We start from the raw sequence: 288,358 nt of genomic DNA on the forward strand, positions 1-288,358 counted from the left end.
GAACATGGTCATTTAAATCTCCGATGCAAATTGTTTCATGATTGAATCATGTCCAAAAATTGTGATGACTTGATTTCCCTTGCACATCATAATGAACTTAGTTTGCTTTTGGGTTATGAAGAAATAAAACATTTAACTAAGCATATTCCAGAATTTAACCTTAAGAAATTTCTTGATATTGATCTAGAGGAAATTTATATGTATTGTGCGGTGAATTGCATTGAAAATCCTTATATTGCCAATTACATAAAGAAAAGAAAGCAAATAGAAGATGAAGAGAATACTAATGAAAGGGAATAGACTTCCCAATATCCTCCTATTATTTCTTATGATGAATCAGGTAACGAGGAGGAGCTTCTATTCAACCAATCTCATCAATAAGGAGCTCAAAAAAGAGGGTTAAGCCCACACATGACGTGAAGAAGAAAAGAAAAGACGGAGAAGCAAAGGTAGAAAGTTATCCCTCTCAAATGATCATGCTCCTATTACTCATTGTGATGATGATAATTGCTATACTATTGGTGATATCCATACTATTAATGATGAGAGTGGTTATGCTTATGATATGAAAAGGCCCAAGCTTGGGGATGCTTTGTTTGATGAGAATGGCATGTTTGAGAATATATTTGCTACAAGTAATGTTTGTCCCGCTTGGGGATGCTACATTTAATGAAGATGATATTTTTAGCTTCCCAAGTTTCGATGAGCAAACTTATTATGATGATAGCATGCCTCCTATTTATGATGATTATATTGATGAAAGTGGGTTTGGAAGAGTGTCAACTTTAGGAAGTAATGATCCCACTATTTTGGAGGATGTTGAATCTTATTGTGATGAATATGAAGGTGGATTTGGAGAGGTCATGACTTTATTTAATGATGATTCCACTATCTTGGAAGAGGTTTCAATCGATTTTGATGAGAGCAAAGTTGCTACTTATGATGATTATTGTGATGAAAGCTATGCTATAAAAAGTAGTGATGATTATATTTATAAAAAAATTCATGATTATGATTACCCTTTTTTGAACATTACTCTTTTAATGTGGAAATAATTTATAGTATTCGAGTCTCTTATGATACTCCCACTATCCCGAATGAGAAGAATTTTGCTTATGTGGAGAGTAGTAAATTTTCTATGCAAGTAGATCATGGAAAGAATGCTTTAGGTGCTGGTTATATTGTTGAATTCATTAATGATGCTACTGAAAATTATTATGAGGGAGGAACATATGCTTGTAGGAATTGCAATAATATCAAGTTTCCTCTCTTTGTGTTGAAAATTTTGAAGCTATGCTTGTTTTACCTTCCTATGTTAGTTGATCATTGTTTCAATAAGTTGTTTGCTCACAAAATACCTATGCATAGGAAGTGGGTTAGACTTAAATGTGCTAGTCATATGCTTCATGATGCTCCCTTTATGTTTCAATTCTTATCCTTTATGTGAGCATCATTGTCATCATCATGCCTAGTGAGGGAGTCCTGGACTAGGGGGTGTCCGGATAGCCGGACTATCATCATCGACCGGACTCCAAGACTATGAAGATACAAGATTGAAGACTTCCTCCCATGTCCGGATGGGACTTTCCTTGGCGTGGAAGGCAAGCTTGGCAATACGGATATGTAGATCTCCTACCAATGTAACCGACTCTGTGTAACCCTAGCCCTCTCCGGTGTCTATATAAACCGGAGGGTTTTAGTCCGTAGGACGAACAACCATTACAACAATCATACCATAGGCTAGCTTCTAGGGTTTAGCCTCCTTGATCTCGTGGTAGATCTACTCTTGTACTACCCATATCATCAATATTAATCAAGTAGGAGTAGGGTTTTACCTCAATCGAGAGGGCCCGAACCTGGGTAAAAACATCGTGTCCCTTGTCTCCTGTTACCATCCGCCTAGACGCACAGTTCGGGACCCCCTACCCGAGATCCGCCGGTTTTGACACCGACATTGGTGCTTTCATTGAGAGTTCCTCTATGTCGTCACCGATAGGGTTGATGGCTCCTTCAATCATCAACAACCACGCAGTCCAGGGTGAGACTTTTCTCCCCGGACAGATCTTCGTGTTCGGCGGCTTTGCACTGCGGGCCAATTCGCTTGGCCTTCTAGAGCAGATCAAAAGCTACGCCCCTGGCCATCAGGTCAGATTTGGAAGCCTAAACTTCATGGCTGACATCCGCGGAGACTTGATCTTCGATGGATTCGAGCCACAGCCGAGCGTGCCGCACTGTCACGAGGGGCATGATTTAGCTCTGCCGCCGGACAGTGCCCTGGAGGCCGCACATGAGTCCGCTCCGACTCCTAGTTCGGAGCCGACCGCGCAGATCGAGGACAGGTGGCTGGACACCGCCTCAGGAGCTGCGATCTCTACGGTGATGGAGCCGAATACTGACCTTGTCCCTCGTAAAGCTCGTGACTCTGAGGTGCCAGACTCCTCGCCGGACTCCGAACCTCCTGCGCCCCTACCAATCGAATCCGATTGGGCGCCGATCATGGAGTTCACCGCCGCGGACATCTTTCAGCACTCACCCTTCGGCGACATCCTGAATTCGCTAAAGCATCTCTCGTTATCAGGAGAGCCCTAGCCGGATTGCGGTCAGGACGGTTGGGATGCGGATGACGAAGAAATTCAAAACCCACCCACCACCCACTTTGTAGCCACTGTTGACGATCTAACCGACATGCTAGACTATGACTCGGAAGACATCGATGGTATGGACGACGATGCCGGAGACGACCAAGAACCAGAGCCTACGAGGCACTAGAAGACCACCTCGTCATATGACATATACATGGTGGACATCCCAAAGGATGGGAATGGCGAAGAAGCAGCGGAGGCAGATTCCCCTAAGAAACAGCCCAAGCGCCGGCGTCAGCGGCGCCGCTCTAAATCCCGCCACAGCAAGAATGGAGATTCCGGCACCAGAGGTAATAATACCCCAGAGAGTGCCGACGATAACCCCCTCTAGCAAGATTCAGCCCAGGAGGACGGAGAAGCCAACCCTCACGAGAGAGCGGCAGACGAAGAGGTAGAGGATGATAATTACATGCCTCCCTCCGGAGACGAGGCAAGCCTCAACGACGACGAATTCGTCGTGCCCTAGGATGCCGTCGAACAAGAGCGTTTTAAACGCAGGCTTATGGCCACGGCAAATAGCCAAAGAAAAAGCAGCAACAGCTTCAAGCTGATCAAGATCTGCTAGCCGACAGATGGACTGAAGTCCTTGCGGCCGAAGAGTACGAACTCGAACGCCCCTCCAAAAGCTACCCAAAATGCAAGTTGCTCCCCCGATTAGAGGAGGAGGCATATAAACCTTCATCACCAGCGCACAATACAGCAGACCGACCACCTCGTGGCCGCGACAGAGAGGCCTCTAGGCCCTCCATCAGGACCGTACGCCGACATCGCTCGAAAAGTATGAAGCCACGGGGGAATGCGCCGGACTTGCGAGACATATTGGAAGACAAGGCAAGACAATCAATATCGATCTACGGATCACGTGGGCGCCCCACGATGCGAGCCGACTACCTCGTGCCGGATATAGCAACTCCGGTCGGGCCGAACACAGTAGACAAAGCTCTCTTGAGCTACGTCGTGATATTGCCCAGTATAGAGGCACCGCACACCCACTATGCTTCACAGATGAAGTAATGGATCGTCAAATCCCTGAAAGGTTTAAACCCGTAAACATTGAATCCTACGATGGCACAACAGATCCCGCGGTTTGGATCAAAGACTATCTCCTTCATATCCATATGGCCCGTGGTGACGATCTGCACGCCATCAAATATCTCCCACTCAAGCTTAAAGGACCAGCTCGGCATTGGCTTAATAGCTTGCCAGTAGAGTCAATTGGGTGTTGGGAGGACCTAGAAGCGGCATTCCTTGACAACTTCCAGGGCACATATGTGCGACCACCAGACGCCGATGACCTAAGCCACATAATTCAGCAGCCAGATGAATCGGCCAGACAATTCTGGACACGGTTCCTAACAAAGAAAAATCAAATCGTCGACTGTCCGGATGCAGAGGCCCTCGCATCCTTCAAACACAACATCCGCGACGAGTGGCTGGCCCGGCACCTAGGACAGGAAAAGCCGAAATCCATGGCAGCTCTCACATCACTAATGACCCGCTTCTGTGCGGGGGAGGACAGCTGGCTAGCCTGCAGTAACAACCTCAGCAAAAATTCTGGCAGTCCGGATACCAAGGACCACAATGGCAGGTCACGTCGAAACAAAAACAAACGCCGCGTTAACGGCGATAACACTGAGGATACGACAGTCAACACCGGATTCAGAGGCTCTAAACCCGGTCAGCGGAAAAAGCCATTCAAAAGAACTACTCCGGGTCCGTCCAATTTGGACCGAATACTCGACCGCTCTTGCCAGATACATGGCACCCCCGAAAAGCCAGCTAATCACACCAACAGGGATTGTTGTGTATTTAAGCAGGCATGCAAGTTAATTGCCGAAAACAATGACAAGGGGCTGCATAGCGATGACGAGGAAGAGACCCGGCCACCGAACAGTAGAGGACAGAAGGGTTTCCCCCCACAAGTGCGGACGGTAAACATGATATACGCAACCCACATACCCAAGAGGGAGCGGAAGCGTGCACTTAGGGATGCATGCGATGGAGCCAGTCGCCCCGAAGTTCAATCCATGGTCCTCTTGCCCGATCACTTTTGATCGAAGGGACCACCCCACCAGTATCCGCCATGGCGGATTCGCCGCATTGGTTTTAGACCCAATCGTCGATGGATTTCACCTCACCAGAGTCCTGATGGACGGCGGCAGCAGCCTGAACCTGCTTTATCAGGACACAGTGCGCAAGATGGGCATGGACCCCTCAAGGATTAAACCTACAAAGACGACCTTCAAAGGCGTCATACCAGGTGTAGAGGCCAATTGTACAGGCTCACTCACATTGGAAGTGGTATTCGGATCCCCGGATAACTTCCGAAGTGAGGAGTTAATCTTCGACATAGTCCCGTTCCGCAGTGGCTATCACGCTCTGCTCGGACGGACCGCGTTTGCAAAGTTCAACGCGGTGCCGCATTACGCATACCTAAAGCTCAAGATGCCAGGCCCTCGAGGAGTCATCACGGTCAACGGAAACACTGAACGCTCCCTCCGAACGGAGGAACACACAGCAGCTCTCGCGGCAGAAGTACAGAGCACCCTCTTAAGGCAGTTTTCGAGTCCGGCCATTAAGTGACCGGACACGGCCAAATGCGCCCGCAGTAACATACAACAAGACCACCTGGCATGTTCCGAGCACGCGTAGCAATGTGTCCCCAACCCCAGCCCTCGCATAATTGCAAGACTAGTCCTTCGCGTACATCATTACGCTCTGGAGATACCATGGGCATATGGGGAGGGGCACGACCACAACAGGCCCAGAGTGCGGCTCAACCACACCAGGGGCTCCCAAGTGCGTCGCTCTTTTTTCCTTTTTTCTTTTTTCTTATCCACAGGACTCCGTTCACCAGAGGCCTTGTCCGGCAGTAGACCTGTCGAACTCACGATGTAACAGCCAGGGAAGGAGAAAGGCTACGACGAAAACTAAGGTGGTCTCCATTACGAGCATTAAATCTGTTTAATACACCATTCCGCAGCCTACCCCTGGAGGGGGACATGTTTAAATAGTCCAAACCCTTGCTTACCGCACTATTTGTAACGCTCTGCATTCATGGCAGTATTTCTGAATAAACAATGCATCGCTTTTCGCTTATAGCTGCATTTCTTTTTTTTCTTATATACATATGTTCATTTACGACATCCTGCATCCGTACACTTTGGTACAGCCGAATACACCAGGGGCTTAAGTTCCCCGCATTATGGTATGATAAGTCCGAACACTTTCCCAAGTGCGGCACCCCGAACTTATAGTATTATATGCATCGGCTCCGAATCATGTCTTGGGTCAATAGTTGGGTTTGCCCGGCTCCCATGTTTTGGTACCTTACGTTCCGTTTTATCGGCTAAGGTAGCACTGGGAGAACCACTGCGATTGCGCCTCTGTTGAGGTGGGCGAGCACCTCAGTGGAGAAAGCTAAAACTGACCGTCATGATAAGGCGAGAGCTGGTCGCTGTTCGAGAGGTCTTTTCGAGTCCCTAAAGACTTATGCCGCTTAGAGCGAGGAACCGGCTTTTTCCGGCCCAGGCGTGGATAGTGCCCCGAACTCGGTCTTCCGAATACTAGGGGCTTCGCATAAATTTAAAATTATAGAATTCTATGGCTAAGTGAGAGTGTTCAAGCATTATAAGTCCGGTTGCCTTGTTCGTCGTGTTGAGCGCCTCCCTAGATGGACCCAAAAATGGGAACAAGAGTGCTCAAGTTTATCCCGAACACCCCAGCACTCGTGGCATGGGGGCTGAAGCCGACAACTTGCCAACTCTCAGATTTGATAAACGGCCGCACAGAAGGTAATATTTTAAATCAAAAAGCGTTGCTTAGCGCACATGAACAAAGTTTTCAGCGCACAGGATAACACATCGCGAGTCTAATCAAATATTACATCTTTGGAGCACTCATCCGCAATCTTGCGGGCACCCTTCAAGACACTCTTATAATACATTTCGGGTGTGCGATACTCCTTGCCCGCCGGCGGCGCGTCCGTGAGAAGCTTCTCAGCATCCAGCCTGCCCCAGTGCACTTTTGCACGGGCAAGGGCCCGACGGGCACCTTCAATGCAGGCAGAGCGCTTGACGACTTCCACCCAGGGACATGCATCCACCAGCCGCCGCACCAGGCCGAAGTAGCTCCCAGGCATGGTCTCCTGGGGCCACAGCCGAACTATGAGGCCCTTCATGGCCTGTTCAGCTACCTTGTGGAGCTCGACCAGCTGCTTCAGCTGGTCGCTAAGGGGCACCGGATGTCCGGCCTCAGCATACTGAGACCAGAAGACCTTCTCCGTCGAGCTCCCCTCCTCGGCCCGGTAGAATGCGGTAGCATCGGACACGCTGCGAGGCAGATCTGCAAACGCTCCCGGAGAGCTCTGAATTCGGGTAAGTAACAGGTAATTCACTTTCACATGCTTGCTTTGCATGAAAAAAGCCTTACCCGCTGCTATTTGCTTCAAATCCTCAACCTCCTGGAGGGCCTTGTGGGCTTCGGCCTTAGCAGCTTTTGCGCCCTCAAGAGCCGATGCAAGCTCGGACTCTTGAGTCCTCGAGTCGCGCTCCAAACCCTCATGTTTTTCCATGAGAGCCTGGAGCTCTTGCTGCACCTCCGCCACCCTCGCCTCCTGCTTCTCCCGCTCGGCTCGCTCCGCGGCCGCATTGCGCTCGGCCGCAGACACCGCCTCCTTCAGGGTTGCCACCTCGTTCGTGGCCCCTGGAGTACCCACGTTATCCTTGTTATTTCTCATGCAACAAAAATCCTTTTCTGTAAGGTACAAATTTAAGACGGTGTTACTCACCTTCCCTGTCCTCGAGCTACTTCTTGGCACGGCCGAGCTCACTCTTGGACCGCTCGAGGCTCTGCTTCAAAGCACCGACCTTCGCAGTCAGTGCGGCGGAGGTCAGCAGCGCAGCCTGCAATCCCATATTGACATAATTTTTAGACCTCCTGCGTATATCTTTTTTAGATCCTCAGTCCGGCTTTTCTTTCCGAACACCGAACTGAGCATCAGGGGCTACTGTCTATGCAGTATTAAATTACATATTTTAAATTTCTTACCTCAAAGCCCGTTAGAAGGCTGCTACAGGCTTCGGTCAGCCCGCTCTTAGCGAGCTGAACCTTCTGAATCACCGCACTCATTATAGTGCGGTGTTCTTCCTCGATGGAAGCGCCGTTGAGCGGCTCCAACAAGTTGTCTGGCGCCTCCGATTGGACGGAGGCCACCGGTGCCACGGTCTTGCCCTTCTTACGAAGGGGCCGCTTGCCGGACTCCGGAACCACTGCTGGTTCCGGTGCGGAGTCCGGTGCAAAGTCCGGGAGGTTGCCTTGCGGCACCTCTGGAGCCTCCTCCTCTTGATGGGTCCCCTCACGGGATCCCACCTCGGCGTCGTCAGCGTCATGGGGAGTTGAGGCGGTCGAGAGGGAATCCACATCCGACGGTGCCAAGGACCCGCTCGATGAAGCGGGAAGATCGTCCCCGGCTGGACTACAGATTGTATGCGGCATTAGAAAGACACCGTGTGACAAAAAGAAAAATTATAGATCACTCAGGAATCCGGATACTTACGATCTCGCCAGGGGCTTGGCCCTTGAGGGCCACTCCTCATCGCCGTCGCCGGTGTTGGCGGAGCAGTCCGGAGGTAGGGTCCTTCCCTTTTTGGACCCTTCGGCCTCCCCCGTTGGGGAAGCCTTCCTCTTCTTCTCTCCCCCTCTTGGGGAGAGGCCTCTTTTTCCTCCTCGTCTTCGGGGAGGAGTCCGCCTCGGAGCCATCGGACGACGAGTCCGATACCACCTGGCGCCGGGAACTTCTTTGGGTTCCCGTGGCCTTCTTCTTGGCCTTCTTCTCCGGCACCACATAAAGTGCCGGGACTAGCAGCCCCGTCAAACGGGTATCCGCTGGGTCTTCGGGGAGGGGAGCCGGATAGTTAACCTGTCCAGACGTCTTCTGTCAGTCCTGTTAAAGGCATGGGGAATTTTAAATCCCACATAGAGTCAAACTATGAAAGAAATGAATGTCCCATAAAGGATAACATAGCTTACCGCACCGGCCGGGCGCTGCGTGCTGAATCCGCGATCTTCAGTCGCGGATGCGGGGGCTTCTCCCCCCTTGAACAGCAGAGTTAATTGCAAGGAAGTACCACACTTGGGGCAGTTGTAACGAATCAGTACCATTATTCAGATTTTTTGCAAGTCAGTACCACGTTTGTGGCTAATTGTTGCAAAATGGGCTAAGCGCGGTATTGACGCTGTATCTGACCTAGCAGCCCCACCTGTCAGGTGACATGTGGCATATTTTGTTTTTACAGATAAGACCCCAGCATTGCACTTAATCGCGCAAATGACCCCGTGAAGTTTAAAAAAGGAAATTGCGCGCTGCAGGGGTTCGAACCCGCGCCACCCCTGTTTCGACGGTGGGACTCTACCACCACGCTAGGCCCAATGAGTTAACAAGTTAGGATACTAAGCGCTTATAATATTAGACGATTAAATAAATAAAACGAAAAAAGCAGCGATCACAGAGGGCCGCAGCTTGGATTCGAACGTGCGACGAGGGCGCTCACTACCGCTGCGCGGCCAGTGTTCCTCTATTTATGTAGCACGCGTAAATATTTTATACCGTGCTTTGTTCTTTTTTTCATATGGTAACAAAAAAGATAAATAGCACGCGCTGTACATAGTATGTGTATCGTATATTGATAAATAATTACATCGTATAAAAAAAGTAAATTATAAATTTTAAAAAGTACATTGTATATTAAAAAAATGGTCAGTGTATATAACAAAATTGTTCATCGTATATTATACAATAATGTTCAATGTATTTTTATAGAATAATGTTCAGTGTGTATTTACAACCTTTTGTGCATACTAAACCTATATAAAAACTGTAAAAAAATTGAAAACATGAAAATCCAAAGAATACCAAAGATCTAAAAAAGATAAAAGCAATCAGAAACAAAAAAACACGTACAAAAAAAGGAATTTATGCATTTTTAAAAAAGTTCATCGTATATTTATGTTCAGTGTGTATAAGAAAATTGTTCATCGTACATTATACAAGAATGTTCAGTGTGTATTTATATAATAATGTTTAGTTTGTATTTACAAAAAATATAATAATAAACCGTAGTCTGACGCGGGCATATACTAAACCTATATAAAAAAGAAATGCGAAACAAAAAACATAATAAAAACTGAAAAAAAGGCCAGGACATGTGCAAACTAGATAAATCTAGGAATGCCACTAGTCTGACGTGGGCATCTCTCTAGTGTAGTGGCTGGCGCGCCCTTTCTTTCACTCGCAGGCGCAGGTTCGAATCATCTTAAATGCGAAATTTTACCGTTTGTTTTATTTATTTAACGTTAAAATAATATAGGCAGGTACTATAGTATTACAACAGCTAAGATGGCCTAGCGTGGTGGCTGGGCGTCTCCGTCGTAACCGGGAGGGCGTGGATTCGAAATCCAGCCGCGCGCAATTTTCTTTTTTAACTTCGCGGGGGCATTTGCGTGATTAAGTGCAATGCGGGGGTCATATCTGCAAAAACAATATGCCACGCGTCACCTGACAGGTGGGGCCGCTAGGTCAGATACATCGTTAATACGACACTTAGCCCATTTTGCAATAATTAGCCTTAAACGTGGTATTGATTTGCAAAAAATCTGAATAATGGTACTGATCCGTTACAACTGCCTCAAGTGTGGTACTTCCTTGCAATTAACTCTGAACAGCACCCTCCAGGCAGCTTCGTACGTTGTGTCGAAGAGCCCGCTAAGGGTCCGGTGCTGTGCCGGATCAAACTCCCACAGACTGAAGGCCCGTTGTTGGCAGGGGAGAATCCGGCGGACGAGCATGACCTGGATCACGTTGACAAGCTTGAGCTTCTTGTTCACCAGGGTCTGGAGACAGGACTGGAGTCCGGTCAGCTCCTCCGAACTGCCCCATAGCAAGCCCTTCTCTTTCCAGGAGGTGAGCTGCATGGGCGAACCAGATCTGAACTCGGGGGCCGCTGCCCATTTAGGGTCACGCGGCTCGGTGATGTAGAACCACCCCGATTGCCACCCTTTGATGGTTTCCACGAAGGCGCCCTCGAGCCAAGTGACGTTGGGCATTTTGCCCACCATGGCACCTCCGCACTCCGCTTGACTGCCCTTCACAACCTTCGGCTTGACATTGAAGGTCTTTGGCCACAAGCCGAAGTGGGGCTGGATGCAGAGGAAGGCCTCACACACGACGATAAACGCCGAGATGTTGAGGATGAAGTTTGGCGCCAGATCGTGGAAGTCCAGGCCGTAGTAGTACATGAGCCCCCGGACGAAGGGATGAAGTGGGAAGCCCAGTCCACGGAGGAAGTGGGGAAGAAATACAACCCTCTCATGGGGCCTGGGGGTGGGGATGAGCTGCCCCTGATCGGGCAGCCGGTGCGCGAGGTCGCTGGACAAGTATCCGGCGCCGCGCAGTTTTTCGATGTGCCCCTCCATAACGGAGGAGGCCATCCACTTGCCTCCCGCTCCGGACATGGCTGGAGAAGGTTGAGGCGAGGTGTGCGGACTTGGGCGCTGGAGCACGAGTGCGCGGAGATGGATAGGCAAAGGAGGAAGAAGGCGTAGGTAAAAAGGGTGGATCCTTATCCCCTTATATATGGGCGGACGAAGACTATGCGTCCCCACCGACCTGGTAAAACTCGCCTATCTCCCAAGCGCCACAATCAATGGCACGATTGAGTTACCCACGTCCGTATTGATGGGAATCCCGGAATAAGGGGAACACGATCTTTGCTTCGACAAGACGTGCCAAGGAAACCGCTTCGCTAAACGCGCTGAGGTGGTATAGTAAAAACGATTCAAGTAAAGGCTTGGCAGTGGTGTGACGACACGCCACAAAATACGTCAGCAGATTGAGCTTGTGTACATATTATTCTCTCTACGGTAGTATGTGGAATTTATTTTGCAGAGCCGGATACTATCCTGGTGTTCACAATCTTCTATGAATTAATTCGGAGGAGGAACCCGCCTTGCAATGCTGAACAATATGTGCGCCGGACTCATCGTCATCGAAGCCTGGTTCAGGGGCTACTGAGGGAGTCCTGGACTAGGGGGTGTCCGGATAGCCGGACTATCATCATCGGTCGGACTCCAAGACTATGAAGATACAAGATTGATGACTTCGTCCCGTGTCCGGATGGGACTTTCCTTGGCGTGGAAGGCAAGCTTGGCAATACGGATATGTAGATCTCCTACCATTGTAACCGACTCTGTGTAACCCTAGCCCTCTCCAGTGTCTATATAAACCGGTGGGTTTTAGTCCGTAGGACGAACAACCATTACAATAATCATACCATAGGCTAGCTTCTAGGGTTTAGCCTCCTTGATCTCGTGGTAGATCTACTCTTGTACTATCCATATCATCAATATTAATCAAGTAGGAGTAGGGTTTTACCTCCATCAAGAGGGCCCGAACCTGGGTAAAAACATCGTGTCCCTTGTCTCCTGTTATCATCCGCCTAGACGCACAGTTCGGGACCCCCTACCCGAGATCCGCCGGTTTTGACACCGACACCTAGCTAGAAAGGCATTTAAATTCGCTTGTTGGGAGACAACCCAATATTTACCCTTACTGTTTTTGTGTGTCCACATGATTATGATACTGTAGTAATAATGTTTTATAGCTTTTGTTTCAATAAAGTGCCAAGTAAGACCTTTAGGATAGCTTACGGTGATAGTTGTGTTGATCCTGCTGAAAATCAGAAACTTTTGCACCCAGTAAATAAGTTTTGATAATTAACATAAAAGTTATTTTGATCTGATTATTTTTGCTCTGGATTGGTACACAAATTTCTTAGGACTTCCTAATTTGGTAGTACTTTTGGAGTTCCATAACTATACGTTTGATACAGATTACTACAGACTGTTTTGTTTTTGACAGATTCTGTTTTCTATGTGTTGTTTGCTTATTTTGATGAATCTATGAGTAGTATCGGAGGGTATGAACCATAGATAAGCTAGAATACAGTAGATATTACACCAATATGAATTTATAATGAGTTCACAACAGTACCAAAAGTGGTGATTTATTTTCCTATACTAACGGAGCTTACGAGTTTTCTGTTAAGTTTTGTGTTGTGAAGTTTTCAAGTTTTGGGTAAAGATTCGATGGACTATGGAATAAGGAGTGGCAAGAGCCTAAGCTTGGGGATGCCCAAGCCACCCCAAGGTAATATTCAAGGACAACCAAGAGCCTAAGCTTGGTGATGCCCCAGAAGGCATCCCCTCTTTCGTCTTCGTTCATCGGTAACTTTACTTGGAGCTATATTTTTATTCACCACATGATATGTGTTTTGCTTGGAGCATCATTTTGTTTTATTTTGTTTTACTTGCTGTTTGAATAAAATACCAAGACCTGAAATTCTTAAATGAGAGAGAGTCTTCACATAGCTACATAATTATTTAACTACTCATTGATCTTCACTTATATCTTTTTGGAGTAGTTTGTCATTTACTCATGTGCTTCACTTATATCCTATGAGTAAATGGTTGAATGACTTGGATGTCATAAATCTGAAATTATATGTTTCATTTGCTTATCCCATGGGGAATTAATGACTTCACATCTAAGAAGTAGAGGTGGTAAATTTATTGAAGGTTAGCAAACATTGTATTGGTCACTTGAACAATTCATGAAAGAATATTGAAGGAAGAGAGATTTCACATATAAATATACTATCTTAGACATCTTCTATGATTGTGAGCCCCATTAATTATTTTCAAACCTGAGCAAATTAGTTGAAATTGGACAAGGAAGACAACGTAATGAGTTATGCTTGGGTATATTTGTATAGAAGTTATATTTTTATAGATCCTCCAACATGTGGTGCTTGCTATTTAGAATCCTTTGCTAGCCAAAATATCAGTACTAAGCGGAAATACTGCTTGTGCATCCAAATCCTTGAACCAAGTTTCTTCCATGATAGTTGAGTATGTGAGATTCACTAAATCAAAGCTCTTACATAGACCCTTCCTGAAAATAAGATGAATTGCAATTGTTTGATGACTGAGAACATAGTTTGCTAGTTTTCAACAAAGTTTATGGTATATGCTTTAACATGTGAATATCTTGTTACTTGATCGTGAGAAGTTTTATGAGATGAACTGCTGTTATGACACATAATGATGCTAGAAAAGGTGATTGAAATTGTCATTGATCAAAGTTATGCACCTGCTAGCATTCACACTTCATAAATTATTTCTTTTATCAATTACCTACTCGAGGACGAGCAGGAATTAAGCTTGGGGATGCTGATACGTCTCCAACGTATCTATAATTTATGAAGCATTCATGCTATTATATTATCTGTTTTGGATGTTTATGGGATTTACTAAGAACTTTTATATTATTTTTGGGACTAACCTATTAACCGGAGGCCCAGCCCAAATTGTTGTTTTCTTGCCTATTTCAGTGTTTCGAAGAAAAGGAATATCAAACGGAGTCCAAACGGAATGAAACCTTCGGGAGAGTTATTTTTGGAACGGAAGCAATCCAGGAGACTTGGAGTGTACGTAAGGAAAGCAACGAGGAAGCCACGAGGCAGGCAGGTGCGCCCTACCCCTTGGGCGCGCCCCCACCCTCGTGGGCCCCTCGTGGCTCCCCTGACCGACTTCTTTTGCCTATATATGTCCATATACCCTAAAAACACCGAGGAGCACAATCGATCGGCAGTTCCACCGCCGCAAGCCTTTGTAGCAACCAAAAACCAATCGGGGCCCTGTTTCGGCACCCTGCCGGAGGGGGAATCTCTCACCAGTGGCCATCTTCATCATCCTGGCACTCTCGATGACGAGGAGGGAGTAGTTCACCCTGGGGGCTGAGGGTATGTACCTGTAGATATGTGTTTGATCTCTCTCTCTCGTGTTCTTGATGTGATATGATCTTGATGTATCGCGAGCTTTGCTATTATAGTTGGATATTATTATGTTTCTCCCCCTCTACTCTCTTGTAATGGATTGAGTTTTCTCTCTGAAGTTATCTTATCGGATTGAGCCTTTAAGGATCTGAGAACACTTGATGTATGTCTTGCCGTGCTTATCTGTGGTGACAATGGGATATTCACGTGATCTACTTGATGTATGTTTTGGTGATCAACTTGCGGGTTCAATGAACTTATGCATAGGGGTTGGCACACGTTTTCGTCTTGACTCTCCGGTAGAAACTTTGGGGCACTCTTTGAAGTTCTTTGTGTTGGTTGAATAGATGAATCTGAGATTGTGTGATGCATATCGTATAATCATACCCACGGATACTGGAGGTGACATTGGAGTATCTAGGTGACATTAGGGTGTTGGTTGATTTGTGTCTTAAGGTGTTACGAACTCCAGGATAGATCGAACGGAAAGAATAGCTTCGTGTTATTTTACTACGGACTCTTGAATAGATTGATCAGAAAGAATAACTTTGAGGTGGTTTCGTACCCTACCATAATCTCTTCGTTTGTTCTCCGCTATTAGTGACTTTGGAGTGGCTCTTTTTTGCATGTTGAGGGATTGTTATATGATCCAATTATGTTATTACTGTTGAGAGAACTTGCACTAGTGAAAGTATGAACCCTAGGACTTGTTTCCTACCATTGCAATACCGTTTACGCTCACTTTTATCATTAGTTACTTTGCTGTTTTTATAATTTCAGATTACAAAAACCTATATCTATCATCCATATTGCACTTGTATCACCATCTCTTCGCCGAACTAGTGCACCTATACAATTTACCATTGTATTGGGTGTGTTGGGGACACAAGAGACTCTTTGTTATTTGGTTGCAGGGTTGTTTGAGAGAGACCATCTTCATCCTACGCCTCCCATGGATTGATAAACCTTAGGTCATCCACTTGAGGGACATTTGCTACTGTCCTACAAACCTTTGCACTTGGAGGCCCAACAACGTCTACAAGGAGAAGGATGCATAGTAGACATCATCTGACCACGGTTGCAAATATTTTTGGGATCTGACCTTTTTGCTACCGCCTGGGCCCATGGCGGTAGGGTACAACAGGATACTGCCGGGGTCCATGATGGTAGCCCACTCGTCCATGTCAGCCTTGCCAAAGGGCTACCATCTCCTTCCATCGACCCTACCGCTAGGCCATCCGGTGGTAGGCCCCTAACACCAAAGGACCTGGCGGTAGGTGCTCAATGTGTATAAGCCCGCAGGGGCCGGCTCCTGGAGCCCACCCACGAACCCAACCCCCATTTTCTACTCCCCTGCCGCCACCCGCAAGAATAGAAGAGAACTCCCTCTCTCATTCCCTCCACTCCTCCTCTCCGATCTTCTTCGTTTCTCCACCATTTTTGCTAATTGAGATGGCTCTGAAACGAGAAAAGTAAGCTCTCTCAATCCCTCCAATTTTTTTAGTCAAGAAGCTTTCGATTCGACGCATTATTTGGAACAAGATGAACCCCATTTCATCTAGTAGATTTTGATTTTTGTTGTTTTTAGGTTTGTTTAGTTAAGAGTAATATGATGTTTGATGTGGTTGAATATGATAGAATCCTATTTTATGTAGTTGACGAACCCTAGTCATGTTCATGTTCATAAAAAAATATTAATGGTTCATTGATGTTTGATGATGTGCTTGAGTATAATTGAATTCGATAGAACCCTATTCTATTTCAATGTAGTAGACGAATCCTAATTCATGTTTCTATATAGTATCAACATGAACCCTAGTTCATGGTAATTTTTCTGAATTATTTATTGATGTTTGATGTGGTTGAATATGATTGATGTGGTGATGTGGTTGAATATGATTTGTTAACTAATTCGAAGATGAACCTAGTTTGAACGTGAACCCTAGTTCATGTTTATAGTATTTTTTACAATTGATGTTAGTTGAATATGATATGATTGATGTTAGTTGAATGGTTGAATATGGTTGGTTAATGTGATATGATGGATTGAAAGGATTGATTAACTAGTTTGAAGATGAATCCTAGTTCATGTTTATAGTATTTTTTACAATTGTTGAATGATATGATTGATGTTAGTTGAACGGTTTAATATGATATGATGCCTATATGTTCATAACTAAATGTTGTTGTCTCAGGGTTCCCCCCCTTGGTCCGGAGGTCAGCACTAATTACACTATGCTTGACCCGGCATTCGATAACAGTCATCACGCCCGTTACATCGAGAATAGAGTGGTAATAACAATGATCAACGTCTTGCATCAAAATTTTGGCTTTCCAAAAGTTAGTTACTAACTATTTACGTGTACACATTGACAGATGCTCCCTCCATTACATATGAGGAGCCACACGATGGTCGCTGAGAAGAGGTATGATAACCGCTATGAGCCATATTACAGGAGAGCTAGGCTGTTGGGTTTTGTGCTCCAGTTCAAGTGTGTGCCGCCGACGCTTGTCCACATGGCTCTCACAACGTTGGTGGATCGTTGGTGGCCCGAGATGAACTTTTTCCATCTCCCATGTGGTGAGATGACGGTGACCCTCGAGGACTTCGCCATGATCACAACCCTACCCATCTAGGGCCAAGTTCTCATTGGGCGCGTGGAGAGGAAGAACTGGCCGGACAGGGTTAACGCCCTCATCGGCGACTTCCCTCCCATGAAGAATAACAGAATGTCCGGTGTACCACTTCCCTGGCTACTAACCCACCAGGTCGTATGCCCTGAAGATGTGGATCCGAGGACCTACCTGTGGTTTCTTCTCACAGAGGTCGTGTTTCCAGACTGCTCGGGGGACAACGCCCTATGGATGTACCTTGACATCTTGACCGACTGGGATGTAGGGTACAACCGGGTTCCACCGGGCTCATGTACCTCTACCTTTTGGTAAGACATCATATATCTCAATATTTGTATATAGACGTATGTGTGTGCTGCTTTAAGTTGTGTCATCTAATCATCAGTTGTTGTTTGTAGCCGGATGACTGCTACTTCTTGAGCTTACGTTGGTTTTTTCTTGAAGAGAAAAGGGTGATGCAACAAAGTAGAGATAAGTATTTCCCTTGGTTAAGAACTAAGGTATCAATCCAGTAGGAGGAACACAAGTCCCCAATGATCGCACCTACACAAACAAACAAATACTTGCACCCAACGTGAAAAAGGGGTTGTCAATCCCTTCATGATGACTGGTAAGGATGAGATACGATAAATAAAAGTGCAAAATAAGATAAAGGTAAATAAATTGCACAAGGTATTTTTTGGGTTTTTTGATTTTGTAGATCTGAAAATAATATGATAAAACATAGACCCGTGGGCCATAGTTTTCACTAGAGGTTTATCTCTTGAAAGAAAGCATACAGTGGGTAAACAAATTACCGTTGAGCAATAGAAAAGTGAATAATTATGTAGATATCTGCTACCTCTTGAGCATGTGTTGGTTTTCCCTTACAGAGGAAAGGGTGATGCAGCAAAGTAGCGTAAGTATTTCCCTCAGTTTTTGAGAACCAAGGTATCAATCCAGTAGGAGGATACACTCAAATCCCTTGTACCTGCACAAACAAATAAGAACCTTGCAACCAACACGATAAAGGGGTTGTCAATCCCTTCATGGCCACTTGCAAAAGTGAGATCTGATAGAGATAACAAGATAAATATTTTTGGTATTTTTATGATATAGATTGGAAAGTAAAGATTGCAAAAAAAAATAGATCGGAAACTTATATGATGGAAAATAGACCCGGGGCCATAGGTTTCACTAGTGGCTTCTCTCAAGATAACATAAATATTACGGTGGGTGAACAAATTGCTGTCGAGCAATTGATAGAAAAGTGCACAGTTATGAGAATATCTAGGCATGATCATGTATATAGGCATCACGTCCGCAATAAGTAGATCGAAACGATTCTGCATCTACTACTATTACTCCACACATCGACCGCTATCCAGCATGCATCTAGAGTATTAAGTTCATAAGAAAGAGTAACACATTAGGCAAGATTTACATGATGTAGGGGGATAAACTCAAGCAATATGATATAAACCGATCTTTTTATCCTCGATGGCAACAATACAATACGTGCCTTGCTGCCCCTGCTATCGCTGGGAAAGGACACCGCAAGATTGATCCCAAAGCTAAGCACTTCTCCCATTGCGAGAAAGATCAATCTAGTAGGCCAAACCAAACTGATAATTCAAAGAGACTTGCAAAGATAACAAATCATACATAAAAGAATTCAGAGGAGATTCAAATATTGTTCATAGATAAACTTGATCATAAACCCACAATTCATCGGATCTCGACAAACACACCGCAAAAAGAATTACATTGAATAGATCTCCAAGAAGATCGAGGAGAACTTTGTATTGAGATCCATAGAGGGAGAAGAAGCCATCTAGCTAATAACTATGGACCCGAAGGTCTGAGGTAAACTACTCACACATCATCGGAGAGGCTATGGTGTTGATGTAGAAGCCCTCCATGATCGATTCCCCCTCCGGCGGAGCACCGGAAAAGGCCCCAAGATGGGATCTTACGGGTACAGAAGGTTGCGGCAGTGGAAATTGGGTTTTGTGGTGCTCTCGGATGTTTTAAGGGTATATGAGTATGTATAGGCGAAAGAAGTCAGTCAGGGGAGCCACGAGGGGCCCACGAGGGTGGGGGGTGTGCCTACCCCCCTGGGCGCACCTCCCTGCCTCGTGGCCGCCTTGTTGCTTCCTTGACGTCCACTCCAAGTCTCCTGGATTGCGTTTTTTTTCAAAAACGACTCTCCCGAAGGTTTCATTCCGTTTGGACTCCGTTTGATATTCTTTTTCTGCGAAACACTGAAATAGGCAAAAAAAAACAGCAATTTGGACTGGGCCTCCGGTTAATAGGTTAGTCCCAAAAATAGTATAAAAGTGTATAATAAAGCCCATTAAACATCCAAAACAGATAATATAATAACATGGAACAATAAAAAATTATAGATACGTTGGAGACGTATCAAGCATCCCCAGGCTTAATTCCTGCTCGTCCTCGAGTAGGTAAATGATAAAAACAGAATTTTTGATGTGGAATGCTATGTAGCATAATTCTCAATGTAATTTTCTTTATTGTGGCATGAATGTTCAGATCCAAAAGATTCAAGACAAAAGTTTAGTATTGACATCATAGTAATAATACTTCAAGCATACTAACAATGTAATCATGTCTTCTCAAAATAACATGGCCAAAGAAAGTTATCCCTACAAAATCATATAGTCTGGCTAGGCTCTATCTTCATCACACAAAATATATAAATCATGCATAACCCCGGTTTTAGCCAAGCAATTCTTTCATACTTTGGTATTCTCAAACTTTTTCAATCTTCACGCAATACATGAGCGTGAGCCATGGACATAGCACTATAGGTGTAATAGGATGGTGGTTGTGGAGAAGATAGTCGCACATCAACTAGGCGTATCAACGGGCTATGGAGATGCCCATCAATAGATATCAATGTGAGTGAGTAGGGATATTCATGCGACGGATGCACTAGAGCTATAAGTGTATGAAAGCTCATCAAAAGAAACTAAGTGGGTGTGCATCCAACTTGCTTGCTCACAAAGACCTAGGGAAATTTGAGGAAGCCCATCATTGGAATATACAAGCCAAGTTCTATAATGAAAAAATACCCACTAGTATATGAAAGTGACAACATAGGAGACTCTCTATCATGAAGATCATGGTGCCACTTTGAAGCACAAGTGTGGTAAATGGATAGTAGCATTGCCCCTTCTCTCTTTTTCTCTCATTTTTTTGGTGGGCTTCTTTGGCCTATTTTTTATTTGGGCTTCTTTGGCCTCTTTTATTTTTTATAAAGTCCGGAGTCTCATCCCAACTTGTGAGGGAATCATTGCTTCCATCATCCTTTCCTCACATGGGACAATGCTCTATAATGAAGATCGTCACACTTTTATCTACTTACAACTCAAGAATCTTAGAACAAAATATGACTCTATGTGGATGCCTCCGGTGGTGTACCAGGATAATGAATCAAGAGTGACATGAATGGAAGAATTATGAATGGTGGATTTGCCACAAATACGATGTCAACTAGACGATCATGCAAAGCAATATGACAATGGTGGAGCGTGTCATAATAAACAGAACGGTGGAAAGTTGCATGGCAATATATCTCAGAATGGCTATGGAAATGCCATAATAGTTAGGTATGGTGGCTATTTCGACAAAGGTATATGGTGGGTGTATGATACCGGTGAAAGTTGCGCGGCACAAGAGAGGCTAGCAATGGTGGAAGGGTGAGAGTGCGTATAATCCATGGACTCAACATTAGTCATGAAGAACACACATACTTATTGCAAAAATCTACAAGTTATCAAGACAAAGTACTACACGCATGCTCCTAGGGGAAGGGTTGGTTGGAGTTAACCATCGCGCGATCCCGACCTCCACACATAAGGAAGACAATTAATAAATAAATCATGCTCCAACTTCATCACATAACGGTTCACCATACATGCATGCTACGGGAATCACAAACTTTTAACACAAGTATTCCTCAAATTCACAACTACTCAACTAGCATGACCCTAATATTACCATCCTCATATCTCAAAACAATCATCAAGTATCAAACTTCTCATAGTATTCAATGCACTTTTTATGATAGTTTTTATTGTACCTATCTTGGATGCTCATCATATTAGGACTAAAATTTTCACCAAAGCAATTACCATGCTGTTCTAAAGGACTCTCAAAATAATATAAGTGAAGCATGAGAGATCAATAATTTCTATAAAATAAAACCACCGCCATGCTCTAAAAAGATATTAGTGAAGTACTAGAGCAAAATTATCTAGCTCAAAAGATATAAGTGAAGCACATAGAGTATTCTAATAAATTCTGATTCATGTGTATCTCTCCATAAAGGTGTGTACAGCAAGGATGATTGTGGTAAACTAAAAAGCAAAGACTCAAATCATACAAGACGCTCCAAGCAAAACACATATCATGTGGTCAATAAAAATATAGCATCAAGTAAAGTTACCGATGGATGAAGATGAAAGAGGGGATGCCTTACGGGGCATCCCCAAGCTTAGGCTTTTGGTTGTGCTTGAATTTTACCTTGGGGTGCCTTGGGCATCCCCAAGCTTAGGCTCTTGCCAGTCCTTATTCCATACTCCATCAAATATTTACCTAAAAACTTGAAAACTTCACAACACAAAACTCAACAGAAAATCTCACGAGCTCCGTTAGTGAAATAAAACAAACCACCACTTTAACATACTGTAATGAACTCATTATTTATTTATATTGGTGTTAAACATACTGTATTTCAACTTCTCTATGGTTCATACCCCCCGATACTAGCCATAGATTCATCAAAATAAGCAAACAACACACGAAAAACAGAATCTGTCAAAAACAGAACAATCTGTAGAAATCTATAACTTTCGAATACTGGAACCCCACAAATTCTACCAAAATAGGAAGTCCAAGAATTTTTTTTATAAATCTTCTGCAAAAACAATCAACTAAAAATCTCGTTTCTGTGATTTATGAAAATTATTATCATGCACGCAAAAGTTTCTGTTTTTCAGCAAGATCAAATTAACTATCACCCAAGAAGATCCTATAGGTTTTACTTGGCACAAACACTAATTAAAACATAAAACCACATCTAACCAGAGGATAGATGAATTACTTATTACTAAACATGAACAAGAAGCAAAGAACAAAAATAAAATTGGGTTGCCTCCCAACAAGCGCTATCGTTTAACGCCCCTAGCTAGGCATAAAAGCGAGAATAGATCTAAGTATTGCCATCTTTGGTATTCAATTCTTCAATAGAACACTTATAAACCTTAGGAGTTTCCTTATTTTTATTAATGATTAAACTCCTAGGCAAGAAATCAAGAAATTATTTTGTAGCAAAAGGTTGCTTAATGATAGCGAAAAAGCTGGGGTGAACACTTATTGATTTGAGATCCGCATTTTCCTTACTAGAAGATTCACCCTTACTTTTAGGAACGTACATTAGTTTGGCAATTTTGGTAGTAGAAGGATTTGGAGTATTTTTCACGGATGAAAAGGAAGACCCTAAGTTGGTAATAATATCCCCAAGTTTACCGATTCTTGTGGAATCTTGATCTATTCTTTCGTTAACTATAGGTTCCTTTTCTTTAAAAAAATTCAGAGTAACTCCAACCTTAGATCCATATTGGGTAATTTGGTTGTGGATCTTTTTATCCAAATTTTCAATTAACTCTACAGTGGCAACTTTATTTTCAATAATTTCAAGCCTTTGCATCACATGTTCCAAAGTTAAAACAGTTCCATTAACCAAAAGAGGTGGTGGACCAAACAAATCTATCATAGCATTATAAGAATCAAAAGTATGGCTACACAAGAAATTCCCTCCGGTAATGGTATCAAGAATATATCTGTTCCAAGGAGTAATGCCTACATAAAAATTGCGAAGAAGAACGGAAGTAGATTGCTTCCTAGTAGATCTATTCTGAGCATTGCAAAATTCTATGACAAGCATCTTTTAGATTTTCTCCCTCACTTTGTTTAAAATTAAGAACTTCATGATCGGGAGTACTAACAATGATAGAAGGACTGGCCATGACGACGAATGACGACACAAGAAGCAAGCAAAAAAGAGGCGAATGGAAAAAGAGGGCGAATAAAACGGCAACAGAGAGGAAAACGAGAGGCAAATGGCAAATAATGTAATGCAAGGGATAAGAGTTTGTGACGGGTACTTGGTATGTCTTGACTTGTGCGTAGACTCCCCGGCAACGGCGCCAGAAACCCTTCTTGCAACCTCTTGGGCATGCATTGGTTTTCCCTTGAAGAGGAAAGGGTGATGCAACAAAGTATCGTAAGTATTTCCCTCAGTTTTTGAGAACCAAGGTATCAATCCAGTAGGAGGCTACACTCAAATCCCTCGTACCTGCACAAAAAAATAAGAACCTTGCAACCAACGCGATAAAGGGGTTGTCAATCCCTTCACGGCCACTTGCAAAAGAGAGATCTGATAGAGATAATTAGATAAATATTTTTGGTATTTTTATGATATAGATTGGAAAGTAAAGATTGCAAAATAAAATAAATCGGAAACTTATATGATGGAAAATAGACCCGGGGCCATAGGTTTCACTAGTGGCTTCTCTCAAGATAACATAAGTATTATGGTGGCTGAAAAATTACTATCGAGCAATTGATAGAAAAGTGCATAGTTATGAGAATATCTAGGCATGATCATGTATATAGGCATCACGTCTGCGACAAGTAGATCGAAACTATTCTGCATCTACTACTATTACTCCACACATCGACCGCTATCTGGCATGCATCTAGAGTATTAAGTTCATAAGAACAGAGTAAAGCATTAGGCAAGATGACATGATGTAGAGGGATAAACTCAAGCAATATGTTATAAACCCATCTTTTTATCCTCGATGGCAACAATACAATACGTGCCTTGCTGCCCCTGCTGTCACTGGGAAAGGATGCCACAAGATTGATCCCAAAGCTAAGCACTTCTCCCATTGCAAGAAAGATCAATCTAGTAGGCCAAACCAAACTAATAATTCAAAGAGACTTGCAAAGATAACAAATCATACATAAAAGAATTCAGAGGAGATTCAAATATTGTTCATAGATAATCCTGATCATAAACCCACAATTCATCGGATCTCAACAAACACATCGTAAAAAGAATTACATCGAATAGATCTCCGAGAAGACCGAGGAGAACTTTGTATTGAGATCCAAAGAGAGAGAAGAAGCCATCTAGCTAATAACTATGGACCCGAAGTCTGATGTAAACTACTCACACATCATTGGAGAGGCTATGGTGTTGATGTGGAAGCCCTCCGTGATCGATTCCCCCTCCGGCGGAGCACCGGAAAAGGCCCCAAGATGGGATCTCACGGGTATAGAAGGTTGGGGCGGTGGAAATAGGGTTTCGTGATGCTCTCGGATGTTTTCAGGGTATATGAGTATATATAGGCGAAAGAAGTCGGTCAGGAGAGCCACGAGGGGCCCACGAGGGTGGGGGGCGCGCCTACCCCCTGGGTGCGCCTCCCTCGCTCGTGGCCGCCTCGTTGCTTCTTTGACATCCACTCCAAGTCTCATGGATTGCGTTTTCTCCAAAAACGACTCTCCCGAAGGTTTCATTCCGTTTGGACTCCATTTTATATTCCTTTTCTGCGAAACACTGAAATAGGCAAAAACCAACAATTTGGACTGGGTCTCCGGTTAATAGGTTAGTCCCCAAAATAGTATAAAAGTGTATAATAAAGCCCATTAAACATCCAAAATAGATAATATAATAGCATGGAACAATCAAAAATTGGCATCACGTCCGAGATAGGTTGACCGACTCCTGCCTGCATCTACTACTATTACTCCACACATCGACCGCTATCCAACATGCATCTAGTGTATTACGTTAACAAGAATGGAGTAACACCTTAAGCAAGATGACATGATGTAGAGGGGTAGATCCAATAAATATGAATAAACCCCATTTTTTTATCCTTAATGGAAATAGTACAATACGTGCCATGTCCCCTTCTGTCACTGGGATTGAGGACCACAAGATTGAACACATCACAAAGCACCTCTCCCATTTCAAAAAAATCAATCTAGTTGGCCAAACCAAATCAATATATCGAAGAGAAATACAACTATATAAATCATGCATCAAAGAGTTCAGAGAAGACTCAAATAATATTCATAGATAATCTGAACATAAACCCACAATTCATCGGATCTCAACAAACGCATCACAAAAGAAGATTACATTGAGTAGAACTCCAAGAACATCGAGGAGAACATTGTATTGAAGATCAAAGAGAGAGAAGAAGCCATCTAGCTACTAGCTATGGACTCGTAGATCTGTGGTGAACTACTCACACATCACCACAGGGGCAGCAAGGTTGATGTAGATGCCCTCCGTGATCGAATTCCCCTCCGGTGGAGTGCCGGAAAAGGCCCCTAGATGGGATCTCACGAGAATAGAAGCTTGCGGTGGCGGAAAAGTATCTTTGGTGTGTCCTCTGGTCTTTGGGGAATATTTGGGTATTTATAGAAGAAGAATTAGGGTTAGAGGTGCCACAGAGGGCCCACAAGCCTGCCCAGCCCCTAGGGCGCACCCTCCAAGCTTGTCGCCAATCTATGGCCCCTCTGACCTCCTCCCAAAGGTTCCTAAGTGTCTTGTGATCCAAGAAAAATTCTCAAAAGTTTCGTTCCATTTGGACTCTATTTGATGTTGATTTTCTGTAAAGGCAAAAACAAGGAAAAAGAAGTAACTGGCACTTGGCACTAGGTTAATAGGTTAGTCCCAAAAAATGATATAAATAGCATAATAAGGCATATAAAACATCCAAGATGGATAATATAATAGCACGGAACAATAAACAAAATTACAGATACGTTGGAGATGTATCAATGACGCAACACAGAGGACCGAAAAAATGTCTGGGATGTGTGGGTGTGTCTGGGCCCTCTCGATTTGGAGTTGGGAGCGTTTGCCGGTTGGTCATCCTGAGAAACTTCCACGGACTGCATGGACGGACTATGGCGACAGTGATCGATACCCTACCCTTGCCTACTCTTGGGACATGGTTAAAATCTTCTCAGGCAAGGGCAGTGCGTCGTACAAGGCCTTTACCAACAAGATGGACAACCTGACATCTTTTCAGGTACACCAACAAGCGAGCTAATTTTTTAACTAGCATACCCCTGCACGGCGACATGCCGCACCTGTCGATACGGTGCAGTTATATGGATTATTTTTCTTCTTTGTAATAAGTGTTGTTATTTTAGGATGAAAACTATGGATGTAGGAAAAAAGATGGGAGGAAGATGCATGTGAATAAACAGGGGAATACTCGATGACACATCACTAGTAAGGATGATTTATTTTGCCGAACATGGTGCGAGTCATTGCTAGATTAGATCATCTGGTGTAGCCTCCCATTGGATTAGCTCCTATGATGAAGTAGTAAAGGGACGCAAATAGTCGGAATTATATATACACCGAATGTAGTTAATAATTTTTTCCTTCTTTCATACATTATTTTACTATCACCGAGAAGTGACCGAGCAAAGCAGGTGGCCAATCTCGTGCATCGTCGCCGACTACTCCAGGGAAGTTATCACGCCCAGCGACGCCAGGGACACATTGCCGATGGTCACCCATGCCTTTGAGGCGCCCAAGTGGAACCAGCTCGCCGGCGTGCCCGTCGCCCGTCGAACACCTCGATGTCCCGTGGTGGACATCGACAACCTCCACATGGTAGCGACAATGATGCAGTTTCTCGCTCGATGGAGTAGCAGTGATAGAGGCTGGACGCAGCTCCTCCCCAACAAGCCTGGAGGTGCAGCGTGGGGAGAGCCCGCGGAATCCACTCTGAACCTTGGAGCGCGACTCCACAACTCGCGATGGCCGAGCTTGCTCCGTACTGCATTTCGAAGAAAGGAGGAGCCTAGGAGGGAGGGGCATGCCCGGCGAGGTGGTAAACGAAGCTCCTTTCCATCCCACACAAGAGAAGCGGAGAGAGGCTCGATGTTTTGCGCCAACGCTATTTCTCGGTCGTGCTTCGGTTGAGATGCGAAAGCGAGTGATGACCACAGAGAAGAGGAAGGAGAGATTTATAGATGCTTATGGAGGCGGACAATTCAACCGGAATCTTTAGGAAAACACCTCGATCATCAAGGGTGGTAAGCCGGAGAGGCATCCAGAAGAAGAAGAGATAAGGATGGAGAAGTAAATGGTGAGGTAGATAATAAAGCAACGAAAGCGGTGGATTGCACGGGATGCACGCAGCGCACATGCGAGGGAGACAGAAGGAATGTCCCATATCTGGCCTAGAATTGCGCCCGAGCGGTGCGGTGGCTGCCTTGGCCATATCCCTCTGTCATCTTGTAATTGGATGTAGTTGCCCATCCCACTGTCTGCGCATGTGCCTTGTAACTGGACGTAGTTGCCCATCCCCCGATCACCGCTTCATCAGACTGCTATTGGTCGGCCGCATATCCAAGCAATGTGTTCCGATTGGTCTGCATGCATGTGGTGACTGATTTTCCCATGTTCCTTTGCTGAGCATCGATTTGCTTGTTTCTTATCTTTTCCCGATGAAGAAAACAAAATTGGAAACCAACACACCGCATGGCCGACTTAATTACAACATAAACGGCTAGAAGCACACAGCAGTGAAGCAAGCACGTTCAAAAAATTTAGCCGATGCATATACATCCACACAAGCATTTGTACATAGCCACATCCCAAAAAAATGCATGCATCAACAGACAAAATGCCCATAGGTTGCTTTCAAGATCACACAATCATCTAAACCAAAATCGCTAAAGACACCCCAAGTGCACACAGGAAAATGCGAATCAATTAAAAAAAATTTCATCGAAGGCCTACGGCCACCGCATGATTCTACACGGTAATCTACCAAAATAATGAACGTGTCGCCATCCATCTGATCAAGAAGTCACTTCCACACAAGTGGGTAAACCTGGAAGCAAAAACTTTTCAAGATATAGTGGTTTTGGTATGTAGCCACTTTCACGGCTGCCAAACAGTCTTTCTGTAGGTTAACTGTGATGTAAATATGCCCTAGAGGCAATAATAAAGTTGTTATTATTATATTTCCTTATTCATGATAAAGTTTTATTATTCATGCTAGAATTGTATTGACCGGAAACTTAAATACATGTATGGATACATAAACAAATACTGTGTCCCTAATGAGCCTCTACTGGACTAGCTCCTTGATCAAAGATGGTTAAGGTTTCCTAACCATGGAAATGTGTTGTCACTTGATAATGGGATCACATTATTAGGAGAATGATGTGATGTACAAGACCCAACCGTTAGCTTAGCATATGATTGTTCATTTTATTGCAACTGCTTTCTTAATGTCAAATACATATTCCTTCGACCATGAGATCATGCAACTCCCGAATACCGTAGGAATACCTTGTGTGCTATCAAACATCACAACATAACTGGGTGATCATAAAGATGCTCTGCAGGTATCTTCTAAGGTGTCTATTGAGTTGACATGGATCGAGATTGGGATTTGTCACTTCGTGTATCGGAGAGGTATCTCTAGGCCCTCTCGGTAGTACAACATCACAAGAATATTGCAAGCAAAGTGACTAAGGAGTTAGTTACCAGATGATGTATTATGGAACAAAGAAAGAGACTTTCCAGTAATGAGATTGAACTAGGTATGGAGATAACGACGATCGAATCTCGGGCAAGTAACATACCGATAGGCAAAGGGAAATTACGTATGTTTTCATGAAGGTTTGACTGATAAATATCTTTGTGGAATATGTAGGAACTACTATGGGCATCTTTGTGGAATATGTAGGAACCAACGAGGGGAACACACAAGCCCACAAGGGGCTGGCGCGCCCCTCCTCTGGTCGCAGGCCTTGGGGAGAAAATGAAGGAGGGGAGTCGGCATCCCCTTGCCTTCCCTCTCCTCCCCTTTCCTCCCCCCGAGAGCAAATAAGGAAGGGGGCGGCATAGGGCAGATTCCCAAGGGGACCGGCGGCCAACCTTGGGGCACTCCTTGGCTGCCTCCCCTCCCCCACCTATATATATAAGAGGGAGGGGGTGCCACACACCCCACATCAATCCACGAGCCGTGTGCGACGCCCCTCTACCCGGTTTCATCCTCCGTCAAGTTTTTCTACAGTGCACGGCGAAGCCCTCGGAACAAGTTCACCACCACTATCATCACGTCGTCGTGTTGCCGGAACTCATCTACTACTTCGCCTCTCTTGCTGGATCAAGAAGGTGAGGGCGTCATCGAGCTGAACGTGTGCTGAATGCGGAGGTGTGATGACCCACAAGTATAGGGGATCTACCGTAGTTCTTTCGATAAGTAAGAGTGTCGAACCCAACGAGGAGCAGAAGGAAATGATAAGCGGTTTTCAGTAAGGTTTTCTCTGCAAGCACTGAAATAATAGGTGATAGATAGTTTTGTGATAAGATAAATAGTAACGAGGAAAAAGTAAATAAAGTAAATAAAGTGCAGCAAGGTGGCCCAATCCTTTACGTAGCAAAGGATAAGCCTGGACAAATTCTAATAATGAAGAAGGAGCTCCCAAGGACACATTGGGAATTATCGTCAAGCTAGTTTTCATCACGTTCGTAAGATTCGCGTTCGGTACTTTGATAATTTGATATGTGGGTGGACCGGCACTTGGGTACTGCATCCCACTTATGATTAACCCCTATTGCAAGCATCCGCAACTACAAAAAGGAGTATTAAGGTAAACCTAACCACAACATTAAACATATGGGTCCATATCAACCCCTAACGAAGCAACGCATAAACTAGGGTTTAAGCTTCTGTCACTCTAGCAACCCATCATCTACTTATTACTTCCCTATGCCTTCCTCTAGGCCCAAATAATGGTGAAGTGTCATGTAGTCGACGTTCACATAACACCACTATAGGAGAGACAACATACATCTCATCAAAATATCGAACGAATACAAATTCACATGACTACTAATAGCAAGACTTCACCCATGTCCTCAGGAACAAACGTAACTACTCACAAAGCATATTCATGTTCATAATCAGAGGGGTAATAATATGCATAAAGGATCTGAACATATGATCTTCCACCAAGTAAACCAAATAGCATCAACTACAAGGAGTAATCAACACTACTAGCAACCCACAGGTACCAATTTGTGGTTTTGATACAAGATTGGATACAAGAGATGAACTAGGATTTTGAGAGGAGATGGTGCTGGTGAAGATGTTGATGGAGATTGACCCCCTCCCGATGAGAGGATCGTTGGTGATGACGTTGGTGATGATTTCCCCCTCCCGGAGGGAAGTGTCCCCGGCAGAACAGCTCCTCCAGAGCCCTAGATTGATTCCACCAATGTTTTGCCTCGTGGCGGCGGAGTTTCGTCCCGTAAGCTTGCCCATGATTTTTTCCAGAGGGAAAGTTATGATATAGCAGAAGATGGACGCCGGAAGCCCACCAGGGGGCCCAGGAGATAGGGGGCCGCGCCCTAGGGGGGGCGCCCCTGTCTCCTGGACAGGGTGTGGGCCCCCTGGCCTATTTCTTTTGCCCATAAATCCTTATAAATTCCAAAAAGTTGTTTCGTGGAGTCTCAGGTCTTTTGGGGTTGTGCAGAATAGGTTTCCAACGTTCGCTCCTTTTCCAGCCAGAATTCCAGCTGCCGGCATTCCCCCTCTTCATTGTAAACCTTGTAAAATAAGAGAGAATAGCCATAAGTATTGAGATATAATGCGTAATAACAGCCCATAATGCAATAAATATTGATATAAAAGCAAAATGGACGTATCAACTCCCCCAAGCGTAGACCTCGATTGTCCTCAAGCGGAAGCCGAAATCGAAAAATATGTCCACATGTTTAGAGATAGAGGTGTCAATAAAAAATAAAATACGGACATGAAGGCATCATGATCATTCTAATAACAACAACATATATGGATTTTGTCATATGATGTCCTATGTTCAAGTAATAAGCAATTCACAATGTCAAGTATGGTTCAAAAACTTCATTGGGAACTAACAAACTATAATCTCAGTCATTGAAGCAATTGCAATTTATCGTAACATCAGAAAGAGTCAATAATAGAGCTTTTGAGCAAGCTCACATACTCAACTATCTCGTAGTCCCCTATAATTGTTAACACTCACGCAATACTTGTGGTTATAGAGTTTCAGCTGGACACTGAGAAAGATAGGGGCTTATTGTGTTGCCTCCCAACGTATTCACCTTTAGGTGATGTCAACAATAATAGCCTATGCCAACTTACATCCAATTGGATATATGTATCATGAACTTTCAAACACGAGGAGCTTGCCAAAGGATAAAAATAAAAAGGTAAAGGTGAGGATCACCTTGACTCAAGCATAAAGTAAAACATAAAGTAAAAGATAGGCCCTTCGTAGAGGGAAGCAGAGGTTGTCATGCGCGTTTAGGGTTGATGCACGAAATCTTAATGCAAAAGAACGTCACTTTATATTGCCCCTTGTATGTGGACCTTTATTATGCAATCTATCGCTTTTATTACTTCCACAACATGTTCGTACAAAGCTTATTTTCTCTGCACTAATAAGTCATACATATTTAGAGAGCAATTTTTATTGCTTGCACCGATGACAACTTACTTGAAGGATCTTACTCAATCCATAGGTAGGTATGGTGGACTCTCATGGCAAAACTGGGTTTAAGGACATTTGGAAGCACAAGTAGTATCTCTACTTGGTGCAAGAAATTTGGCTAGCATAAGGGGGAAAGGCATGCTCAACATGTTTGGAAGGTCAATGACAATATACTTTAACTGAGATGTCAGAAAACATAAACCATTGCGTTGTCTTCCTTGTCCAATGTCAACTCTTTTAGCATGTCATACTTAATGAGTGCTTCACAATCATAAAAGATGTCCAAGATAGTATATTTATATGTGAACCCCTCTTTCCTTATCACTTCCTATTAATTGCAATGAAGACCAAGGCTACGTTTTCATCAACTCTCAACAATTTTTATGCCTCATACTTTCTATGTGTGAAGTTATCACTATCCATAAGATCAATATGAACTCTTTTGTTCTTTCTACTTTCTCAAGATCATAGCAACATAGCAAAGCCCTTGACTCAACACTAATCTTTATTATAGATAGCACACGGACTCGATTACATAAAGAGATCACAATGAAAAACTCAAAACTACTTGATATCAAAACTTCGAACTAATAGATCAAGATACTACTAAATGGATCGAACTAAATAAAGCGGTAAAGATAAGAGTATGATGGTCATACGATACCGGGGCACCTCCCCCAAGCTTGGCAGTTGCCAAGGGGAGTGTCCATACCCATGTGATTATTTCTTCGGAGGTGATGGAGGTGGTGATGATGACGGTGGATAATCGCACATCGAGCATAAAAGGTCCTCCTACTTGCGGATAATGCCCTTGAGCCCAACAATATGATCTTTCAACAAAATATTCTCCTCTATGAGGTACTTGTTCTGTATGCGGGCTAACTCAATCATCTTGAAAGCTTCAATCTCTGTTGGAGTGAAAAGGTTAGGTAAAGGTTGAGGGATGTCTTCTTCTTTCACCACCGGAGCTTGAGCTTCCATGGCCTTCTTGATCCCTTCATCCTTGTTGATCTCTTCTGGTTCCTCTATTTTCAACTCTATCTTCAATAGCCAAGCATCCTTGTCTTCGTTGTTGGAGGAGGGAGAAGTCATGGTGCCCTAAATCTGCAACAGGAACAGCTCAAAACGAAAACAGAGGATATTTGCGTGATACGGTGGTCAAAACCTTCGGGAGTATATATAATGAATTTTTATGGACCAAAATACGTAACATACAAGAAAACAGAGTCCGGGAGGCACACGAGGTGCCCACGATATAGGGGGCGCGCCCTACAGGGGGGGGGCACCCTCCTCTCTCATGGGAGCCTCGTGTCCCTTTCGGACTACTTCTTTCTTCCTAAAATCTTCAAATAATCCAAAACTGATAAAAAATGTCATTAGAGTTGTTTTGGAGTCGGTTTACTTACCGTACCACGTACCTATGCCTTTTTGGAGTCTGGAACATTCTGGAAAGTGTCTCTTATGTATTCCTCAGGGGTTATGGCTTCAATAATATTAGTTTCAACATTGATAGGATTACCTGAAATATAATGTTTAATTCTTTGACCATTTACCACCCTCGGATTTGTGCCTTCGAAGTTGTTGATTTTTATAGCACCAGAATGATAGACCTCCTTGATAACGTAGGGACCTTCCCATTTTGTGAGAAGTTTTCCTGCAAAAAATCTTAAACGAGAGTTGAACAATAATACATAATCTCCTACGTTAAACTCACACTTTTGTATCCTCTTATCATGCGAGCGTTTGACTTTTTCTTTGAAAAGCTTGGCATTCTCATATGCTTGGGTTCTCCATTCATCAAGTGAGCTAATATCAAACGACCTCTTCTCACCGGCATGTTTGAAGTCATAATTGAGCTCTTTAATAGCCCAATATGCTTTATGTTCAAGTTCAATAGGTAAATGACATGCTTTTCCATAAACCATCTTATATGGAGACATACCCATAGGATTTTTGTATGCAGTTCTATAGGCCCATAATGCATCATCAAGTTTTTTGGACCAATTCTTTCTAGATCTATTCACAGTCTTTTGCAAAATTAATTTGAGCTCTCTATTGCTCAACTCTACTTGACCACTAGACTGCGGATGATAAGGAGATGCTATTCTATGATTGACATCATACTTAGCGAGCATCTTACGAAAAGCACCATGAATAAAGTGTGAACCACCATCAGTCATAAGATATCTAGGGACTCCAAACCTCGGAAAAATAATTTCTTTAAGCATTTTAATAGAAGTGTTATGATCAACACTACTAGTTGGAATAGCTTCTACCCACTTAGTAACGTAATCAACAGCAACTAAAATATGTGTATAACCATTAGAGGCAGGAAAAGGCCCCACATAATCAAAGCCCCAAACATCAAACGGTTCAATAACAAGAGAATAATTCATAGGCATTTCTTGACGTCTACTGATGTTACCTATTCTTTGACATTCATCACAAGATACTACAAACTTACGAGCATCTTTGAAAAGAGTAGGCCAATAAAAACCAGATTGTAGTACCTTGTGTGCAGTTCTATCTCCAGCGTGGTGTCCTCCATAGGATTCAGAGTGACACTTGCGTAGGATTTGTTCCTGTTCATGCTCAGGCACACAACGTCTAATAATACCATCTACTCCTTCTTTATAAAGGTGTGGATCATCCCAGCAGTGATGTTTTAAATCATAAAAGAACTTTTTCTTTTGCTGGTATGTGAAACTAGGCGGTATATATTTAGCAACAATGTAATTAGCATAATCAGCATACCAGGGAGCAGTACGAGAAGCATTGACAACCGCTAATTGTTCATCAAGAAAGCTATCATTAATAGGCAGTGGGTCATCAAGATCATTCTCTAACCTAGACAAGTTGTCTGCAACGGAGTTCTCAGCTCCCTTTATATCAATAATATGCAAGTCAAATTCTTGGAGCAAGAGAACCCATCTAATGAGTCTAGGCTTAGCATCTTTCTTTTCCATAATATATTTAATAGCAGCATGATTAGTGTGAATAGTAACTTTGGAATCAACAATATAAGGTCTAAACTTATCACATGCAAACACAACTGCTAAGAATTATTTTTCAGTGGTAGCATAATTTCTCTGGGCAGTATCAAGAGTCTTGCTAGCATAATGGATAACATTCAATTTCTTATTGACTCTTTGCCCTAAAACAACACCTACAGCATAATCACTAGCATTCTACATAATTTCAAAAGGTAAATTCCAATCAGGTGGCTGAACAATAGGTGCAGTAATCAAAGCTTTCTTAAGTGTTTCAAATGCTTCTACACAATCATCATCAAAGACAAAACGAATATCTTTTTGCAATAAATTAGTCAGAGGCCTAGAGATTTTAGAAAAGTCCTTAATGAACCTCCTATAAAAGCTGGCATGACCAAGGAAACTTCTTATACCTTTTATGTCCTTCATGGCATCTTTTCAATAGCATCAACTTTGGCTTTATCAACTTCAATACCTCTCGGAGATCTTGTGCCCCAAGACAATGCCTTCATTAACCATAAAGTGACACTTTTCCCAATTCTGGACGAGACTAGTGTCTTCGCGTCTCTGCAAAACTCGATCAAGGTTGCTCAAACAATCATCAAAAGAGGATCCATAGACGGAGAAGTCATCCATGAATACCTCACAAATCTTTTCACAAAAATCAGAAAATATAGCCATCATGCATCTTTGAAAGGTAGCAGGTGCATTACATAGACCAAAAGGCATACATCTTTAAATAAAGGTACCAAAAGGGCAAGTAAAAGTAGTTTTAGATTGATCCCCCACTGATACAGGTATCTGTGAGAAACCAGAGTAACCATCTAGAAAGCAAAAATGTGTGTGTTTGGATAGCCTCTCTAGCATTTGATCAATAAAAGGTAAAGGGTAATGATATTTCTTAGTAGCTTTATTCAACTTACGAAAATCAATTACCATCCTATAGCCTGTAATAATTCTTTGCGGGATCAGTTAATCTTTATCATTAGGAACAACGGTAATACCTCCCTTTTTAGGGACACAATGGACAGGGCTTACCCATTCACTATCAGCAACGGGATAAATAATACCTGCCTCAAGGAGTTTTAGCATCTCCTTTCTTACCACCTCCTTCATTTTGGGATTTAATCGTCTTTGAGGGTCTCTAATTGGTTTGGCATCTTTCTCCACTGAAATTTTGTGTTGACATAATGTGGGACTAATGCCCTTAAGATCATCCAGAGTATATCCAATAGCAGCTCGGTGCTTCTTCAGAGTTTTCAATAATCTTTCTTCTTCTTTCTCTGAAAGGTTAGCACTAATAATAACAGGATATATTTGTTTTTCATCAAGATAAGCATACTTAAGATTATCAGGTAAGGGTTTGAGTTCAAACACGGGATCACCCTTGGGTGGAGGGGGATCCCCAAGAATTTCAACGGGAAGGTTATGTTTTAGCATAGGTTCCTGTTTAAGGAACACTTCATCCATTTCTTCCCTTTCCTTCATAAACATATCGTTTTCATGGTCTAGCAAATATTGTTCTAACCGATCAGTTGGAGGAACAGCAATGGAAGCAAGACCAATAATTTCATCCTTACTAGGGGGTTCCCTTTCACGAGGTTGTCTACTAAACTTAGCAAAATTAAACTCATGAGACATACCATCTATGCCAACAGCGATAATATTCTTTTCACAATTAATCTTAGCACTAGCAGTATTCAAGAAGGGTCTACCAAAAATAATGGGAGAAAAATCATCTTGTGGGGAACCAAGAACAAGAAAATTAGCATGGTATTTAATCTTCCCACACAAGACTTCAACATCTCTAACAACCCCAATAGGTTTAATGGTGTCCCTATTAGCAAGCTTAATAGTAACATCAATGTCTTCTAATTCAACAGGTGCAATATCGTGCATAATTTCTTTATAAAGATCATAAGGTATCGCATTAGCACTAGCACCCATATCACATAAACCATGATAAAAATGATCTCCTATTTTAACAGAAATAACAGGCGTGCCTACAACAGGTCTACGTGTCTTAGTATCGGGTCTAGCAATATTAGCAGTATCACCCAAGAAAGAGATAACATGCCCATCTAAGTCCTCATCCAAAAGATCTTTAATCATAGCAATACCAGGTTTAACATTAATTTGCTCAGGAGGTGTATAGGTCCTAGTATTACACTTACGAACAACAGTCGAAGCTTTAACATGATCTTTTATCCTAACAGGAAAAGGAGGTTTCTCAACATAAGCAGCAGGAATGATGGGATCACTGTATGTAATAGTCTTTTCTTCGACTATAATGGGTGCAACTACTTTAACTTCAACAGGAGGATTATATTTAAACCACTTCTCTTTAGGGAGATCAACGTGAGTAGCAAAAGTTTCACAAAAAGTAGCTACTATCTCAGAGTCAAGTCCATACTTAGAGCTAAATCCACGGAAAGCATCGGTGTCCATAAAAGATTTAACACAATCAAACTTAGGTGTCATACTTGACTCCTTACCATCGTCGGAACCCCATGTTAGGGAACGTAGTAATTTCAAAAAATTTCCTACGCACACGCAAGATCATGGTGATGGCATAGCAACGAGAGGGGAGGGTATTGTCCACGTACCCTCGTAGACCGTAAGCGGAAGCGTTATGACAACGCGGTTGATGTAGTCGTACGTCTTCACGATCCGACTGATCCAAGTACCGAACGTACGGCACCTCTGAGTTCAGCACACGTTCAGCTCGATGACGATCCCCGGGCTCCGATCCAGCAAAGCGTCGGGGATGAGTTCCGTCAGCACGACGGCATGGTGACGATGATGATGCTCTACCAGCACAGGGCTTCGCCTAAACTCCGTGACGATATGACCGAGGTGGAATATGGTGGAGGGGGGCACCGCACACGGCTAAGGAACGATCCGTAGATCAACTTGTGTGTCCTGGGGTGCCCCCCTGCCCCCGTATATAAAGGAGCAAGGGGGAGGGGGCGGCCGGCCTAGGAGGAGGCGCGCCAAGGGGAGTCCTACTCCCACCGGGAGTAGGACTCCCTCCTTCCTTGTTGGAGTAGGAGAAGGGGAAAGAGGGGGAGAGGAGGAAGGAAAAGGGGGCCGCACCCCTTGTCCAATTCGGACCAGAGGGGGGCTGCGCGCCTCCTTCCTTTCGGCCTCTTTCCTCTATTCCCGTATGGCCCAATAAGGCCCATATACTCCCCGGCGAATTCCCGTAACTCTCCGGTACTCCGAAAAATACCCGAATCACTCGGAACCTTTCCGAACTCCGAATATAGTCGTCCAATATATCGATCTTTACGTCTCGACCATTTCGAGACTCCTCGTCATGTCCCCGATCTCATCCGGGACTCCAAACTCCTTCGGTACATCAAAACTCATAAACTCATAATATAACTGTCATCGAAACCTTAAGCGTGCGGACCCTACGGGTTCGAGAACTATGTAGACATGACCTAGAACTATTCTCGGTCAATAACCAATAGCGGAACCTGGATGCCCATATTGGCTCGTACATATTCTACGAAGATCTTTATCGGTCAAACCGCATAACAACATACGTTGTTCCCTTTGTCATCGGTATGTTACTTGCCCGAGATTCGATCGTCGGTATCCAATACCTAGTTCAATCTCGTTACCGGCAAGTCTCTTTACTCGTTACGTAATGCATCATCCCGCAACTAACTCATTAGTCACATTGCTTGCAAGGCTTATAGTGATGTGCATTACTGAGAGGGCCCAGAGATACCTCTCCGACAATCGGAGTGACAAAACCTAATCTCCAAATATGCCAACCCAACATGTACCTTTGGAGACACCTGTATTACTCCTTTATAATCACCCAGTTATGTTGTGACGTTTGGTAGCACCCAAAGTGTTCCTCCGGTAAACGGGAGTTGCATAATCTCATAGTTATAGGAACATGTATAAGTCATGAAGAAAGCAATAGCAACATACTAAATGATCAAGTGCTAGGCTTACGGAATGGGTCATGTCAATCACATCATTCTCCTAATGATGTGATCCCCTTAATCAAATGAAAACTCTTTTGTCCATGGCTAGGAAACATAACCATCTTTGATAAACGAGCTAGTCAAGTAGAGGCATACTAGTGACACTATGTTTGTCTATGTATTCACACATGTATTATGTTTCCGGTTAATACAATTCTAGCATGAATAATAAACATTCATCATGATATAAGGAAATAAACAATAACTTTATTATTGCCTCTAGGGCATATTTCCTTCAGTCTCCCACTTGCACTAGAGTCAATAATCTAGTTCACATCGCCATGTGATTTAACACCAATATTCACATATGTATGTGATTAATACCCATAGTTCACATCATCATGTGATCAACACCCAAAGGGTTTGTTCACATCGCTATGTGATTAACACCCAAAGAATACTAAGGTATGATCATGTTTTGCTTGTGAGAGAAGTTTAGTCAACGGGTCTGTCATATTCAGAGCCGTATGTATTTTGCAAATATTCTATGTCCACAATGCTCTGCACGGAGCTACTCTAGCTAATTGCTCCCACTTTCAATATGTATCCAGATTGAGACTTAGAGTCATCTGGATTGGTGTAAAAGCTTGCATCATTGTAACTTTTTACGACGGGCTCTTTTATCACCTCCATAATCGAGAAACATCTCCTTAGTCCTCACTAAGGATATTCTTGACCGCTGTCCAGTGATCTACTCTTAGATCAAAATTGTATTCCTTTGTCAAACTCAGAGCAAGGTATACAATAGGTCTGGTTCACAACATAGCATACTTTATAGAACCTATGACTGAGGCATAGGGAATGACTTTTCATTCTCTTTCTATTTTCTGCCATGGTCGGGTCTTGAGTCTTACTCAACTTCACACCTTACAACACAGGCAAGAACTCTTTCTTCGACTGTTCCATTTTGAACCACTTCAAAATCTTATCAAGGTATGTACTCATTGAAAAAAAAATCTTATCAAGCGTCTTGATCTATCTCAATAGATCTTGATGCTCAATATGTAAGTAGCTTTACCGAGGTCTTTCTTTTTTTAAAAAAACTTTCAGACACTCCTTTATGCTTTGCAGAATAATTCTACATTATTTCCGATTAATAATATGTCATTCACATATACTTATCAGAAAGGCCGTAGTGCTCCCACTCACTTTCTTGTAAATACAGGCCTTTCCAGAAGTTTGTATAAAACCATATGCTTTGATCAACTCATCAAAGCGTATATTCCAACTCCGAGATGCTTGCACCAGTCCATTGATGGATTGCTGGAGCTTGCACACTTTGTTAGCATCTTTAGGATTGACAAAACCTTCTGGTTGCATCATATACAACTCTTCTTTAATAAATTCATTAAGGAATGCAGTTTTGACATCCATTTGCCAGATTTCATAAAATGTGGCAATTGCTAACATGATTCGGACAGACTTAAGCATCGCTACAGTTGAGAAAATCTCATTGTAGTCAACACCTTGAACTTGTCAAAAATCTTTTTGCGACAAGTCGAGCTTTGTAGATAGTAACACTACTATCAACGTCCGTATTCCTCTTGAAGATCCATTTATACAATATGGCTTGCCGATCATCGGGCAACTCCACCAAAGTCCACACTTTGTTCTCATACATGGATCCCATCTCAGATTTCATGGCCTCAAGCCATTTTGCGGAATCTGGGCTCATCATCGCTTCCTCATAGTTCGTAGGTTCGCCATTGTCAAGTAACATGACTTCCAGAATAGGATTACCGTACCACTCTGGTGCGGACCTTACTCTGGTAGAATTACGAGGTTCGGTAGTAACTTGATCTGAAATTTTATGATCATTATCATTAGCTTCCTTGCTGATTGTTGTAGTTGTCACAGGAACCAGTTCTTGTGATGAACTACTTTCCAATAAGGGAGAAGGTACAATTACTTTATCAAGCTCTACTTTCCTCCCACTCACTTCTTTCGAGAGAAACTCCTTCTCTAGAAAGGATCCATTTTTAGCAATGACTTGCCTTCGGATCTGTGATAGAAGGTGTACCCAACAGTTTCCTTTGGGTATTCTATGAAGGCGCACTTCTTCGATTTGGGTTTGAGCTTATCATGCTGAAACTTTTTCACATAAGCATTGCAACCCCAAACTTTAAGAAACGAAAACTTGGGTTTCTTGCTAAACCACAGTTCTTATGGTGTCGTCTCAACGGATTTAGATGGTGCCCTTTTAACGTGAATGCAGCTGTCTCTAATGCATAACCCCAAAACAATAGTGGTAATCAGTAGGAGACATCATAGTTCGCACCATATCCAATAAAGTGCGGTTACGACATTCGGACACACCATTACATTGTGGTGTTCCAGGTGGCGTGAGTTTGTGAAACTATTCCACAATGTTTTAATTGAAGACCAAACTCGTAACTCAAATATTCATCTCCACGATCAGATCGCAGAAACTTTATTTTCTTGTTACGATGATTTTCCACTTCACTCTGAAATTCTTTGAACCTTTCAACTATTTCAGACTTATGTTTCATCAAGTAGATATACCCATATCTGCTCAAATCATCTGTGAAGGTCAGAAAATAACGATACCCGCCACGAGCCTTAATACTCATTGGTCTGCATACATCAGTATGTATTATTTCCAACAAGTTTGTTGCTCGTTCCATTGTTCCGAAGAACAGAGTTTTAGTTCATCTCGCCCAAAAGGCACGGTTCGCAAACATCAAATGATTCATAACCAAGTGATTCCAAAAATCCATCGTTATGGAGTTTCTTCATGCGCTTTACACCGATATGACCCAAACGGCAGTGCCACAAATAAATTGCACTATCATTATTAACTTTGCACCTTTTGGCATCAATATTATGAATATGTGTATCACTACGATCGAGATCCAATAAACTATTTTCATTGGGTGTATGACCATTGAAGATTTTATTCATGTAAACAGAACAACAATTATTCTCTGACTTTAAATGAATAACCGTATTGCGATAAACATGATCAAATCATATTCATGCTCAACGCAAACGCCAAATAACATTTATTTACGTTTAACACTAATCCCGAAAGTATAGGGAGTGTGCGATGATGATCATATCAATCTTGGAACTACTTCCAACACTCATCGTCACTTCCCCTTCAACTAGTCTCAGTTTATTCTGTAACTCCTGTTTTGAGTTACTAAATTTTTAGCAACCGAACAAGTATCAAATAGTCAGGGGCTACTATAAACACTAGTAAGGTACACATCAATAACCTCTACATCAAAATATACCCTTGTTCACTTTGCCATCCTTCTTATCCACCAAATATTTGGAGTAATTCCACTTCTAGTGACCATTTCCTTTGTAGTAGAAGCACTCAGTTTCAGGCTTTGGTCCAACTTTGGTCTTCTTCACGGGAGTGACAACTTGTTTTCCATTCTACTTGAAGTTTCCCTTTCTTTCCCTTTGCCCTTTTCTTGAAACTGGTGGTCTTGTTGACCATCAACACTTGATGCTCTTTCTTGATTTCTACCTCCGTCGATTTCAACATCACGAAGAGCTCGGGAATCGTTTTCGTCATCCCTTGCATACTATAGTTCATAATAAAGTTCTACTAACTTGGTGATGGTGACTAGAGAATTCTGTCAATCACTGTCTTATCTGGAAGATTAACTCCCACTTGATTCAAGCGATTGTAGTACCCAGACAATCTGAGCACGTGCTCACTAGTTGAGCGATTCTCCTCCATCTTTTAGCCAGAACTTGTTAGAGACTTCATATCTCTCAACTCGGGTATTTGCTTGAAATATTAACTTCAACTCCTGGAACATCTCATATGGTCGATGACATTCAAAACATCTTTGAAGTTCCGATTCTAAGCCGTTAAGCATGGTGCACTAAACTATCAAGTAGTCATCATTTTGAGCTAGCCAAACATTCATAACGTCTGCATCTGCTCCTGCAATAGGTCTGTCACCTAGCGGTGCATTAAGGACATAATTTTTTCTGTGCAGCAATGAGGATAAACCTCAGATCACGGATCCAATCCGCATCATTGCTACTAACATCTTTCAACACAGTTTTCTCTAGGAACATATCAAAATAAACATATGAAAGCAACAACGCGAGCTATTGATCTACAACATAATTTGCAAAATACTACCAGGACTAAGGACATGATAAATTTAAGTTCAATTAATCATATTACTAAAGAACTCCCACTTAGATAGACATCTCTCTAATCCTCTAAGTGATTACGTGATCCATATCAACTAAACCATGTCCGATCATCCCGTGAGATGGAGTAGTTTCAATGGTGAACATCACTATGTTGATCATATCTACTATATGATTCACGTTCGACCTTTCGGTCTCCGTGTTCCGAGGCCATATCTGTATATGCTAGGCTCGTCAAGTTTAACCTGAGTATTCCGCGTGTGCAACTGTTTTGCACCCGTTGTATTTGAACGTAGAGCCTATCACACCCGATCATCACGTGGTGTCTCAGCACGAAGAACTTTTGCAACGGTGCATACTCAGGGAGAACACTTCTTGATAATTAGTGAGAGATCATCTTAAAATGCTACCGTCAATCAAAGCAAAAAAGATGTATAAAAGATAAACATCATATGCAATCAAAATATGTGACATGATATGGCCATGATCATCTTGCGCCTTTGATCTCCATCTCCAAAGTACTGTCATGATCTCTATCGTCACCGGCACGACACCGTGATCTTCATCATCTTGATCTATATCAATGTGTCGTCACATGGTCGTCTCGCCAACTATTGCTCTTGCAACTATAATGTAAAGCAAATATTTGGCACTTGCATCTTTAGGCAACAAAGAGACAACCATAGGGCTTCTGCCAGTTTCCGATAACTTCAATCAAAACATGATCATCTCATACAACAACTTATATCTCATCAAGTCTTGACCATATCAAATCACAACATGCCCTGCAAAAACAAGTTAGACATCCTCTACTTTGTTGTTGCAAATTTTACGTGGTTGCTACGGGCTGAGCAAGAACCGTTCTTACCTACGCATCAAAACCACAACGATAGTTCGTCAAGTTAGTGCTGTTTTAACCTTCGCAAGGACCGGGCGTAGCCACACTCGATTCAGCTAAAGTGAGAGAGACAGACACCCGCCAGCCACCTTTAAGCACGAGTGCTCATAACGGTGAAACCAGTCTCGCGTAAGCGTACGCGTAATGTCGGTCCGGGCCGCTTCATCTCACAATACCGCCGAACCAAAGTATGACATGCTGGTAAGCAGTATGACTTGTATCGCCCACAACTCGCTTGTGTTCTACTCATGCATATGACATCTACACATAAAACCTGGCTCGGATGCCACTGTTGGGGAACATAGTAATGTCAAAAAAATTCCTACGCACATGCAAGATCATGGTGTTGGCATAGCAACGAGAGGGGAGAGTATTGTCCATGTACCTTTTGGGGAACATAGCAGAAATTCAAAATTTTCCTACGAGTCACCAAGATCTATCCATGGAGAGACTAGCAATGAGGGGAAGGAGAGTGCATCTACATACCCTTGTAGATCGCTAAGCGGAAGCGTTCAAGAGAACGGGGTTGAAGGAGTCGTACTCGTCGTGATCCAAATCACCAGAGATCCTAGTGCCGAACGGACGGCACCTCCGCGTTCAACACACGTACAGCCTGGTGACGTCTCCCACGCCTTGATCCAGCAAGGAGAGAGGGAGAGGTTGAGGAAGACTCCGTCCAGCAGCAGCACAATGGCGTGGTGGTGATGGAGGAGCGTGGCTATCCTGCAGGGCTTCGCCAAGCACCACGGAGAGGAGGAGTACTTGGGAGAGGGGGAGGGCTGCGCCAGAACTTGTGTTGCGGCTGCCCTCCCACCCCCCACATATATATAGGGGCAAGGGAGAGGAGGGCCGGCCCCCTCAGATCCAATCTGAGGAGGGGGCGGCGGCCAAGGGGGGGAGGAGTGCCTCCCAAGTCAAGTGGAGGCCCTCCCCCCTTAGGGTTTTCCCTCCCCATGCGCATGGGCCTTCGGGGGCTGGTGCCCCTAGCCCATTAAGGCTAGGGTGCCCCCCTACAGCCCATGCTACTGTATTGGACGTGGTGGAACAATTTCCGGACCTCCGGACCCCTCCGGAAACCTCCGGAACCTTCTGGAAGCTTCCCGGTACAATACCGAAAAAACCTGAACTTTTTCCGGAACCCGAACAACAAGTTTCCATATATAAATCTTTACCTCCGGACCATTCCGGAACTCCTCGTGACGTCCGGGATCTCATCCGGGACTCCGAACAACATTCGGTAACCACATACAAACTTCCTTTATAACCCTAGCATCATCAAACCTTAAGTGTGTAGACCCTACGGGTTCGGGAGACATGTAGACATGACCGAGACGTTCTCCGGTCAATAACCAACAGCGGGATCTGGATACCCATGTTGGCTCCCACATGTTCCACGATGATCTCATCGGATGAACCACGATGTCAAGGACTCAATCGATCCCGTATACAATTCCCTTTGTCTAACGGTATTGTACTTGCCCGAGATTCGATCGTCGGTATACCGATACCTTGTTCAATCTCGTTACCGGCAAGTCTCTTTACTCGTTCCGTAACACATCATCCCGTGATCAACCCCTTGGTCACATTGTGCACATTATGATGATGTCCTACCGAGTGGGCCCAGAGATACCTCTCCGTTTACACGGAGTGACAAATCCCAGTCTCGATCCATGTCAACCCAACAGACACTTTCGGAGATACCTGTAGTGCACCTTTATAGTCACCCAGTTACGTTGTGACGTTTGATACACCCAAAGCACTCCTACGGTATCCGGGAGTTACACGATCTCATGGTCTAAGGAAGAGATACTTGACATTGGAAAAGCTCTAGCAAACGAACTACACGATCTATGTGCTATGCTTAGGATTGGGTCTTGTCCATCACATCATTCTCCTAATGATGTGATCCCGTTATCAACGACATCCAATATCCATAGCCAGGAAACCATGACTATCTGTTGATCACAACGAGCTAGTCAACTAGAGGCTCACTAGGGACATATTGTGGTCTATGTATTCACACGTGTATTACGATTTCCGGATAATACAGTTATAGCATGAATAAAAGACAATTATCATGAACAAGGAAATATAATAATACTTTTATTATTGCCTCTAGGGCATATTTCCAACAGTCTCCCACTTGCACTAGAGTCAATAATCTAGTTCACATCGCCACGTGATTAACACTCACAGGTCACATCGCCATGTGACCAACATCCAAAGAGTTTACTAGTGTCATTAAACTAGTTCACATCATCATGTGATTAAGACTCAATGAGTTCTGGGGTTTGATCATGTTTTTCTTGTGAGAGAGGTTTTAGTCAACGGGTCTGCAACTTTCAGATCCGTATGTACTTCACAAATCTCTAGGTCATTCTGCAAATGCTGCTTCCACGCTCCACTTGGAGCTATTCCAAATGGTTGCTCCACTATACGTATCCGGTTTGCTACTCAGAGTCACTCGGATAGGTGTTAAAGCTTGCATCGACGTAACCCTTTACGCCGAACTCTTTATCACCTCCATAATCGAGAAACATGTCCTTGTTTACTCCAAGGACAATTTTGACCGCTGTCCAATGATCCATTCCTGGATCATTCTTGTACCCCTTGACTGACTCATGGCAAGGCACACTTCCGGTGCGGTACACAGCATAGCATACTATAGAGCCTACGTCTGAAACATAGGGGATGACCTTTGTCCTGTCTCTCTTTTCTGCCATGGTCGAGCTTTAAGTCTTGACTTCATACCTTACATCTCAGGCAAGAACTCCTTCTATGACTGATCCATCTTGAACACCTTCAAGATCATGTCAAGGTATATGCTCATTTGAAAGTACCATTAAGCGGTTTTTGATCTATCCTGATAGATCTTGATGCTCAATGTTCAAGTAGTTTAAACCAGGTTTTCACTTGAAAAACACTTTTCAAATAACCCTATATGCTTTCCAGAAATTCTACGTCATTTCTGATCAACAATATGTCAATAACATATACTCATCAGAAATTCTATAGTGCTCCCACTCACTTCTTTGGAAATACAAGTTTCTCATAAACTTTTGTATAAACCCAAAATCTTTGATCATCTCATCAAAACGTACATTCCAACTCCGAGATGCTTACTCCAGTCCTTAGAAGGATCGCTGGAGCCAGCATACCTTTTAGCATCCTTAGGATCGACAAAAACTTTCGGATTGTATCACATACAACCTTTCCTTATGAAGACTGGTAAGGAAACTCGTTTTGACATCCATCTGCCAGATTTCATAAATGCAGCTAATGCTAACATGATTCCGACGGACTTAAGCATCGCTACGGATGAGAAAATCTCATTGTAGTCAACTCCTTGAACTTGTGAAAAAACTCTTCGCCACAAGTCGAGCTTCATAGACGATGACATCACCGTCTACGTCCGTCTTCTTCTTAAAGATCCATTTATCTCAATGGCTTGCCGATCATCGGGCAAGTCCACCAAAGTCCATGCTTTGTCCTGATACATGGATCCTATCTCGGATTTCATGGCTTCTAACCATTTGTCGGAATTTGGGCCCACCATTGCTTCTCCATAGCTCGTAGGTTCATTGTTGTCTAGCAACATGACCTTCAAGACAAGATTACTGTACCACTCTAAAGCAGTACGCATCCTTGTCACCCTACGAGGTACGGTAGTGACTTGATCCGAAGTTTCATGATCACTATCATAAGCTTCTACTTCAATTGGTGTAGGTGCCACAGGAACAACTTCCTGTGCCCTGCTACACACTAGTTGTAGTGACGGTTCAATAACCATATCAAGTCTCCTCCCACTCAACTTTTCGAAACAAACTTTTCCTCGAGAAAGGACCCGATTCAAGAAACAATCCCTATTGCTTTCGGATCTGAATTAGGAGGTATACCCAACTGTTTTGGGTGTCCTATGAAGATGCATTTTATCCGCTTTGGGTTCGAGCTCATCAACCTGAAACTTTTTCACATAAGCGTCGCAGCCCCAAACCTTTAAGAAATGACAGCTTAGGTTTCTCTAAACCATAGTTCATACGGTGTCATCTCAACGGAATTACGTGGTGCCCTATTTAAAGTGAATGTGGTTGTGTCTAATGCCTAACCCATAAACGATAGTGGTAATTCGATAAGAGACATCATAGTACGCACCATATCCAATAGGGTGCAACTATGATGTTCGGACACACCATCAAACTATGGTGTTCCAGGCGGTATTAATTGTGAAACAATTTCCACAATGTCTTAATTGCGTGCCAAAGCTCGTAACTCAGATACTCATCATATCATAGACATTTCATCCTCTTGTCATGATGATCTTCAACCTGAAATTACTTGAACCATTCAATAATTCAGACTTGTGTTTCATCAAGTAAATATACTCTACATCTACTCGAATCATCTGTGAAGTAAGAACATAACGATATTCACTGCATGCCTCAGCACTCATTTGACTGCACACATCAAAATGTGTTACTTCCAACAAGTTGCTATCTTGTTCCATTTTACTGAAAAATGAGGCTTTTTAGTCATCTTGCCCATGTGGTATGATTTGCATATCTCAAGTGATTCAAAATCAAGTGAGTCCAAACGATCCATCTTGAATGGAGTTTCTTCATGCGTATACACCAATAGACATGGTTCGCATATCTCAAACTTTTCAAAAACGAGTGAGTCCAAAGATCCATCAACACGGAGCTTCTTCATGCGTTTTATACCATTATGACTTACATGGCAGTGCCACAAGTAAGTGGTACTATCATTACTATCTTATATCTTTTGGCATGAAAATGTGCATCACTACGATCGAGATTCAATAAACCATTCCTTTAGGTGCAAGACCATTGAAGGTATTATTCAAATAAATAGAGTAACTATTATTCTCCTTAAATGAATAACCGCATTGCGATAGACATAATCCAATCATGTCTATGCTCAACGCAAACACCACATCTCGATGGTAGAGGGAGCGTGCGATGCTTAATCACATCAACCTTGGAAACACTTCCAACACTTATCGTCAGCTCACCTTCCGCTAGTCTCCGTTTATTCCGTAGCTTTTATTTCGAGTTACTAACACTTAGCAACCGAACCGGTATCCAATACCCTGGTGCTACTAGGAGTACTAGTAAAGTACACATTAACATAATGTATATCCAATATACTTCTATCGACCTTGCCAGCCTTCTCATCTACCAAGTATCTAGGGTAATCCTGCTCCAGTGGTTGTTCCCCTTATTACAAAAGCACTTAGTCTTGGGTTTGGGTTCAACCTTGGGTTTCTTCACTAGAGCAGCAGCTGATTTGCCGTTTGATGAAGTATCCCTTCTTGCCCTTGCCCTTCTTGAAACTAGTGGTTTCACCAACCATCAACAATTGATGCTCCTTCTTGATTTCTACTTTCGCGGTGTCAAACATCGCGAATACCTCAAGGATCATCATATCTATCCCTGATATGTTATAGTTCATCACAAAGCTCTAGCAGCTTGGTGGAAATGACTTTGGAGAAACATCACTATCTCATCTGGAAGATCAACTCCCACTCGATTCAAGTGATTGTTGCACTCAGACAATCTGAGCACAAGCTCAACGATTGAGATTTTCTCCCTTAGTTTGCAGGCTAAGAAAATCGTCGGAGGTCTTATACCTCTTGACGTGGGCACGAGCCTGAAATCCCAATTTCAGCCCTCGAAACATCTCATATGTTCCGCGACGTTTCGAAAACGTCTTTGGTGCCTCAACTCTAAACCGTTTAACTGAACTATCACGTAGTTACCAAAACGTGTATGTCTGATGTTCGCAACATCCACAAACGACGTTTGGGGTTCAGCACACCGAGCGGTGCATTAAGGACATAAGCTTTCTACTGTCCGCATAATCGCTATTGTCAACTTTCAAATATATTTTCTCTAGGAACATATCTAAACAGTGGAACTAAAGCGTGAGCTTACGACATAATTTGCAAAGATCTTTTGACTATGTTCAGGATAATTAAGTTCATCTTATGAACTCCCACTCAGATAGACATCCCTCTAGTCATCTAAGTGATTACATGATCCGAGTCAACTAGGCCGTGTCCGATCATCACCTGAGACGGACTAGTCATCATCGGTGAACATCTTCATGTTGATCGTATCCTCCATACGACTCATGCTCGACCTTTCGGTCTCTGTGTTCCGAGGCCATGTATGTACATGCTAGGCTCGTCAAGTTAACCCTAAGTGTTTCGCGTGTGTAAATCTGTCTTACACCCGTTGTATGTGAACGTAAGAATCCATCACACCCGATCATCACGTGGTGCTTAGAAGCAACGAACTTTAGCAACGGTGCACAGTTAGGGGAGAACACTTCTTGAAATTGTTGTAAGGGATCATCTTATTTACTACCGTCGTTCTAAGTAAACAAGATGCATAAACATGATAAACATCACATGCAATCAAATAGTGACATGATATGGCCAATATCATTTTGCTCCTTTTGATCTCCATCTTCGGGGCTCCATGATCATCATCGTCACCAGCATGACACCATGATCTCCATCATCATGATCTCCATCATCGTGTCTCCATGAAGTTGTCTCGCCAACTTATTACTTCTACTACTATGGCTACCGGTTAGCAATAAAGTAAAGTAATTACATGGCGTTGTTCAATGACACGCAGGTCATACAATAAATAAAGACAACTCCTATGGCTCCTGCCGGTTGTCATACTCATCGACATGCAAGTCGTGATTCCTATTACAAGAACATGATCAATCTCATACATCACATATCATTCATCACATTCTTCTTGGCCATATCACATCACATAGCATACCCTGCAAAAACAAGTTAGACGTCCTCTAATTGTTGTTGCATGTTTTACGTGGCTGCTATGGGTTTCTAGCAAGAACGTTTCTTACCTACGCAAAACCACAACGTGATATGCCAATTGCTATTTACCCTTCATAAAGACCCTTTTCATCGATTCCGTTCCGACTAAAGTGGGAGAGACTGGCACCCGCTAGCCACCTTATGCACCAAGTGCATGTCAATCGGTGGAACCTGTCTCACGTAAGAGTACGTGTAAGGTCGGTCCGGGCCGCTTCATCCCACAATACCGTCGAAACAAGATTTGACTAGTAACGGTAAGCATATTGAACAAAATCAACGCCCACAACTACTTTGTGTTCTACTCGTGGAAAGAATCTACGCAATAGACCTAGCTCATGATGCCAATGTTGGGGAACGTAGCAGAAATTCAAAATTTTCCTACGAGTCACCAAGATCTATCCATGGAGAGACTAGCAACGAGGGGAAGGAGAGTGCATCTACATACCCTTGTAGATCGCTAAGCGGAAGCGTTCAAGAGAACGGGGTTGAAGGAGTCGTACTCGTCGTGATCCAAATCACCGGAGATCCTAGTGCCGAACGGACGGCACCTCCGCGTTCAACACACGTACAGCCCGATGACGTCTCCCACGCCTTGATCCAGCAAGGAGAGAGGGAGAGGTTGAGGAAGACTCCGTCCAGCAGCAGCACAACGGCGTGGTGGTGATGGAGGAGCCTGGCTATCCTGCAGGGCTTCGCCAAGCACCACGGGAGAGGAGGAGTACTTGGGAGAGGGGGAGGGCTGCGCCAGAACTTGTGTTGCGGCTGCCCTCCCACCCCCCACATATATATAGGGGCAAGGGAGAGGGGGGCCGGCCCCCTCAGATCCAATATGAGGAATGGGCGGCGGCCAAGGGGGGGAGGAGTGCCTCCCAAGTCAAGTGGAGGCCCTCCCCCCTTAGGGTTTTCCCTCCCCATGCGCATGGGCCTTGGGGGGGCTGGTGCCCCTAGCCCATTAAGGCTAGGGCGCCCCCTACAGCCCATGCTACTGTATTGGACGTGGTGGAACAATTTCCGGACCTCCGGACCCCTCCGGAATCCTCCGGAACCTTCTGGAAGCTTCCCGGTACAATACCGAAAAAACCCGAACTTTTTCCGGAACCCGAACAACAACTTTCCATATATAAATCTTTACCTCCGGACCATTCCGGAACTCCTCGTGACGTCCGGGATCTCATCTGGGACTCCGAACAACATGGTCTCTCAAGTGTATGACCTAAGGTTTATCAATCCGTGGGAGGTGTAGGATTAACATGGTCTCTCTCAAACAACCTTGCAACCAAATACAATAAATCTCTTATGTCCCCAACACACCCAATACAATGGCAAATTGTATAGGTGCACCAGTTCGACAAAGAGATGGTGATAAAAGTGTAATATTGATGGTAGAAGTATATTTTTTGTACTTTGAATAAATAAAAACAGCAAGGTAGCAATTGATAAAACGGAGCAAAAACGGTATTGCAATGCTTGAAAATGAGGCCTAGGGTCCGTACTTTCGCTAGTGCAATCTCTCAATAGTGCTAATATAATTGAATCATATAACTGTCCCTCAAAGTGCGATGAAGAATTGCTCCAAAGTTCCTATCTAGTGGAGAACATAAGAAGAAAATTGTTTGTAGGGTACCAAACCACCTCGAAGCTATTCTTTCCGATTCATCTATTCAAGAGTTCGCACTAAAATAACACCAAATAATTTCAGATTCATAATACTCAATCCAACACAAAGAACCTCGAAGAGTGGCCCAAGATTTCTATCGGAGAAAGAAAGACAAGAACGTGCATAAAACCATATGCATAGATTACCCCAATGTCAGCTCGGGAATCCACGAGTTGAGTGCCAAAACATACATCAAGTGGATCAATATGATACCCCATTTCACCACGAGTATTCATTTGCAAGACATATATCAAGTGCTCTCAAATCCATAAAAGTGTTCAATCAGATAAAACGAAATCTCAAAGGGAAAACTCAATTCATCACAAGATAGAGAGGGGAAAACACCATATGATCCGACTATATTAACAAAGCCCACGATACATCAAGATCATGACATCTCAAGAACACGAGAGGGAGAGATTAAACACATAGCTATTGGTACAAACCCTCAGTCCCGAGGGTGGACTACTCCCTCCTCATCGTGGTGACCGCCGGGATGATGAAGATGGCCATCGGTGATGATCTCCCCCTTCGGCGGAGTGCCGGAACGGGGTCTAGATTGTTTTTTGGTGGCTACAGAGGCTTGTGGCGGCGGAACTTCTCATCTTGGGCTACCCCAAGGGTTTTTGGAATATTTGATGATTTATAGGGCAAAGAGGGGGTGTGGGAGGCCACCGAGGTGGGCACAACCCACATGGGTGCGCCTGGGCCTCCAGGCGCGCCTTGGTGGGTGTGCCCCCCTCGGGGCACCCCCAGGTGCTTCTCTAGCCCACTGGATGTCTTCTGGTCCATAAAAAATCCACAAAAAGGTTCAGAGTGTTTGGACTCTATTTGATATTGATTTCCTGCGATGTAAAAACAATCAAAAAACAGTAACTAGCACTAGGCACTGGGTCAATAGGTTAGTCCCAAAAAAGATATAAAGTTGCTATAAAATGATTTTAAAACATCCAAGAATGATAATATAACATCATAAATAATTCATAAATTATAGATACGTTGGAAACGTATCAGCATCCCCAAGCTTAATTCCTACTCGTCCTCGAGTAGCAAATTCATAAAAGAAATAATTTATGAAGTGTGAATGCTAGTAAAGTGCACAACTTTGATCAGTATAATTTCAATCACTTTTGCTAGCATAATAATAGCAACTCTTTCTCATAAAACTCATCATGACAAAGTAGCAACCAATTCACATGTTATGGTTCAAACAATGAATTCTCTTGAAACTCAACAACCTATATTCTTAGTCACCAAACAATTGCAATTCAACTTATTCAACAGATTTAAGTAAGAGCTCCACATACTCAACCATCATATAGTCTTCTATGATTACTAACACTCGTCGCATACACATGAGAAAAACGTTTCAACCGGACACATAGAAAGATAGGGGCTTATAATTTTGCCTCCGAACGTATTCACCTCAAGGGTGATGTTAACAATAATAACTCATGCTACCCATATCCAACTGGGTATATGTGCCTAGATCTTTCCTCACCACATGATGCTTGCCAAAAGAGAAAAATAAAAAGGAATAGAGAGAAAAACTTTGACTCTTGCATGAAAGTAAATACATAAAAGTATGTCATGTTAGTGCAAAAGAACGTCACGTTATATTGCCCCTTATGATAGAAACCTTTATTATGCAGTCTGCCACTTTTGTTCTTTGCCATCACAAGTTCGTACAATGCTCAGTTTTCTCTTACACTAAATGATCTAACACTTTAGGAGCAATTTTTATTGCCTTATTGCACCTATGACAACTTACTTGAAGGATCTTAGTCAATCCTTAGGTAGGTATGGTGGACTCTTGAAACTAAGATTTGGGTGGTTTTTGGATGCACAAGTAGTATCTCTACTTGGTGCGGAATTTTTGGCTAGCAAAGATGGGGGGCAAGCACCACATGTTGAAGGATCTATGACAATATAACTTCTATGTGAATATGAACAAACATAAATCATTATGTTGTCTTCATTGTCGAATGCGGGGCTCACAATCACCAAAGATTTCCAAGATAGTGTATTTGCATGTGAAAGTTCTCTTCCTTATAGTAATCCTTTAGGAATTGCTTCTATGACCAATATTGTGATTGTTAAGCTTCAAAAGATTCCACTTTCTAAACCCAATGTGAAGCAACCACTAGGCATGATATGAACATATAATTTCAACTTCATGATATTCAATTCATTCAACAATTTACTCATAGGATATAAGTGAAGCACAAGAGTAAATAACAAGCTACTCCAAAAAGATATAAGTGAAGATCAAGCGAGTGTTAAGTAAATAGGTAGCTGATTGTGGACTCTCACTTATTTAAAAACTTTCAAATCTAATTATTTTAGTCAAACAGCAAGGAAAACAAAATAAAATGATATTTCAATAATAGCATATCTCATGTGAAGAAGCGAAAACTTAGGATCAACCGATACTAACCGATAATTGTTGATGAAGAAAGGCGGGATGCCTACCAGGGCATCCCCAAGCTTAGATGCTTGAGACTTCTTGAAATATTATCTTGGGGTGCCTTGGGTATCCCCAAGCTTGAGATTTTGTGTCTCCTTAATTCCTCTCATATCACGGTTCCCCTAAATCTAAAAAACTTCATCCACACAAAACTCAACAATAACTCGTGAGATAAGTTAGTATAAATCAATGCAAAACCTTATCATTCTCTACTGTAGCAAATAATTAAAATTATTATTCAACACTGCATACTAAATGCCTATTCATATTTAATACTCCTATCCTCAAATAGGATCATTAAACAAGCAAACATATGCAAACAATGCAAGCATAACAGCAATCTGCCAAAACAATACAGTCTGTAAAGAATGCAGGAGTATGAATACTTCTTTAACTCCAAAAGTTATGAAAACTTATCACACTGTAGAAAATTTAGCAGAGCTTATACTGTGCTAAAAGTTTCAACATTTTATGACATTCTTACTTTTCTCGAAAATTGTTTGCAAAATCGATAAACTTTCTGTTTTGAAACAGCAACTCATATACTTGCAAAATAAGCATGGTGAAGGCTATCCTTGACATTTTTTATTGAAATGAAAGATGCAAAACATTATCCTAAATAACATCAAGAAAATAAAAATAAAAGAAAATGACACTCCAAGCAAAACACATATCATGTGATGAATAAAAATATAGCCTCAAGTAAGGTTACCGATAATGTTGGAGACGAAAGAGGGGATGCCTTCTGGGGCAACATGTCACGCCCAATATGCGATACTATCTAAAGAGACTCGAAGGGCCCACCAAGGATAGAACCGCATATTGATACGCTTTTGCAAGGTGGATATCATTACATCAACATTACATAATAGATGGGGATACATACAAAAGGCATACAATGCCACACGAATACAACATTATCTTACATAAGAGCACAATCCGACTACGGATGAAACACAAACAGAAACTCAAACGACATCCACCCTGCTAGCCAAGGCTGCCGACCTGGAACATATCCCCCAATCGAAAAAGGAGTAAAAGAAGAACTCCAAAACAAGCAAACATCGCTCCCGCGTCATGATCATCGCATAACCTGTACCTGCAACTGTTGTTGTACTAATCTGTGAGCCACGAGGACTCAGCAATCCCATTACCATGGGTAACAAGACTAGCAAAACTTAATGGGAAAGGAAGGGGTAAAGTGGTGAGGTTGCAGCAGCGATTAAGCATATATGGTGGCTAACATACGCAAATAAGAGCGAGAAGAGAAGCAAGAGGAACGGTTGTGAAGCTAGCAATGATCAAAAAGTGATCCTGAAACTACTTACGTCAAACATAACCCAAAAACCGTGTTCACTTCCCGGACTCCGCCAAAAAGAGACCAGCACGGCTACACACATGGTTGATGCGTTTTAATTCGAATCTGGTGTCAAGTTATCTACAACCGGACATTAACAAATTCCCATCTGCCACATAACCATGGGCACAGATCTCGAAAGTTTATACCCTGCAGGGGTGTCCCAACTTAGCCCATCACAAGCTCTCACGGTCAACGAAGGATATTCCTTCTCCCAGGAAGACCCGATCAGTCTCGGAATCCCGGTTTACAAGACATTTCGACAATGGTAAAACAAGACCAGCAAAGCCGCTCGATGTGTCGACAATCCCGATAGGAGTCGCACATATCTCGTTCTTAGGACACACCAGATAGGTCAAGCTACGAGTAAAACCAGCCCTCAAGTTGCCCCGAGGTGGCCCCGCAGGCTGCCCGATTTGGACCAGCAATTAGAGAAGCACTGGCCCGGGGGGGCTAAAATAAAGATGACCCTCGGGTTGGCCGACCCAAGGGAAGGGTATAGGTGGTGGTGAGGAAAATGGTAAAACCAAGGTTGGGCCTTGCTGGAGGAGTTTTATTTAAAGCGAACTGTCAAGGGGGTCCCATAAATCACCCAACCGGGTAAGGAACGCAAAATCAAGGAACATAACACCGGTATGACGGAAACTAGGGCGGCAAGAGTGGAACAAAACACCAGGCATAAGGCCGAGCCTTCCACTCTTTACCAAGTATATAGATGCATTAATTAAATAAGAGATATTGTGATATCCCAACCATAATCCTGTCCACGATGGAGCACTCTTCAACTTCACCTGCAACTAACAACGCTATAAGAGGGGATGAGCAAAAGCGGTAACATAGCCAAGCAACAGTTTTCTAGGAAGGGTGAAAAGGTTAGACGCTGACATGGCAATTTCGGGAGGCTTGAGCAACAAGAGATAGGCAGCGCGGCAAAGCGATAGAACGAAGCAACTAGCATAGCAATGATAGTAGTGAGATCCAAGGTGATGGTCATCTTGCCTAAAATCCCGCTAGGAAGAAGAACGAGTCCATGAAGAAGATGAAGCCATGAAGACGAACCAAGCGTAGACGAATGAATCCTCACGATCGCAACGAAACGGGAACTATCGAGAAGAAGCACACAACATGGTAAACACACCACACATATACATGGCATGATGCTCAACCAAGTATGATTCAAGACAAGACTACATGAAGCTACTCACGGCAAGAGATGATGCATACAAGAACAACACATCAAAGCAAGGTTAAATGAGGCCGGAAACAACATATAACAATTCCGGTAAGTCCTCATATGCAAGTTTCAAAATTGTTCCAAATCTGAATAAACCTTATGTTCAAGTTGTTAAACAGCAAGTTAGCAAAACATGAACACTGAGCTATCTCCAGAAAACACTATAACATGCTCAAAAGGACATGGCAAGATAGCAAATAATAACATTTCACAGACTTAGCAGAAATCACTGGACATGGTAGAAATAACATCAGGTTGCAATGTTTAGAGCTATGAAACAACATGCTACATGAACTTATCATGGCAAACAAAGGCATGGAATGCTAATACTAAAGAGAAAGAACAAACTCCCTTACTGAACTCATTCCAAATATCAACAGAAAAGATGGTAGCATCCATGCAAACGTGGCAACCGATATGGAAGATTCAAACATGGTAGGAACAACGATAAGTAGGCATGTTGGTGAGCTTGTACCACTCACTACAGAGCATTTAATGGCATGACAAGGTGACCAACAGTAATATGACATGTATATGAAGCTAATCATGGCAATATCATAGTCATAGGGTGCATGGATCACTAGCAAAGCACATGGCAAAACTGAGCTTAATGTTAACAGACTGACAGCAACATTATTTAGCAACTTTGGATCATTATTGCAACAAGCTACAGCTGGGTATAAATGCAACCAGGCGTATGAATGGATAGAGCATGACATGTATAACAAAACATCCTTAGTGAACATCTCCAGATTATGCATAGAATGACTTGTAGCAGCTGGTTTACACAGCATCACGATATAGCAGATTCAGCCTAGCAAAACAGTAACAACAAGTACCCTACTTCACGAGCTCGATGCACTCACTACAAGACTCACAAAAATACATGGATTGCACCCCTGTAAATATGACATGATGTAGCTCAAAACTCATGTAGACATCAAGCTCATAAGATGCACACACGGAATGCAATGAAAAAGACAAATCACCAAGTTCTGTTAAGAGACAGCAGTTAACATCATAAAACACTCTTGGAACAATAATTAGGGCATCAAGATCGATTCAAACAAGCATGGTATAATGTAACAAAATGAAGAGCATCTCATGATGAACATTTTGATATATCATACTTGCAAAATGGAGCAATACGCAAGAAGATATGATGTGAAGAATAGGGCAAAATAATGTGACAGAAAAAGGACTTGAGAGGAAATTTCAGGTCAACCTCCAGATCTAGGGTTTGCACGTGGATCGAGGCAGGTCCGGAGCTCACCGGAGATGGCGCCGGAGTGGACGAGGGAGGGGTCGCCGGAGTCGGGGCCGGCCGGATCTGGGCGGCGAGACGGCGGCAGACGGTGGGGCCGAGGCGACGGGGCCACGGGCGGAGGCGGCGGCCGGCGACGAGGCACGGGCGACGGGGCGGCGAGGCTCCATGGCGGCGGGGACGAGCTCCGGTGGTCAGCGACGAGGCGCCCGGCGGCGCCCGAGGTGGCGGGGAGCGGGACGACCGGGCGGTGGCAGGAGGTGGCGGTTGGCGGCGGGTCGGCGGCGGCGGGGACGGCGCGGGGCGGCTCGGGCGCCCATGCCGAGAGGGCCCGATCCGGGCCCCGGCGGGCCACGGCGGGTGCGGGGAGGAGAGAGGAGGTCGGCGCCCCACTTGGCGGCGCGGGGTTGGCTGAGGGAGGCGGCGGCGCTGAGGTGGCGGTCCGGGATTGGCCGGAGTGAGGTGGTTGGCGGCGGTGGACTTGTCTGGCGGCGGGGATGAAATGTCCGGCGGCGCGAGGGGAGCGGGGCTAGGGTTTGGACTGCGAAATTTCGGGGGGGGGGGGCACATATTTATAGGTAGAGGGAGCTAGGAGACTCCAAATGAGGTGCGGTTTTTGACCACACGATCGTGATCCAACGACCGAGAGCATGGAGGGGGTTTGGATGGGCTCACGGGCTGTGGTGAAGAGGGGCTGGTCTGCAAAGAGAGAGGGGTTTCGGGCTACGCGGTTAACAGTTGGGGCGTCAAACGGACTCCGAATGTGACGAAAATTGACAGGCGGTCTACCTAACCTAAAACAACACCGCACGCCAAGTTTCACCCCATTCTGAGAACATTTTTCTCCCGCTCATGAAACAAGGTCTGAGAGGGGCGACGGGCACGTGCAAGTGTGACTGTGCTCAGAACGGACAACGGAGAGAAATGGGGGAACCCGAACTGATGCATGTTTTGAAAAACATGCAGATGAAATGCAGATGATGACATGGCAAGGTGCAATACGCAAGCAAATGACATGGCAACTACGGCGAATAACTGGGAGACACCTGGCGCATCGAATCCGGGGCGTTACAACTCTCCTCCACAAACAAGAGATCTCGTCCCGACATCTTAGGAACGAGACGAAAGAGAAAGAGGAAGAGGTGAAGTAAGAACACAAGAGAGAAGATGAACAAAGTCGAGAGCACTCGGTTAGAAAAACTGGACTGACAAGTATGAAGAGGATCAAAGCTCATGGAATAAGACAGACTCTGAAACCACTCCGGTTAGAACAAGATAGAAAAGGAATGAATAAAAGAATTTGGGCAGCACTCCAACTGAAAATGGAAGGAATAGAACATGAACTTCACAAGATGGGATGGCACTTGATGAGATGAACAACGCAAAGCCTCCAAAAAATTGAAATAGACTGAAAAGAACTTAGAAGGAAGGATTGAATGGAGTTGTTGAGAAAATTAACAATGAAATAATGAGCTTGTTGTGGACTTATCCAAAAACAACTCAAAACTTGAGGTGGAATTATGCCACAACCAAATGCTTGAATATTTGGGAATAATGAAGAAATGCAAAACTCCACTTGAAAAGAATACGGAGAATTAATTGCACTTCGAGATGCAAGACGAAAAGATACTTGAACTCCACCAACAAAATCTTGATGGACTCTTGAAGAATGAATTAAATCATGAAGAACCACCATGAAGAACTCCGGAGACAAAAGATGATGAGATAGGAATGAAGGATGAAAAAAAATAAGACTAACGCCTTGCGTTGATTTAGATGGAGGTTCCTACGAGATGACCGAGGAAATTTGATCTCGGGTAGGGGGTCCCGATCTGTGCGTCAAGGCTGATGGTAATAGGAAGCAAGGGATACAGATGTTTACCCAGGTTCGGGCTCTCTCGATGGAGGTAAAACCCTACTTCCTGCTTATTTAATATTGATGATATGGGTAGTACAAGAGTAGATCTACCACAAGATCATAGAGGCGAAACCCTAAGAGCTAGCCTATGATGGTATGATTGTAATTGTGATCGGCCTTCTAAGGACCAACCTCTCCTGTTTATATAGACACCGGAGAGGGCTAGGGTTTACATGCAGTCGGTTACAAGGAAGGAAACATAATATCCGGATTGCCAAGCTTGCCTTCCACGCGAAGGAGAGTCCCATCCGGACACGGGCCGAAGTCTTGAGTCTTGTATCTTCATGCTTCAATAGTCCGGACGTTGCACACAGTTCGGCTGTCCAGATACCCCCTAATCCAGGACTCCCTCAGTAGCCCCTGAACCAGGCTTCAATGACGATGAGTTCGGCGCACAGAATCCTCTTCGGCATTGCAAGGCGGGTTCCTTCTCCGAATACTCCAAAGTGGTTAGCGAACACGTAGACCGTGTCCGAATCTGTAAGATGATCTTCACATAGCATAAACCCGATCTGCTGGCAATCTTCGGGCGTCGTGCACTTGCATCGTGACCTGGTCCAACGTGGACCGGCGTTTCTTACCCCACCTCAACTCGTGTTACGAGGCGGTTTTATTGGCACGTCCCGTCGACGCAGAGATCGTGTTCCTCTTATTACGGGATTTGTCATCAATATAGGCGTGCGTGACCCCATGATGGTCGTTGGTATTACCCCATGTGTTTTTAGATAAGCCTCAAACGGCCACACCAAGGACTCTTTATATTCATCACCTTTATAAAAGGGGTCGAGGCCTATGCCTCTTTTTCACCTTCATCGCGCCCTCTCGCACCTCGAGTTCTAACACCTGAAACCTAAGCTCCAACCCCCCGGATCCTCCAATATGTCCAGATCTGACCCTCAAGGTCGGTGGGTGGCCTCCTCGATTAAAGAGAAGGACATTGCAAAGCTTAGGAAGGTCGGATACCTGACCGCCGATATCCAGCACAGGCTTCCTGCTCCAGGGCATGTCATCCCTACGCCGGAGCCCAATGAGTGCGTCGTTTTTGTACCGTACTTCCTCCACGGTTTGGGTTTCACCCTCGATCCCTTCGTGAGGGGGCTCATGTTCTACTACAGGTTGGATTTTCATGATCTGGCTCCAGACGCTATCCTCCATATCTCGTCATTTATTATCGTGTGCGAGGCTTTTCTCCATGTCACGCCTCACTTCGGCTTATGACTCAAGACCTTCAATGTGAAGCCGAAGATGATCGAGGGGCGACATGTGGAGTGCGGAGGTGCCGTAATAAGCAGAAATGCCGACGCCCCATGGCCAGAGGGTTCTTTCCCAGAAGTATCTGATGTATGGAAGCGTAGGTGGTTTTATGTTACGCCCCCAAGGGGCAGAAAGTGGGTAGCCTCCCCCGAGTTCCGCTCGGGCCCTCCGTCACAGTTGGCGTCCTGGATAGACGTAGGATGGAATTGGGGGCCCGCAGGTGATGTACCAGTACTGCAGAATCGCATCCGGGAGCTTCTTGAGAGGGATATCAACCTTGTCAGCATAATGCAAGTGACATTAATCCGACGGATGTTGCCGTGCCAACGCCGGCCTCTCCAGATGTATGAGTTCAATCCGGAGGGTCCACGGACTGTTAAGCACTTCTTCGGCTTGAAGCCCGAAGAGATGTGCAAATTATTCTTCAGACAGAAAGTAGTGTGTCTAGACACCATCGAGGATGCGGGCCTAAGCTGTAATCGTCTAGATACCCAAGTAAGTAGCCTTGATACCGGACACCCTGTTTTGTATTTATCATGACTGTTTGTTTTGATAATCACCCGCGTCCAGGAATGGCTCAGCAAGGCGGAGAGAATCAGGTGTCCGGCACCGCTTCCCGAAGGCTCGCCCGCCCCTACCGTGGCCAAGATGCTCGACCGGGTACTCAGTAGAATGCCCTCGGGGAAAGACAAGGGGAGGGACGAAGAAACCGAACCCCACATGTTACACATCCGAACCGGGGGAATTGTTACCTCCCCCCAGGAGGATAGTCGGGGAGGGGAGGCTAAGGCCTCCTCCCCGCGCGGGAAGAAGAGGGCCGCCTCCAAAGATCTGGAGGCGGAGATGCCCAAATCACGGAAAAAGACATCCCCAGGGGGCCTTGCCACGATGGGCACCCTCACCGCATCATGCCCTCCAACGGGCCAGCCCTCCACCGAGCTGTAAGTCAATCTACCATCCAAAGGTGCTGTGTTTCTCCTAGATCAATAACCAGGAATCAACTTTTTGCAGTCCGGCCAGCAGCTCCTCTCAACAGGGTTTGTCTTCGGGGGACCTTCCTCCGGAGATTATGGAGAGCGAGACCCCACCCCCTTCTCCGACTCATGAAGCGGGCGACACCGAAGTGTCGTCACGGAGGAGTCCGGATCTGCCGAAGCCGGCAGTCAATTCGTCAGCCGCCCTGCACCCGGAGCCTTTGGCTACAGCGGGGGGCGATGGGAAGAGTCTGGCGCAGCTCGATGTCCGGCCGAACATACTGTGGGCTTGCTGGAGCGAGCTGTGCTCTCGGAAGAGCACCGCCCATTAATGAGCGCGGTGCTCAAGAAGATTTCATCCGCTACAAGCGGTTTGAATGAAGCATTTACAAGCCTTCTCAGAGGCTTTGAGGTATGTAATGAAGAATACACCATATAGATAGTAGCCTCTGAGACTCTGGTTGCCCGCCCTAGGCGGCAAACGGGGGATCATCAACCAATAATTTGTGTTGTAAAAATGTGCAGGTACCTGTGGGTCCGGCCGCCGGCCCGTCCGTTGAAGTTGCCGAACTGACGAGGCAAATTGGGTCGATTGATGCTGATATCACTCTGATGAATGAGCGGCTGGATAAATCACAAGGTATGTGCCCTGTCTTCCATTGCATAGGAAAATATGAAGGTGGCACATATTAATGTAATATGTTCGGACTGCAGATGGTGCTGCTGCCATGGAGGCCCTGAGGGCGGAACTTGCTCTAGCCAAGGAACAAGCTCGGGTGAGCAATGCGGCTGCCCTAAAGGCGGCCGAGGAATTGAGAGCCGAACAGGCTGCTCATCGCCGAAGCGAGGAAAAGATAGGCGAAATGGCTATCGAGTTAAAAAATGCCGCTGACCGGTATGAGCTCCTGCAAAAGGAGTATGATGATAAATCAGCCTACCTGAACAAGGCACTTAATGCCACCAAGGAAATACAGACCGAGCTCAGGGGTGCGTGGGAGGAGCTTCAACAGGCTGGCAAAATCGCGGCTGGGGGCTCCTATTTGCTACGGACGAAGTTCTTCGATTCGAAGTATGCTCCCCTGGATGGACGCTGGAATTCGGCGGACGCATACGCGGACCTGGCTAAGAGTACGGCTGATGCTGTGGAGTTCTTCAAAGATCAGGGTGAGAAGATAGTGGAGAAGCTTTTCTGGTCGCAGTTCAATGCTCCCACTCGCCCGCTACCATTAAGTGATAAGATGGCTGCTGTAGCGGAGCTTCATAGGCTGTGCGGGCTTGCAATGCGGTCTATAATAGACCATCTTTGGCCAAAGGGGCCTAAGCCGGACATTTACTTTGGTTTGGTGCAACAGTTCCTTGGGGCCGTGCCTCAGATCGATGCCATGAGGAGGTCGGCGTGCATAGAGGGTGCGTGGATGGCCCTTGCCCGCGTTAAAGCATATTGGACAGATATGGATGCCACTATTATAGTGTCCCAGGATCCGGTGGGGGGCCAATATCCGGCCGGGCACTACTTGGCGTAGCTCACAGAGGGTGCCCGCCTGATAGAGGCGCAGTGCCCGTAGAATGTCCTATTCGAGTGATGATTTGAATCATTGTAAAAACAATGTTTATTTTGATTTATAAGGCTATATTTTCAGTGTTTGTCTAAAAATATGATTTTGTCCCTTGTGCGGCCGTTTATATATATGTATATATAAATATGTAATCCGAAAGTTAGCAGTCGTTGGCTTCAGCCCCCACGCATACAAATGCGGGGGTCTTCGCGAAAAAATCTGCTTACTCACACTTTACCCAAAGTCTTGGTCCATTAAGGAGGTGATCGCACATCGAACTAGGCAACCGGACTATATAGCTGTAACACTTTCGCTTAGCCGTGGGATTCTAACGTTGGGGCTACTATGTAGCCCCTGGTACCTTCGCGTGCATCCGAATACGGGCGCGTATGTACCTGGTCGGGAAATGTCCCTTCGTTAATGCGGAGGAATCCTAGAGATTCTGGTGAGTCGTCGAGTGGTTGATCAGTCTCTCGCTATATCATGACAGTCAGTTTTCGGCTTTCTCTACTGAGGTGCTCATCCGGAATAACTAGGGCACAATCGCAGTAGTTCTTCTTTGGCTACCCTAGCCAATAATAACGGAATGTATGGCGGCAAACCCAGGAGCCGGGCTAACCCAACATTTGTCCAAAGACATGATTCATAGCTGATGCATATAAGGCCAAACTCGTGACGCCGAACACTCCCGAAGGTATTCGGACTTCATAAAAGATGATGGGCTCAAGAATGCCCATTCATTATAAACCCTGTGTTTCCAAGTACATGTATTGATCTGTCGTGGCGAAATTCCAAAAACGGCAGTATCCTCTGTGGGTATGGAACCCATGGGATGGTTAAGCAACAAGAGGCAATAGAAAAGGTTTACACAAGGGCTTAATCTAAAAAGAAACCTGTTGAATGGGGCCCTGCTGCACGTCTGCGCCTTTATCTCTGTTGTGCTGTATCCTGTAAGGGTATCGCGCGAACGTTGTCTGTTATATAAAAAAAAAGAAAACTCACAAGAGAGTACAACGTAAGTATGCGATGGAAAGTAGAAGTGTAAGATGTTGGCCTGCCAATAAGGTTGAGCCAAAAGTGGGGCTTTATTAAGTGTTTATAGCCCCTGGTATCCGCTATGGGATTACATATACGGTGCCCTGGTTTGATATGGGCTGCCGGACTCGTCTAACCGTGTCAGTGGTCTTAACGACCCGTCATGTTTTTTGTTAGAGGTTGCTTATAGTCCGGCCGCTAGGGCCGTCGTGTATTCCTCTGCGCGCGAAGAGCGCTCTGTTATTCCGCTAACAGTGATGACGCCACGTGGACTGGGCATCTTAAGTGTAAGGTAGCCATAGTGCGGCAATGTGTTGAAGCAGGCGAAGGCCATTCTCCCAAGCAATGCATGATAGTTTCTTTGGAAGGGTGCAATGATGAAGAGCAGTTCTTCGCTTGTGGAGTTGCCTGGAGAGCCGAATGTTACCTCCAGTATGACGGAGCCCCTGCTGTAGGCTTCAATGCCTGGTATTACTTCTTCAAAGGTGGTGTTGATTTTACTGATCCTGGATGGGTCTATCCCCATCCTGCGGACAGTGTCCTCATATATTAAATTGAGACTGCTGCCGCCGTCCATGAGGACGTGGGTGAGATGGTATCCGTCGAGTATTGGGTCAAGCACCAAGGCATCTGATCCTTCGCGCCGAATACTAGTTCGGCCGTCCAGGTGATCGAAGGTGATCGAACAAGAAATCTAGTAGTTAGGTGTAGGTACGATGGGCTCTATGTCGCGCGCGTCTTTATGGGCGCGTTCGTGCCTTCCCAAGGATGTGCGAGTCGCGTGGATCATATTCACTGTTTTAACCTCTGGCGGGAATTTTTTCTGTCCCTCAGTTTTTGGCTGGCAAGGTTCATCCTTGTCTTCACTTGGTGTTTCCCTTCCCTTGTGTTCGGCGTTTAGTTTGCCGGCCTGCTTGAAGACCCAACACTCTGTGCGTGTGGTTCGCAGGTTTGTCGGGGGTGCCATGAATTTGGCATAGTCTGTCAAGAACACTGTTCAGACCGGACGATCCCTCTTTACTGCCTTTAGATGGCTTATTTTGCTAGTTAGGTCGAGAGCCCCTGAATCCGGCATTAACCATTGTGTTGTCTGGGCTCTCTTCCTTGTTTTGGCATTTGTTTTTATTACGCCGTGGCTTCCCATTGCCATCCCTTATTTCGGATGTGCTGGGGTCGCTGGTGCCTTTACGGGCTAGCCAGCTATCTTCACCCGCGCAAAAGTGGGTCATAAGACTTGTTAGGGCTGCCATTGTCCTAGGCTTTTCTTGGCCGAGGTGTCTGGTGAGCCACTCGTCCTGGATGCTATGTTTGAATGCCGCTAAGGCTTCGGCATCCGGACAATCAACAATTTGATTCTTAGTGAGGAATCTGTTCCAAAGCTTGCGGGCGGACTCTCCGGGTTGTTGGATTATGTGACTTAAATCGTCAGCATCCGGAGGCCGGACATAAGTCCCTTGAAAATTGGCACTGAAAGTGTCTTCTAGTTCCTCCCAGCTCCCAATTGAATTTTCGGGGAGGCTTTTCAACCAGTGCCGAGCTGGTCCCTTCAGTTTGAGGGGAAGGTATTTGATGGCATGGAGGTCATCCCCACGAGCCATGTGTATGTGGAGGATAAAGTCCTCGATCCATACCCCTGGGTCTGTCGTTCCGTCGTATGCCTCTATGTTCACAGGTTTAAAGCCCTGTGGGAATTCATGGTCTAGTACTTCATCAGTAAAGCACAGGGGGTGAGCTACCCCTCTGTATCTAGACGCGTTGTGGCATGCTGTCGGCTGTTGTTGTGTTCGGTGTTTATTCGGAACTGGTATTTGGTTGTCATAATTGTTTTGACGACCACCGTCCCCCGCCGGGGTGTGTCCTTTAGATCCGTAGATGGACCTAGCTGCGCCAGCTTTCTTGTCCAGGTGCTCACGTAGATCGTGCGCGTCTTTGGTAGTTGCTTTATTGTGGTTATGAAGTGGTACGTCTTGCCTCCTGGTCGTGTTTTTCTTGACTATATACTGCAAGGCAACAGCCTCACAGTGCTTTATTAAAACTCAGCATAAAAGTCCAAGGTATAGGACAAGAATAAACAAGAACTAACTATCTAGGGTAAAGAGGCTAACCAGTCTAGAAGTTTATCTCTATATTTACATTTGATCCTATGGGTTAACAGAGTTAAATCATGTACAAAATTCCTTCTCCAGGCTCTGAAGCTTGGTGTCTCATTCCTAAAGATTTTGCCATTCCTTTGAGTCCAAATATTCTAGGTGGCAGTAAAAACCACTTCTGTGAAGAAGGGCAAACCAAACTCATCTCTAGCCGAAGAAGACGTGGAGTAGGTTGACTGATGAGGCTGAACCTGCCAAGAAATCCCAAGATAATTCCAAACTCTCTGGCTGAAATTGCATGTGAAGAAGAGATGAATTCTGTCTTCATGAGTTTGAGATTGGCAAAGCACACAGGAATCATCCTGGATAATCCAGTGCCTGCGCTGCACCATATCCCTTGTGTTGAGGCGTTCCATAAGAAGAAGCCATCCAAAGACTCTGATCTTGAGAGTGCAAGAGCATTTCCATATCCATTTGAAAATAGGATCAACCACAATGCTAGAGAAAGCATAGTCATAATATATCTTGGTCTGGAATTGACCAGACTTAGATGGCCATCTCCAAATGTCCTTACTGTTAGGATCAAGCTCAATAGGAAGGAGCATGGACTAAAGTTGATCAAACTCCTGGAAAGCCTCTAGAGACAGAGGTAGATGGAAACTCTCAGTCAAATTAGGCAGCTCGAGGACATCCTTAACAGTGGCCAAGTCATCAATCACAAAGGAATGGAGTCTTGGAAACCGATCCTTAAGAGTAACAAGATTGCCACTAATTTCCCATTTATCCAGCCAGAACACCACAGAATCACCAGCATGAACCTGCGGCATTGCCAGATTACAAAATTTGTCATAAATCTTAAGCACATCACGCCACCAGAAGGAACCATACATCTGGCTTGTGGAGCCGAGGATTGATAATAGGAGTCCCAGATTAAATTCACCCAAGGAATATCCATCTTGTTAAAGAACTTGAAAAGATGTTTAATCAGAAGAGCATCATTCTGCACACTCAGATCAAGAACTCCCAAACCACCATATTTCTTTGGTCTGCTAACCAGCTCCCAAGCTGCCAAAGGCTATCGAGGCATGTCCTAACTACAAATCCAAAGACATTGACGTTCAATTCTCTGAATCTGCTTAAGAATACCTTGCAGGATCGACAAAGTGCAAAGGAAATATATTGGCATTGAAGTGAGGACCGATTGGAGCAACTGGAGTCTACTGCCCTGATTGAGGAGGCAAGAAGAAGCTGGCAACCTTCTCTCAATACAATCAACCAAAGGCATCAGATCAGATATTGTAGGTCTCCTTGTTCCCATAGGCAAACCTGGTCGTGTTATTCTTTGGTGGAACGGCCTCGTCGTCGAATTCTGGCAGTAGCTTACGTTTTGGGTAGCTCTTTGTGTGGCGATCATCGCCATATCTTTCTTCAGTGTCTAGCACTTTGTTCCATCAGCGATTGAGCGTTTCCTGTGCGGCTTTAAGCCGTTTCTTCTGCCTCCTCAGACTTCTCGCTGTGGCCATAAGATTTCTGTGGAGGTTCTCTCGTTCCACGCGTTCTTCCGGAATGATGAATGCGTCATCGTCCGGACTTTCTTCTTATCTTCGGCTCATTTGATGAACTCGTCCCTCTGGATCATTGTCCTCGGGCTTGTTCTCTGAATTATGCTCGGCATGACCTGGTTCGTCCTGCTCCATCGCTGGTTCCGTTTGGTCGTTGTTTTCTTCGGGGTTGACCGGAGTATCCATCCTTCTGGCGCTCTTGCTGATATTTTTACTGTTGCTGGATTTGGAACGGTGTCTACGCCGTTGCTTTGGTTTTTGCCCAGGGGTTTTATCTTCTGGATTGTCACTGTCGTCTTCCTTGAGCGTATCTGCCATGTATATGTCATGTGACGAGGCGGGAATCTGATACCCCATAGATTCTGAGTCTTCTCCTGCATTGTCGTCCATACCGTCGATGCCTTCGGAGTCGAAGTCAAGCTCGTCGGTTAAATCATCAACCGTGGCTATCAAGTGGGTGGTGGGTGGGTAACGAATTTCTTCGTCGCCTGCTTCCCACTCGAGTCGGACATAGTTCGGCACAGAATTCTCTGTTAGAGAGAGAATTTTAAATGAGTTTAGTTTGTCGCCAAAGGGCTAGTGCTGAAAGATGTCTGCTGCGGTGAACTCCATTACCGGAGCCCAACCAGGCTCGGCGGACTCGGGGACGCGCGGACTGGAACCTACAACCGGATATGAATCCGGGGGTCCGGAGTCACAGGCTCCCTCAGAAGTGAGGCCTATGTTTGTCTCCATCGCCGATGAGGGTACGGCCTGCGGGGCGGGGTCCAGCCCTCCATCCTCAGGTAGCGCAACCTGCCCTGGATTTAGATCCGAGGCTTCTGCCGGGGTGATATCCCGAGCATCGTCTGACAGCAGGTCTAAGCCGTGCTCATCATGACTGTTCGGCGCTCCTGGCGCTTGCCTGAATCCGTTGAAGATCAAGTCTCCGCGATTATCCGCTGTGTAGTTCAAGTTTCCGAACCTGACCTGGTGGCCAGGGGCATAGCTATCGATCTGCTCCAGGTGGCCAAGCAAATTGGCCCGCAGTGCGAATCTGCCGAACGCGAAGATCTGTCTGGGGAGGAATGTCTCGCCCTGGATAGCGTCGTTGATGATGATTGAAGGAGCCATCGAGCCTAACAGCGACAACACAGAGGGACTCCCAATGAAAGCACCAATGTCGATGTCAAAACCGGCGGATCTCGGGTAGGGGGTCCCGATCTGTGCGTCAAGGCTGATGGTAATAGGAAGCAAGGGACACAGATGTTTACCCAGGTTTAGGCCCTGTCAATGGAGGTAAAACCATACTTCTTGCTTGATTAATATTGATGATATGGGTAGTACAAGAGTAGATCTACCACGAGATCGTAGAGGCTAAACCCTAAGAGCTAGCCTATGATGGTATGATTGTAATTGTGATCGGCCTTCTAAGGACCAACCTCTCCTGTTTATATAGACACTAGAGAGGGCTAGGGTTTACATGGAGTCAGTTACAAGGAAGGAAACATAATATCCAGATCGCCAAGCTTGCCCTCCATGCCAAGGAGAGTCCCATCCGGACACGGGCCGAAGTCTCGAGTCTTGTATATTCATGCTTCAATAGTCCAGACGTTGCACACAGTTCGGCTGTCCGGATACCCCCTAATCCAGGACTCCCTCAACGGTCATCTTGCCTGAAATCCCGCTAGGAACAAGAACGAGTCCATGAAGAAGATGAAGCCACGAAGACGAACCAAGCGTAGACGAACGAATCCTCACGATCGCAACGAAACAGGAACTATCGAGAAGAAGTACACAACATGGTAAACACACCACACATATACATGGCATGATGCTCAACCAATTATGATGCAAGACAAGACTACATGAAGCTACTCATGGCAAGAGATGATGCATACAAGAACAACACATCAAAGCAAGGTTAAATGAGGCCGGAAACAACATATAACAGTTCCGGTAAGTCCTCATATGCAAGTTTCGAAATTGGTCCAGATCTGAATAAACCTTATGTTCAATTTGTTAAATAGCAAGTTAATATGCACCAAGATGATCTACACGAAATTCTAGTCAAGTTTCATATAAAGTTCATTTAGTTCGGAGCTATGGCCTAGAAGATATGAGCAAAACAAGTTAACCATGGTATTAATACAAAAGGCATTCAAACATCAAGCAAACACATCCAAAACATGGATGCAACATGATAAGATGAAACTACATGCAAATCTAAGCAAGTTTCACTATAGAGCACACTCAAAGTGGAGCAACGGTTCAACACATACACATGAAACAAGTTTAAAGGACAAGCTGTCCAAAACAGCAACTAGGCATCTAGCAAGCATCCAAACAATATGCTAGAGCATCTCAACGTGAAAACAAAAGGCATGGGCATGAAGTACAAGTAAAGCATAACAAAACATGAACATTGAGCTATCTCCAGAAAACAATATAACATGCTCAAAAGGACATGGCAAGATAGCAAATAATAACAGTTCACAGACTTGGCAGAAATCACTGCACATGGCAGGAATAACATCAGGTTGCAATGTTTAGAGCTATCAAACAACATGCTACATGAACTTATCATGGCAAAAAAAGGCATGGCATGCTAATACTAAAGACAAAAAACAAACTACCTTACTGAACTAATTCCAAAGATCAATAGAAAAGATGGTAGAATCCATGCAAACATGGCAACCGATATGACAGATTCAGACATGGCAGGAACAACGATAAGTAGGCATGTTGGTGAGCTTGTACCACTCACTATATAGAATTTCATAGCATGAAAAGGTGACCAACAGTAAGATGACATGTATATGAAGCTAAACATGGCAATAGCATGGTCATAGGGTGCATGGATCACTAGCAAAGCACATGCCAAAACTAAGCTTAATGTTAACAGACTGACAGCAACATTATTTAGCAACTTTGGAACATGATTACGACAAGCTACAGCATGCTATAAATGCAACCAGGGGCTGAATGGATAGAGCATGACATGTATAACAAAACATTCTTAGTGAACATCTCCATATTATGCATAGAATGACTTGTAGCAGCAGGTTTACATAGCATCATGATATAGCAGATTCAGCCTAGCAAAACAGTAACAGCAAGTACCCTACTTCACGAGCTCGATGCACTCACTACAGGACTCACCAAAATACATGGATTGCACCCCTGTAAGGATCGCATGATGTAGCTCAAAACTCATGTAGACATCAAGCTCATAGGATGCACACACAAAATGCAATGAAAAAGACAAATCACCAAGTTCTGTTAACAGACAACAGTTAACATCATATAACACTCTTGCAACGATGATTAGGGCGTCAAGATGTATTCAAACAAGCATGGCACAATTGAACAATATGAAGAGCATCTCATGATGAACGTTTTGATATATCATGCACGCAAAACGGAGCCGTATGCAAGAAGATATGATGTGATGACCAAGGCAACACAATGTGACAGAAAAAGGACTTGAGAGGAAATTTTGGGTCAACCTACAGATCTAGGGTTTGCATGTGGATCAAGGCGGGGCCGGAGCTTGCCAGAGACGGCCCCGGAGAGGACGAGGGAGGGGTCGCCGGAGTCGGGGCCGGCCGGATCTGGGGCGGCGAGACGGCGGCGGACGGTGGGCCCGAGGTGACGGGGCCGCGGGCGGAGGCGGGGCCGGCGAGGTGGCGCAGGCGACGGGGCGGCAAGGCTCCATGGTGGTGGGGACGAGCTCTGGTGGTTAGCGACGAGGCGCCCGGCGGTGGACGGCGGCGCCTGAGGCGGCGGGGAGCGGGACGACCGGGCGACGGCAGGAGGCGGAGGTCGACGGCGGGGTCGGCGATGGTGGGGCCGGCGTGGGGCAGCTCGGGCCCGCGGGCCGGGAGGGCCCGATCCGGGCCCAGGCGGGCCGCGGCGGGTGCGGGGAGGAGAGAGGAGATCGACGCCCCACTTGGCGGCGCGGGGTTGGCTGAGGGAGGCGGCGGTGCTGAGGTGGCGGTCCGGGATTGGCCGGAGTGAGGTGGCTGGTGGCGGTGGACATTTCCGGCAGCGGGGATGAAATGTCCGGCGGCGCGAGGGGAGCGGGGCTAGGGTTCGGACTGCGAAGTTTCGGGGGGGGGCACATATTTATAGGTAGAGGGAGCTAGGAGACTCCAAATGATGTGCAGTTTTCGCCCACACGATCGTGATCCAACGACCGAGAGCATGGATGGGGTTTGGATGGGCTCACGGGCTGTGGTGAAGAGGGGCTGGGCTGCAAAGAGAGAGGGGTTTCAGGCTATGCGATTAACCATTGGGGCGTCAAACGGACTCCGAATGCAACGAAAATTGACAGGCGGTCTACCTACCCTAAAACAACACCGCACGCCAAGTTTCATCCCATTCCGAGAACATTTTTCTCCCGCTCATGAAACAAGGTCTGAGAGGGGCGACGGGCGTGTGCAAGTGTGACTATGCTTAGAACGGACAACGGAGAGAAACGGGGGAACCCGAACGGATGCAAGTTTTGAAAAACATGCAGATGAAATGTCAGATGATGACATGGCAAGGTGAAACACGCAAGCAAATGACATGGCAACTATGGCGAATAACTGGGAGACACGTGGCGCATCGAATCCGGGGCGTTACAACTCTCCTCCACTAACAAGAGATCTCGTCCCGAGATCTTAGGAATGAGACGAAAGAGAAAGAGGAAGAGGTGAAGTAAGAACACAAGAGAGAAGATTAACAAAGTCGAGAGCACTCGGTTAGAAAAAGAGGACTGACGAGTATGACGAGAATCAAATCTCATGGAATAAGACAGACTCTGAAACCACTCCCGTTAGAACAAGATAGAAAAGGAATGAATAAAAGAATTTGGGCAGCACTCCAACTGAAAATGGAAGGAATAGAACATGAACTTCACAAGATGGGATGGCACTTGATGAGATGAACAACGCAAAGCCTCTGAAAGAATTGAAATAGACTAAAAAGAACTTAGAAGGAAGGATTGAATGGAGTTGTTGAGAAAATCAACAACGAAATAATAAGCTTGTTGTGGACTTATCCAAAAACAACTCAAAACTTGAGGTGGAATTATGCCACACACAAATGCTTGAATATTTGGGAATAACAAAGAAATGCAAAACTCCACTTGAAAAGAATACGGAGAATTAATTGCACTTTGAGATGCGAGAAGAAAAGATACTTGAACTCCACCAACAAAATCTTGATGGACTCTTGAAGAATGAATTAAATCCGGGGCGTTACACATCACCAAGCTTAGTTGCTTGGATCTTCCTTGGATATTAACTTGGGGTGCATTGGGCATCCCCAAGCTTAGGGTCTTCTCACTCCTTATTATCCTCATATCGACATCTCACCCAGAACTTGAAAACTTCAATCACACAGAACTTAACAGAACTTCGTGAGATAGGTTAGTATGATAAAGAGCAAACCATTTCACTTTGGTACTGTCAAAGACAAATTCATAATTGTTTCCACACAATTCCTACTGTAGCATATCATTTCCACAATTTATGTTGAGCAATATAAGCCATAGAAACTAGAAAACAAGCAAACTATGCATTGAAAACAGAATCTGTAAAAAACAGAACAGTCTGAAGTAATATGTACTCCAATGATACTTATGCTACTCCAAAAATTCTTAAAAATTAGGAAAACGTAGATAATTTGTATATCTATCACCTGTAAGAATTTCAGATCAAAATCACATTCTAGTGAATTTTCAAAATTCCTGGACTGAGCGCAAAAGTTTCTGTTTTTGCACAGATTCAAGTCAACTATAATCCACACTATCCCAAAGGCTTTACTTGGCACTTTATTGGAAAAAAAGCTATAGACATGATTACTACAGTAGAATAATCATGGGAACACACAAAAACAGTAGGTAAAAGTTTTTGGTTGTCTCCCAACAAGCGCTTTTCTTTAATGCCTTTTAGCTAGGCATGATGAGGTCAGTGATGCTCACATAAAAATAAAGAATTGAAACACAATGGGAGAATCATTAAACACATGAAAAGCAAATTTAAGCCTAACCCACTTCCTATTCACAGGGATTTTGTGAGCAAACACTCAAGAATCAACTAGCATAGGAAGGCAAAACAAGCATAACTTCAATATTTTCAACACATAAAGTGGAAACTCGATATTATTTCAATACCTACAAGCAAATGTTCCGCTCTCATAATAATTTTCAATAGCATCATGAATGAATTCAACAATATAGCTATCACATAAATCATTATTTTCATGATGCATAAGCATAGAAATTTTATTACTCTCCACGTAAGAAAATTTCTTCTCATTCATAATAGTGGGAGAAAACTCACAAAATAACTATCATGTGATTGAAAATTAAAATCATGATGACAAGTTTCATGGTTATCATTATTCAATATAGCATACATGTCATCACCATAATCATCATAATAGGAACTTTGTTATCATAGTCAATTGAAACCTCATCCAAAATAGTGGATTCATCATTAAATAAAGTCATGACCTCTCCAAATCCACTTTTTTCAATATTGTAACAAGATTCAACACCCTCCAAAATAGTGGGATCATTACCTAGAGTTGACCCTATTCCAAACCCACTTTCATCAATATAATCTTCATAAATAGGAGGCATGCAATCATTATAGCAAATTTGCACATCAAATCTTGGGGGACTAAAAATATCATATTCATCAAACATAGCATCACCAAGCTTATGGCTTTGCATATCATTAGCATCATGGATATTCAAAGAATTCACACTAATAACATTTCAATCATGCTCATCATTTATGCCAAACATTTTATTTAATTCTTCTTCTATCAATTGAGCACAATTTTCCGATCCAACATTTTCACGAAATACATTATAAAGATGAATAATATGGTGCAACCTCAATTCCATTTTTTTAGTTTTCTTTTATAAACCAAACTAGTGATAAAACAAGAAACTAAAATATTTGATTGCAAGATCTAAAGATATACCTTCATGGACTCACCTCCCTCGCAATGACGCCAGGAAGGAGCTTGATGTATACTACGGAGCTTTATTCTTGTAGACTCGTGTTGGGCCTCCAAACGCAGAGTTTTGAAGGACAATAACAATTTTCCCTCAATTGTATGACCTAAGGTTTATCAACCCGTGGGAGGTGTAGGATGAACATGGTCTCTTTCAAACAACCTTGCAACCAAATACAATAAATCTCTTATGTCCCCAACACACCCAATACAATGGCAAATTTTATAGGTGCACTAGTTCGGTGAAGAGATGGTGAGAAAAGTGTAATATTCATGGTAGAAATATATTTTTATACTTTGTATAAATAAAAACAGCAAGGTAGCAATTGATAAAACGGACAAAAATGGTATTGTAATGCTTGAAAATGAGCCCTAGGGTGCGTACTTTCGCTAGTGAAATCTCTGAACAGTGCTAATATAATTGGATCATATAACCGTCCCTCAAAGTGTGATGAAGAATTGCTCCAAAGTTCCTATCTAGCGGAGAACATAAGAAGAAATTGTTTGTAGGGTACGAAACCACCTCGAAGCTATTCTTTCCGATTGATCTATTCAGGAGTTCGTACTAAAATAATACCAAATAATTTGAGATTCATAATACTCAATCCAACACAAAGAACCTCAAAGAGTGCGCCAAGATTTCTACCGGAGAAACAAAGACAAGAACGTGCATGCATAGATTACCCCGATGTCACCTCGGGAATCCGTGAGTTGAGTGCCAAAACATACATCAAGTGGATCAATATGATACCCCATTGTCACCACAAGTATTCATTTGCAAGACATATATCAAGTGCTCTCAAATCCATAAATATATTCAATCTGATAAAACGAAATCTCAAAGGGTCAATTCATCACAAGATAGAGAGGGGAAAACACCAAATGATCCGACAATATTAACAATGCCCATGATACATCAAGATCGTGACATCTCAAGAACACGAGAGAGAGAGAGAAAGAGAGAGAGAGAGATTAAACACATAGCTACTGGTACAAAACCTTAGCCCCGAGGTGGACTACTCCCTCCTCATCGTGGTGGCCACCGGGATGATGAAGATGGCCACCGGTGATGATATCCCCCTCCGACGGAGTGCCAAAACGAGGTCTAGATTGGTTTTCGGTGGCTACGGAGGCTTGCGTCAATGGAACTTCTCATCTCGGGCTACCCCGAGGGTTTTGGAATATTTGGTGAATTATTGGGAAAAGAGGTGGTGCGGAAGGCCACCAAGGTGGTCACAACCCACCTGGGCGTGCCTAGGCCCCCAGGCGCGCCCTGGTGGGTTGTGCCCCCGTCGGGGGACCCCTGTGGTGCTAGATATCTTCTGGTCCATAAAAAATCCACAAAAAGTTTCGTGGTGTTTGGACTCCGTTTGATATTGATTTCCTGCGATGTAAAAAACAAGCAAAAAATAGCAACTGGCACTAGGCACTGGGTCAATAGGTTAGTCCCAAAAATGATATAAAGTTGCTATAAAATGATTGTAAAACATCCAAGAATTATAATATAACAGCATCATGTACCTCAAGAACGCTTTGCTTATTATAGGAGACCGTTTTGGTTTGTCCTTTGCCTCAAAAGGATTGGGCTAGCTTGCTCCACCTTTGTTACTACTATCGTTACTTGCTCGTTACAAATTATCTTGCTATCAAACTACTTTGTGACTTACACTTTCAGCGCTTGCAGACATTATCTTGCTGAGAACCACTTGTAATTTCATTCTGCTCCTCGTTGAGTTCGACACTCTTACATATAGAAAAGGCTACAATTGATCCCATATACTTGGGGGTCATCAATTGTTCAGTTTATTGCTACTGCTTTCATAATGTAAAATACATATTCCTTCGACCATGAGATCATGCAACTCCCAGATACTGGAGGAATACCTTGTGTGTTATCAAATGTCACAACATAACTTGGTGATCATAAATATGCTCTATAGGTATCTCCGAAGGTGTCTGTTGAGTTGGCGTGAATCAAGATTGGGATTTGTCACTTCGTATATCAGAGAGGTATCTTTGGGTCCTCTCGGTATTACAGTATCACAAGAAGCTTGCAAGCAAGGTGACTAAGGAGTTAGTTATGAGATGATGTATTACGGAACGAGTAAAGAGACTTTCTAGTAACGAGATTGAACTAGGTATGGCGATACCGACGATCGAATCTTGGGCAAGTAACATACCGACAGACAAAAGAAACTACATATGTTGTCATAAAGGTTCGACCGACAAAGATTTTTGTAGAATATGTAGGAACCAATATGGGCATCTAGGTCCCACTAATGGTTATTGACCAGAGAGGCATCTCGGACATGTCTACACCATTCTCGGACCCGTAGGGTCCGCACGCTTAACATTCATTGACGATATAGTAATATTTCAATTATGAGAGTTGATGACCGAATGTTTTTCGAAGTCCCGGATGAGATCACAGACATGACGAGGAGCTCCGGAATGATCCAAAGGTAAAGATTGATATATAGGACGATAGTATTTGGTCACCAGAAAGGTTTCTGTCGGAGTACCGAAAGGGGTTTCGGGAGGCCACCGGCACTTGGTGGGCCTCATGGGCCAAACGACGGAGGCACACCAGCCCACTAATGGGCTGCACGCACTCCACCTCCCCTGGCCACGAGCCAAGGAAGGAAAGGGGGGCCAAGGCAGGGCAGCCGCTGACCCATCCCCTGCCATCTCCTCCACCCCTAAATAAGGAAGGGGGAGGCGCCTAGGGCAGGAGCCTAGGGCGGCCGACGACCACCTTGGGGTGCCCCTAGGGCTGCCTACCCTCCCCCTCCACCTATATATATATATATATATATATATATATATATATATGAGGAGGGAGAGGGGCAACACACACCATGATCCCCAAGCCATCTGCGGCGCCCCTCTCCCTCTAGTTCGTCCTCGGTCATATTTTCGTAGTGCTCGGTGAAGCCCTACGGAGATAGTTGCATCACCATCGTCGCCACGCCGTCGTGCTGCCGGTACTCATCTACTACTTCACCCATCTTGCTGGATCAAAAAGGTGAGGATGTCATCAAGCTGAACGTGTGCTGAACGCAGAGGTGTCATACGTCCGGTACTTGATCGGGTGGATCGTGAAGGTGTACGACTACATCAACCGCGTTGATAAACGCTTCTGCTTAACGGTCTACGAGGGTACGTAGACACACTCTCCCCTCTCGTAGCTATGCATCTCCATGGATAGATCTTGCGTGTGCATAGAATGTTTTTTGTTTTCCATGCAACATTCCCAAACACACAGAAGAATTATTTCCTTGATGTACCGCTAGGTGACAGACCTGCTACAGGAGCTATTATAGATGTTATGAACATCTAGCAGGCTCGATCCGATGCCTACTCAATAGTTCAGTGTGTCATGCTTTATAGCTTAGAACCGGGACTTCAAAGATGTTTTGAATGCCACGGAGCATATGAGATGTTCCAAGAGCTGAAGTTGATATTTCAAGATAATGCCCGGGTTGAGAGATATGAGATCTCCAACAAGTTCTATAGCTACAAGATGGAGGAGAACAGTTCTGTCAGTGAACACATACTCAAAATGTTTGTGTATCATAACCACTTGACTTAGCTAGGAATTGATCTTCCAGTTGAGAGTGGTAATAACAGAGTTCTTCAGTCACTACCGCCAGGCTACAAAGGCTTCGTGATGAACTATAATATGCAAGGGATGACGAAAATGATTCCCAAGCTCTTCGCGATGCTGAAATCGGCGGAGGTAGAAATCAAGAAGGAGCATCAAGTGTTGATGGTTAACAAGACCACCAGTTTCAAGAAAAAGGGCAAGGGAAAGAAAGAGAACTTCAAGAATAATGGCAAACAAGTTGCCGCTCCCGTGGCGAAGCCCAAATCTAGACCCAAGCCTGAAACCGAGTGCTTCTACTGCAAAGGAAGTGGTCACTGGAATCGGAACTGCCCTAAATACTTGGCGGATAAGAAGGATGGAAAAGTGAACAAAAGTATATTTGATATACATGTTATTGGTGTGTTCCTTACTAATGCTCATAGTAGCGCCTGGATATTTGATACTGGTTCGGTTACTCATATTTGTAACTCGAAACAGGAGCTGCGGAATTAACGAAGATTGGCTAAGGATGAGGTGACGATGCGCGTCGGGAATGGTTCCAAGGTCGATGGCATGCTACCTCTACATCTACCTTCGGGATTAGTTTTAGACCTCAATAATTGTTATCTGGTGCCAGCGTTGAGCATGAACATTATATCTAAATCTTGTTTATTGTGAGACGGTTATTCATTTAAGTCAGAGAATAATGGTTGTTCTATTTATATGAGTAATATCTTTTATGGTCATGCACCTTTGATGAATGGTTTATTCCCGTTGAATCTCAATTGTAGTGATACACATATTCATAATATCGATGCCAAAAGATGCAAAGTTGATAATGATAGTGCAACATACTTGTGGCACTGCCGTTTATATCATATTGGTGCAAAGCACATGAAGAAACTCCATGCAGATGGACTTTTGGAGTCACTTGATTATGAATCATTTGATACTTGCAAACCTTGCCTCATGGGTAAGATGACTAAAACTCCGTTCTTCAGAAGAATGGAGCGAGCTAATGACTTACTGGAAATAATAAATAATGATGTATGCGGTCCGATGAGTGTTGACGCACATGGCAGGTATCGTTATTTTCTAACCTTCAAAGATGATTTGAGTAGGTATGTGTATATCTACTTGATGAAACACAAGTCTAAAACATTTGAAAAGTTCAAAGAGTTGAAGTGGAGAATCATCATAACAAGAAAATAAAGTTTCTATGATCTGATCACAGAGGCTAATATTTGAGTTACGAGTTTGGCCTTCATTTAAAACAATGTGGAATTGTTTCACAACTCACACCACCTGGAACACCACAACGTAATGGTGTGTCTAAACATTGTAACCGTACTTTATTAGATATAGTGCATGTTATGATGCCTCTTACCGATTTGCCTTTATCATTTTGGGTTATGCACTAGAGACAGCCGCATTCACGTTAAATAGGGCACTATCTAAATACATTGAGACGATACCGTATGAACTATGGTTTGGCAAGAAACCTAAGCTGTTGTTTCTTAAAGTTTGGGGATGTGACGCTTTTGTCAAAAGGCTTCAGCTTGATAAGCTCAAACCCAAATTGTAGAAGTGTGTCTTCATAGGATACGCTAAGGAAACTATTGGGTACACCTTCTACCACAGATCCGAAGGCAATACCTTTGTTGCCAAGATGGGTCCATTATAGAGAAGGAGTTTCTCTTGAAAGAAGTGAGTGGGAGGAAATTAGAACTTGATGAGATAATTGTACCTTCTCTCGAATTGGGAAGTAGCACATCACATAAAACAGTTCCCATGATGCCTACCAACTAGAAAGGAAGCTAATGATGATGATCATGAAACTTCAGATCAAGTTACTACTGAGCCTTGCACTACAAAAAAAAGACACATCCGTGACATTTTTGGGCCGAACAAATTTTTTTCTGTCATACATATGACACTTCTATGACGATAATTCTGACAAAACCCAGTATCACCATAGATGTGGTGGGCTCCTAATTCTATGACAAAAAATCAGGACAAAAAATGGGCTTTTCATACTGGGCGGGCCGGAGACGCAGCTGCATGACATTTCCATGACGGAAAAAACCATGGTAGAAGCGAGGGCGAGGAAAATTTCGGGGAGTTCCTGGTTACGGTGGGTGGTCGGGGGCCGAGCGATGCGCGTTTCTCTCGTACACGTATGCGTGTGTGTGCGAGGCGTTGGCTCTAACTGAACCCGAGCGAGGCGTTGGGCTCTAACTGAACCCGAGCGATTGCACTGGAGGCTACGCGTTACTGAACCCGAGCGATCGATCGATGGCTGTTAACTGAACCCGATCGAGCGATTCCTTCGCTACTGCTGCTAACTAAAGCTGATCGATGCTGCCTCTCTGGATGAACAGTGAGCGTTGGGGGGAGGGGGGTTAGATGAACAGTGAGCGGTGGGGGTGGATGAACAGGACCCCGTGGCATTGCCTCGATCGAGCCGGTTGCGGCTGGATGAACAGGACCCCGTGGAGGGCTGGATGAATAGGACAACCCCGTGGAGGGCTGGATGAACAGTTGATGGTGGAGGGGTGCCTGTGGAGGGGTGGTTTAACAGTAGCCGGTGGAGTAGCGCGCGGTGGAGGATGGATGAATAGGAGCCCGTGGAGGCTGGAGGAGGTCGACGGTAGCCCGTGAGGCGGGAGGAGGTCGACGGTGGAGATGAATAGTATCCAGTGGAGTCCCGTTTTGCGGTACGCCACACCCCTACCGATGAACAGGACCCCCGTTTCGACCGTAGCGCTCCAACACAAGTCCGTTTTGTCCGTTTTGCGGTACGCCACACCCCTCCCGATCAACAGGACCCCCGTTTCCACTGTAGGAGGTCCATTTCATCCGTTTTGTGTTACACCAGACCCCTCCCGATGAACAGGATCCCGTTTTGAATGTGGCCTGTCGAACACAAGGCCGTTTCCTCCGTTCTTCGGTATGCCAGGCCTCGTTTCCATCGCCTATTCCGTCCAAGCCCTCCCGATGAACATGACGACGCATTCCATTCTGACCCAGCCGGTTGGCTCCCCATGAACATGACGACGACGCTGTTTCTCCGTTCCGACCCAGCCATGTACACGAGCCCTGGCCGTATGTATGCGCGAGCAGGCGTTCGAGTCCCCGCCCGTATGTACACATACGTGGCCGTATTTTCTTTCTTGCACACTGGCCGCTGCACGTACGTGTACATGCTACATGCGCGCTTCTACATCCACCAGTATGTACGTACATGTTCGCGACCAGAATGACAATGCTACGTACGCTTCGACCAGGTGGGTCCCGACTGTCAGGGACTTCCTTGCGTGTGAAGATGTAGCTGGTGGGTCCCAGCATTCAGGGGGGTGAATCATTTATTTCCCCGGACGCACTTCCTTGCGTGTGAAGGTGTAGCTGGTGGGTCCCAGCAGTTAGGGGGTGTCGGGGGGATGAACCCCAGGCAGGCAACACAACCCGGATCTATTTAAAAAACAGCAGGGCCCGCATCACCCCGCAAACCAGCATGCGCCAGGCCGCGTCGCTCGACCCGGCAAGGTGCGCAACCCGACCAAGACCCTCGACTCGGCAAGATACGTCGACCCTGCCACAGCAGCTGGCGCAAGGCAACTCAACCCGGCGCAACCTTGGCTTCCCCAGCAATCCAACCCACTCGTGGCGTCCATGGCAACCCAGCCACGAGTCAGCTCCCATCCCATCCAGGCCGTACGATGGGACAAGACCTTGATCACTGATGACCAAGACTACAGTGCCACCTCCCATACCCGTGGTCAGCCAGAGCATGGCAACAGTGCCCCTTACCTAACCGCTGACCAGGGCTGGCACGGCAACAGTGTTCCCGCCCTCACCGCTAACGACAGCAAGCGGCGGCCTGACGGAGAACACTGTGCGCGGCTTGACTCGGCCATGCCATGACGATCGACAAGACGACGCATAGTCCCCCTAGACACGCGGGGCCCGCACCTAGGGGAACCCGGCAAACCACAAGCCCCCAAGCAGGACCCAGCCCGATACCCCGGACGCCGACATTACGGACCCACCGACTCGGCATATTACCATTGTAACCGTGGGTGGGTTGATCTATAAAACCCCCCAAGAGTCCATGCCTACAGGGAGAGATGAGAGATATTCAACAAAGACATACGACACACACGGCATGCAAAGCCACACAAGATAGAGCAAGCAAGATAGGACTAGCCACTACATAGCAACACCAAGGAGAAGGAGCAGCCGTAGCCTTGGCCAGCCTCCTTCCTCCTTCAAACAGCTCCAGGAGCGACATTGTACTATCAACCATCCAACTAAACTCGGCAGGACTACGGGTGTTATCTCTTCAGAGAGCCCCGAACCTGGATATGTCCGGCGTCCCGCGCCCGCGCATATCAACCTCGCCTTCGAAGCCCACCAGCGCCCTCGGGCCTCCTCGCTTTAGCCATCCCTTGGCATCTATCGTGCGCCCACCACGACTGTTGGCGCCCACCGTGGGGCAGTTCGAGGAGCTGTCCGGAAGCATGCTTCGGACGGGGCCCCTCTCCTACTCCGACGAGTCCGTCGCTCTGGCGGACAACGTCATCGGCGCGCTCGCTGCCTCCTTCACCGCGCTGCGCATCTCCGACGCGCTCGCGGCCGGCGAGTGCCCTAGCGGGGTGCTCAGCTACTCTGACTGCCCGCTTTCTCTCAGCGGCGGATTCGCTGCCGGGCGATGGACGCCCATCTAGAGGTCTTCGTCACCGGCGATGGCGCCTCTTCCTTGTCGAGCAAGGCGAGAAGAGCCGCCGAAGCCGCGGCCTCAACGACACGGATGGAGCCATCCGACCCGCCCCGCGCCGCGATGCAGAGCCTCTGCATCCCCATCGGCACCGACATCGACGCCACCAACGTCGCTGAAGCCCGAACCCAGCTCGAGGACAGGCGCCAGCAAATGCTGGACCTGTCTAAGACGCTGGCCGCCACCAGACGCCGCCTGGAAGCTGCTTAGATGGAGCACGACGCCTCCCATGAATTCACGCCCGCCGCGGCTGAGCCAAGCCGAGCCGCCGATACTCGCGCCCGGGGAGGAGCGATCGGCCGGGCCTTCGACGCCGGCTGGACCGTCTACGAGACCCCAGTCAAGAACATGCGCGCTGCGGAGGCAGCCGCGGTCAGCCTCAACCAACTCGCGGGCGAGCAGCTCAAGGAGCGCATCGGGAGGATGTGCGATCTCCTCCGCGCCGCCAACACCCAGCAAGATCGCATCAACTAGCTCGCCAAGCCGGCGGGGTCCGGCTCCGCCCGCTTTGGCGGACCCGGCGAACTCCTGCACACAGCCTCTTCGCCACCCGGCGAGACGCACTCCGGCCTAGGCCGGACCCGGCGCAACCTGGCCGACACTGCCGCCGACGCTCTGGGCAACAAGCCTGCCCCAGAGACCCAGCGCGGACCCGGCCAGCCTGGCCGGCGTCCGGCTCCAGCCGACCCGGCCCCTCAGGGTCTGGCCCCCAGTCGACTCGGCCCGCGCGCCATTGACGACGCTGATGCGCGCTACCGCCTCGTTCAGCTCGCTCGCTCCATGGAGGTGCAGGAGAGCGGCGCTATCGGGCCGGCGTGCTTCGGCCCACGCATCCGAGAGGAGCCCTTCCCCAAGGGGTTCGTGCTTCCCCGCGACACCCCCAAGTACAATGGGACCGTGAAGCCAGAAGACTGGCTCATCGACTACACCACGACCATTGGCATCACCGGTGCCAATCGTCGTCTCGCCGTGTGCTACGCACCGCTCTGCTCCAAGGATCGGCTCGCACATGCTTGAACAGCCTGCCGATGGCAACATCAATGCATGGGTCGATTTCGAGGAAGCATTTGTCCACAACTTCACGGGGACGTACAAGCGACCCGGTCGCCCCAGTCAGCTCGCCATGTGCATGCAGGGGCCGATGGAGACCAGTCGCGAGTACCTTGCACGCTGGACCACGCTCCGGAATAGCTGTGAGGGAATCCATGAAGTCCAGGCGATCCAATACTTCATCAGCGGGTGCCGAGACGGCACCCTCCTCAAGCACAAGCTTCTACACTTCGAGCTGGCCATCATGGCCGCGCTCATGGTGACGGCGGACAAGTACGCCAACGCCGACTCCGCCATGAAGATCCAGGTGGCGCTGGACGAGGCCGGCAAGGCAAAACCGGTCCCTCCACAGAAGCCTGCCGGCGAAGGCAGCCGGCAGCAGCACCACCGTAACAACAAGCGCAAGGCCGAGCAGCCGGCACAATGTCACGACAACCGGCTCGTCGCGGCTGCCGAGCCCGCGGCGGACACGGCAGCGAAGCACCGGCAGACCGGCAAGATGGCGTGGCGACCCGCCATGAGCTTTGAAGAGATGCTCGATGCCCCATGCAAGCACCACAGTGGCGCAAGACCCTCCACGCACACCCTTCGCCATCACCAAGCGCATCATGAGGGGCGACGTCCCGCCTCCTCCGGTTCCGGCTCCGGCTCCGGGCGCGGGGCAGCCGCCTCCGCCTCCACCACCGCCTCCTGCCGGCGGCACAATGCGGAATGACGCCTACCCAGACCAGAACGTGGCCTACGTCATCTTCACCAGCCTCATCGACGACAAGCGCAACGAGCGCCTCGTCCGGCAGGAGGTTAACACCGTCGTCCCGGCCAAGACGGATTTCATGCACTAGTCGGAGTGCTCGATCACCTGGACCCAGGAAGATTACCTGGCAGTCATGCCAAGTCCGGGTGGATACGCCCTTGTCCTCAACCCTACCATCGTCGCGCGGCGCACCTGCAAGTTCTCCCGAGTCCTCATCGACGGCGGCAGCAGCATCAACATCCTCTACCGCAACACGATGACCAAGCTCGGCCTCAAGGCCGAGGACCTAGAGCCGACCTGCATCGTCTTCCACGGCATCGTACCCGGCCTCTCCTATACACCCATTGGCCGGGTCCGGCTCGACGTCCTGTTCGGCGACAGCAGCCACTTCCGACGTGAACCGATCTGGTTCGAGGTGGTGGACCTGTCCAGCGCATACCATGCGCTGCTGGGCCGGCCCGCGCTCGCCAAATTCATGGCGGTTCCCCACGACGCATACCTGAAGATGAAGATGTCGGGTCCCAAGGGCCTCATTACCGTCACCAGCAACTACCGCAAGTCTCTGGATTGCGCCCGAGAAAGCGCCAAGCTGGCTGAGTCGCTGGTCATTGCTGAGGAGCAGCGCCAGCTCGACCGGGTCATCGTCCTGGCCGGCGAGGCCTCCGACGCATCGATCCCGACCCTGGGCCCGGCCGATGAGGCCGGCTTCAAGCCCTCCAAGGAAACCAAGAAAGGGAAGCTGAACCCGGAAGACCCTAGCTGCAGCAAGTACGTTGTCATAGGCGCCCGCCTCGACAGCAAATAGGAAGGCGAGCTCGTCGACTTCTTCTGTGAGAATCGGGATATCTTCGCATGGACCGCCCAAAACATGCCGGGTATCCCGAGGAAGTACGCTGAGCACAAACTCCACGTCCGCGAGGACGCCAAGCCTGTCCGTCAACCCCTCCGATGATTTTCCGAAGAGAAGAGAAGAACCACTGGTGAAGAGGTCGCCAAGCTCTTGGCGGCCGGCTTCATAATGGAAGTGTTTCACCCCGAGTGGCTGGCCAACCCAGTCCTCGTCCTAAAGAAGAACAAGACCTGGCGCATGTGTATCGACTACACCAGCCTCAACAAGGCATGTCCCAAGGATCCGTTCGCCCTCCCGCCGATCGACCAAGTCATCGACTCGACCGCCGGGTGCGAGCTGCTGTCCTTCCTGGACGCCTACTCCGGCTATCACCAGATCAAGCTGGACCCGGCCGATGCCCTGAAGACGTCCTTCATCACGCCCTTCGGGGCGTACTGCTACATCACCATGTCATTCGGGTTGAAGAACGCCGGCGCCACCTTCCAACGCTGCATGCAGAAGTGCCTGCTACCGCAACTCGGCAAGAACATCCACGTGTACATGGACGATATCGTGGTGAAGACCAAGCAGCACCTCACGCTCCTCGACGATCTGAAGGAAACATTCGCCAACCTCCGCGAATACAAGGTCAAGCTCAACCCGGAAAAGTGCGTCTTCGGCGTCCCAGCCGGAAAGCTGCTCGGTTTCCTCGTCTCGGAACGCGGCATCGAGGCGAACCCGGAGAAGATCAAGGCCATCGAGCGCATGCGCAAGCCAACCCGGCTGCGCGATGTCCAGAAGTTCACAGGCTGCCTGGCCTCGGTCAGCCGGTTTCTAAGCCGGCTGGGCGAGAAGGCGCTGCCCCTGTACCAGCTAATGAAGAAAACAAGCCCGTTCGAGTGGAACGGCAAGGCGGACGAAGCCTTCCAAGACCTCAAGCGCATGCTCTCCACCGCACCCGTCCTGGCCGCGCCGACCGACAAGGAGCCGCTGTTGCTCTACATAGCCACGACCTCGCGGGCGGTCAGCATGGTGCTGGTGGTCAAGCGACCGGAGAAGGGAAAGATCCAGACCGTCCAGCGCCGGGTCTACTACCTGAGCGAAGTGCTCTCCACCTCCAAGCAGAACTACTCGCACTACCAGAAGACATGTTACGGCGTGTACCTCACCGCCAAGAAGCTGAAGCAGTATTTTCAAGAACATGCCGTCACCGTCGTCAGCACGTCGCCCATCGAAGAAATCATCGAGTGCCGGGACGCCTCCGGCCGGGTCGCCAAGTGGGCGATCCAGCTAACCGGCCACACCATCCTCTACGAGCCCCGTACCACGAGCAAGTCTCAGGCCCTGGCCCATTTCCTCGTCGACTGGACCGAGACCCAGTACCTGCCGTTGCCTCCCGACTCGAGCATTGGCGCATGCACTTCAACGGGTCCAAGATGCGACTTGGCTTAGGGGACGGCATCGTACTGTCATCTCCGAAGGGTAACTGACTCTGCTACACGCTCTAGATCCACTTCGCCACCTCCAACAACGTCGCCGAATACGAAGCCCTTGTGCACGGCCTCCGGCTTACCAAGGAACTCGGCATCCGGCGCATCTTGTGCTATAGCGACTCAGACTTGGTGGTACAGCAGTGCTCCGGCGAGTGGGACGCCCGCGACTCCAACATGGCAAGCTATCGCTTCCTCAGCCAGAAGCTGTCCGGATCCTTCGATGGCTGCGAGTCCCTCCACGTCCCGTGCGTGGAGAACGAGGCAGCCGACACGCTCGCCAAGATCGCCTCGTCATGTCAAGCCTTCCCATCCGGCGTCTCCCTCGAGCACCTGTGCAAGCCGTCCGTCTAGCCGTCGCCAGACTTCAAATCCATCCACGTCCCAGAAGACCCGGCCGCGCCGCAAGCCGGCCCGGGGACTGCTCAATCCAGCCCGGGGACTGCTGAACCCGGCCCGGGGGCTGCTCAACCCAGCCCGGGGGCTGCTCAGCCCAACCCGGCCACCATCACCCCGGACCCGGCCGTCGCCGTCACCAACCCAGGGGCTGCTCAACCCGGCCCAGGAGCCGCCGACTCGGAACCCACCCAGGTGGCCATCTTCACCACCATCACGGCCCCAGCTTGGGCCCGGCCAATATCAGAATGGCTGGAGAACGGGTTCTCCCCATGGACAAGACCGAGGCTCAGCAAGTTCAGCACGGGGCGTCCGCCTACAGCATCATGAACAATGAGCTCGGCAAACGAGGTTCTACCGGCATGTTCTAGCGCTGCGTCGAGCAGGACCGCGACATCGACATCCTCCTCGACATTCACCAGGGCGAGTGCGGGCACCACGCCGCATCTCGATCCCTTGTGGCCAAGGCGTTCTGCCACGGCTTATACTGGCCAACGGCCCTCGAAGACGCCGAGTCGCTCGTCCTCAAGTGCGAAGGATGCCAGCGCTTCAGCAAACGCAGCCACCAGCCGGCAGTCAGCACTCCGCACCATCCCGATCGCCTAGCCCTTCGCGGTATGGGGACTCGACATGGTGGGACCCTTCAAAACCGCTCGAGGCGGCATGACGCACTTCCTGGTGGCAGTGGACAAGTTCACCAAATGGATCGAGGCAAGACCAATCAAGAAACTGGATGGGCCAACAGCCGTCCGGTTCATCAAGGACATAGCGGTGCGCTACGGCATGCCGAACAGCATCATCACCGACTATGGCGCCAACTTCGCCAAGGGCGCGCTCGAGCAATACTGCTCCGTCTCTGGCATCCGCCTCGACCTGGCCTCCGTGGCACATCCGCAGTCCAACGGGCAGGTCGAGCGGGCCAACGGACTCATCCTGTCCGGCATCAAGCCGTGACTCGTCGAGCCACTCATCCGCTTACCCGGAAATTGGCTCGACGAGTTACCAGTGGTTCTTTGGAGTCTGCGCACAACACCAAACCGGTCGACCGGGTTCACCCAGTTCTTCCTTGTCTAGGGATCGAAGCCATCATCCCAACCAACGTCGAGTTCGACTCGCCATGCATCACAATGTACACCGAAGCAGAAGCAAGAGAAGCATGTGAAGATGGCGTCGACCTGCTCGAAGAGGCGCGCCTTCTGGCACTTAGCCGCTCGGCTATGTACCAGCAAGGCCTGAGGCACTACCACAGCAAGAAGATCAAGCCCCTCGCATTTCGCGAAGGCGACCTCGTCCCCGACTCGTCCAAGAGCAGGCAGGGCAGCACAAGCTATCCTCTCCATGGGAAGGCCCATTCATCATGAGCAGGGCTTTGCGCGACCGCAACGCCTACTACCTCATCGATGCACGCAAATCGAAGAAGCGCAAGAGGGACACCGCCGGCAAAGAAATGACCCGGCCGTGGAACGCGGAACTCCTCCATCCATTTTACAGTTAGCCAAACGAATGTATGTATCTACGCCTTTTGTAAGCATATGATCATCACCCTGCCGCTTCACTTAGTGATTCCTGATAAGTTAGGATGCCGCGCCCCCCCACTTCGCCCTAAAACCGCAGATCCAGCTCTGGCTGACGGCGGGCAAGCACAACGAGCTAAATCTCCCCTACGATTCATACACTATGTCAAAGCCGCCGGGTCGACCAACCCGGCCCGACGCTCATCAACTAAGTTTGACGCACGACCGGCTGCTCACCAACCGGATAAGCCGGATTTCCGCCAGCCGGCCCAGTGGGTGTTTCGGTCGTGCTCAACGTTTTTAAGGACCCAACTCCTGCGGCCGCCTCTCGAAGAGCCGGACTCCTTGTCACGGACCGGAGCCTTGGCCGTCTGACTCGCGGGGAGGGGGGGGAAGCTTCAGAGAAGAGCAACGCATGAAATAAGTTTGAAAAAAGCACAAGGAGAAAAGCAAACAAACACTCACAACATTTACACATAAATGTTTCAAGCAAAGGCCCACGGCCCGAGTTCATTACACCCTGATAACCCCCAGTGGGTGGGTGGACCTGCTACTCAACAGAATTTTCTACAAAAGATTCTCAGGCATTCCCAGCGCCGCGTTGCGACGTTGACGGCTCCCCCCGGTTGGCCTCTGGGTCCAGCGAAGCACCGGTGTCCTCTTCGACCTCCGTGTCACCGTAGACGCATGTCTCCTCCGAGCTGCCCTCCGGGTCGCAAAGAAGCAAGCCGTAGTCGTCGCCATCCATGACCGCGCCGTGTTCCGTCCGTTCCGGATGGAACTCGTCGTGGAAGGCGAACTCGGCGATATAGCTGGCTCGGGAGGCGATCCGGCCGACCTGCTCCTGCAGCAACTACTCCGAGCCAGCGCGCTGACCCATCAGTGCGTCCAGCTGAAGATCCAGATGCCAAGACAGCATGATCTGGAGCGCCATCTCAGCACCGCCCCGAGCGGCGGAAATGCGCCAGTCGCTAAGGCGATCTGGGCCCATCTCCAACCAGCGCGCCAGACGGGAGAAGCTGCACAGATGGACGGAATCCGGCCATAAGGCCGCCGTCATCGCGGTACCGGCTCGGGACAGCCGCTCCATCTGCGTCCTCAAGGCCCGCAGCCGGGCCTCAGCAGCGGCAATGATCTCCGGGAAGGTCCAAGAAGTCAGCGGATCCGTCCCGGACACAACAACGCCGGTCGGGTCGCGCTGATAGCGGACGGCTTCCTCCGCCAGCCGCTGCATCTCCAGAAAGGCCCCTGTAGCCAAAGACGAAGCAAGTGAGAAGAGCAACAAAGAAGAAAGGGCCGGGTCCCGACCCGGCAAACAACGAAGAAGCAGCACTTTCTGGAGAAAGACTCTTCCAGGTGCTGCGCCTCGAGCAACGTACCACGTCGCTCCCGCTCCAAGACACGGTCCCGCTCCCTGAGTGCTTTCTCCAGGTCGGCCGCCTTAGCAAGGGCCGCATTCAGCTCGGCGTCCTTGTCTTCGGCCGCCTTCTCGGCCGCCTCACGGCGGCGCCTCGGCCTGGCGGGCCTCCTCAGCCGTGGTGGCCTGCTCCCGCAGACGCTCCACCTCGGCTTGGAGTCAGCCCTTGTCGTCGGCCAGCTGGCCGCGATGCTGGTCCGCCTCGACCAGGGTCCGCTGCGCCTCCACCGCCTTGACGGCCTCCGCCTTAAGAAGCTCCACCTCGGCCTCGAGGCGGCTCTTGTGACTCGCCAGCTGCTCGTGCAGCCGGTTGGCCTCGTCAAGAGACCGCCGGGCTGCGGCCGCCTCCACCCTCGCCTGCGTCGCCTCGATGCCAAGACGGCCGGAATCAGCAACAAGCCGGGTCCGCAAAAACAGCACCTCGGCTGCAAAGAAGAAGAACTCGGCAGAAAGAAAGAGTAAGACAAGGCCTAAGATTTGGTCCAACTGTTACACAGTTGGCCCGAATCTCGGGGGCTACACCAAGTGGGTGTGCTAGTGCGCCCCCACTAGAAGAAAAGAACACAACAAAGTACCTGCGGCGACGCGAAGCTCCACCTCCTTGGCAGCAAGCTGCTCCTTGAGCTCCCGATGCTTGCCCAGGAGCCGGTTGAAGGAAGCAACCCGGAAGGTGTCAAGGTGCTTAAGAGAAGACCAAAGTCAACACAAGGCAACGCTCCTAAGGTTCGACCCAACTACTACATAGTTGGCCCGAACCTTGGGGGCTACACCCAGTGGGTGCGCTGGCGCGCCCCCACAGAGATAAAATCACAAGTAAACAAGAAGAAGAAGGACTTACGAGGACGGCGCGCTCCAGGTCACGCGTCCGCTCCGTCTCGGCCTGGGCAAAGGCCTCAAGGCACTCTGTGCGGCCTCGCAGACGGCGGCTGACGGCATCCAGCGCCGCCTCCTCCTGGGTCTGGGGCCCGAAGACGGCTGCACCCCCGCTCCGCGCGGGCTGCGGCACGGCAGCTCAGCGCCCGCCCTGCCGGGGCGCCCTGCATCGCCACCTCAGGCACCGCCACCTATGGTACCTCCTCCATAGCCGATGGCGCATCCGGCGCCGCCGCCTGCTGCACCCTCTCCAGGACACCGTCTCCACCACCATCAGCCCCCACGCGCTCGATAACATCGGCTCGCGGTGGGGTATCGCCCCCCACCTCCACGACCTCCTAGTCAAGGAGCACCGCCTCGGGCCGGCCCCCACGGCCGCACTCCCTCACCGACGACGGTTCAAAAACCATCGCCTCCACCACCATGCCCTTCGGCATCTCGTGCCAGGCGGGCTCCGCGCTGCCTCGCGCCCATGCTGCCGCCGCGCCAGTCCAAGCACGGACCGACGCCGCCTCTAGCTCCACCTCGGCCCGGTTCCTGTCCCGCCAGGCTAAGGCCTCGGCGTTGTCTGGGTCCAGGCCGAGGTTCGAGTCGCCTCGTCCCTCCTCCCCGGCCAGGCCGGCGAGGCCGTACCGGCTTCTGCGGAATGCGGTCCCTTCGGTGGCCGCGGCCTCCGCGGCTGCCCTCGCCAGCGCGATCGGTGACCTGAAGAAGAAGGCGAAAATAAGCAAAAGAGACAAGAAATCCAGGCACAAGCGGGGAATAAAACTTACCCCGACAGGACTGGGACCGGAGTCGGCTTCGCGCGCTTCTTCTTGGCCGGCCTCCTGGGCTCAGTCGGGTCCGCTGCGCGCTTCGATCTGCGGGGTCGCGTCGAGACGCTGTCCTTGCCATGTGGGCGGCTCGGCGCCGCCCCATGTGGGGACCCGGCTCTGCCCGCATCGCCGCCTACCCCGCCCAATGCCGCTACAACAAGCAACCGGCGTCAGCGTCGCCTTCACCACGACACGAGTAACAATTCTAGACAAAATGAAGAAGAGAAAGACTCGGAGCTTACCGGCTCGGCACGCAGTGCTGACATCAGACTCGGCCACCTCCTCACCGCCTTGGGCAGCGGGCTCCTCTGGTGCCACCGGCACCACCTGCAATGGAGCCCGGGTGTAAGGATGCCGGCTCGCATTTAGAAGAACCTCCCATGACGCGTCGGGCCGAAAAAGAAGATGCGCGGTGGCAAAGTAAGGAGACCAGATGCTCACCTATGGTGCCAGGTTCTCCTAGCTATACGGCTGCCGAATCGCCAATCCTCTCCAAGATTGGCCCTGGAGATGGCGTTGACTGCGCGCCCGGCCTGCTCCACAGATAGCCACGTCAACCCCATTCGGTTGGGGTCCTGCAGGCCGATCATCTCGCCAATGAGGCAGGAGCACCTCTGAAGCGGGAGCACCCGGCGGGTGATGAACGTGGCGAGAAGGTCCGACCGGTGAGCCCCTCCTGCATCCTCATCACCGTCACTCGCTCGCAGAGGTTGACGATCTCCTGCGATGGGCGCCGGGGCGAGTAGCCCCAGTTCATCTTCGCCCGTGGAGGCGCGATGGCGAAAGGGGGAAGATTGATGTGGTCCACGCCATGGTTGTGGACGTAGAAGAAGGAATTCTGCCACTTCTTGACAGAATCCTCGAGTGGAATCTTGGGTAAATCTGCCCCCGACCACTTGGAGATGACGGCGGCGCCGCAGTCGGCGAACTCCCCGGCCGACGGGCCCTGCTTCTTCAAGGAGAAGAAGCGCGCCGAGAGGTCGATCGTCGGCTCGACCCCCAGGTACCCCTTGCACAGGGTCACGAAGCCGGAGAGTTAGATGATGGCGCCGGTGCCGAAATGGTGAGGTTGAAGCCCGAAGAACTCCAAGAACACGCGAAAGAAAGTGCTCGTCGGCAACCCGAAGACGCGCTCGAAATGCGTGAGTAAGATGATGTGCTCCTGCCCCTCAGGCCGGGGCCTTTGCTCGCCGCGCGACAGGCGGACACCAACGTCCGTCTCCCGCGGCAAGCACCGCGAAGCTCGGAGCTGCGTGATGTCGTCGTCGGTAACGTTGGAGCCCATCTATGAACCCGACAGTAGCGCCATGGATAGAAGCGGAAGGAAGAAGGACGACGGAGAAGAGCTCTGCTCGGGCTGCAGGCACAGCTGTGCGTCGGTGGCAAGGAGCGGAGCGAGAGCAGGGGGACAGGAGGGCGTGAGCAAGAATAATGCCCGCCGCCCCCTTGCCCCCCTCAATTTATAAGCCCCAGTTCAAACGTGGGGAAGTGGGATTGTCTGCACGCACGTTCCACTACCCCGCAATAAGTGCGCACGTACACACGCACTAACTGCGCGGGGAAGTGCAACCGGCCCCCAGACGCCGGAATAAATCCGCACGCGTGGCAAAGGGCGCGCGGCGGCGGGCCAATGACCCGTCGCCCAGTCCCGTCACGCGCGTGGCCTGTCAGGCCCCTCTGTCTTTCGGGCACCACGTGGCGCCAACGTGAAGCCCGAGGGATCGCCTCAAGATTCGCCGGACTCCTCGGTTCCCGCCACGGCCGAGATGCCGTGATCCGGTTTCCGAGAAAACCGGCACACAGTGGGTGTTGTCGGACCCGGCGTTCGCAGATTCCGCCTTACTCAAGGGGGAAGCTGCGAAGGCCCACTCATCCGAAGACGGCGGACCTTCACAGCTTCGGGGACTACAGTCGGGGGGCTGAACCCCATGCAGGCAACGGAACCCGGATCTATTTAAAAAATAGCGGGGCCCGCATTGCCCTGCAAACCGGCGTGCGCCAGGCCGGGTCGCTCGACCCGGCAAGGCCCGCAACCTGACCAAGACCCTCGACTCGGCAAGATACGTCGACCCGACCAAAGCGGCCGGCGCAAGGCAACTCAACCCGGCGCAACCTTGGCTTCCCCAGCAAGCCAACCCACTCGTGGCGTCCACGGCAACCCAGCCACGAGTTAGCTCCCATCCCATCCAGGCCATATGATGAGACAAGACCTCGATCACTGATGACCAAGACTACATTGCCCCCGCCCATACCCGTGGTCAGCCAGAGCGTGGCAACAGTGCCCCTTACCTACCCGCTGACCAGGGCTGGCACGGCAACAGTGTTCCCTCCCTCACCGCTGACGACAGCAAGCGGCGGTCTGACGGAGAACACTATGCTTGGCTCGACTCGGCCACAGTCCCCCTAGGCATGCGGGGCCCGCACCTAGGGGAACCCGGTGAACCACAGGCCCCCAAGCGGGACCCAGCCTGGTACCCCGGACGCTGACATTACGGACCCACCGACTTGGCATATTACCATTGTAACCCTGGGTGGGTTGATCTGTAAAACCCCCCAGGAGTCCACGCCTATAGGGAGAGATGATAGATATTCAACAGAGACATACAACACACATGGCATGCAAAGCCACACAAGATAGAGCAAGAAAGATAGGACTAGCCACTACATAGCAACACCAAGGAGAGGGAGCAACCGGAGCCTTGGCCAGCCTCCTTCCTCCTCCAAACAGCTCCAGGAGCGACATTGTACTATCAACCATCCAACTAAACTCGGCAGGACTAGGGGTGTTATCTCTCTGGAGAACCCCGAACCTGGATATGTCCGGCGTCCCATGCCCGCGCATATCAACCTCGCCTCCGAAGCCCACCAGCGCCCTCGAGCCTCCTCCTCTCTTTAGCCATCCCTTGGCATCTGCCGTGCACCCACCACGACAGGGGGAAACATTTTTTCGCGAAATACGGTGGCCTGTCCAGTGGGTCCCTGCTGTCAGGTGGAGGAATAATTATTTTGCACGTAATAAGGAGGCACTTCCTTGCGGCCACCGTGGACCCAGCTGTCAGCCTCTCCATGCATAGTACTCTTCCGATGGAAGTCGGTCGTTGACCATGCCGCGCCGAGAGCACCACGGCGGTGGACGACGGCGAGGCCTAGGAAGGGGACGACGCGGAGCCGGGGAAGACGCAGCAGTGGATGCCCACGCGAAGAGGAGTACGAGGGTTCACTGGTTCGGCTGCGGTGTGAGGCTGTAGTCGCCGCGGAATAACAGGGGGTGTTGGTGAGTAGAGGGATGGCCTGTCCAACGGTGGGAGTAGTAGGGGGCGGTGAGGCCTCCGCGGCATCACAGCCGGCCACGGGATGGATGCATCATGTACGACCAGCGCTGCATTGGGTGGCTGGAGCACGAAGACCAGAGGTTGAAGAAGCACTACGGCTGTTGGATGGACATCGTACGGTCACTAGAGCTAGAATCATTCATATTGACTAAGTTGACAAAGCCCTCCATCCCCATAAACTTAGTAGGCCCACAAGTCAGCCTCCCACCAAGGTGAGCCCCAACTAGCAGGGGGAGTATTCATTTTTTGTGCGTAATCAGGAGGCATTTCCGGTGGGTCCGAGCTGACAGCGGGGGAACATTTTTTTCACGAAATACAGAGGCCCTTCCGGTGGGTCCCAGCTATCAGGTGGAGGAATCATTATTTTGCATGTAATAAGGAGGCATTTCCCTGTGTGGGCCCCTACTGTCAGCCTCTTCCAATGGCTGTTGTTTGTTGACCATGTTGACCTTGCTGCACCGAGAGCAAAAACGCAGTGGACGAGGGCGAGGCCCAGGAAGAGAACCACCCGAAGCCGACGAAGCCACCGTAGCGGATGCCCACGCTGAGCGGAGTACGAGCGCTGACTGATCGGCTGTGGGGTGAGGCTGACGTCGCCGGAAAATATTAGGATGTGTGGGTGGTTAGAGGGATGGCCTGGCAGCAGCACAGCCAGCCATGGGAGGAGGGAGTAGGCAGTCCCGTCGGCACTGGTTTGGGCGACTGGAGCAGGAAGATCAGAGATTGAAGAAGCACGGCGGCCGTTGGATGGACATCCAATAGTCACTGTTGTGTGTTGACTAAGTTGGCAAAGCCTTGCGTACGCGTCAAAAAAATTAGGACGGCGTCATCGTCAACCTAGTAGGCCCAGAAGTCAGCCTCCAAATCTGTGGAAAACAGGATACAGCCCATTACCCATTATTTTCAATAATTTACAGCCCATTTGCTAATTCTCAAGGATATTTGAAGCCCATATTCTTTTTATTAGCATTGCAGATCATATATTCTGGGCACTGCTAAAAAATTCAACGAAATTTTGCATATTTCGGTGGGGTCTGAACTCTTTTAATCACGAAATGTCGAGTCACATTAAAAATAATTTTCAAAAAATTATATCAAAATAAAATTCAAAAATAATTCTCCGCAAAAAAAAAGAATGAAATTTAGAATCTTAACTAGCAAGATGCATTTGTATGAGTAGTTTATCTTGTGGGAGAAAAGATGATATTTTAATGTAATTTCCAGTTGGCTTTGGTTTTTATAAGAGTAGAGAGTAGAGAAATCCTGGAAAAAATGATATTTTAATGCAATTGCCGGTTGGCTTTGATTTAAAAATTTACAGCCCATTTCTTACAACTTATAGCCCATTTTCCGGGGAAGCCCATTTCTTACTACTTACATCCCTCCTCATCTTGAAAGATTTGCAGCCCAGCAGGGTTGAGAAAAGCAAGTAGGCCTCGGTTTTGGTATTCTCCAAAAAAAGAACTGGGCTAGCCAATTTCAGACAGAAAAAATATATCAACTGGGCTCGTCATGTGCTTAATAAAAGCGTAAGCGTGGGCTAGATGGGCCACAGCCCCTGCACAGCGCGCAGTTGAAAAACAACTGGGCGAGCTGCTGGGTCCCTGGTGTTATCCCTTCGTTGTGTAATTTTCTCGTTTATTGACTACATTGACAATGGCGTGGGACCTAGTTGTCAAACAATTAGGAGGAAGTTTTTTTTGGCTTGTAATAATGAGGCACCTGCTTGCGAAATGCAATGAACCTGGTGGGTCCCTACTGTCAGCCTCTCCACATACAGTCATCTCCTAATTCCTCTTGGTTGTTGACCATGTGGATAACGCCAGACGGCGGCGGGCACAACGAGCCAACCAAGGCGGAGAACGATGGCAAGGCCTCAGGCGGGACCGAATAACAGCCATGGAAGATGCGGGAGTGTAGTGGTAGATGGAGGGGAGTACGAGGGCAACAACATGCAAGTCAAGCATACAAATCGTACAAAAAGCCCAAGGATTAATTGTTCATCAATTTTTTAGACAAAACCCAGATTGAACATGACAGTAACATCTAACCCAACCACTCTTTTTTGCAATCACAAACAAATGGATCAGTCTGATCCATAAAATCAACATCCTATGCAAAAAAAATTATATCAGGATGTCTACAACTTGTTGTAAATAGAAGCCGAGCACGTTTAGAAGCCCATTTGTCCACTGGAAACTTCTTTTTTGTTGTTCAACATGTTCGTCCATGAGAAATCTCTTGCTGTAAAAATTAAGCCTCATGGACAATAGTAACCTCGCATTCAACAGGAAGAATGTGACAAAGCTTCTGTTTGCCTGGTTGGATGCATATCGTCCCATCGTTATTGTCCTCAAATGAATGTCATGAGAACTGAGAAAATCCTCGTGCTTATTATGCCACCGATTGGTTATATGTTTTTCTCCATGTGGTTCTGCCTAAGTAGACATGAAGATTGAAAACAGTTATGGTCTGAAAAAAGAGTATGTCGAAAGAACGACAACTGAACAATTATTTCTAGTACAATATATTCGAGCTTTCAATGTGCATGAAATCATCACCTCTATGTATAAATTCTCCAGAGATCGAAAGCATCAAAGCAAGCCAATAATTATGTCCAAATCAAAACTATATATTCTGATATATATGATCTTGACAGAATCCAGCAGCATTGATAGGCTATCAATGGACGAACTCTTCATTGAGCATATAACATAATATTAGTACCCAAAGTGTACTCCAAGATGATATAAAACTTATGCGCACAAATGAAAAATGCAGCATATGATTACTAATGTGTAGATGATAATATACGGTACCTGAAAAAGTGAGGAGCCAAACACCAACTCGTTGTGATTATTAAACGGGTCACGAATTACACCCAAGGTATCCAGTTTGGGTGCAGCGACGATAGTTATTTCCGAAGGTGTATAACAATTACGAAGGAGAAACCTTTCAAGTGAAGGGCATCTTCGATGATGAGCTGCTGTCCTTTAAAACAAATTCCAATGCTTTTAAGGTGAGGCGACTTTATTTGTAGACAACTGATACCGATTTCTATTCCCAAAACAATCAGCAAGCGCTCCGGGGTAGGGCAACTAGAGTGGATGATGCTGTGTAGTGAGGCCTCCGACAGATAAACCACCACGAGCGAAAGTTTTTTAGCAGTGGGAGTAGAAGCATTTGTAACAGATCATCTGGTAGATGGCACCGGGCGAAGGTGGTGGTGTGGAGAGAGGAGGAAAACCGCGAGAGGACAACGGTGGTGTGGGCACGAATTCTTGGTGTGTTCGTGGTATGAAACTTTTGTGGTAATGGTACAACTCAAACTGCTGGAGTTTTTCGAATTCAGGGGATGTTAGCCAAGCGTCCACCTTACCGGGTTTGGACAGCAGGTAGCTTGTCGGGATGCAGAGGCATTGAATGGGGCCCTTCTTGTGAGAAGAGACAATGGCTCTGAGGAGATCAAATTCAGGAAGGACAGATATCTGACGACAGTCGAGATTGAGGGGTGCGGTGCGCCATAGAGGGCGCCACCGAGTTGAGAGGACTTGTGTGCGGCACCAATCCTTGGTGAGGAGAAGCGAGATGATCTCCTCAAGGATGACGCCCGGGAGATTGCTGATGTGGTCCACCGGAGATTCTCCCCGCGCTACCGGGTGCGGGATCTACAACCGGCGTCACCTTGGCAGGAGCCTCATCTTCTTGGCGCTGGGGCCAGCCGACTCCATTTTCCTTGTGGGCGTCATGCAGAGCTCATAGGTTTGAGAAGAGTAGTCAGAGACGAGCCTAGTGGCAGTGCGAGTGGGGAAGAAGAAGGGCTGGGGATTTCTGTAGGAGTGGAAGAAGAGGAGCAGGCATTTTCTGTACGAGTGAGGAAGAAGGTGAGCGGGGTTTTCTGGATGAGTGAGGAAGATTGGGGAGCGGGGGGAATTGGGGGAGGGGAGACGGAAGCGGGAGAGCGAGCTGTTCGTGTTTATAAGGCCCGCTGCACTAACTACTCGCTTTTTCCCAAGAACCACTCTCTTCTTTTGCGTTGCTGCATTGGAGCTGGCGCATGGACTTGGCTGACTGGCCATGCATGCAGGATGCAAGTGCCCGCCGGCCACTGCATGCGCCAGGTTTGTTACTAGGCCTATTTAACAGGGTGGTTATGGAGTAAATTAAGGAGATTTATTTTCTCTGTGTGCATCCACCAAATTAGAGGATGTGGTACTGGATGCAGACACTCACATTAAACTAACATTTAGAAGAACAAAAGCATGTCTATGCATCTCAATGATTCACCATACTATAACCAATACAAAGCTGTGAGAAGGTGTGGAAATAAGGAAAATCGGTCGATGCTTCTCTGAGCAAAGGGCCTCCCTGCGCACGCATTAATTTCCTGGGCATGCTTGTTTCTTCTCAATGTTGCGAGCACTTTGAGCATGTTGGCAACTCCACAGCTAGCTGGCTGCCTCATCTTGCAATTGATGTTGACACATTTGCACCAAACGCATGAGGCAATAGAGATGACTCAACATGGATCCATATTGTGCAGTTCCCATGAAGTCATATTCCTTGTTCTGAATCTGAAAAGATAGGAAAACAATATCTATACTTAAACGGTGTTGCAAAACAATAGCACATATCAATAGCTCGGCATGAAAAAACATGATCATCTGGGCAAAGGGGATACTGACCTGCCTAAGGAAGATTTTATATAATTTTATAAGTCCTTGGTTGATTTCCACCTTCGGCTGCACTGCTTGTTTGCTCCTCCACACATGACAGGATCGTTCCGCACTGCATTCAACAAGTCAACGTACTAATAAGCTAATTTCATCTTGCGGTGGTCATTGTACCTAGTTACGAATGTAGGAATACCTGGAGCACCATGAGGTTAGCTGACAGCAGTTAGATGCAGCCATATAAATTTTGTGTGGTGCTACCAAAATTGAGGTTTGTATCCCTTCCCGTTATGAGAATTCTTCTTGAAGTTGGTAGAATGTGACGGCTTGTTCTTTGCATCAAACTTGCCTTTCCCCTGAGATTTGTTCTTGTTGTTTTGGGGCTGGTTGGGCTGCAAGTTCTTCTCGTGTACCATGTGGGCACTAGAAGCTCCCTCAACGACCCGAGCACGTGTGTCTTTTGCTCTCGCCTTCTCCTCAAAATCAAGAGTGCTAATGAGATCAAAAACAGAAAACTCATGTCTCTTGTTTTTTCAGAGAAATAGAAAAATCGTTCCACGAAGGTGGAAGCTTGGCAATGATGGTCCCAGCAACAAATTTGTCCGGCAACACACACTTAAAGTACTCAAGTTCCTTAGAGAGTGACTGTATCTCATGAGTCTGCTGAACAACTGAGCGCTCATCAGTCATGTTGTAGTCACATAATTGCTCCATGACGTACAACTCGTTGCCAGCGCCCGAGGGCCCAAATGTGGCCTCGAGCGCAGCCCACATCTCTTTGTCGCTGTCAAACGACATATATGAATCCACAATGGAATCGTCAAGAACACTCAACAGGGCGGCTTTGAAGAGGGTATCCATGTTCTGAAAAGCTTCCTGCTGTGTAGGATTAAGATCGCCCTCAGGCTTACCCTTAGTGGCGTCATAGCAGTACATGATCTGAAACCAATATACTGCTCTTGTGTGCCACCTTTTATAATGCACCCCCTTTAAAGTAGGCGGCTTCAAAAGCGCAGCAAAACCACTCGGAGTAAATTGCCTGTAATCAGGTTTTTGGATTGGATTGTTGAATATATGAGCAATTTAGTATGAGATTTAATCCGAATCAGCAGTAAAAAGATCATGACGACAATTGCAAACATCAAAGTAACACTACTAGGGAAAACCTTATACAAAGAATCTTACCAGTAGCGCGTGTTAAAATGAGGCGCTACTGCTACTTAGCAGTAGCACGTTGGCTTAAAGGGCACTACCGTTATCCACTTAGCAGTAGCACGGCAGGAACAAAACGTGCTACCACTATAATTGCCACACCGTTCCCGACGTGCTAGGTATAGTAGTAGCGCCCTTCTAAAAACCGTGCTACTACTACAAAATTAGTAGAAGCACACTTTTAGGGTAGGGCGCTACTGCTAAGTTTGAACATACCACAGGACGGGCCCATCTTAGCAGTAGCGAGTTTGTGAGGGCGCCCTACTATTACGGATGTTAGCAGCAGCGTGTTTTCACTCCCCACGCTACTATTAAAGATATTTTCACCTAACCCCCCATGCGGGCTTCCCTCTCCCCCCAATTCCCCACTCTCTCTTCTCCCCCTCGTCGCCTCTGCCGGAGCCCCTGCCCTCACCCTCGCCGGAGGCCCTGCCCTCGCTCTCCGCCGGAGTCTGCCCCTCGACGTCGTCGCGTGCCTGTGCCTCCTCCTCCTCGACCTCGACCTTGCTGGAGCCCTTGCCCTCGCTCTCCGCTGCCGTCTCCCTCGACCCGCGTCACCGCCGTCTCCCCCGACCCCACCTCACCATGCCTCGGTGCGGCCGTCTCCCCTGACCCCTGTTGGGGAACGTAGCAGAAATTCAAAATTTTCTACGCATCACCAAGATCAATCTATGGAGTAATCTAGCAACGAGGGAAAGAGGAGTGCATCTACATACCCTTGTAGATCACTAAGCGGAAGCGTTCAAGTGAACGGGGTTGATGGAGTCGTACTCGTCGTGATCCAAATCACCGATGATCCTAGCGCCGAACGGACGGCGCCTCCGCGTTCAAGACACATGCAGCCCGGTGATGTCTCCCATGCCTTGATCCAGCAAGGAGAGAGGGAGAGGTTGGGAGGACTCCGTCCAGCAGCAGCACGACGGCGAGGTGCTGGTGGAGGAGCGTGGCAATCCTGCAGGGCTTCGCCAAGCACCGTGGGAGAGGAGAAGGACTTGGGAGAGGGGGAGGGCTGTGCCAGAACTTAGGTGCGGCTGCCCTCTCTCTCCCTCACTATATATAGGGGTAAGGGGACTTGGGAGAGGGGGAGGGTTCCCTAGGGGAGGGGCGGCGGCCACAGGGGAAACCCTAGATGGGTTTGGGCGCCCCCACCCCCTAGGAAATTTGCCCCCCAAGCCGGGAGGGGGGCTGCCCTAGGGGAGGCGCCCCCACCTCTCCTGGTTACGTGAGAGGGGCTGGGAGGGGCGCACCACCCCTTAGTGGGCTCGTTTGCCCCTTCCCCTTTGGCCCATGAGGCCCTCTAACACTTGCCGGGGCTCCCGAAACACCTTTCGGTCATGCTGGCCATAGCCTGGTACCCCCGGAACACTTCCGGACTCCAATACCCTTCGTCCAATATATCGATCTTCACCGCCGGACCATTCCGGAACTCCTCGTGACGTCCGAGATCACATCCGAGACTCCAAACAACCTTCGGTAACCACATACTATTTCCCATAACAACTCTAGCGTCACCGAACCTTAAGTGTGTAGACCCTACGGGTTCGGGAATCATGCAGACATGACCGAGACAACTCTCTGGCCAATAACCAACAGCGGGATCTGGATACCCATGTTGGCTCCCACATGTTCCACGATGATCTCATCGGATGAACCACGATGTCGAGGATTCAATCAATCCCGTATTCAATTCCCTTTGTCCAGTGGTATAGTACTTGCCCGAGATTCGATCGCTGGTATCAAGATACCTTGTTCAATCTCGTTACCGGCAAGTCTCTTTACTCGTTCCATAACACATCATCCCGTGATCAACCCCTTGGTCACATTGTGCATATTATGATGATGTCCTACCGAGTGGGCCCAGAGATACCTCTCCGTCATACGGAGTGACAAATCCCAGCCTCGATTCATGCCAACCCAACAGACACTTTCGGAGATACCCGTAGTGCACCTTTATAGCCACCTAGTTACGTTGTGACGTTTGGTACACCCAAAGCATTCCTACGGTATCCGAGAGTTGCACAATCTCATGGTCTAAGGAAATGATACTTGACATTAGAAAAGCTTTAGCATACGAACTACACGATCTTTGTGCTAGGCTTAGGATTGGGTCTTGTCCATCACATCATTCTCCTAATGATATGATCCCGTTATCAACGACATCCAATGTCCATGGTCAGGAAACTATAACGATCTATTGATCAACGAGCTAGTCAACTAGAGGCTTACTAGGGACATGGTGTTCTCTATGTATCCACACATGTATCTGAGTTTCCTATCAATACAATTTAGCATGGATAATAAACGATTATCATGAACAAGGAAATATAATAATAACTAATTTATTATTGCCTCTAGGGCATATTTCCAACAACCCCATCTCTCTCCCCGCCCTCTGTAAGCACTCTCCCCTTCCCTCTTCTCTGCTCTCTGTTAGTATGAACCCTAGCTATTTATCCTAGGCTATTTTTAGTGCTAGTTAGTTAATTATAATTAATATTAACCCTATTAATTAGGTAGTACGAACCCTAGTTAAAAAATGGATACTTATATGGTAATTAGGGCAGTAGTTCCTAGGTACTAATTAGTTAGTAAGAACTAGGTACTAATTAGGTACTAGTTTATTTTTATTTATAGTAAGTTTATTTTTAGTAAGAACTAGTTGAATTAATAGAACTAGTTAGTAAGAACTTGTTGCTATTTTTTAGTTAAAGCAATTTTTCCCGCTTCGACGTGGACGATGCCTATCCCGCATCCTCGTCGTCGAGTCGGCGGAGGACGACACCTGCTTGACCAGATGGGCCATGTCTGGGACTGGGCTCCGCCGGGGTGGTACTGGGAGGCGATACCTACTGGGGGGTGCAGGTTGGTGAGGATCCAGCCTGTCGTTGACCCGAACGTTCTTTGGTGGTGGTCGCATGGGCTAGTGATGGTCCAGAGGATCGAAGACCCCACGGAGGTGGTGCGTCACCGTGTCAATGAGGAGGACGCTCACGTCCGTCGCTACTTGTTTGCGTTGGAGCACAGGTTCTCCAATACCTGGTAGGTTCTCTAGGTATCTCCCTGGAGATATGATCCCGTGATGGTTCCTTCTCTGTTGGTGTCCACCGCCCTCGCTGATACCCATCGTGTGCTAGGGTTTTAGTTGTACTAGTGATGTTATATGTATGATATTGTGCGGGGTGTATTAGTGATAATATTCGACGATGTACGGATGGATGAGATGATTTACCTTTGCTTATTGAATGCATGCTAATTTGAGTCCTATAAGATATTTTGAAATGTATATCTTGTGTTGCACAAATAGGATATGTGCTTGCCCAAGTGGCCGGTCATGTTTGCAGGTTACAGCTCCGATTGGCCTATGTTTTGCCGGAGTGTTGATTCATTTCCGTTCCGGCAAATTTTAGGCGCTCGATATGTCCTATTTTAGCAAAGGTCATGCCGGATTTTTCTGTGAATTTTGGCATGACTTGTGCCAGAATATGTAGGAATATTGAGTGCCCTGGATTTGTGTGTTGAGTATCCTGTTAGTTGTCTTCGATCGATTTTCAATTAATGTTTTAACTATGAACATAGGAAATGTATGACAACGAAAAGGATTTCGGTATTTGCAAATACTGCGAAGACGAGCGCGACCTGTGCGACGGAATCTTCCTACATGACGATAGGCGCTTCAACATCAAGCTGGACGAGAACTTCGAAGTGGATACAGTAAGTCACAACGACAAGTCTGTTTTCGTAATTAGGCATGATATCTGCTTCATTTGCTTCAACTTATAATTTCTTTTTTACTATTCTACTAGCGTATCCCCTGCCATGCAAGAGTTTTTGCATTGGATAAGATAGGTTTCAGTCGTACTATGGAGGTAAAGAAAGTTTACTTGAAGACCGAGCATGGTTATATTTTCCATGGAAAATTAAACAATTCAGATGACTACTCCAATTTGGATGCAAAACATGTCGAGCACTATGCAAGACTTATGCATTTGAGCCTGATATGGTTATCACCTTTGATATTCATCCAGAAGATGATATTGAAGGTAATACCGACATCTAGGTCGATGTGCAGACGCCTCCAGTTATACCATTATGTGATTTTCTCAACCATATTTATGTCTTTGATATTGTTTATTCAAAAATAGTTGACAACTAATTTCTAGTGTCAGCTTATTTCCGTTCAAGCAAACATGTCCAGCGCCTGGTAGACATGACCTACTACTGTCCCGGGGCTGAACTAAACTGGGAGGAGCTGAGTCATTATGTTTCATGGCTTGCGGATCTTGATACTGTCAAGCCAAATTTTCTTCCTGGATTTAGAAATGTTAGTACTGAAAACGTGCGACCAATAGTGTTCGTAATGAACTACGGTCACATCTATTTAGGAAAGATTGTAAGATTTTTACTATTTGTCCTCAGTGCATCTTTTCCATACATTATTTTTTAAGCTAAACTTCATTGCTAAGTATGTTACCATACGATGTTCTTCAACAGGGACTCCCAATGAATGTTGTGCCTTATGGGATCGAGACTAAAGGTACCATGAGTATTGTTAGCTTACGACCAAGAAATCCTACAAATCACTATAGTGCATTCAGGATTAGCGATGAATTCTCAATAGTGAAAGATGGACCAAATCTGTGATGGAGGAGCGCAGACAAGTACTAGGGGGCAGCAAGCAGAAGCGCAGCCCACGATTAAGAAACAGGTTCATCTGCATGCTCCAACTTGATGAAGGAGGATAGCTCCACATGGTTTATGTTATTTTACCCGAGAGAGAGCAGCAGGAGTGATTAGCTAGCTAGAAATGAGTTTAAAGATGATGATGTGCTACACTGTGACTATGATGATTAAATAGCTAGTGTTGGTGGTAATGACTATGATGATTATTATGAGCTAGTGTTAGTGGTGATTAAATAAATACTGTTGGTGCTAATGACTATGATGATGATTCAAGTGGAGGCAACATGTGGTGCACATCGAAAGTACTACTAGTCCAAACTAGATCATGTTTGGATTAGTAGTATACTTTTGACATGCACCACATATTTCCTCCACTCGAACCTAATCCACCTTCATTTGACACACTATTATGGACATAATGATATAAACCTCATAATTGGTATTGTACCAAAATTTGTATAACGGCGTATAAATACACTAAAAATAAAAAATAAAATAAAAAGAATACTAGTAGCGATGGATAGTAAACACGCTGCTACTAGCTGGATTAGCAGCAACGCGGTAGATAACAAGCGCTGCCGCTATGTGTCTTAGCAGTAGTGCGTGTCGCGCGCGCTACTGCTAAGTAATAGCTGTAGCGCCTTATTAGTAGCGCGGCTGCCCGCGCTACTAGTGGGCATTAAACCCGTGCTACTACTAGGGTTTTCCCTAGTAGTGTAATGATGCGGACTAAACCAGGAGGACAGAATCACATACTGTACGGCGGGAGCAGAACCGATGTGGTTGATGTTGTCACTCATGTCATTGATGAAGAGGTTACCGAGGTCGGGGAAGAAGGCAGTCGTTGAGGAAGTCGTCGCTGGCAGCAGTCACAGGAGTGTGCTCCCCAAAAAACCTGATCGCCCCTCTCCCGTACAGGATCACGAAAGGCGGGGTTTGGAGGACTGCTGTCCCTTCTCACGGTGCACGCCGGAAGGAGGGCTGGAGAAGAATTGCGTCGCAGCGCTAAGATCTGGAATGGTGTGAAACCATATGATACAACAGCGGCTAGGGTAGAGCATGTCTGGTCGGTCGTGCGAGTATAATAGTAGGCCTTTGGCCCCCAAACCCCACGTCCAAGTCAATAATAGCCCCGCCATGGTTTGTCTCAAAAAACAGAGTAATTAAGGCATCCGTCAGTCCCTTTAGTATAAATACTATATCATTAATAATGGCCCCACCTTTTGTCTCACAAAGTATGTTGGAGTACAACTAGCTACACGTTTACAATTCGCTTCTCTTCTCTCTCCTCTTCTCGCTCCTTCAACTAAGCACAAATATTGTATTTAAATCCTTATAGCCAGCTTATGTCATCTAATTATAGTACTTGCTCTAAAGTTACTCTCCACTGTGTAGTCTGAAATGCCGGGCGTGTAGTGGGTGGTGCCCTCGGTCGGCGCGCCGCTTCAACGGCGGAAGCAGTGAGAGGTCGCATCGCCCTGACTTGCCATCAATGTGGAGCTCTGGGCTCAGCTAGTGCTGGGCGGGAAGCACGCGGGGGAGGGGGGGAGGGTTTTTTTTCGGCCAAGAAGGTGAGAAGCCAACCTGGGATCGGTCCGTACGGGGAAATATCATGTGCTCCCATACTCTGCATATGACACTAGTCTATGTTACTACTCCCTCCTTTCCGGTTTATAGACGTGTTTAGAGTAACATAGTAATATGTTACAGTATAAGTTACTCCCCAATATGACTAGCCTTGGCCTCTCCTAGTGCTCCACCATGTATAGCTGCTAAGCCTGCCGCGTCAGCATAAAATATGATGTGGCACTAATAAACTAACCACCTATGCATTGAAGACTTGAGTTACTAAGCCATTTAATGCACTTAGCACCTCATCTAAAGAGCATGGTTAATAATATAGCCAGGTGCTGGCTATAAGCTAGTGCCATGTCATCTACAGCCCATCTTATAGTCAACATGTACAATAGTAGATCAAAATAGTGTACTACTTTTTTATTATGTGGCCCACCTTTCATTCTCACAAAGTGCCTAGGAGCACGTGCTAGAGCTGGCTCTTCATGAAGAGCCCACTTACCTTCTCTCTCCTCTTCTCTTTCCTCCAACTAAGCAGAAATATACTAGTTTATTCCTTATAGCACGCTGACTCAACTCTATTGTACTTGCTCTAAGCATATCTAAGCACTTACTAGCATCCCCTTGACCGTGGACCTTGACGGTGTACGTCACCTTGTGTCTCATAATTTTCCTCGTCATCATCTGAGTCCTAGAAGATCTCACCCACATCATCATTAGCATCCAGCCTCCTTGATAGACAACATGCGCAGAAGGAGTAAAGGCGACTGGGGACGCACTACCACCACGTCGTGGGCACTCCATATGTACTCGTGTGCGTGCAGCGTGCGTTTTTTTCCATCGGTTCTAGCTCTAAGGCCGAGGCTGCGGTCGTCTTCGTCTCCGACTAGTAGTTGAGCAACGACGGCAAAGAGGTGCTGCAAGAGATGCGTATGCGCCGTTGCATGCGAGCTTCGCCATAGCACGATAAACCGGACGTCACCGCAGATGGCGCATGCCTCCATGCAGCCGAGTGTGTGCGCATGCATGTGTTATTCATGTGCATTCTACCGCCGAGCGTGTGTGCATGCACGTGTTGTGTACGTGCGTTGTGTGCTCCATGCTGTGCGCGTATTTGCATGAGTTGGATCGGATGGAGTTAGTGCGTTGGCTTGTGTACAGGCGTGGCTGGATGCGTCCTGTACAGGCGTGGCTTTTTGCGTGGTGATCAATAATTCAATATTTTTGTAAGGTGCACATGTCATGCAAGAAAATGGAGATAACCAGATAAGCAGTGCGTAAGTGAGTCATGCGGGGGGAAACCCTTTTTTGTAAGTGAGTCGTGCACTTCGATGGCACCTACGCAATATTTTTTCTCCTCGATTGCACGTGAATAGTGCATGTACTCAATGACGGAGCACAGGATGGTAGCAATGACATGGTCAGCCCTTTTTTGGAGAGCGTATGTACTACTAAATAACTTTCATATGTCCCGTCAACTCGCAGAATGACGATAACCTTGATTACGCCTTCTCCCTCGCCAACGCGTGCGCGGTGGATCGCAGCACGAGGAGAAACTTTTGCTTACAAGCGGTGGACGTGCAGCAGTTCATTTGGTGTCAGATTTCCAGAAGCACTACTGTAGAACCATCGACTTCTGGAAGAGGCGAAGAGCCAAGCGCAAGGTCACCTACTAACCTTAGGCTAGGCGTAGTGGGAGTAACATAAGTAGGGGTACCTCCTTTCTTTATTCTAGAAACAACCACACGCAAATATCAAGGTGTTGGTTACGTAGAACAAATTTCCTAGAGTCCGTGCTCACCGCTCCTCTATCTCTCTTCTCAGCCAGCCAGCGGACGCGCGGAGCCCATCATCTGTTTGCTCACATGCGGTCCCACATGTCAGTGAAAACGCAAGAGGACCCACTGAACCTGCACATCTTTCACCTCGACGTGCTGGTGATGAAAAACAAAGCCAATAAAGATCCTCGGTGGCCGCTTTTTGAGTTACTCAAGAGTAGTAAGATTCTATTTACAGTTTAACCCAAGATGCACATCACGTGGCTTCAACTACCACTCTATTTTCTTGCATGACACGACCTGGATGCTGGATGTCCCACGTGTCGGCAAAAGGAGGAAGAACCCGACCAAATCTTCGGTTGTGCTCTCGGATTAGACTAGTTGTGCGAACTTCAAAATTTTATTGTGTACTCCCTCCGTTCCAAAATACTTGACTTCCATTTGTCCAAAAATGGATGTACCATATACAAAACATGTCTAGATACATCTATATTTTGACAAATATAAGGCATGTATTGTGTAACAGAGGGAGTAGAATGGATGCAAGTTTTTGTATTGGGAAGAAGAGTACATCGATATATAGATAGAGCGTTGGAGTTGGCCTTACAAGTGGGACCGCAGTTGAGGAAACCGACTATCGGCAAACACCCACCTCGCCCGCCGCGCGATGGCTGAGTTAGAGAAACGATGAGGTTGAAGAGATTGCTCTAGCACGGACTCCAAGAAATATGGTGTCAGATGGAAGTCGTGCTGGTGGCGTGTGCCGTACTCCTGGAAGTGAATGCTTGCTCTGGCCCATGCCACCCTACTACTCCTACTACTTATATAGTAAGTAGTAGTATCGAGGATTCGAGGTGCTGGTTACGTACAGTGAACACATTAACATATGGCTACAGTAAAAACACCTGCCCGACGCGCGAAGCATGTGAAGCTAGTACAAATAGTGTACTACTATTGTTGATTGGTCTCATCCGATAACTTGTTGCAACGCATGTACAATTATGTATTTAGAAAATATTTTTTGCCTCGTCGCACCACTCACTCAGAGAAGCGACTCGAAAGCCATTCATGAATTTAGTAAGTTTATCACAGGCATATCATTTTATTACATACAACAGGTCATCAACCCACATCGACAATGAGGATACATGATAAATACTAAAGTTTTCATCACACAACAAATAACAAGAAATGAAATGAACTTCAACTCAACCAATCCTCGATGTTGGAAACACTTGCTTTGAACCACAAGTGATTCTCTGGGACGGGCCATCTATTGTCGATCTCGAGACCAACGCAGGACTGATCATCCAGGCTGAAGCGGCCTACTATATCAGTACCATGGTAGGTAACCACCCAAATGTCCGAGGTGTAGACACAATTGCTTCTCATAAATGGTACTAGTAACGTTGTGTCAACAGCAGTTGGATCGCCTTTCACCATCTTCGGATAGTTTTGTCCAAGGAAGAGCGAGTTTTCTCTAAGACTATCAATTCTCTACCAGGGAGAAGGTGTTGGTGCCAGCACACTAGTATCCATCCCGAATACCATGCAACGGGTGTTGGAATAGGTCCAAAGAGTGTGACCATGGGAGACAACACGTGCTCCCTCAGTAGTAAGAAACTCAGTGCGCTGTATACAGACGAGGAGAGGTGATAAATCGGAATTAGTTGCCAGGCGCCACTGAGTATATACGTTCTGCTCGTCCTCATGCTCGTGATCATCACCATCGTCATCTCCCCCTTGGTTATAAAAATTTTCAAGTATAGGTGGTGGAATGTTCATAGGACCTTGGAAACACAAGAAGAAGGTTAATTAGTAAAGGGAAACTTGCTAACCCGCATGCATGTGGATGAAACAATTATAATTATGGTGGAAGACAAACATACCGAAACTACGAGGATTCCATGCAAAAACAGTGCCATGAGCAGTGGAAGCAAACACAAGACCCTCGTATTGAGTTGCATCACAGTACACATCCGTGTATAGAAACTGATTTTTGAGCAATATCCATCGAGTCGAACCACAAAGGACGACAACAAGCTTGTCGAAGATAGCAACAACTTCATAGTTCTTGTAATTCCAAGAGCGTTTGGGAACTCGACAAATGGCTATCTTCCATAGAAGACAGTCACCATGATCGTATTTGAACGTGCGTAGAATACCGGTGTGCTCAACCTCTGGGCAGTCTGTTGAGATTTTTCAAAGTGGAACCCGGTGATGAGTGTACACATTCACAAGTTCCCACTCGCAGTTGTACCCAATATAAACAACCCAATCTCCATTTGCGCCTGCCCAATCCTTTCCCTCAAGCGATGGCATCTTAACATCATACGTATAATTATCAAGCGGCATCAACTTGCACAAGGCGAGGCCTCCGTCGTCCCCGCGCCAGTAGTCATCAGGGTTACGGCGAAGAAGATAGGGGAGATCAAACCGCTCCTTGACTCTTGGGTTCCTTGTAATATGTTATTAGTTGAGTCGAGAATGGTCTTGAATGAACCTGCCATGCTAGCCGAGGTGATGACATCGCACCGATCAATGAGTTCCTCCACCACGTCATCTTTCAGATCGGGGCAAGAATAACGGGGTCGTTTTCGGCCTGTTCCCTCCATGGAGAAGACGATTGAACAATGGCAGAAGGAAGGGTGAAGGGCTGAAGGAAAATGGAGGAGGAAGAGGAAGAGCGTGCGACAGTAGTTCCAAATTCAGAGGGAAAGGTGAAGAGTCGGTGGACGATTGCCAGTTTGCCACGGTACACGAAGAGGCGCCCCGGCCTACACGTCCGTTTGGAAATACTAGTAGAAAAGGACTCGCCGTCGTCTCACTGATATGTTGGAATGGGACCACATGTCAATGAAACATGGTGTGTAATTTCTCGTGCAAAATGCGATCTGGCCGCGTTGGCCCGAGGTGCCGCATTAGTTTTCTTTGGAAGTTTGCCGCATTAGTTATTGACCTTTATTTTTTTAACATGCAATCTGAATGGATAGCTCCTGTGGTCATCACACATGAGCGGATATAGTGATGGTTGATTCGCCCGAGCAACTTATTACTGTGGGAATATGGGAGTACCAGCGGATTCAAGGAACAGAGAAATGATGGTTGCTTCGTCTGAGCAACTTACTGTGGCAAAGGTGGGGCTCTGTGATTTGACTGCTCACTAGTCATTACTACTGCAACGCAACGACCGGGGAGAATCTTTCCCTAAAGTTGTGTTGTGCACTCAATATTGCTGCATGGCAGGTGGAGCCGGATGAAGGATGTCCAACATGTCGGCGAAACGAAGTTGAATTGTTTCTGGCATTGCTATCAATCCTTCAGGATTTGTTTATATGTACGCACAATTTTGATGAAATTGTACTGTGATGCTATGAAGGTTTCAACTTTGGTTCCCGCAGGAAAAAAAGGTTTCAACTTAGGATTCATGTGTCTTGCCTCGAGATTATGTCGTTACAACATTCCATCAAATACAAATGAAACTACCATGGCTAATGCATCTCAATGGTTCGCAAATTAGTGCCAATATTCACATCACAACTGAAGACAAAGTTGTGAGAAGGTGTACAAATAAAGAAAAAATATAATTGATCGATGCTGTTTGTAGGCATGGCTCCATTTCCTTGGCACATTGTTCATTGCTTGGCAGCTAGTTTCACCTAGCTCTGTAGCCAAAAAAGAGGTGTATGAAGGACACCACAATCCGATCATTTTGTGCAGCTCCACTAAAATCGAGCGGACCATCCCTGTTTGCAAAGATATCCAGTCAATGTGATTACAATAATAGTGGGACTAGATGATGAAACATAACACACATAAATAGAAGCCGATCACCTCTACAATCTCTCTTTAGGACTAACTTCTTGTTGGAGAGGATTAGGCACGGAGTTGGATGAGGAGGATAGCAAAACCAATATCCCTTTCTGCAGTCCCACAGAAATGTAAAAACGTTCCCCATGTGACATTTTGGCGGAACTGAACAAAACACTCTTTAGAAAAATGTGATTTGTGCAGTTCACCAAAAGGTCGCAATAGCAACGAGGTGAAAATGGATAGCCCTGTTTGCAAAAGGAGGTCGATAGGAAACAATTACTGTCCAATAACACGAGTTGAAGACACATACGCCGAAAAAAAAGAAGCATGTTCCATGTAATAAGGGAAAGATAGCACATGGTGGTTTATCAAAAATGGTTTGAGGACGAGATTGAAAGATGGAAAGTACGCCGGCCGAGATACGATTTAATAAAACAACTAAAGAAGATCCACATGCAGCAACATGGGAAGATGGGCAGTGGAGCAAGGCCGGAGGAAGCTGTACCTGAGGGTCGTCGGGATGTTACTAGGAGGGCGCCGGCGGCCGGGATCTGCCCATACTGCGGCAGCGATCAAGTAGCGAAGGCCCTACCGCGTCGGAGCTTGGTCAAAGAGAACGGCGGGTACTGCAGATTGGGACGTGCTGCCTCAACACCGTCGAACGGAGAGACGATGCACATCCTCCCTTTTCGCCGGCGGACAGGATGCGGCCGGATCACTGACCAACGCTGAGAGAGAGAGGCCACGGCGGCCTTGTGTGAGATGGTGTGACGAGAGACAAACCCATTTTTCCATTTTCCCCACGGCAATCGTTTTATATTCTGTACGTGCCATCGAGGAATATATAACTTTATTTAATGCTAATGCGTCAAGTCAAACTTTGTTCCATCTAGGCATGGTACCCGACCCTCCTTTGAGTAAACAACTGCTACACGCGTCAAATTATCATGTGGGCTGCCTTTTCGTACAGAAATGAACTCCATCGTGTACCCGCGCGGATGTGGCTAGGAACGAGACGTGAGTATGTGCGTCCTGCATACACTTCTTCTTTAGATGCAGGTACGTACGTGGGTGGGTGTGAGAGAGATGGTTTGTGCGAAACAGAGGCAATGTGTTGATGATATCTCAATCAGAAAAACGTAACACATGCAATGTGTGTGAAACGGAGTCACGAACGTGAGATATCGATAGAATTGAAAACAGGGATGAAGTGTGTGGCTGCGCGATCGATAAAGAGTGCCATTGAATTTGTGTTTTCCCACGTCAAATATACAGGGCGGCTAGCCTACTGGAATTTGAGAGGGCAGAGGTGCATTTTTTCTCCGTGGCATGGATACCTACCTACAACGTTCGACTATCGGTGTGTGTGGGGGGGGGGGAGGGGGTAGAGACCGATCGACTAGTATATGTGTGGGGAAGGAGAGAGACCTAGCTATGTATCGAGGGAGATCGATCGACATCCATGGATATGTGAGCAGAGGAATAAGGTTGGGAAAAGGACAATGGTAGAGCATCGGAGGGTTGGTGGTGGAGTGGCGTCTAACAAATGGTGGGAGAGGCCATCTAGACAACCGGAGGGTATGAGTGCAATATCAATAAGAGAGGGCGGGGGATGTCTTTCTGTCTATGCACGTGCGTGTGAGAGACGGGTCGGGAGGTATTCAAGGATGATGAGGGGAGAAGATATGGTTGTGGTAAGCATACGTAACTACATAGGAAGATAAACCGTCGTGTGTCTGAGAAAAGGAGAGACATAACTAGCGAGGTAAGTGTATCGGTGCTTGGTGAAAATGAATTATAGTTGACCTGGCTATATGTAGGGAGATCAGTTCATATACACGCCTGCCTGTGTTAGAAGGAAATAAGGTCTGGAGAGGCAGACATGGGGAGAGGGTGTGGCTAGGAGGTGGTGCGAGAGGCCTACCATGTCGAGGGGAGGAGTGTGCGAGTATGTGATCAATGAAAAGAGTGGCGGGAGTGTGCACCTGCATGGAATCGTATTGGACATAGGGGGGCATGGATGGTGAGAAGAGAAGATGGGAAGTTTATATGTGTTTGTTGTAGGCACACTTGGCTAGAGAGGTATATCGACCGGTGTGTGCCGGAAAGAAGGAGCCGGGGGCCTACACACAACGTTGGTGGACGACCTAAAGAGAAATAATGAACTTGCGCGATGGAAGGAACGCTAAGGGTGGGTGAGAGGGGGGCGGGCGTGTGCATGCATGATAGAAAGTTAGCGCTAGGTGGCTACAAATAGAAGAGGATCGTGAAGGTGTAAAAGACGAACAAACATCATAAATCATTATAAAAAAGTGGATACAGATACTTGTAGAAGATATCATAATGTAGAACATTGATTATAATTTGGGCTAATGTGTGGCTTTTGCAACTCAGGTCTAAATACTTGTCATAATGTAGGGAATGGGGCACTATACTTTGTGTGATAAACACGGTGTACATATGGAACATGGTTTAGATTATGAATATATAGTTAGTACATCAAATGTACTATTATTTGGAATCCACATCAAGTGTATTCAAAAAATAGAATTCGAGTTCATGTAGTACACATAGTTCAGATCTATCTCTATAGTAATCATGTGGTGTGTTATTAAGGTAATACACGAATCATGGTTGAAGCTGGCAACAATCATGATTGTAGATTCTTATTGAAATAGAGAAACGAATTCAAATTTATTTCAAATTACAGTGGTAGTATACACATTTGGAATGCACTAAAATGTTGGTATGAGTAGGTTACATGCATTATACAACAAGTGAAAAAATTTAATCAGACATAACATGGATTCATACTCCCTCCTTCCATCTATATAGGGCGTAATGAGATTTTTAAGACCGCCTTTGACTATTGACAAGATTAATAGTACATGACATGCACAATTTGAAAATTATATCATTGAAAGAACCTTTCACAGACGAATTTAACGGTGTGCTTTGTGTAAGTTGCGTGTCATATATTATTGCTCTAATATTTGGTCAAAGTTAGCATCGAAAAACGCATTAGGCCCTATATAGATGGAAGGAGGGATTAACTTTGAATAGCATTTGTATAGTAAAACGGGGCAAGACTCTCTCTTTGTGTGGTGTGAATAGTTTTATTTTTTTCGTTTTCTTTTTGGTTGAGGGAAGTGCGAATTGATTTGGTATGTACAAGTACAATATTACAACACGTTAGGCTTGTCCCTAAAATTCAACCCGCGTCTTGTTATATCCCAAAAATTCAGATATCGTGCTCCCAAAACTGGCGCCTTCACAACCCTTGCCTGGTTATCCCGAAATTACAACGCGCGCGAAAACTCCCTCCAGCTACCAAATCCCGACATGTGAAATCCCCCTTCTAACCCTGAGCCAAAAGGGCCGCTAGTTCAAGTCGGTGGGGGCTACTTTTGTAACACACCCTACATTTTGGACAAGCGCGTCCCTAAGTCATGCTTCAGCCCCTCCCATCGCCCCCTTTTCGCCATTCGAAATCCCAGGCCACCATAACCTCTCCGCTCCAGCCGCGAAACCCCACCCTCCTCCGTCCACCACCTCATCGCTGCCCAGCCGGAGCCTCTTCCCCGACGACGTCGTCCACTACAACAGCTCGACGTCCCTCGTCCACCTCCCAGGATGAGGATCCATCGTCCATCTCGTCATCCCGTCGGTTCAGCCGCCCTGTCCTCCACCTCCAAGGAGCTGCTTCGACGACCGCCTCGTCTATCGCGGCTGCTCCATCCCCACAGCACCGCCTTAACCTGCTCCACCGGAACCGCAACATCCTCACCGACTCCTCGGACAAAGCTGAGGCCTACTCGGCGCCTCCAAAGTGGTTGTACACTCATCGCATCGCACCTTCTCCTTAACTCGACCTCCCGGCGATGAAGGTGCTCCATCCCGCACCCCTATGGAGCGGCTACCTTGAAGCCGGCACCGCGGGCGACATCTCCACGGCGGCTCTCCCCCAGTGCGAGGCCCCTTCGGCGGCGGCGTCCATACCAGCCGGATCTGTTGCTGCTGCTCCAGATCTCGCTCGCTCGCGCTACTACTGCTCCGGCTCTTGCTCAATCTCTCGCTCACCCAGCTGCTGCTTCTGCTCTCCCCCTCGCTCGTGCTGCTGCTCTGCTCCGATTTAGCCACACTTCAGTCGACTGAATCAACTTTTGGGTCAGTCGATTTTCAGGGGTTGGGGGCTCGCCGGAGTTAAGGAAGAACCACCCGCAGCGGGGATGGGGGCTCGCCGGAGAGGTACCCCATATCTATCTTAGGATTCAGGTGGGGAAGGGGCTGGGGCCTAGAGGGCTGGCCGGGGCGGCGAGGCGACGCGGGGCTGGCGGTTCGGCCGGTGGTGGCTGGCGGCTTAGGGGGTGCAGGTTGAAGATGAACTGCAGGCCCTTCCTAAACTACATGTCAAGTGCCTCTCTGCTACCATTGCATTGAGTTTCGATAGTAGCATTCAGATTCCATAGTAAATTTTAGTTTCGACAGTTAAGTTCAGAGTCAACAGTTTTTACCTCATCTGTTGTAGTTAGGTGGTTTTTGGTGATGTAAATTTTACATCCATTTTACATCATCTATTGGAGGTGTTATTAGAATCCCACTTGAGATTGACGATGTCTGTCTTGTGCTGCTTCAGCCTTGACGTCTTACGGCTCACCGGAGCTGCTCCAACGATAGAACGATCCATCACAATAGAGCAGTGCCCTGGACGCTGTCTACAGATTCCTCAGATCTTCCTCCACACCTCCGACAGCCACCTCTACTTCAACTGCTTCAGCAACCAACCCAATGATGCTGAGGTCGACACGGCTACGGCAAAGAGGTTGTACACTTGTTGCATCACTTATTACTATACATTCACGTCGATCCATTAGTGCTATTTTGGTTCAACGGAAAAGCATAGCAATAGGGAATTTTCCAATGGCACTCTACTATTCAATTATTCATGCATTTTGTTGAAAGGAATGAAGCAAAACATCCACCTGGACCTACTTTTCAAAATCCTATGCATGAAAACAAGACCAAGTGCATTAGTGCCAGAATAACATTCTAACTGTACACGCTTTCACATGGTTTCACTTCATTTTGGCCATGTTTCTTTGCATTCCTCATCTCTTCCAATTCCTGTAAACCAAACACCCAAGTTGGCAGAAATCCTATGTTTACAAATGCTCTGTTTACCTTGTGCATTCCTATCCTATTCTGGTGTTTTTCCTATCCCTGCGTTTTAAGAATCATGCAAGCCAAATGATCCCTTAAAGAATTACTTTAGTTACAGGTATGTGTCGAAGGGAACTTTGTGTGGTTTGTCCTGCTCCTGCCGCGACATCGTCCACCTCACCTGAGCTGCTCCATCCACATAAGCGTCCACCAAACCAGACATCACGACTCCTGACCGTATTTCGCCGCCTCAGATCTCCTTCCCTGCCGCCGGCACCCACCGCAACGGCATCACCATCATCGACTCAGCAGATGAACCTGAGGAGTACACGGGTCCACAACAGAGGTCGCACTCTTTTGTTTTTGCTTATGTTATGCATTGCTTAAACTTACCTGCTACTTTATTGTCCCGTTCAGCTCTTGGACTCCCAAGTCAGGTCCAAATCAATGTTCAAACTTGAGTTCTAAATTAGTTGTGGGGCACATATCGAGGCAGCAATGAATAGTCTGTCTGTCTAATATTTGGTTGACCTAGGGTATGCCTATGTTGTTCATCTTGGGTGGGAAACAAATAGTAAAGCAATCATCATCTGTCTTTTTATTAATTTAAAGCAATCATCAGCCTGCTATCATTATTTTTGGATCCATCCACTGGTTGTTACCATCACTCTAAATTTCTGCATGCTCTCCTTACATAATCTCACCATATTTTTGTCGTATGCATGTCAGATATTGTACATAGTCATGCTGAACATGTAGAGAAAAAGAGAAGAGTTTTGCGCGGCAATACAATGTCATGCAGACATCGCTCCATGGTGGGTTCAATGACAAGCCCTCCCCACCCCTCTCAAGATTGTAATCCAGAGGAAGATATCCGTTCTGAGGCGGATTCAGACGCCGCTAACCACTCCTATTTACCCCCCAAGGTGTTTGCTCTACCTTGGCATGATGATGTTAGTCATATCATCCATATGTTGCCTTGCAGTGCCTACTTTTGACATCATATATGTCATCTGCTTAGTTTAGCCATGTTCTGTAATGCCACCTGTTTAGTTTCTATATCATATATGGGAATTATGAAGTCTCATGTCTTTTAGCCAGCCATAATATATGTGAAATGTGTGATGCCATCCTGTTTAACCAGGCATCATATATTTGAATGATATCTTGTGCATCCTTTTCTTCATTACATTTCCATTTTCATTACATTTCCTGTGAATCAGCCATTTGGGTGGGAGATGGAAAAATCTGGTGTGAAAACAAGGCCTTCAGAGCAGACAGTGCTACCTGTCGAAGCAGATCTCTTGTTGGGTCCCAATAGCTCCTCAGAGATGGATTCAGAGATAGATGACCAGTCCTATTCCCCCACTGAGGTGTATGCTCTAACTTTGCACGATTATACTGCTCATATCATGCATATGGTGTCTTGCATTGAATAGTTTAAACATCATATACACAATATTCAACACCATTTCTTAGTTCAGACATCATATCGAATGCCCTCTATTTAGCATATAAATCACATATGTGAATTAAATGATGTGATCCTGATTACTTAGATAACATGTAGGTGAATTATATCATGCGATCCTGTTTAGTTATTCATCATATCTTTGAATTATGTTATGCTATGCTATCCAGTTTAGATAGACATCATATATGTGAAATTATATGATGCTATTCGTTTTAGTTAAACAATATACATGTCAACTATTTCATGCCCTCTTTTTTCCTCACTATCTATTGCATCTGTCTCTCATACAATGTCTGTACATTCAACTATGTTTCCTGTTTATTAGCCATTTGAATTGGAGCGGGTGATGCCAGTATCTGGCGGACTAAAAACACGGTCTTCAAATAAAACAGTGCTACCTCTTGGTGGAGATAGCACCCCGATTGTACATGCACAAGAACCAGCCCTACCACACATAACCCAAACTCTCGCAGATTGTACCCCTACTTCGATGAACAGAGAACCAGCTTCACCCAATCTAACCCCAACCCCAGCCGATAGTAACCCAATTCCTGTTGACACAGCACCACCTCCACCATAGAGCTCCCAAACAAGAGCAGTTAGTAAGGCAGCTCCAGTGCCCAAAGGGCCACTACTATCATGGTGAACCCCAACTCCACCAGTTAGTACGCCTATTCCTGTGGAGGAAGCACAACCAGCTAGTCGTAGTTTAGCATCTATCGCATTTGATGTTATCAAATCGTATGTGCGTATCTTCCCATCTTGGAAATATTATACTGAAGATGAAGGAAAATGCCAGTTGCAGGTGTTTGTCTAGGAGTTATGTGTAAGTAATGTTATTCATGGCAATTACTTTGCTTCGTCCCATACATCCTACCTCCATGATGGTTATAATACAGCAAATTTTCCCATTTTTCTCAGTAGAGAAGGACCGATTTGGAAAATCAGGATGAGGTAACCTGTTCTAATACCTCTGCTATCTTCAAGAATGCTTGGTGGTAGTATCGGAATTACCTGAAGAAAACGTATTTTACCGGCAAAGAAACTCATCAAATTCCCTTACGTTCTCCTGAGACACATTTACTGGACGATGACTGGGAACGCCTTGTTCTATGCTGGTCCCGAACCGAGAATGTGGTAAGGTCTATGAGCTCATTTTTCTATTTTTAAGTATTATATTCTTGCATCTTACTATACTCTGTTCATGTAGAACAAGTGCCTAAACCGGAAGAACAAATGTTCTAATTTAAGATTCCATTGCTATCATAGTTCAAAAAAGCGATAGGCGTTAATTGTGCATTTTGCCACCTCCTTGTGCTTTACTGACCAAAGCGCATGCTTATGAGCAGTTATGCACAGATTAAGCGTAGCTATGCGCAATGCGTTTTGCCAACGCATAGAGCCTAGGCGCGCTTAAGCGCTCGCTTAGGCGCTTGATACGTCTCCAACGTATCTATAATTTTTGATTGCTCCATGCTACTTTATCTACTGTTTTAGGCAATATTGGGCTTTATTATCCACTTTTATATTATTTTTGGGACTAACCTATTAATCGGAGGCCCAGCCCAGATTTGCTGTTTTATGCCTATTTCAGTGTTTCGAGGAAAAGGAATATCAGACGGAGTCAAAACGGAATGAAATCAACTGGAGAAGTTATTTTTGGAAGGAAAGCAACCTGATAGACTTGCAGTGCAAGTCAGGGGAGTCCCGGGCTGCCCACGAGGGTGGGGGGCGCGCCCCCTGCCTCGTGAGCACCTCGGAGGTCCACCGACGTACCCCTTGCACCCATATATACCTACGTACCCTAAAACTTCCAGGACAGAAGATAGATCCGGAGTTCCGCCGCTGCAAGCCTCTGTAGCCACCAAAAACCTCAAGAGAGGCCATTTCGGCGCCCTGCCGGAAGGGGAACCCATCACCGGTGGCGATCTTCATCATCTCGGTGCTATCCATGACGAGGAGGGAGTAGTTCACCCTCGGGGCAGAGGGTATGTACCAGTAGCTATGTGTTTGATCTCTCTCTCTCTCTCTCGTGTTCTCTCTCGTGTTCCTCTATGGCACGATCTTGATGCCGAGCTTTGCTATTGTAGTTGGACCTTATGATGTTTCTCCCCCTCTACTCTCTTATGATGAATTGAGTTTTCCCTTTGAAGTTTTCTTATCGGATTGAGTCTTTTATGAGAACACTTGGTGTATGTCTTGCCGTGATTATCTGTGGTGACAATGGGATATCATGTGCCACTTGATGTATGTTTTGGTGATCAACTTGCGGGTTTCGTGACATTGGGAACCTATGCATAGGGGTTGGCACATGTTCTTGACTCTCCGATAGAAACTTTGGGGCACTCTTTGAAGTACTTTTATGTTGGTTGGATGAATCTGAGATTGTGTGATGCATATCGTATAATCATGTCCACGGATACTTGAGGTGACAATGGAGTATCTAGGTGACATTAGGGTTTTGGTTGATTTGTATCTTAAGGTGTTATTCTAGTACGAACTCTTTTATAGATTGATCCGAAAGAATAGCTTTGAGGTGGTTTCGTACCCTACCATAATCTCTACATTTGTTCTCCGCTATTAGTGGCTTTGGAGTGACTCTTTGTTGCATGTTGAGGGCTTGTTATATGATCTATCTATGTTATTATTGTTGAGAGAACTTGCACTAGTGAAAGTATGAACCCTAGGCCTTGTTTCCTATCATTGCAATACCGTTTACGCTCACTTTTATCATTAGTTACCTTGCTGTTTTTATTATTTCAGATTACCAAAACCTATATCTACTATCTATTTTGCACTTGTATCACCATCTCTTCATCGAACTAGTGCACCTATACAATTTGCCATTGTATTGGGTGTGTTGGGGACACAAGAGACTCTTTGTTATTTGGTTGCAGGGTTGTTTGAGAGAGACCATCTTCATCCTACGCCTCCTACGGATTGATAAACCTTAGGTCATCCACTTGAGGGAAATTTGCTACTATCCTACAAACCTGTGCACTTGCAGGCCCAACAACGTCTACAAGAAGAAGGTTGTGTAGTAGACATCAAGCTCTTTTCTGGCGCCGTTGCCAGGGAGGTTAGCACTTGAAGATATATCTTTAGATCTTGCAATCGAATATTTTTGTTTCTTGTTTTAGCACTAGTTAGTCTATAAAAGAAAATTACAAAAAAATGGAATTGAGTTTGTCTCATACGCTTCATCTTTTTAATATCTTTCGTGAGTATGATGGAAAGGAAAATTGTGCTCAAGTACTAGAAGAAGAATTGCATAGAATGCTTGGCATAAAATATGTGAATGATGAGCATGATTGCAATGTTGTTAGTATGAATTCCTTGAATATCCATGATGCTAATGATATGCAAAGCCACAAGCTTGGGGAAGCTATGTTTGATGAAGATGATACTTTTTGTCCCTCAAGCTTTGATGAGCAAATTTACTATGATGAAAGCATGCCTCCTATCTATGATAATTATTGTGATGATACGTATGCCATAAAGAAGAAGTTTGCTTATGTGGATAGTAGTAAATTTTCTATGCTAGTAGATCATGAAAAGAATGCTTTAGGTGCTGGCTATATTGTTGAATTTATTCATGATGCTACTGAAAATTATTATGAGGGAGGAACATATGCTTGTAGGAATTGCAATAATATCAAGTTTCTTCTCTATGTGCTTAAATTCTTGAAGCTATGCTTGTGTTACCTTCCTATGCTTGTTGATTATTGTTCCCATAATTTGTTTGCTCACAAAATCCCTATGCATTGGAAGTGGGTTAGACTTAAAAGTGCTAGTCATATGCTTCATAATGCTCCCGTTATGTTTCAACTCTTATCTTTTATGTCAGCATCATTGTCATCATCATGCCTAGCTAGAAAGGCATTAAAGAAAAGCGCTTGTTGGGAGACAACCCAATATTTATCCTGACTTTTTTTGTGTGTTCACATGATTATGCTACTGTAGTAATCATGTTTTATAGATTTTGTTTCAATAAATTGCCAAGTAATACCTTTAGGATGGCTTACGGTGATAGTTGTGTTGATCCTGCTGAAAATCAGAAACTTTTGCACCCAGTACATTAGTTTTGTTAATTCACCGAAATGTTCTTCTGATCTGTTTCTTTTTGCTCTGGATTGGTACACAAATTTATGAGGACTTCCTAATTTGGTAGGATTTTTGGAGTTCCGGAACTATACGTTTGATACAGATTACTACAGACTCTTCTGTTTTTGACAGATTCTATTTTCTATGTGTTGTTTGCTTATTTTGATGAATCTATGAGCAGTATTGGAGGGTATGAACCATAGATAAGTTTGAATACAGTAGATATTACACCAATATGAATTTAGAATGAGTTCATTTCAGTACCTAAGTGGTGGTTTTATTTTCTTATACTAACGGAGCTTACGAGTTTTCTGTTGAGTTTTGTGTTGTGAAGTTTTCAAGTTTGGGGTAAGGATTCGACGAACTATGGAATAAGGAGTGGCAAGAGCCTAAGCTTGGGGATGCCCAAGGCACCCCAAGATAATATTCAAGAATAGCCAAGAGCCTAAGCTTGGGGATGCCCCGGAAGGCATCCCCTCTTTCGTCTTCGTTCATCGGTAACTTTACTTGGAGCTATATTTTTATTCACCACATGATATGTGTTTTGCTTGGAGCGTCATTTTCTTTTGTTAGCATTTGCTTGCTGTTAATTAGATTAATGTTTTGCATCTTTATTTTCAATAAAGAAGTCAAGGATAGCCTTTGCCATGCTTATTTTGCTAGTATGCATGTTGCTGTTTGAAAACAGAAAGTTTACCGCTGTTGAAAAAATTCCCTAGAAAAGTCAGAGAGTGGTATAATGTTGAAACTTTTTGCATATTGAGATCTGATAAATTTATTACAGTGGAAATTTTATTTCATAATTTTTGGGGTCAGGGAAGTATTGATACTCTTGCCTTCTTTACAGACTATACTGTTTTGGCAGATTGCTGTTATGGTTGCATTGTTTGCATATGTTTGCTTAATTAAGGATTCTATTTGAGGATAGGAGTATTAAATATGCAGAGGAATTTAGTATTCAATGTTGAATAATAATTTTAGTGATTTGTTACAGTAGAAAATGATAAGGTTTTGCATTGGTTTATACTAACCTATCTCACGAGTTCTTGTTGAGTTTGTTGTGAATGAAGCTTCTGATAAAGAGAGAAAACATGATATGAGAGGAATTAAGGAGACACAAAAGTTCAATATTGGGGATGCCCAAGGCACCCCAAGATAATATTTCAAGAAGCCTCAAGCATCTAAACTTGGGGATGCCCCGGTAGGCATCCCACCTTTCTTCTTCAACAACTATCGGTTGAGCCTAAGTTTTTGCTTCTTCACATGAGCTGTGCTATCCTTGAAATGTAGTTTTCTTTAGCTTTTCTTGCTGTTTGAATAAAGTATAAAGATCTGAAATTATTAAATGAGAGATCCTTACATGAATTGGAACTTGTTAGAATACTCTATGTGCTTCACTTATATCTTTTGAGCTTGATAGTTTTGCTCATAGTGCTTCACTTATATCTTTTGAGCGTGACAAACTTTTCCTCTAGTGCTTCACTTATATCTTTTAGAGCACGGTGGTGGATTTGTTTTAAAGAAACTATTGATCTCTCACGCTTCACTTATATTATTTTGATAGTCGTTAATAGCATGGTAATTTGCTTAATGTTAATATACTTAGTGTTCAAGACATGTGAAACTTTCTTTTGAGTAAATTGAATACTAAGATAAGTTTGATGCTTGATAATTGTTTTGAGATATGGAGGTAATAATATCAAAGTCGTGCTAGTTGATAATTGTGAATTTGAGAAATACTTGTGTTGAAGTTTGCAAGTCCCATAGCATGCACGTATGGGTAAAGTTGTGTAACAAATTTGAAACATGAAGTGTACCTGGCTTGTGCATCCTTATGAGTGGCGGTCGGGGACGAGCGATGGTCTTTTCCTACCAATCTATCCCCCTAGGAGCATGTGCGTAGTACTTGAATTTTTTGATGGCTTCTAAATTTTTGGAATAAGTATATGAGTTCTTTTGACTAATGTTGAGTCCATGGATTATACGCACTCTCACCTTTCCGCCTTTGCTAGCCTCTTCGGTACCGTGCATTTCCCTTTCTCACCTTGAGAGTTGGTGCAAAACTTCGTCGGTGCATCCAAACCCCGTGATACGATACGCTCTATCACACATAAACCTCCTTATATCTTCCTCAAAACAGCCACCATACCTACCTATCATGGCATTTCCATAGCCATTCCGAGATATATTGCCATGCAACTTCCATCATCATATTCATGACATACATTACTTTTGTCATATTGCCATTGCGTGATCTTGTAGTTGACATTGTATTTGTGGCAAAGCCACCATGCATTATTTTCCATACATGTCACTCTTGATTCATTGCACCATCCCGGTACACCGCCGGAGGCATTCGTATAGAGTCATATCTTGTTCTAACTTTCGAGTTGTAATCCTTGCACTACTAGGGAAAAGCCTAGCAGCAGTGCGGGTTTTGGCCCTCTCAGTAGCGCGGGTACCGGCGCTACTAATAAGGCGCTACAGCTAACGTATAGCAGTAGCGCGTGTCGACCCACGCTACTGCTACACATGAATAGCTGCAGCGCTCTTTAGAAAAGGACGCTACTGATATTATCTGCAGCGGCGTTTACAGGGAAGCGCTACTGGTAAGTCGGCGCTACTGCTAAATCCCCCCCTCACTACTACTAGTTTTATTAGTTTTTTTTCCTGCAGATTTGTTTTTTATTTGTTTTGCATTTGAATAGGCTTTATACAATAATCTTTAGCATATCATCCACATACAAATGTAATCATAGCATATGCATACAATTAGTCTCATCAAATCATGTCATCATCATAATCATCATCCAACACAAAGTGGTCTCTCGTCATCAATCTCGAAAATAGCGATACAAGTCTCGATTACTTGCAAATACATCGTCATCCATCTAAACAATGATATACACGAGAATAGCTATCACTTTGAGTACATGAGTTCGTATCCCTCTCTCGCATTAGCGTGAACCTAAACTAGGTACTGCGTGTCGCTCGGAAACCGAAAACCGGTACACCTGGGCCTGACACTCCGGCCACTTGTCGTATATATACTCTTGGCGTAGCACTTCTTCGCCATTTATGATCTATGCACCTGCATCGTCACATGAGTCGGTGATATGCAACATATATAGTTGAGCAACACAAAGAGACAGACTTGGCAAAAATAGAAACAACATATCATAAGCATAAATAACAAAGTTCATCATACCCAAAATGACCTAACTAGAGTGATTTTCGCTAGTCGAGGAGGAGGACGGTTTAATTACATCACAAATAAAGTTTCACCATTCATAACTGAAAGTTTCGTCATAAAAGAAAGTATGGACTAAACGGACACATTGTCATATATCTACAATCACTCCATCATGTCGTGCCATCCATCCAAGTCAGGGAGATAGTCATCGAGCTTAGTGAAAGGCTTCATGTCGAGACGCTGAGAGGCTATCCATGTTCGGACGTCTTCCCCCGACATTTGTCCTTCTGCATGGAACATCCCTGTTTTTCCGACGACCTCATTCATGATGATTTGGGCAAGTTCGCGCTGGATGTTATAGAACTCAGCTCGAAGTCGATGATCCTTGATATCTCCTATGTCCTTTGCCCATTGCAGAATATGGGCATCGCTAGATCTAGGTGCCATGTGAAGGTTCTGGTGATCCCGTCGGTACTCCAGCATGTGGTGTAGGACATAGAATCCATCATTAAGAGAATCGTTTGGTTGCTGGATGCAGCAAAAGTCGGTCTTATGGCTGAAGGTGTCCCTGCCGCCCCTTCTCTTCTTGTCCCTAACCTCTCCACCCCTTGCTTGGTAGTAAAATATAGCACTGTCGAGAACATCTTTGATGTGGGTGTAATCCTTTTTGTGAATGTTCTTCGACGAGTCCAAGTAAAGAGCGTGGGAGAATCGGGGGTAGAGGATGATGAGGACGGCGCGCCCGCCCCTGTGCAAAATAAGTACACCTCAAATTAATTAGCCTCCACCATGCAAATGAATTATTGAAATCGAAGGAAGGATAGCAGCGCGGATGACTTACACGGGATGATAAGGCACGAGAATCGCCTCCTTGTCCTTATTGGCGAGCATGAAACTGACGATGTAATCCCTCGCGTATTCATGATGCTGTGCACAGACTCCCAAGAAGCCCTCGTGCATGTAGTATGGGTCAGCGACACAGATAAAACGTATCTGCTCAACCCCAATGATGTAGCTCACGTGCAAGGCATAAAGGCGGACAAAAGTAAAATCCATCTTCTTCACGTGAAACATGTCGAATATGTAATCGAATCGGAGGAAGAACTTATCCGCGGGGAAGCCCTTGACGTACGACATTTGCTGCGGAACATTAACCACGTAGAGTGGGTATCCTGGATCTTTCGAGGTGATGAGGCCTTTCTCTACCCGCAGCACATCGTCATGAAGTCTCCTTAGATCGCCGAATCTGGCCCGTAGCGCTGTTTCAGGTAGGATTGGTCGACCGGGGATATGCCATTTATCCGCATCGGGGATATCTACACGGTCCTGAAGCCGAGGCTGCTGAGGCGGCTGGATCATAGAATTAGCTTTTTTTCCTTTCCTCGCTCTCTTCCTAGGCTTCTTTACCACCGGATGGTCGTAAATAAAACGTTGAGACGGTAATTCAGGCACTGACTCATGATGCTCAAACCCTGAGGAGGCACCAGTATAGACATACTGTTCAGCGCCATCGTCATCCTCATCCTCATCCATGGCGACGTCATCAGCCTCTAATGGAACCACCTGCTTACCCCGTCCGCTATCACCCAACCCGACACCCGACGCTAATTGGGTAGGTGGGGTGTTGATGTTCATACCTTGCTGAGGCTGCGTGCTCGTGGGTGTGCTCCCGGCCGCCTCCAGACGAAGCAGACTCTTTGGCCACAACAGGACCCACCCATTGCAACAATCACCAAGCCGCCGCGGGGTCACGTCATCATCCCCCACTAGTATTAGAGGAGGCAAATTCTCGTGGCCCGGTTTGACACTGGCCACGGAAACCTTGAAGACGTTCGGGGGGATCGACCGGCTGTGGAACAATGGTTCCTTCGGTTCCATTATCGTCCCCTTCCCCACATCCACCTTCTGTTCGCCGATGGTGTACAATATGGTGCACGGGGTTTCGTCGGCCTGCAAAGAAAATTCTGCGACGTGAGACATCCGAAAGGCAACGAAAACGGGAGATTATACATTTATATTGAAGGGGGCCGGTGTGGCAGATACCGTGAGGGCGTCGAGCTTAGCCAAGGAGGAGGCACCACCGAGCATGTCCGGTGCGGCAGCCGGTGCGGGAGCAGGTGCGGGAGCCGGTGCGGGAGCAGGTGCGGGAGCCGGTGCGGGAGCATGTGCTGCCAAGAAGTCAGCAAGGGGAAAGTCCTCTGCATTTTTTTTGGATTTTCCCTTGTCCAAGTGTGAACGCCCGTCACCAAAGAAGTAGATATATCTACAATCGCCTGTTTTGCGGCAGCTACCGCTGTTGCGACTGTCTGAGATGATTTCTTCTCAACCGCAATCTCAACCTTCTTGTTGATGCTTTCTTCAGTTAACCTCCGTCTTTCATTTTTCTCCTCCGTGGTCTCACGGTAGTACTTTTTCCAGGTGGCGCCGTCTCCGACACCGTGCATGCGTCCATACGATGGTCGAGTATCCACCGGTTGTCGTTTCAATATGTTCAACGCCCGGTTGAATGGAGTGTCCCACTTGGGCCTCGCCAATGCCTCAGACAGCGAGTCGCTTTCGGCCGCAATCCGGTGTTGCTCTCTCTGCAAAAGGCACAAGGATCGTTTACAAATATGACTAAAGTGTGTAGTCGAATTGATCAGAAACTAAAATTACTAGCAGTCTCATGAACTCCGTAATGACCGGTGTTGTCTCATAAACCTTCTTCAGTGGGTCCCAACAGTGGCGGGCCCTCAGGACGTCACGCTCCTGCGGGATGGTGAAATCCGCCAAGGGGTCTGGGATGCCCAGACTCGCGGCTTCCGCGTCCTCCTTGGCCCATTTGGACCTCTTTCCGCCGTAACCACGGCTTCCGAGGTGGTGGGTCCCAATGTTCCTCTTTTGAAGCCCCTTCATGTACTTAGACTTTTCTTTGGCAGCTTCGGCCTCGCAAGCCTCCTTGAATATTTGAAACTGCTCTTCCATGATTGTCGGACTTTCCTTTACAATCTCGGAGTATGGTTCCCCGTCGTTGATCTTTGCTTTCACTCGATTTTTCCAGGCGGCCAACGCGTTGCTAAACTTGGTCATAGCGTGTTTGTTCATCTTCTTCATTGCCGGGTCATTGTCTGGATCTTCATAATCCTTCTCATTCCGGCCTGGGAACAAGAATATCTGGTGAAACTTCTTTAGGAGGGAGCTACTCATATTTTCTATCTTCTTTAGATTCTCATCGTTGATGGTGGCGGTTGTCCGTATGATGCAGCCTATTTGATTGCCGCAGCACGCGCGCGCTTCCTCGGGCGCCTTTGGCTCAAAATTGTCGTCGTCCACCTCCGTGACCACCAGTCTAGTAGTCCTGAGTTTGTTAAGAACCCGTTGCCTCTTTGCTTTCGGTTCTACACCGGCTCCGCTCCCCGAGGCAGCACCAGTCTCAGCGCCGGTCTCAATGCCGGTCTGAATCTCAACGCCGGTGTCAGTCTCAGCACCGGTCTGTGTGTCAGTCTCAGCACCGGTCTGCGTGTCGGTCTTAGTCCCCGATGCCACCGGTGGGCCCAGCAACAACATCTGTTGATCGTCGGTAAAGCTAAAAAATTCGTCTGACGCCCAGTAGACGTCGTCGCAATCACCAGAACCCTGTCCTTCATTGTTGCAAGCCATGTTTCCTATGATTAAATCTCGTCAATTAATTCTAGACCTAATAAAATGAATAATGACATAAAAAAGGACTATTGTTTTGCAGGAATGTTGACTCCTTCCTGGTGCGGCAAATCCCGGGCACTCGATATGTCCTAGTTTGTAGCACAAGTCATGCCGAAATTCACGGGAAATTTCGGCATGAGCTTTGCTAAAAAGTGGACAAATCGAGAACCTGAAATTTGCCGGAACAGAAATGAATCAACATTCCGGCAAAACATAGGCCACTCAGCATCATTCCCTGGAAACAACAAAGCCACTTGGGCACAATCGAACAACTTCAATGAAAAGATATAACATGACCACTTCAATGAAAAATAAAATTTTCCTAAATTCTTTTCCTTGAAAAATAGTGGTCTTTTCAAAAATCAAAAACCTTTGCCAATCTACTTCACCTAGCTTGTTAATCCAATGAACCTAATTAACCTACCTATTTAACCTAGTTAGTTAATCTAGTTTACCTAGATAATTAACCCTAAAGTAAACTAGTTAACGCAGCTAGTTCTCTGTCAAAGCCTAAAATAAATTTTTGCACTAATTAACATGGATAATTAACCTAATTAAACTAGTTAACCTGACTAGTTCTCTGTCAAAGCCCTAACTAAGTTTTTGCACTAACCTAGATAATTAACCTAATTAAACTAGTTAACCTAACTACTTCTCTGTCAATGCCCTAACTAAATTTTTGCCCTAACATAGATAATTAACATAATTAAACTGGCTAACCTATGCATGAGAGAGAGAGAGGAGGGGTGGGGGCTTACAGATGCTGGCTCCGGTGGTGGCGACGGAGGCAGTGGTGGCGAGGGAGGCAGGGGCGTCTCCGGTGACGGCGAGGGAGGCAGGGGCGTCTCCGGTGACGGCGAGGAAGGTGGCGTCAACGGCGGCTCGATCCGGTGGCGTTGACAAGGCCGCGCGGCTCCGTGGCGTTGGGGGCGGCTCTGGTGTCGTCGACGGCGCACGGCTCTGGTGGCATCGTCGTCGGCAGCGAAGTGGGGCGACTGTGAATCGGGAAGACGGCGGCGCGCGCGCGGGGTGGGTTTGAGGGATTTGGGGGAAGTGGTGGCCGGGGGGAAACGGTTTTTTGGCTAAGTCAAACTTAGCGGTAGCGCATTTCGCAAAACGCGCTATAGCTAAGATAGCTATAGCGCTTTCTTCAAAACGCGCTGCTGCTATAGCTATGTAAATTTCTTCCTTTTTTAATTTCCTATTCTGTTTCTATAGCGGGGGTCTAGGACACGCGCTGCAGCTACGTTAGCTATAGCGCCTCTTACAAACAAACGCTGCTGCTATGCCTTCCTCCGATTTTTCGCTTTTTCGTTTATTTTGCTTTACATTTTATTTTTCCCTTTCTCCTTTTTCTATTTCTTTCATTTTCATTTAAATTTCTATTTGTTTTTCATCTTATTTTACTTCCATTAGTAGTAGCGCTCTTCTCAAGAAATGCGCTGCTAACTGTGCTCTAGCGGTAGCGCGTCTCTATGAAGATCGCTACTACTATGCGTAGCCTAGCATTCTGCCAATGGGAACATTAGTAGTAGCGCTTTCTTTACCACAAGCGCTACTGCTAAGTCTGTGTCTGTAGCGCGGTTTTTATTTGGTCGCTACTGCTATATAGCACTAGTGCAGTTTTTTGACCCGCGCTGTTGCTATATTTCTGTGTATAAGGTTTTCCCTAGTAGTGTTGTGTTGTAACCAATGAAAGTGTGACGATCATAATTATTAGAGCATTGTCCCAAGTGAGGAAAGGATGATGGAGACTATGATTCCCCCATAAGTCGGGATGAGACTCCGGACGAAAAAAAGAGGCCATAAAAAAAGGCCCAAACAAATAAAAAAATGATGAGAGAAAAAGAGAAGGGACAATGCTACTATCCTTTTACCACATTTGTGCTTCAAAGTAGCACCTTGTTCTTCATGTAGTGAGTCTCATATATTGTGCTTCAAAGTAGCACCAAGATCTTCATGGTAGTGAGTCTCATAAGTTATCTTTTTATACTAGTGGGAATTTTTCATTATAGAACTTGGCTTGTATATTCCAATGATGGGCTTCCTCAAAATGCCCTAGGTCTTCGTGAGCAAGCGAGTTGGATGCACACCCACTAGTTTTCTATTGTTGAGCATTCGTAGCTCTAGTGCATCTGTTGCATGGCAATCCCTACTCCTCATGTTGACATCAATTGATGGGCATCTCCATAGCCCATTGATTAGCCTCGTCAATGTGAGACTTTCTCCTTTTTTGTGTTCTCCACACAAATCCCCATCATCATATTCTATTCCACCCATAGTGCTATATCCATGGCTCGCGCTCATGTATTGCATGAAAGTTGAAAAGTTTGAGATTATTTGAGTATGAAACAATTGCTTGGCTTGTCATCGGGGGTATAGAAGTTGGGAACATCTTTGTGTGACGAAAATGAAGCATAGCCTAACTATATGATTTTGTAGGGATGAACTTTCTTTTGCCACGCTATTTTGAGAAGACATGATTTCTTTGATTAGTATGCTTGAAGTATTATTATTTTTGTGTCAATATGAACTTTTGTCTTGAATCTTTCGGATCTGAATATTCATACCACAAGTAAGAAGATTTATATTGAAATTATGCCAAAGTATCACTCCGCATCAAAAACTCTTTTTTATCATTTACCTACTCCAGGACGAGCAGGAATTAAGCTTGGGGATGTTTGATAGGTATCCAACGTATCTATAATTTTTGATTGCTCCATGCTACTTTATCTACTGTTTTAGGCAATATTGGGCTTTATTATCCACTTTTATATTATTTTTGGGACTAACCTATTAACCGGAGGCCCAACTCAGATTTGCTGTTTTATGCCTATTTCAGTGTTTCGAGGAAAAGGAATATCAGACAGAGTCAAAACGGAACGAAATCAACTGGAGAAGTTATTTTTGGAAGGAAAGCAACCTGATAGACTTGGAGTGCACGTCACGGGAGTCCCGGGCTGCCCACGAGGGTGGGGGCGCGCCCACCCCCCTGGGCGCGCCCCCTGCCTCGTGAGCACCTCAGAGGTCCACCGATGTACCCCTTGCACCCATATATACCTACCTACCCTAAAACATCAAAAACAGAAGATAGATCGGGAGTTCTGCCGCTGCAAGCCTCTGTAGCCACCAAAAACCTCTCGGGAGCCCGTTCCGGCGCCCTGCCAGAGGGGGAACCCATCACCGATGGCCATCTTCATCATCCCGGCGCTATCCATGACGAGGAGGGAGTAGTTCACCCTCCGGGCTGAGGGTATGTACCAGTAGCTATGTGTTTGATCTCTCTCTCTCTCTCTCTCGTGTTCTCTCTCGTGTTCCTCTATGGCACGATCTTGATGTATCCCGAGCTTTGCTATTGTAGTTGGATCTTATGATGTTTCTCCCCCTCTACTCTCTTGTGATGAATTGAGTTTCCCCTTTGAAGTTTTCTTATGGATTGAGTCTTTTATGAGAACACTTGATGTATGTCTTGCCGTGATTATCTGTGGTGACAATGGGATATCATGTGCCACTTGATGTATGTTTTGGTGATCAACTTGTGGGTTTCGTGACATTGGGAACCTATGCATAGGGGTTGGCACACATTCTTGACTCTCCGATAGAAACTTTGGGGCACTCTTTGAAGTACTTTTATGTTGGTTGGATGAATCTGAGATTGTGTGATGCATATCGTATAATCATGCCCACGGATACTTGAGGTGACAATGGAGTATCTAGGTGACATTAGGGTTTTGGTTGATTTGTATCTTAAGGTGTTATTCTAGTATGAACTCTTTTATAGATTGATCCGAAAGAATAGCTTTGAGGTGGTTTCGTACCCTACCATAATCTCTACATTTGTTCTCTCCTATTAGTGGCTTTGGAGTGATTCTTTGTTGCATGTTGAGGCCTTGTTATGTGATCTATCTATTTTATTATTGTTGAGAGAACTTGCACTAGTGAAAGTATGAACCCTAGGCCTTGTTTCCTATCATTGCAATACCGTTTACGCTCACTTTTATCATTAGATACCTTTGTTGGGGAACGTAGCAGAAATTCAAAATTTTCCTACGTGTCACCAAGATCTATCTATGGAGAGACAAGCAACGAGTAGAAAGAGAGTGCATCTACATACCCTTGTAGATCGCTAAGCGGAAGCGTTCAAGTGAACGGGGTTGATGGAGTCGTACTCGTCGTGATTCAAATCACCGATGATCAAGTGCCGAACGCACGGCACCTCCGCGTTCAACACACGTACAGCCCGGTGACGTCTCCCAAGCCTTGATCCAGCAAGGAGAGAGGGAGAGGTTGAAGAAGACTCCATCCAGCAGCAACACAACAGCGTGGTGGTGGTGGAGGAGCGTGGCAATCCTGCAGGGCTTCGCCAAGCACCGCGGGAGAGGAGGAGTACTTGTGAGAGGGGGAGGGCTGCGCCAGAACTTCGTCTATAGCTCCCATGCGCCTCCCCACTATATATAGGGTGGGAGGGGCTGGTTTCTTGCCCTCCAAGTCCATTGGGGCGTTGGCCAAGGTGGGAGGAAAGAAATCTCATTATTTCCTTCCCCACCGATTGTTATCCCCCCTTTTTAGGGATCTTGATCTTATCCCTTCGAGATATGATCTTATTCCTTCTAAGGGGGGATCTTGGTGCGCCTTGACCAGGGGTGTGGGGCCTTGCCCCCACTACCCACGTCCATGTGGGTCCCCCCATGCAGGTGGGCCCCACTCCGGAACCTTCTAGAACCTTCCCGGTACAATACCGAAAAATCCCGAACATTTTCCGGTGGCCAAAATAGGACTTCCCATATATAAATCTTTACCTCCGGACCATTCCGGAACTCCTCGTGACGTCCGGGATCTCATCCGGGACTCCGAACAACATTCGGTAACCACATACAAACTTCCTTTATAACCCTAGCGTCATCGAACCTTAAGTGTGTAGACCCTACGGGTTCGGGAGACATGTAGACATGACCGAGACGTTCTCCGGTCAATAACCAACAGCGGGATCTGGATACCCATGATGGCTCCCACATGTTCCACGATGATCTCATCGGATTAACCACGATGTCAAGGACTTAATCAATCCCGTATTCAATTCCCTTTGTCTATCGGTATGTTACTTGCCCGAGATTCGATCGTCGGTATCCAATACCTTGTTCAATCTCGTTACCGGCAAGTCACTTTACTCGTTCCGTAACACATCATCCCGTGATCAACTCCTTGGTCACATTGCGCATATGTTGATGTCCTACCGAGTGGGCCCAGAGATACCTCTCCGTTTACACGGAGTGACAAATCCCAGTCTCGATCCGCATAAAACAATAGATACTTTCGGAGATACCTGTAGTGCACCTTTATAGTCACCCAGTTACGTTGTGACGTTTGATACACCCAAAGCACTCCTAAGGTATCCAGGAGTTACACGCTCTCATGGTCGAAGGAAGAGATACTTGACATTGGCAAAGCTCTAGCAAATGAACTACACGATCTTTTGTGCTAGTCTTAGGATTGGGTCTTGTCCATCACATCATTCTCCTAATGATGTGATCCCGTTATCAATGACATCCAATGTCCATAGCCCGGAAACCATGACTATCTGTTGATCACAACGAGCTAGTCAACTAGAGGCTCACTAGGGACATATTGTGGTCTATGTATTCACACGTGTATTACGATTTCCGGATAATACAGTTATAGCATGAATAAAAGACAATTATCATGAACAAGGAAATATAATAATAATACTTTTATTATTGCCTCTAGGGCATATTTCCAATAGTCTCCCACTTGCACTAGAGTCAATAATCCAGTTCACATCGCCATGTGATTAACACTCACAGGTCACATCGCCATGTGACTAATACCCAAGAGTTTACTAGAGTCAGTAGTCTAGTTCACATCACTATGTGATTAACACTCAATGAGTTTTATGTTTGATCATGTTGCTTGTGAGAGAGGTTTTAGTCAACGGGTCTGAACCTTTCAGATCCGTGTGTGCTTTACAAATCTCTATGTCATCTCCTAGATGCAGCTACCACGCTCTATTTGGAGTTATTCCAAATAACTGTTCTACTTTGAGCTATTCTAAATTATTGCTCCATTATATGTATCCGGTCTCTCTACTTAGAGCTATCTGGATAGGTGTTAAGCTTGCATCGACGTAACCTTTACGACGAACTCTTTTACCACCTCCATAATCGAGAAAATTCCTTAGTCCACTAGTTACTAAGGATAAGTTTGACCGCTGTCCTGTGAGCCATTCTTGGATCACTCTTGTACCCCTTGACTGACTCATGGCAAGGCACACTTCAGGTGCGGTACACAGCATAGCATACTGAAGAGCCTACGTCTTAAGCATAGGGGATGACCTTCGTCCTTTCTCTCTATTCTGCCGTGGTCGAGCTTTAAGTCTTAACTTCGTACCTTACAACTCAGGCAAGAACTCCTTCTTTGACTGGTCCATCTTGAACACCTTCAAGATCATGTCAAGGTATATGCTCATTTGAAAGTATTATTAAGCATTTTGATCTATCCTTATAGATCTTGATGCTCAATGTTCAAGTAGCTTAATCCAGGCTTTCTATTGAAAAACACTTTCAAAATAACCCTATATGCTTTCCAGAAATTCTACATCATTTCTGATCAACATGTATTCATCAGAAATTCTATAGTGCTCCCACTCACTTCTTTGGAAATACAAGTTTCTCATAAACTTTGTACAAACCCAAAATCTTTGATCATCATCAAAGCATACATTCCAACTCCGAGATGCTCACTCTAGTCCTTAGAAGGATCGCTGGAGCTAGCATACCTTTTAGCATCCTTAGGATCGACAAAAACTTTCTGATTGTATTACATACAACCTTTCCTCACGAAAACTGGTAAGGAAACTCGTTTTGATATCCATCTGCCAGATTTCATAAATACAGCTAATGCTAACATGAATCCGACAGACTTTAAGCATCGCTACGGATGAGAAAATCTCATCGTAGTCAACTCCTTGAACTTGTGAAAAACTTTTCGCCACAAGTCGAGCTTCATGGACGGTGACATTACCATCCACGTCCATCTTCTTCTTAAAGATCCATTTATCTTAATGGCTTGCCGATCATCGGGCAAGTCCACCAAAGTCCATGGATCCGTTCTCGGATTTTATGGCCTCGAGCCATTTATCGGAATCCGGGCCCACCATCGCTTCTCCATAGCTCGTAGGTTCATTGTTGTCCAGCAACATGACTTCCAAGACAGGATTACGTACCACTCTGAAGTAGTACGCATCCTTGTCATCCCACGAGGTTTGGTAGTGACTTGATCCGAAGTTTCATGATCAATATCATAAGCTTCCACTTCAATTGGTGTAGGTGCCACAGGAACAACTTCCTGTGCCCTGCCACACACTAGTTGAAGAGACGGTTCAATAACCTCATCAAGTCTCCACCATCCTCCCACTCAACTCTTTCGAGAGAAACCTTTCCTCGAGAAAGGACCTGATTCTAGAAACAATTCATATTGCTTTCGGATCTGAATTAGGAGGTATACCCAACTGTTTTGGGTGTCCTATGAAGATGTATTTTATCCGCTTTGGGTTCGAGCTTAATCCTGAAACTTTTTCACACAAGCGTCGCAGCCCCAAACCTTTAAGAAACGACAACTTAGGTTTCTCTAAACCATAATTCATACGGTGTCATCTCATCGGAATTACGTGGTGCCCTATTTAAAGTGAATGTGGTTGTCTCTAATGCCTAACCCATGAATGATAGTGGTAATTCGATAAGAGACATCATGGTACGCACCATATCCAATAGGGTGCAACTATGATGTTCGGACACACCATCACATTATGGTGTTCCAGGCGGTATTAATTGCGAAACAATTTCCACAATGTCTTAATTGTGTGCCAAAACTCGTAACTCAGATATTCATCTCTATGATCGTATCATAGACATTTTATCCTCTTGTCACAATGATCTTCTACTTCACTCTGAAATTACTTGAACCATTCAATAATTCAGAGTTGTGTTTCATCAAGTAAATATTCTCAACATCTACTCGAATCATCTGTGAAGTAAGAACATAACGATATTCACTGCATGCCTCAGCATTTATTGGACTGCACACATCAAAATGTGTTACTTCCAACAAGTTGCTATCTTGTTCCATCTTATTGAAACCGAGGCTTTTTAGTCATCTTGCCTATGTGGTATGATTTGCATATCTCAAGTGATTCAAAATCAAGTGAGTCCGAACGGTCCATTTGCATGGAGTTTCTTCATGCATATACACCAATAGACATGGTTCGCATGTCTCAAACTTTTCAAAAACGAGTGAGTCCAAAGATCCATCAACATGGAGCTTCTTCATGCGTTTTATACCATTATGACTTACATGGCAGTGCCACAAGTAAGTGGTACTATCATTACTATCTTATATCTTTTGGCATGAAAATGTGTATCACTACGACCGAGATTCAATAAACCATTCCTTTAGGTGCAAGACCATTGAAGGTATTATTCAAAAAATAGAGTAACCATTATTCTCCTTAAATGAATAACCGTATTGCGATAGACATAATCCAATCATGTCTATGCTCAACGCAAAAACCAATCTCGGTGGTAGAGGGAGCGTGTGATGCTTGATCATATCAACCTTGGAAACACTTCCAACATATATCGTCAGCTCACCTTTAGCTAGTCTCCGTTTATTCCGTAGCTTTTATTTCGAGTTACTAACACTTAGCAACCGAACCGGTATCCAATACCCTGGTGCTACTAGGAGTACTAGTAAAGTACACATTAACATAATGTATATCCAATATACTTCTATCGACCTTGCCAGCCTTCTCATCTACCAAGTATCTAGGGTAATGCTTCTCCAGTGGTTGTTCCCCTTATTACAGAAGCACTTAGTCTCGGGTTTGGGTTCAACCTTGGGTTTCTTCACTTGAGCAGCAGCTGAATTGCCGTTTCATGAAGTATACCTTTGTTCCCTTGCCCTTCTTGAAACTAGTGGTTTCACCAACCATCAACAATTGATGCTCCTTCTTGATTTCTACTTTCGCGGTGTCAAACATCATGAATATTTCAAGGATCATCATATCTATCCCTGATATGTTATAGTTCATCACGAAGCTCTAGCAGCTTGGTGGCAATGACTTTGGAGAAACATCACTATCTCATTTGGAAGATCAACTCCCACTCGATTCAAGTGATTGTTGCACTCAGACAATCTGAGCACAAGCTCAATGATTGAGCTTTTCTCCCTTAGTTTGTAGGCTAAGAAAATTGTCAGAGGTCTCATACCTCTTGACATGGGCATGAGCCTGAAATCCCAATTTCAGCCCTCGAAACATCTCATATGTTCCGCGACGTTTCGAAAACGTCTTTGGTGCCTCTACTTAAACCATTTAACTGAACTATCACGTAGTTATCAAAACGTGTATTTTCGATGTTCGAAACATCCACAAATGATGTTTGGGGTTCAGCACACTAAGCAGTGCATTAAGGACATAAGCGTTCTAGTGTCCGCATAATCGCTGCTGTCAACTTTCAACTATATTTTCTCTAGGAACATAACTAAAACAGTAGAACTATAGCGTGAACTACGACATAATTTGCAAAAGGTCTTTTGACTATGTTCAGGATAATTAAGTTCATCTTATGAACTCCCACTTAGATAGACATCCCTCTGGTCATCTAAGTGATCACATGATCCGAGTCAACTAGGCCGTGTCCGATCATCACGTGAGACGGACTAGTCATCATCGGTGAACATCTTCATGTTGATCGTATCTACTATACGACTCATGCTCGACCTTTCGGTCTCCGTGTTCCGAGGCCATGTCTGCACATGCTAGGCTCGTCAAGTTAACCCTAAGTGTTTTCGCTGTGTAAAACTGTCTTACACCCGTTGTATGTGAACGTAAGAATCCATCACACCCGATCATCACGTGGTGCTTAGAAGCGACGAACTGTAGCAACGGTGCACGGTTAGGGGAGAACACTTCTTGAAATTGTTGTAAGGGATCATCTTATTTACTACCGTCGTTCTAAGCAAACAAGATGCATAAACATGATAAACATCACATGCAATCAAATAGAGTAGTGACATGATATGGCCAATATCATATAGCTCCTTTGATCTTCATCTTCGGGGCTCCATGATCATCTTGTCACCGGCATGACACCATGATCTCCATCATCATGATCTCCATCATCGTGTCTTCATGAAGTTGTCACGCCAACGACTACTTCTACTTCTATGACTAACGCGTTTAGCAATAAAGTAAAGTAGTTTACATGGCGTTCTTCAATGACACGCAGGTCATACAATAAATAAAGACAACTCCTATGGCTCCTGCCGGTTGTCATACTCATCGACATGCAAGTCGTGAATCCTATTACAAGAACATGATCAATCTCATACATCACATATCATTCATCACATTCTTCTGGCCATATCACATCACAAAGCATACCCTGCAAAAACAAGTTAGACGTCCTCTAATTGTTGTTTGCATGTTTTACGTGGCTGCTATGGGTTTCTAGCAAGAACGTTTCTTACCTACGCAAAACCACAACGTGATATGCCAATTGCTATTTACCCTTCATAAGGACCCTTTTCATCGAATCCGTTCCGACTAAAGTGGGAGAGACTGGCACCCGCTAGCCACCTTATGCACCAAGTGCATGTCAATCGGTGGAACCTGTCTCACGTAAGAGTACGTGTAAGGTCGGTCCGGGCCGCTTCATCCCACAATACCATCGAAACAAGATTGGACTAGTAACGGTAAGCATATTGAACAACATCAACGCCCACAACTACTTTGTGTTCTACTCGTGCAAAGAATCTACGCAATAGACCTAGCTCATGATGCCACTGTTGGGGAACGTAGCAGAAATTCAAAATTTTCCTACGTGTCACCAAGATCTATCTATGGAGAGACAAGCAACGAGTAGAAAGAGAGTGCATCTACATACCCTTGTAGATCGCTAAGCGGAATCGTTCAAGTGAACGGGGTTGATGGAGTCGTACTCGTCGTGATTCAAATCACCGATGATCAAGTGCCGAACGCACGGCACCTCCGCGTTCAACACACGTACAGCCCGGTGACGTCTCCCAAGCCTTGATCCAGCAAGGAGAGAGGGAGAGGTTGAAGAAGACTCCATCCAGCAGCAGCACAACAGCGTGGTGGTGGTGGAGGAGCGTGGCAATCCTGCAGGGCTTCGCCAAGCACCGCGGGAGAGGAGGAGTACTTGTGAGAGGGGGAGGGCTGCGCCAGAACTTCGTCTATAGCTCCCATGCGCCTCCCCACTATATATAGGGTGGGAGGGGCTGGTTTCTTGCCCTCCAAGTCCATTGGGGCGTTGGCCAAGGTGGGAGGAAAGAAATCTCATTATTTCCTTCCCCACCGATTGTTATCCCCCCTTTTTAGGGATCTTGATCTTATCCCTTCGGGATATGATCTTATTCCTTCTAAGGGGGGATCTTGGTGCGCCTTGACCAGGGGTGTGGGGCCTTGCCCCCACTACCCACGTCCATGTGGGTCCCCCCATGCAGGTGGGCCCCACTCCGGAACCTTCTAGAACCTTCCCGGTACAATACCGAAAAATCCCGAACATTTTCCGGTGGCCAAAATAGGACTTTCCATATATAAATCTTTACCTCCGGACCATTCCGGAACTCCTCGTGACGTCCGGGATCTCATCCGGGACTCCGAACAACATTCGGTAACCACATACAAACTTCCTTTATAACCCTAGCGTCATCGAACCTTAAGTGTGTAGACCCTACGGGTTCGGGAGACATGTAGACATGACCGAGACGTTCTCCGGTCAATAACCAACAGCGGGATCTGGATACCCATGATGGCTCCCACATGTTCCACGATGATCTCATCGGATGAACCACGATGTCAAGGACTTAATCAATCCCGTATTCAATTCCCTTTGTCTATCGGTATGTTACTTGCCCGAGATTCGATCGTCGGTATCCAATACCTTGTTCAATCTCGTTACCGGCAAGTCACTTTACTCGTTCCGTAACACATCATCCCGTGATCAACTCCTTAGTCACATTGGGCATATGTTGATGTCCTACCGAGTGGGCCCAGAGATACCTCTCCGTTTACACGGAGTGACAAATCCCAGTCTCGATCCGCATAAAACAATAGATACTTTCGGAGATACCTGTAGTGCACCTTTATAGTCACCCAGTTACGTTGTGACGTTTGATACACCCAAAGCACTCCTAAGGTATCCAGGAGTTACACGCTCTCATGGTCGAAGGAAGAGATACTTGACATTGGCAAAGCTCTAGCAAATGAACTACACGATCTTTTGTGCTAGTCTTAGGATTGGGTCTTGTCCATCACATCATTCTCCTAATGATGTGATCCCGTTATCAATGACATCCAATGTCCATAGCCCGGAAACCATGACTATCTGTTGATCACAACGAGCTAGTCAACTAGAGGCTCACTAGGGACATATTGTGGTCTATGTATTCACACGTGTATTACGATTTCCGGATAATACAGTTATAGCATGAATAAAAGACAATTATCATGAACAAGGAAATATAATAATAATACTTTTATTATTGCCTCTAGGGCATATTTCCAACAACCTTGCTGTTTTTATTATTTCAGATTACAAAAACCTATATCTACTATCTATTTTACACTTGTATCACCATCTCTTCGCTGAACTAGTGCACCTATACAATTTGCCATTGTATTGGGTGTGTTAGGGACACAAGAGACTCTTTGTTATTTGGTTGCTGGGTTGTTTGAGAGAGACCATCTTCATCCTACGCCTCCTACGGATTGATAAACCTTAGGTCATCCACTTGAGGGAAATTTGCTACTGTCCTACAAACCTGTGCACTTGCAGACCGAACAACGTCTACAAGAAGAAGGTTGTGTAGTAGACATCAGCGCGCCTTTTTTAACTATGATTGCTTTGCTCTTGTATCACTGTATTTACTCATACAAACTTATTTTTAAATTGAAGGATCCAATCGGAACTCCAATGGCACAGCAGGTATGTTCACGCATGTTTGTTTAACAGGTTTACTCTTATCAATAGCTCCGTTGATTTCAATTTCAATTGTGTATACAGTTGACTTTCATATCATGCACATTACTAGCATCACAACAGAGCCAATAGTGTTGTTGTACATGTAGACCCGTGGTACCCATCTGAAATCTTGTTGTGCCGTGTAGTTTCCCACGCTTTGTATTCTTTCTCTGCTACTTTGTGTTGAACTGATATGATTTGAACCGTGTCTCTATTTTGATTTGGCAAGACAATGAAGTGACCATAGGACATAGATATATGTTTGTTTGATGCTTTTATTATGTAGTAGTACTTGGCAATAGAAGACTTGGTAGTTTAATCCTGTCCACCTTACTAATGAACTAGTTCACCGAAATGAGTTTCATATACTAGTACATGCTAAACTTGCTATGTGTCTGCTTGTTTCTTCTTTTAGAATGCTGACAAAATATTGGGGAAGAGTGCCTTATTTAGCAATGGTAAAGGAAGTAATGCAGATAAGGTTCAGGATAGTGACACATCCTTGTTGGTCTCCAACAAAGCTGATAAAACAGCTAAGGAAGACTATCTTGACGACAGCGAGACAACCCCAAAGTCCTATCTTGGTTTAGTGTTCAAGTTACTAGCCACTAACGCTTGCACAAGCTATTCAAACTCACTATCTGAATCAGTTCGGTTTCACTACAAGCTGAAAGACATCGATCAGCTGTGCTGCAACAAGAAGCGGAAGGACTGCGGAAGTCCCTGGAGCATTCAGATGCATACTTTCTGGTGCAACAGCAAGCGTTGGAGGATTTTAGCACCAAACAGGACAAAGCTAATAAGCTTGCTAAGCTTATTGCTAGCATGGTGGATACCCAGGATAACGTTTCTTGATCTCTTCTAAAGTTGTTTCAGTTATGCTCTTGTTTTGCTGACGCGTTTATTTGCACTGGTGACCAATTTTGACGGCCAGTGTATGTAATATGCGGCTTTGTTCCCTATATTTGCACTGGTGGCGAACTTTGATGCCCAATGGATGTAATATGTGTAATAGCGGTAATAGGCTAGCGTTAATTGCTTTCTTATTTATTTCCTTATTGTCTTGTTTAGTTGTTTGCTTGTAGTCACTTCAGTTCTTTTTCTATGTTTTTCTAGTGGCCACAATAGCTTATTTTTGGTAACTAGGCCAAAATAATCATGGCAACACACGGACTGTTATAACCATGGGCCTCGTGCAGGTCGCATGATCCATGGGCCTTCTTTTGGCCGTAGGATCCATTGGCCTTCTATACAGTCCGTAGGATCCATTGGCCTTCTATACGGGCCTTAGGATTCATGAGCCTTCTACGGGCCATAGGGTCCATGGGCCTTCTACGGGTCGTACGATCCATGGGCCTTCTACGGGTCGTACTATCCATGGGCCTCATACGGGCCGTAGGATCCATGGGCCTTCTACGGGGCCTATCATCATTTCGCCAATCATGGGCCATACTATTCATGGACCATAACGGGCCATTAATAGGCCGTATTTGATAACTCTATGAAAACAGCCCAACGGGTTTTTCTACATGAAAACGGCCCAACGTATTAACGGTCCGCAAACGGGCTGACTGTAATGACGGACTGAATTTGGCCCACAAGCAGAAAATGACAGTAACGGGCCGTATGTAACCGAATGCTGCAAATGAGCCCAAGAATCAATGGGCCCTGAGAAGGCCGAAAGATAACTTGGGCTAGAAACGGCCCAATGGATTAACGGGCCGTTAATGGGTATAAAGTGATACACTGTTCATTACGGGGCAGTTTCGCCACGGGCCGTTAATGGGTCAAGAGTTACAAAGGGCCTCATATGCGCCAAAAGAAATCATGGGCCACACATGGGCCGGAAGTTAAAATGGGCTAGAATTATATTGGACGGCCCAGATGATGCTACTGGGCCTAATTTGGAGAGGTCTTAACGGGCCCTGGGTTAGCGGGCGGTAAATCGACTATATGCGAACATGCCGTTAACAAGCTTTCCGTGGGCCGGCCCACCACCTTTTGACCAAGTCAAACGGGCCGGCCTTTTCATAGGAATGGGCCTCTGTTGGGCCGTGCCACATGTCGCCGTATCGTAGGCGCCTTCGGTCCAATGAGTGGATGACATCTGTCCCAACAGTGAGCCGACACGTGTTTCCTCTAGCCAATGATGATTTTACACATGGAAAATCCCCATTGGTCGGGGCTGTTAACGGGTTATCGGATCCAAAACCGGACCCGATAGCTTAACGGCTTTCCGTTACGGTGGATGCCACCTGTCGGTCACCCTTGACGAAAGCACTTCTGTGACGCGCGATATATCATCATGGAAGTGGACACTTCCATGATGATAATTTTGGTAATGTCATGGAACACTTCTACGATAGCACAGGCATGACTATCTTGATTCTATCATAAAATCGTCATGGATGTACATGCATGACAAAAAACGCGACCTACTATGACAAACACGTATCATCACAAAAGTGTATTTTTTTGTAGTGTTGTAAGTCAACCAGAACATGTAACGCACCAGAATGGCACGGTAATCCTCTCCTAGAAGTCATGTTGTCAGACAACGGCGAACCTACGAACTATGAAGAAGCTATCATGAGCCCGGATTCCGACAAATGGCTTGAGGCCATGAAATCTGAGATAGGATCCATTTATGAGAACAAAGTATCGACATTGGTGGACTTGCTCGATGATCGGCAAGCCATTGAGAATAAACGGATCTTCAAGAAGAAGACAGACGTTAATGGTAATATCACTGTTTATAAAGCTCGACTTGTCATGAAGGTTTTCGACAAGTTTAAGGGGTTGAGTACGATGAGACTTTCTCACCCGTAGCGATGCTTAAATCTGTCCGAATCATGTTAGCAATTGTCGTATTTTATGATTATGAAATCAGGCAAATGGATGTCAACACTGCATTCCTTAACGAGTTTCTTAAAGAAGAGTTGTATATGATGCAACCACAATGTTTTGTCGAACCTAAAGGTGCTAACGAAGTGTGCAAGCTCCAGCGATCCATTTATGGACTGGTGCAAGCATCTCGGAGTTGGAATATATGCTTTGATGATGTGATCAAAGCATATGGTTTTATACAGACTTACGAAGAAGCCTGTATTTACAAGAAAGTGAGTGGGAGCTCTGTAGCATTTCTGGTGTTATATGTGGATGACATATTACTGATTGGAAATGATATATAATTTCTGGATAGCATAAAAGGATACTTGAATAAGAATTTTTCAATGAAGATCTCGGTGAAGCTTCTTATATATTGGGCATCAAGATCTATAGGGATAGAGCAAGACGCTTAATAGGACTTTCACAAAGCACATACCTTGACAAAGTTCTGAAGAAGTTCAAAATGGACCAATCAAAGAAAGGGTTCTTGCCTATGTTGCAAGGTGTTAAATTGTGTCAGACTCAAAATCCAACCATGGTAGAAGATAGAGAGAAAATGAGACTCATTCCCTATGCCTCAGCCATAGGTTCTATTATGTATGCTATGCTGTGTACCAGACTTGATGTGTGCCTTGCCATAAGTTTGGCAGGGAAGTACCAAAGTAATCCAGGAGTGGATCACTAGACAGTGGTCAAGAATATCCTGAAGTACCTGAAAAGGACCAAGGACATGTTTCTCATTTATGGAGGTGACGAAGAGCTTGTCGTAAAAGGTTACGTCGATGCTAGCTTTGACATAGATCCGGATGACTCTAAGTCACAAACTAGATACATATGTATATTGAATGGTGGAGCTGTCAGTTGGTGCAGTTCGAAGCAGAGCGTCGTGGTGGGATCTACATGTGAAGCGGAGTACATAGCTGCTTCGGAAGCAGCGCATGAAGGAGTCTGGATGAAGGAGTTCATATCCGATCCGGGTGTAATACCCAGTGCATCGGGTCCAATGACAATCTTCTGTGACAACACTGGAGAAATTTCGTTAGCGAAGGAATCCAGGTTTGACAAGAGAACCAAACACATCAAGAGATGCTTCAACTCCATTCGTGAAAAGGTCAAGGATGAAATTTGCAAAATACAAACAGATCTGAATTTGGCAGACCCGTTGACTTAACCTCTTCCACGGGCAAAACATGATCAGCACCAAGACTTCATGGGTGTTAGATTCATTACTATGTAATCTTGATTATTGACTCTAGTGCAAGTGGGAGACTGATAGAAATATGCCCTAGAGGCAATAATAAAGTTATTATTATTATATTTCCTTATTCATGATAAAGGTTTATTATTCATGCTAGAATTGTACTAACCGGAAACTTAAATACATGTGTGGATACATAAACAAATATTGTGTCCCTAGTGAGCCTCTACTAGACTAGCTCAGTGATGAAAGATGGTTAGGGTTTCTTAACCATGGACATGTGTTGTCATTTGGTAACGGGATCACATCATTAGGAGAATGATGTGATGGACAAGAACCAACTGTTAGCTTAGCATATGAACGTTCAGTTTATTGGTACTGCTTTCTTAATGTCAAATACATATTCCTTCGACCATGAGATCATGCAACTCCCGGATACCGGAGGAATACCTTGTGTGCTATCAAATGTCACAACGTAACTGGGTGATCATAAAGATGCTCTACAGGTATCTCCGTACGTGTCCGTTGAGTTAGCATGGATCGAGATTGGGATTTGTCACTCCGTGTATCGGAGAGGTATCTCTGGGCCCTATCGGTAATACAACATCATAAGAAGCTTGCATGCAAAGTGACTACGGAGTTATTTACGAGATGATTTGTTATGGAACGAGTAAAGAGACTTGCCAGTAACGAGATTGAACTAGGTATGGAGATACTAACGATCGAATCTCGAGCAAGTAACACACTAACAGACAAAGGGAATTACGTATGTTGTCATGAAGGTTCGACCGGTAAAGATATTTGTGGAATATGTAGGAACCAATATGGCCATCTAGGTCTCGCTATTGGTTATTTACCGGAGAAGTGTCTCGGTCATGTCTACATCATTCTCAAACCCGTAAGGTCCGCACGCTTAACGTTCATTGATGATATAGTATTATATGAGTTATGTGAGTTGGTGACCGAATGTTGTTCGGTGTCCCGGATGAGATCACAAACATGACAAGGAGCTCCGGAATGGTCCAGAGGTAAAGATTTATATAGAGGACGATGCTATTTGGTCACCGGAAAGGTTTCAGAATGTACCGAGTAATCATTGAATCACCAGAAGGGGTTCGGGGAAGCCCCGGGAGGTTAATGGGCCATATGGGCCAAACCAGGGGAATACACCAGCACACAAGGCGATGGCGCACCCCTCCTCTGGCTGCAGGCCTTGGGGAGAAAAGGAAAGAGGGGAGTCGGCCTCCCCTTGCCTTCCCTCTTCTCCCCTTTCCTTCCCCCCGAGAGCAAATAAGGAAGGGGCGCCATAGGGCAGGCGCCCAAGGGGGCCGGCGGGCACCCTTGGGGTGTGATACGTCTCCAACGTATCTATAATTTTTGATTGCTCCATGCTACTTTATGTACTGTTTTGGACTATATTGGGCTTTATTTTCCACTTTTGTATTATTTTTGGGACTAAGCTATTGAACGGAGGCCCAGCCCAGAATTGCTGTTTTTTGCCTATTTTAGTGTTTCGAAGAAACTTAATATCGAACGGAGTCCAAACGGAATGAAACCTTCGGGAACGTGATTTTCTCACCGAACGTGATCCAGGAGACTTGGACCCTACTCCAAGAAGTGCCAGAGGCGGTCATGAGGGTGGAGGGTGCCCCCCTGGGTGCGCCCCCCTGCATCGTGGCCCCTCTGTTGCTCCACCGACATACTCCTTCCTCCTATATATACCTACGTATCCCCAAACGATCAGAGGGGGAGCCAAAAACATAATTCCACCGCCACAACCTTCTGTATCCACGAGATCCCATCTTGGGGCCTGTTCCGGAGCTCCACCGGAGGGGGCATCCACCATGGAGGGCTTCTACATCAACACCATAGCCCCTCCGATGAAGTGTCAGTAGTTTACTTCAGACCTTCAGGTCGATAGCTAGTAGCTAGATGGCTTCTTCTCTCTTTTTGGATATCAATACAATGTTCTCCCCCTCACTCGTGGAGATCTATTCGATGTAATCTTCTTTTTGCAGTGTGTTTGTTGAGACCGATGAATTGTGGGTTTATGATCCAATATTAACTATGGAAAATATTTGAATCTTCTCTGAATTCTTTTATGTATGATTGAGTTATCTTTGCAAGTCTCTTCGAATTATCCTTTTTGGTTTGGCCAACTAGATTGGTAGTTCTTGCAATGGGAGAAGTGCTTAGCTTTGGGTTCAATCTTGTGGTGTCCTTTCCCAGTGATAGAAGGGGCAGCAAGGCACGTATTGTATTGTTGCCATCGAGGATTACAAGATGTGTTTTTTATCATATTGCATGAATTTATCCCTCTACATCATGTCATCTTGCTTAAGGCACTACTCTGTTTTTAACTTAATACTCTAGATGCATGCTGGATAGCGGTCGATGAGTGGAGTAATAGTAGTAGATGCAGAATCGTTTCGATCTACTTGTCTCGGACGTGATGCCTATATACATGATCATTACCTAGATACACTCATAACTATGCTCAATTCTGTCAATTGCACAATAGTAATTTGTTCACCCACCATAGAATATCTATGCTCTTGAGAGAAGCCACTAGTGAAACCTATGGCCCCCGGGTCTATTCTCATCATATCAATCTCTATCGCTTTATTACTTGCTTTGTTTTTACTTTGCCTTTTACTTTTCACTTTGCATCTATCTATAAAAAATACCAAAAATATTATTAACATCTGTATCAGCTCTCACTCTCGTAAGTGACCGTGAAGGGATTGACAACCCCTAATCGCGTTGGTTGCGAGTAGCTATCGTTTTGTGCAGGTACGAGGGACTTGTGCGTGGTCTCCTACTGGATTGATACCTTGGTTCTCAAAAACTGAGGGGAATACATACACTACTTTGCTGCATCATCCTCTCCTCTTCGGGGAAAACCAAAACAGTGCTCAAGAGGTATCAAGAAGAATTTCTGGCGCCGTTGCCGGGGAGGCTCACGCAAGCAAGTCAACAAAACCAAGTACCCATCACAATCTCTATCTCTCGCATTACATTATTTGCCATTTGCCTCTCATTTTCCTCTCCCCCACTTCACCCTTGCCGTTTTATTAGCCCTGTCTTTCCCAATCTCCTCCTCTCTTTCCCGTTTGCCTTTTCTCGTTGCCTTTCTGTTTGCTTGTGTGTTTGATTACTTGTTGCCATGGCGCAAGATAATACCAAATTGTGTGACTTCTCGAATACCAATAATAATGATTTCCTTCGTACTCCGGTTGCTCCTCTTAATAATGATGAATCTTGTGAAATCAATACCGCTTTGCTGAATCTTGTTATGAAAGATCAATTCGCCGGCCTTCCTAGTGAAGATGCCGCTACTCATCTAAACAATTTTGTTGATTTGTGTGATATGCAAAAGAAGAAAGATACGGATAACAATATTGTCAAATTGAAGTTATTTCCGTTTTCACTTAGAGATCGTGCTAAAGTTTGGTTTTCGTCTTTGCCTAAAAATAGTATTGATTCTTGGAACAAGTGCAAAGATGCTTTTATCTCTAAATATTTTCCTCCCGCTAAGATCCTCACTCTTAGGAACGATATTATGAATTTTAAACAACTTGATCATGAGCATGTTGCCCAATCTTGGGAAAGAATGAAATTGATGCTTCGCAATTGCCCTACTCATGGTTTGAATTCATGGATGATTATACAAAAATTTTATGCCGGATTGAATCTTTCCTCTAGAAATCTTTTAGATTCGGCCGCGGGAGGCACGTTTATGGAAATTACGTTAGGAGATGCTACAAAATTGCTTGATAATATTATGGCTAATTATTCTCAATGGCACACCAAAAGATCTTCTAGTAAAAAAGTGCATGCTATAGAAGAAATCAATGTTTTGAGTGAAAAGATGGATGAACTTATGAAGATGTTTGCTCCTAAAAATACTCCTATTGATCCCAATGATATGACTTTATCTACTTTGCTTGAGAATAATAATGAATCTATGGATGTGAATGTTTTTGGTAGGAATAGTTTTGGAAACAACGCTTATAGGGGGAATTTTAATCCTAGGCCTTATCCTAGTAATCCTTCTAATAATTATGGAAATTCCTACAACAACTCTTATGGAAATTTTAATAAGATGCCCTCTGAATTTGAGAGTATTGTTAAAGAGTTTATGAATTCACAAAAGAATTTTAATGCTTTGCTTGAAGAGAAATTGCTTAAAGTTGATTTTTTGTGTGTTGTTTGCTTATTTTGATGCATCTATGGCTAGTATGTAGGGTATGAACCATAGAGAAGTTGGAATACAGTAGGTTTAAAACCAATATAAATAAAGAATGAATTCATTATAGTACCTTAGGTGGTGGTTTTTCTTTCTTGCACTAACGGAGCTTATGAGATTTCCTGTTGAGTTTTGTGTTGTGAAGTTTTCAAGTTTTGGGTAAAGAATTGATGGATTATGGAATAAGGAGTGGCAAGAGACTAAGCTTTCGGATGCCCATGGAACCCCAAGATATTCAAGGATAACCAAAATCCTAAGCTTGGGGATGCCCCGGAAGGCATCCCCTCTTTCGTCTTCGTCTATCGGTAACTTTACTTGGAGCTATATTTTTATTCACCACATGATATGTGCTTTGCTTGGAGCGTCTTGTATGATATTAGTATTTGCTTTTTAGATTACCACAATCATCCTTGCTGTACATACCTTTTGGGATAAGCCCACTTGATTAGAATTTATTAGAATACGCTATGTGCTTCACTTATATCTTTTGAGCTAGATAGTTTTTGCTCTAGTACTTCACTTATATCTTTTAGAGCACGACGGTGGCTTAGAAATTGTTGATATCTCATGCTTCACTTATATTATTTTGAGATTCTCTTAGAACAGCATGGTATTTGCTATGGTTATAAAATTGGTCCTAGAATGATGGGCATCCAAGTTAGGTATAATAAAAACTATCATAGAAAGTGAATTGGATGCTATGATCAATTGGATACTTGATAATTGTTTTGAGATATAGAGGTGGTAATATTAGACTCATGCTAGTTGGGTGATTATAAATTTAAAGAATACTTGTGTTGAAGTTTGTGATTCGCGTAGCATGCACGTATGGTGAACCGCTTTCTGATGAAGTTGGAGCACAATTTTATTTATTGATTGTCTTCCTTATGAGTTGCGGTCGGGGACGAGCGATGGTCTTTTCCTACCAATCTATCCCCCTAGGATAATGCGCGTAGTACTTTGCTTTCGATGACTTGTAGATTTTTGCAATAAGTACATGAGTTCTTTATAACTAGTGTTGAGTCCATGGATCATACACACTCTCACCTTCCACTATTGCTAGCCTCTCTTGTGCCGGGCAACTTTCGCCGGTACCATACGCACCATATACCTTCCTTAAAACAGCCACCATACCTACCGATTATGACATTTCCATAGCCATTCCGAGATATATTGCCATGCAACTTTCCACCGTTCCATTTATATGACACACATCATCATTGTCATATTGCTCTTTGCATAATCATGTAGTTGACATCGTATTCGTGGCAAGGCCACCTTCATAATTTTCATACATGTCACTCTTGATTCATTGCTTATCCGGTACATCGCCGGAGGCATACATATATAGTCATATCTTGTTCTAAGTATCGAGTTGTAATCTTGAGTTGTAAGAAAATAAAAGTGTGATGATCTTCATTATTAGAGCATTGTCCCAGTGAGGAAAGGATGATGGAGACTATGATTCCCCCACAAGTCGGGATGAGTCTTCGGACATTATATATATTAAAAAAGGCCGAATAAAAAAAGAGAAAGGACAAATAAAAAAATAAAATAATAAAATAATGAGAGAAAAAGAGAGAAGGGACAATGCTACTATCCTTTTACCACACTTGTGCTTCAAAGTAGAACCATGATCTTCATGATAGAGAGTCTCCTATGTTGTCACTTTCATATACTAGTGGGAATTTTTCATTATAGAACTTGGCTTGTATATTCCAATGATGGGCTTCCTCAAAATGCCCTAGGTCTTCGTGAGCAAGCGAATTGGATGCACACACAGTTAGTTTCTTTTGTTGCGCTTTCATACATTTATAGCTCTAGTACATCTGTTGCATGGCAATCCCTACTCACTCACATTGATATCTATTAATGGGCATCTCCATAGCCCGTTGATACGCCTAGTTGATGTGAGACTATCTTCTCCTTTTTTGTCTTCTCCACAAACCACCATTCTATTCCACATATAGTGCTATGTCCATGGCTCACGCTCATGTATTACGTTAAAGTTGAAAATTTTTGAGATTACTAAAGTATGAAACAATTGCTTGGCTTGTCATCAGGGTTGTGCATGATTAAATACTTCGTGTGATGAAGATAGAACAACAGCCAGACTATATGATTTTGTAGGGATAAATTTCTTTAGCCATGTTATTTTGAGAAGACATGATTACTTTATTAGTATGCTTGAAGTATTATTATTTCTTATGTCAATATGAACTTTTATTTTGAATAATTTGGATCTGAACATTCATGCCACAATAAATAAAATTACATTGAGAATTATGCTAGGTAGCATTCCACATCAAAAATTATGTTTTTATCATTTACCTACTTGAGGATGAGCTGGAATTAAGCTTGGGGATGCTTGATACGTCTCCAACGTATCTATAATTTTTATTGTTCCATGCTATTATATTACCCATTTTGGATGTTTATGGGCTTTACTTTACACTTTTATATGTTTTTTGGGACTAACCTACTAACCGGAGGCCCAGCCTGAATTGCTGTTTTTTCCCTATTTCAGTGTTTCAAAGAAAAGGAATATCAAAAGGAGTCCAAACGCGATGAAACCTTCCGGAGCGATCTTTTTGGAACAAATGCAAACCTGGAGACTTGGAGTGGAAGTCAAGCAACAAGCGAGGAAGCCACGAGGGTGCCCGACACGCCGCCTACAAGTGGGCGTGCCCCCCACCCTCGTGGGCCCCTCGGGCGACCACCGACCTACATCTTCCTCCTATATATACCTACGTACCCACAGAACATCAGAACAGACCATGATAACCTAATTCCACCGCCGCAACCTTCTGTATCCGCGAGATCCCATCTTGAAGCCTTCGCCGGCGCTCCGCTGGAGGGGGAGTTGACCACGGAGGGCCTCTACATCATCTCCAAGGCCTCTCCGATGAGTTGTGAGTAGTTTACCACAGACCTTCGGGTCCATAGTTATTAGCTAGATGGCTTCTTCTCTCTCTTTGATTCTCAATACAAAGTTCTCCTCGATCTTCTTGGAGATCTATTCGATGTAACTCTTTTTGCGGTGTGTTTGTCGAGATCCGGTGAATTGTGGGTTTATGATCAAGTTTATCTATGAGAATTATTTGAATCTCCTCTGAATTCTTTTATGTGTGATTAAGTTATCTTTGCAAGTCTCTTCGAATTATCAGTTTGGTTTGGCCTACTAGATTGATCTTTCTTGCAATGGGAGAAGTGCTTAGCTTTGGGTTCAATCTTGCGGTGTCCTTTCCAGTGACAGTAGGGGCAGCAAGGCACGTATTGTATTGTTGCCATCGAGGATAAAAAGATGGGGTTTATATCATACTGCATGAGTTTATCCCTCTACATCATGTCATCTTTCTTAATGCGTTACTCTGTTCTTATGAACTTAATACTCTAGATGCATGCCGGATAGTGGTCGATGTGTGGAGTAATAGCAGTAGATGCAGGCATGAGTAGATCTACTTGTCACGGACGTGATGCCTATATACATGATCATGCCTAGATAATCTCATAATTATTCGCTTTTCTTCACCCACCGTAATACTTATGCTATCTTGAGAGAAGCCACTAGTGAAACCTATGCCCCCCGGGTCTATCTTTTATCATATAAGTTTTCAATCTACTTTTATTTGCATATTTACTTTTCCAATCTATATCATAAAATACCAAAAATATATTTATCTTATCATATTATCTCTATCAGATCTCACTTTTGCAAGTGGCCGTGAAGGGATTGACAACCCCTTTATTGCGTTGGTTGTGAGGTTCTTGTTTATTTGTGTAGGTGCGTGCGACTTTTGAGGAGCCTCCTACTGGATTGATACATTGGTTCTCAAAAATTGAGGGAAATACTTATGCTACTTTACTGCATCACCCTTTCCTGTTCAAGGAAAACCAACGCAAGCTCAAGACGTAGCAGTATGCACCCTTGATGAACAGAGTGGTAAGTTTTGTTGAAATGCATTCGAGCCGGTAGTTGGATGATGCTGACATGGTCATTAATGATCCTTACATTTGTAGGCCGCGGAGCTGAGGAGAAACATTTTCGCTGGATCAAATGCGCTAAGTTCTGACCCCGGAACCATGGAGGGTGACGGCAAGCTGAGGGAAGCGATGAAGGTAACTTTAAGCCTCATAACATTCTGTTCGAGCAACCACAAATTTTATCCATGCCATGTTCTTACTTATTTGCAACCCTAAACCTGTTCCAAGCCATTCTCTTCTACTCCCTACGTTCCTAAATATTTGTCTTTGTAGAGATTTCAACAAGTGACTACATTCGGAGCAAAATGAGTGAATCTACACTCTAAAATATGTCTATATACATCCATATGTGGTAGTCCATTTGAAATCTCTAAATAGACAAATATTTAGGAATGGAGATAGTATATTTGTTTTTGCAGAAGATCATGAACCGTTGCCAAAGGCTAGCAGGCATGCTTGGATGCACTGCCTTGGTTGACGTGCATGCTCTTGCTCCAGGTGGGTCGACACATTCCATGGCTTCATCTAGGCATGCCGACGGAGGTTCCTCTATCCATGCCGTCTTATCGTCTTGCATTGTTGAGGAGACCGAGGAAGAAGATGATCAGAGAGAAGAGGACAAGGAGGAAGAGGGAGAAGCGGAAGGAGGTGACAACGAAGGAGGTGATGAGGAGGAGTATGACAACGATGATGGACCTCCATCGACTCAGCCAACCTAGGAGAAGAGAGGGAAACTTCCGAAGATTGACTGGAAGAGTCCATCCCCGTTTCAGAAACCGGTTCCTCGTCATCGCAGAAGAAGCCGGACAAAGGCCACTCAAAGAGAAACGAGGAGCGTGCCACCAAGAGGGGGAGGGGGAACTAGTGATGTTGTTGTGTTGAACTCGCTTAGTTGAAGTAGTTGTGCCATGTTGAACTACTCAATGTTGTCTTATTTCTACCTTTTGTTACTATGTTGAAACCTATTTCATATGTTCAACTTATTGGATATGGCCATTTACTATCTATAATATGTGAGGTCATCATATTTTCATATGTTGTTGTGTGTTTATCTATTGCACTGTGCAAAGTCATATTTGTAATTCAAATGGTCAAGTTCTTCTAGAAAATTAAGTGAGAAAGGACCCTACCGCCAGAACCCATTGGCTAGCTTATAAGGAAAAGTGGGCTCCCATCAGGTTAAGTGGGATAGCCCGATTAAGTTTTTTACTATCTAATGGGAGCCCATTAAAACAGTTTAAGTGGGATGGATTAGTTAGTCCCACCAAAGCATCTATTAGAAAGAGGAGAAACTGAATAATTCAACTAAAGTGTGATGACGGAACAATGTGTGAAAATGATGCAAAAATTGGTAATATGGTTATAGATTTTTACAAAAATCTTCACACCTCTTAAGGTACTATTGAGATGAAGGAGGTGCTCTCCCACATACCTTGTAAAGTAACTAATGAGATGAACGAGATGGTGCCTGCTCCGTATAAGGCATGTGAAGTGAAGGAGGCCCTGTTTCAAATGTTTCCCACTAAAGCACCGGGGCTGGGTGGTTTCCCGGCGCATTTTTTCCAAAGGAATTGGGGAGTGTGTGGTGATGAAGTTACTGAGATGGTGTTGCGAGTGCTTAATGGTATTGAGTCTCCGGAGGTTATTAACAAGAAGTTCATCGTTCTTATCCCTAAGGTACAAAACCCAACCTCTTTAGTCCAATTTCAGCTAATTAGTTTGCGCAATGTAGTCTTCAAGATTATATCAAAAGTACATGTAAACTGGCTGAAAAAGATTCTACCGGAGATAATTTCCGAAGAGCAGTCCGCTTTCATCCCAGGCAGGCTAATCACTGACAATGTTATAGTTGACTATGAGTGACTTTACTTTATGAAAAGATCTCGAAGTAAGAATAATGCTTGCTGTGCGCTGAAATTGGACATGATGAAAGCATATGCTAGTGTTGAATGGAATTATTTGGAGGCAGCAATGATCAAAATTGGCTTGCACCATAGCTGGGTAAAGAGGGTAATGCAGTGTGTAACGACAGTCTCTTTCTCAGTTTTGTTGAATGGCGGTCGGCTAGAAGAGTTCAAGCCATCGAGGGGGATTCATCAAGGCGATCCCATCTCACCCTATCTATTCCTGCTTCAGCTGAAGGTCTATCATGTTTGCTGAAATCTCAAAGTATAAATGGAGTTTCAGTGGCTCCAGGGGCGCCCCCAGTGAACCATCCACTGTTCTCATATGACAGTTTGGTGATGTTTAAAGAAAATAGAGAAGGAGCTGAGCTCATTAGAGATATAGTACATGCATATTGTGATGCTTTAGGACAAAAGGTAAATATATCAAAGTGTTCAATTTTCTTTGGGAAAGGGTGTCCGGAGAACACGAGAAATATAATTGAAGTTGTTCTTAATGTTCCCACTGAGACATTGACTGAATGGTATCTCGGGTTACTATCTGATGTGGGGAGAAGTAAGAATGGCTTGTTTAAATACCTCATAGACAGACTATATATGGGCGAAAATTCAAGGTTGGATAGAGAAGTGTATGGCATCGTCGGGGAAGGAGATTTTAATCAAAGCTGTGGTGCAAGAAATCTCAACATATTCTATGGATTGTTTTATTCTCCCTACCGTGTAATCATATTAACACAATGATCAGCAAATTTTATTGGTGTAGCAGAGATGGTAAAAGAAGGAACGCGTGGGTGTGATGGGATGAATTAACAATGCCTAAGTATATGGGTGGACTGGGTTTTCGTGACACGGAATTATTCAACTTGGCCATGCTGGCCAAGCAAGGATGGAGGATCCATCGAGAACCAGATTCATTATGTGCAAAGATTTTGAAAGCAGTTTTCGGTTTACATCCTAGATGCTGAGCTGGGTAGCCATCCGTCTCAGGTCTGGCGAGCAGTGTATGCTGGACTTTCAGTGCTCAAACAAGGCTTGGTACGCAGGATTGGCAACGGAGAAATGACAAGTGTCTGGGTTCATAACTGGTTGCCACGTGATAACATGTTACGTACGCTGTACCTAGCCTCCAATCACCCACCAGAGAAGGTTTCAGAGTTATTGGATGGTCCTATCTCCTACGCGACAATGGAATCAGGCTGCAGTTAATGAACACCTGAGTCCGATGGATGCCAAGACTGTTATGAATATTCCACTAAGCACAAGGGTGTTTGAGGATGAATGGGCATGGCACTACGAGCGGTCGGCATTATTTTTCATAAGATCGGCTTATCACCTTTTGGCTGATACAAAACATCGACGGGGAGCCTTGCTCCGGTGCTCCCCCCAACTCAATTTCCTAGGGGTATTCTTGACCCCCGCAATATATTTTTTCTTCGGCCTACCACTACCCATATGCAAGCCACGTAGCCCATATCCAAGCCCGTATAACTCGTATAACCCATACGTATGTATACGGTGACATCACGAAAAAAAGGATGACACGACCCCACGACCAGGTACGACCTGCCGACGGCCAATCCATCAATCACACAGCTCAATCAATCACCCAGCTCCATGATAATCCCCATGTGTAGGGAATCAACGTAGCAATTTCCAAAGTTTGAAGTAATAAGTATGGAGTGTCAAACCCACAAGGAGTTAAAGGTAAGATCAATATTCTCTCAAGCCCGATCTGCCACTGATACGACTCTACGTACACCGAATGTTTTCTTCCAGCTAGAAACGAGAAATAAAACTACATTGTGGGTATGAAGAGGATAACTTTGCATGATATCGGAGAGCTAAAATATAAAATTAGGTGATGTTATCATAAAGTTAGAATATATTACTAAATATTATAAATAGCGAGTGTCTAATAATGGTGGATCGGTGTGCGGAATTGTCCTAGGCAATTGTTAACAAGACCGGTAATCACTATTTCAATTTCATATGAGGGAAAGGCATAAGCTAGCATAGTTTCTCATCTTGGATCATATGCACTTATGATTGGAACTCTAGCAAGCATACGCAACTACAAAAGATCATTAAGGTAAAACCCAACCATAGCATTAAAGCATCAAGTCCCCTTTATCCCATACGCCGTGAGCCACTTATCTGTGTTTATGCTTCTGTCACTCAAGAAATGCAGACAATAAGTAAACCATGGACATATTGCAACACCCTACAACGGGAATCCCTCACGCTTGCGCGACACGGAGGGCACCATAGGACAACACCAAAATAAAACATACAACTCATACCAATCTAGATCATCAACCAACCCAAAGACAAAGGATATCTACTCAAAACATCATAGTATGGTAACACATCATTGGATCATAATATGTGGCATAAAGCACAATGCTCAAGTAGGTATTACAGCGGGGTGCGGGAGAGTGGACCATGTAAAAGAGATGAGGGTGGTGATGATGATGGTGATGCTGATGAAGACGATCACGGCGGTGATGATTCCCCTCCTGATGGCACTCCGGCGCCACCGAGAGAGAGGAGGAGAGGTTCTCCCCTATGTGCTTCCTCCTCCATGGCTTCCCCCCGGATGGGGAGAGGTTCTCCCTCTGGTCCTTGGCCTTCATGGCGATGATGGCCCCTCCGGGATCCTCCTCCATGGCCTCCGGTGATGATGGCCCCCTCTGGCAGGATGCCGGCGAGAGCCTAGATTGATTTCTCGTGGCTATAGAGGCTTGTGGCGGAGGAACTTCTGATCTAGGTTATTTCCTGAAGGTTTCTGCATTTATAGGAGTAGTTGGCGTTGATTTCACGTCACAGAGGCCCTCGGGGAGTCCACGAGGCAGGGGGCGTGCCCCAGGGGGGTGAGCGCGCCCCCACCCTCGTGGGGCCCACGGGACTCCCCTCCGGTAGATTTTTGTTCCAGTATTTTTCATATTTTCCAGAAAAAATCTCCGTTGATTTTCAGCGCGTTCCGAGAACTTTTATTTCTGCACAAAAACACCACCACGATAGTTCTGCTCAAAAAAGCATCGGTCCAGGTTAGTTCTAATCAAATCATACCAAAATCATATAAAACTATTGTAACACTTGGCATGAATACTTCATAAATTTTAGATACGCTGGAGACGTATCAGCATCCCCAAGCTTAATTCCTGCTCGTCCTCGAGTAGGTAAATGATAAAAGAAATAATGTATGAAGTGTGAATGCTAGCAAATGCATAAGTTTGATCAATGATAAATTCAATCACCTTTTCTAGCATCATTATATATCATAACAGTAGCTCATCTCATAAAACTTTTCATGATCAAGTAACAAGCTATTCACATATTAAAGCATAGATCATAAACTTTCTTGAAACTAACAAACTATATTCTCAGTCATCAAACAATTGCAATTCATCTTATTTTCAGGAAGGGTCTATTAGAGCTTTGATTTAGCAAACTCCACATACTCAACTATCATTTAATATCTCACAATTGCTAACACTCACGTGATATGTATGAGTTCAAAGTTTTAATCGGACACAGAGAAAGATAGGGGCTTATAGTTTCGCCTCCCATCCTTTTACCTCAAGGGTAATGCCACCAATAATAATTTATGAAAACCTACATCCAATCGGATATATATATCCAGGTTGCTCCAACACAAAGTGCTTGCCAAAGGAAAAAGTGTAAAAAGGAAAGGTGGTGATCACCATGACTCTTGTATAAGGGTAGAAGATAAAAGTAAAAGATAGGCCCTTAGTAGAGGGAAGCAGAGGTTGCCATGCGCTTTTATGGTTGGATGCACAAAATCTTAATGCAAAAGAACATCACTTTATATTGCCGTTGTGATAAAGACCTTTATTATGCAGTCCATCGCTTTTATTTCTTCCCTATCACAAGTTCATATAAAGCTTATTTTCTTCGCACTAATAGATCATACATATTTAGAGAGAAATTTTTATTGTATGCACAGATGACAACTTACTTGAAGGATCTTACTCAATTCTTAGGTAGGTATGGTGGACTCTCATGGCAAAACTCATTTAAGGGATGTTTGGAAGCACAAGTAGTATTTTTACTTGGTGTAAGGAATTTGGCTAGCATGAGAGGGAAAGGCAAGCCCAACATGTTGGATGATCCAAGACAATATAATGTTTCGGATATAGGAAAACATAACCAATTAAGTTGTCTTCCTTGTCCAAAAACAACGTTTTAGCATGTCATATTTTAATGAGTGCTCGCAATTACAAAATTTGTCCAAGATAGTAAATTTATATGTGAAATCTCTCTTCCTTCAATATTCTTTCAGGAATTGTTCAAGTGACCAATTCTGCGTTTGCTAACTTTTAGTGAGTTTATTACCTATACTTATTATGTGTGAAGTCATTACTCCCCATGTTATAAGCATATGAAACTTATATAAATTCAGATTTACGATATTAAATTCATTCAACCATTTACTCATAGGATACACATGAAGCACATGAGCAAATGACAAACTACTCCAAAAGATATAAGTGAAGAACACTGAGTAGTCAAATAATTAACTAGCCATGGGAGGATTCTTTTTTATTCAAGATTTCAGATCCAATGATTTTATTCAAACAACAAGTAAAATTGAAAATACGCTCCAAGTAAAACACATATCATGTGACGTATAAAAATATAGCTCCGAGTAAGGTATACCGATAGTTGTGAAGACGAAACAGGGGATGCCTTCCGGGGCATCCCCAATCTTAGGCACTTGAGTCTTCCTTGAATATTACCTTGGGGTTCCTTGGGAATCCGCGAGCTTAGGGTCTTTCCACCCCTTATTCTCCTCATATCGATATCTCACCCAAAGCTTGAAAACTTCAGTCACATAAAACTTAACGGAACTTCGTGAGATAGGTTAGTATGATAAAGAGTAAACCATTCACTTTGGTACTATCAAAGAAAAGTTTCATAATTGTTCTCACACAATTCCTACTGTACCATATCATTTATACAATTTATATTGAGAAACATAACTCATAGAAACTAGAAAACAAGCAAACTATGCAATGAAACAGAATCTGTCAAAAACGGAGCAGTCTGTAATGATCTGAACAGCAACCATACTTCTGCTACTCCAAAAACTGTGAAATAATTTTTTGGACGTGAGGAATTTGTCTATTAATCATCTGCAAAAAGAATCAACCAAAAAGCACTCTCCAGTAAAAATGGCATCTATTCTCGTGAGCGCAAAGTTTCTGTTTTTACAGCAAGATTGCAAAGTCTTCACTGTCTTCCCAAACGTCTTGCTTGGCACTTCATTGAAACAAAAATCTATAAAACATGATTACTACAGTATATTAATCATGTAAAAACACAAAAACAGTAAGGGTAAATATTGGGTTGTCTCCCAACAAGCGCTTTTCTTTAATGCCTTTTAGCTAGGCATGATGATTTCAATGATGCTCACATAAAAGAAAATAATTTAAACATAAAGAGAGCAACATGAAGAATATGACTAGTACAAATGAATCTAACCCACTTCATATGCCTATCGATTTTGTGAACACATAATTTATAGGAACAAGAATCAACTAGCATAGGAAGGCAAAACAAGTATAAATTCAAAACTTTAAGCACATAGAGAGGAAACTTTATATTATCGCAACTCCTACAAGCCTATATTCCTCCCTCATAATAATTTTCAGTAGCATCATGAATGAATTCAACAATATAAACATCACATAAGGCATTCTTTTCATGATCTATAAGCATAGAAATTTTACTACTCTCCACATAAGCAAAACTCTTCTCATTCGGAATAGTGGGATCACTAATTCCTAAAGTTGACACTCTTCCAAACCTGCTTTAGTTGATAGTATTATTCATACTCCAAAAGATATAAGTGAAGTTCATGGAGAGTTCTACAATTAATATATACTAACCAATATCCAAGCTCAAAATATATAAGTGAAGCACATGAAGCATTCTATAAAACCATACTCAAATGATTTAAGTGAAGCACAAAGAGCAATTCTATAAGATCATACTTAAAAGATTTAAGTGAATCACATGAAGTATTATATAAATCAATGAAGGGCTATCTCATACTAGCATGGTTCTTAAAGAAAAATAAAAACACAAAGGACACAAATCATGTGAACAAAACAAAAACCGAGGTATACCGATATTTGTTGAAGAAAAAAGATGGGATGCCAACCGGGGCATCCCCAAACTTAGATGCTTGAGTATCCTTTGAAATATTTACTTGGGGTGCCTTGGGAATCCCAAAGCTTGAAATCTTGCCTCTCTTTATTCTTCTCACATCGGTAACTCCTCGTTCTTCGAACACTTCATCCACAAAAACTTAGCAAAAACTTAACAAAAACTTTGTGAGATCCGTTAGTGTAATAAAGCAAACTGCCATTTAAGGTATTGTAATGAACTCATTATTTATTTGTATTGGTGTTAAAACTTCTGTATTCCAACTTCTCTATGGTTCATAACCCCCCGATACTAGCCATAGATTCATCAAAATAAGCAAACAACACGCGAAAAACAGAATCTGTCAAAAATAGGACAGTCTGTAGTAATCTGGAAGTTTAGTAAACTTATGTAACTCCAAAACTTATGTAACTCCAAAAATTATTAAATCAAAAACAGGACAGTCTGTACAGAAGTAATGTGCAAAAAAGTTTCAGACCCATTTGACCTTCCAGTAAAAAATGTAAAATCACGCGCTACAGCCAAAGTTTCTATTTTTGCTCCGCACATAGTAAACAAGCAATCTAATCATCCTAAAACCAAAGCTTGGCACATTATTTTTATAATACAATGGATATATACAAGGGGATAATTATTTACAGAGAAACTTCCATGAAAAATTCTACATTGTTTTCTTGAGCATGAGCACAAGTGCACAAGGTCGACCCTCACTTCTTCAATGCATAACTTTCCAATCACTTCTCTTTTTAAAAACTTTTTTAGGCATGAGAGGCAAGTAATTTTTTTTGTATTTTCGTTCTTTAAACTTTTTCTGTATGTTTCACCCACAACTAAACAGAAACAAAAAAGGAAAAAAATCTACTTAGTGAACAAAGCAAACAAGCACACACGAGAATATCAACCCCACGCTATTGCTCCCCGGCAATGGCGCCAGAAAAGGGCTTGATAATCCCCAAGTGCAGGGAATCATCGTAGAAATTTCCAAAGGTGGAAGTGATAAGTATGGAGTGTCAAACCCACAAGGAGTTAAAGGAAAGATCAATATTCTCTCAAGCCCTATCTGCCACTGATACGACTCTACGTACACCGAACGTTTGCTTCCAACTAGAAACGAGAAATAAAACTACGTTGTGGGTATGAAGAGGATAACTTAGCATTATATCGAAGAGCTAAAATATAAAAGTAGGTGCTATTATCAAAAAGTTAGAATATATTACTAAATATTATAAATAGCGAGTGTGGAATGCTACCTCTCGAGCACTGCGCTGGTTTTCCCTTGAAGATGAAAGGGTGATGCAGCAAAGTAGCGTAAGTATTTCCCTCAGTTTTTGAGAACCAAGGAGTCAATCCACTAGGAGGCTCCTCAAAAGTCCCACACACCTACACAAACAAACAAGAACCTCGCAACCAACGCGATAAAGAGGTTCTCAATCCCTTCACGGTAACTTGCGAAAGTGAGATCTAATAGAGATAATAAGATAAGATAAATATTTTTGGTATTTTTATGATATAGATTGGAAAGTAAAGATGCAAATAAAAGTAGATGGAAAACTTATATGATAAAATATAGACCCGGGGGCCATAGGTTTCACTAGTGGCTTCTCTCAAGATAGCATAAGTATTACGGTGGGTGAACAAATTATTGTCGAGCTATTGAAAAAAAGTGCATATTTATGAGAGTATCAAGGCATGATCATCTATATAGGTATCACGTCCGTGACAAGTAGATCGAAATAATTCTGCATCTACTACTATTACTCCACACATCAACCGACTCCTGCCTGCATCTAGAGTATTAAGTTCATGAAGAACGGAGTAACGCATTAAGAAAGATGACATGACGTAGAGGGATAAACTCATGCAATATAATATAAACCCCATATTTTTATCCTCAATGGCAAAAATACAATACGTGCCTTGCTGCCCCTGCTATCACTGGGAAAGGACATCGCAAGATTGAACCCAAAGCTAAGCACTTCTCCCATGGCAAGAAAGATCAATCTAGTAGGCCAAACCAAACTGATAATTCGAAGAGACTTGCAAAGATAACCAATCACACATAAAAGAATTCAGAGGAGATTAAAATATTTCTCATAGATAAACTTGATCATAAACACACAATTCATCGGATCTCGACAAAGACACCGCAAAAAAATTTACATCGAATAGATCTCCAAGAAGATCGAGGAGAACTTGGTATTGAGATTCAAAGAGAGGGAAGAAGCCATCTAGCTAATAACTATGGACCCGAAGGTCTGTGGTAAACTACTCACAACTCATCAGAGAGGCCTTGGAGATGATGTAGAGGCCCTCCATGGTCGATCCCCCTCCAGCGGAGCACCGGCGAAGGCTCCAACACTACTAGGGAAAAGCCTATACATAGAATCTTATCAGCAGCGCGCTTTAAAATAAGGCGCTACTGCTAATTAGCAGTAGCGTGCTCAGGAGTAACTCGCTGCTGAAACAAATATAGCAGTAGCGCGCCCGCTCAAAGACGCGCTACTGCTCCGCCGCGAGGCTAGTTATAGCAGCAACGTGTTATAACGATGGGTGCTACTACTACATAGCATAGTAGCAGCGCATTTCTCCAATAAGCGCTACTGCTAAGTTTACTACAAAAATTTAGTCCCACCTCGCTCCGTGAAGAGAGTTTCTACCACCTTAAATATGTTACTTCTCAAACTTTGACAAGCACTTGGTCTTTATTGAATTCTATGTGTAGAATTTGTGGCTGCAATATGAGTCTTCACTTGTTCCTAAACCGGTGAGGACTCATATTGACAAATTAGATTGTCCACAAAAAGATTGTTGATGATCAATGTATTTTTGATATATTGAACAAAGTCTATTTTTACATGCTGACACATAGTAGTAGCGCTTTATTGTGAAAGGCGCTGCTGCTAGATAGCTTAGCAGTAGCGTCTTTTCCTATAGCGCGCTACTGCTAAGCCATTCATCTCCCACCCCCATCTCCTCTATCCGATCCACTCACACAGTCACACACTCACTAGATCCCCTCTCAATCCCCCGCGCCGGTCCACCCCGTCGCCCCTCCTCCGTCTGCGCCGCCGTCACCTCCTCCTCCTTGCTGGACTCGGTACCGGCCTCCTCCTCCGTCTTCCCTCTCCACTCGCCGCTGGCCGGCCCCTCCTCGCTCCGCCTTCCTCCTCCGTCCTCCCTCCACTGGCCGCGCCGGCCGGCCCCTCCTCGCTCTGCCTTCCTCCTCCATCCTACTCTCTTCTCCCTCCTCGAGTCGCCCCTCCTTCTCCCTCCTTCCCTCTACATTTTGATTTAGTAGGCTAGTTCATATGCAACATTTTGATTTAGTTGATATGATTTAGTTGATTTAGTAGGCTAGTTGATTTAGTTGACTTAGAACATTTTGATTTAGTTGATTTAATAGGCTAGTTCATTTAGTTGATTTAGGTTACTTAGAACATTTTGATTTAGTTGATTTAGTAGGCTAGTTCATTTAGTTGATTTAGAACATTTTGATTTAGTTGATTTAGTAGGCTTGTTCATTTAGTTGATTTAGAACATTTTGATTTAGTTGATTTAGTAGGCTAGTTGATTTAGTTGATTTAGAACAATTTGATTTAGTTGATTTAGTAGGCTAGTTGATTTAGTTGACTTAGAACATTTTGATTTAGTTGATCGTTAATCCTTTGCTCATATTGCTTTAGGAAAAATGGCGCCACCACCACCATCGCTATGTCGACTGTGCAAGTCAAGATGCGCCAGCAGCCTTGCAACTGGCAAGCTGTTCGGCATCTACTTCCAGCCGAGTTTTTGTCATGCGGCGGTAAGAAATTAGATGAAATGTAATAACTATTTTATTTTTAGTGTTGTCATTACTGCATTGTGTCATTTTGCTTATTTTACACAGATCGTCTCATGCAATGTGAGGTTGAAATTCAACAAGCTGACAGGAGACACTGTGACATTTGAGGCTCCTGGGGGCGGTACACTATGGAGGTCGAGAAAGGACGCAATATGTCGCAGATTGGAGGAGATGGATGGGCCCATTTTGTCGCTCGCATGCGTCTTACTGGTGGTGAGTTGATCAGCTTCTCCTTCCAAGCAGAAGGACCCAAGCTGGCTGTCATTTATCTCAACCTGGTGGAAGATGATGAAGATGACGAAGATGATGAAGATAATGAGGACCCACTCGATGAAGATGATGATGACCCACTTCATGAAGCCATCGTAGCTCAAAGAACAAGGCTGAGTGAGGAGGAGGTTTCCAACCTGTGGGACATAATTCCGCCACATGCTGACTTTGTTGGGGTGCCATTCGTGACCCGCTTGACAAATACCATGGTTGATCAACATGATATGGTATGTTATACTTACAAATGCAAATTATCCGATGAATTACTTAGTGTACAGTCCAATGATATGGTATGTTGTGTGGAATATAGTCAATGCTATGTTTTAGTGTAGAGTTCGATCACATGCTTATTAGTGTAGAATCTAAGGAAACTATTAATAGTGTAGATGATCCATATGTACTTATTTGCGAGGCTATTTATTAATTGATATGTTTTTCTTATTCAGAATTGGCAAAGAGCATATCTGTGAGTTATGGTATTGAGCTTGATGAAGAAGGCTCAGCTGGACTACGCCTTACTGCAAGGGGCTCCGTCACAACCTGTACTTACCGCGTGGACACGGACGGTAGCACACACTTAAACTCGGTTGGATGGAAGAAATTCCTCGATGGCAAGAATCTTCGTGTTGGACAGGCCATCCTAATTACTATCAGGAACACCAACCGCCCAGGCTTGAGGATGATGATTGTCTTCGATATCATCTAGAACTACATATGTGTGTGGCTATATCATCTAGAACTACATATATGTGTGTGGCTATATCATCTAGAACTACATATGATGATCGTCGTCGATATCATCTAGAACTACATATGATGATGGCCGTTGATATGACCTTGTACTGCTTGAGGATGCATGCTAACTCTGCATGAAATTGTTATCTAGTACTCCCTTCGTTCCAAATTACTCATCGTGGTTCGAACTAAAACCACGACGAGTAATTTGGAATGAAGGGAGTACTACCTAGTAATGGTTTATGAATTTGATATCTACTAGCAGTACCTAGTATCTAGTATCTGAAAGGGAAACTGAAAGGGAAAGGGGTACTGGGAAAATTATGAAAGATATAGCAGTAGCGAGGGACTGCGAAATCGCTACAGCTAGGTAATAGTAGCGCGTTCTTAAAAAGCGCTGCTGATATCGTCAACAGTAGTAGCGCGGGTAAGGGCCGCGCTACTACTATGAGTTAGCTGTAGCGCCTTATTAGTAGCGCGGACACCCGCGCTGCTACTAGCCTCAAAATCTGCGCCACTACTAGGGTTTTCCCTAGTAGTGCATGATGGGATCTCACGGATACAGAAGGTCGCGGCGGTGGAAATAGTTTTTCGTGGTGCTCCTGGATGTTTTCGGGGTACGTGGATATATATATAGGAGGAAGAAGTATGTCGGTTGAGGGGCCCACGAGGGTGGGGGCGCGCCCACCCCCTTAGATCGTGCCGGGCACCCTCGTGACCGCCTCCTTTGCTGCTTGACGTCCACCCCAAGTCTCCTGGATTGCGTTTGTTCCAAAAAGATCGATCCCGAAGGTTTCATTCCGTTTGGACTCCGTTTGATATTCCTTTTCTTCGAAACACTGAAATAGGCAAAAAAAACAGTAATTTGGGTTGGGCCTCCGTTAGTAGGTTAGTCCCAAAAATTTATACCTACTAATAAAGCAAGGTGCATTTCTCCAATTTTTTCATCCGTTCACCTGTATTATACTTTTACTATCTGAGGTGGTACTAAATTTTTGTGTTGTTTTGTCGGGCATTAAAGAACACATCTTCCGCACTTGGGCCTCAGCACATTCGGCCTCGCGACCAATTTTTCTCCTTCCCGCAGCCTGTACTAGACCACACAGGCCCACGAGTGGGCTTTCTAAAAAGTGAAAAAAAGGCCATGAAATGACACTGTAAAATATATGGGGCCGCTAGGAGTCAAACTGATGACCTTGCGTAAGGGTCTTACCTCCCATGACCAACTAAACAGCCAATCTTTGATGTTGAATTATCCCACCTCGCGTTTCTAAACCAACTTGCACTGGTTAATGTACCAGGTTCGTGAATTAACAAACAAGCAGAGAACATATGTGCGAGCTAATTAAATCGATGGGCAAATTAAAGAAAGAATTGTGTGATATAAAAGGAAGGATTGTTATAAGCAGGTTGGATAAAATTGAAGAAAAAATAGTGGGCTTCTAATTTATAGAAGGAATTGTTGTAAATAGGTGTGATAATTAAGGAAGGATTGTGTACATAGGATAATTAAGGAAGGATTGTGTGGGGATACTAATTAAAAGGAAGCACTGATCGTGGGCGGATAGTGCTCAGGACGTGCACTTTAAAAACAATGAAAAGAATTAAAAATACCTCTAAAAGAGAAAAAAATAAAAGAAGGAATTAATCTCCGATGCGGGATTAAAGGAAGGATTGAACCAAATCACTGTGTCCAGAAAAAAAATTGAACCGATCAAGAAAAATATTTGGCCGAGCGTGTATGTGTAACGTGATCACTTCAAATCAAATACACAAACTAATGAAAAGTGTTCACATGTTTTCTTTGTGCCTTTTGAAAAATTGTTCCAGCATTTCAAGTTGTTTGTGCAGCTTTAAGAAAAGTGTTCACGTATTAAAATAATGTCCAAACAATTAAAAAATGTTCACCCTTTTCTAAAAAATTCATGTAATTATAAAAAGTTTTCACGTGCTTAAAGATACAGTCATAATTTAATAAAAAATCATGCTTTTTAAAGTCCATGTGATTTACAAATCATTTGTGTATTTTAAAAAGAATGTTGATGCATTTAATATAATAAGTATACAATTTAGAAGTGAATAGGTGTATGAGGAATGATGTAGGTCGTAGCTCAGGAAGCGCCAACGTCATATCCAGCTCGACGAGTATTAAACATGAACTTGCAACGACATGTTCAATGACATGCGTGTGTGGTTGAGATCGTCACATTAGGATTCACCATGTTCGAACGCAATGTGATCATGTGGACATGGCAACCATGGTTGGTGAAAGCAGGAAGGAGCATAAGCAACAACGCAGTTAATGCGCTATGTTGAAATAGATAAATTGGACATGTGAAGGGGTCTTGAGTCGTGCTTATTATGCTTGAAGCATGCGAATCTTTTTCCCGTTGCAACGCACGGGCATGTTTTCTAGTGATATAAAAGTGTAAAGTAGAGCCCATAAACATTCAAAGCGGGTAATATAATAGCATGGAACAATCAAGAATTATAGATATGTTGGAGACGTATCAAGCATCCCCAAGCTTAATTCCTGCTCGTCTTCGAGTAGGTAATGATAAAAACAGAATTTTTGATGTGGAATGCTACCTAGCATATTTCTCAATGTAATTTTCTTTATTGTGGCATGAATGTTCAGATCCAAATGATTCAAAATAAAAGTTCATATTGACATAAGAAAAATTAATACTTCCAGCATACTAACAAAGAAATCATGTCTTCTCAAAATAACATGTCATTAGAAGGTTCATCCCTACAAAATCATATAGTTAGGCTATGTTTCATTTTCATCACACAAAAATACTCCATCAAGAACAACCCCGGTTTCATCCAAACAATTGGTTCATACTTTTTAACGCGCTTCAGCTTTTTTCAACTCTCACGCAATACATGAGCGTAAGCCATGGATATAGCACTATGGGTGGAATAGAATATGATGATGGAGGTTATGTGGAGAAGATAAAAAGAAAGAAAGTCTCACATTGACGAGGCTAATCAACGGGCTATGGAGATGCCCATCAACTGATGTCAACATGAGGAGTAGGGATTGCCATGCAACGGATGCACTAGAGCTATAAATGTATGAAAGCTCAACAAATGAAACTAAGTGGGTGTGCATCCAACTTGCTTGCTCACGAAGACCTAGGTCATTTTGAGAAAGCCCATCGTTGGAATATACAAGCCAAGTTCTATAATGAAAAACTCCCACTAGTATATCAAAGTGACAACATAAGAGACTCTCTATATGAAGAACATGGTGCTACTTTAAAGCACAAGTGTGGAAAAGGATAGTAACATTGTCCCCCTTTTTTATTTTCTTCTTTTTTTTGGGCCTTTCCTTCTTTTTTTTGGGCCTTTCCTTTTTTTATTTGGCCTTTCTTTTTTCTTTGGCCTTTCTTTTTTTTCTTTTTGGCTTTCTTTTTTTATAAGGGACAATGCTCTAATAATGATGATCATCGCACTTCTATTTATTTACAACTCATGAATTACAACTCAAAAATAGAACAAGCTATGATTCTATATGAATGCCTCCGGCGGTGTACCGGGATGGGTAATGAATCAAGAGTGACATGTATGAAAAATTATGCATGGTGACTTTGCCACACATACAATGTCAACTACATGATCATGCAAGGCAATATGACAATGATGATGCGTGTCATGATAAACGGAACGGTGGAAAGTTGCATGGCAATATATCTCGGAATGGCTATGGAAATGCCATAATAGGTAGGTATGGTGGCTGTTTGAGGAAGATATAAGGAGGTTTATGTGTGATAGAGCGTATCGTATCACGGGGTTTGGATGCACCGGTGAAGTTTGCGCCAACTCTCAAGGTGAGAAAGGGCAATGCACGGTACCGAAGAGGCTAGCAATGATGGAAAGGTAAAAGTGCGTACAATCCATGGACTCATATTAGTCATAAAGAACTCATATACTTATTGCAAAAGTTTTATTATCCCTTGAAGCAAAGTACTACTACGCATGCCTAGGGGGAGGTTGGTAGGAGTTAACCATCGCGTGCCCCCGACCTCCACACAAGGGAAGGCAATCAAAAGAGCACTCCATGCAATAAATTTGTTACACAACTTTTACCATACGTGCATGCTACGGGACTTGCCAACTTCAACACAAGTATTCTTTAAATTCACAATTACCCAACTAGCATGACTCTAATATCACCGCCTCTATATCTCAAAACAATTATCAAGCATCGAATTGATCATAGCATCCAATTCACTTCTTATGATAGTTTTTATTATACCCAACTTGGATGCCCATCATTCTAGGACCAATTTATAACCATAGAAAATACCATGCTGTTCTAAAAGACTTTCAAAACGATATAAGTGAAGCATGAGAGATCAACAATTTCTACAAAATCAAGCCACCGCCATGCTCTAAAAAGATATAAGTTAAGCACTAGAGCAAAAACTATCTAGCTCAAAAGATATAAGTGAAGCACATAGATTATTCTAATAAATTCCAAATCAAGTGGGTTTCTCCCAAAAGGTGTGTACAGAAAGGATGATTTTGGTAAACTAAAAATAAAAGACAAATATCATACAAGACGCTCCAAGCAAAACACATATCATGTGGTGAATAAAAATATAGCTCCAAGTAAAGTTACCGATAAATGAAGACGAAAGAGGGGATGCCTTCCGGGGCATCCCCAAGCTTAGGCTTTTGGTTGTCCTTGGATTATCTTGGGGTGCTATGGGCATCCCCAAGTTTAGGCTCTTGCCACTCCTTATTCCATAGTCCATCAAATCTTTACCTAAAACTTGAAAACTTCACAACACAAAACTCAACAGGAAATCACATGAGCTCCGTTAGTTAAAGAAAGAAAAACCACCACATAACGTACTGTAATGCAATCATTCTTTATTTATATTGGTGTTAAACCTACTGTATTCTAACTTCTCTATGGTTCATACCCCCCAATACTAGCCATAGATGCATCAAAAAGCAAACAACACACGAAAAACAGAATCTGTCAAAAACAGAACAGTCTATAGAAGTCTGTAACTTTGAATACTTTTGGTACTCTAAAAATCCTACCAACATAGGAAGTCCTGGGCAATTTGTCTATTGATCTACTGCAAAAAGAATCAACGCAAAAGCACGTTTCTGTGATTTACTAAAATTATTCTCGTGCGCGCAAAAGTTTCTGTTTTTCAGCAGAATCAAATTAACTATCACCGTAGGTTATCTTATAGGTTCTACTTGGCACAAACACTAATTAAAACATAAAACCACATCTAAACAGAAGCTAGATGAAATATTTATTACTAAACATAAGCAAAAAGCAAAGAACTAAAATAAAATTGGGTTGCCTCCCAACAAGCGCTATCATTTAACGCCCCTAGCTAGGCATAAAAGCGAGAATAGATCTAAGTAGTGCCATAATAATAAGATAGATCACGAAAACTCATCTCATATTTTCTACGTTCAGAAGCAAGTTTTCTTTGTGGCAAGCAAAAGTAATTAAAAGGGCTAAATTTAATGGGACAAAAGTCCCCAAGATCAATCTCGGGAGGTATGGGTTCCTCCTTTGGCCCTTCATATTGCACAACCAATTCATCATTATAAGCATTCTTTTGACAGAACTTCATGAATCTATACTCAAGGGAATATCCGAACTCATTATTTCGAATAGCAAAATCATTATTAAGTTCAGAAATTCTATCAACTAGAACAGTGGTAGGAACCTTTTTTCTAAGGTTTTCATTAAAGGCAACATAGTCCAAAGATTGGAAACGCATTATTTCCTCTAGATCGAAGAGGATCGCCTCTATGGGAGGACGGCCAGCTGAGGGAGTCCTGAATTAGGGGGTCCTCGGACAGCCGGACTATATGCTTATGCCGGACTATTGGACTATGAAGATACAAGATTGAAGATTTCGTCCCGTGTCCGGGTGTGACTCTCCTTTGCGTGGAAGGCAAGCTTGGAAATTCAGATATGCATATTCCTTTCACTGTAACCGACTCTGGGTAACCCTAGCCCCCTCCGGTGCCTATATAAACCAAAGGGTTTAGTCCGTAGGACAACAACAATCATAATCATAGGCTAGCTTCTAGGGTTTAGCCTCCACGATCTCGTGGTAGATCAACTCTTGTAATACTCATATCATCAAGATCAATCAAGCAGGAAGTAGGGTATTACCTCCATAGAGAGGGCCCGAACCTGGGTAAACATTGTGTCCCCTGCCTCCTGTTACCATTAGCCTTAGACGCACAGTTCGGGACCCCCTTCCCGAGATCCGCCGGTTTTGACACCGACATTGGTGCTTTCATTGAGAGTTCCACTGTGTCGTCAACATAAGGCTTGATGGCTCCTTCGATCATCTACAACTAGTGGGGTCACCCGTGCATTTGCGCGGCTAGGTTTAGTAGTGTTGTTTTGTTTCTGTTTCCTCATATACTATTACAATTTGACATTAGTAGGATGTTAGGTATTACAATTATAGCCGGAATACATATTGAGAAAAAAGTTATTCAGATTGTTTACTATCTAGTCATTTGTGTCCATAGATTTTAATTTTACTTAGGTCACCACTACACAACATATGATGTACCATTCAAATTATAGGAAATCGTTGCGGATGATATGGATATCTTCAGGAAAAGTATCTGGAATTCGGTGGGAGTACCTCTTTTCATTGAGTGTACAATTAGTTAGCTTGTAAGGCATGTTTCTTCATGCACAAAGCTACATTTTCTTGATTTTTATCTTCCACTTCTCTACATTTGTTAGTGTCTAGCTTCAAACAATAGTTTGCAGAGAAAATTTACATCGAGAATAACATCAAAACTTTGATACTTTGTAGATTAAAAGGTCTAAGATAATGTATGATTCACCATGCACACAATTAGAGTATCATAATGTTTTCTATTTTTCTCTTCTAAATCTCTGAATCCATTGGTGTCTATATTTCTATCAACGCCCTCTTTAGAAATTTAACGCTAACAACGATATCTAAACATTGATCGAAGTCTTTTTTTTTCTCCTTCTTTGTGCTCCATATTCGTTTTATTGCAGTTGCGAATCTTGCTTTGTGAATACTCTTGCCTCAAAATGCTTCCACGCATGTTTATTTTTTTTGTGAGAGATGCGCGTCTTGATTTTATCTATCATCATTTATATTTCTTGGCCATCTAAGGCATTATAATTTTATCTATCATCAGTTATATTTATTGTCCATCTAAGGCATTCACCAAAATAGCTAAATAATTTCACACATTCCATCTCGCTAATTTCTTGCTAATTGTGCTTATCTGGGAATATACCCAGATTAAAATATTTATCAGGCTTGCCATGCTCTGTTGCTTCCAATTTATTCCCGCACCCGGTTCATCATTTTGATTTGTGTGATAAGTTTACTGATGAAGCAATGGCATCATGTAGCTATTCTTATGATTGTACTTGTAGTAATTTGGAATTCACTCAATTTCTCATAGTAATATTTGCCGACTTGTACTAAATGTACTGATGGATTTATATGCTTCTTTCAAAAATAAATATTTAAGATATAATAGAGAAGATTTGTCTTGGAAATAAAACTCTTATTCTTCGTCATACAGACTTGATATATTCAAGTAGGGTTATTTCGTAGGTATTATGCTTCTATTTTTGGACTATATGTAGACTGTATATCACAACTGGATTATTATTATTATTTGTTATTATCGAATTTAAACGTTTAAATAATATAGTTATAATGTGTTACTTTACGCTAATACAACTGCTATAGACTCTCTTGAACCTTTAGAGAAGGTGTGAGGGTGCCAAATTCCTTACCTTGTACGTAAACATTTGTAATTATTTCTAGGGACAGTATTGTGCTAGCTCGTGTGCATGCATGTGATATAGTAGTAGTTAATTACTCCAACGTGGTGGATTGAGAGAAAAAAAGTAGGCTTTTGGCACTCGATACTTGCCTCCTATGCTTGAAATCAATCAGGCCACGCAAATCAATAGAAAACTGATGTTGCGTGCTTCCGTGTGTCTCTGGAAACTCAGGCTGTATTTTTCCTTGCTGTGCACGCACGCGGCCGACTTGGATACACCAGTTTAGGCCCGTTTAATTTATTTATTTTTGAAATTCAAAAGGCAGGTTCAATTCTAGTGGGCAGGTTGTCTTTCCGTGCATGTACCATTGATGATATGCATAGACGTGACAACTCCTTTTGATATGTGCAAAAAAGACAAAAAAAAAAGTGCGTGGAACGCTATTTAGAAATACAAAAATTTGTCTTTTTGGCGGAGCCAACATAATTTTTTTTGCGGGAACATAAAAATTATTTACTCGCAAAACATTGGGCGGCGCACATATTGTGCGCAGATGTACGCGTGATATTTTTTAAAAAATTTGTTGGCATTTTGAAACCCATTTTAGAAAAGTGGGTGTAGACATATCCAGGTTCAGGTCGTTCTGACTCATGTTTCCCAGCTATGTAGTTTGTATGGAAACATTTTTTTTCAAAAATATACTTTAGCTATGTGTAAAAAATCATAATTTTCTTGATCCACCTAATAATAGTTTTATGCATAACTTATTTTGTATTTAGCAATTTAAGTTATACGTGGTGTTTGCACTAACTTTTTCATTTGTTATACTTATTTCTTATTACTGTATACCAACATACAGACATATAGTTGTTTTCTATAAATCAAAAGCTAATTTATATATAAAGATATTTTTAGTCGAGGCCAATCAGTTTACCAAGTAGATGCTTTATGTATTTGTTATTTTAGGAAACTTATGGATATATATACATGCTGATATCAACGTGACACCTGTGCATCCACTTCCAACATTATGGGCCCACGCGCTGGCCCGACCTCGAGCATGTATTTTGACTATAAATCTTATGTATGCGTATGTTTGTAGAAAAATTGGAATTTCTTTTGTAAATAGAAAAATATTTGGTGTATGATATAGCAATTGCTATAATATTTTTTTTATCTTAGTACAATCTCTCTAACTTAGTATGAGACATTTTTTGACACTGTCATGGACTCGGAAAACATCTTATAAAAAGTTACAGAGAGAATACTAAGCAATTATTCCAATATTTTCTTAATCTATATGTATCATTATTTGTCTATTCCTGTCGTAGTGATCAAATTTCCTAATTTAGTGTCGACATAATAGTTGGACATAACGATGTTATTAAAAAACGCAAATAGCTGTTTCTGTATTTTTTTAATATTTTTCTATCGCTAGACATGGTCTATATGTAGTGCATCGATATGTCCATAGGCCCGCTCATGTTTTTCTAATTGGGTGGCCCTTTTCTTAGTTTGCTTGATTTTTCTATGGCTAGACATGGTCTATATGCAGTGCATCGATATGTCCATAGGCCCGCTCATGTTTTTCTAATTGGGTGGCCCTTTTCTTAGTTTGCTTGTGGGCAGGGGCACGTGTACTCTGTCTCCGTATTTGACTTGTTTAATTTTCTTTCAATCGGACTCTTTCTATCAATAGGATTGCCTTGTGTCACACCAATTAATACTCCAACTCTAGTATTGCCCCCGGACTCTAGATGCATGTGTAGACGTAGCATCCATATAGATCTTTTTTATCTAGACTTTTTTCTATATGTATTACCATATATGTGTGTGCACGTGACAGGTTCAATACGCTGACCTGTCAACAATAGCATGTTACGCAAAATCTTTTAAATCTCAGCCATTATTATTCTAATCGAACGGTCGAAATAATATTAGCATATGTGGACAAACGTGACGGCTTATTTGTCTTCTCTCTTAATTATATAATAGATAATGCGGTCGAAGGTGAGGTTTTCCTCCCCGGATAGATCTTCGTATTCGGCGACTTGGCACTGCGGGCCAACTCGCTTGGCCATCTAGAGCAGATCGATAGCTATGCCCCTGGCCATCAGGTCAGGTTGGGAAGCCTGAACTACACTGCCAACATCTGCGAAGACTTGATCTTTGACGGATTCGAGCCCATGACAGGTGCGCCCTATGGTTGTGATGAGCATGATTAGACGGTGTTTCGGGAGATCACACCTGCGGCTGCCCCGGCTTTAAATCCAGAGTAGATCGTGCCATCCGAGGACGGGTGGATGGAGCCCACCACGGAGGCCGCACACTCAGCGGCGATGGAGCCGAACACAGATCTCACTTCCAAGGAGGTCAACGTCGACAGGCGAGGCCCACTGTGGTTAGTGTTAATCTGATAGAGAAATAATACTAATTGGTTTAGGCATTGGGACCCACATGGCAGTGGCTCTAGGGGTGGCTTAGCTGGGTCATTAGTGGCTAATGACGGCCACGTCATCAGTCGCCGTAGTGTCGCCGGCGACGACCACGGCCGACGGCGGAGGTGCACCGTGCGCTCGCTACGGAGCACCATTTGACGTGCGGTTTGCTCCTACGGGTTCCTGGGAGGAAGGCACATCTAAAGAGATAAGCGACAACAGCTGGGGTGGCCGGAGCTGACGGCGTCGAGCTCTTTTGCGGCCGCCGGAGTTCGGGCACCGACGGTTTGGGCGCTACGACACGTTTTGAGCTGAACTGGTGGGATCTGCGGCTTCCTGAGGAAGCGCTGAGCATGCCTACATGCTCTGGTGCGACGTGCGGGTGTTGCAACCACGGTGGCGACATGGCCGGCGGTGGAGCTGCTTCGGCTAGGGTGGGAGAGGGAGCTACGGTGCGAGAACGGAGGAACGGAGAGAGGGGAACGGAGCAGAAGCTCACAGCGGACTCGGCAGCCTTGACGGAAAGCTCGGGATGCACTGGAGACGGCGGGGCAGCGATGACGATCTCCGGTGGCCGGGGATAAAGACGACGTCGATGGAGGCGCTCAAGGGCCTCCCGAGGCGCGTGGATTGGCGGAGGGGTAGCCGGCGACGTGGTGGAGCTTCTGGGCACGACGGAGGGGCGAGGGATCGGCGGTAGCTACGGCAACGGTGGTCGGTGGCGACGGCAGCGCTCGGCCGCGGGGTGAGGGAGAGAACCAGGGAAGGAGGGAGAACATTCGGGAGAGAGTGAGAGGGCCCGGGGGGTGCGTGGCGTCTCCGTGGCATCGTCTAGGAGTACCGGGGAGGAGCCAGGTAGGCAGGGAGGGAGGAGGTGGCTGGCGCGGGGCGGCCACGCGCCTCCGTCCTTCTGGCGAGGGAGGAAGACGACAGGGAGGAGGCGGTGGTGGGCTGGGCCGGCCACTTGGGCTGCCAGGCTGAATAGGTAAGCGGCCCAGGTACTCTCTCTCTCTCTCTCTCTCTAATTTCTACTTTTCTATTTTTCTGTAACTTTGTGGCTTTTCTAAAAATACTTAGGCATTTTCCAAAATCACCAAACTGCACATGCCCATTGTTTAGAACATATCCAACATGGAACATTTCAGTTTGAGATTATTTGGACGTTTAAATTATTATATAGCATTTAAATGCCCAAATGCAAATAGAGTATGATTTAATTCAGTGACCCAATGTTGTCCTAGAAAAATGTGAACCAATTTTGCCAGAGGTTCCAACCCAGGACAAAAATGATGGACATTTTAGAAGGGCATTTCAGGTTCATTGAAAAAGATTTTAGTAAACCCTAGTTGGTTTAAGGGGGGTGCTGGGGGTTCTGTCATCCCCAATTCAACTTAAATGAAATTTAAACATGATGCAACAAGATGCAACACCAGGAAGTACCAGAAGTTAGGGATGTGACAGCGCTGGACAACCACCTCATCATACGACATATACATGGTGGACACACCCAAAGAAAACAATGGCGAGGAGCAGAAGGACGCAACGACTTCTGAGAAGCAGCCAAAGCGCCGACGTCAGCGGTGCCGCTCTAAACCCCACCATAGAAAAAACAGCGTACCGGTACAAGAAAGAATAACACGCCGAACGACCCCGTAGACCCAGTGATGAAGCAGGGCGGGCAAGGAGATAGCGAACACAGTCCCGGGCCGCTGTCTGATCATAGTGATGCTGAAGACAAAACTTATAAACCCATCTCCGGAGAGGAGAACAGTTCGGAGGATGATGCACACATCATCCCAAAAAAGAACTTGGAACAAAAGCACCTCCACAAAAGGCTTATTGCCACCGCGAGGAGCTTGAAGAAGCAGAAGCAACAACTTAAAGCCGCGCAGGATACGCTCAACCACAGATGGAGCAAAGTGCTCTACACTAACGAAATATATGGCGGAGATCGCCACACAAAGAGCTACCCAAAACGCAAGTTGTTGCTCGAATTCGACGACGAGGCTATAGAGCCCATTCAGCCGAAAAACAATGCGGCCGATCTGCCGGACCGACCACCCCGTGGCTGAGACTGAGCGGCTAATAATGCAACACACAAGTCAGCACATGATCTATGTGAGCACCTAGACAAAAGAGCTGGTACGCCCAGGTCCATCTATGGATCTAGGAAACGTGTTCCTATGCAGGATCATGACCACCGAACCGACTATACTAATTGACTACCAGCTCAGAATCAACACCGAACACTACAGACGTCGGACCCACGACACGACACATCCAAGTACAGGGGCGCCGCACACCCCCTGTGCTTCACCGATGAGGTGCTGGATCATGAATTTCCAGAGGGGTTTAAACCCGTAAACAACGAGGCATACGACAGAACAACAGACCCTGCAGTCTGGATTGAGGACTTTATTCTTCACATCCATATGGCTCAGCTCACGGAGACGATCTCCACGCCATCAAATACCTCCCCCTCAAGTTGAAAGGACCAGCTTGGCACTGGTTGAAAAGCCTCCCCGAAAATTCAATTGGAAGTTGGGAGTAACTCGAGGATGCTTTCAGGGCTAATTTTGAAGGGACCTATGTCCAACCTCCGGATGCAGACGATTTAAGTCACATAATCCAACAACACGGAGAGTCAGCCCGTAAGCTTTGGAACAAATTTCTCACCAAGAAGAATCAAATCGTCGACTGTCTGGATGCTAAAGCCCTAGCAGCTTTCAAACATAGAGTCTGGTACAAATAGCTTGTCAGACACCTCGGCCAAGAAAAGCTGAGGACAATGGCAGCCCTAACAACTCTTATGAGCCGCTTTTGCGCGGGGCGAGGACAGTTGGTTGGCCCGCAGTGGCACCAGCGACCCAGGCACATCCGAAATCAGGGATGGCAATGGGAAGCTGTGACTCAATAAAAACAAGCGTCGAAATAATGAAGACACCCTAGACAACAAAGCGGTGAACGCCGGATTCATGGGCTCTAGACCTGATCCACGGAAAGAGGCATTTAAAGGCAGCAGAGATGGACTGTCCAGCCTAAAGAAAATTCTAGACAGATCCTACCAGATTCATGGAACCCCCGAGAAACCTGCGAATCACACCAATAGAGAATGCTGGGTCTTCAAGCAGGCCGTCAAGCCAAACTCTAAACACAAGGGGAGGGAGCCGCCAAGTGAAGACGAGGACGAACCTCGCCAGCCGAACACTGGGGGACAGAAAAAAATTCCACCAGAGGTCAAAACAGTGAACATGAATTACACCACCCACATACCAAAGAGGAAGCACAAACGCTCATTCCGAGACATATATGCTGTAGAACCATTTGCCCCCAAATTTAATCCATGGTCGGCCTGCCCGATCACTTTCGATTGCAGGGATCATCCGACCAATATCCGGCATGGAGGTTCGGCCGCCTTGGTGCTCGACCCAATAATTGACGGATACCATCTCACCCGAGTCCTCATGGACGGCGGCAGTAGTCTTAATCTGATATATCAGGACACTATCCGAAAGATGGGGATAGACCCGACAAGAATGAACCAAAGCAGTACTACCTTTAAAGGAGTAATACTAGGTGTAGAGGCCTGCTGCACAGGCTCTTTGACGTTAGAGGTTGTATTTGGTTCTCCCGACAACTTTCGAAGAGAATAACTAATCTTCGACATCGCTCCGTTCGGTAGCGGCTATCATGCACTACTCGGAAGAACGGCCTTCGCTCGTTTCAACGCAGTACCGCATTACGCTTATATGAAACTTAAGATGCCCGGTCCGTGGCATCATCACTATCTGCGGAAACACAGAGCGTTCTCTTCACGCGGAAGACTATGTGCCGGCTCTAGCAGCCGAACCACTGAACGACCTCTCCAACCCGAGTAACTGATCGGTCTTCGAGACCACGAACACGGCTAGACGTGTCCGGCGCACCACTAGTTGTAATAGCCCAGATAAACCTGAGCTCGATTAATGGCTAGGCCCCCATATGTGGTGCTAGGGGTTGCCCGCATCCAAAAGGCCCATTGTTCGGCCCGACCATATTTACACTCAAGAGATCGAATTTTTATGGTTCATTAAGATTGACCGACTTTACGCACGGTCACACCAGATTCCTTCACTTTGGTTTTTTCTTTCTTTTTACAAATGACCATCATGCTATACCCTTACAGGATACGGCACAACGGAGACAAAGGCGCAGACGTGCAGCAGGGCCCCGTTCCAAGGATTCTTTTTATATTAAGACCCTGTGTAAACCTCTTTTATTGTCTCTTGTTGGCCCACACCCTCCTGATACTTAACATGACCAAGAGGGATACCGGCGTTATTGGCAAGCTTATTATTCGCCGATCTAAAATAGACGTTACAAGGGCAGCAACCAATGTGCTTTTGGAATCTATGCTCTCACCACAGCCGCTCTTTCGTCACGCCAGATTAATGCACGTACCTGGAAATTCAGGGCTCATTATCGAGGGCGGTACTCAGCCCTGTATATGTTGTAAAGTTTGAATACCTTCGGGAGTGTTCGGCACCGCGAGTTTGGCCTTATATGCATCAGCTCCGAACCATGTCTTTGGTCAATAGTTGGGTTTGCCCGGCTCCCGTGTTTTGCTACCTTACGTTCCGCTATATCGGCTAAGGTGGCACCGGGAGAACTACTGCGATTGTGCCCTGGTTCATCCGGATGAGCACCTCAGTAGAGAAAGCCGAAAACTAACTGTCATGATAAAGCGAGAGACTGGTCAACCACTCGATGACTCAGTGTAATCTTCGTGATTCCTCCGCATTAACGAAGGATCGGTTTTCCGGTCACGTATGTACATGCATTGTATTCTGATGAACGCGGACATACCAGGGGCTATATAGTAGCCCCACCGTCCAACTCCTATGGCCAAGTGAAAGTGTTAAAGATATATAGTCTGATTGCCTCGTTCGCCGTGCCACCACCTCCTTAACGGACCAAGACGTTGGATCAAGTGTGATTACGCGCTCTGCCGAACACCCCCGCATTATATGCGAGGGGGCTGAAGCCGACGACTGCAAACTTTCAGGTTATATACATATATACATAAGCGGACGCACAGGAGGCACTACAATACTTTGCGGGCAAAAGTATAAATATAGCCTTTATTATCACAAGCATTGTTCTTACAATCAAAATACATGTCATTCAAACATGTTATTCTTTGAGCACTGAGCCTCTATTAAATGGGCACCTTCAAGACTTCTTCAAAATAGTACTCGGGGGAGTCCTGACCCCCGGGCGGACCCCTGGTTGCAATATCGATGGCCTCCATCTTTGCCCAATATGTCTTAACACGGGCAAGGGCCATCCGCGCACCCTCTATGCACGCCGACCTCTTGGCAGCGTCGATATGCGGCACAACACGAATAAATCATTGCACCAAACCAAAATAACTATCCGGACATGGTTCCTTCGGCCACAGGTGATCCACGACCGCCTTCATAGCAAGCCCGGATAACCTATGGAGCTCGGCCCATTCGGCCATTTGCTCATTCAACAGCAGCGGACGCCTCGGAGCACTGAACTGCGACCAGAACAATCTTTCCACCCCATGATCTTCTCGATCTTTGAAATACTGCGTCGCATCAGCAGCACTCTTTGCCAAATCCAAGTATGCATCTGAAGAACTCCACAATTGATCAAGAGGGGCATACTTCGGATCGCCGAATTTCGTTTGCAATAAGAAGGGCTTCCCAGCTGCGATATCACCGACTTGCCGAAGCTCCTCCCGCGCCGCTCTGATTTTAGAGCAAGTTTCCTTTGCTGCTTGTAAGTCCTTCTTTAGGTCAGCCGTTTTCGTTTGGTTTTCCCTTTCGAGAAGCTCATATCGGCTGGCGGCATTTTGTAGCTCAAGAGCCATGTTGGCTATTTTATCCTCACTTTGGCAATGAGCAGCCTGTTCGGCTTTTAATTCTTCAGCTTCCTTCATGGCGGCCGCATTGCTTCTCCTGGCTTGCTCCTTGGCCCGAGCAAGCTCTGCCCGAAGGGTCTCCACGGCGGCAGCTCCATCTGTAATCAAAGCATATAAATCCTAGCATCATGCTCTTATTAATATTTGCTGACCACCCAAATATACAAACTCTTTGCCTCGTCAAGCCGCTTGTTCACAAGCGTGATGTCCGCATCCGCCACGACAAGTTGCCGCCTCAGTTTGGCAAATTCAGCAGTCTGGTCAGCCGCCAGATCTAGAGCCGCCTGCGTACCAAATCAGCGCTATCATCACCTGAGACTATGATCCTCTGCTCGCCTCATCCGGATGGCAACCAGAGTCTCAGGGGATACTATCTATACAAAGTACACCTTGCGTGTACGGTACAATCAGAAATATAGATATCACTTTGCGTACCTCAAAGCCTCTTAGCAGGCTCGTAAAAGCTTCATTCAACCCACTTTTTGCGGATCAAATCCTCTCCACAACTGTACCCATTAAGGTACGATGTGCCTCTGAGATAGTCGCTTGCTGCAGAAGACCCATCAATGTATCCGGTTGTACATCGAACAATCCCGGGCTTTTTCTGTTGGTCTCTCTAGGAGCTAAAAACCCCCACTTTGGACGACCGAAGAGTTTCCTTCAGGTCTTTGGGATCGGGAGTGATCCTCCGAGACGACACCTCAAGGTCGTGCGCCTCAGGCGGAGAAGTAGGAGGAGACGTTTCGCTCTCCATCATCTCCGAAAGAAGATCCCCCATTGACGAACATTGTTGAGGGAGGCTGAACTGCAAAACATATGTCTTGGTCGTTATTCTTAGGAAAAGAACAGGGTAGGTTCACTAAGCACCTTTGTTCACTTACGGCTCGGTTAGCGGCTGGCCCCCCTGAGGGCGTTGTGCAGCAATGTTGCCCTCCAGGGCGGGGCGCCGTATGAAGGTTTCTTCCCTCGTTTGGAGACCTCTGCTTCCAAGTCTTTAGGGGTGCCCCTTTTCTCCCCATGGGGAGAGGGGACGCTGGATTCTCCTCCCCTTTCATCCTCCGACACGGGGGTACTAATTTCCTCGGTTAGGATGTGTAACGTACCTCCAGCATGAAGTCCAATTTGGCTTCCCCATTCCTCTCCTTGTCCTCCCCTGATGGCACTTGATAAGGTGCGCGAGCCAGCATCCTGGTCAGTACAGGATCTGGCGAATGTTCGGAAAGGGGGGCCGAACACCAGATCCACTCCGCCTTTCTTATCCAGTCCTGGCAGAGGGTAGTTTTTCAGAGTAATGTTGTGACAAATATAATGACAGCAGGTTCGGTCGCGGAATTACTTACCTGGGTATCTGGACGGTTCCAGTTGAGACCCGCATCCTCTGTGGTGACCGGACACTTTATTCATGATACAAAGAATATTTGATACATTCCTTCGAGCGTTCTGCCAAAGAAGGGCTGAATAGTTCGCGGTCCTTTCGGGTTGAACTCCCACATACGGAGAGGTCGACTTTGGCACGGCAAGACCGGATGAACTAGCATTACTTGAATTACTTTGACAAGACTGGTATCCTTCTTGAGGAGATCCCGAATGCAGCTTTGCAATGTCCGCATGTCATCAACCGATCCCCAGTCCAACCCCTTGTTGACCCATGATACAAGCTGTGGCGGAGGGGAAGAGCGGAAGGCCGGGGCATCCGCCCACTTTCTACCTCGGGGTGCCGTGATATAAAACCACCTCCCGTGGCCATAGGTCAGAAACTTTTGGGAAGGAACCCTTTGGCCATAAAGCATCGACGCCTTTGCTTATTATAGCGCCTCCGCACTCCGCGTGTCGCCCGTTGATCATCTTTAGCTTCACATTGAAGGTCTTGAGCCATAGGCTGAAGTGTGGGGTTATGCGGAGGAAGGCCTCACACACAACGATGAACGTCGAGATGTGAAGGAAGGAATCTGAACCTAGATCGTGAAAATCTAGCCCATAATAGAACATGATCCCTCTAACAAAGGGATGAAGACCGAAGCCTAGTCCTCGGAGGAAGTGGGAGATGAACACGACGCTCTTGTTGGGTTTGGGAGTAGGGATAACCTGCCCTTGAGCGGGAAGCCTGTGAAGGATTTCGGCGGTCAGATACCTAGCCTGCCTAAGCTTCTTGATGTCCTCCTCCGTGATGGAAGAGGCCATCCACCGGCCTTGAAGGTTGGATCTGGACATGTTGATGGTCTGGAGCACTTGGACTAAACCTTGGGTGTTGGAACTCGAGGTGGGAGAAGGGAAGGATCAGGCGTGGAAAGAAAAGGATAGGGCTTGACCCTTTATAAAGGGGATGAATGTCAAGCGTCCTCTGCGTGGCCGTTTGGAACTTGCCTAAACCGAGGAGTCATACTAACGGAACGGTTGGCTTACCCACGCCCGTATTGATGAAAATGTCATGATAAGGGGGACACGATCTCTGCTTCGACAAGATGTGCCAATAAAACCGCCTCGCAAGACATGTAGTGGCAGGGTGGAAAAACGGTTTGTATAATAATCGGGCCGCAGCGTGATGTCATGCTAGGTAAAAGTTGTCAGCAGATTAGACTCGTGGAATATTGAACTCTCTGCGGTGGTATGTGGAATTTGTTTTGCAGAGCCGGACACGGTTCTTGTGTTCAAGATCTACTTTGGAGTATTCGGAGAAGGAACCCGCCTTGCAATGCCGAAGACAATCTGCGCGCCAGACTCATCGTCATTGAAGCCTGGTTCAGGGGCTACTGAGGGAGTCCTAGATTAGGGGGTCCTCGGATAGCCAGACTATATGCGTATGCGGACTGTTGGACTGTGAAGATACAAGATTGAAGACTTCGTCCCGTGTCCGGGTGGGACTCTCCTTTGCGTGGAAGGCAAGCTTCACAATTCGTATATGTAGATTCCTTTCTATGTAACCGACTCAGTGTAACCCTAGCCCCCTCCGGTGCCTATATAAACCGGAGGGTTTAGTCCGTAGGACAACAACAATCATAATCATAGGCTAGCTTCTAGGGTTTAGCCTCTACGATCTCGTGGTAGATCAACTCTTGTAATACTCATATCATCAATATCAATCAAGCAGGAAGTAGGGTATTACCTCCACAGAGAGGGCCAGAACCTGGATAAACATTGTATCCCCTGTCTCATGTTACCATTAGCCTTAGACGCACAGTTCGGGACCCCCTACCCGAGATCCGCCGGTTTTGACACCAACACCAGCTTCCACCTTACAGTGCACAAAAATTTCTTTGGCTTCTTCTATTATAAATCTGAACTCATGTGCCAAAAAGATAGTAGCAGCGCACTTAACAGAAGAATGCTCAATATTAGAAAATTCTAGGAAAATCCTTTGTATGCAAGGATGCATGTGCATAAATTGTCTTTCAAGTTCAACTATAAGCATGGCGATAGCATCCACAAGACTGCTAGTTCTATGAAGAATAGAACTACCCATAGAAGGTAAAGCACAGGGACAAGTAAAGAAATCTTGAATAACCCATTTTCCAATAATATTACCACTACCGATTTGAAACTTTTTAGTATGTAAGATGGGTGGTTCTTTAACAGGATCACCAAAAGCGTCACAATCTTCCATGTTATTACTATTGTTCTTATCAACGATAACCTCCCCGGTTTCAGACATAGCGACTGTAAATACGAGGAGCAAGCAGAAAAAGAGGTGAACGGAAAAGAGAGGGCAAACGGGAAAAAGAGGGCGAATAAAACGGCAAGGGTGAAGTGGGGGAGAGGAAAACAAGAGGCAAATGGCAAATAATGTAATACAAGGGAGATGAGTTTGTGATGGGTACTTGGTATGTCTTGACTTGAGCGAAGACCTCCCTGGCAACGGCGCCAGAAATCCTTCTTGCTACCTCTTGAGCACTGCGCTGGTTTTACCTTGAAGAGCAAAGGGTGATGCAACAAAGTAGCGTAAGTATTTCCCTCAGTTTTTGAGAACCAAGGTATCAATCCAGTAGGAGGCTCCTCAAAAGTCCCACGCACCTACACAAACAAACAAGAACCTCGCAACCAACATGATAAAGGGGTTGTCAATCCCTTCATGGTAACTTGCGAAAGTGAGATCTGATAGAGATAATAAGACAAGATAAATATTTTTGGTATTTTTATGATATAGATTGGAAAGTAAAGATGCAAATAAAAGTAGATGGAAAACTTATATGATAAAAGATAGACCCGGGGGCCATAGGTTTCACTAGTGGCTTCTCTCAAGATAGCATAAGTATTATGGTGGGTGAACAAATTACTGTCGAGCAACTAGTAGAAAAGTGCATAATTATGAGAGTATCTAGGCATGATCATGTATATAGGCATCACGTCCGTGATAAGAAGATCGAAACGATTCTGCATCTACTACTATTACTCGACACATCGACTTACTCCTGCCTGCATCTAGAGTATTAAGTTCATGAAGAACAGAGTAACACATTAAGAAAGATGACATGATGTAGAGGGATAAACTAACCCCATCTTTTTATCCTCGATGGCAACAATACAATACGTGCCTTGCTTCCCCTGCTGTCATTGGGAAAGGACACCACAAGATTGAACCCAAAGCTAAGCACTTCTCCCATTGCAAGAAAGATCAATCTAGTAGGCCAAACCAAACTGATAATTCGAATGGACTTGCAAAGATAACCAATCACACATAAAAGAATCCAGAGGAGATTCAAATATTTCTCATAGATAAACTTGATCATAAACCCACAATTCATCGGATCTCGACAAACACACCGCAAAAAGAGTTACATCGAATAGATCTCCAAGAAGATCGAGGAGAACTTGGTATCCAGATTCAAAGAGAGAGAAGAAGCCATCTAGCTAATAACTATGGACCCGAAGGTCTGTGGTAAACTACTCACAACTCGTCAAAGAGGCCTTGGAGATGATGTAGAGGCCCTCCGTGGTCGATTCCCCCTCAAGTGGAGCACCGGCGAAGGCTCCAAGATGGGATCTCGCGGATACAGAAGGTTGCGGTGGTGGAAATAGTTTTTCGTGGTGCTCCTGGATGTTTTCGGGGTACATGGATATATATAGGAGGAAGAAGTATGTCGGTTGAGGGGCCCATGAGGGTGGGGGGCGCGCCCACCCCCTTAGGGCGTGCCGGGCACCCTTGTGGCCACCTCGTTTGCTGCTGGACATCCATACAAAGTCTCCTGGATTGCGTTTGTTCCAAAAAGATTGCTCCCGAAGGTTTCATTTTGTTTGGACTCCATTTGATATTCCTTTTCTTCGAAACACTAAAATAGGCAAAAAAATAGCAATTTGGGCTGGGCCTCTGGTTAGTAGGTTAGTCCCAAAAATGATTTAAAAGTGTAAAGTAAAGCCCATAAACATACGAAACGGGTAATATAATAGCATGAAACAATCAAAAATTATAGATACATTGGAGACATATCATGGAATAATGATGGATCGGTGTGCGGAATTGTCCTAGGCAATTGTTAACAAGATCGGTAATCACTATTTGTCAGCGTTCTGGGAACGGGGGTCCCCAGACTTGCCTGCCTGCGGCCTGCGGCGTGGCTAAAAGGGGGCCAACACGGCCCATCTTCATGAACACAAGCTCAAGACCCTCGCGGGGGGCCAAGCCTCGCGGGGCGGACGACAAGGAGCTTCCTCAGGCACGGCCTCATCAGGCTGGCTCACGAGGAGGCGGAGAGTTCAAGGCGGGGTACCTCACGAGGTGCCCATGACGCAAGTCATGACGACCAAGGGCGCCAGTCGGGCGCCAGCCCGCGCAGTGTCCTCCTTTCCTCTTTGGTGCAAAGGGAGCAAGCACAGGCGAGAGTATCAAGCAAAGGCATCCATTTCGGTGCAACAAGACCAAGACCAGCCCAACGGCAGGAAGGAAGTCATTGTGGAGCCCAAGCAGGCGTCACCACCAGAGCCTTTGATAGGTGAGGACCAACTTTAGTCAGGATAAGTGTACCCGATGTTCCCCTTCAAAATGGCCAATTGTTGGCGCCCTTCCCGCTCAATATTGGGGAAGAGGCCCAGGGCCTTTGCCTATAAATAGGACTAGCCACCACAAGGTAGAAAGGGAGGATCCTCGCCAAGAAACCAGTAGAAAGAGCGACTGAACTCCCCCTAGCAGTTCATCGCACCAGCCAAGAACAGACCCTCGCGAGGCTGTTCCTTCTTGTATTGTCCATCATCAGCCCAAGAGGCAATCCATCATCACCACACACTGGAGTAGAGTATTACACCGCAATGGTGGCTTGAACTAGTATAAACCTTGTGTCTCTTGTGTTGTTCCTTTCGTAGTTTAGATCCTAGCGAGGCGGCGAGGAGCAGGTAGGTAGAGGGAAAAATCTCCGCGCGCACCCCAGTGTTCGAACCTCAAGGGTCTGCCGGAACCCGAAATCCGACATTTGGCACGCTGGGTAGGGGTGCACCGGGATCAACCTTCTGCCGCTTCGCGTCCCGTCGCATCGTCATCACCATGTCCGACGACCAGGCGGGCAACCTTGATCCCTGGGCGGCTTGGCCCGCCCACGCAGAGCCGCTCGCCTCGGGCGACCCCGTGCCCCAGGCGGCTCACGGTCCGCAGGGCCCTGCGGGCCACGGGGGACGCGGACAGGCTTCGACAGCTCTCACGCCGCGGCAGGCGCGGTCGGCAGCAAGGGCCTCCAATCACGCCGCGGCCACGACGCCATACACCCGCCGGGGGCAGGCGAACTCAAGGGCCGCGCTCACGGTGGCCCGAGAGTTACTGCAGTGCAGGCTGCTAGAGGGCGGCCACGACGTGCTGCTGGAGTGGGTGGCAGAGCTCCTGGGCTTTGCCGCTTCGGGGGCTCACCCCTTCTGAACCCAGCTCCTATCTCAGGTCCAGGGCGGCCCGCGCGGGGGCCCCACATGCGTCCGCGGGCTCCAAGGCTACTCCAACACCAGCGAAGCTGTCAGCATCGGGCCAGCGGCAGCATTGACTCCACTCCCGGCCAGCGAAGAAGGACTCGTCGCGACCCACGGCCCCAGTGGCCGCCGCGCTACCACCTCCAGGTGGGCACATCAAGCAGAGCTGCATGGCACGCGGAGCACTATGGCGCGACCTTCGTGATGACGGCCCCAGAAGAATATGTGCCCCACATGATGGACCAAGGGCATCCGCGTGAGGGCAAACAAGGCTCGCTCCTCAGCCCAAGCTGGGGGGACGAGGTGCCAGAAGCTGAACTCTTCCAGGAGCCCCGGGACGGCCCCACCGGCCACGCTGGAAGCAACGATTATCGGGTACCGCTAATTCCTCAGGAGCAGGCATACGCTAATAATGGATCGCAAAAGGTGCAGGTCGCCGCAGCGAGCAACTGCCCCGCTCCCGCAGTCTCCTACCCCTCAGGAGGAGGGCGTCGGGGGCTGCAGGAGAGGGGCCGGGATCCGGCATCACCACCGCGTCGTTCGGAGCAAGGCGTTCTCAGGAGGTAGGCCCTCTGCTGGGGAGGTGCCTCAGGGCCTGCCCCTGGCGGAGGACCCGTGGTCGTCGGGTGAACCGCTGGCGACCGCTCTACCCCATCGGCGGCGTCCTGGTTTCCGGTCGTCGTTGATGGCACTAGAGTGTGGCGCAAGGCAGGGCCCTCGTCTGGCGATATGAAGCAAGGCTGGTACCTGTGAAGAAGGCCCAGTGCCTGTGAAGCTCGCCGCCCCGTGACACTCTCATGTAATAATGAGTGGCACTGTACACGCCTCGGAGTCTCAGGGGTGCCAGCCTCAGGCCCTAGGGCTCCCTCCCACGCCCAGTGGCACCACTTGGCTCCGCGCTGGTGAGAAGATGTCCAAGACTAGACTAGGTGCCGGACGCGGCCTTTTTTCTGCTTTCATTGCTTTTCCCTTGGTTGTCGCTTTCCCCTGCTGGATTTAAGTTGGACTCGAATTTAAGATTTGCGTGTGTTTGGGGAAGGGGTGCTTATCTCGTTCGAGCAATCTCTCGCATTTCGGTTACCACTTTGCCTGAGCTGCCTCCCCTCGTGAGCCCCTCGTGAGCCGGGTCTGGCCTAGCTTGCGTGCAGCCCAGACTGCCGCCGTCGTATCCTCTCAGGAGGTTTTTTCACTGCAGATCCTACGGATTCAATCAGGAGACACTCGAGACACCACAGCCTCCCACAAGCTATCTTAGGCCCCGCACGGGACAAAGGTAAACTAGCCAGCAGGCTCGTCGCCTAGCCAACCACTTGGTGCGGGCGTACGGGTCATGTAGCATCCACTAGTACGCTGAACATGAGTTTTACATGAGGGGCACCCCCTCCCAAAATGCTCTTACAACCATCAGGTCAAAACCTGAGTTCTATTCATGCAGGGCAAGGAGATAGGAATGATACGCGGTCAGTCGGATAAATCCCCCAATGCATCCTCAGGAGCACCGCCCGAACTATTGCTGGCGTCGCTGGCCTTGCCATCGCCCTCTGCGTTGCCATCAGCGACGTCAGGACCGTTCACCAGGCCGCACTCATCGGCGGCCACAATCGCGTCGTCATTATCTGAAGCGAAGGCCCCGATGAGAGCATCCACGTTGTCTTCCACCCAGTGCGCCAGGTCTTCCCGGACGGCCTGGGGGACTGGGCGATGGCAGCGTCGAAGTCGAAGTGGGGATCCATGTTTCGGAGATGGCTGAAGACGCGAGAAAAGGCGCGCCCGAGCAGGGCGCGGCTCCTCTCCTCCACCAACCTGTCGGCTCTGACCGACCGCGCCTCCAGCTGCGTCACCACGTCGGTGAAGAACTGAAGGTTGCCGGCGTAGTTAACTGCGTGCGGCTCGCCAACAGCCGCCTCACAGATGTTACCCAAGGCTGTGTTGGCTCTCTCCCAAAGCGTGGTGAGCATGGGGTCGTGCTCATGCTCCAGGATCCTCCACTGGTGTATCTTGTCCACATTCTGGCGCGCGACAGCCTCAGCCTCGTCCACCCATTGGTGAAGGAGAAGCACCTCGGCATGGGAGGTAGTGGACTCCCTCTGCGCCACCTCAAGTGCGGCCCGCAAAGCATCGACCCGCCGCGTTGCTTCCTCCAGCTTGACCCTCAAGACAGCAGTCCTACCTTCAGCCTCGGTCCGGATCAACCCCAGCCTCTCCTCGAACTCGCGCTCGAGGTTCAAGCACGCCGTCGCCACCCGACGTCCGACCTCCTCCAGCACACGGGCTTCCCGCGCGGTGACATCATCTTCCGCCTGCATCACCAAGCGCTCCCTTGTCTCCAGGCGTTCATACTCGCATGCGCGTTCAGCGGCTTCCAGTGTCAGTGCCTCCTCACGCTTCTGGAGCTCCGCTGGATCGCCTGAAGCCACCTTCATCGACGCGAGGGCCGCCTCGTGCAGCTCCACCTCCTCCTCCAGTGAGCGGCACCGGGCCTGGAGTTCCCGTGCCCGCTCCTCCGTCGCCTCTCGCCGCCGGTCAGCTTCCCGGGCCTCCTCGACGGCCCGGGAACGGACCTCCCGAGAGGCCGCCATATTCAAGATCATGCTGATAGCGCGCGAGGGCGACAGCCGCCTCCAGCTCGCGCCTCTCTGCAACCAGGCGCAGGCCCTCGGCCTCAAGGCGCGCGTCCTCATCAGCGAGCTCTTCACCAAGCAGGCTCACCGCGTCAGCCGCCCTCCGAAGAAACCCTTGGTGAAGAGCGTGACGCTCCCGGGCGCGCTCGAGTATGTCTTCCACACCATCGTCCGCCCCAAGCGAGCGCCGGGGGCACAAATCAACACTCCCCCTCTGGGCAGGGGGGCGGGGGCTGGCACCCTCGAGGCAACCGGGCACGCCTCGCCAGAAGCCCGGCCTGAAGCCAGTCCATCCCCAAATGAAGAGCGCAGGGAGTACCCCAGCCAATCACGGTCGACGACCAGACGAGAAGTCCACGACAGACTGGCTATGCCATGAGAAGGGACGCGAAGAATGGCCGCGAGGCACGCAGGGTCGCGGTGCGCGTCAGGATGATTCGTCTCTCCAACCGGCCTCACCGCAAGGGCTCTACTGCTCGGAGTGCTTGAATACGGTGGAGAGGGCGGAGACAAGGGGGATGGCTCCTTAGTCATCTCCGTGAGCTCGGCGGGAAGGGCCCTGTGGAGCAAGAATCAGGAAGAGCAGCGGGAGGATCAGGAGCTGGGAAGGGAGAAGGCTTACTCATCGGTGGCAAAGTACTTCCTACGCTTCAGCAGGCGCCAAGGGTAATCGTCACCCAGGGCCTCCCTCCTCTTCCGGAGGGCCTCGAAGTCCACGCGGAAGCAACCCAAGAGTCGAGCGCAGGGGTCAGCCTGCGACGTGGAAGAAGCGTCAAGGCGACCCGCGTGTGGGGCATCTGCCTGATGTGCGCTGCCGGTTGCCTCACCAAGAAGAGCAGCTAGGGCCTCAGGGGCCTCAGCCGTAGGCGCTGCGGGCAGCCGCTCGCCGCCCTCAGCCACAGCAGCACGGGCCTTAGGGGCGGCTCTCTCATGAGCGCCGCCCAGCGCTGTCACCTCAGTGGGGGCCCCCTCGGCCTCCGGCGGCTCATGCCTCCCTGCTCCGCCACTTGAGGAAGAGTCGCCTTGGCCGATTGCAAGGGCAGCCACCACCACTGGGTTCTTGCGAGGCCCCTGGAGGCCAGCGGGGCACAGCCCCCATTCGTCGAAGATGGGCATCTGATTCACAAAGTCGCTTCTATTCGGGCAGAGGTACAGCAAGGCCCCCCCTTGCCGGATGCTGCCGGGGGTGGGGTCCCCAGTCAAGACCAAGAGCACCTTCCTCAGTGCTTCAGGCGTCAGGTCCTCTTCCTGGAGCCTCATACGATCCTCACGCCTGCTGAAGGCCTACATCCGGCGAGAATGGCGTTGGAGAGGGGCAACACGGCGTAGCAGGAAGTCCTTCACCACCTTGGGTGCCGTCACGCCGAGCGCCCTCAAGAACGCGAAGCGACGCCACACGAAGACGAGCTGGGAACTCGTGAGCATCTCCTGGCCCCAGCCTGAGTTGGGGATAGCGGGCGAAGATGGCTCCGACAGCAGGGGGCTGGGCACCCCTACGTCCACATACAGCCACCGTTCGTGAAACCCAGGTGCGGGCGGAGGAAGACTGAAGTCGATCCCTGAGGCCGCTGTCTCAGGTGCAGCAATGAAGCTCACGCACCCTGAGCATTGGGTGGGGTCGACAAGGCGCAGAGAGAAGAAGTGGCGCAGCAAGGCAACCGAAGGAAGGATGCCCATCATTGACTCACAAACGAAGGCGAAGACCGCAAGAAGAGTGATGGATTCAGGACCCAGATGCATCATGTGGATCTGATAATGGGAGAGCATGGCATTGAAGAAATCGGAAAAGGGGGGAACCAGTCCCGCCCATAGGGCCTCGGCAAAATACTGGACCTGAGTGATTATCCTGTCGACGGAGAAGCGAGACGCGGGCCAGGCCGTCATCCTCCTGCATTCGTTGAAGATGGTGGCCAGAGCCGAGCTGACCTTGCCCAAGCCCTCTCGATTGATTATGATCGACCGGTCAACAGCGGGGGCCGCCTGTTGGAAATATGCCCTAGAGGCAATAATAAAAGCATTATTATTATATTTCTTTGTTCATGATAATTGCCTTTATTCATGCTATAATTGTATTATCCGGAAATCGTAATACATGTGTGAATAACAGACACCAACATGTCCCTAGTAAGCCTCTAGTTGACTAGCTCGTTGATCAATAGATAGTCATGGTTTCCTGGCTATGGACATTGGATGTCATTGATAACGGGATCACATCATTAGGATAATGATGTGATGGACAAGACCCAATCCTAAGCATAGCGTGAGATCGTGTAGTTCGTTTGCTAGAGCTTTTCTAATGTCAAGTATCTTTTCCTTTGACCATGAGATCGTGTAACTCCCGGATACTGTAGGAGTGCTTTGGGTGTATCAAACGTCACAACGTAACTGGGTGACTATAAAGGTGCATTACAGGTATCTCCGAAAGTGTCTGTTGGGTTGACACGGATCGAGACTGGGATTTGTCACTCCGTATGACGGAGAGATATCACTGGGCCTACTCGGTAATGCATCATCATAATGAGCTCAAAGTGACCAAGTGTCTGGTCACGCGATCATGCATTACGGTACGAGTAAAGTGACTTGCCGGTAACGAGATTGAACGAGGTATTGGGATACCGACGATCGAATCTCGGGCAAGTAACATATCGATTGACAAAGGGAATTGCATACGGGGTTGATTAAATCCTCGACATCGTGGTTCATCCGATGGGATCATCGTGGAGCATGTGGGAGCCAACATGGGTATCCAGATCCCGCTGTTGGTTATTGACCGGAGAGCGATCTCGGTCATGTCTACATGTCTCCCGAACCCGTAGGGTCTACACACTTAAGGTTCAGTTACGCTAGGGTTGTAGGGATATGTATATGCAGTAACCCGAATGTTGTTCGGAGTCCCGGATGAGATCCCGGACGTCACGAGGAGTTCCGGAATGGTCCGGAGGTAAATATTTATATATGGGAAGTCCTGTTTCGGGCATCGGGACAAGTTTCGGGGTTATCGATATTGTACCGGGACCACCGGAAGGGTCCCGGGGGTCCACCGGGTGGGTCCACCTGTCCCGGGGGGCACATGGGCTGTAGGGGGTGCGCCTTGGCCTACATGGGCCAAGGGCACCAGCCCCACATAGGCTCATGCTCCTAGGGTTTGAGGGGAAGAGTCCTAGGAGGGGAAGGCACCTCCTAGGTGCCTTGGGGGGGAGGGAAACCCCCCTTGGCCACCGCCCCCCTAGGAGATTGGATCTCCTAGGGCCGGCCACCCCCCCTTGGCCCTCCTATATATATAGTGGGGGAGAGGATGGACTTCATAGCTTGGCCTTTGGTTGCCTCCTTCTCCCCCTCCAACACCTCCTCTTCCTCCATAGCGCTTGGCGAAGCTCTGCCGGAGCACTGCAGCTCCATCAACACCACGCCGTCATGCTGCTGCTGGTGCCATCTCCCTCAACCTCTCCTCCCTCCCTTGCTGGATCAAGAAGGAGGAGACGTGGCTGTTCCGTACGTGTGTTGAACGCGGAGGTGCCGTCCGTTCGGTGCTAGGATCTCCGGTGATTTGGATCACGTCGTGTTCGACTACATCATCCCCGTTCTTTGAATGCTTCCGCTCGCGATCTACAAGGTACGTAGATGCATCTAATGACTCGTTGCTATATGAACTCATAGATGGATCTTGGTGAAACCGTAGGAAATTTTTTTGTTTTCTGCAACGTTCCCCAAAAGTGGCATCATGAGCTAGGTCTATGTGTAGTTCTTCTTGCACGAGTAGAACACAATTTGTTGTGGGCGTAGATTTGTCAACTTTCTTGCCGCTACTAGTCTTATCTTGCTTCAGCGGTATTGTGGGATGAAGCGGCCCGGACCAACCTTACACGTACGCTTACGTGAGACCGGTTCCACCGACTAACATGCACAAGTTGCATAAGGTGGCTGGCGGGTGTCTGTCTCTCCTACTTTAGTTGAAGCGGATTCGATGAAAAGGGTCCTTATGAAGGGTAAATAGAAGTTGACAAATCACGTTGTGGCTTTCACGTAGGTAAGAAAACGTTCTTGCTAGAACCCTACTTCAGCCACGTAAAACTTGCAAACAACAATTAGAGGACGTCTAACTTGTTTTTGCAGCAAGTGCTTTGTGATATGATATGGCCAAAGTTGTGATGAATGATGAATGATCTATATGTCATGTATGAGATGTTCATGCTATTGTAATAGGAATCACGACTTGCATGTCGATGAATATGACAACCGGCCGGAGCCATAGGAGTTGTCTTTATTTTTTATATGACCTGCGTGTCATTGAAGAACGCCATGTAAACTACTTTACTTTATTACTAAACGCGTTAGTCATAGAAGTAGAAGTAGTCGTTGGCGTGACAACTTCATGAAGACATGATGATGGAGATCATGATGATGGAGATCATGGTGTCATGCCGGTGACAAGATGATCATGGAGCCCCGAAGATGAAGATCAAAGGAGCTATATGATATTGGCCATATCATGTCACTACTTTATATAATTGCATGTGATGTTTATTATGTTTTATGCATCTTGTTTACTTAGGATGACGGTAGTAAATAAGATGATCCCTTACAAAATTTCAAGAAGTGTTCTCCCCTAACTGTGCACCGTTGCTACAGTTCGTCGTTTCGAAGCACCACGTGATGATCGGGTGTGATAGATTCTTACGTTCACATACAACGGGTGTAAGACAGTTTTACACAGCGAAAACACTTAGGGTTAACTTGACGAGCCTAGCATGTACAGACATGGCCTTGGAACACGGAGACCGAAAGGTCGAACACGAGTCGTATGGAAGATACGATCAACATGAGAAATTTCACCGACTATGACTAGTCCGTCTCACGTGATGATCGGACACGGCCTAGTCGACTCGGATCGTGTAACACTTAGATGACCAAAGGGATGTCAAATCTGAGTGGGAGTTCATTATAATTTGATTAGATGAACTTAATTATCATGAACTTAGTCTAAAATATTTTACAATATGTCTTGTAGATCAAATGGCCAACGTAGTCCTCAACTTCAAGGCGTTCCTAGAGAAAACCAAGCTGAAAGACGATGGCAGCAACTATACGGACTGGGTCTGGAACCTGAGGATCATCCTCATAGCTGCCAAGAAAGATTATGTCCTACAAGCACCGCTAGGTGATGCACCTATTCTCCCTGCAGAACAAGACATTATGAACGCTTGGCAGGCACGTTCCGATGACTACTCTCTCGTTCAGTGCGGCATGCTTTATAGCCTAGAGCCGGGGCTCCAAAAGCGATTTGAGAGACATGGAGCATATGAGATGTTCGAAGATCTGAAAATGGTTTTACAAGCTCATGCCCGGGTCGAGAGATATGAAGTCTCCGACAAATTCTTCAGCTGTAAGATGGAGGAAAATAGTTCTGTCAGTGAGCACATACTCACTATGTCTGGGTTACATAACCGCTTGACTCAGCTGGGAGTTAATCTCCCGGATGATGCGGTCATTGACAGAATCCTCCAGTCGCTTCCACCAAGCTACAAGAGCTTTGTGATGAACTTCAATATGCAGGGGATGGAAAAGACCATTCCTGAAGTATTTGCTATGCTGGAATCAGCAGAGGTAGAAGTCAAGAAGGAACATCAAATGTTGATGGTCAATAAAACCACTAAGTTCAAGAAGGGCAAGGGTAAAAAGAACTTCAAGAAGGACGGCAAGGTAGTTGCCGCGCCCAGCAAGCAAGCTGCCGGGAAGAAGCCAAAGAAAGGACCCAAGCCCGAGACTGAGTGCTTTTATTGCAAGGAAAGTGGTCACTGGAAGCGGAACTGCCCCAAATACTTAGCGGACAAGAAGGCCGGCAAAACCAAAGGTATATTTGATATACATGTAATTGATGTGTCCCTTACCAGTAATCGTAGTGACTCCTGGGTTTTTGATACCGGTGCCGTTGCTCATATTTGTAACACACAGCAGGAGCTGCGGTATAAACGGAGACTGGCGAAGGACGAGGTGACGATGCGCGTCGGGAATGGTTCCAAGGTCGATGTGATCGCCGTCGGCACGCTACCTCTACATTTACCTACAGGATTAGTTTTGAACCTCAATAATTGTTATTTTGTGCCAAGTTTGAGCATGAACATTGTATCAGGATCTCGTTTAATTCGAGATGGCTACTCATTTAAATCCGAGAATAATGGTTGTTCTATTTATATGAGAGATATGTTTTATGGTCATGCTCCGATGGTGAATGGTTTATTCTTTATGAATCTCGAGCGTAATGCTACACATATTCATAGTGTAAGTACCAAAAGATGTAAGATTGATAGTGATAGTCCCACATACTTGTGGCACTGCCGCCTTGGTCACATAGGTGTCAAACGCATGAAGAAGCTCCATGCTGATGGACTTTTAGAGTCTCTTGATTACGAATCATTTGACACGTGCGAACCATGCCTCATGGGTAAAATGACCAAGACTCCGTTCTCAGGAACAATGGAGCGAGCAACCAACTTATTGGAAATCATACATACTGATGTGTGCGGTCCAATGAGTGTTGAGGCTCGCGGTGGCTATCGTTATGTTCTCACCCTCACTGATGACTTGAGTAGATATGGGTATGTCTACTTAATGAAACACAAGTCTGAGACCTTTGAAAAGTTCAATGAATTTCAGAGTGAAGTTGAGAATCAACGTGACAGGAAAATCAAGTTTCTACGATCAGATCGTGGAGGAGAATACTTGAGTCACGAGTTTTGTACACACTTAAGAAAATTTGGAATAGTTTCACAACTCACGCCGCCCGGAACACCTCAGCGTAATGGTGTGTCCGAACGTCGTAATCGCACTCTATTAGATATGGTGCGATCTATGATGTCTCTTGCCGATTTACCACTATCTTTTTGGGCTATGCTTTAGAGACTGCCGCATTCACTTTAAATAGGGCACCGTCGAAATCCGTTGAGATGACACCGTATGAATTGTGGTTTGGGAAGAAACCTAAGCTGTCATTTCCAAAAGTTTGGGGATGCGATGCTTATGTCAGGAAACTTCAACCTGAAAAGCTCGAACCCAAATCGGAAAAATGCGTCTTCATAGGATACCCTAAAGAAACTGTTGATTATATCTTCTACCTCAGATCCGAAGGCAAGATCTTTGTTGCCAAGAATGGGTCCTTTCTGGAGAAAGAGTTTCTCTCGAAAGAAGTAAGTGGGAGGAAAGTAGAGCTTGATGAAGTATTACCTCCTGAACCGGAAAATGGCGCAACTCAAGAAAATGTTCCGGAGGTGCCTGCACCGGCTAGAGAGGAAGTTAATGATAATGATCAAGATACTTCTGATCAAGCTCCTACTGAAATTCGAAGGTCCACAAGGACACGTTCCACACCAGAGTGGTACTGCAACCCTGTCTTGGAAATCATGTTGTTAGACAACAGTGAACCTTCGAACTATGAAGAAGCGATGGCGGGCCCAGATTCCGACAAATGGCTAGAAGCCATGAAATCCGAGATAGGATCCATGTATGAAAATGAAGTATGGACTTTGACTGACTTGCCCGTAGAACGGCGAGCCATAGAAAATAAATGGATTTTTAAGAAGAAGACAGACGCGGATGGTAATGTTACCATCTATAAAGCTCGACTTGTCGCTAAGGGTTATCGACAAGTTCAAGGGGTTGACTACGATGAGACTTTCTCACCGGTAGCGAAGCTGAAGTCCGTCCAAATCATGTTAGCAATTGCCGCATTTTATGATTATGAAATTTGGCAAATGGACGTCAAAACGGCATTCCTTAATGGTTTCCTTAAGGAAGAATTGTATATGATGCAGCCGGAAGGTTTTGTCGATCCTAAGAATGCTGACAAGGTGTGCAAGCTCCAACGCTCGATTTATGGGCTGGTGCAAGCATCTCGGAGTTGGAACATTCGTTTTGATGAGATGATCAAAGCGTTTGGGTTCTCACAGACTTATGGAGAAGCATGTGTTTACAAGAAAGTGAGTGGGAGCTCTATAGCATTTCTCATACTATATGTAGATGACATACTTTTGATGGGAAATGATATAGAACTTTTGGACAGCATTAAGGCCTACTTGAATAAGAGTTTTTCAATGAAGGACCTTGGAGAAGCTGCTTATATATTAGGCATCAAGATCTATAGGGATAGATCGAGATGCCTCATAGGTCTTTCACAAAGCACATATCTTGATAAGATTTTGAAGAAGTTCAAAATGGATCAGTCCAAGAAAGGGTTCTTGCCTATTTTGCAAGGTGTGAAATTGAGCTCAGCTCAATGTCCGACCACGGCAGAAGATATAGAAGAGATGAGTGTCATCCCCTATGCCTCAGCCATAGGTTCTATTATGTATGCCATGCTGTGTACCAGACCTGATGTAAACCTTGCCGTAAGTTTGGTAGGAAGTTACCAAAGTAATCCCGTCAAGGAACACTGGACATCGGTCAAGAATATCCTGAAGTACCTGAAAAGGACTAAGGAAATGTTTCTCGTTTATGGAGGTGACGAAGAGCTCGTCGTAAAGGGTTACGTCGACGCTAGCTTCGACACAGATCTGGATGACTCTAAGTCACAGACCGGATACGTGTATATTTTGAATGGTGGGGCAGTAAGCTGGTGCAGTTGCAAGCAGAGCGTCGTGGCGGGATCTACATGTGAAGCGGAGTACATGGCAGCCTCGGAGGCAGCACATGAAGCAATATGGGTGAAGGAGTTCATCACCGACCTAGGAGATATACCCAATGCGTCGGGGCCGATCAAGCTCTTCTGTGACAACACTGGAGCTATTGCACTTGCCAAGGAGCCCAGGTTTCACAAGAAGACAAGGCACATCAAGCGTCACTTCAACTCCATTCGTGAAAATGTTCAAGATGGAGACATAGAGATTTGTAAAGTACATACGGACCTGAATGTAGCGGATCCGTTGACTAAACCTCTCCCTAGAGCAAAACATGATCAACACCAGAATTCCATGGGTGTTCGATTCATCACAATGTAACTAGATTATTGACTCTAGTGCAAGTGGGAGACTGTTGGAAATATGCCCTAGAGGCAATAATAAAAGCATTATTATTATATTTCTTTGTTCATGATAATTGTCTTTATTCATGCTATAATTGTATTATCCAGAAATCGTAATACATGTGTGAATAACAGACACCAACATGTCCCTAGTAAGCCTCTAGTTGACTAGCTCGTTGATCAATAGATAGTCATGGTTTCCTGGCTATGGACATTGGATGTCATTGATAACGGGATCACATCATTAGGATAATGATGTGATGGACAAGACCCAATCCTAAGCATAGCGTGAGATCGTGTAGTTCGTTTGCTAGAGCTTTTCTAATGTCAAGTATCTTTTCCTTTTACCATGAGATCGTGTAACTCCCGGATACCGTAGGAGTGCTTTGGGTGTATCAAACATCACAACGTAACTGGGTGACTACAAAGGTGCATTACAGGTATCTCCGAAAGTGTCTGTTGGGTTGACACGGATCGAGACTGGGATTTGTCACTCCGTATGACGGAGAGATATCACTGGGCCCACTCGGTAATGCATCATCATAATCAGCTCAAAGTGACCAAGTGTCTGGTCACGGGATCATGCATTACGGTACGAGTAAAGTGACTTGCCGGTAACGAGATTGAACGAGGTATTGGGATACCGACGATCGAATCTCGGGCAAGTAACATATCGATTGACAAAGGGAATTGCATACGGGGTTGATTAAATCCTCGACATCATGGTTCATCCGATGAGATCATCGTGGAGCATGTGGGAGCCAACATGGGTATCCAGATCCCGCTGTTGGTTATTGACCGGAGAGCGATCTCGGTCATGTCTACATGTCTCCCGAACCCGTAGGGTCTACACACTTAAGGTTTGGTTACGCTAGGGTTGTAGGGATATGTATATGCAGTAACCCGAATGTTGTTTGGAGTCCCGGATGAGATCCCGGACGTCATGAGGAGTTCCGGAATGGTCCGGAGGTAAAGATTTATATATGGGAAGTCCTGTTTCGGGCATCGGGACAAGTTTCAGGGTTATCGGTATTGTACCGGGACCACCGGAAGGGTCCCGGGGGTCCACCTGTCCTGGGGGGCCACATGGGCTGTAGGGGGTGCGCCTTGGCCTACATGGGCCAAGGGAACTAGCCCCACATAGGCCCATGCGCCTAGGGTTTGAGGGGAAGAGTCCTAGGAGGGGAAGGCACCTCCTAGGTGCCTTGGGGGGGGGGGGAGGGAAACCCCCCTTGGCCGCCGCCCCCCTAGGAGATTGGATCTCCTAGGGCCGGCCACCCCCCCTTGGCCCTCCTATATATAGTGGGGGAGAGGAGGGACTTCATAGCTTGGCCTTTGGTTGCCTCCTTCTCCCTCTCCAACACCTCCTCTTCCTCCATAGCGCTTGCCGAAGCTCTGCCGGAGCACTGCAGCTCCATCAACACCACGCCGTCGTGCTGCTGCTGGTGCCATCTCCCTCAACCTCTCCTCCCTCCCTTGCTGGATCAAGAAGGAGGAGACGTGGCTGTTCCGTACGTGTGTTGAACGCGGAGGTGTCGTCCGTTCGGTGCTAGGATCTCCGATGATTTGGATCACGTCGTGTTCGACTACATCATCCCCGTTCTTTGAACGCTTCCGCTCGCGATCTACAAGGTACGTAGATGCATCTAATGACTCGTTGCTAGATGAACTCATAGGTGGATCTTGGTGAAACCGTAGGAAATTTTTTTGTTTTCTGCAACGTTCCCCAACACCGCTAGCGACGGTGAGCGAGGCGGAGGCATCGGCTTCTTCCCTCTTCCCTTCTTCGTCGGAGCCATGGCAGTAGAAGGGGGGGAAGGTGCGAGATTGGATTGAGAGCGGAAGCTGGAGTTCGAGAGGAGGAAGGGCAGAGGACGCTCAGGCGACGACAAGGGGAGCGGCTGTGTGCGACTACGAGTCCGCCTAGCATGGCACAAAATAAGGAGGCGTGGGGGAACAGTGCTGCCCAAGTCCAATCAACCGCCACGCGGCACCCAAGGCCGCAGGCTATTAGGGCCCGCGGCGCTTCGCACTTGCCCTTTCGCCTCTCTGCTGGGCCAAGTCCGGGTGCGCCTTGGGCCCGGGGGCTACTGTCTGCGTTCTGGGAATGGGGGTCCCTAGACTTGCCTGCCTGCGGCCTGCGGTGTGGCTCAAAGGGGGCCCAGCATGGCCCATCTTCATCAACACAAGCTCAAGACCCTCGCGAGGGGCCAAGCCTCGCAGGGCGGACGCCAAGGAGCTTCCTCAGGCACGACCTCATCAGGCTGGCTCACGAGGAGGCGGAAAGTTCAAGGCGGGGTACCTCACGAGGTGCCCATGACGCAAGCCATGACGACCAAGGGCGCTAGTCGGGTGCCAGCCCACGCAGTGTCCTCCTTTCCTCTTTGGTGCAAAGGGAGCAAGCGCAAGCGAGAGCATCAAGCAAAGGCATCCATTTCGGTGCAACAAGACCAAGACCAGCCCAACGGCAGGAAGGAAGTCATTGTGGAGCCCAAGCAGGCGTCACCACCAGAGCCTTTGACGGGCGAGGACCAACTTTAGTCAGGATAAGTGTACCTGATGTTCCCCTTGAAAATGGCCAATTGTTGGCGCCCTTCCCGCTCAATGTTTGGGAAGAGCCCAGGGCCTTTGCCTATAAATAGGACTAGCCACCACAAGGTAGAAAGGGAGGATCCCCGCCAAGAAACCAGTAGAGAAAGCAACTGAACTCCCCCTAGCAGTTCATTGCACCAGCCCAGAACAGACCCTCGCGAGGCTGTTCCTTCTTGTATTGTCCGTCATCAGCCCAAGAGGCAATCCATCATCACCACACACTGGAGTAGGGTATTACACCGCAATGGTGGCCTGAACCAGTATAAACCTTGTGTCTCTTGTGTTATTCCTTTCGTAGTTTAGATCCTAGCGAGGCGGCGAGGAGCAGGTAGGTAGAGGGCGAAATCTCCGCGCGCACCCCAGTGTTCGAACCTCAAGGGTCCTGCCGGAACCCGAAATCCGACACTATTGCAATTTCATATGAGGGAGAGGCATAAGCCAACATAATTTCTCATCTTGGATTATATGCACTTATGATTGGAACTCTAGCAAGCATCCGCAACTACTAAAGATCATTAAGATAAAACCCAACCAAGCATTAAAGCATCAAGTCCCCTTTATCCTTTACGCTGTGACCCACTTATCCATGTTTATGCTTCGGTCACTCAAGCAACGCAGACAATCAGTAAACCATGGACATATTGCAACACCCTAAAGCGGGAATCCCTCACGCTTGCGCGACACGGAGGGCACCATAGGACAGCACCAAAATAAAACACATGGAGGGCACAATTTTTTTATTTTATTTTTCAAAACTACTAATGGCGCACCAGGTATATTACTAATGGTGCACCTGAACAAGGTGCGCCATTAGTATATAGTAATGGCCCACCACATGCCTGGTGCGCCATTAGTGGCCATATCATCGATAGCCCTTTTCCTAGTAGTCTAGATCATCAATGAACCCAAAGACAAAGGATATCTACTCAAAACATCATAGGATGGCAACACATCATTGGATCATAATATGTGGCATAAAGCACCATGTTCAAGTAGGGATTACAGCAGGGTGCGGGAGAGTGGACCGTGTAAAAGAGATGAGGGTGGTGATGATGATGGTGATGTTGATGAAGACGATCACCGCGGTGATGATTCCCCTCCCGACGGCACTCCGGCGCCACCGAGAGAGAGGAGGAGAGGTTCTCCCCCTTGTGCTTCCTCCTCCATGGCTTCCCCTGGATGGGGAGAGGTTCTCCCTCTGGTCCTCTAGTCCGCAATGATGGCCCCTCCGGGATTCTCCTCCATGGCCTCCGGTGATGATGGGCCCCTCCGGCAGGGTGCCAGAGAGGGTCTAGATTGATTTCTCGTGGCTACAGAGGCTTGCGGCGGCATAACTTACTATCTAGGCTATTTCCCAAAGTTTTCTGTACTTATAGGAGGAGTTGGCGTTGATGTCACGCTAGGGGGGGCCTCGGGGAGACCATGAGGCAGGTGGCACGCCCCCACCCTCGTGGGGCCCACGGGACTCCCCTCCGGTAGATTTTTGTTCCAGTATTTTTCATATTTTCCAGAAAAAATTTCCGTTGATTTTCAGCGTGTTCCGAGATCTTTTATTTCTGCACAAAAACAACACCACAGTAGTTCTGCTAAAAACAGCGTCAGTCTGGGTTAGTTCTAATCAAATCATACCAAAATCATATAAAACTATTATAAACATGGCATGAATACTTCATAAATTATAGATACGTTGGAGGCATATCACTCCATCATTCACGCAGCTCCTCCATCATTCTGTAGGAATATCAGTGGCGGCGATCTCATTGCCAGCAATCTCATCACCGGCGATCTCGTCCGAGAGCGCGCGCGGCACTGTCGTGAACCTCCAGCACTCGCAGGTATCGCATCCTGTTTCCCCACATTTGTCTTGCTCATGGCAGCTTCAACCAAACTGCCGTAGTTTTCATCATAGTGGTTAACCTAGCGGGGCGGGTAAACTAGCTTTCCGGCGGTCCAGGCCATCGCAGATCTTGTTCTCGTAGTGCTGCTCGTCATGATATACACAGTGATCACGCGGGCTAAAGTGGGTTTCTTCTTTCTAGGGTTAACCTAGTGTCGGTTGCCGTCGGTTGTGTGCACAACGGCTCCATTATTTGATGCGGCGGCTTACCTAGGTATCTCGCGATCCAAAGTGATCACGACTGGTGTCGTGGGCTAGGAATCCGGCGGCGCATGTTATCATGGGTAGTGCTGCTTCTCGCGATCCAAAGTGATCATGTACTGGTGCCGTGGGCATCTTCCTTACTAGGGTTGACGTACCTTAACGCTGATGACCGGTGTGGAGAGGGGGAGGATCCATGGGTGGTCAGAGGTCGTTGGCGTCGGTTGTGTGCATGATCTGAATGCCCATTTTGGGCGCTCTTCGGTTGGGGTAGTTTATTTAACATATGTGATCGTGTGCTAGGTGTTGTATATTTCAGCATTTATAATGTTTGCACATGTGATGATACATATTATTTGTTGTAGGAAATGGCAGACGATGAGTTAACTGATATGATGTATGACATGGAGTTTGGAGAACTGATGAAAGACTGGATAGAAGATTGGTCAGATGATGAAAATTCAGATCGTGGAGATAGGTCAGAGAATGGTGACGAATTGGAAGATCTTAATGTGAGTGGCATTATCATGTTGTAATTTTTTGGTGGCATCCTACAATATTATATTTTTGTATTTAAAATTTACAGATGGATGAGCATGATGATGGCAAGGGAAACAATGAGCATGATGATGGTCAGGAAAACAACTCGGAGATCTCGAATGAAGATTACATTAGTCAGGTATGGAAGTGGAATTTTTTGTTGGCATGCAAATTGAATTTATCCTGGAATATTATATGATAAGTACTTATGTATTTGTGTTATATTTTTCAGCTCATTTCCAAATGTCATAATGTGTACGACTATTACGGTGAATCCGACGCGGAGACAGGCCTTGATGACAGATCATTAGCTGCACCTGATTCTGGAGAGTCGTAGTCGTCGGTCATCATGAGTGAGGTATGTATGTAATCAATGTTGTATGTAAGTAATGTTATACCATAGAAAACTGTTTTCATGGCTATGTTATGATTGTGTAGGTGACAGAAGATGAGGGGGAAAAGAATGTCCAAGATACTGCATGTGCAGATGATAAGAGGGATATGTTCATGCAGATAAAACAAATGACTTTTATGTCTCACGATGCTGCGTATGATTTCTACAACATCTATGCTAGAGATAATGGTTTCAACATTAGAAAGAATAAGGTTAGGTAAAGCAAAGCCGAGTCACATCATATGCGTTATAGGCGGTTTGTTTGTTCCAAACAAGGAAAACGTGACAGCAGGTTGCTAACCGACGAAGGACATAGCCGTAGGCTCAGACCGAGACACGCTGCCACTGCGAAGCGCACCTGACCGTGAAGCTTGACCAAAAGTGTGGGGTTTGGTATGTTGAAAGTTTTGAGGGCAAGCATAGCCATATCTTGGCAGGACCGGACGAGGTACCTTTTCTTTGGTCCCACAGATAAATCAAAGAGTACCAGAGAGCTGAGATAATTTCCATGGGAGCTGCAGGGATTAGAATTCACGACATGATGGATTCCTTCATCAGCAAACATGTATAGTATGGCAGTGTTGGTTTTACCAGGCGTGAAATATACAACCTTTGCGCCAGGGAGAAGAGGAAGCTTCTTTCAAAGGTGATGCTTCCATAGCCATAGGTATCATGGCCAGTAGGAAACAGAGGGATTCTAGCTTCTTTTTCGAGTATAAGCCAGATAAAGAAGGACAGATGAATAGGATGTTTTGGTGTGACTCCCAGTCTCGTCATGACTATGAGGACTTCGGCGACATGCTTGTATTTGACAGCACATACAAGATGAACCGGTATGGTATGCCATTCATTCCTTTTGTTGGTCTTACAATCATCGGAAGACCACTGTTTTTTCTTATGCCATAGTTTCGGACAAGACCGAAGAGACATATGTGTGGCTGCTTGCTACCTCTTGAGCATGTGTTGGTTTTCCCTTGAAGAGGAAAGGGTGATGCAACAAAGTAGCGTAAGTATTTCCCTCAGTTTTTTGAGAACCAAGGAATCAATCCAGTAGCAGGCTACACTCAAATCCCTCGTACCTGCACAAACAAATAAGGACCTTGCAACCTACGCGATAAAGGGGTTATCAATCCCTTCACGGCCACTTGCAAAAGTGAGATCTGATAGAGATAATAAGATAAATATTTTTGGTATTTTTATGTTATAGATTGAAAAGTAAAGATTGCAAGATAAAATAGATCGGAAACTTATATGAAGGAAAATAGACCCGGGGGCCATAGGTTTCACCAGTGGCTTCTCTCAAGAGAGCATAAGTATTACGGTGGGTGAACAAATTACTGTCGAGCAATTGATATAAATGTGCATAGTTATGAGAATATCTAGGCATGATCATGTATATAGGCATCACGTCTGTGACAAGTAGATCGAAACGATTCTGCATCTACTTCTATTACTCCACACATCGACCACTATCCAGCATGCATCTAGAGTATTAAGTTCATAAGAACATAGTAACGCATTAGGCAAGATGACATGATGTAGAGAGATAAACTCATGCAATATGATATAAACACCATCTTTTTATCCTCCATGGCAACAATACAAGACGTGCCTTGCTGCCCCTGCTGTCACTGGGAAAGGACACCGCAAGATTGAACCCAAAGCTAAGCACTTCTCCCATTGCAAGAAAGATCAATCTAGTAGGCCAAACTAAACTGATAATTCGAACAGACTTGCAAAGATAAAAAATCATGCATAAAAAAATTCAGAGGAGATTCAAATATTGTTCATAGATAATCTTGATCATAAACCCACAATTCATCGGATCTTGACAAACACACCGCAAAAAGTATTACATCGAATATATCTCCAAGAAGATCAAGGAGAACTTTGTATTGAGATCCAAAGAGAGAGAAGAAGCCATCTAGCTAATAACTATGGACCCGAAGGTCTCAGGTAAACTACTCACAGTTCATCGGAGAGGCTATGGTGTTGATGTAGACGCCCTCCATCATCGATTCCCCCTCCGGCAGAGCGCCGGAAAAGGCCCCAAGATAGGATCTCACGGGTACGAAAGGTTGCGGCAGTGGAAATAGGGTTTCATGGTGCTCTTGGATGTTTTCAGGATATATGAGTATATATAGGTGAAAGAAGTAGGTCGGTGGAGCCACGAGGGGCCCACGAGGGTGGGGGGTGTGCCTACCCCCCTGGGCGCGCCCTCCTACCTCGTGGCCGCCTCGTTGCTTCCTTGATGTCCACTCCAAGTCTCCTCGATTGCGTTCATTCCAAAAACTATTCTCCCGAAGGTTTCATTCCGTTTGGACTCCGTTTAATATTCCTTTGTTGCGAAACACTGAAATAGGCAGAAAAAACAGCAATTTGCACTGGGCCTCCAGTTAATAGGTTAGTCCCAAAAATAATATAAAAGTGCATAATAAAGCCCATTAAAGATCCAAAATAGATAATATAATAGCATGGAACAATCAAAAATTATAGAAACATTGGAGACGTATCAAGCATCCCCAAGCTTAATTCCTGCTCATCCTCGAGTAGGCAAATGATAAAAACAAAATTTTTGATGTGGAATGCTACCTGTCGGTGTCAAAACCGGCGGATCTCGGGTAGGGGGTCCCGAACTATGCGTCTAGGCGGATGGTAACAGGAGACAAGGGACACGATGTTTTTACCCAGGTTCGGGCCCTCTCGATGGAGGTAAAACCCTACTCCTGCTTGATTGATATTGATGATATGGGTAGTACAAGAGTGGATCTACCACGAGATCAAGGAGGCTAAACCCTAGAAGCTAGCCTATGCTATGATTGTTGTAATGGTTGTTCGTCCTACGGACTAAAACCCCCTGGTTTATATAGACACCGGAGAGGGCTAGGGTTACACAGAGTCGGTTACAATGGTAGGAGATCTACATATCCGTATCGCCAAGCTTGCCTTCCACGCCAAGAAAAGTCCCATCCGGACACGGGACGAAGTCTTCAATCTTGTATCTTCATAGTCTTGGAGTCCGGCCGATGATGATAGTCCGGCTATCCGGACACCCCCTAGTCCAGGACTCCCTCACTACCTAACATAATTTTCAATGTAATTCTCTTTATTGTGGCATGAATGTTCAGATCCAAAAGATTCAAGATAAAAGTTTAATATTGACATAAAAATAGTAATACTTCAAGCATGCTAACCAAAAAGTTTATGTCTTATCAAAATAGCATAGAGAAAGCTTATCCCTACAAAATCATATAGTTTGGCCATGCTTCATTTTCGTCACACAAAATGCTCCCATCATGCAGAACACCAGTTTCAGCATGGCAATTGGTTCATACTTTTTAACGCGCTTCAGCCTTTTCAACCCTCACGCAATACATGAGCGTAAGCCATGGACATAGCACTATGGGTGGAGTAGAGTATGATGATAGGGATTATGTGAGAAAACAAAAAAAGAAAGTCTCACATTAACGCGGCTAATCAACGGGCTATGGAGATGCCCATCAATTGATGTCAATACGAGGAGTAGGGATTGCCATGCAACGGATGCACTAGTGCTATAAATGTATGAAAGCTCATCAAAAAGAAACTAAGTGGGTGTGCATGCAACTTGCCTGCTCACGAAGACCTAGGGCATTGAGGAAGCCCATCATTGGAATATACAAGGCAAGTTCTATAATGAAAAATTCCCACTAGTATATGAAAGTGGCAAAATAAGAAACTCTGTATCATGAAGATCATGGTGCTATTTTGAAGCACAAGTGTGGAAAAAGGATAGTAACATTGTCCCATCTCTCTTTTTCTCTCATTTTTTATTTGGGCTTCTTTGGCCTCTTTTTTTCCTTTTTTATTTCATCTGGAGTCTGAACCCAACTTGTGGCGGAATCATAGTCTCCATCATCCTTTCCTCACATGGGACAATGCTCTAATAATGGAAATCATCACACTTCTATTTATTTACAACTCAAGAATTACAACTCAATACTTAGGACAAAATATGACTCTATGTGAATGCCTCCGGCGGTGTACCGGGATATGCAATGAATCAAGAGCGACATGTATGAAAGAATTATAAAGGTGGCTTTGCCAAAAATACGATGTCAACTATATGATCATGCAAAGAAATATGACAACGATGGAGCGTGTCATAATAAACGAAATGGTGGAAAGTTGCATGACAATATATCTCGGAATGGCTATGGAAATGCCATAATAGGTAGGTATGGTGGCTGTTTTGAGGAAGATATAAGGAGGTTTATGTGTGATAGAGCGTATTGTATCACAGGGTTCGGATGCACTGGCGAAGTTTGCAACAACTCTCAAGGTGATAAAGGGCAATGCATGGTAACGTAGAGGCTAGCAAATTGCGGAAGGGTAAGAGTGCGTATAATCCATGGACTCACATTAGTCATAAAGAACTCATATACTTATTGCAAAAGTTTATTAGCCCTCGAAGCAAAGTACTACTATGCATGCTCCTAGGGGAAGGGTTGGTAGGAGTTAACCATCGCACGATCCCGACCTCCACTCACAAGGAATGCAATCAAAGAACACCCCATGCTTCAAATTTGTCACACAACGTTCACCATACATGCATGCTATGACAATTGCCAACTTTAACACAAGTATTTCTCAATTTCATAATTACCCAACTAGCATGACTCTAACATTACCACCTTTATATCTCAAAACAATTATCAACAAATTAATCATACTGTTTAATGCACTCCATATGAAAGTTTTTATTTTACCCAACTTGGATGCCCATCATATTAGGACTAATTTTATAACCAAAGGAAATTACCATGCTGTTCTAAAAGACTTTCAAAATAATATAAGTGAAGCATGATAGATCAATAATTTATACAAAATAAAACCACCACTGTGCTAAAAATAGGTATAAGTGAAGCACTAGAGCAAAATTGTCTAGCCCAAAAGATATAAGTGAAGCACATAGAGTATTCTAATAAATTCCGATTCATGTGTGTCTCTCCAAAAGGTGTGTACAGCAAGGATGATTGTGATAAACTAAAAAGCAAAGACTCAAATCATACATGATGCTCCAAGCAAAACACATATCATGTGGTGAATAAAAATATAGCCTCAAGTAAAGTTACCGATAGACGAAGACGAAAGAGGGGATGCCTTCCGGGGCATCCCCAAGATTAGGCTTTTAGTTGTCCTTGAATTTTACCTTGGGGTGCCTTGGCATCCCCAAGCTTAGGCTCTTTCCAGTCCTTATGCCCTCCTACCTCGTGGCCGCCTCTTTGCTTCCTTGACATCCACTCCAAGTCTCCTGGATTGCGTTCGTTCCAAAAACGATTCTCCCGAAGGTTTCATTCTATTTGGACTCCGTTTGATATTCCTTTTCTGCAAAACACTGAAATAGGCAAAAAAACAGCAATTTGCACTAGGCCTCCGGTTAATAGGTTTGTCCCAAAAATAATATAAAAGTGCATAATAAATCCCATTAAACATCCAAAAAAGATAATATAATAGCATGGAACAATCAAAAATTATAGATACGTTGGAGACGTATCACTGCTGTAGACTTTTTGAGGTCCATATGTCAAAAGATGCCAATGAGTGTTATCACGGACGCCGACGATGTGATGATCAAGAGAATTCGTAAAGTCTTGCTAGACATGTGGCACCGTATATGTACCTGGCATATAGAAAAAAATATGTAGATTCACCTCAGTCACAAGTCCTTGAAGCAGTTCTGAACTCTATTGTACTACAGCAGGTCCACGACCATGTTTGAGGAGAGATGGCACGCATTTTCCAAAAGATGGTAGTCAGAAAAAACAGTAACATGGTTGAGACAGATGTATAAGAAGAGAAGACTGTGGGCCGTGGCTTATCTGACATAGGGATTTTTGGCTTGGCATGAAAAGCAACCAGAGGAGTGAAAGTCTAAACTCATGCCTTCACCTCCACCTAGACGGTGAAATGACCCTGGTGGATATGATTTTGCACTATGAGAACGCCGTTGTACGTATCCATGAGAATGAGGCACGAGATGACTGCACGGCCTCACAGATATTACCAGTGCCCATTACGAGCTCAAGGGAACTTGAGATAGCTGCTTCTCACGTCTTCACTCCAGCAAACCTCTATATGTTGCAAGTTGATCTGAGGAAACTTGGCGGCATGGAGATTGTAGAAATAAAGCTCGGAGACGGATCGCAACAGTACTTCGTGGCCTGGAAGAATAACCGGAAGAGCCGTTTTTGGGTGGAGTACACACTAGTAAATTCCGCAGAAACTATAAGGTGCAGCTGCAGAAGAATCATTCGAAAGGGTCTACCTTGCAAGCACATTTTCCATGTACTGAAGTACTTGAATATATCTGGAATACCAAAGTGTTTAGTTCTTGTGCGGTTCACGAAAGACACAAGGTTGGGACTGCCTGCGAGGCGCACAAGCAATCTGTTGGGATTTGGATGGACTGGCGCAGCTGAAAGAATGAAATATAGCCAGGTCAGTGTGTTGGCTTCAGAAGCTATGCATGCAGCATGCAAACACCCAGCTTTGTGGGATCAGTTACACGAGAGTTTGAAGGTCGTGATAGCTAAGAACCATGAGTATGATCAGCTAAAGGAAAATTTGAGTAAGAAAATGGCTGATCTCAGTAGGTGGTGCAATTGAATATGTAGACGATGGTGAAGGCAACATAGTTGAAGTTCAAGATCCTACTAAAGTGTCAACGAAAGGTGCAACTAAGGTAGATGAGAACTGCCCTATGTTGAAAAATGGTAGGCCACTTTCCTATGACGAGATCAGAATCAGATGCGGCACATGCAAATTTCTAGGGCACACTAAACGCAGCAAGAAATGCAAACTAAATAAGAAGTAAGTTTTTGTATGCATTGTAGGTTATAATTGTTTTTAACTTGTCATTCATTAACTTTTCCTGTAGTCATGTGCAGAAACATGGTGGGCGAAGAAGAGTAGAAGACTTGCTAGAGTTATGTACGGATGAATCCAGTGATCTAATAGTTAGGTGTTTACAATGTGTTACTGGATACATGATGTAGACACTTGCAAGAGGCCAGGACCTTGAGATAGCGCTTGTAGCATATATGGACTAAACAGGAGGCGGTGACTAGGGACTTTAATGATGGAAAATGCATAGCATTTTAGCCATTGTAATGATGGCATCTTTTGTGTTGTCCACTCGAGTTATATTATATTAGAAAACTAGACGATACCCCGCACGTTGTTGCGGGAATGTTTTGCAATATATTCATAGAGAAATGGTTACGTGGAACATGTGTACGTTGTTGCGGGAATCTTTTTTATTGCATGTTGTGGTGGACCTTTCTCCATGCATGTTGAATGATGAGGTGGCAAACTTGCATGTTAAGATAAATAGGTTAGTGGGGGCTAGTTGTTTAGATATAGAAGATGTAATTATGTGTGGTAATTATTATTATTATTTTCACTACTCTGGTTCACCACCATTTAGATATAGAAGATACCAGCTCACTTGGGTATAGACTATAGACTTGGTACCAAAAAACCCACCATTTTCCCCGCATACAGAAAAGAAAAACCCACCATTTTATGGCTTGTTCTGTAACTCGGTCCACTTGTCACGATGACATGGACGGGGGGCGACGGATGCTGCTAGATGGAGCGACACACGGTGGCTCCCTTTGCCAAGCCCATTTAACAATTTTTATTTTGATTACAGCCCGTTTAAATGGGCCGCGCTGGCCACCTGGTCTGGGCGGTTCTTCCCTCGCGATCACCAGGCGCGTTCTGTCTATCCACTGCGACCGTCGCCGCCGCCACCGATCCACGTCTTGCCGCCGGTTGCGTTATGCCATGGTTACGTGGAGCAACGAGTCGAGCTCTTCTTCGGACAGCGAATCTGTGACTAGCCTGCAGGTACACTCCTACTATATAATCTCCAGATAGTGCTAGGCTTAGGGTTAGGGTTCTTCATTTCCGGTTTTTAACGCAGGGCATTGATTTGTGCATTATCTTTGTTGTTTCGTTTAGCTTCCTATGACTATCCCTTGCTATGAATGGAGTGGCATTGCTCACGATCTGTCTTCTCATTGTCTGCATCAAGAACCTTGCGTCAGGCTAGTTTCTTTTGATTCCTTGGACACTCGCAGAAGTTTTCTTGCATGTGGTCAGAAGGTATGTTTTTCCGTACTGTAAATATATTTTTACATTAGCTCGTGCTCGATTTACTTCGCGGTAATCCATGTTCTGCCCATAATTGCATACAATTTCAATTAATTTGTGCATTTACAAAGTCCGTATTTATGTTGTCTTTTTTACGGTGTAATATTTGTTTTAGCCCATAATAGCATATACTTGTTGTTAATTGATCCATATATATATGTGTGTGTGTGTGTGTGTGTGTGTGTGTGTGTGTGCGTGTGTGTGTCATTGCATGCTACATTTTTTGTTTACATGATTGAGACCATATTTGTAGTGCATTGCATGTAATTGTAGTGCATTTGTGCATATATGATTGAGATCATATTTTTTTCATACTGTAGGAACAAGTGAAATGTAACTATGTGGAATGGGTAGACCCAGAGTGGTCAGTGGCTACGAAGTTCTGCCTCATAGAACTGTGGAGCATGTATGACGAGAAGCTGAGACAGAATGTTAGGAATGCTGAAGAAAATTTCAAGTTAATTGGAGAAAAGCGGAGGACGGAGGAAGAGCTAAGATTTTTCAAAATGGACTTTGCTAAAATGGTGGCTGGTAAGAAGGATGCTCTCAGGCAGTTGGGCAATGCAAGATTGTCACTTAGCGATCTCAGAGAGGAGCTAGAGAAGAATAAGATGGCAGGCCATGGTTGTGCCAATCTACAACAGGTCCTGAGGGCAAAGGCTGAGAAAGACCGGGACCGTTTGGTGCTAGAGAGAGACCAAGTGATGAGAGAGAGGGACCAGTTGAAGCAAGAGAAGAAAAATTTTGAGTATATTATTGCAGATTTTCTCAAACAGAAACATGGGTACGTTGATAAGATCAAGAAGCTGAAGGAGATTTGTGATGAATTTTACGTATGTTTTGTGGTTTATTTGTCGCCAGTTCAATTGTGTAAGGTCTAAGTATATTATATTAACTAATAAATTATATGACTTTTGGAAAAGTTTTCCCTTCTCTGACATGCATCCTAGTGCGGGTTCTCGGCAAAGCACTGAAATTCTTTTGCTTCCACCGGAGCTCTAAATCCTACTGATCAAGGGGGCGAAAGAGTTGTTGATCATGTGATTGATGGTGCTACTGATCCTGATCTTCATGATGTAGAAAAGGAAAAGGCTAACAAAAATGCAGCACAAAAGTTTGTGCAACGTGATTTCAAGAAACACATAACGCCAAGGGAGTCTGGCGCAAGACACGAGGAAGATCCACCTAAGGACGCCGATCCCGAGAGATCCAGTGGCAATCATGCGCACAGGATCCCAGGCGGATCCACCTACTCCGCCCACCGCAGGATCCACGGGTGGCCCGTCTGCGTCCGACACGCGGGTTGTCTCCACTGAGCGGTCAGGCGGGACCGGACCTGGCGCGTCCCCCCGCGCCAACTGGTGCTCGTCGACCGGGTCACCTGCGCCGGGACTGGATCTGTCGTTGTCTCGGACGCGGGATCCCACGCCGAATGGCACGACATCCGAGGGTGATTCTCAGGCAAAAAAAGGAATTTGTCGAAATTTTATTTTTTTATTGTTGAATAATGAAAAATAAAATCAAAAAATCCAAATGTAAAAACAAAATGAATTACTCTTCCATGGAAGAAAAGAATGATCACAGCAGCAAAAAACATTAAGCTAGAACAAATGAAGGGAAGGAAAAATTTATTGGTACGAAACATATAGTCTGACTGCATTACACATACACATGTATGTGTAAGCGAGCAAAAATCCAGACAAAATCCAAGGTATCGTGCTTATTACATGAATGATAGAAAATCAAAGTTGTCCATGCCGGGAAACGTGCTTCCGAACGTCAAACGAACGACTAAAACTAGAATCTTGAATAATGTATGATTGATACATCCATTTTGCATCATGCTTTTATATCGATATTTATTGCATTGTGGATTGTTATTACACGTTATGTCACAATACTTATGGCTATTCTCTCTTATTTTACAAGGTTTAACATGAAGAGGGAGAGTGCCGGCAGCCGGTATTCTGGGCTGGAAAAGGAGCAAATATTGGAAACCTATTCTGCACAGCTCCAAAAGTCCAGAAACTCCACGAAAGTCATTTTTGGAATTAATAAGAATTATTGAGTGAAATAATTACTAGAGGGGGCCCACACCCTGGCCACGAGGGTGGGCGGCGCGCCCACCCCTACTGGGCGCACCCCCTGCCTCGTGGGCCCCTGGTGGCCCTCCGGTGCCCATCTTCTTCTATATGAAGTCTCTTACCCTGGAAAAAAAATCATAAGCAAGCTTACGAGATGAAACTCCGCAACCACGAGGCGGAACCTTGGCGGTACAAATCTAGGGCTCCGGCGGAGCTGTTCTGCCGGGGAAACTTCCCTCCGGGAGGGGGAAATCATCACCATCGTCATCACCAACGATCCTCTCATCGGGAGGGGGTCAATCTCCATCAACATCTTCACCAGTACCATCTCCTCTCAAACCCTAGTTCATCTCTTGTATCCAATCTTTGTACCCAAACCTCAGATTGGTACCTGTGGGTTGCTAGTAGTGTTGATTACTCCTTGTAGTTGATGCTAGTTGGTTTATTTGGTGGAAGATCATATGTTCAGATCCTTAATGCATATTAATACTCTTCTAATCTTGAACATGAATATGCTTTGTGAGTAGTTACGTTTGTTCTTGAGGACATGGGTGAAGTCTTGCTATTAGTAGTCATGTGAATTTGGTATTCGTTTGATATTTTGATGAGATGTATGTTGTCTCTCCTCTAATGGTGTTATGTGAACGTCGACTACATGACACTTCACCATTATTTGGGCCTAGAGGAAGGCATTGGGAAGTATTAAGTAGATGATGGGTTGCTAGAATGACAGAAGCTTAAACCCTAGTTTATGCGTTGCTTCGTAAGGGGCTGATTTGGATCCACTAGTTTCATGCTATGGTTAGGTTTACCTTAATATTTCTTTTGTAGTTGTGGATGCTTGCAATAGGGGTTAATCATAAGTGGGATGCTTGTCGAAGAAAGGGCAGTACCCAAGCACCGGTCCACCCACATATCAAATTATCAAAGTAACGAACACAAATCATATGAGCGTGATGAAAACTAGCTTGACGATAATTCCCATGTGTCCTCGGGAGCGCTTTTCTCATTATAAGAATTTGTCCAGGCTTGTCCTTTGCTACAAAAAGGATTGGGCCACCTTGCTGCACCTTATTTACTTTCATTGCTTGTTACCCGTTGTCGGTGTCAAAACCAGCGGATCTCGGGTAGGGGGTCCCAAACTGTGCGTCTAAGGCTAATGGTAACAGGAGGCGGGGGACACAATTATTACCCAGGTTCGGGCCCTCTCTAGGTAATACCCTACTTCCTGCTTGATTGATCTTGATGATATGAGTATTACAAGAGTTGATCTACCACGAGATCGTAGAGGCTAACCCTAGAAGCTAACCTATGATTCTGATTGTTGTTGTCCTACGGACTAAACCCTCCGGTTTATATAGACACCGGAGGGGGCTAGGGTTACACAGTTATAGAGAACGAAATCTACATATCCGAATCTCCAAGCTTGCCTTCCACGCAAAGGAGAGTCCTACCCGGACATAGGACGAAGTCTTCGATCTTGTATCTTCATAGTCCAACAGTCTGGCATAAGCATATAGTCCGGCTGTTTGAGGACCCCCTAATCCAGGACTCTCTCAGTAGCCCCTAAACCAGGCTTCAATGACGATGAGTCCAGCGCACAGATTGACTTCGGCATTGCAAGGCGGGTTCCTTCTCCGAATACTCCAAAGTAGATCTTTAACACAAGAACCGTGTCTGGCTCTGCAAAACAAATTCCACATACTACCGTAGAGAGCGCAATACTCCACGAGTCTAATCTGCTGACAACTTTTACCTAGCGTGACATCACGTCGCGGCCCGGTTATTATTCAAACCATTTTCCAACTACCACTACACGCTTTGCGAGGCGATTTTATTGGCACGTCTTCTCGAAGCAGAGATCGTGTTCCCCTTATCACGGGATTCTCATCAATACGGGCATGGGTAACCTAACCGTGCCGTTAGTATGACTCCTCGGTTTAGGCAAGTTCCAAAGGGCCGCGCGGAGAATGCTTGACATTCATCCCCTTTATAAAGAGGTCAAGACCTGTGATTTTCTTTCAACGCCTGATCCTTCCCTTCTCCCACCTCGAGTTCCAACACCCAAAGTTTAGTCCAAGCGCTCCGGACCTTCAACCATGTCTGGATCCAACCTTCAAGGCTGGTGGATGGCCTCTTCCATCACAGAGGAGGACATCAAGAAGCTTAGGGAGGCTAGGTATCTGACCACCGAAATCCTTCACAGGCTTCCCGCTCAAGGACATGTTATCCCTACTCCCAAACCCAACGAGAGTGTCGTGTTCATCTCCCACTTCCTTCAAGTACTAGGCTTCGGTATTCATCCCTTTGTTAGAGGGCTCATGTTCTATTACGGGCTATATTTTCATGATCTAGCCCCAGATTCCTTCCTTCACATCTCGGCGTTCATCGTGGTGTGTGAGGCCTTCCTCCGCATTACCCCACACTTCGGCTTATGGCTCAAGACCTCCAATGTGAAGCCGAAGATGATCAACGGGCGACACGCGGAGTGTGGAGGTGCTATAATAAGCAAAGGCGTCGATGCTTTATGGCCAAAGGGTTCCTTCCCGGAAGTTTTCGACCTATGGCAACGGGAGTGGTTTTATATCACGGCACCCCAAGGTAGAAAGTGGGTGGCCGCCCCGGCCTTCCGCTCTTCCCCTTTGCCACAGCTTGCATCATGGGCTAAGAAGGGGCTGGACTGGGGATCGATTGATGACGTGCGGACATTGCAAAGCCGCATTCGGGATCTCCTCAAGAAGGATACTAGTCTTGTCAAAGTAATTCAAGTAATGCTAGTTCGTCAGGTCTTGCCGTGCCAACGTCGACCTCTCCGTATGTGGGAGTTCAACCCGGAAGGACCGCGAACTGTCCAGCACATCTTCGGCAGGACGCTTGAAGGAATGTATGAATTATTTTTCGGATCACGAATAAAGTGTCCGGTCACCACAGAGGATGCGGGTATCAACTGCAACTGTCCAGATACCCAGGTAAGCAATTCCGCGACTGAACATTCTGTCATTATATTTGTGACAACATTACTCTGAAAAACTACCCTCAGTCAGGACTAGATAAGAAAGGCGGAGATGATCAGGTGTTCGGCCCCTCTTCCCGAAGATTCACCGGATCCTGTACTGACCAGGATGCTGGCTCACGCACCTTATCAAGTTACATCAGGGGAGGATAAGGAGAGGAATGGGGAAGCCTAAAGCGGACTTCATGCTGGAGGTACGTTACACATCCTAACAGAGAAAATTAGTACCCCCATGTCGAAGGATGAAAGGGGAGGAGAATCCAGCATCCCCTCTCCCCATGGGGAGAAAAGCACCGCCCCTGAAGACTTGGAAGCAGAGGTCTCCAAACGAGGGAGGAAACCTTCATCAAGGGGCCCCGCCCCGAAGGGCAACATTGTTGCACAACGCCCTCAAGGGGCCAGCCGCTAACCGAGCCGTAAGTGAACAAAGGTGTTTAGTGAACCTACCATGTTCTTTTCCTAAGAATAACGATCGATACATATGTTTTGCAGTTCGGCTCATAGCCTCCCTCAACAGTGTTCGTCTTCGGGGGATCTTCTTCCGGAGATGATGGAGAGCGAAACGCCTCCTTCTACTTCTCTACCTGAGGCAGTCGACCCTGAGGTCTCGTCCCGGAGGATCTCTCCCGATCCGCAAAGACCAGAAGGTAACTCTTCGGCCGTCCAAAGTCTAGGGTTTTCAGCTCCTAGAGAGACCAACAGAAAAAGCCCGGGATTGTCCGATGTACAACTAGACACATTGATGGGTCTTCTATAGCAAGCGGCTATCTCAGAGGCACATCGTACCATAATGGGTCCGATGGTGGAGAGGATTTCATCTGCAAAAAGCGGGTTGAATGAATCTTTTACGAGCCTGCTAAGAGGCTTTGAGGTACCCAAAGTGATATATATATATATTTTGATTGTAAGTACACGCAAGGTTTACTTTGTATAGATAGTATACCCTGCGACTCTGGTTTCCATCCAGACGATGCGAGCAGAGGATCATAGTCTCAGGTAATAATAGTGCTGATTTTGTACGCAGGCGGCTATAGATCCAGTGGCTGACCAGACTGTGGAATTTGCCGAACTGAGGCGGCAACTTGACTTGGCGGATGCGGATATCACGCTTGGGAACAAGCGGCTCGACGAGGCACAGGGTATGTATATTTCGGTTGTTAGCAAATATTAATAAGAGCATGATGCTAGGATTTATAATATGCTTTGACTGCAGATGGAGCTGCCGCCGTGGAGACCCTTCAGGCAGAGCTTGCCCGGGCCAAGGAAGAAGCCAGGAGAAGCAATGCGGCCACCATGAAGGCAGCTGAAGAACTAAAAGCCGGACAGGCTGCTCATCGCCAAAGTGAGGATAAAATAGCCAACATGGCTCTTGAGCTACAAAATGCCGCCAGCCGATATGAGCTTCTCGAAAGGAAAAACCAAACGAAAATGGCTGACCTAAAGAAGGCCTTACAAGCAGCAAAGGAAACTCGCTCTAAAATCAGAGCGGCGTGGGAGGAGCTTCAGCAAGCCAGTGATATCGCAGCTGGGAAGCCCTTTTTATTTTGAATGAAATTCGGCGATCCGAAGTATACCCCTCTTAATCAATTGTGGTGTTCTTCAGATGCATACTTCGATTTGGCAAAGAGTGCTGCTGATGCGACACAGTATTTCAAAGATCGAGAAGATCATGAGGAGGAAAGATTCTTCTGGTCGCAGTTCAGTGCTCCGAGGCGTCCGCTGCTGTTGAATGAGCAAATGGCCGAATGGGCCGAGGTCCATAGGTTATCCGGGCTTGCTATGAAGGCCGTCGTGGATCACCTGTGGCCGAAGGAACCAAATCCGGATAGTTATTTTGGTTTGGTGCAATGATTTATTCGTGTTGGGCTGCATATCGACGCTATCAAGAGGTCGGCATGCATAGAGGGTGCGCGGATGGCCCTTTCCCATGTTAAGACATATTGCGTGAAGATGGAGGCCACCGATATGGCAACCAGGGGTCCGCCCGGGGGTCAGGACTCGCCCGAGCACTATTTTGAAGAAGTCTTAGAAGGTGCCTGTTTAATAGAGGCTCAGTGCTCAAAGAATACCATGTTTGAATGACATCTATTTTGATTTAAAGAACAATGCTTGTGATAATAAAGGCTAAATTTATACTTTTGCCCATAAAGTATTGTAGTGCCTCCTGTGCGGCCGCTTATGTACATATGTATATAACCTGAAAGTTTGCAGTCGTCGGCTTCAGCCCCCTCGCATATAATGCGGGGGTGTTCGACAAAGCGCATAATCACACTTGATCCAACATCTTGGTTCGTTAAGGAGGTGGTGGCTCGGCGAACGAGGCAATCGTACTATATAGCTTTAACACTTTCACATAGCCATAGGAGTTTGACGGTGGGGCTACTATCTAGCCCCTGGTATGTCCGCGTTCATCCGAATACGGTGCGTGTACATACGTGACTGGAAAACCGGTCCATCATTAATGCGGAGGAATCGCAAAGATTCCGCTGAGTCATCGAGTGGTTGACCAGTCTCTCGCTTTATCATGACAGTCAGTTTTTTGGCTTTCTCTAGTGAGGTGCTCATCCGGCTGAACCAGGGCACAATCGCAGTAGTTCTCCCAGTGCCACCTTAGCTGATGTAGCGGAATGTAAGGTAGCAAAACATGGGAGCCGGTCAAACCCAACTATTGACCAAAGACATGATTCAGAGCTGATGCATATAAGGGCAAACTCGCGACGCCAAACACTCCCGAAGGTATTCAGACTTTACAACATATATTGGGCTGAGTACCGCCCTCAATAATGAGCCCTGAATTTCCAGGTACGTTCATTAATCTGGCGTGACGAAAGAGCGGCTGTGGTGAGAGCATAGATCCCAAAAACGCATTGGTTGCTGCCCTTGTAACGTCTATTTTACATCAGCGAATAACAAGCTTGCCAATAACGCCGGTATCCCTCTTGGTCATTTTAAGTACCAGGAGGGTGTGGGCCAACAAGAGACAATAAAAAAGGTTTACACAGGGTCTTAATCTAAAAAGAAACCTTGGAATGGGGCCATGTTGCACGTCTACGCCTTTGTCTCTGTTGTGCTGTATCCTGGAAGGGTATAGCACGATGGTCATCTGTAGAAAGAAAGAAAAAACCCAGGTGAAAGAATCTGGTGTGACCGTGCATGAAGTCGGTCAATCTTAATGAACCGTGAAAATTCGATCTCTTGAGTGTAAATACGGTCGGGCCGAACAATGAGCCTTTTGCATGCGGGTAGCCCCTAGCACCACATATGGGGGCCTAGCCATTAATCAAGCTCAGGTTTATCTAGGCTGTTGTAACTAGTGGTGCGCCGGACACATCTAGCCGTGTCCATGGTCTCGAAGACCGATCAGTTACTCGGGTTGGAGAGGTCGTTCAGTGGTTCGGCTGCTAGAGCCGCCACGTAGTCTTCCGCGTGAAGAGAGAATGCTTTGTGTTTCCGCTGATAGTGATGACGCCGCATGGACCAGACGTCTTAAGTTTGAGATAAGCGTAATGCGGTACTACGTTGAAACGCGCGATGGTCGTTCTTCTGAGTAGTGCATGATAGCCGCTCCGGAACGGAGCGATGTCAAAGATTAGTTCTTCGCTTTGAAAGTTGTCGGGAGAACCGAATACAACCTCTAATGTCAAAGAGCCCGTGTAGCGGGCCTCTACACCTGGTATTACTCCTTTAAAGGTAGTACTACTTTGGTTGATTCTTGATTGGTCTATCCCCATCTTGCGGACAGTGTCCTGATATATCAGATTAAGAGTACTGTCGTTGTCCATGAGGACTCGGGTGAGATGGTATCCGTCAATTATTGGGTCGAGCACCAAGGCGGCCGAACCTCCATGTCGGATACTAGTCGGATGATCCCTGCGATCGAAAGTGATCGGGCAGGCCAACCATGGATTAAATTTGGGGGCGAGTGGTTCTACAGCGTATACGTCTCGGAGTGCGCGTTTGCGCTTCCTCTTTGGTTCGTCCTCGTCCCCTAGTGTTCGGATGGCGAGGTTCGTCCTCGTCTTCACTTGGCGGCTCCCTCCCCTTGTGTTCGGCGTTTAGCTTGCCGACCTGCTTGAAGACCCAGCATTCTCTACTGGTGTGATTCGCAGGTCTCTCTGGGGTGCCATGAATCTGACAGGATCTGTCTAGAATTTTATTTAGGCTAGACGGTCCATCTCTGTTGCCTTTAAATGGCTTTTTCCGTCGACCGGGTCTAGAGCCCCTGAATCCGGCGTTTACTGATGTGTTGTCTGGGCTATCTTCATTATTTCGACGCTTGTTTTTATTGCATCGCGGCTTCCCATTGCCATCCCTGATTTTGAGTGTGCCTGGGTCGCTGGTGCCACTATGGGCCAACCAACTGTCCTCGCCCGCGCAAAAGCGGGTCATAAGAGTTGTTAGGGCTGCCATTTTCACTACAAAAAATACACCTCCATGATGATACGTGTTTGTCATAGTAGGTCGCGTTTTTTGTCATGCATGTACATCCATGACAATTTTATGACAGAATCAAGATAGTCGTACCTATGCTGTCGTAGAAGTGTTCCATGACATTACCAAAATTATCATCACGGAAGTGTCCACTTCCATGACGATAAATCGTGCGTCACAGAAGTGCTTTCGTCAAGGGTGACCGACAAGTGGCATCCACCATAACGGAACACCGTTAAGCTATCGGGTCGGGTTTTGGATCCGATAACCCGTTAACAGCCCCGACCAATGGGGATTTTCCACGTGTAAAATCATCATTGGCTGGAGGAAACACGTGTGTGCTCATCGTTGGGATAGATGTCATCCACTCATTAGACGGCAGGCGCCTATGATATGTCGACCTATGGCACGGCCCAACAGAGGCCCATTCCTGTGAAAAGGCCGGCCCGTTTGAGTTGGTCAAAATGTGGCGGGCCGGCCCATGGAAAGCCTGTTAACGGCCTGTTCGCATATAACCCATTTACAGCCCGCTAACCCAAGGCACGTTATGTCCTATCCGAATTAGGCCCAGTAGCGTCATCTCGGCCACCCAATATGATTCCAGCCCGTTTTCACTTCTGGCAAATGTATGGCCCATGACGTCTTTTGGCCCATATGAGGCCCTATGTAACTCTTGGCATATTAACGGCCCGTGGTGAAACTGGCCTGTAATGAATAGTGTATCACTTTACACCCATTAACGTCCCATGGTGAAACTGGCCCGTAATGAACAGTGTATCACTTTATACCCATTAACGGTCCGTTATTCCGTTGGGCCATTTCCAGCCCATGCTATCTTTCGGCCTTCTCGAAGCCCATTTATTCTTGGGCTCATTTACAGCATTCGTTTACTTACGCTCGTTACTGTCATTTTCTGCTTGTGGGCCAAATTCAGCCTGTGGTTATAGTCAGCCCGTTTGTGGTCCGTTAATACGTTGGGTCGTTTTCATAGCATCATGAAATACGGCCTATTAACGATGGCCCGTTATGGTCGGCCCATGAACGGACAATTCCAACTCTAGCCCGTTTATGGCCATAATGCGGCCTGTTATTGGCCCATGTTATCATACTGCCCGTATAAGGCCCATTGATGATATGGCCCGTAGAAGGCTCATTGTTTGTACAGCCCGTAGAAGGCCCATTGTTTCTATGACCCGTAGAAGGCCCACTGTTTCTATGGCCCGTAGGAGGCCCAGTGTCACTACAGTAAATATTAGCCCATGGTTATTGTAGCCTAGTTTTAGAAAATAGGTTATTGCAGCCACTAGCAAACCGCGGAAAAAGAACTGCAATGACTACAAGCAAACAAATAAACAAGACAACAAGGAAATAAATAAGCAAGCAACTTACGATAGGCTATCACGGCTATCACATATTACATCCACTGGGCATCAAAATTCGCCACCAGTGCAAATAAACGCGCCGACAAAAGAATACACAAAACTAAGAGCACTTCAGAAGGCACTAGGCCTCGCCAGGAAAGGCCCCCCAAACAGCTGAAGAAGCTGAGTAGACCTTAGTTGTGTCAATGATAGATGCATCAACACTAGATTTAAGGCATGACGGTGCGCACGGCAGTCCTCTGACATTTTCATTGCTTCTCTGACTTCAAGTCGGAGCTGAGCTGAAGCAAGCCTTTCCGCTTTAAGTTGAGACTGAAGAAGTCGAACTGATTGAGGCAACGACTGCACAGAGGTTGTCTCACACCTGCTGGTGAGTAGCTTCAACTCACTGTCTTCATCAAGACAGGACCTTGGGGTCATCTCGCTGTCCACAAGATGGTTTGGCTCACTATCTTCCCTAAAGTTCTGCCTGGCGTAAGAGATACGACTCTGAAAGAGAAACAAGGAGACACGTAACAGGTTTCACAATTATATAAGAAAATAAATGGATCTGTTCTGCATAAGGAACATGTTTTTACAACTACAATTTGAAACTGGTAGTTGTTGCAAACATCCAATCAGATGTAAACAGCAAAGCAAACAGCGGTGGAGGAAATGATGCCTATCCAAATCTATACAGAACAAAGTTTGAAGGCTTGAGAAGGATGAACTTACATTACATGTTAACACGGGCTGGACAAAGCCCTTCTCCATGTTGATGGAAGGATAATTCAATAAATTCCCCAAAGAAAATTCTTTATAAGCGTTTGCCATTATTCTACATTTTGCAAAGAGTAAATATAGATCAAATAATATTGGAAGAAACAGAGGATAATGAAGCTCAGGTGCAGACTGATGATACATAATAAAATAGCAATTAATTAAGTACAGCGTTACAAGGCAAAAGGGAGAGAGGTACTGACAAGAACAATGCAGAGCCCATTATTGTTTTGAGATCGTATGATCCTTTGAGCAAGGAGATTCATCTGAAATTAGTTTTCATACAAGAGAGAAGGTAAGGCACAAGCAGAAATTTAGGAGTTCAAATTTTGAATTGATATCATAGACAGTACCTGACGCTTGGGCTCCCAGTAGTTCTAATAGGGGTTGGGCCACTGGAGTAGGGGTAAAGTGAGGTACAGTTGGGCCAGTGTTTTCTGTGACTGCTGATCTATCTGATTTAACAGGTATCACTACCTTTTCCAAATACCTAGTTTGTACTCCTTGAGGATCTGCACTCACCCTCTTCCTTTTGGACATCTATTACGAAAGAACAACATTTGACTAGATAAACATAGTGTGACAACACATGGAATAGGTACAAAAAATGGATAGGTATGGCATATAATCATATATGATGCTTAAACTAAGCAGATGGTGTAACAAAGTAAAAGTAATGCAAGAGGTCAGATGCAAAATATGTGCGACCAATACAACTTTGCAAAGCTAGAGCAAGCACCTTGATGGGTGAATAAGATAGGCCATCCTCCACCATGCCAAGTTTGTTAGCCAGTGGATCGGTCCGTAATATTCCTCTCGTGCTCCCATTCTCATATTCATTTTGATAATGTTCAATATCTGACATGCATGAAAACATAAAAACAAGTGAGATTTTCTTTGTAATGCAGAAGTGATTCTAATCCAATACTGCCTCCCTATAAACCCCTTTGTGCTATCTTTGCAATTCTTTTAAAAGATGCCATGCATGCTGTAATTTGTTGTGTGCATTAATATAATATGGCCTACTACTCAAAATATGAGAGCTCCAGAAGTGATGACACTTCGCAGATGATAGCTTCAACATATAGTAAATAAGAACAAGTCAACCTGACCTGACAGATTCAAAATATACTAAGGGAGAACAACTCGACCAGACCAGTCGACCGCAAGAGAAGAGTATCATCTTAAAGAAGAGCAAAAGAGCAACAAGATTGAAGATATTACAAGTATTTCAATACAATGTCGGTTGGCCACCCATGATGAACCAGAGCGCACAGAGAAATACTATTCTTTCCGGTCTCTCTATATGTGGCTCACATGCATTTCGAAACTAAAGTAGGAACATTTAGCTCACCAATTAAACATCTCTCAGTTTTACTAATATCAGCAATAATATCAGATATGAATTTGTACAACTAAGCTTGTTTAGCTCGATGGGTGGAGCAGTGCTATTACGACACAAACCACGTAGGCTGATTGTGTTCATCATAAAATGGGGAAAACATAAGCATGATAGTACAGTGTTGACCGTGGCAGTGGGATGGCAGATCTGAAGCTGCAAACCGTGCAAAAGGTAGTTAGCAACCGATGTTTGCTTTGAAATAACAACTAAGATTTGGTATGGATAAGAAAGTACGGTCAACAAGTGACAAAGAAATGCAATTATGCTGTCTCTGTGACATGCATTTGGAAACTCAAGTGGGACCTTTAGCTAACCAATTAAATGTGTCGGTTAACTAATATCAGTATCATATCACAATCATATTTTAACAACTAAGCTTTCAAATTCTGAGTGTTGTGTTGTTTAGCTTGAAGGGTTGAGTAATGCTAGTACGACAGAAAGCACCTACGCAGATCATAGTAGAGTAGATAAAAGGGGAAAACCCTAAGCATCAAGAGAAAAATTAGGAAAGTGGAACTAGCTTGACCAGTCGGTGGCGCACATGCTTTTCGAAACGAATATAGGAACATTAGGTGGCCAATTAAACATTCTCTATTTTAGTGATATGAGCATCATATCAGATTCATATTTCAACACGTAAGCTTTGGGTTGAGGTCTTGAGGAGCAGTGCTAGCACGACACGAAGCACCCACGATGATGGTAGTGAATATAAAGGCGGGAAACCATAAGCTTTACGAGTATAGTGCCCGTGCCATGGCGGATCTGAAGGTGCAAACCGGACAAAGCTACTTTGCAACCAATGTTTGCTTTTAACTATCCACTACGATTTGGTACGGACAAGAAAAGTACAGTAAACAAATTACAATCTATTTTCCGGGTGAGATCAATAACTTAAGCACATATGGAAGAGTACCACCTCTCTTGCGACGCCGTGTAGGCCTATGCTGATACGTTGAGGGTGCTGCGGGTGTGATGGCTGTCGGTGGCGGGGAAGAAGACTGTAGACAACAGACGGCCGGGTCGGGGGATATATCCTGTTGCCGTGGACGAGGCGGTCGTAGGAGCGGCAACAGCAAGGTGGACGATGGCGCCGATGGCACGAGAGGAGGCGATGAAAGGATCCTGGTCTAGCGCCATGGATGAGAGACGTCCATCTCTTGCAGTGGACGACGGGGTAGGGGTAGCGGCTCCGGCAAGGTGGGGGATGGGGTGGCGGACGGAGGAGGCTGGCCGCAGTGCGGAGGTTGCCGTGCCGCCGACAGTGTATGAATGGGGAAATCGAGGGGGGATCTCAAACTTTGGGACGCGCTTCTCTGAAATGGGGGAAAGTTACGAACTTATCCCCCGTTTAAAATTTCGGACATCACGTCGGTTGGGGATAGGACGGTAATCTCGCATCTCCCAAATATTTGCCAGTAACTATTTCGGGCGAGGAGAGGGTGTTTTGCCGCCCATGGTTGGCGCCCACGGTGTATGAAGGGGCTGACAGGTAGGGCGGTTGTGTCACGTCTGATGGAAGTTACACATCTGCCCCTATTTAAAATATTAGCCTACATTGATTTCGGACGAGGAGAGTTTGTTTTGCCGCCCACCGTGTATGAATGGGGAAATGGAGGAAGAGACACATGTCTTTCGGACGAGCTTGAATCAAATGTGTTTTGCTGCCCATGTTTGGCGCCCACCGTGTGTGAATGGGCTCAGAGGCCGTCGTGTCACGTCTGATTGAAGTTACTAGTCTGCCCCTAGCGACAGCAGTGTAAATCCGGTCGATAAGGATGTCAAGTGTCAGGGGTAGACAGTAATTTCCATCTCGCAAACACTTGCTTCGGGCAGCCCACAAATTATAGTGGGTGTTTAGCCGCTTCGTTCAAAACTTGGGAGAATTAGCATTCAAGTTAGCCCTGGGACCTGGCAAACTGAATTCAAATCCAATTTGTATCTGATTACGAATATCCATGGATAATTATACGTTTTGTTATTTATTTCTTCAACACCACAACAAAGATTTATTCCACCTTTATATATGATTATGATTTAGAAATGTCGTGATCTTTGAATTCAGTAGGTTGGATACACTCTGATTCAAACAGTTATTTCATCCAATACAATATGCTCACACGAAAAACAGTTCACCTTATGTCAATCATACAAGTACTGAGGATTACCTCGCCTAAAAATTCGGATCATTACAACACATGGACAACATGGAAATACGGAAAAATAGGGGGTCTTGCAACATAATCCATTCAGAGACATGACACAACATGCAAGTACAATAATCAAATGAAAATTTCAACTGGTATCTAAAGAAGAACCGGGATTACCTTGGGCTTCAGATAGCAGAAACAGCAGGACCTCCTCCGTCTTCAAATGCAACATTCTTACTTCCTCCAATTCTTGGGTTGCTTGCATAATGCGTGCCGCTAATTCCGTAATTTCCAGCCTCAAGATAAAGATTACCTCATTCATGGCAGCCACACCATCTCTTTCTGTCTCTAGTAGAGCCTCAAGCACTATAATATATGTGCTCAGACTGCTCTCCGGCGGTGTTGCCTCTGAACTGCTACCATCTGGTAACATGGATGGCGCACTGCTTCCACAAATAGATTCTGGGGTTGTACATTGTGTCCTAGTGTGAACGGCATCCTGAAAGGTTTCCGCTGGACATAAGTAAGAGATAGTTATCGTATGATCTAGGTAGAGTAAGCTTACATGGTAAACGACGGACGAATTATTGCCGAGCATGGCAAACTATATTTAAATGGTTCGAAGTAGGATCAGCAGAAAAGGAATTAAAATGGTGAGATGAAACTAGGGATGTAAGTGGCAAATAAACGACATCCGCCAGTCCCATCTAGTTAGTTTTTGCTACCTCCCTAGTTCATTTTCCTCAAAAAACAAAAACTCTTTTGAACTATCATACCACTACTGGACTTTAATTGGGATTAAACGGGACCCAGTTGACATCCCTAGTTGAAAGAGAGTGTACAACCACTATATTTAAGTTGCCAAGGCATCTAAGCAGTTGAAATAATCTGAGAAAGCACTTAACAGTGTGGCCCCATATAAACTACGAAGACAGTCTTGTGATGAATTTGAGAGGAAAAGTTAAGGACTCAAATGAAATAGGCATGCATTTATTTACGATAGTACAACAGACACTGCTGACATATTGGCCAACTCAGGTATAGCGTAACAACAACCATGCATTCGAATCAAGCAATACAACAAAGCAGACAACTGAACTATTTGTAATTCGGTAGGATTACACGTTGAGGGCACAAGCCAAGAAAGCAGCCCACTCGCATTACATTTCACATGTACTAAAACACATTGGCTTACCATATGTTGCTGTGAAGCCTAGCTGTTGTTGCAATGTTCTTTGAAGGTAACGTCAGCATCCCATGGTTGCAAATCTAGTTGTTGTAGTTTATTTTGCACCATCTATTTAGGTAAAATTAATTTTAATCATATGCATTGGTCCGAATTGATCATCAATGGTTCATCTAAACTAATGAAAGAAGGGTGTGTGCATACACGACAATATATATATGCTTCCCTCTATTTTTATGCTTGTTCGAGGTGCTAGCCCCAAAAGAACAAATATTTTGCTTGATGGGGTTGGCATCTCCATAATTAATAGAAGCATCAAATTAGTCATGCAACTTGGGAAGATCAAGAACACACAAACAAGTAATGAACAGAGGCTCGGAGCAGTGATGTAATAGCTAGCATCAGAAAATGTAGGGTAAAACAAACAAAAAGCAGCGGAACAACATGCTAGTTTGTTGATGTGTAATTAAGCATAGAGAACATTAAGCAGTCTGATGGAACCAATAGGTGGCATCAGAACAAAACTAAAGCATATTAACTGTATGTGCACTGGTATGTAATTTAGCACATGTAACATGTTCACTGCCAGAAGTATGACCCCACAGGTGCAAGCACAATAACGCGTCTCATGAAAAACTGAATGATGCCCTGAAGAAATTCAAAGGTGCGGTGCTTATGCTAGGAAAGTGAGCATAGGCGCCGGCCATTGGATAATAGTACCTGATTCTCGGCGGCATATGGGTATCGTTGTCATACTTGATAGCTAAGGATCGTCGATGGTGCTCGTGTTGAGGTTGAGTTTGGGCCGGCTGTCGCTGTCGCTGAAGCGGCTCCGGTGCTACGGTTGCGGCGCCTGTCGACATACAAGAAAGCTCATCTATGGTAAGCGAACAGTTGCACGATAAAGATAAAACCGAAGGAGTACAAATCAAAAATAACCTGATGAGGCTGTGGCAGCAGGGCCGGTGGAGTTGAATATGGCGTATGTGGAGCGGGTCCGCTGCAGTGGACGAAGGCTTCGGCGGGCGCGTTGTACAATGCTTTCTGTGAGGCGGATCTGTTGCCGCGGACGAGGGCTTGTATGAAGGGCCAGCGAAGGGGCGGATGAGGGAGTCAGTGAAGGGCCTACGCTATGGTGGACTAGGGTACCGGTTAAGCAGATCCGGTGCGGTGGACCATGATGGCGGTCAAGGAGATCTGGAGCAGTGGACAAGCCAGTCACTGAAGCGGCTCCGGTGAAGTGGTGAGTTGGCAGTTGGGGGTTCCAAGGTGCGGAAGGTAGATCCAGCGGGGTGTGAGGTCCACCGCTGCGGCGGAGGACTAGATTCGGCGGCTTCCCATGGATGGGGGGTCGGGGAGGGGAAGGGGAGGGGCTCTAGGGAAGAATGTTGGGGGCAAAGAGGGGAAAACAATGGAGTTACCAAAGCAGCCCTTTTCCGTTCATGTGGCAGGGGTAAAACAGGAATATCGCAGGGCTAAACTTTTGGGCGTGTGATATTTCGATGTGAGCGGGAAGTTTGAGAGCTTTTGGTGCCTAAAATTATAAGTATTCTGCTCTCATACGGCCGACTATGATATCATGGCCGACAATTTGTTTGTTTTGCACGCAAAGAAATGTGCAAGTTTTGAAAATCAATGTCTCCAACTCGAAACTTAGATTGTCCATTCAATTCAAATATGGATCATTGAGCTACTACATGCAAAACCATCATATGGTCCAATTCAAATGAAATTCCAAATGTGTTTATCCTAAATATGATGACAAAAGCAAAAATGTGTATGTGTATGAATAAAGTGAATGATTATAAAGTTTGAACATGCCCGTATGTGTATATCTCTAGGTTTGATATATGAATTTGAAATCACAAAATCCCGGCTTAAAAATGTACCTCCTTAATGAATTACAAAAGCTAATGATGGAGTCGAATTCCACAATTCCAATCTTAGGTTTGTAATTCTGGTACATCAAGGTATATCATGCATGTTCAAAAGTATCGTTATCTCATAGTATGTGAAACAAATTGATCAACCATGAGGGCACAATATCTAAATTACGCTAAAGTCGCTCAAATATAGACAGCTCACTCTTTATCTGAAGTCAACCCCCCCCACCACCACACACACACACACACATAGAGAAGTCGTTCTCTCCCCCAGACACCAACACACGAGCACATTAACACCCCTCTCTCTTCTAAAGTCCAGACCCCAACATAGGTCTCTATCACTTTGTCTCTCGGGCATGCACACATCTCTTCCCTCACTCTCTAGGTCTCCCGCTATCTCTCTTACCCAAGCACACGCACTATGTAGAGTCTATATTTCCCATACAGACAAAACGTCACCCCCAAACGTCTATCTCCCTAGTTATGTGGTTCTCGAGCACTCACCTCACACACCACCCCCACTGCAAACAAGCACACTTTGTCTCCTTGTGCACCACTCTCCTCTTTCTATCTCTCCCACATGCGGACCCGCCCCAGCTCCTTCCCTGTATACATATATGTCGTGACTCTTTCCATAGCTCCCTAATGTATCATTGTTCTCGATTTCGCACATTGTTCTCTAAACCATCTATTCTAGATCTCTCATGAAGTCCCTGTCACACACACGATGACTCGCTTCCCTTGTGTCTCTGTTCATAGGCCAATTTCGGACAACATCAACATTGTCTCCCTATGTATACGCCATTTATGGACACAAACGACCCCTCTCGCCCTCTCTCTCTCTCTCTCTCTCTCTCTCTCTCTCCGTCGCTAGCTCTCTCTTTCTCTCGCTCTCACACCCCTCTCCCACACACACACACTTGATGTCTCTTCCAAATAGTCTGCTCCCCCCACCCGCACCCGTGCTATCTCGCTACTACACATGTCACACCATTCCCCCTTCCCTTATACTAGGTTTACATAATCAGTGGTCTCTCTACTCCACATACACTCTCTCCCTGTCACACACAAACGCGTGCAAACACACACAAACATGCACAAACACCCATTTATCTGGATCCTCATCTCTCCCCATGTCCGCATGTGTATCTCAGACACTCACTCTCTAATTATGTATATGTGTCTCCACGTTACACAACACAAAGCCCCATGTACATGTATCTCTCTATCCTCCACACACATAGATACAAAGAATCTGTTATCATTGCCTCAGTCTCTAACATATCACACACGCACACACTCTCTCTCTCTCTCGCAAACACGCTCAACAAGGGTTTCCCCGTGAATAACTTACCGTCTACTCATCAACAATCGTGGCAGTACGGCGAACACGAGACGTGAAAAAGAATAAATCTACACGTGCTTAGACCACCTAGTATGACTACTAGGACTAGAGCAAGCCAAAAAGCGCGCCGCCGTCACCCCCTCCTTGTCGGTGACGGGAAAATCTTTGTTTTACACAGTCGAGAAGTCATTGTGCTAAGGCCCCACATGCCGAGGCGTTGAATAGAATGTAGATGCTAGTTTACGGAAGCAAGTATCGATAATACGTTTGTATCTCCATACTTATAATTCTTCTTTTATAAAAAAACGAGTTGGTGATGATGGTACATGTGCTATCTTGCAATATAGACCGTCCGATCTATATCTGACAGATGGAAATTAAACTAAAAGATACCCGCACCCCTCTCCACATTTGCAGACAAGGCCTTCCCTCGTTCATCCTTATCTCCAACAAACCTCATTGTTGAGCAATTAAGAAAGGAAGCCTCTGGGACAAACTGGCCTGGTGGCCGCTGCCGGTGTCGTCAATCCCCATGCCTCCGCTCAGTCCAACCACAAACCACCACCACACCCCACTCCTCTTCACCTTATCTCATATTTCTCGAGATATCATTAGTTTTTACACATGGGATTACTCCCGCAAGGGTCAATCACAACAAGTGTTTTTATAAAAAAATGCATCTTGATGTTCCGTGCAATGCACGGATCTTGCTAGTACTCCTACACAAGACTAAGTTGGTGATGTTGGTGTGTCCTCCATCCGTCGTTTCTGACCATTAGATCTACATCTAACGATTGTGAGGTAAGTTGTTGCCTTTTCTCACCAACATCCCAGTTGTCTACCAATTTGCAGAAAAACCCATAATTAGTATCTTAAAACGAACCACATCCCTCCCTGGCCTCACCAAAACAGCCCAAGGAATATATTATAATTGAAACATAATATATCTCTAGTGACATATGTATATCAAAATTAGGGTGTTTTGTACCAAGTTTGTGAATAAGTATTATTCTAATTATGATTCGTTGCAACGGACATGAACATTGCTAGTATTTCCAACCATGCATTTTTTCCTAGTATTCCATAGTTTCAAGTTTTCCATCAAGATATTAGTCACTCATGGTTGATATTTACTTTCAATCATGTACACATATGTACTATGTAACTAGCCTTGCTTATTGGCTTCCAAAGCTTAACTTTCACTCCTACTTACAATATGTAGAGTATTTAACAAAAAACTACCACTTTCAACCAGCCCTAGGAAGAATCTATTGTACAAAAAATAGCAAAAACATACCCAAAATTTCTTAATCCACGCCAAACACTACTACCTAGTAATCCTACCGATTAGGTTTGTTGAAACCCATTTATGACTGGGTTGGCCCACACGTCCGTGCTGACGAGGCAGCTTAAACCAACACATTTTGTTTGTCCATTGACACGAGGGACCCACATCTAACCTTCTCTCCTATTATTCCCCCTCAAATCATTATTTTTCCTGAAGATTACTTCAAACAGTACCGATGCGTGTTCATCGGTGGCGGCGGTGATGAGCGAGTTGGCCGCCGCTCCGCCGGACGGGCCGGACGCCATGCTGGCCTCCGCACGGATTGGCTGGCTGCCCCAGCGTGACTCACGAGCGAGCAAGCCGCCGCGCTGGCCTTCGCTCGAGCCAAATGGCCGGCCTGAGTGTGGCGCACGTGAGCGAGCCGCCGCGCTGCCGTGCCAATCTAGCTAGCAAGCCTTGCGGACAAGCAGCTGGATGGCGCTATCTTGGCTACCTAGCGGCCGCGAGCGCCGGACGGAGCTGGCATCCGGGCTGCCGCAACATGGGCTCCGCACCGCCGGCGGTTTTGACCTCGCCTTCTGCCGGCGGCGGTAGCTGCGTCCCATGGCCGAGGATGACTAGGTGGACGGGACGGAGGTAGGAGGTCACTCGAGGATTTTGGTTAGTAAGAGCATGTACAATGGTTGATAAGGTAGTATTATCTTAAGTCTGCCACGTATGCAAGTGGTAGTAGTTTCTTGGCATTTTAGTGGTTTCTTGCATTATTAGGGGTTTCTTGTTAGGAACAATGTACGTACTATGGCCCCTCCCAATGCTCCACCTTGTACAGGTGCTAAGGCTGCCATGTGGGCAAAAAATCTGATGTGGCAAGGTAATTAAGAGGAGAGAGATGAGTGTGGTGACCCCAGGAAGAAACAATGCCAAGCGCGAGAACCTAGGCAAAACACTTAAATTCGAAGGATCCCGCCAATGCATGAAGAACTTTAGTTGCAAAATCATTAAATGAAGGATGCTTAGCACCAACAAGTTAAACACCTATGCATTGGGGGCTTTAGTTGCTAAAGTTTTTAATGTGCTTAGCACCTCATATAAACACCAATGCATTGGAACTAGACTACTAGTGACAAAAGGCGATTCTAGGTTGCGTTGTACTCTAACAAGTACTACTAGTGGTCGCGGGAGTGTATACGTCGTTTTGTGGGTTCGATCCCGGCCGAATGCATGGCGGCCTTTTTTAAAAAATAGTACTACTACACTTTGCTGCGAGCCAATATTTTACACGTGTAGTTTGAGTTTTGAAGTCAAACGGACATGTGGCCCCACAATCTGAGTGCACTGGACAGCCTAGCCACGTGAACGGGTTTTCCTTCCCAGCATCCCATGGCTCACGTGCTCGCCCTAGCCGCACCTCGCTTGCAGCTTCCTCATCAGCTAGTAGCATATTTAAACTAGCGCCTCCCAATTAAGCCCGAGGAGCTGGAAAAGCCTGGCGGGGCATTGGGAACTGTGCAATATGGCTCTATATGTAAAGTGTTGTACTACTACTACCTCCGTCCTAGTTTACAAGTCCCCTTTGTAGTTTGTGTCAAATTTTGACTAAGGATTTAACTAATAAAATGTTAATGCATGTCAAAAAAATTATCTCATTGGATTCGTATTTGAACATAGTTTTCAAAAATATAATGTTTGGTAACATGCGTAAACATTTTGTTAGTTTAATTTATGGTCAAAATTTGACACGAAATAGAATGAGGACCAATAAACCCGGACGGAGGTAGTACTCTGTAGCTTGTGGCGTTGCACGCATGGACTTCACTCCATTATCGGCTCTACTATAAAACAAATTCCTCTTGACGTGTTTTTTTGGAAATGGAGGCAAAAGCTTTGCTTCATCTCATTCATAAAGAAGGAACTACTAACAAAGTTCGACGAGATCCATTACACCTCCACAAATGGAAGCGAAAATCCTAGTCTCGCTGTATCAAATAACTCAAATGTTCTGCCCCCGCAGACCGCAGTAACCGTCGCTGATAAACAGGCTGCTAGTGTGTGCGTGAGAGGAGCGGCTGAGTAGGCCAGCTACTCTTACGTGAGAGGAGCGGCTAAATATAGCACCGAGAGTACCCACTAGGCCACTACGCAGGTGTACTTCCCCTGCAATGATAGTACAGTGATGGTTCTAGAGAACAGTAGTACCCTCCACTTCCAACTGTAGCTCCTTGGCCCTGAGATTCAAGAGTTCAAAACTGGTGCACTATACTAGACTAGACTAGAAGTACAGTACATCGCACTACTGATACGTCTCCAATGTATCTATAATTTTTGATTGCTCCATGCTACTTTATCTACTGTTTTGGACTATATTGGGCTTTATTTTCCACTTTTATATTAGTTTTGGGACTAACCTATTAAACGGAGGCCCAGCCCAGAATTGCTGTGTTTTTGCCTATTTCAGTGTTTTGAAGAAACGGAATATCAAACGGAGTCCAAACGGAATGAAACCTTCGGGAACGTGATTTTCTCACCGAACGTGATCCAGGAGACTTGGACCCTGCTCCAAGGAACAAAAGAGGCAGTCACGGGGGTGGGGGGCGCCCCCCCTAGGGCGCGCCCCTGCCTCGTGGGCCCCCTGTTGCTCCACCGACATACTCGTTCCTCCTATATATACCTACGTATCCCCAAACGATCAGAACAGGAGCCAAAAACCAAATTCCACCGCCGCAACCTTTTGTATCCATGAGATCCCATCTTGGGGCCTATTCCAGAGCTCCGTCGGACGGGGCATCTATCACGGAGGGCTTCTACATCAACACCATAGCCCCTCCGATGAAGTGTGAGTAGTTTACTTTAGACCTTCGGGTCCATAGCTAGTAGCTAGACGACTTCTTCTCTCTTTTTGGATCTCAATACAATGTTCTCCCCCTCTCTCGTGGAGATCTATTCGATGTAATCTTCTATTTGTGGTGTGTTTGTTGAGACTGATGAATTGTGGGTTTATGATCTAGCTTATCTATGAATAATATTTGAATCTTCTCCGAATTCTTTTATGTATGATTGAGTTATCTTTGCAAGTCTCTTCGAATTATCCTTTTGGTTTGGCCAACTAGATTGGTATTTCTTGCAATGGGAGAAGTGCTTAGCTTTGGGTTCAATCTTGCAGTGTCCTTTCCCAGTGACAGAAGGGGCAGCAAGGCACGTATTGTATTGTTGCCATCGAGGATAACAAGATGGGCTTTTTATCATATTGCATGAATTTATCCCTCTACATCATGTCATCTTGCTTAAGGCGTTAATCTGTTTTTAACTTAATACTCTAGATGCATGTTGGATAGCGGTCGATGAGTGGAGTAATAGTAGTAGATGCAGAATCGTTTCGATCTACTTGTCTTGGACGTGATGCCTATATACATGATCATACCTATATATACTCATAACTATGCTCAATTCTATCAATTGCTCAACAGTAATTTGTTCACCCACCGCAGAATATCTATGCTCTTGAGAGAAGCCACTAGTGAAACCTATGGCCCCCGGGTCTATTCTCATCATATCAATCTCTACTACTTTATTACTTGCTTTGTTTTTACTTGGCCTTTTACTTTTCACTTTGCATATTTATACCAAAAATAACAAAAAATATTATTTATCATCTCTATCAGATCTCACTCTCGTAAGTGACCGTGAAGGGATTGACTACCCCTAATCGTGTTGGTTGCGAGTAGCTATCATTTTGTGTAGGTACGAGGGACTTGTGCATGGTCTCCTACTGGATTGATACCTTGGTTCTCAAAAATTGAGGGAAATACTTACGCTACTTTGCGGCATCATCCTCTCCTCTTCCGGGAAATCCAACGCAGTGCTCAAGAGGTAGCAAGAAGAATTTCTGGCGCCGTTGCCGGGGAGGCTCACGCAAGAGCAAGTCAACCATACCAAGTACCCATCACAATCCCTATCTCTCGCATTACATTATTTGCCATTTGCCTCTCGTTTTCCTCTCCCCCACTTCACCCTTGCCGTTTTATTCGCCCTCTCTTTTCCAATCTCCTCCTCCTTTTCCCGTTGCCTTTTTGTTTGCTCGTGTGTTAGTTTGCTTGCTTGTCATTATGTCTAAAATTGGGGAAATTATTGCCGACATGGGCGATAATAATATCATGGAAAATTCTGAAGCTCCTGCTGAAGAATCCCCTACCTATCATACAAAAAGATTTCGAATCGATAGTGGTAATATTATTGAAAAGGAGTTATTCAAGATTTCTTTACTTGTGCTGGTGCTTTGCCCTCTATGGGCAGTCCTATTCTTCATAGGACCAGTAGTCTTGCTGACACCATTGCCATGCTTATCGTTGAACTTGAAAGGCAATTTATGCATATGCACCTCTCTATACAAAGGATTTTCCTAGAATTTTCTAATATCGAAGACTCCTCTGTTAAGCGTGCTGCTACTATATTTTTGGCTCATGAAATTAGATTTATAATAAAAGAGGTCAAAGAAATCTTTGCGCATTATAGGGTGGACGCCGGTCGTCCTCCCATAGAATCTATCCTCTTTGATCAAGAAGAAATTATGCGTTTTCAATCTCTTGACTATGTTGCTTTCAATGAAAACCTTAGAAAAAGGGTGCCAACCAACATTTTAATTGATAGAATCTCTGAACTTAATAACGATTTGTCTATTCGAAATAATGAGTTAGGATACTCTCTTGAGTGTAGACTCACAAGGTTCTGTCAAAAGAACGCTTATAATGATGAATTGGTTGTGCATTATGAAGGGCCGAAAGAGGAACCTATACCTCCTAAAATTGATCTTGGGGATTTTTGCCCTATTAAATTTAGCCCTTTTGATTACTTTTGCTTACCTCAAATAAAACTTGCTGCCGAACGTAGAGAGTATGAAATGAGTTTCACCGATCTATCTTATTACTACGGCACTACCTAGATCTATCCTTGCTTTTTATGCCTAGCTAGGGGCGTTAAACGATAGCGCTTGTTGGGAGGCAACCCAATTTTTTTGCTTCTGTTTAGGAATAAATAATCCATCTAGCCTCTGTTTGGATGTGGTTTTATCTTTTAATTAGTGCTTGTGCCAAGTAGAACCTATAGGATAACCTACGATGATAGTTGATTTGATTCTGCTGAAAAACAGAAACTTTGCACGCACGAATATAATTTTGTTAAATCATAGGAATTGCATTGATTCGTTTTGCTCCTGTTCAATAAACAAATTGTCCAGGACTTCCTATTTTGGTAGGATTTTTAGAGTTCCATATGTTTGCGTTAGTTACAGATTACTACAGACTGTTCTGTTTTTGACAGATTCTGTTTTGCGTGTGTAGCTTGCTTATTTTGATGAATCTATGGCTAGTAAAATAGTTTATAATCCATAGAGAAGTTGGAATACATTAGGTCTAACACCAATATAAATAAAGAATGAGTTAATTACAGTACCTTGAAGTAGTCTTTTGTTTTCTTTCTCTAACGGAGCTCACGAGATTTCTATTGAGTTTTGTGTTGTGAAGTTTTCAAGTTTTGGGTGAATTCTTTTGATGGATTATGGAACAAGGAGTGGCAAGAGCCTAGGCTTGGGGATGCCCATGGAACCCCCAACATAATCCAAGGACACCAAAAAGTCAAAGCTTGGGGATGCCCCGGAAGGCATCCCCTCTTTCGTCTACTTCCATCGGTAATTTACTTGGAGCTATATTTTTATTCACCACATGATATGTGTTTTCCTTGGAGCGTCTTGTATTATTTGCATCTTTGCTTGTTAGTCTACCACAATTATCCTTGCTGTACACACCTTTTGGGAGAGCCATAAATGAATTGGAATTTGCTAGAATACTCTATGTGCTTCACTTATATCTTTTGAGCTTGATAGTTTTGCTCATAGTGCTTCACTTATATCTTTTGAGGGTGATAATTTTTTTTCTCTAGTACTTCACTTAGATCTTTTAGAGCACGGTGATGGATTTGTTTTAAAGAAACTATTGATCTCTCATGCTTCCCTTACATTATTTTAAGAGTCGTTAATAGCATGGTAATTTGCTTAAAATTAATATACTTGGTATTCAAGATATGTGAAACTTTCTTTTGAGTGCGTTGAATACTAAGATAAGTTTGATGCTTGATAATTGTTTTGAGATATGGAGGTGATAATATCAAAGTCGTGCTACTTGACTAATTGTGAATTTGAGAAATGCTTGTATTGAAGTTTGAAAGTCCCGTAGCATGCACGTATGGTTAAAGTTGTGTAACAAATTTGAAACATGAAGTGTACCTGGCTTGTGCATCCTTATGAGTGGCGGTCGGGGACGAGCGATGGTCTTTTCCTACCAATCTATCCTCCTAGGAGCATGCGCGTAGTACTTGATTTTTGATGACTTCTAAATTTTTGCAATAGCTATATGAGTTCTTTTGACTAATGTTGAGTCCATGGATTATACGCACTCTCATCTTTCCGCCTTTGCTAGCCTCTTCGGTACCGTGCATTGCCCTTTCTCACCTTGAGAGTTGGTGCAAACTTCGCCGGTGCATCCAAACCCCGTGATACTATACGCTATATCACACATAAACCTACTTATATCTTCCTCAAAACAGCCACCATACCTACCTATCATGGCATTTCCACAGCCATTCCGAGATATATTGCCATGCAACTTCCATCATCATCATCATGACATACTTTATTTTTGTCATATTGCCATTGCATGATCATATAGTTGACATCGTATTTGTGGCAAAGCCACCATGCATTATTTTTCATACATGTCACTCTTGATTCATTGCACCATCCCGGTGCACCGCCGGAGGCATTCATATAGAGTCATATCTTGTTCTAAGTTTCGAGTTGTAATCCTTATGTTGTAATCAATAGAAGTGTGATGATCATCATTATTAGAGCATTGCCCAAAAAAAAGGCCAAAAAAAAGGAAAGGCCAAAAAATAAAATAAATAAAAAGGGCAATGCTACTATCTCTTTTTCCACACTTGTGCTTCAAAGTAGCACCTTGTTCTTCATGTAGTGAGTCTCATATATTGTGCTTCAAAGTAGCACCTTGTTCCTCATGTAGTGAGTCTCATAAGTTGTCTTTTTTTACTAGTGGGAATTTTTCATTATAGAACTTTGCTTGTATATTCCTACGATGGGCTTCCTCAAGTGCCCTAGGTCTTCATGAGAAAGCAAGTTGGATGCACACCCACTAGTTTTCTTTTGTTGAGCATTCATATATCTAGTGCATACGTTGCATGGCAATCCCTACTCCTCATGTTGACATCAATTAATGGGCATCTCCATAGCCCGTTGATTATCCTTGTCAATGTGAGACTTTCTCCTTTTTTGTCTTCTCCACACAATCCCCATCATCATATTCTATTCCACCCATAGGGCTATATCCATGGCTCACGCTCATGTATTGCGTGAAGGTTGAAAAAGTCTGAGATTATTTAAGTATGAAACAATTGCTTGGCTTGTCATCGGGGGTATAGAAGTTGGGAACATCTTTGTGTGACGAAAATGAAGCATAGCCTAACTATATGATTTTGTAGGGATGAACTTTCTTTTTCCATGCTATTTTGAGAAGACATTATTGCTTTGATTACTATGCTTGAAGTATTATTATTTTTGTGTCAATATGAACTTTTGTCTTGAATATTTCGGATCTGAATATTCATGCCACAATTAAGAAGATTTACATTGAAATTATGCCAAAGTATCACTCCGCATGAAAAATTCTTTTTTATCATTTACCTACTCGAGGACGAGCAGGAATTAAGCTTGGGGATGCCTGATACGTCTCCAACGTATCTATAATTTTTGATTGCTCCATGCTACTTTATCTACTGTTTTGGACTATATTGGGCTTTATTTTCCACTTTTATATTATTTTTGGGACTAACCTATTAACCGGAGGCCCAGCCCAGAATTGCTGTTTTTTGCCTCTTTCAGTGTTTCAAAGAAACGGAATATCAAACGGAGTCCAAACGGAATGAAACCTTCGGGAACGTGATTTTCTCACCGAACGTGATCCAGGAGACTTGGACCCTGCTCCAAGGAACAAAAGAGGCGGTCACGAGCCTGCCTCGTGGGCCCCCTGTTGCTCCACCGACGTACTCCTTCCTCCTATATATACCTACGTATCCCCAAACGATCAGAACAGGAGCCAAAAACCTAATTCCACCACTGCAACCTTCTGTATCCACGAGATCCCATCATGGGGCATGTTCCGGAACTCCGCCGGAGGGGCATCCATCACGGAGGGCTTCTACATCAACACCATAGCCCCTCCGATGAAGTGTGAGTAGTTTACTTCAGACCTTCGGGTCCATAGCTAGTAGCTAGATGGCTTCTTCTCTCTTTTTGGATCTCAATACAATGTTCTCCTCCTCTCTCGTGGAGATCTATTCGATGTAATCTTCTTTTTGTGATGTGTTTGTTGAGACCGATGAATTGTGGGTTTATGATCTAGCTTATCTATGAATAATATATAAATCTTCTCTGAATTCTTTTATGTATGATTGAGTTATCTTTGCAAGTCTCTTCGAATTATCCTTTTGGTTTGGCCAACTAGATTGGTAGTTCTTGCAATGGGAGAAGTGCTTAGCTTTGGGTTCAATCTTGCGGTGTCCTTTCCCAGTGACAGAAGGGGCAGCAAGGAACGTATTGTATTGTTGCCATCAAGGATAACAAGATGGGCTTTTTATCATATTAAATGAATTTATCCCTCTACATCATGTCATCTTGCTTAAGGTGTTACTCTGTTTTTATCTTAATACTCTAGATGCATGTTGGATAGCGGTCGATGAGTGGAGTAATAGTAGTAGATGCAGAATCGTTTCGATCTACTTGTCTTGGAAGTGATGCCTATATACATGATCATACCTAGATATACTCATAACTATGCTCAATTCTATCAATTGCTCAACAGTAATTTGTTCACCCACCGCAGAATATCTATGCTCTTGAGAGAAGCCACTAGTGAAACTTATGGCCGCCGGGTCTATTCTCATCATATCAATCTCTACTACTTTATTACTTGCTTTGTTTTTACTTTGCCTTTTACTTTTCACTTTGCATCCTTATACCAAAAGTACCAAAAAAATATTATTTATCATCTCTATCAGATCTCACTCTCGTAAGTGAACGTGAAGGGATCGAGAACCCCAAATCGTGTTGGTTGTGAGTAGCTATCGTTTGGTGTAGGTACAAGGGACTTGTGCGTGGTCTCCTACTGGATTGATACCTTGGTTCTCAAAAAATTGAGGGAAATACTTATGCTACTTTGCTGCATCAGCCTCTCCTCTTCGGGGAAATCCAACGCAGTGCTCAAGAGGTAGCAACTACTAGTTGAGAAAAGTATTACTGGTACTGCTACAGTACGAGTACGTACTCCTCCGTCACATAATGTAAGATGTTTTGTGAAACTAGTTGGCATGTACAAAAAATGGCAAAAACATACCCAGAATTTCTTAATCCATGCCAAAAACTACTACCTAGTGCCAAAAATTTCTTACTAGTGCTATTATTTACAGTATCATGCAATCCCATAACGTTCCATAATGCTAGTACTAGTAGTAAATAATAGCCTCACCCCTTTGCTGAGGGACGATCTACAGTTGGAAGGGACGAGGCCCTGCGGTTACTACGCTCTTATCTCCTCCTCGCCAGTTCCCCTCCCCCCAAAGATAAGGCAGTTCGTCGCTGCTCCCATGGATTCGCCAGGCAGTACTCCTCCTCGTTGGGGCTGGGATACCTTGGACGACGATCCTCTGGGAGGAATCGCACGCCGCTCCGACGTCCTCACCGCCGCAAGACTCGGTGCTTCCTGCACCAACTTTTTCAAGATGCTGCTTAAACAGGCTTGGGAAAAGGCCATGCTTGTTGGTTTTCCATGCATCCTCGAGGAGAAGGTTCTTCTATGGGACAATCCTTCAAACAGTCCACCGCTCCCTGGCCATGGTTGCACGTTGACTCTGCTAGAGTTGCCGACGTTGAGAGGTAGTCGGATTTTGTCCGATGAGCAGGTCAGTAATGGAGTTTGATCATGTAGTACTTAGTTATTCCATTTCCATCCCGTAATTTCTCCGCTGCCCACCGTCTTATATATAGGTATGGGTCGGTGCCAACGAAGATTGGCTTGCATACCTTCGGCCGGATACCACCATCATTTTGCACAACATCCACAACAGTGCGGCCATTCCGGTAGACCCCTTCTCCACCATTGGGATCGGCCTTCCGGACTAGCTGGGCTTGAATACGTATGATGATGCCTACATGAGATTGAAGAAGATAGCAATTGCGGACCCGCCGACAAATCTACGCGGCTACGACGATTACCATCTCATCGTGGTGTTCGACATAAGGATTGCCATCAATGCAAGACGCAGTAACGGCAGAGGCTGGCACATGTTGGTGGCGGCAGATTTGTACCCCTACACGTTCGAAGACGCCGTGTGCCATCTAGGCCGCATCTTCACGGTGACAAGCCAGGGGACTTGTTTCATCTGGTTGCCATCCTACGGTACGGGAGATTACAAATGGAATGCACAAACCATCATTTGCATCCCTAACGGTACTCCATTATTTTGCAGGGACCAGTCATCCCCCGATCAAAATAAGATCGCCGATCCTGGATGTGCATTTGCATCCGCGATTCGGTCTAACCTGGAACCTTGTAGCTGACTTTCGCATATTGGGATCAACTATCTTAGCAGTCGTTACCCATGGTACCACTGATGTGCAACATGGTCACACAATCTACCATGATCGGACCGTCACCATCTACCCAGGTATTCCATTTTGTAACCCTCTCGCCTTCTCTTTCATGTTGTACTAGTAGTATACTTAGTACTACTAGTAGGAGTACCTTTTACCTTGGAGGATGCGTATAGCTAGCTAGGCCCTTGAAGACTTGAACCCACTAGCTGCCACCATTTTTTTTCCATGGCTTACTATCTCATCCATGTAGCCAAGAGTGGCTATATATAATAAGCCGGTTATTTTACTTCCTCTATACCGGAGTAGTACTATTTGCTGCACAGTATTACTGACCGCCATATTTGAGCACAACATTATTATGCATGGACCTTGACTATGTACGTCACCATGTGTCTAGATCTGGGATGCCGCGTGTACCAGATGAACGGCGCCGAGTTCGACCCTTGTGATGCTACGTGGGTGCCGAGGAACACTCTTGGAGAGTACTCGCTTTTCATCGGGGACAGCTACCCCATTGTGAAGCGGATGCCACCTTCTGTGCACGACACGGAATGCCTGCCGTTCATGAAGCATGGTTGTGTCTTCAGTGCGCACCGCCGGATGAATGACATGCTGGGACACGCTATCCCTGATTTATGCCGCTTCAGCTTGGATGAGTCTCCATCGTGTGGAACCGGACTAGAAAGTTGCGACAATGATTCCCGTTGCCCACCGCTATGGATCGTGCCATCCATGAAGAACACCTGGGACTGGAACCTAGAGGAGGACATGTAGCCCATCTATAACATGTAAGTGGAGTACGGTAATTGTGAACGGTAGCGCTGTGAATATATGTAGACTAGTCGTGCACAAATTTATCACATGAATTGGAGATGAACTTGTGTGGCATACTGGAATTTGTCCTTTAGAATTTATTACTTGTAAATGTGTTATGTGTACGTGCAGCTTGTGTGGTTGTTCCACGGGCTCCAACACGCTCTTTGAGAAAAAAAGGTGGCACTGCTTTGGATATATGTGATGTGGCGGCATCATACAGTAGCATCGTTCCCTATAGTTGTAGTACACTCCTACTAGGACGACAACTCCTATAAAACCTTGCACTTGGCTCTTTGCCTCTTCGGGAGGTTCAACAGTTCGTACTCGTGTGAACCTTGCACTTGCCTCTTCGTCTCTTCGGAAGGTCCAACAATGATGATACTACAGTATATGCTTCTGGCAATCTGACACCGATTGAACTGTTGCACGTCCACCGCGAGGGCGAGGGAGAGGGAGAGGGAGAGGGCGCTGTAGTCAAAACCCTCTCCTCGACCTGCGAACCACCATGCGCGTGGGCGAGGGAGAGGCGTAGTAAGCAAGCTTATCCTCGTTCGGCGAGTTTACAGGACACATCAAAGCAGTACTAGTACTAGTAGTAGTCCATAGTGCATCCTTTCCGATTAATATGGCTTAATTTGAAACGAGAAAAATACACTGGCGGTCAACATATGTAATAGTACTCTCTTTACGGTCACTATATATATTTTTGCGTCGATTATACGATCACTAGCTCATCATAGAGCACCATATTGCACCCTACTGACCAGCCACTTAGTCGACGTGGCACTTTGTTGACTGGTTAAATTGTCACCTGGTTTCTCGGTCCCACCTGTCAGTTGGCAGAGCAAAGAAATCAGTTAAACAAAACTTTACGCAGGAGCGACACGATTCCGACCCTTGTGCCTGAACCGCCCTGGCTGTGTATGTGAGTGCATGCACGTGTCCTCCCTCGATCTTCCAACAAAGAGTGTACATCGGCTATAAAACAAGGAGTGTAGTAGTACATGATGTACATCTACACTTCCAATGCATTTAGCCTTTAATCTAAATCGATATTGATTGACTAATGCACCAACTTGTGCTGTAGGTATAGGATACATGTCTATCCTTAATTACAGCATGCAACGACCTTCATTTAGTCTTCTTATCTCAATGGTCGCATGCATACATAAGTCTCCTACTTTTCGGCGTTAATTATACCTTGGTCAATGTGTAAATCTCTAAACGTACAGTCTTTCACGGACGTAGGGAGTAGGTTGAGCACTTGAGCGTGAGCGTGTGTGTTGCGTCATGTGTTGTGTGCCGCATGGGTGCGTGAGTGTTGCGTGCGTCCATGTGGAGTACGTGTGAGTGTTGCATGTTGCATGCATGCATGCATGCATGGGGCTTACTCCCTCCCATTGACATGTTCATATTTAAAGCTTCCTCTGTTCCCTCCATATGGTGATACTCCCTCTGTTCCCAAATAGTACGGAGTAAAAGTCTCCCTTGGTTCCCAAATACGGAGTATTTGTCTTTCTATAGATTTCAACAAGTGACTAGGTACGGAGCAAAATGAGTGAAGTGAGCGTAGAGGCATAGGGATATTGTAGAAAGGAAGTCCTCGCAATCCATCATTCCCCATCTCGGTCAGAGAGAACTATTCAACTAGTCTTCGCAGTGAAGTGACAATACACGCTGCAGCAGATGGGACACATAATTAATAAGCTGAACCAGCGTGTTGGTGTTACTAAATCAGCCTTACCCAATACTGCCATCATGTTTGCCAGTAGAGCACGCTTCCGCAAATACGCCTACGCACCTCTGTCCTCCATTAACTGACATATAGGCCCTCTTGTGGTAGACCCACATGTCATCGGTGTAACTATTTACACTCCGAAGGACGGTGCCTATATCCTGGTAGTAGTACTAGTAGAATTGAGATTTAATGCACTTTCTTCCCCGTCTTCCACTCTTCTTCCTCCTCTCTTCTTCTTCCTCCTCTCTTCCCCATCGTCGGCCGCACACCATTTACCCCCGCTCACTGTTCGCCCGCCCGCGCCATCTTCCTTGGTAGCTCGCGCGTACCATATCCCCCCTCTCACTACTCAGCTACATGAGGAGAAGCTTCTTCGCTCGCCCACCCGAATCCACTTCCCCGTTGGCTCGCAGGCACCGAAAACCCGAATGGCAGAACCAACTGACACGCAGAGCCGCGATTGGAATTCCCTCCCCAATGTTCTCCTAGAGCAGATCTGTAGTCGTATGGACCTACTCAGCACCGTCCGTCTGGCCGCATGCTCAGTGTCTTTCTACTGACTACTCGTCTGCAACCAGCCGGCTCTTTTCAAGACACCCTGCTTGCTGATGCCCGATCCTCGCAGGTGGCCCAGACACCGACTTGACGATCCTACGTAGGTTGCCGTGGTGCCCCTTGACATGCTACCACTACCCGTCCACCTGTCCTTCATGCGCGGCCACTACTGGGCGGGCATGAAGGACAACTGGATCATCCTCATCCACCACACCGGTAGTCCGTGGCATCTCGTGGATATCTACACCCAGCGAGAGATCACCCTTCCATTGTTGGATACCGCCAACATCGAGCCTTGCGGCCCACCAGACACTCCTGCCTACTACGCACGAGATGCGTCAAGCTTTTGGCTACATGGATTACAAGCTCATTGCCTTGTTCAACATGGGATTAGTCTATCTGGAATCCGGTCGCCATACATGGTTATGGCTCATCATCAATCCTATTGAGGCAACATTTCTGTCTGATGCTATAGTGCACGATGGCATCGTTTACACGGTTGACGCACAGATTGGCTGCCTATACTGGTGGAATCTATCGTCGTGTAATTGTTCTATCTCATCTCATCTTTACCTTATGAATACGACTGCCTGTTCATTTGTTACAAATTTAGAATGCATAGCGTGTCTATAACGACATCATTGCTATATGTTCCTCTCATTTCCTAGATTTTTAGGACCACACATGTTATTGTTAGAGTTGATATGAGAACAATTGGCATCTAATGATTGTTAGAATACATATTACGAGCATAACATCATGATTGCTATATGTTACTCTCGTTTACAAGATTTTTATAACAATTCATGTTATTGCTTAGAGTTGATATGAGAATAGTAGTAGTAAGTGCTATGGTAGAATATGAGTAGGCGCTGCCATAGCTGTTTTCCTCTCATTGTTACATGATGTTTGAACCATGACATGTTGCTAGAATATGAAAGCCATTGGCTTATTTTTTTTAACTTGGGGTATGATTATGACCACGGCATTGCAATTCTCTGTCTATGATATGTGTCGCTGTTATAATAATCTTAATTCCACACATACTTTGAACATGAATGTTTATTTTTGTCCTTTTGGTCTCCAATTTGAATTGCTTCAGCAGATGCAAATGCGCTGGCCTTCATGAGGACCTGGAATCATACCAGCCTATGGGTGCTGGTTTGTCGCTCGTTTAGCTGACGGCGGTCATTTGATGCTCATTCACACGTACCAAATTGACCAAACCATTACATCAAACCACATGCAGTACAATGCATGGGGCGTTCGTGACATTGATGGCTATGGCTACTTCGTGTTCAAGAAAGATACCAGCTCCGTTGGGCCAGGCGTATTCAACTGGAGGCGGGTTTACAGCCTCGGCAACCACTCCTTGTTCCTCGGGCTCAATTATCCAATCATCCAACCAATCATCGATCATATCACCGGCGATGATTACTGTGCTATGCAACTTCCATTCGCGAGGGGGGGATGTGTTTACACATCATACCATGGGTTTCATGAATCACCATATCCAGAGATTCGTCGACACAGCTTGTTGCCAGGTAATCTTCAGTGTGTGAAAGGCATCAAGCTTCCATGCGATGGATGGCTTTTGCAAACCCGACATGCGGCGATGTGGTTCATGCCAACAGCAAATATGCACAACTTGATTCGTGCTGATATCTAAACTGAGCCATGTATTCTGCTACTGTCGCATGACCCTCTTTTGTTGGATATTATGTACTATTGTTAGTTTGAAGCACTCCTCTGGTTTGAAGGATAGATACCTTCCTGGGATCAAGTTCATCCTAACTCACCTGCGTAGGATGTACTGATAATGATGATGGAGATGCTGTGCAGAAGCCATATATATACATATACATCAGTTAGCCTTCAAGTGCGTACTTGTTAGTTAAACCTATGTATAAATTGTGACATTAAATACGACTAGTAAGTAGTATAGTAGCAGTACTAGTATACGTCGGTCAAATTATTCATCATGTGCACACATTGAATTGACGTGACAAGACGCTGCGCGTGAGGAGACACAAGAATCCCGGCGGCGTGTTCGGGTATTCTGGACTTCAGATTTGGAGTACCACTTATCTGTCGAAATCTTTCATCATTCACTTAAAACAATCGATTGATCATACATTGAGTACCATATAACTGGAATTACCGATGCAAGTCGAAGAACGATTGGTCGGTGCTGCCGGCTGGTGTTGGCAGCGCGAAATTTCAGTCTCTCATCGTTTTGTTCATACCAACCATCGACAGCGAGCACGGCATATGCTACACCCAACCTGAGAAACTTCCAGGTAAGACACCGATCGGCCGTCTACTTGCACAAACATATTCCTTTGTTTATAGCTCTATTTTTCTTTTTAGACGCAGGCCTGGTGAAGCAATTACAATTTGACAGTTAATAAAAAGTGAAACAAGTGACTGCAACATGCCAAAGATGTTGTGAAAATGCCAACTAGGTACACTAAAACCTGTATTCCACAATACTGCAGGTATCACACTGAGTGGCCTAAGGAAGCATTTCTTCCAGCACAATTCCAGGGCGTTCAAAAGGGGCACATGGACGCGTCGCAAGATACAGTCGGAGTGCGGCATGCACGCGATGTGGCACAAGACCGGCAATACCTTGCCGGTGACGGTCAACAGCCGGCAGATTGGGAGCAAAAAAGGTTCTGGTGCTGCACACCAACAAGAACTTCGACCAGCAGAGGACCAACTGGGTGATGCACTAGTACCACCTCGGGGACCTAGATCAAGAGAAGGAGGGGGAGGTGGTCCTCTGCAAGATTTTCTACCAGACGAACACTAGGGCCAGGAGTAAAAAGATTATAAGTTAGTTTGGTATTGGTAGTTGTACTACCTTGTCGTCCGCAAGTTGGTATTGTTGTTAACGATCTTTTGGTATGTACTTGCATTATCTTCCAACCATCATGCCGAGGGTCGACGTGGATATAAAGTTGAATCATTTGTTTCCAAACGAATTCTCAGGCACCTGATTTTTATTCGATGGGTAGCATAAGCACCCGCCGTTCGAATTCCCAGTTCTGCAGTTTTTTTGAAACAAGTGCATGCACTTATTATCACGATACAAAAACTATATCCGTGCTGCATCCCAGTTATCAGTCTGTGCTTGCAGAATTCTCTCGTTTATTGAGCAAGTATATTGTTTTTTCAGGTCGAGCAAGTTTCCACTGGGCAGTAGACTGCCCAGGGTTGGTTTTGTTTTTAACAAGCCCAGCCCATGACGACAACATGGCACAAAGATCCAGCAGGTATCTACTGGCCTCTGGCCCGCCAGCATTAGTTATATTTTGTCTTACAACATCCGCAGGCAGTTTTTTTACTGAATCAAACACACAGCCCAGTTCTATTTTCCTCTTGAAACGCATGTCCTACATCTGTTTTCTAATCTCTACCTATAGTTTTACTAGTTCATATACATGTATCATTATATTTAAAACACATAAAATTCCCTTTTCATATTTACATCCTTATTTTTGTTGTTTTTTCCCACCCAGCGCTGATTTTTTTACCACTGGTTTTCCCTTAAACCAACTCAATTGTCCCACGTCTTATTTGCTTACAAAAACAAAACGATTTTTTCGGCAAATCAATAAGTTCTTAAAAAATGTTTATCATTTCGGGGTTACAACAGTTTGGACTCCACCAAAATATACAAAATAAGGTTGAACTTTGTGACCGTGGTCCTGGACAGAAAATGGGCTGTAATAAATTACTTAAGAATTAGCAAATGGGCTGCAAATTATAAAAAATAGCAAATGGGCTTTATGTTGTCTACCACAAATTTGGAGGCTGACTTGTGGGCCTACTAAGTTCATGCGTACACAAGGTTTCTTAAAAAAGAAACTTAGTCAACAATCGACTCCAATCGTGCTTCTTCAGTCTCTGATCTTCCTACCCCAACCGCCCAAACCAGCGCCGTCGGAACCGCCTGCTCCCACCTCCCGTGGCCGGAAGTGCTGCCGGGCATGCCTCACGGCCCCATCTAACTCGCATCCCTGGCCTGTCTATCCCTCTACTCACCCACACCTCCTATTATTTTCCAGCGACGGCAGCCGAACCAGTCAACCCTCATACTCTCCACCGCCTGGGCAGCCACTGCCGTGTCTTCGCCGGCTCCATGTCGTTCCCTTCGTAGGCCACGCCGTCGTCCACCGCCCTAGTGCTCTCGGCGCGGCGTGGTCAACGATGTCCATCCAACGGCCGTAGTGCTTCTTCAACCTCTGGTCTTCTTGCCCGAGCCGCCCAAAGCAGCGCCGGTCGTGCCGCATGCTCCTGCCTCCCGTGGCCGGCTATGATGTCGCGGAGGCCTCACCGTCCCCATACTACTCCCACCGCTGGCCAGGGCATCCCTCCACTCACCCACTCCCCCTGTTATTCTGCGGTGACGGTAGCCTCACACCGCAGCCGAACCAGTGAACCCTCGTACTCCTCTCCGCGTGGGCATCCACTGTCGCCTCTTCCCCGGCTCCGCGTCGTCCCCTTCTTAGGCCTCGCCGTCGTCCACCGCCCTGGTGCTCTCAGCGCGGCATGGTCAATGTGGTCAATGACCGACTTCCATCGGCAGAGTACTGTACATGGAGAGGCTGATAGCTGGGTCCACGACAGCCGCAAGGAAGTGCCTCCTTATTACGCACAAAATAATTATTCCTCCACCTGACAGCAGGGACCCACCGGACGGGCCACCAGGATTTCATGGAAAAAACGTTTCCCTCCTGACTGTTGTGACCCACCGGACAAGCCACCGTATTTCGTGAAAAAAACGTTTGCCCTGACTGCTGGGACCCACCGGACGGACCATCGTATTTCGCGAAGAAAATGTTCCCCTTGCTGTCAGCTCGGACCCACCGGAAGTGCCTCCTTATTACGCACAGAAAAATGAATACTCCCCTTGCTAGCTGGGACCCACCATGGTGGGAGGCTGACTTGTGGGCCTACTAAGTTGACGGGGACAGAGGGCTTTGTCAACTTAGTCAATATAAATGATTCTAGCTCCAGTGACCGTACGATGTCCATCCAACAGCCGTCGTGCTTCTTCAATCTCTGCTCTTCCTGCTCCAGCCGCTCAAACAAGCCCCGGTGGGACTGCCTGCTCCCTCCTTCCCACGGCCGGCTGTGCTGCCGTGCAGGCCTCACCGCCCCATCGTACTCCCATCGGTGGCCTAGCCATCCCTCTACTCACCCACACCTGATGTTATTCTCCGGCGAGGGCAGACGAACCAGTAAACCCTCGTACAGTCGTACTCCCTCCGCGTGGGAAACAACTGTCGAGTCTTCCCTGCCTCCGTGCCGTTCCCTTCCTAGGCCTCGCCGTCGTCCACCGCCCTAGTGTTCTCGGTGCGGCGTGGTCAACGTGGTCAAGGAACGGCTTCCATCGGACGTGGACTGTACGTGGAGAGGCTGACAGCTGGGTCGACGGCCGCAACAAGGAAGTGCCTCCTTATTACGCGCAAAATAATTATTCCTCCACCTGACATCTGGGACCCACTGGAAGGGCCTCTGTATTTCGTGAACAAAACATGCCCCCCGCTGACATGTCGGACCCACCAGCTATCTTCGCACGCAAGGAAGTGCCTCCTTATTACGCACAAAAAATGAATACTCCCCCTGCCAGCTTGAACCCAGCATAGTGGGAGGCTGACTTGTGGGCCTACCAAGTTTACAGGGACGGAGGGCTTTGTTAACTTAGTCAATATGAACGATTCTAGCTCCTGTTACCGTATGATGTTTATCCAACAGCCGTAGTGCTTCTTCAACCTCTGGTCTTCTTGCTCCAACCGCCCAAACCAGTGCCGGTCGTGCCGCGTGCTCCTGCCTCCCGTGGCCGGTTGTGATGTCGTGGAGGCCTCACCGCCCCCTACTACTCCCACCACTGTCCAGGCCATCCCTCTACTCACCCACACCCCCTGTTATTCTGCAGCGACATCAGCCTCACACCGCAGCCGAACCAGTGAGCCCTCGTACTCCTCTTCGCGTGGGCATCCACTACTGCGTCTTCCCCGGCTCCGAGTCGTCCCCTTCCTAGGCCTCGCTGTCGTCCACCGCCATGGTGCTCTCGGTGTGGCGTGGTCAACGTGGTCAAGGAACAACTTCCATCGGACGTGGACTATACGTGGAGAGGCTGACAGCTGGGTCCACGGCCGCAGCAAGGAAGTGCCTCCTTATTACGCGCAAAATAATGATTCCTCCACCTGACAGTGTGGACCGACCGTACGGGCCACTGTATTTCGTGAAAAATACGTTTCCCCCTGACTGCTGGGACCCACCAGCTACATCTTCGCACGCAAGGAAGTGCGTCCGGGCAAAAAAAATGATTCGCCCCCCCTGACTGTTGGGACCCACCAGCTACATCTTCGCACGCAAGGGAGTGCATCCGGGCAAAAAAAAAAGATTCTCCCCCCTGACTGCTGGGACCCACCAGCTACATCTTCGCACAAAAAGGAAGTGCGTCCGAGCAAAAAAAACGATTCGCCCCTCTGACTGCTGGGACCCACCAGCTACATTTTCGCACGCAAGGAAGTGCCTGACAGTTGGGACCCACCTGGTCGAAGCATATGTAGCGTTGTCATTTTGGTCGCGAACGTGTACGTACATATATACTGGTGGATGTAGAGGCGCGCACGTGTCATAGTAGAGGCGTGCAAGTAGCATGTACACGTACGTACAACGGCCATGGTGCAAGAAAGAAAATACGGCCACGTATGTGTACATACGGGTGGGGTCTCGAACGCCTACTCGCGCATATGTACGGAGAGGGCTCATGTACATGTATGGGTCGGAACGGATAAACAACGTTGTCGTCGTGTTCATGGGGAGGCAACAGAATGCGTCGTGTTCATCGGGAGGCAATGGAATTCATCGTGTTCATCGAGAGGCAATGGAATGCGTCGTGTTCATCGGGAGGCAACGGAATGCGTCGTGTTCATCGGGAGGCAACGGAACGCGTGGGAGCCAACCGGCTTGGACGGAACAGGCGATGGAAACGAGGCCTGGCGTACCGCACAATGGAGGAAACGGACCTCCTACGTTTGGAACAGGGTCCTGTTGATCGGGAGGGGTGTGGCATACCGCAAAACGGAGGAAACAGACCTCCTATGGTCGAAACAGGGGTCCTGTTGATCGGGAGGGGTGTGGCGTACCGCATAACGGAGGAGACGGACCTCCTACGGTCGAAACGGGGGTCCTGTTGATCGGGAGGGGTGTGGCGTACCGCAAAATGGACGAAACGGACTTGTGTTGGAGCGCTACGATCGAAACGGGGGTCTTGTTCATCGGGAGGGGTGTGGCATACCGCAAAACAGGACTCCACGGGATACTGTTCATCTTCGTCGTCGACCCCCTCCAGCCTCCACAGGCTACCGTCGACCTCCTCCACCCTCCACGGGCTCCTGTTCATCCAGCCTCCACCGCGCGCTACTCCATCGGCTACTCTTCAACCAGCCCTCCACGGGTACCCCTCCATCGTCTACTGTTCATCCAGCCCTCCACAACATGGGGTCCTGTTCAACCACCCCTCCACGGCCACCCCTCCACCATCTACTGTTCATCCAGCCCTCCACACCATGGGTTCCCGTTCATCCAGAGGCAATGCCACCACTCACTGTTCATCCCCCCCCCCCCCCCCCCGCAACACTCACTGTTCATCCCAGAGGCAGCATCGATCGGCTTCAGTTAGTAGTAATAGCGAAGGAATCGCTCCATCGGGTTCAGTTAATAGCCATCAATCGATCGCTCGGGTTCAGTAACGCGTAGCCTGCAGTGCAATCGCTCGGGTTCAGTTAGAGCCCAATGCCTCGCTCGGGTTCAGTTAGAGCCAACGCCTCGCACACACATGCGTACGTGTACGAGAGAAACGCGCACCGCTCGTCCCCCGACCTCCCATCGTAACAGGCAACTCCCCGAAATTTTCCTCCCCCTCGCTTCTACCATGATTTTTTTGTCATGGACGACCCAAAGAATGTCATGCAGCTGCGTCTCCGGCCCACCCAGGACGAAAAGCCCATTTTTTGTCATGATTTTTGGTCATAGAAGTAGGATCCCACCACATCTATGATGATACCGGGTTCTGTTACAATTATCGTCATAGAAGTGTCATATGTATGACAGAAAAAAAATTCGTTCGGCCCAAAATGTCACGGATGTGTCTTTTTTTTGTAGTGTGTCCTCGGCTTTTCCTGGCCGAGGTGTCTGGCAAGCCATTTGTCCTGGACATTGTGTTTGAAAACTGCTAGGGCTTCAACATCCGGACAGTCGACGATTGGTTCTTCTTGGTGAGAAATCTGTTCCAAAGCTTACGCGCTAACTCTCCGGGTTGTTGGATTATGTGACTTAAATCGTCTGCATCCGGAGGTCGGACATAGGTCCCTTGAAAATTATCCCTGAAAGCATCCTCGAGTTCCTCCCAACTTCCAATTCAATTTTCGGGGAGGCTTTTCAACCAGTGCCGAGCTGGTCCTTTCAACTTGAGGGGCAGGTATTTGCTAGCATGGATATCATCTCTGTGAGCCATATGGATGTGAAGAATAAAGTCCTCAATCCAGACTGCAGGGTTTGTTGTTCCGTCATATGCCTTGATGTTTACGGGTTTAAACCCCTCTGGAAATTCATGATCTAGCACCTCATCGGTGAAGCATAGGGGGTGTGTAGCGCCCCTGTACTTGGATGTGTCGTGGCGTGGGTCCGACGGCTGTAGTCACTACTAGGGAAAACCCTAGCAGTAGCGCGTGTTTTGTGCCTACTAGTAGCGTGGGATGCCGCGCTACTAATAAGGCGCTACAGCTATTGCTTAGTAGTAACGCGTGCCATCACGCGCTACTGCTAGTACAAATAGCTGCCGCGCTTGTTCAGTACCACGCTACTGCTAAGTTATCTACTTGCAGCGTGTTTCCTTTCCATCGCTACTAGTATTTTTTTAATATTTTTTTATTTTTAGTGTATTTATGCGCCATCATACAAATATTGGTACAATACCAGCTGTTATGAGGTTTACATCATTATGTCCATAACAGTGTATTAAATGAAGGTGGATTAGGTTCAAGTGGAGGCAATATGTGGTGCATGTCAAAAGTATACTACTAATCCAAACTTGATCTACTTTGGATTAGTAGTACTTTCGATGTGCACCACATGTTGCCTCCACTTGAATCTAATCCGCCAGCACAAGATATTTAATCATCACCACTAACACTAGCTAATAATAATCATCATAGTCATTACCACCAACACTAGCTATTTTATCATCATAGTAATAGTGTAGCACATCATCATCCTGAAACTCATTTCTAGCCAGCTACTCACTCCTGCTACTCACTCCTGCTGCTCTCTCTTAGGTAAAAGAACATAAAACATGTGTAGCTCTCCTCCTTGATCAAGTTGGAGCATGCAGATGAACCTGTCTCCTAATCGTGGAAGGCGCCTCTGGTTGCTGCTCCCTAGTACTTCTCTGCGCTCCCCCAACACATATTTGGTCCAGTCTTGCACTATTAAGCATCCGTCGCTAATCTTGAATGCACTAAAGTAAGCTGTAGGATATCTTGGCCGTAAGTTGATAATACTCATGATACCTTTAGTCTCGATCCCATAAGGCACAACATTCATCGGGAGTCCCTGTTGAAGAACATCGTATGGTAACATACTTAGCAATGAAGTTTAGCTTCAAAAATAATGTATGGAAAAGATGCAATGAGGATAAAAAGTAAAAATCTTACCATCCTTCCTAAATGGATGTGACCGTAGTTCATTACGAACACTATTGGTCGCACATTTTCAGTACTAAGATTTCTAAATGCAGGAAGAAAATTTGTCTTGACAGTATCAAGATCCTCAAGCCATGAAACATAATGACTGAGCTCCTCGCAGTTGAGTTCAGCCCCAGGACAGTATACGGTCCTGTCTACCAAGCGCTGGACATGTTTGCTTGCACGGAAATAAGCTGACAATACAAATTAGTTGTCAACTATTTTTGAATAAACAATATCAAAGACATAAATATGGTTGAGAAACTTACATAATGGTATAACTGGAGGCATTTGCACATTGACCCAGATGTCGGTATTACCTTCAATATCATCTTCCGGACGAATATCAAAGGTGATAACCATATCAGGCTCAAATGCATAAGTCTTGCATAGTGCTCGCCATGTTTTGCATCCAAAATAGGTGTAGTCGTCTGAATTGTATAACTTCGCATGGAAAATATAACCATGCTCGGTCTTCAAGTAAACTTTCTTTTCCTCCATACTATGACTGAAACCTATCTTATCCAATACAAAAACTCTTGCATGGCAGGGGATACGCTAGTAGAATAGTAAAAAAATATAAGTTGAAGCAAATGAAGCAGATGTCATGCTTAATTACGAAAAAAGACTTGTCGTTGTGACTTACTGTATCCACTTCGAAGTTCTCGTCCAGCTTGATGCTGAAGCGCCTATCATCATCTAGGAAGATTCTGTCGCACAGGCCGCGCTCGTCTTCGCAGTATTTGCAAATACCGAAATCCTTCTCGTCGTCAGACATTTCCTATGTTCATAGTTAAAACATTAATTGAAAATCGATCGAAGACAACTACCAAGATACTCAACACACAAATCCGGGGCACTCGATATTTCCTACATATTCTAGCACAAGTCATGCCAAAATTCACGGAAAAATCCGGCATGACCTTTGCTAGGACATATCGAGCGCCTGAAATTTGCCGCAACGGAAATGAATCAACACTCCAACAAAACATAGGCCACTCGAAGGTATAACCTGCAAACATGACCGGCCACTTGGATATTGAGCAACACAAGATATACATTTCAAAATATCTTATAGGACTCAAATTAGCATGCATTCAATAAGCAAAAGTAGATCATCTCATGCGTCAGTACATCGTCGAATATTATCACTAATACATCACGAATAGTGTCATACATATAACATCACTAATACAACTAAAACTCTAGCACACGACGGGTATCGGCGCGGGCGGTGGACACCCACAGAGAAGGCACCATCACGGGATCATAGCTCCAGTGAGATCCCCGGAGAACCTGCCAGGTATTGGAGAACGGCCTGTGCTCCAACGCAAACAAGTAGCGACGGACGTGCGCGTCCTCCTCACTGACACGGTGACGCACCACCTCCGCGGAGTCCTCGAGCCTCTGGATCGTCACTGGCCCACGCGACCGCCACCAAAGAAGGTTCGGGTCAACGACAGGCTGGCTCCTCACCAACCTGCGCCCCCCGGTAGGTAGCGCCTCCCAGTACCACCCCGGCGGAGCCCAGTCCCGGACATGGCCGATCTGGTCAAGCAGGTGTCGTCCTCCGCCGACTCGACGACGAGGATGCGGGATAGGCATCGTCCACGTCGAGGCGGGAAAAATTGCTTTAACTAAAAAATAGAAACAAGTTCTTACTAACTAGTTCTATTAATTCAACTAGTTCTTACTAAAAATAATACTATAAATAAAAATATTCTAGTACCTAATTAGTACCTAATTCTTACTAACTAATTAGTACCTAGGAACTACTGCCCTAATTACCATCTAAGTAATTAACTAACTAGCACTAAAAATAGCCTAGGGTTCATACTAACTAGCACTAAATACCTAGGGTTCATACTAAGCAGAGAAGAGGGATCAGAAGGGGAGAGAGGGATCGGAAGGGGAGAGTGCTTACAGAGGGCGGGGAGAGAGATGGGGTCGGGGGAGACGGCGGCACCGAGGCGCGGCGAGGCGGCGGTCGGGGGAGACGGCGGCGAGGCGGGGTCGGGGGAGACGGCGGCGAGGCGGGGTCGGGGGAGACGGCGGCGAGGCGGGGTCGGGGGAGACGGCGGCGAGGCGGGGTCAGGGGAGACGGCGGCGAGGCGGGGTCGGGGGAGACGCGGTGGCGAGGCGGGGTCGGGAATTGGGGGAGGAAGTAGAGGAGAGGGAATCAGGCCGCGCGGGGGGTTAGGTGAAAATAGCTATAACTGTAGCGTGGGAAGGAAAAACGCGCTGCTGCTAAAATCCATAGTAGTAGCGCTGTCCGTAGAAGGGCGCTACTACTATACCTAGCACGCCGGGAACGGTGTGGCAATTATAGTAGTAGCGCTTTCTGCAGGGACAGCGCTACTGCTAATCTGCTAACTGTAGCGCGGTTCTGCCAAACGCGCTACTCCAAAGTAGCAGTAGCGCCTCATTTTAACAAGCGCTACTGGTAACATTCTGTGTATAAGGTTTTCCCTAGTAGTGAGTGTTCGGTGTTGATTCTGAGCTAGTAGTCGATCAGTATAGTCGGTTCGGTGGCCGTGATCCTGCATAGGAACATGTTTCCTAGCTCCATAGATGGACCTGGCCATACCAGCTCTTTTGTCCAGGTGCTCCCATAGATCATGTGCTGACTTGTGTATGGCGTCATTAGCTGCTCTGTCTCGGCCACGGGGTGGTCGGTCTGGCAGATCGGGCGTATTGTTTTTAGGCGGAATGGGCCTTATAGCCTCGCCGTCGAATTCGGGCAGCAGCTTGCATTTTGGGTAGCTCTTTGTGTGGCGATCACCGCCGTATATTTCGTCAGTGTCAAGCACTTTACTCCATCTGTGGTTGAGCGTATCCTGCGCGGCTTTAAGCCGTTGCTTCTGCTTCTTCAAGCTCCTCGCGGTGGCAATAAGCCTTTTGTGGAGGTGCTTTTGTTCCAAGTGCTTTTCCAGGATGATGTGTGCATCATCGTCCGGACTGTTCTCCTCTCCGGAGATGGGTTTATAAGTTTTGTCTTTGGCATCACTTGATCAGACAGCGGCCCCGGACTATGTTTGCCGTCTCCTTGCCCGTCGTGCTTCATTGCTGGGTCTATGGGGTCGCCGTTGTCTTCGGCATTGTCCGGGGTGTTATTCTTTCTTGTACCGGTATCGCTGTTTTTGCTATGGCGGGGTTTAGAGCGGCGCCTCTGACTTCGGCGCTTTGGATGCTTCTCAGGAGTCGTTGCATCCTTCTGCTCGTCGTCCATACCATCGATGTCTTCAGAGTTGAAATCAAGCATGTCGGTTGAGTCATCGACAGTGGCTATTAAGTGGGTGGTGGGTGGGAAACGAATTCCTTCGTCGTCTGCTTCCCACTCAAGCCGGACATAGTTCGTCCAAGAGTCTCCTGACAAGGAGAGAGATTTTAATGAGTTAAGCACGTCGCCCAAGGGTGAGTGCTGAAAGATATCCACGGAGCTAAACTCCATGATCGGTGCCCAGCTAGGTCCAATGGGCACGGACGTACATGGTTCGGATCCTATGGCCGGAGACGAGTCCGAGGGTCCGACGACACAGACCTCCTTGGAAGTGAGATCTATGTTCGGCTCCATCGCCGATGAGTGTGCGGCCTCCGTGGCGGGGTCCATCCACCCGTCCTCGGATGGCACGATCTGCTCTAGATTTAAAGCCGGGGCAGCTGCAGGTGTGATCTCCCGAACACTGTCCGATGGCAAATCTGAGTCATGCTCATCGCAACCGTAGGGCGCACCTGTCATGGGCTCGAACCCGTCGAAGATCAAGTCTCCGCGGATGTCGGCGGTGTAGTTCAGGCTTCCAAACCTGACCTGATGGCCAGGGGTGTAGCTATCAATCTGCTCTAGATAGCCAAGCGAGTTGGCCCACAGTGCGAAGCCGCCGAATACAAAGATCTGTCCGGGGAGGAAAACCTCACCCTGGACCGCATCATTGTAGATGATTGAAGGGGCCATCAAGCCTTATGGTGACGACACAGTGGAACTCTCAATGAAAGCACCAATGTCGGTGTCAAAACCGGCGGATCTCGGGTAGGGGGTCCCAAACCATGCGTCTAAGGCTAATGGTAATAGGAGGCGGGGGACACAATGTTTACCCAGGTTTGGGTCCTCTCTATGGAGGTAATACCGTACTTCCTGCTTGATTGATCTTGATGATATGAGTATTACAAGAGTTGATCTACCACGAGATCATAAAGGCTAACCATAGAAGCTAGCCTATGATTCTGATTGTTGTTGTCCTACGGACTAAACCCTCAAGTTTATATAGACATCAGAGGGGGCTAGGGTTACATAGAGTTGGTTACAGAGAAGTAAATCTACATATCCGAATCTCCAAACTTGCCTTCCACGCAAAGGAGAGTCCTACTCGGACACGGGATGAAGTCTTCAATCTTGTATCTTCATAGTCCAACAGTCCGGCATAAGCATATATTCCGACTTTCCGAGGACCCCCTAATCCAGGACTCCCTCACTGGTTACAAATTATCTTATCACAAAACTATTTGTTACCTATAATTTCAGTGCTTGCAGAGAATACCTTACTGAAAACCGCTTGTCATTTCCTTCTGCTCCTCGTTGGGTTCGACACTCTTACTTATCGAAAGGACTACGATAGATCCCCTATACTTGTGGGTCATAAAGACTCTTTTCTGGCGCTGTTGCCGGGGAGTGAAGCGCCTTTGGTGAGTGGAACTTGGTAAGGAAACATTTATATAGTGTGCTGAAATTTACTGTCACTTGTTACTATGGAAACTAATCCTTTGAGGGCATTGTTTGTGGCATCTTCGCCCCGACCAGTAGAGCAAAGAGTTGCTCCTCAACCTATTGAACCTACTGAAAATGTTTACTTTGAAATTCCTTCGGGTATGATAGAGAAACTGCTAGCTAAACCCTTTGCAGGAGATGGAACATTGCATCCCGATTTACACCTTATCTATGTGGATGAAGTTTGTGGATTATTTAAGCTTGCAGGTATACCCGATGATGTTGTTAAGAGGAAGGTCTTCCCTTTATCTTTGAAGGGAGATGCATTGACATGGTATAGGCTATGTGATGATACGGGATCTTTGGACTAGAAATGATTGAAATTGGAATTTCACCAGAACTTTTATCCTATGCATCTTGTTCATCGTGATCATAATTACATATATAATTTTTGGCCTCGCGAAGGAGAAAGTATCGCCCAAGCTTGGAGGAGGCTTAAGTCAATGTTATATTCATGCCCCAATCATGAGCTCTTAAGAGAAATGATTATTCAAAATTTTTATGATCGGCTTTCTCTCAATGATCGCACCATGCTCGATACTTCCTGTGCTGGTTCTTATATGCTGAAGACTATTGATTCAAGTGGGACTTATTGGAAAGAATTAAAAGCAACTCTGAAGATTGGGGTTCCGACGATGGTAAGGAGTCAGGTATGACACCTAAGTTTGATTGTGTTAAGTCTTTTATGGATACCGATGCTTTTCATGGATTTAGCACTAAATATGGACTTGACTCTAAGATAGTAGCTTCTTTCTGTGTATCTTTTGCTACTCACGTTGATCTCCCTAAGGAGAAGTGGTTTAAATATAATCCTCCCATTGAAGTAAAAGTAGTTGCACCTGTTATAGTTGTAGAAAAGACTATCACTTATAATGATCCTATTGTTCCTACTACTTATGTTGAGAAACCACCTTTCCCTTTTACGATAAAGGATCATGGTAAAGATTCAACTGTGGTTCGTAAGAGTAATACTAGAACTTATACACCTCCTGAGAAAATTAAAGTTGAACCTAGTATTGCTATGGTTAAAGATCTCTTGGCTGATAATATTGATGGGCATGTTATTTACTTATGTGAGGAAGTTGCTAATATTGGTAAACCCGATGCTACGATACATAGACCTATTGTAGGCATGCCTATTATTTCTGTTAAAATAGGAGATCATTGTTATCATGGCTTATGTGATATGGGTGCTAGTGCCAGTGCAATACCTATTTCCTTATATGAAGAAATTATGCATGATATTGCACCCGCTGAGTTAGAAGGTATTGATGTTACTATTAAACTTGCAAATAGAGATACTATTTCATCGATTGGGATTGTTAGAGATGTTGAAGTCTTGTGGGGGAAAGTTAAATATCCTGCTGATTTTCTTGTTCTTGGTTCCGCAAAAGACAACGTTTGTCCCATTATATTTGGTAGACCCTTCTTGAATACTGTCAATGCTAGGATTGATTGCAAAAAGGATGTTGTTACAATTGGCTTGGGGGATATGAAACATGAGATTAACTTTGCCAAATTTCATAGACAACCCAATGATAAAGAATTGCCTAGTAAAGATGAAATTATTGGTCTTGCTTCTATTGTCATGCCTCCTACTGATCCTTTAGAACAATATTTGCTAGACCATGAAAATGATATGTATATGAATGAAAGAAGGGAGATAGATGAAGTATTCTTTCAACAGGTTCCTATTCTGAAACACAACTTGCCTGTTGAAATCCTAGGGGACCCCCCTCCACCCAAGGGTGATCCCGTGTTTGAGCTCAAACCTTTACCTGATAATCTTAAATATGCTTATTCTTATGAAAACAAGGTATATCTTGTTATTATTAGTGCTAACCTTTCAGAGCAAGAAGAGGAAAGATTATTGAAATCTCTGAAGAAGCACCGTGCTGCTATTGGATATACTCCTGATGATCTTAAGGGCATTGGTCCCACTCTATGACAACAGAAAATTAAATTAGACGAAGGCTCCAAACCAGTTAGAGATAATCAACGGCGGTTAAACTCTAAGATGAAAGAAGTGGTAAGAAAGGAGATACTAAAGCTCCTTGAGGCAGGTATAATTTATCCCGTTGCTGATAGTGACTGGGTAAGTCATGTCCATTGTGTCCCTAAGAAGGCAGGTATTACTGTCGTTCCTAATGATAAAGATGAATTGATCCTGCAAAGAATTATTACAGGTTATAGGATGGTAATTGATTTCCGCAAATTAAATAAAGCTACTAAGAAAGATCATTACCCTTTACCTTTTATTGATCAAATGCTAGAAAGACTATCCAAACATACACATTTCTGCTTTCTAGATGGTTATTCTGGTTTCTCTCAAATACCTGTGTCAGCGAACGATCAAGCAAAGACTACTTTTACTTGCCCTTTCGGTACTTTCGCTTATAGAAGTATGCCTTTTGGTTTATGTAAAGCACCTGCTACCTTTCAAAGATGCATGATGGATATATTCATTGACTTTTGTGAAAAGATTTGTGGGGTATTCATGGATGATTTCTCCGTTTATGGATCCTCCTTTGATGATTGCTTGAGCAACCTTGATCGAGTATTGCGGAGATGTGAATACACTAGTCTCGTCTTGAATTGGGAAAAGTGTCACTTTATGGTTAATCAAGGCATTGTCTTGGGGCATAAAATTTCTGAAAGAGGTATTGAAGTTGATAAACCTAAAGTTGATGCTATTGAAAAGATGCCGTGTCCCAAGGACATTAAAGGTATAAGAAGTTTCCTTGGTCATGCCGGTTTTTTCTAGGAGGTTCATTAAGGTCTTTTCTGAAATCTCTAGGCCTCTGACTAATCTATTACAAAAAGATATTCCTTTTGTCTTTGATGATGATTGTGTAGAAGCATTTGAAATACTTAAGAAAGCTTTGATCACTGCACCTATTGTTCAGCCACCTGATTGGAATTTACCCTTTGAAATTATGTGCGATGCTAGCTATTATGCTGTAGGTGCTATTTTAGGGCAAAGAGTTGATAAGAAATTAAATGTTATCCAGTATGCTAGTAAAACTCTTTAAACTGCCCAGAGAAATATGCTACTACTGAAAAAGAATTCTTAGCAGTTGTATTTGCATGTGACAAGTTCAGACGTTATATTGTTGATTCTAAAGTAACTATTCACACTGATCATGCTGCTATTAAATATCTTATGGAAAAGAAAGATGCTAAAACTAGACTTATTAGATGGGTTCTCTTGCTCCAAGAATTTGATTTGCATATTATTGATAGAAAGGGAGCTAAGAACCCCGTTGCATACAACTTGTCTAGGTTAGAGAATGTTCTTCATGACCCACTACCTATTGATGATAGCTTTCCTGATGAACAATTAGCGGTCATTAGTGCTTCTCGTACTGCTCCATGGTATGCTGATTATGGTAATTACATTGTTGCTAAATTTATACCACCTAGTTTCACATACCAGCAAAAGAAAAAGTTCTTTTATGATTTAAGACATTACTTCTGGGATGACCCACACCTTTATAAAGAAGGGAAAACTTTGTTTTTGCCACTCTAGTTTTTGCCAACTTTGCTTATGCCACTTTAGAATTTGACATCTCACTTTTGCCACTCTTAGCTTTTGATAATACATCACAAATGCCATTCCGTGGCAAAAACGATAATTTTTCATTTCACTTTTGCCACTCTTAGCTTTTGGCATGTATCGCAATTGCCACTCTAAATTTTTTGCTTTTGCCACGGAATGGCAAAAGTGATATATAGTCAAAAGCTAAGAGTGGCAAAAGTGAAATGTCAAATTCTAGAGTGGCATAAGCAAAGTTGGCAAAAACTAGAGTGGCAAAAACAAAGTTTTCCCTATAAACAAGGAGTAGATGGTGTTATTAGATGTTGTGTACCTGAGCATGAACAGGAACAGATCCTACGCAAGTGTCACTCCGAACCATATGGAGGACACCACGCTGGAGATAGAACTGCACATAAGGTATTGCAATCCGGTTTTTATTGGCCTACTCTCTTCAAAGATGCCCGCAAGTTTGTCTTGTCTTGTAATGAATGTCAAAGAATTGGTAATATTAGTAGACGTTAAGAAATGCCTATGAACTATTCTCTTGTTATTGAACCGTTTGATGTTTGGGTCTTTGATTATATGGGACCTTTTCCTGCCTCTAATGGATATACACCTATTTTAGTTGATGTTGATTACGTTACTAAGTGGGTAGAAGCTATTCCAACTAGTAGTGTTGATCATAACACCTCAATTAAGATGCTTAAAGAAGTTATTTTTCCGAGGTTTGGAGTCCCTAAATATCTCATGACTGATGGTGGTTCACATTTTATTCATGGTGCTTTTCGTAAAATGCTTGCTAAGTATGATGTTAATCATAGAATTGCATCTCCTTATCACCCGCAGTCTAGTGGTCAAGTAGAGTTGAGTAATAGAGAGCTTAAATTAATTTTGCAAAAGACTGTTAATAGATCTAGAAAGAATTGGTCCAAGAAACTTGATGATGCATTATAGGCCTATAGAACTGCATATAAAAATCCTATGGGTACGCCTCCGTATAAGATGGTTTATGGAAAAGCATGTCACTTACCTCTCGAACTTGAACATAAGGCATATTGGGCCATTAAAGAGCTCAACTATGGTTTCAAACTTGCCAGTGAGAAGAGGTTATTTGACATTAGCTCACTTGATGAATGGAGAACCCAAGCCTATGAGAATGCCAAGTTGTTTAAAGAAAAAGTTAAAAGATGGCATGACAAAAGGATACAAAAGCGTGAGTTTAACGTAGGTGATTATGTGTTGCTATTTGATACGTCTCCAACGTATCTATAATTTTTGATTGCTCCATGCTACTTTATCTACTGTTTTGGACTATATTGGGCTTTATTTTTCCAGTTTTATATTATTTTTGGGACTAACCTATTAATCGGAGGCCCAGCCCAGAATTGCTATTTTTTTGCCTATTTCAGTGTTTCGAAGAAACGGAATATCAAACGGAGTCCAAACGGAATGAAACCTTCGAGAACGTGATTTTCTCACCGAACGTGATCCAGGAGACTTGGACCCTACTCCAAGAAGTGCCAGAGGCAGTCACAAGGGTGGAGGGCGCCCCCCCCCCACTGGGCGTGCCCCCTGCCTCGTGGCCCTCCTGTTGCTCCACCGAGGTACTCCTCCCTCCTATATATACCTACGTATCCCCAAACGATCAGAACAGGAGCCAAAAACCTAATTCCACCGCCGCAACCTTCTGTATCCACGAGATCCCATCTTGGGGCCTGTTCCAGAGCTCCGCCGGAGGGGGCATCCACCATGGAGGGCTTCTACATCAACACCATAGCCCCTCCAGTGATGTGTTATTAGTTTACTTCAGACCTTCGGGTCCATAGCTAGTAGCTAGATGGCTTCTTCTCTCTTTTTGGATCTCAATACAATGTTCTCCCCCTCTCTCGTGGAGATCTATTTGATGTAATCTTCTTTTTGCAGTGTGTTTGTTGAGACCGATGAATTGTGGGTTTATGATCCAGTATTATCTATGGAAAATATTTGAATCTTCTCTGAATTATTTTATGTATGATTGAGTTATCTTTGCAAGTCTCTTCGAATTATCCTTTCTGGTTTGGCCAACTAGATTGGTAGTTCTTGCAATGGGAGAAGTGCTTAGCTTTGGGTTCAATATTGCGGTGTCCTTTCCCAGTGACAGAAGGGGCAGCAAGGCACGTGCCATCGAGGATAACAAGATGTTTTTTTTTCATATTGCATGAATTTATCCCTCTACATCATGTCATCTTGCTTAAGGCGTTACTCTATTTTTAACTTAATACTCTAGATGCATGCTGGATAGTGGTCGATGAGTGGAGTAATAGTAGTAGATGCAAAATCGTTTCGATCTACTTGTCTCGGACGTGATGCCTATATACATGATCATTACCTAGATATACTAAAAACTATGCTCAATTCTATCAATTGCTCAACAGTAATTTGTTCACCCACCATAGAATATCTATGCTCTTGAGAGAAGCCACTAGTGAAACCTATGGCCCCCGGGTCTAATCTCATCATTTCAATCTCTATCTCTTTATTACTTGCTTTGTTTTTACTTTGCATCTATCTATCAAAAATACCAAAAATATTATTTATCATCCCTATCAGATCTGACTCTCATAAGTGACCGTGAAGGGATTGATAACCCCTAATCGTGTTGGTTGCGAGTAGCCACCATTTTGTGTAGGTACGAGGGACTTGTGCGTGGTCTCCTACTGATGTATACCTCGGTTCTCAAAAACTGAGGGAAATACTTATGCTACTTTGCTGCATCATCCTCTCCTCTTTGGGGAAAACCAACGCAGTGCTCAAGAGGTAGCAAGAAGAATTTCTGGCGCCGTTGCCGGGGAGGCTCACGCAAGCAAGTCAACAATACCAAGTACCCATCACAATCCCTATCTCTCGCATTACATTATTTGCCATTTGCCTCTCATTTTCCTCTCCCCCACTTCACCCTTGTCGTTTTATTCGCCCTCTCTTTCCCAATCTCCTCCTCTCTTTCCCGTTTGCCTTTTCTCGTTGCCTTTCTGTTTGCTTGTGTGTTGGATTACTTATTGCCATGGCGCAAGATAACACCAAATTGTGTGACTTCTCGATTACCAATAATAATGATTTCCTTAGTACTCCGATTGCTCCTCTTAATAATGATGAGTCTTGTGAAATCAATACCGCTTTGCTGAATCTTGTTATGAAAGATCAATTCGCCGGCCTTCCTAGTGAAGATGCCGCTACTCATCTAAACAATTTTGTTGATTTGTGTGATATGCAAAATAAGAAAGATACGGATAACAATATTGTCAAATTGAAGTTATTTCTGTTTTCACTTAGAGATCGTGCTAAATTTTGGTTTTCATCTTTGCCTAAAAATAGTATTGATTCTTGGAACAAGTGCAAAGATGCATTTATCTCTAAGTATTTTCCTCCCGCTAAGATCATCACTCTTAGGAACGATATTATGAATTTTAAGCAACTTGATCATGAGCATGTTGCCCAATCTTGGGAAAGAATGAAATTGATGCTTCGCAATTGCCCTACTAATGGTTTGAATTTATGGATGATCATACAAAAATTTTATGCCAGATTGAATTTTGCTTCTAGAAATCTTTTAGATTCGGCCATGGGAGGCACGTTTATGGAAATTACGTTAGGAGATTCTAAAAAATTGCTTGATAATATTATGGCTAATTATTCTCAATGGCACACCGAAAGATCTTCTAGTAAAAAAGTGCATGCTATAGAAGAAATCAATGTTTTGAGTGAAAAGATGGATGAACTTATGAAGATGTTTGCTCCTAAAAATACTCCTCTTGATCCCAATGATATGCCTTTATCTACCTTGCTTGAGAATAATAATGAATCTATGGATGTGAATTTTGTTGGTAGGAATAGTTTTGGAAACAACGCTTATAGAGGGAATTTTAATCCTAGGCCTTATCCTAGTAATCCTTCTAATAATTATGGAAATTCCTACAACAACTCTTATGGAAATTTTAATAAGATGCGCTCTGAATTTGAGAGTAGTGTTAAAGAGTTTATGAATTCACAAAAGAATTTTAATGCTTTGCTTGAAGAGAAATTGCTTAAAGTTGATGATTTGGCTAGGAACGTTGATAGAATTTCTCTTGAAATTGATTCTTTAAAGCTTAGATCTATTTCCTCATAAGCATGATATAAATGAGTCTCTCAAAGACATGAGAATTTCCATTGATGAGTGCAAAGAAAGAACCGCTAGGAAGCGTGCTTCCAAATATGCCTTTATTAAAGCGTGTTCTTCCAATTCCTATGAAAATCAAGATGAAGAACTAAAAGTTATTGATGTGTCCCCCATTAAATCTTTGTTTTGCAATATGAATATTGATGAAACTGAATATGATCTTCCTTTACCTAGAAGGCGTTCTAAGAATTCGGAGTTTCTAGATCTTGATGATGAAATTGATGAAAGTGGGATTGAAAGAAATAAAAACCTAGATGTTGCTAAACCCACTATTTTGGATCTCAAGGAATTTAATTATGAAAATTGCTCTTTAATTGGTTGTATTTCCTTGTTGCAATCCGTGCTAGATTCTCCTCATGCTTATAGTCAAAATAAGGCCTTTACCGAACACATTGTTGATGCTTTGATGCAATCTTATGAAGAAAAACTTGAGTTGAAAGTTTCTATCCCTAGAAAACTCTATGATGAGTGGGAACCTACTATCAAAATTAAAATTAAAAAGTATGAGTTTCATGCTTTGTGTGATTTGGGTGCTAGTGTCTCTACTATTCCCAAAACTTTGTGTGATTTGCTAGATTTCCGTGACTTTGATGATTGCTCTCTAAACTTGCATCTTGCGGATTCGACTATTAAAAAGCCTATGGGAAGAATTAATGATGTTCTTATTTTTGCCAATAGGAATTATGTGCGCATAGATTTTATTGTTCTTGATATAGATTGCAATTCTTCATGTCCTATTATTCTTGGTAGACCTTTCCTTAGAATGATTGGTGCAATTATTGATATGAAGGAAGGGAATATTAGATTCCAATTTCCCTTAAAGAAGGGCATGGAACACTTCCCTAGAAATAAAATAAAATTACAATATGAATCTATCATGAGAGCCACTTATGGATTTCCTACCAAAGATGGCAATACCTAGATCTATCCTTGCTTTTATGCCTAGCTAGGGGCGTTAAACGATAGCGCTTGTTGGGAGGCAACCCATTTTTATTTTGCATTTTTTGTATTAGCTTCTGTTTAGGAATAAATAATCCATCTAGCTTGTGTTTGGATGTGGTTTTATATTTTAATTAGTGTTTGTGCCAAGTAGAACCTATAGGAAAACCTATGATGATAGTTGATTTGATTCTGCTGAAAAACAGAAACTTTGTGCACACGAATATAATTTTGTTAAATCACAGGAACGTGCTTTTGCGTTGATTCTTTTTGCGGATGGTCAATAAACAAATTTTCCAGGACTTCCTATTTTTTTAGAATTTTTAGAGTTCCATAAGTTTGTGTTAGTTACAGATTGCTACAGACTGTTCTGTTTTCGATAGATTCTGTTTTGCATGTGTTGTTTGCTTATTTTGATGAATCTATGGCTAATAAAGTAGTTTATAATCCATAGAGAAGTTGGAATACAGTAGGTTTAACACCAATATAAATAAAGAATGATTTCATTACAGTACCTTGAAGTAGTCTTTTGTTTTCTTTCTCTAACGGAGCTCACAAGATTTCTATTGAGTTTTGTGTTGTGAAGTTTTCAAGTTTTGGGTGAATTCTTTTGATGGATTATGGAACAAGGAGTGGCATGAGCCTAAGCTTGGGGATAGACATGGTACCCCCAAGATAATCCAAGGACACCAAAAGTCAAAGCTTGGGGATGCCCCGGAAGGCATCCCCTCTTTCGTCCACTTCCATCGGTAATTTACTTGCAGCTATATTTTTATTCACCACATGATATGCGTCTTGTATTATTTGCGTCTTTGCTTGTTAGTCTACCACAATCATCCTTGCTGTACACACCTTTTGAGAGAGCCATACATGATTGGAATTTGATAGAATACTCTATGTGCTTCACTTATATCTTTTGAGCTTGATAGTTTTGCTCATAGTGCTTCACTTATATCTTTTGAGCATGATAATTTTTGCTCTAGGGCTTCACTTAGATCTTTTAGAGCACGGTGGTGGATTTGTTTTAAAGATACTATTGATCTCTCATGCTTCACTTAGATTATTTTGAGAGTCGTTAATAGCATGGTAATTTGCTTAATGTTAATATACTTGGTGTTCAAGATATGTGAAACTTTCTTTTGAGTGCGTTGAATACTAAGATAAGTTTGATGCTTGATAATTGTTTTGAGATATGGAGGTGATAATATCAAAGTCGTGATAGTTGGTTAATTATGAATTCAAAGAATGCTTGTGTTGAAGTTTGCAAGTCCCGTAGGATGCACGTATGGTTAAAGTTGTGTAACAAATTTGAAACATGAAGTGTACCTGGCTTGTGCATCCTTATGAGTGGCGGTCGGGGACGATCGATGGTCTTTTCCTACCAATCTATCCCCCTAGAAGCATGCGCGTAGTACTTGATTTTTGATGGCTTCTAAATTTTTGCAATAAGTATATGAGTTCTTTTGACTAATGTTGAGTCCATGGATTATACGCACTTTTACCTTTCGGCCTTTGCTAGCCTCTTCGGTACCGTGCATTGCCCTTTCTCACCTTGTGAGTTGGTGCAAACTTTGCCGGTGCATCCAAACCCCATGATACGATACGCTCTATCACACATAAACCTCCTTTTATCTTCCTCAAAACAGCCACCATACCTACCTATCATGGCATTTCCATAGCCATTCCGAGATATATTGCCATGCAACTTCCATCATCATCATCATGACATACATTACTTTTGTCATATTGCCATCGCATGATCATGTAGTTGACATCGTATTTGTGGCAAAGCCACCATGCATTATTTTTCATACGTGTCACTGTTGATTCATTGCACCATCCCGGTACACCGCCGGAGGCATTCATATACAGTCATATCTTGTTCTAAGTTTCGAGTTGTAATCCTTATGTTGTAATCAATAGAAGTGTGATGATCATCATTATTAGAGCATTGCCCAAAAATAAAAAAAGAAGAAAGGCCAAAAAGAAAAAAAAGAAAGGCCCAAAAAAGAGAGAAAAAAAGGGCAATGCTACTATCTCTTTTTCCACACTTGTGCTTCAAAGTAGCACCTTGTTCTTCATGTAGTGAGTCTCATATATTGTGCTTCAAAGTAGCACCTCGTTCTTCATGTAATGAGTCTCATAAGTTGTCTTTTTATATTAGTGGGAATTTTTCATTATAGAACTTGGCTTGTATATTCCTACGATGGGCTTCCTCCAATGCCCTAGGTGTTCATGAGCAACCAAGTTGGATGCACACCCACTAGTTTTCTTTTGTTGAGCATTCATAGCTCTAGTGCATACATTGCATGGCAATCCCTACTCCTCATGTTGACATCAATTGATGGGCATCTCCATAGCCCGTTGATTATCCTCGTCAATGTGAGACTTTCTCCGTTTTTTGTCTTCTCCACACAATCCCCATCACCATATTCTATTCCACCCATAGTGCTATATCGATGGCTCACGCTCATGTATTGCATGAAGGTTGAAAAAGTTTGAGATTATTTGAGTATGAAACAATTGCTTGGCTTGTCATCGGGGGTATAGAAGTTGGGAACATATTTGTGTGACGAAAATGAAGCATAGCCTAACTATATGATTTTGTAGGGATGAACTTTCTTTTGCCATCACAATTAAATAGATTTACATTGAAATTATGCCAAAGTATCACTCCGCATCAAAAATTCTCTTTTTATCATTTACCTACTCGAGGACGAGCAGGAATTAAGCTTGGGGATGCCTGATACGTCCCCAACGTATCTATAATTTTTGATTGCTCCATGCTACTTTATCTACTGTTTTGGACTATATTGGGCTTTATTTTACACTTTTATATTATTTTTGGGACTAACCTATTAACCGGAGGCCCAGCCCAGAATTACTGTTTTTTGCCTATTTCAGTGTTTCAAAGAAATGGAATATCAAACGGAGTCCAAGCGGAATGAAACCTTTGGGAACGTGATTTTCTCACCGAACGTGATCCAGGAGACTTGGACCCTACTCCAAGAAGTGCCAGAGGCGGTCACGAGGGTGGAGGGCGCCCCCTAGGCGCGCCCCCCTGCCTCGTGGCCCTCCTGTTGCTCCACCGACGTACTCCTTCCTCCTATATATACCTACGTATCCCCAAACGATCAGAACAGGAGCCAAAAACCTAATTCCACCACTGCAACCTTCTGTATCCACGAGATCCCATCTTGGGGCCTGTTCTGGAGCTCCGCCGGAGGGGGCATCCACCATGGAGGGCTTCTACATCAACACCATAGCCCCTCCGATGAAGTGTGAGTAGTTTACTTCAGACCTTCGGGTCCATAGCTAGTAGCTAGATGGCTCCTTCTCTCTTTTTGGATCTCAATACAATGTTCTCCCCCTCTCTCATGGAGATCTATTTGATGTAATCTTCTTTTTGCAGTGTGTTTGTTGAGACCGATGAATTGTGGGTTTATGATCCAGTATTATCTATGGAAAATGTTTGAATCTTCTCTGAATTCTTTTATGTATGATTGAGTTATCTTTGCAAGTCTCTTCGAATTATCCTTTTTGGTTTGGCCAACTAGATTGGTAGTTCTTGCAATGGAGAAGTGCTTAGCTTTGGGTTCAATCTTGCGGTGTCCTTTCCCAGTGACCGAAGGGGCAGCAAGGCATGTATTGTATTGTTGCCATCAAGGATAACAAGATGGGTTTTTTATCATATTGCATGAATTTATCCCTCTACATCATGTCATCATGTCATCTTGCTTAATGCATGCTGGATAGCGGTCGATGAGTGGAGTAATAGTAGTAGATGCAGAATCGTTTCGATCTACTTGTCTCGGACATGATGCCTATATACATGATCATTACCTAGATATACTCATAAATATGCTCAATTCTGTCAATTGCTCAACTGTAATTTGTTCACCCACTGTAGAATATCTATGCTCTTGAGAGAAGCCACTAGTGAAACCTATGGCCCCCGGGTCTATTCTCATCATATTAATCTCTATCGCTTTATTACTTGTTTTGTTTTTACTTTGCCTTTTACTTTTCACTTTGCATCTATCTATCAAAAGTACCAAAAATATTATTTATCATCTCTATCAGATCTCACTCTCGTAAGTGACCGTGAAGGGATTGACAACCCCTAATCGCGTTGGTTGCGAGTAGCTATCGTTTTGTGTAGGTACGAGGGACTTATGCGTGGTCTCCTACTGGATTGATACCTTGGTTCTCAAAAACCGAGGGAAATACTTACGCTACTTTGCTGCATCATCCTCTCCTCTTTGGGGAAAACCAACGCAGTGCTCAAGAGGTAGCACTATTCAACTCTCGTTTAAGATTTTTTGCAGGAAAACTTCTCTCTAAATGGGAAGGCCCTTACGTTATTGAGGAGGTATATCGTTCCGGTGCCATAAAAATCAACAACTTCGAAGGTACAGGTCCGAGGGTGGTGAATGGTCAAAGAATCAAACACTATATCTCAGGTAAGCCTATAAATGTTGAAACTAATATTGTTGAAATCGTAACCCCGGAGGAATACATAAGAGACACTTTCCAGAATGTTTGAGACTCCGAAAAGGAATAGGCATGTAGTACGGTAAGTAAACCAACTCCAAAACAATTCTAATAGCAATTTTTCTCCGTTTTGGAATATTTAACAATTTAGGAAAACAAGAGGTAGTCCGGGAAGGACACGAGGCCTCCACGAGGGTGGAGGGCGTGCCCACCCTTACTGGGCGTGCCCCCTGCCTCGTGGGCACCTCGTGTGTCTTCTGGACTCCGTTTTCTTGCACGATACTTCTTTTAGTTGGTAAAAATTCATTATATAATCTCCCGAAGGTTTTGACAACAGTATCACGCAAAAATCTTCTGTTTTTGTTTCGAGCTGTTTTTCTGACAGATCTAGATCACCATGACGTCTCCATGCGCTCCCAAGGACAAGTTTTTTGAGAGGGTCATCAACCCCTATCTCGCGGAGGTGTTGCAACACCCTCAAACCATTAAGATGCGTGAGGGGGTGCTGCACATCTGCGATGTGGAGGGACCAAGGCGTACCGGAAGCGTGGAGACAAAGCTCGAAGCTATGGAACAACAAGTTTTCAAGTGCCAAGGGATGGTGGAGCGTGGACTTAACGCCAACCAGATGATGATCACGGAATTCACCAACAACCACAAGCTGGACGCCAAGAACATTGGGGAGACCATCTTCAAGCTTCATGAGAAAATCGATCACCTCCAAGCCCAGATCTATGACCTGCAAAACCAGAACTGTGAATATGAATATAGATTCAAAAGAATGAGTTTGGCTGCAGATTTGAGGATCCCAGAGACTCGATCATCCTTCTATGATGGTGAGCCTATGCCTTGGAAGACGGACGGCAAGCCTACATCATCAACAACTCCTTCTTCACCGCCTCCGAGGACATAATCACATGGGTATGGGCACTCCCCTTGGCAATTGCCAAGCTTGGGGGAGTTGCCCCGGTATCGTATCACCATCACACTCCTATCTTTACCATTTTACTTAGTTTGATACTTTTGGTAATATCTTGATCTAGTAGAATAAGGTTTTGGCATGAATTAGTTTTGAGTTTTGCTTCGCGATCCCTCTATGTAATCGAGTCCGTGAGCTATATATAATAAAGATTAGTGTTAAGTCAAGGGCTTTGCTTTCTTGCTATGATCTTGAGAAAATAGAAAGAATAAAAAGAATAAAAGAGTTCATATTGATCTTATGGATAGTAATGACTTCACATATAAAGAGTATGATACATAAAAGTTGTTGAGAGTTGACAAACATAGTTTTGGTCATCGTTGCAATTAATAGGAGGTAATAAAGAAAGAGAGGTTTTCACATATAAATATACTATCTTGGACATCTTTTATGATTGTGAGCACTCATTAAGTATGACATGCTAAAAATTTGATGTTGGACAAGGAAGACAACGTAATGGGTTATGTTTTCTCACTTCATTAAAGTATATTGTCATGGATCGTCCAACATGTTAAGCTTGCCTTTCCCCCTCATGCTAGCCAAAATTCCTTGCACCAAGTAGAGATACTACTTGTGCTTCCAAATATCCTTAAACCCAATTTTTGCCATGAGAGTCCACCATACCTACCTATGGATTGAGTAAGATCGTTCAAGTAAGTTGTCATGTTGCAAGCAGTAAAAATTGCTCTCTAAATATGTATGACTTATTAGTGCGGAGAAAATAAGCTTTATACGATCGTGTGATATGAAAGTAATAAAAGCGATGGACTGCATAATAAAGGTTCATATCACAAGTGGCAATATAAAGTGATGTTATTTTGCAGCAAGATTTTGTGCATCCAACACTAAAAGCACATGACAACCTCTGCTTCCCTCTGCAAAGGTCCTATTCTTTACATTATGCAAGAGTCAAGGTGATCTTCACCTTTCCCTTTTTCACTTAATCCTTTGCCAAGCACCTCGTGTTGGAAAGATCCTGATATATATATATATATATAGTAGCACTATTCTGATCCTGGGATCAGAATAGTTATTCTGATCATAGCCAGCCCTATAAGGGCCCGACTACTGTTCCCGAACTCCCGAAACAGGAAAAACCTCATGGTCAAAAGCCACTCCCGACCAGCCCACACTACACACACGACCTTCCCAACCAACCAACCCCCTCCCACACGCGGCTCCGGCGTACCTTGTGCCGCCGAACCGAGCGCGCCACCCGCCCCGCCCACTCCCCTCCCCGGCCCGCCGCGCCTCCCACCGCCTCCGCCGCCCCGGATCCAGCGCACCTCCTGCCACCGGCCCAAGCGCTCCACCCGCCCCGCCCACTCCTCTCGCCGGACTGCCGCGCCTCCCACCGCCGCCGCCGTCCCCAACGCACCTCCAGCAGCCGGCCCCCGGATCCGCCACCCCCTCACCTGGATCCGCCCCCGCGCCGCCACCTCAACTTGTTTCGGCCACCGCAACGCCCCCACGCTTGAACCGGGTCGTCGTGCCGCCGGCCTTCCTCCCCTTGCTTCCATCGCGGCGGCGGCCTCCGCCCCCTTGCATCTACCAACGCGCGGCGACGCCTACCCCCTTCTTCTATACATCCATGGCGGGGGCCTCCATGCTCACGAGGGAGACAGGCGGGAGGCAGTGAGATGGCCAGGATCCTCCTGTACTGCTCCTAATACCAATCGATTTCTTCCCCACAAAGCACACAAACCATACACCTTCCTCAAAATCCACCTTCTTCCCCACGTATGGTTGTACAAAGCTTGGTGATGTGTTGGTCGTCCATGTGGCACAACGCAAAAATGTATGTGTGTTGTTGTGTCTAATTTTTTTTGAATTTCAATAGCATGTGAAAGTTCATGTTTCAGAAATTCTGAAGTTCACGTGTAGTACATACAGAAGAAAATATCATCAAATGAAAAAAAGGGACCGCCTAGGCCATTTCACCGACAACAAAAAATGCATAAAAATGTCGTGACAAAATTCTACAAGAAGTTCAAATTTAAAAAACTGAAGCAGGCAGACGTTAAAAAAATGATGTTTTTTATATCTAGAAGCCAAATTTGGAAGTTCAAAAAATTTGAGCAAGAAGTTCAAATAAAAAATTTACTTCAAAAATCTTTATAATGGATTTTCCCCGTTTATAAAAAAATGATAGAAGTCCAAATTTAAAAAGAGGAGCATTTCAAAAAGAATTTATAAAAACAGATTTCCCCCATTCTATAAAAACTAGAGGTTCAAATTAAAATAACGGTGTGGTTTATACAAAAAAGGATTTTCCCCGTTACTAACAAATAAAACTAAGAAGCTCAAGTTTAAAAAATGGTGAAGTTCGATGTCTAGAAAAAATTCAGATTTTTCACATTATAAAAAAAAATCAAGAAGTTCAAAATTTTAAAACGCGGAAGTTCAAAAAACTAGATTTCTCTCATTACTAAAAAATAAAACTAAGCAATTCAAATTAAAATAACAGAGAAGTTCAAACTTGATAAAAACCTCAGATTCTCGTTATAAAGAATAACTAATAAGTTTAAGTTAAAATAAGGGAATAAAAAAAAAGATGTTCCCCTTTTTTAAATTCGGATTTTCCCGATACTAAAGATTAAACCAAGAAGTTCAATTTTTAAAAAACTGAGTAATTCAATGTACATTAAAAACTCAGTTTTTCTCATTACTCAAGAATAAAACCAAGAAGTTCAATTTAAAAATGTGGGGAAGTTTTATATTTAATTAAAAACATGGAGAATTTTTTTTGGTTACTAAAAAATAAAACAAATAAGTTCAATTCAGAAAACGAAGAAGTTTGATGTTTCTAAGAAAATTACAATTTTCACATTTCTATAAATACATAAAATAAATTCAAATACAAAACTTAGATCGGTTCGATATAGAAGTTCAATGATTATAGAAAACTCAGATTTTCTTTGTTATTAAAGAATGGAAACAAGAAGTTCAAAAATAAAAAACCAAGAAGTTCAACTTTAAAAAATTGAACGCTTCAAAATTTCATAAAAATGGATTAAGAAATAAAACCAGGAAGTCCATATTAAAAAGATGGAGAAGTTCGATGATTATAAAAAACTCAGATTTTCCTCGTTATTAAAAAATGGAAAGAAGAAGTTCAAAAATAAAATAATAAGAAGTTCAACATTTAAAAATAGAGCGATTCAAAATTCATAAAAAAAAGATTAAGAATATCAGATTAAAATTTCATAAAAAAAGTTCAATTATTTTCACGTAACCGAGAGAAGATCAGGTTGATAACTACGAGAAGTTCATGTACTACATGGTGTGCATTTTGTATTAAAAAATAATAATAAAGCAAAGGTTAAAAGTTTTGTTTTTATAAGTTCAAGTCTTTCGTTAGAGAAAGTAAAAAAAATATTGCGAGAGAGATTTGTACAAAAGGAATATCATTTGTGTAACACTGACGAATGGATGAGAAAATTACAAACGAAAATACGACACAGAAGTTCAACTGAAAACAACAGGAAGTTCAACTACTACAGTGGATGAATTTAACATGAAAAACTGTTAAAATCGTTGCTGGTATGAAAAAACGATCAACACGGGAAAGTTGCGTGTTTACATCGGCTTTCCACTGGTATATTACTTGCTCAGTTCCGGTGAGTGTTCCGGTGAGTGGATGGAGAGCTAAGGGCAAAAAAGCACGTGAAAAACAGAGTGAAGTTCAAGGTTTCATACCGAGAAGTTCAGGTACTTCACGCGATGCATTTTTGGCGAATCTGTTTGGCGATAAATGCAGAATGAATGATCTCGCCGTTTCTGAAATTACTTGAAAATGGCTAAGAATCAGATAAAACTATCAACATGAAAAAGTTTCGCATTTTCCGTAGCTTTTCAGCGGTATATTATTTGCCCCATTCCGATAAAGTTCGTAGAAATTACGGCCAAAATATGTTTTTCGCCATTTTCAAAACTGCGTTAAAACCGTAAAGAATTGGGAGAAACAATACATACCAAAAAGTTTCGCATTTGTTCAGGCTTTCCAACGCCATATCATTTGCTGCATCCGGACACACGGTTAAAAAATTAGCTCGAAAATACGAACTCGGTAGGACTTGGACCATTTTCTAAATTACTCTTAAACCATTCAAAATTAGAAAAAAACTTTCAAGATGAAAAAGTAGTGCATTTTCATAATCTTTCTAACGCCGTATCATATGCCTCCATTGGATTAGCCGTAGAGAAATGACATCGAAAAAACGAACTCAGCTGTTCGGCTTACGAAATTTTACGTTTTTTCAAATTACTCTTTAACCATAGGGAATTAGAGAAAACTTTCAACATGTGGAAGGAGTGGTTTTGCAGCATCTTTCCAATGCCATATTATATGCCTCATTCTGATAAACGTTTTAGAAATGCGATCAAAAATACGATTCACATTTTTTGTGCGAAGAAAAAATGGTTTTCAAAACTGCTCTTAAACTGCTTATGTTTTGCCAAAAATTTAAGTTGGATCGTCATATTGGTGTCCATAGCTTTCCAACGGTATATCGCAAGCCTCATTTGGGCAATGTTGGTGGAAGTTCAACCTAGTTCACAGTGAAGTTCAATGTACTACTAGCGGGGCAGGTCAGGTTGTGATCAGAATATTATTCTGATCCCGTGATCAGAATAGTGTTTATGTATGTATATATATATATATATATATATATATATATATATATATATATCCAATTGGATGTAAGTTAGCATGAACTATTATTGTTGACATTACCCTTGAGGTAAAACATTGGGAGGCAACACTATAAGCCCCTATCTTTCTCTGTGTCTGATTAAAACTCCATAACCATAAGTATTGCGTGAGTGTTAGCAATTGTAGAAGACTATATGATAGTTGAGTATGTGGACTTGCTGAAAAGCTCTATTCTTGACTCTTTCCGATGTTATGATAAATTGTAATTGCTTCAATGACTAAGATTATAGTTTGCTAGTTCTCAATGAAGTTTCTGAATCATACTTAACATTGTGAATAGATTGTTACTTGAGCATAAGAAATCATATGAAAAATCTATATATGTTGTTGTTATAAGAATGATCATGATGCCCTCATGTCCGTATTTTATTTTTATCGACACCTCTATCTCTAAACATGTGGACATATTTTTCGATATCGACTTCCGCTTGAGGACAAGTGAGGTCTAAGCTTGGGGGGGTTGATACGTCCATTTTGCATCAAGCTTTTATATCGATATTTATTGCATTATGGACTGTTATTACATGTTATGTCACAATACTTATGGCTATTCTCTATTATTTTACAAGGTTTAACATGAAGAGGGGGAATGCCGGCAGCCGGTATTCTAGGCTGGAAAAGGAGCAAATATTGGAAACTTATTCTGCACAGCTCCAAAAGTTTTGAAACTCCACGAAAGTCATTTTTGGAATTAATAAGAATTATTGAGCGAAAGAAGTACCAGAGGGGGCCCACACCCTGACAACGAGGGTGGGGGTGCGACCACCCCTACTCGGCGCGCCCCCATGCCTTGTGGGCCCCCTAGTGGCCCTCCGGTGCCCATCTTCTACTATATCAATTCTCTTACCCTGGAAAAAAAATCATAAGCAAGCTTACGGGATGAAACTCCGCCGCCACGAGGAGGAACCTTGGCGGAACCAATCTAGGGCTCCGGCGGAGCTGTTCTGCCGAGGAAACTTCCCTCCGGGAGGGGGAAATCATCACCATCGTCGTCATCAACCATCCTCTCATCAGGAGGGGGTCAATCTCCATCAACATCTTCACCAGCACCATCTCCTCTCAAACCCTAGTTCATCTCTTGTATCCAATCTTTGTACCCAAACCTCAGATTGGTACCTGTGGGTTGCTAGTAGTGTTGATTACTCCTTGTAGTTGATGCTAGTTGGTTTATGAGGGAGTCCTAGATTAGGGGGTGTCC

Source organism: Triticum aestivum, chromosome 4B (assembly GCF_018294505.1).
Source record: "Triticum aestivum cultivar Chinese Spring chromosome 4B, IWGSC CS RefSeq v2.1, whole genome shotgun sequence".
NCBI classification, from domain to species: Eukaryota; Viridiplantae; Streptophyta; class Magnoliopsida; order Poales; family Poaceae; genus Triticum; species Triticum aestivum.